This window comes from Eubalaena glacialis, chromosome 3, assembly GCF_028564815.1.
Source record: "Eubalaena glacialis isolate mEubGla1 chromosome 3, mEubGla1.1.hap2.+ XY, whole genome shotgun sequence".
Classification (NCBI taxonomy): Eukaryota; Metazoa; Chordata; class Mammalia; order Artiodactyla; family Balaenidae; genus Eubalaena; species Eubalaena glacialis.
This window is the reverse complement of record NC_083718.1, coordinates 137,157,376-137,445,733: the sequence shown is the minus strand read 5'-3', so window position 1 is coordinate 137,445,733 and position 288,358 is coordinate 137,157,376. Positions and strand designations below refer to the sequence as shown.

Sequence of the window (288,358 nt, the reverse complement as noted above, 5' to 3'; positions counted from 1 at the left end):
GAGAGGAGAACATAGCTATGTGACAACAGAGGCAGAAATTGGAGTGATGTGTCTACAACTCAAGAAATGCCAAGAACTGCAAGCAACACCGGAAGCTGAGAGAATAACATGGAACAGATTCTCCCCCAGAGCCTTCAAAGAGCATGGCCCTGATGGTACCTTGATTTCAAACTTCTAGCCTCCAGAACTATGAGAGAATAAATGCCTGCTTTTTTAAGCCTCCCAGCTTGTGGCAGTTTTTTATGACAGCTCTTGAAACAGTTAGCTTCCCCAGAACAGGGCCTGAAACACTGAGGGAGTGTTTTGAGGAGGAATAGAGAAAAGAAAGCCAGATAGGAAGGAGCTATGCAAAGCATGTGTTCTCAGCTGGAGTTTAGGTTCATCCTGGAGCCCTGGAGCAGGAGCTGCACCACATTGCTGGTTCTGCCTTGACCAAAGGGGGCTGGCCCTTTGTACTCTGTGCAAGTCAGTCATTACCTGTTGCTGATCCCTGAGTTGGGGAGGGGGGGGACAGAGAGAGAGGCACATAACCTCCTTAGTGAGGCACCTCCATTTGGCCAGAGCAGTTCTCTAAAAAGCTATTAACAGCCAATACTCACAACATCAACTATATATTATGTACCTGGACATTTTTTTATTGTTTTGGCTCCCAGAAAAATTTTAATAAATTCCAAAAATTAGAGAATTTACAGGACTTAATCTGTGATCATGAACTTCTAAACCTACAAATCAAAAATCAGGGACTAAGAAAACAAAATTGTATTATTTTGAAATTATGAGACTCTCCCAAATAATTCCTTAAGTCAAAGATGAAGAAAAAACTAAAACTGAAAAGAATTTAGAACATAATAAGAAGGTAAATGCTTCATAATCAAACCCATGGACATAGCTGAAGATATACTCAGACATATATTTTCAGACTTAAACACATTAGTGAGTAAAAAAGGAAGGAAATAGATAATATTAGTAATTAAGAAAGCATTTCAGGGGCTTCCCTGGTGGTTCAGTGGTTGAGAGCCTGCCTGCCAATGCAGGGGACACAGGTTCGAGCCGTGGTCTGGGAAGATCCCACATGCCGCGGAGCAACTGGGCCCGTGAGCCACAACTACTGAGCCTGCGCATCTGGAGCCTGTGCTCCGCAACAAGAGAGGCCGTGATAGTGAGAGGCCTGTGCACCGCGATGAAGAGTGGCCCCCTCTCGCCACAACTGGAGAAAGCCCTTGCACAGAAACAAAGACCCAACACAACCATAAATAAATAAATAAATAAAATAAATAAACCCAAAGTTTAAAAAAAAAAGAAAGCATTTCAAAACAAACAAAACAAATAAAAGGGAGATTTACATAGAAAAATAGGGAGATATCAACAGACAAAAAATGAAACAAATTAAATAAAAATTTAAAAGCTACTAAAAAAGTACAATTTTTTCTTTCAAAAGACTAACAGGATCAGGAAACTTGCACAAGCCTCTTAGATAGCGTCATCTACCAGAGGGCAGACAGCAGAAGCAAGAAGAACTACAATCCTGCAGCCTGTGGAACAAAAACCACATTCACAAAAAGATAGACAAGGTGAAAAGGCAGAGGGCTATGTACCAGATGAAGGAACAAGATAAAACCCCAGAAAAGCAACTAAATGAAGTGGAGATAGGCAACCTTCCAGAAAAAGAATTCAGAATAATGATAGTGAAGATGATCCAGGACCTTGGAAAAAGAAAGGAGGCAAAGATCAAGAAGATGCAAGAAATGTTTAACAAAGACCTAGAAGAATTAAAAAACAAACAAACAGAGATGAACAATACAATAACTGAAATGAAAACTACACTAGAAGGAATCAATAGCAGAATAACTGAAGCAGAAGAATGGATAAGTGACCTGGAAGACAGAATGGTGGAATTCACTGCTGCAGAACAGAATAAAGAAAAAAGAATGAAAAGAAATGAAGACAGCCTAAGAGACCTCTGGGGCAACATTAAATGCAACAACATTCGCATCATAGGGGTCCCAGAAGGAGAAGAAAGAGAAAGGACCCGAGAAAATATTTGAAGAGATTATAGTTGAAAACTTCCCTAACATGGGAAAGGAAATAGCCACCCAAGTCCAGGAAGCGCAGTGAGTCCCATACAGGATAAACCCAAGGAGAAACACGCCAAGACATATAGTAATCAAATTGGCAAAAATTAAAGACAAAGAAAAATTATTGAAAGCTGTAAGGGAAAAATGAGAAATAACATACAAGGGAACTCCCATAAGGTTAACAGCTGATTTCTCTGCAGAAACTCTACAAGCCGGAAGGGAGAGGCATGAAATACTTAAAGAGATGAAAGGGAAGAATCTACAACCAAGATTACTCTACACGGCAAGGATCTCATTCAGATTCGATGGAGAAATCAAAAGTTTGACAGAGAAGCAAACGCTAAGAGAATTCAGCACCACCAAACCAGCTCTACAACAAATGCTAAAGGAACTTCTCTAAGTGGGAAACACAAGAGAAGAAAACGACCTACAAAAACAAACACAAAACAATTAAGAAAATGGTCATAGGAACATACATATCGAAAATTACCTTAAACGTGAATGGATTAAATGCTCCAACAAAAAGACACAGGCGTGTTGAATGGATAAAAAAACAAGACCCATATATATGCTGTCTACAAGAGACCCACTTCACACCTAGGGACACATACAGACCGAAAGTGTGGGGATGGAAAAAGATATTCCATGCAAATGGAAATCAAAAGAAAGCTGGAGTGGCAATACTCATATCAGGTAAAAGAGACTTTAAAATAAAGAATGTTACAAGAGACAAGGAAGGACACTACATAATGATCAAGGGATCAATCCAAGAAGAACATATAACAATTATAAATATATATGCACCCAACATAGGAGCACCTTAATAAATAAGGCAACTGCTAACAGCTATAAAAGAGGATATCAACAGTAACACAATAATAGTGGGGGACTTTAACACCTCTCTTACACCAATGGACAGATCATCCAAAATGAAAATAAATAAGGAAACAGAAGATTTTATTTTAAATTTTATTTTATTTATTTTCTTATACAGCAGGTTCTTATTACTCATCAATTTTATACACATCAGTGTATACATGTCAATCCCAATCGCCCAATTCATCACACCACCACCACCACCCCACTGCCGCTTTCCCCCCTTGGTGTCCATACGTTTGTTCTCTACATCTGTGTCTCAATTTCTGCCCTGCAAACCGATTCATCTGTACCATTTTTCTAGGTTCCACATATATGCATTAATATACAATACTTGTTTTTCTCTTTCTGACTTACTTCCCTCTGTAGAACAGTCTCTAGATCCATCCACATCTCAACAAATGACCCAATTTCGTTCCTTTTTATGGCTGAGTAATATTCCATTGTATATATGTACCACATCTTCTTTATCCATTTGTCTGTCGATGGGCATTTAGGTTGTTTCCATGACCTGGCTATTGTAAATAGTGCTGCAATGAACAATGGGGTGCATGTGTCTTTTTGAATTACGGTTTTCTCTGGGTATATGCCCAGTAGTGGGATTGCTGGATCATATGGTAATTCTATTTTTAGTTTTTTAAGGAACCTCCATACTGTTCTCCATAGTGGCTGTATCAATTTACATTCCCACCAACAGTGCAAGAGGGTTCCCTTTTCTCCACACCCTCTCCAGCATTTGTTGTTTGCAGATTTTCTGATGATGCCCATTCTAACTGGTGTGAGGTGATACCTCACTGTAGGTTTGATTTGCATTTCTCTAATAATTAGTGATGTTGAACAGCTTTTCATGTGCTTCTTGCCCATCTGTATGTCTTCCTTGGAGAAATGTCTATTTAGGTCTTCTGCCTATTTGGGTTGGGTTGTTTGTTTCTTTAATATTGAGCTGCATGAGCTGTTTATATATTTTGGAGATTGATCCTTTGTTTGTTGATTGGTTTGCAAATATTTTCTCCCATTCTGAGGGTCTTCTTTTCGTCTTGTTTATGGTTTCCTTTGCTGTGCAAAAGCTTTGAAGTTTCATTAGGTCCCATTTGTTTATTTCTGTTTTTACTTCCATTACTCTAGGAGGTGGATCAAAAAAGATCTGGAAACAGAAGCTTTAAATGACACAATAGACCAGATAGATTTAATTGATATTTATAGGACATTCCATCCAAATACAGCAGATTACACTTTCTTCTCAAGTGCACATGGAACATTCTCCAGGATAGATCACATCTTGGGTCACAAATCAAGCCTCAGTAAATTTAAGAAAATTGAAATCACATCAAGCATCTATTCTGACCACAATGCTATGAGATTAGAAATCAATTACAGGGAAGAAAACGTAAAAAACACAAACACATGGAGGTTAAACAATACGTTACTAATTAACCAAGAGATCACTGAAGAAATCAAAGAGAAAATCAAAAAATACCTAGAGACAAATGACAATGAAAACATGACAATCCAAAACCTCTGGGCTGCAGCAAAAGAAGTTCTAAGAGGGAAGTTTATAGCTATACAAGCCTACCTCAAGAAACAAGAAAAATCTCAAATAAACAATCTAACGTTACACCTAAAGGAACTAGAGAAAGAAGAACAAACAAAACCCAAGGTTAGCAGAAGGAAAGAAATCATAAAGATCAGAGCTGAAATAAATGAAATAGAAACAAAGAAAACAATAGCAAAGATCAATAAAACTAAAGCTGGTTCTTTGAGAAGATAAACAAAATTGATAAACCCTTAGCCAGACTCATCAAGAAAAAGAGGGAGATGACTCAAATCAATAAAATTAGAAATGAAAAAGGAGAAGTTACAACAGACACCGCAGAAATACAAAGCACCCTAAGAGACTAGTACAAGCAACTTTATGCCAATAAAATGGACAGCCTGGAAGAAATGGACAAATTCTTAGAAAGGTATAACCTTCCCAGACTGAACCAGGAAGAAACAGAAAATATGAACAGACCAATCACAAGTAATGAAATTGAAACTGTGATTAAAAATCTTCCAACAAGCAAAAGTCCAGGACCAGATGGCTTCACAGGTGAATTCGATCAAACATTTAGAGAAGAGCTAACACCCATCTTTCTCAAACTCTTCCAAAAAATTGCAGAGGAAGGAACACTCCCAAACTCATTCTATGAGGCCACCATCACCCTGATACCAAAACCAGACAAAGATACTACAAAAAAAGAAAATTACAGACCAATATCACTGATGAATAGAGATGCAAAAATCCTCAACAAAATACTAGCAAACAGAATCCAACAACACATTAAGAGGATCATACACCATGATCAAGTGGGATTTATCCCAGGGATGCAAGGATTCTTCAATATGCACAAATCAATCAATATGATACATCATATTAACAAACTGAAGAATAAAAACCATATGATCATCTCAATAGATGCAGAAAAAGCTTTCAACAAAATTCAACACCTATTTATGATAAAAACTCTCCAGAAAGTGGGCACAGAGGGAACCTACCTCAACATCATAAAGGCAATATACAACAAACATCATTCTCAATGGTGAAAAAATGAAAACATTTCCTCTAAGATCAGGAACAAGACAAGGATGTCCATTCTCACCACTATTACTCAACATAGTTTTGGAAGTCCTAGCCATGGCAATCAGAGAAGAAAAAGAAATAAAAGGAATACAAATTGGAAAAGAAGAAGTAAAATTGTCACTGTTTGCAGATGACATGATATTATACATAGGGAATCCTAAAGATGCCACCAGAAAACTGCTAGAGCTAATCAATGAATTTGGTAAAGTTGCAGGATACAAAATTAATGCACAGAAATCTCTTGCATTCCTATATACTAATGATGAAAAATCTGAAAGAGAAATTAATGAAACACTCCCATTTGCCATTGCAACAAAAGGAATAAAATACCTAGGAATAAACCTACCTAAGGAGACAAAAGACCTGTATGCAGAAAACTATAAGACACTGATGAAAGAAATTAAAGATGATACCAACAGATGGAGAGGTATACCATGTTCTTGGATTGGAAAAATCAGTATTGTGAAAATGACTATACTACCCAAAGCAATCTACAGATTCAATGCAATCTCTCTCAAATTACCAATGGCATTTTTTACTGAACTAGAACAAAAAATCTTAAAATTTGTATGGAGACACAAAAGACTCCGAATCACCAAAGCAGTCTTGAGGGGAAAAAAAGGAGGTGGAGGGATCAGACTTCCTGACTTCAGACTACACTACAAAGCTACAGTAATCAAGACAATATGGTACTGGCACAAAAACAGAAACATAGATCAATGGAACAGGATAGAAAGCCCAGAGATAAACCCACGCACTTATGGTCAACTAATCTATGACAAGGGAGGCAAGGATATACAATGGAGAAAAGACAGTCTCTTCAATAAGTGGTGCTGGGAAAACTGGACAGCTACATGTAAAAGAATGAAATTAGAACACTCCCTAACACCATACACAAAAGTAAACTCAAAATCGATTAGAGACCTAAATGTAAGGCCAGACACTATAAAACTCTTAGAGGAAAACATAGGACGAACACTTTTTGACATAAATCACAGCAATATCTTTTTTGATCCTCCTCATAGAGTAATGGAAATAAAAACAAAAATAAACAAATGGGACCTAATGAAACCTAAAATTTTTGCACAGCAAAGGAAACTACAAACAGATGAGAAGACAACTCTCAGAATGGGAGAAAATATTTACAAACGAATCAACGGACAAAGGATTAATCTCTACATATATAAACAGCTCATGCAGTTCAATATTAAAGAAACAAACAACCCAATCCAAAAATAGGTAGAAGACCTAAATAGACATTTCTCCAAAGAAGACATACAGATGGCCAAAAAGCACATGAAAAGCTGTTCAACATCACTAATTATTAGAGAAATGCAAATCAAAACTACAGTGAGGTATCACCTCACACCAGTTAGAATGGGCATCATCAGAAAATCTGCAAACAACAAATGCTGGAGAGGGTGTGGAGAAAAGGGAACCCTCTTGCACTGTTGGTGGGAATGTAAATTGGTACAGCCACTATGGAGAACAGTATGGAGGTTCCTTAAAAAACTAAAAATAGAATTACCATATGATCCAGCAATCCCACTACTGGGCATATACCCAGAGAAAACCGTAATTCAAAAAGACACATGCACCCCATTGTTCATTGCAGCACTATTTACAATAGCCAGGTCATGGAAACAACCTAAATGCCCATCGACAGACAAATGGATAAAGAAGATGTGGTACATATATACAATGGAATATTACTCAGCCATAAAAAGGAACGAAATTGGGTCATTTGTTGAGATGTGGATGGATCTAGAGACTGTCATACAGAGTGAAGTAAGTCAGAAAGAGAAAAACAAGTATCGTATATTAACGCATATATGTGGAACCTAGAAAAATGGTACAGATGAATCGGTTTGCAGGGCAGAAATTGAGACACAGATGTAGAGAACAAACGTATGGACACCAAGGGGGGAAAGCGGCAGTGGGGTGGTGGTGGTGGTGTGATGAATTGGGCGATTGGGATTGACATGTATACACTGATGTGTATAAAATTGATGAGTAATAAGAACCTGCTGTATAAAAAAAAAAATAAAATAAAATTCAAAAATTCAAAAACAAAACAAAACATAACAAAAACAAAAGAGTAACATTAAAAACAGCCTTCTCCCCCAGCCATCAGCAAGCTTGATTAAGGGGGAAATAGAACATAATTATATAATATTAAAAAATATATAAGATTATTTTATTCATTCAACCAAAAATACTTATTGATTAGAAACTATGTATCAGGAAGAAGGAGAAAATAGTGGTAAGCAGTAATTCTTGCACTAGATATAGATTATATACACTGAAATATGAATAAATGCTGATAATACGATCAGAATTTATGTGTTAAACATAAGTTCTTGAAACCAAGGACACACTATAAAGGAAAGCCTAGTGGTTGCTGTCATGCAAATTTGAAAATCTAGAAGAAATTCTGAGTAATGAATAACTATCTAAATTAACCCTCAAAATGATAGAAATCTGAAAAGATCAGTAACTACAAAGGAGACTAGAAAAGTAAGGATTTACCATGTAAAAAGTACCTCCCAGCAAAAAGATAAGAAGATATTATGAAGAATTTATTTAGGTGAAATGGACAAATTCCTTGAAAAACACAATCACTAAGTTTGTTCAGGGAAAAAATGTAACAATCTTGAGATTTCTACACCTGTAAAATAAATTGAATCTGAAATTTTAAATCTTTCTACGAAGAAAATGCCAACCCTTAATGACTTCAGTAGTGAAATCTCCAACATTTAAAGAAGAAATAATACCAATCTTAAACATTCAGAGATTAGAAAAGGAAGGAAGGAAGGAAGGAAGGAAGGGATTTTCCCGGCTCATTTTATAGAGCTAACTTAACCCTGATATCAAAATCACTTAAGATATTACAGAAAAAGAAAATTATAGGAAAAATACAAGTTTATTAATGAAAATATATGCAAAAATACTAAGCAAAATTTTAGCAAATAAAATCCAGCGATATGTCAAAAACAATAACAAATTATTAATAACTGAATTTGTTCCAGGAATTCATGGCTATACAAATAAGCAAAAATTCACTTAAAAGTTATGCACTTGATTGTGTATGTATATTATATTTCAGCAAATCTTTTTAAAGTCACTAGGCAAAAGATACTAGTATAGCATTTTTCTTCCAAATTTCCAAAGAACAGATAATGTTTTCACTTTATGAAGCTATATTAATCTTCATTGACAAACATAGAGATCAGTTTTACTTATGAACACAGATTAAAAATTTTAAATAAAATATTAACAAATTTAGTCCTTCTGAGTGTTGAAAAACTATTACACTAAAAACTAATAAATCCATGATCAAATAGATTTATTCTGAGAAAACAGAAATTTCAACATAAGTAGAGCTAGCAATATAATTCTTCACCTTAACAAAAGAGAAAAAATATTATATATTGAAGTTAAATAGACATTTGATAAAATTTAGAAGCCATTTATAACAAAATAAGTTCATAAGCAATATGTAATAAAACTCTTTAGATGATCAACAATATTATTTATATTCGTACATATACATATGTGCATCTATAATATAAAGACTATTATTTATTCATTATTTTATTTACTTATATTTTGAATAGCAAATGTTATATTGAGTACTGGAGTGCAGAAACCATTTTTCTGTTAAAATTAGGAAGATGAAAGAGATATCTACCATCATCATCATCATTAAGAATTCTTGCTGCGGTCACTTTCCCAGTGAGGCCTTCCCTAGTTATTCTGTCTGAAATTCAATCCTCACCCCGACTCCAAGCCTTCCTGCTCCCTTTCCATAGTTTCTCCTTAGCATCCGTCATTATCTAATATTTATTTCTCTTGCTTATGTCTGCCTTCCATAAGAATATACACTTTGTCTGTTTTATTCACGGTTGTATCCTTAGCATCCACAACAACGCCTGCACATTACCCTCTCAATATATAATTTCTGCATAATGAGTCATGTAATAAGACAAGAATATGAAGCAATCAGTTTAAATATTGAAAGAGACAAAATTACCTTTTTATCAGTAGATGATAATATTGTACACCTAGAAAACCCAAGATAGACTTGTAAACTAGCCATTAAATTTAATAAAATAACTGGAGAAGGTGGCTGGAGATGAGTATACAAAAAATCAAGATTTATCTTTGTATTGCAGCATGCATTTAGAAATGAACATGGGGGAAATGTCTCATTCACAGGGGCAAATAAAAATGGTAAATAAAAAGGTAATATACAATGGAATATTACTCAGCCATAAAAAGAAATGAAATTGAGTTATTTGTAGTGAGGTGGACGGACCTAGAGGCTGTCATACAGAGTGAAGTCAGAAAGAGAAAAACAAATACCATATGCTAACACATATATATGGGATCTTAAAAAAAAAAAAATGGTTCTGAAGAACTTAGGGGCAGGACAGGAGTAAAGATGCAGACATAGAGAATGGACTTGAGGACATGGGGAGGGGAAAGGGTAAGCTGGGATGAAGTGAGAGAGTGGCATGGACATATATACACTACCAAATGTAAAATAGATAGCTAGTGGGAAGCAGCCGCATAGCACAGGGAGATCAGCTCGGTGCTTTGTGACCACCTAGAGGGGTGGGATAGCGAGGATGGGAGGGAGACGCAAGAGGGAGGATATATGTATATGTATAGCTGATTTACTTTGTTATAAAGCAGAAACTAACACACCATTGTAAAGCAATTATACTCCAATAAAGATGTTTAAGAAAAAAATGAAAAAAAAAAGGTAACATAAAATTAGAGGGTAGAATAAAAAGACACAGACCTATATAATTAAAATTATAAAAAGTTATTAAAAGAAATAAAATACTGTATTATTATAGTAATATATTTTAGATAAGAATTCTTAATATCATAGAATATAAATGTTTTCTACATGAGTATAAATGTAAAGCAATTCAAATTATAAATCCAATAAAATTTTTTTGGAAACTGGATTATAAAATCCACGTAGAAGGATGTATGTCTCATAGTATCCATGAAAAATTTTTAAACAATCTATAGTGATGGACAACTTTTCTTAAGAGATACTAAAATTTACCATAAAGTTACTGCAATCAAAATAGTATGGTGCTGAGGATAAATAGAGCAAAGAGCAGAATAAGGGGCCTACAGTAGCTCCAAACATGTGAAACAACATATGACTAAAATGGCATGAAATTTCCATGGGAAAAGGCTGCTCCATGATACAGGCAAAATGTTCTGTTCATTTGGAAGAAAATAAAAATTAAACACCTCATACTATACAAAAATAAATATAAGATGAATTAAATTTAAATGCAAAGGTTAAAAAATTAAATTATTAGAATACAATTTAGTAGACTTTTTCACAACCTTACTCACAATAAGGGAGGTCTGCCTAAGCAAAAAAGGAAATCCAGAAACTGTAAAGGTAAGACAGACATTGTATGCAATGACACTGTAGGCAAAAGACATCCTAAATGAAATCAAGGCATACCAAAGACTTGGGGGGAAATATTTTACTAAGATGGCAGTCAAAAAGTTAATATCCTTAATATTAAAAAGTTTTGAAAATTGATAAGAAAACTATTATAAATAAATAGAAATAGAAAAATGGGCAAAGAATATGAACAGACTAATTTACAGAAGAGGAAATAAAAATGTCCAATAAATACTAAAGGCAATCATAGTTGTGATAATGCAAATACAACAAAATTATATTCAATATTTCATCTATAAAAATTGCAAATTTTTGCAAGTGTAATAACATCATGGACTGGGGAGAATGTAGAGAAAGAGTCACTCATAAATTTCTAGTGAAAATATGAATTAATACAAACTTTTTAAATGGTAATCACTTGGTATGTGTTTAAAATTATAATACCTATACTGGGATGTTATTGAAATATTTCCAAGATGTATTAAACAAAACAATGAGTATGTGTAATTTCTTTTTGTGTAAAATGGGATGATAGATTCAGTACATATTGTACTAGAGTGGGTTAACAACTGTAAAAAGTAGAATCAAACATAAAAAAGTCAAAGGTTATTGCTTGCTAAATTGAGGGAGAGGGAGGGAGACTTGATGGACTAGTCTTAAAGTAGCACGGATCACTACTACTCACATTTAATTAGCTGGAACTCAGTCATATGACCACATGAAACTGCAAAAGAGACTGAGAAATGTAGTCTATCTGTGCCCAAGAGGAAGAGGAGAAGTTTTAGTGGACAGCTGAAAGTCTCTGTTATAGATATAGTTAGATATAGATATAGATAGACAATGATAGGTAGATAAGATAGGTAGATAGATAGATAGATAGATAGATAGATAGATAGATAGATAGATAGATAATGATATAGGGCAAGCTATCTATAGGTACTATAGTTACTATATCGGTAACTATACCACATATATTCAGTATAGACATAATTTTTGTTTCTGGCAGAAATTACAAGAAACTCTGAATAAGGGTTATATTACTTCAGAATCAAATGGAAGAGAGTGAGACTTTTGTGGTATTTTATACTTCCCTGGACTGTTTACATTTCCTAACTGTTAACATATATTATCTTTTTTTCCCCCAAAAAAGGGACTGCAGGATTTAAGTAAAAAGACTAGGTCCCATTTTTCTTCTTTGTTTCTCTATGTACTTAAATTGAATAGATACATTTATAATAACTAATAAGTATGTAACAAATAAAAAATAACTATTAAAAGTACACTGAAAAATATACACATATTTTCCCCCTAGCAACTTGACAAGCTATCCTATTGAAATGAAAGTGTCAGTACATAAGGATATATAAACAAGGCTGTTCATTGCATCTTTGTCATGACAAATACAGCAACCTAAACATCTCTTAATGGAACCTCAAAAATTTGTGGCAAAACCTTATATAAGACCAATTCTCACACTTTTTGGTTTCATAATCCTTTCACACTCTTAAAAAGTATTAAGAATGTCAAAGAGCTTTTGTTTATGTGGGGTCAATTTATCAATATTTATCATATTAGAATTTTACTGAGAAGTTTAAATATGTTTAACTCATTTGAAAATAAAAATAAACTCATCACACATTAACACCAATAACATTTTATTTAAAAATCTATATTTTCACAAAACAAAAAACATTTAGTGAGAAGAGTGGCACTGTTTTATATTTTTGCAAGTCTCTAATGACTGTATAAAATACAGCTTCTATCAGCTCCTACATTTTTTTTTTAATTTTATTTATTTATTTATTTATTTATGGCTGTGTTGGGTCTTCGTTTCTGTGCGAGGGCTTTCTCTAGCTGTGGCAAGCGGGGGCCACTCTTCATCGCGGTGCGCGGGCCTCTCACTATCGCGGCCCCTCCTGTCGCGGAGTACAGGCTCCAGACGCGCAGGCTCAGTAATTGTGGCTCACAGGCCCAGCTGCTCTGCGGCATGTGGGATTCTCCCAGACTAGGGCTCGAACCCGTGTCCCCTGCATTGGCAGGCAGATTCTCAACCACTGCGCCACCAGGGAAGCCCAGCTCCTACATTTTTAATCTGCTGCTGTGTGTTATGTTGGCTAATGTACATGAAGAAAATTCAGCCACACATAAATATTTAGTTGCAAAAGGGGAGATTATTTTAATAGCATTTTCAGATCATTTTTATCAATATATTGTCTTTTGATATTATACCAAAACTCAACAACTGACTGTTTGTTAAAGGTTACTTGCAATGTAAAATCTGAAATGATATCAATGAATTTTTTGTACAATTAGATTAAAATCTTTATTTTGCACTTTGAGCAGATTTCTTAACCATTCATGATTTTGTAGTATCATGCATTGATCATTTGGAAAATATTGGTTCATTGAGTTATAGCAGATCTCCCAAATGTAGACACATGTCATATAATATCAGAAAATCAAATATCACCACTGATGCTCAGGGTGGTGGGTAAAAGTTTTCCAAAATTGCTTGTAAGCTTGAACTTTATCATCAGCAACAAATACTGTCAGCCGTTTTCCTTGAAGCCTACTTTGTTCATTTTCAAATCTTATTTCATTTCATTGCCAATACCCAAATCTGAATAACCACAGTTTTTCGGTCTTTATTTTTTCTTAAAAATGGTGCTTCTTGGAAAAAGCAGCTACTTTTAAGTTCAAACTCAATCACAGAAGTGCTTTTCCTTGAGGAAACCATCATACTTCAGTCTGCAGCAAACATGCTTCATGCAGTCTTCCCATTTCACCCCCCAGAATATTGAAAGGGCATGTATTCAAGGGTTGAGATTTAATATCATTAATTTCTACTGCTTCTTCAAAAGACATTCTTCAGTGAAACTGATTTAAACAAACAGGGAGTGTCTCCTGGTAAAGAGTAATTGACAACCAGTGCAGTTTGATGTGACTGCCTTGATTCATGCTAAGTAGCCTAAGTTTGGATCCGTGACACCACCTCCTTAGCTGTGTGACTTAGTAGATGTTTACTTAATTCTAGGGAGACTCAGTTTTTTATCTGCAAAAAACAATGCTTTGACACAATTTACGTGAACAATATGTAGACGACTAATTTCAAATACAGGCTGGAGTATTAATAGGCAGCACCTCAGATGAACAAAGAGTCTAACTATGTTAAAACCTACTGGGGAGTTGGCTGACAGAGTAGAAATAAGAGCATAGTTTTGTGATATCTTACTTTATCTTTTCATCTGTGAAGACATCCAATTGTGACACAATGACTTGGCTATCTGCATTTTAGTTTCTCAACATCCAGGATGAGAATAGAATGTCCTTTTATCTCAGCAGTAGGAAGGCAAAACCAAGGCAGCCCAGACTATGAAAGGAGCTAAGATACCCAAACGTTTTCTGGATTTGAGCTGTTTATGGGCCCTCTTTGATACATATATGCACCCAACTATTCTCAAGTATAATGTTGAAGAGATGCATGATATTAGGAAACATTAATTGAGCACTCTAAGAACTTTTGAGAAAAGCACTTTGTTTAGATTCTTACACTTGACTGTGAATAGATGTTTAAATTTTCAGTAATAATATACAGCAACACAAATGTTAAGAGGGGATTGTTATTTCTAGATGATGAGGTAATAGTAGTTTTTTATTTTCTTTTTATTCTTATTTTTTAAGGCTTTTTTTTTACCATCAACATTTTTGGTTTACTGTTTTAAAGTTCTTTAAAATTGTTTTAAAAACAGAAAAATCACAGTAAGCTTGCTTTATGGAATTTTTATTGCAATTTTGCACAGCATTTAAAATTTCAAAGGATTAGTTAAAATTTGGAAAGAACAGTGCATTCACCTTGGCAATGGGAGAAACTAGACCTCGTTGTGGTTTTAGCCAACCATCCACAACATTTAGGAAAGAAGGATTGCCTACCCAAAAGCCATTAGTTTAATGACACAATGTGAGTATTGTTCTGGGAAGTAAAACACTGTGATTAAACATGTGCTAAAACTCTGCCACCCTTGGGGATTTGCTTGTCCTAACAAAGAGCGCTCACGTCAGACATGGAACAGCCTTCGGTGCAGCACAACTTTTGCAAGTCTTGTCTTGACATCACCGAATACTTCTTTGACCTCCAAAGCCCTTCCGTGGGCAGCTGTTCACCCTGAAGACTTTCCTCCCCCGAGGAATCCATCTTTGGAAGGTTTTGCACTGCGCTTTCCTCAGAAATCTCCTGTTCATTAGGCAGCTGGAAACGGTTTCCTCTCTCAGCTATATGGAAGGGAAAAAACAATACTTCCTTAGAGAGCTCTGACAAAGGCAGCAACCAAGTTCTACTCTGGGGGAAATGCATTGGATTTCTGGAAGGAAATTGCATCTTGCAGTTGATTTTTTTTTTAACGTTGGTCTGGGGTTTCAGAGAGATTAGATATTTTAGGGAGAACTCAGTCACGTCCACCCTCCTCATTTTACAGAGGAGGAAACGTGGGTGCAGAGAGGAGGAGTGACAGACAGTGTTACTTGGCCAGTTAGCAGCCAAGTCAGGGCTTGACTTCTGTTGCCCTGGCTACCTCTGCACAATGACCAGCGGCTTCCAAAAGTATTAGTTACATGCTATCAACGAAAACAATCAAACAAAAAATAATCCTGTGTATGCCTTGCAAAGCTGATCAGTAAGGAAGGAAGTGGAGATTTAAACCTCTATGTCTGAAAATTAAAAGTGGGCCCAACTGTTCTTATCAGTGTTGTTCCCAAAGTCCATGTATAAGCCTGTCTCACTTTAACTTCGTTCAAACTTACTTATCAGCACCTTAGCACACTGGCAAGCACCAGAAAAAATTTAGATGAATGAATGCTGATTGGTAAACCAGTAATGCATCAAATAAATAATGTATGGGAAAATATCTGAAAACCTGTGAAAGGTTAAATAAACAGTATTATGAAGTCAGTGGTGTTGAAAGAGATAGCCTTATACAGACATCCATTCCACTGTCCCACATATTTTAAAGATATTCAAAATGTATTTTTTCTATTGTATTTTGATTTGCCGGAGATTGATAAATTATGGTCAATCTGGTAAATTATGTTTACTCCTTTGAGATTAAAAACGCTTATTGCTTATTAACATCTAGTAACTATGAACCTCTCATTATTAAAGTAAGAGTGGTAAGTTCATAATTTTTCAAGACATTAGTCCACGAAAACACAAAAACTCTGGGTCATTTTCCAAAATCTTTTTGTTTACCAGTCATTTTAAACCAAATTGAAACCTGTAAAGTTTTCATATCATATGTGTGGTTGCAACATTTATTATGTAAACATGTTTTTCTTTTTTACTTTTATTATAAAACATAACAAACACAATTATTAAAATAGAATCTTAAATAAATTATACATCACACTTTAATATAGGATTAGCAGGAGAAAAATGCCAACTTCTAAGTTACTTGAATTGGAAAATGAAGAAATGTAGTGAAGTCAGCCCCCTCTCTGTTTCTGAAGCACATTAAGTTCACTCCCACCTTTAAAATTCTGATCAGACAGTTCCTACTGCTAGAATTCCCATCCCACTCCTCATAACTCCCAAACCCTACACATCCTTAGGACCTCTGTCAAATACCACCACCTCCATGGTGGTGTCATTTATTACAACACGCTACTACCATCTTTTCCCCACCTGAGACGCAGTATAGAATAAGCAGGAGACCTCGGCTCTGAAGCCAGAAAGACCTGGTTTGCTTGCTAACCACCCTGCTTACTAGCTGGGTGAACAAATTTGTCCTCAGTAAAATGGTAAATGGTGGTAATATTACTTACTTCAAAGGATCCTTATCGGAAGACTGAATGAAATGTTGCCCATGAAACTGCCTGGCATGTAATAAGTGCTCAATAAAAGTTAAATTCCTTCCTTCCATTCTTATTTAGCACCTGCCTGAATGCCAACTTATTATATTCTATAATTATCCGCGTGTGAAAATCTTGCTGGTCCAACATGACCCTTGAAATCACGTGCTTCTCTCTACCCACCCCCACCCCCCCAGCACCTGCCATAGATGCTGAGCTCATCGATGTAGTTATGCAATCAAATAATTTCAAGCTGGGGACTAAAGAAAACAAGGTCCTTATTTTTTGAAAGGTAGCAAGCTCGCCTCCTTCCCAAGCCAAATTGTTTATTTCGATAATTAATCCCCCAGATTGATATAGAAGTGGCTTAGCAGTAACTAGAGAAACAGTTATTAAAACAAGCCTTAAAAAGTAATAATAAATGAGGGAGTCATATGCGTTCATGTTACCTTGCTGACCTTGCGGGATCGACTCCAGGTGCTTTCTCCACCTGGAGCTGGCACAGATGTAAATGACAGTTCGTATGTACTGGAGCCCGCAGAGCTTCCTGGATTCTTCACTCTTCACTTCTGAGATGGCAAGCAGGAGAGAGAAGAGAAGCAAAGTAAAAATGAAACCCCTCATTTTGCTGGGGATTGAATGAGAGTCTGATATAGTGAATATTGTCAAATCAAGTTTTGAAGTTGCCCTCACACTCTTGGCCAATTTATACGAACTTTCCTGACATTTTATTGGTCAATACGTCATTTTAACAATATTTGCGAAGCATGTAGGTGACATCATGAAGTTTTGAAAATGAGCTTTTACGATTATTGCTCGTTATTCAGTCACTTCTGAACATCACTTACTACTAGCTGCATACGCGAGACAATTAACAGGACGCTGTCTTGGAAGACATTGTGGAAAACACATGGACTTTGAAAGTAGACAAGTATGAGATTCAGTGTCAGCCCTACCCCTTACTGAGTGCCACAGGACAAGTTTTAAACATTTTAAGCTTCGATAATCACATCTATAGAATGGGAAAACCTATCTCATAAGGGATTTGTAAGTAGTGAAAGCACCATCTATTCCAAAGCATTGAGAATGCACACTTAAGAATGCAGGTTCTCTTTGGGAGATTGGGATTGACATATATACACCTATATGCATAAAATAGATAACTAATAAGAACCTGCTGTATAAAAAATAAATAAATTAAATTAAATTTTAAAAAAAAGAATGCAGGTTCTCATGTTTTGGGCTTGAATCCTGGTTTCCCACTTATCAGCTCTAGAATCTTTATCAAGATATTTAACTTTCCCAAGCATCCTTCACTGTAAAATTGTGCAGATAGTAACTACTTCCTAGAGCTAATGAGATAATGTGCATCTTGCTTGGCAAAATAAACAGTCAATAATTATTGATTGCCTTCTTCCCTTACCATCCGGACAAAGTAGAAAGATAACTTTCCTTTAGAATTCAGGAGAATTTCTCTGACTAGAATCTTCCTTGTTATCCTTCACACTATGACTTAGGTATGCCTTTATCAACACACGTTTTTATAATAGAAAACTGAATTCATAATCTCAAATAGCTAAATAATGAAATTTCTCTTACAGTAAACCCTCTGAAAGCACTAGCTCTTGCAAAGCTTTTACCGAAACTGAAAATTCTAGAGTTTGAGATCTTAAAGAATTATTGTGTCGCTTTTTAGCAAATTGGACAAATAATTTTTTAGTTGATTTTGTTGAATCTTTGTGATATTTGGTTGAAAAAAATCACTTGAGCCTGTGGATCAAGATCATTTCACCCCTAATATTTGTGACATCACCGTTCTTCTGTAGGAAAGCTAGAAAACAGAACAAAATAATCTATGCTGTCATTGGACACATCTCTGACTCTGAAAAATAGACATATTATTTCAAAGAATTGATGCTTTCTTTATCTCTCTGGCTGCAGATAATGGATTAAGGGGTACAAGATTTGAGGCAGGGAAAACAGAGAAAGGCTTTTGCAATAATTTAGATGAGATATGATGGTGGCCTAAACTAAGGTCATGGTAGAGAAGATGGGACAAATGGGTATTCAAAAAATAGAAGGGCTTGGTACTGATTGGGCATCAGGGGCAAGGGAGAGAGCAGCCAAAAGTGGTATTTAGGTTTCTGCCTTACACAGCTGGGAGGTAGGGCGCCCATTTGCTAAGAAAGACACCGAAGGCGCAGGAATGGTTTTTGACATCAGACAGAGCTACCTTATCTTTTGATGGGTCAAAACTGCAGGTGAATCTGTGTCATTTATCAACTCCAGAGGGACATCTGCATGACCAATTCTAACACACTCACAACATCAGCAGTTATTCAGCCATTTATTCCCAACTTCTTCCCTTCTTTGGAGACTTATATTGCCCACCTTGATAATGCCAGCTTTAACATAGCACTGCAGTAAAGCTGTCATCAGTGGCTATGGGCTAGGTTAGGCTTCTGCAAAACCCAAGAGAGAAGCATTCAGCCAAGGAATGACCCTACCCTAGATGTTAGATACACTCTGTTATCTCTGAACTCTGCCATCACCCTTACTTGATCTCCCAAGGCTCAAAATAGTCCCTTCTTCAGCCAGCTCTTAGGCCTCATCAGGACTCTTGTTAATTTGGGATGCAGGCGAGAGATCTGAGCAAGATCTGAGCTCAGCCTGTGACCAAATGGAGGCAAGCTAATCACCCATGTCAGTTATCCAGATGAAAAAGCTATTGCCAATAATGAAAGCCCCAGCTGCAGAGCCTCAAATTTAGGGGCTTTGTTTTCCCCATTTGTGAATTGAGAGAGTTGGATTGAATTACTTGAGAACTCTTTTAAAAAAAGAAAGAAAGAAAGAAAAAACTCTTTTGAATTTGAAATTCTTAGTCTTGCTATAATTGGCTAATTCTGTTACTCCCCCCCTCAAAAACTTTCAGTGGCTCGGCATTACCTGGAGAATAAAATCCAAACAGCCTGGCATTTAAGGCTCTCCACTCAGGTGCCCAAATATCACTCTTTCCACACACTTCAAGGTCCAACCAGAAAGGGTAACCAAAATGGAAATTAATCTTTCTGTCTCTTGACCAACAACAGTTTGTTGCTTATACCTCTAACTGGAGCCCTAATCCTTTATGTTCAGAGGTTAACGCAACTTTTTCTCCTCATTTAGTCTGTAACTCAGGTTACTACCTGAATATCTTCTCTGAGGTTTAGTTTCCTCCTCTGTGAGGAGACAATAATCTGCATTTTATGTTGTCATGAAGATGGAATGAGTTAACACAAGTAAAACACAATATATGATGCTTATTATATACTCAATAAATTAACAATGTCATATGCAATAGATTGGAAAATGTAATTTTGGGTCGCTACTCACTACTATGAATGTCTTTTATGCATAACTTTCAATCTCAAAACTATCCATAAATTTGCACTGCTCTAGTCTTTTTCTTTCCTTCTTTTATTCTTTCCTTTCCTTCTTCTTTCCTCTCCTGTTTCCACTTATCTCCTCTTTAGAAATAAGTTCTAAAAAGACAGAATCTTAGAGTACTGTTTCTTAAAGTGTTGTCTTCAGGACATGAGTCTTGGCAGATGATCTTTGGAAAAAAAAAAAAAAAAGGATCCCATAGTAATAGTCTCTTTCTTGGAGATTAATAATGCATACTAATATAGTCAGGGCTCAGAGAAGACTTATAGTTAGGAAACTTCTTTAACTTTGTTTAAATTCAATGTTTCCCAAACTTATTTAGCCCTAGAAAACCTTTCACCATGAAATTGATTAATATCTGGGATCATTATGAATTACCTAGAGTATATATATTTCTAGTTCCAAGCAAATGGTAGGATTATATTCCTCTGATCTTTAAAGTTGTTTGTGGCCATGAGACATATTTTAGCAAATAAAATGTGAGTGGAAGTGACATATGTCACCTCTACCTGGCATTTAAGGATCGGTGCATGATTCCCCAGTTCTACCTCTCTCCTGCCTTGGTGACCAACAACATTCCTGACAATGGAATCTGATCTCTGAGTCAGAACAGCATGGAGCAGGACCACCTGCTAATCTGTAATGAACATGTAATATGAATGAGAAATAAATCCTTATCATTCAAAGCCACTGAGATTTGGCAATTATTGGTTGTAGCAACATCATGACTTATTCTGACTAGTATAATTAAAGTTATTTACATTTTACAGATGTAGAGACTGTTTATATGATCCAAAGCAAAGTAAGATGAATTATTTGACCTTAACAATTGGTGTTAATTACCACATGCTCAATATTATTGATTATATGAAAGTCCACAATTAACACAAACCAAAATTCCAGATTAACAACTAGACAATGGATTCAGTAAATCTTTCATCTATATACTGCTTATCAAGGAACTACAGCCACAGGAATGCCTAATAGATGGTGTTGGGGGCAGACTGGCATGAGTTATAAGTACCGTCTGTAGCATCAGATATGGGAAATCCTATCTCAGTTCTGCCATTTAACATCTATGTGAACTTAGGAAATACTTAATGTCTCTGAATCTCAGTTTCTTCATTTGTAAAATGTAGATAATACTGACTACAAAAAAATGATAATACTGACTTTATTAGGGTGGTTTTCAAGATTAAATTATGAAAGGGTGCTGATCAAAAGTCTCTAGCACAAAGGGAATTTTTAATAGATTGATCATTGACGGTAATCATAATAATTCTACCAAATATTACACTGTGCCATAGTGATTTTGGCGTTAGAATGCTAGAGTTTTAGTATTGCCACTCTAGTTTCTAGCTAAGAGAGCTTGAGAAAGTAATTTAATCTGTATTAGACTTTCAAATTTGTAAAATGGAAAAATATCACAGGATCAAATGAAGTAATGTTAATTATAGCACTGATAAATTATAAAGCATACCACATATAACTGTTTTATGGTAATGATGATTATGAGATCGCTGTATAAATTCGTTAGCAAACACTAATTTATTTTTATTATTTTTTTAACACAGAGTTAGTACTGCTCATCCTTGGCTAATACTCATACTAACTGCTTCTAGAGGGTGTTTTCATCAATGGCACCACCATTCACTCAGCTATTCTTGTGGGTCATTCACAACTCCTCATGCTCCCTCACTCTTCACTGACTGAATCCTCCTGTACACACACATCCATTAAATCACCAAGTCTCATCAGTTCTACCTTCTATTGATAAATTTCCCTGTGTTCTACCCACTGCTCTCTATCACCTCTGCCATGATCACAACTTTCATTTAGATTACTGCAATGGCCTCTCACTTGGCCCTATATCTTTCATCAATCCATTCTCCACACTGCTGCCAGAATGATCTTTCTAAAACATGTGATTATTACCCACTTTGAAGACTCTTCAATTGTTTCCTATTTTCCTCAAGAAAAAGCAAAATTCCCTTAACATGGCCTGTAAGACCTTTCATGATCTGGCCTCTATTTGTAAAGGTCTTAGATACCCTCAAACTTTAAATGGTCCACCTATACCAAACACCTCAGAGTTTTTTTGAAAATTTCATGTTCTCTCTCTCTCTCTCTCTCTAGGCCTTTGCACATACTGTTTTCTTCACCTAAAGCTCCTTTTCCTCCCCTCTTTAAAAACAGTTAATTTCTACTCTACAATTATCTGTAGAACCAATATTGAAATACCATTTATCTAGATAATCTTGCATAATTTTATGGATAAAATTTTCTTACCATTCATTTTAGTAATTTTTTAAATGCCCTATCATTAAGAATTAAATGAGCAGCTGAAAATGTTTTTATTAACAATCTCATAAACAGTAATATTTAAAGTTTCATTTTGTATGGACAGAGAAGCTATTTTCTTTTTATGTGTTAGTTGTTATTTGGGGCTTTTAGAAACTGTTAAAACAATAAATAATCAAACTATGTGTAATTTAGAAAATTCACTAAAACTATTATCAGTGAGTTGTGATGTAAGATCCCTAAAGTGTCCTGGGATCCTTTGTTCTTCTTGGTATAATGGCATCATATCTTTTTTTTTTTTTTTTTTTTTTAAACATCTTTATTGAAGTATAATTGCTTTACAATGGTGTGCTAGCTTCTGCTTTACAACAAAGTGAATCAGTTACACATATACATATGTTGCCATATCTCTTCCCTCTTGCATCTCCCTCCCTCCCACCCTCCCTATCCCACCCCTCTAGGTGGTCACAAAGCACCGAGCTGATCTCCCTGTGCTATGCGGCTGCTTCCCACTAGTTATCTATTTTACATTTGGTAGTGTATATATGTCCATGACACTCTCTCACCCTGTCACATCTCACCCCTCCCCCTCCCCATATCCTCAAGTCCATTCTCTAGTAGGTCTGTGTCTTTATTCCCATCTTGCCACTAGGTTCTTCATGACCTCTTTTTTTTTTTTTTTCCCTTAGATTCCATATATATGTGTTAGCATACTGTATTTGTTTTTCTCTTTCTGACTTACCTCACTCTGTATGACAGACTCTAACTCCATCCACCTCATTACAAACACCTCCATTTCATTTCTTTTTATGGCTGAGTAATATTCCATTGTATATATGTGCCACATCTTCTTTATCCATTCATCCGATGATGGACACCTGGGTTGCTTCCATGTCCTGGCTATTGTAAACAGAGCTGCAATGAATATTTTGGTACATGACTCTTTCTGAATTATGGTTTTCTCAGGGAATATGCCCAGTAGTGGGATTGCTGGGTCATATGGTAGTTCTATTTGTAGTTTTTTAAGGAACCTCCATACTGTTCTCCATAGTGGCTGTATCAATTTACATTCCCACCAACAGTGCAAGAGGGTTCCCTTTTCTCCACACCCTCTCCAGCATTTATTGTTTCTAGATTTTTTGATGATGGCCATTCTGACCGGTGTGAGATGATACCTCATTGTAGTTTTGATTTGCATTTCTCTAATGATTAATGATGTTGAGCATTCTTTCATGTGTCTGTTGGCAATCTGTATCTCTTCTTTGGAGAAATGTCTATTTAGGTCTTCTGCCCATTTTTGGATTGGGTTGTTTGTTTTTTTGTTATTGAGCTGCATGAGCTGCTTGTAAATCTTGGAGATTAATCCTTTGTCCGTTGCTTCATTTGCAAATATTTTCTCCCATTCTGAGGGTTGTCTTTTGGTCTTGTTTATGGTTTCCTTTGCTGTGCAAAAGCTTTTAAGTTTCATTAGGTCCCATTTGTTTATTTGTGTTTTTATTTCCATTTCTCTAGGACCTGGGTCAAAAAGAATCTTGCTGTGACTTATGTCATACAGTGTTCTGCCTATGTTTTCCTCTCAGAGTTTGATAGTGTCTGGCCTTACACTTAGGTCTTTAATCCATTTTGAGTTTATTTTTGTGTATGGTGTTAGGGAGTGTTCTAATTTCATACTTTTACATGTACCTGTCCAATTTTCCCAGCACCACTTATTGAAGAGGCTGTCTTTTCTCCACTGTATATGCTTGCCTCCTTTATCAAAGATAAGGTGACCATATGTGCGTGGGCTTATCTCTGGGCTTTCTATCCTGTTCCATTGATCTATATTTCTGTTTTTGTGCCAGTACCAAACTGTCTTGATTACTGTAGCTTTGTAATATAGTCTGAAGTCAGGGAGCCTGATTCCTCCAGCTCCATTTTTCGTTCTCAAGATTGCTTTGGCTATTCGGGGTCTTTTGTGTTTCCATACAAATTGTGAAATTTTTTGTTCTAGTTCTGTGAAAAATGCCAGTGGTAGTTTGATGGGGATTGCATTGAATCTGTAGATTGCTTTGGGTAGCAGAGTCATTTTCACAATGTTTATTCTTCCAATCCAAGAACATGGTATATCTCTCCATCTATTTGTATCATCTTTAATTTCTTTCATCAGTGACCTATAATTTTCTGCATACAGGTCTTTTGTCTCCTTAGGTAGGTTTATTCCTAGGTATTTTATTCTTTTTGTTGCAATGGTAAACGGGAGTGTTTTCTTAATTTCACTTTCAGATTTTTCATCATTAGTATACAGGAATGCAAGGATTCTTCAATATACACAAATCAATCAACGTGATACATCATATTAACAAATTGAAGGAGAAAAACCATATGATCATCTCAATAGATGCAGAGAAAGCTTTCGACAAAATTCAACACCCATTTATGATAAAAGTCCTGCAGAAAGTAGGCATAGAGGGAACTTTCCTCAACATAATAAAGGCCGTATATGACAAACCCACAGCCAACATTGTCCTCAATGGTGAAAAACTGAAACCATTTCCACTAAGATCAGGAACAAGACAAGGTTGCCCACTCTCACCACTATTATTCAACATAGTTTTGGAAGTGTTAGCCACAGCAATCAGAGACGAAAAAGAAATAAAAGGAATCCAAATCGGAAAAGAAGAAGTAAAGCTGTCACTGTTTGCAGATGACATGATACTATACATAGAGAATCCAAAAGATGCTACCAGAAAACTACTAGAGCTAATCAATGAATTTGGTAAAGTAGCAGGATACAAAATTAATGCACAGAAATCTCTTGCATTCCTGTATACTAATGATGAAAAATCTGAAAGTGAAATTAAGAAAACACTCCCGTTTACCATTGCAACAAAAAGAATAAAATACCTAGGAATAAACCTACCTAAGGAGACAAAAGACCTGTATGCAGAAAATTATAGGACACTGATGAAAGAAATTAAAGATGATACAAATAGATGGAGAGATATACCATGTTCTTGGATTGGAAGAATCAACATTGTGAAAATGACTCTGCTACCCAAAGCAATCTACAGATTCAATGCAATCCCTATCAAACTACCACTGGCATTTTTCACAGAACTAGAACAAAAAATTTCACAATCTGTATGGAAACACAAAAGACCCCGAATAGCCAAAGCAATCTTGAGAATGAAAAATGGAGCTGGAGGAATCAGGCTCCCTGACTTCAGACTATATTACAAAGCTACAGTAATCAAGACAGTTTGGTACTGGCACAAAAACAGAAATATAGATCAATGGAACAGGATAGAAAGCCCAGAGATAAGCCCACGCACATATGGTCACCTTATCTTTGATAAAGGAGGCAAGCATATACAGTGGAGAAAAGACAGCCTCTTCAATAAGTGGTGCTGGGAAAATTGGACAGGTACATGTAAAAGTATGAAATTAGAGCACTCCCTAACACCATACACAAAAATAAACTCAAAATGGATTAAAGACCTAAGTGTAAGGCCAGACACTATCAAACTCTTAGAGGAAAACATAGGCAGAACACTGTATGACATAAGTCACAGCAAGATCGTTTTTGACCCAGGTCCTAGAGAAATGGAAATAAAAACACAAATAAACAAATGGGACCTAATGAAACTTAAAAGCTTTTGCACAGCAAAGGAAACCATAAACATGGCATCATATCTTTTAAAAGCTGGCTTATTCAAAGAAAACACAGACACGGTGAGAGAACATTTTTTATGAGTTGTTCTGGATACTACATAAATGTTTCATCAGTTTTAAAAAAAGCAGTGCTCACTTTATAAGATTCATAACCATGTTTTTAGGTGTTTCAACTTAATGGGCATGTTCTGCTTTCTATTTAACCCAGGAATTAGTTTCATGTAAACTGTTAGCCTTTTAGTTTTATCACCAACTAGGTATGCCAACCTAAGCAAATGAAGGCTAATAGCCTAGTAAGTGTTCTGTGGTTCTGAAGGCCTGAACAAACAAGACACGAAGCCCAGATGTTGTATAAAGGAACAAATGAGGTCATAAGCACAGTCTGTATCTCCTGAAGGAGGAGTAGGGCCTTGGCAAGGACACAGCCAGCTGCTAAGGCCAAAGAGGTTCTCAGATCAAGAAGTGGGGATGTGGTCTGGGATAATCAAAATGAGAACTGCTATTTTTGAGCAACTACTTCATACCAGGCATCTTGCTAAGTGCTTTACGCTGGAGGAAAATTGTGCCCCAAATTGTCAGTGAGAATACAATCTCACAAAGCAGCAGTAATACTCACCTAAAGAAAGTGATCATAGATTTGTTCTTGGCTTTTGTCTTGAGGGGGAAAATGGATTTTATCCTGTTGTAGAACAAAAAAGAGCTATGACCTGTGTTTAGCAACTTTCAAGGCTCATTTTATGCTTTATATGTTTTCCACCATTAAAATGTTTTTACCCTCTGTGATGTTAAGACATTTTGTTAGGATGTTGAGGAAATCATATGTGAAATATTAGATCATGTTATAATATGGGACAAGCATGGAGCCAACATTACTTACACTAATTTGATAATTCATTTACTCAACAAATATTTGTGGTAATAACTACTCTGTGGAGGTGCTGTTCTAGGTGTTGAACATACAGTAGTGAGCAAAACACATAGTCCCTGCCCTCAAAGAGCTTACAGTCTAGGGCTGGAGGCAGACACTATGCAAATGACCACAGAAATATTTAGCACAGCAGGTATGAATGTCAACTCAGAAACTTAGGTATACAAGAAATAGATTTTCTATAATTCAATTTCTAACTCCAAGTCTTCATTCCAGTCAGCTGGCAGAAACAAACCATACACACAAAAAGTTAATGTCCGTATCTCTCAGAGTTGGTTTTCTTCCATTTCCCAGGATATAATTCTAGTATCTTACTCTGTGCCAAGGCCCTTCTATCACCAAGGCGCTGCTTCTTGCTGGATCATTAATCATCCTCAGTTGCCTGGCTTTTTCAGTTCCTGTGCTTCTTTGCACATCACTCATTCCATGGAGAATGGTTTTTTGAGGTTGACTATGGTCCCTCCTAGGTCTTACTACTTCCTGAACAATGCTTTTCAGAAGTAGGACATGGGTCCCCTCTGCTCTGTGGATCCACAGGCCTCTCTCTTTCCTTCATTTCCCCTTCCTCTCCAGCCCTGCAGAAACTTCACATTTCCCTTCATGTTCAAGATGCCTGGAGCAAATTTAGCCTGGCTTGGTGAGGTCCTGTAGGAGGGAGCTCAGAAGGGGCTCTTCTGAGAAGATGAGATATGAACTGAGAGCTGAAGGGTGAGTGAAGAGCTAACACACTGAAGGGGAGTGAGGAGAGAGGAGGAGAGTACTCCCAGCAGAAGGGGTCCATATGGCAATGTCTAATAGCAGGGGAAAAAAGCTGAGAAAAACTAAGTTACTAGCATTATTATTTAGGGGTAAAACCTTCATTAGAGAAGAATATGTACTCTTATGTTTTGGTGTATGAGACCTCAGCAAACTATATAGGCATGAACCATTGACAACACAATAGTGGATAATGTATAAGAACTGTTCAAAGCCTTGCGATTGAGCTCAAGTCCGACCAGTTACCAGCTCTGTGGTCTTTGGCAAAATATATCACCTCTTTAAGCCTTAATTATGTCATCTGGAAAATAGAGATTATGATAATAATACAACTGCTTGCCCTACCTGTCTCATAGGATCAATGTAAGGGTATAATGCGACAGTGGACTTGAAGATGTTTTGCAAACTGCAAAGAACTTTAACAGGTACACTGTTACTAGCGTGTTGATAACAATTATTCATAGTACAATTCAACATTTTTAGAGAGACTCCTATTGAGACAAAGCAGCAAATACTAAATGTTCTACTTCTCATTTATTATTGTATGTAACTACACAGAGGTGAACTAAATGAACACACTAAATGTGATGTACAACTATATACTAGAGAATACAATCTTCCTTCCCTACAGAAGTTGGAAGAGCAGCTAACAATTTACTCTCAGACAACAGTTTAACTTCTCTATGAGAGATGCCTGGCAGAGAATGACCAAATGCAAAAATGAATACCTAGAACAAAATAGGAGCCTAAAGTTAGCCCATTCACCACTCCCTCCTTAGGCCCTTAACCAGCCCATTGATGTTTTGTGTGTGTGAGTGTGTGTGTTTAAAGATAAAACGAGATGGCTAACAACTGAGCAGAATTCTCATTCAATTCTTAACATTTTATGGTAAACTCTATATGTTATCAGGAAATGAAAATTAAAACAATAATGAGGTACCACTACACACCTATTAGAATGGCTGAAATCTGGAACACTAATAATACCAAAGCTGGCGAGGATGTAGAGCAACAGGAATGCTCATACATTGCTGGTGGGAATGAAAAACGGTATAGCCACTTTGGAAGATGGCTCAGGGTTTTGTTTTGCTTTTTTACAAAACTAAACATACTCTTACCATACGATCCAGCAATTGCACTCCTTGGTATTTTCTCAAAGGAGTTGAAAACTTATTCCACATAAAAACCTGTACAAAGATGCTTATAGCAAATTTATTCATAATTGCGAAAATTTGGACTCAACCGAAATGTCCTTCAGTAGGTGAATGACAAACTGTGGTACATCCAGACAATGGAATATTATTCAGCACTAAAAAGGAATGAGCTATAAAGCCATTAGCAGACATAGAAGAACCTTAAATTCATATTACTAAATGAAAGAAGCCAATCTGAAAAGGCTATATATCGTATGATTCCATACAATAGAATAGGTTCAGTTCAGGATCAGTTGCCCAGGATCCAAGAAGAATAAAATAGTTTTATTTTTCATTGAGGCCTGATGAGCAATGAGAATAGAACATGTGAAAATTTTTTAAGATCAAAAATATATAATAAAAAGATACACATTTTTTTCAATTAAATTGTTTTATTTTGTTATACAAAGTATTATGGAAAGTCCAAATCTTTTTAAAAGACAAAGAGTTAATGACTTACACCAGCAGAAAATTTATAATCCTTATAACCTGACCTTAGCTTTCAGTCCACCTAAAAATTGCCTTGCTTTTGTTTAAAGGATGGCTCCAAAGAAATGGAGATTGATAATTCCCACTGCTGCTCTGATTCCATTCTCATTTTTAATATTATTTTTCAGACAGTTTAGTGAGTTTCAAGTGCCTTATCCTCTCCTCTCTACTTAGAATGCTTTATAGAACAGGCTATACTGTCCTATGGTCTCAGTTAACAAACTGCAAGATTTTTAAGACAAACAGCACGGAACAGACAGTTAGCGATCTATATTTGGAGGAGTTGCTGCCTCCCACTCCTCCAATTTCCACAAGCTTGCTCTAGAACCCTTCACAAAATAACATCCTGATGCAAACTACAGATCAGGGACTTCTATTTTATCTCTGGGCCCACTTACGTCTGGGCTTAAAACCCAGAGCAGATTCTGAAGGATGCAGAGGAGGATGCCCTGATGTGTCTCAGACTAATTCTCTCTGAATTGAGTGTATGATGCCTGCTGGTCAAACAATGCAATTCTGACATTTATTGTCATGTCTTTTGTTTGTCAAATAGTCTAACAATGCTCTATAGTTTCAGCTCTCAGATCTAAGAGTATAAAATTCTTATTTAAAATTGGGTATGAAAATCCAGTATTCTCATAATACTAACACCTGCAAAATTCATAAACCCTGGAAAACACAGCTCAGAAAGCAGAAGATTTAAAAGTGTATGGAACTTTGTCTTAATAAAGAGTCTGGTTTAAATAATTCTAATACTTTCCAAGCTTTGCTTCTAAAGGAATAACAATTTCTAACTTATTTGGATATTTTATACGTACATATATGTACTTGGACTATGACTAAGAAAAAGAATAGAAATAAATTTCAAAAAATTAAGAAAAACCCAGTAAAACTCTTACAATTAGCTTAAATCACAAACTAATCACATTTCTCTGAAGTAAAATTTCATTAAGTTTATATTAAATTTAGACCGAAGTTATACATCAAATATTGTGTTGTATAATCAAAATCCCAGCTTACTGCATACAAACCAGACTATTGGATATTAAACACTGTTCCTTTAAACAACAACAAAAAAGATACTACTGATGATGAATTATGCTTTGATTTGACTTGGGCCCAAGCAAAGTATCTATTATATCTCCCTGGAAAGAAAAAAAAAAGTCACACAATTACAATGCAATAAAACACAAATTAAGAGGTAAAGTAGTCTTTAAAATGCCATTTAAAATTTATAAGCTAATGATACACATATAAAGGGCATCCAATAAGATTGTAAAAGGAAACAAACCAAGGTAAGTTTAAATAATAACATTTACTTCCTAGTATGAACCTGCTCTTTCCTATGAGAGATTCTCTTAATGAAGTGTGATAAACAAGTTTATAAGGATTCAGTAAAGGGACAATTTTGGCAGCTCCTGTTTAGCTTTAATGCTTAAATCTCAGTTTTCTCATCTGTAAAATAACTTTTAGTCTTGATGCTATCTTAAGCTCTTTGTTGATCTGTAGTGTTTGATTTAGAGAGAGTAAAATGTCTGAATTTCTATGTGGATTTTGTATTTCATTTAATAATAATGATCTTTGTAGTAAAAGGGTAAATGAAACAAAAGATGGGAGGTGAGTTTTCAAGAAAGATGTAGTGAAAAGATGGGAATTGGAAGCCGAAGACTAGAGTTTTCTCTGTCACATATAGGTGATCTTGAGGAAATCACTGATATCTGGGAATCTTAGTTTCTTTGAATGCGTAATGAAAATATTAACATCCACTTCCAAAAACTGTTGTAAGAGGTGAATGAGCTAATGTAGGTGAAAGTGTTTTATAAACTCTAAACAGTTATAAACACTTTAGATAATACATAAGTCAGTTCCTGTCTTTTAACCTATACTATACTCTTTGGTACTTCCCCATCCTTTAAGCTCTGACACATCAAATCAGTTGCTAAGTTGCTTCTCAAACCTACCTAAATCTAGTTCAGTCTCTCACTTGGGCAAATGTAGTAGATCATTACTGTAGTTTGTTCACAGTTGTATTCTTAGTGCCCAAAACAGACCCTGTCATATAGTGCATACTCAGTAAATATTTATTGAATGAACGGTCTATTTTTTCTGTCTTCAGTGTCTCTCAACATTAATGTGTATACACACACACACACACACATGTGTGTGTTTATATTTTTGATGATTTCACTTATCTTTTTGTTTTCCCTTTAATTTGGGAAAAAATGTACACTCAAAAGTACAGAGGAAAAGATGGCAAACATTTGTATACTGAAACATAAGAGTAGATATAGTATTTAGGAGTGATTCTCTACAGGCTGCCTCCAGAAAAGGAGTTGGTTTGTGCCACTGAAATTAACTTCTGCCAAGTGCTTAAGCCATAATTCTGTTTGATGCAAGACTTAGGCCCCCATCAACCAAACCCCATCACACCAGGAGAGGAGTTGGTGCTTCAACAAACAATAAATGCTAATGTGGTGGTAAATCCTGTCAACAGCTAGCTACATCACAAAGTTATAACCGCAAGGCTTGGACCCCAACCACCTGTTCATGTCAGGCAACAGGCTGATGTTACCCCTAACCATGAGCCCTGAGTCAGTAGGATAGGGCTAGAGCCAATGTTCTGCCATGTCCTATCACAATAATACTCTGACCCTTGATCACATTGGGAGGATCCAGAGTTTCAGAAATTATGTCACTTAAAACCTCCTCCACAGCCCAAGGATCAAAGTCCTTCTCCTGCTGTGCAAGGCCACAGAAAGTGATGGGCAATGAGAATATGAGTGGGTGTTGTGGTCCTAAAATTGCTATTGATCCCTTCTCCATGGGTTTTCCTCAGTGAACCCTGCTCTGGTACACTTTATGCATGGGCTGTCTGGTGCTTTGCCTTTGTGAAACACATATTTACCCCAAATCAACAAACATCATCTTTGCCTTGAATATTTTCTAATAAAAGAAATAAAACTTTACTGATGAAATTCTCTTTGTACCCTTCCCCAATCCTATTCTTCCCTCATCTTTCACTTCCCAGGGGCAGCCTTTATCATAAATTTGATGTACATCTTTCCTATATAGTGAAATCATATGACTTCCAAAATTTTGATTAACTCTTGGTTAAAATTAATGAAGAAATTGTAGGTCATAATGTTACTTGGTAAGACATCTTGATGGGAAATAATGGTTTGACATTAATTACTTTGAGACTTTAAATTACTTTTATGATTATAATTCTTCTCTGAAAAGCTAAGGAGGAAGCGTATCAGTTAAGCTTGTGGTTAAAAACCTGATTAATAATTTTTTGTTTAATCTCTCAGAAATATAACCCTGAACCTTTAAAATATAATGGCCAAAAAGAATGAAAAACTTATTTTTATTAGGAAATTGTATTTATTTACTAATGTATGGAATATATTTGTTAAAAGAAAATTTTGCTCAGCAGCACTGAAATCATTAACACACACACACACACACACACACACGTTTGTCGAAAACATTCAGACTCTCTGAGCTTAGCCTTCTGCTTACAGAGCATACTGCTCAAAACAAAAGATGTCTCTAACTGATTCAAATCAAAACAAAAATGAACATTTTTCTTTCACATCCCAGTCTATATTCTTTTCTTTTACTAACTGTAAATATAACCAGTAAAGGACATAATTTTGATTTTTGTGTTTAAATAATATTACATAAATCATAACATATTGTATTTACCTTCCTGCAATTTGCTTTTGTCACTCAACACTGTGTTTTTTAAGGTTTATTCAAAATTTGTCATATTGACACATTGAGATATATATCATTTAAACTTCTGTATTGTAATCACTCATGTAATTATGCCATATTTTATTTATCCAATCTCCCACTGATGATCATTTAGATTGTTTCCAATTTATCAATGTAGAAACAAGGCTGTTATGAACATTCTTTTCTCATTTGCATGTCTTTCAGACCACTACCAACAAATTAAACAAAGCCCTGGGAGATATACAGAATCCAAACAGATGTCATTTAAACATCTAGAACAATTATAGTCCTACCAGATAGGAAAACTGTAGTAATTTAGAATTAATGACACAGTCAATAAATGAACTGAAATGAATCAAGTAATGCAGCAACACATTCAGGGTTGCAGACTTCCATAAGAAGATGGAATATGCTGGTAATATATAACTAGACTTGAGGAGACACGGGCTTTGAGACTATTCCATATGGAGGGCATTGACAAATCAACTGTAAAATAGGGTTCAGCCTGGCAGCCAAGGTAGTCTGGAAAATGCCCTTAAACATCTACCGTCAATATGCATCTCAGCAAGTTGAGAAAATAATCTCCAAAACTACTTGGAATGTTTCACTTGTTTCTTTATTGGGAAAACATATTTTTAGCCTGAGAAGAATAAAAGTTGTGTATAGAAATAATGTAGCAAATCAAACAGGTAATTTTAATATTTTTGTATTAAGGAATTTGTACATACTTGGAATTTTAAATATTCATTACATATAAAAGAATTTGTCATATTTGATTGTCTAACAAATAAATTTGTGATTCTAATTTTAATGTGTGATTAGGTAATTGATTTAGACTTGTAATCATAGATTTAAATATTATTAATTTGTAAAGAGCATTGAAACATTTAGGAAAATTTAAGATTCAGCATATTCAATATTTTAAATATATTAAATTAATAAAAATTCCTTAAGTATCTGAAATTTGTTTGCCCTAAGACAATTGAAGTACTTAAAAATCCAATATATTAAATCTATAAATGGAATTTAAAGAATTTAAAGAAATTTAATTGTTACAAAAACTCACTTAAAAGTAGGTATTAAAGTTTCCTAGACTTAGAATAATAAAATATATAATCTAAATGTAAGAGCTTAAGGTAAACTAAAGTTTTTTAGACATTTTGTAACATATTTGAATGTGAATGTTTGAAATGAACCTAGACTGAGTAATCTTCTCTATGTCTAAAAGAAACATTAAAAAAAACTCACATTGCTACCTTATACATGTCTCCTTGTACACATGTGCAAGAGAATCTCGACATATTCCCATGACCCTTGCATAAGAATTCCTAGTTCCCTACAACTCTGCTAATACTTGATATTGGCTAATATTTTAATTTTTGTAAATCTGATCAATATGAACTGGTATCTTGTATAATTTTAATTGCACAGTCCCTCATTATTAGTGAGAATGAATGTTGCTTCACAAGTTTATTTGATAATCTAGTTTCCTCTACTCTGAGTTAATATTTTATATGTTGCCTATTTAAAAAATTGAGTTGTTCTTATTGTTTTGTAGGAGTTCTTTATACATTCTGGACATTAAATGTCTTTTATATATCTCGGAAATTTCTTCTTCCAATCTGTTTCTTTTAATTTGGCATATGGAATCCTGAACAGAAAATGTTAATTTTGACATAATAATCATACAAAGAATAATTGAGATTTATTGAGAGCTTACTATGTGCCAGTAACAGTTCTAACCACTTTGCACATATTCACTCAATCTTTCTAACAACCTTTGATTCTGGTACCAATATTATACCCATTTTACAAATAAAGAAAAAAAAATTGAAAAAATTAGGGGATTTGGGGTGGTCATTTAAAAAAAAATCTATCCTTGACCTTAAATCATTAAGATATTATCCTACATTTTCTTCTAGGAGTTCGTTTACTTTTCACAGTCTTCAATCCATTTGGAGTTCACCATTGTACAAAATGTGAGATGGGGATCTAATGTTTCCCCCCTATGTCACTTCTAGAATTGTGAACCTTAAATGGCTTTCCATAATCTATAGAATAAAGTTCAAATTCCTCATCATGGCAGTCATACATTTTCTGGTCCCAGATGGCCCAACTGGCCCTTTTCTTGCTTTTATCTCAAGCAATCTCTTTACCAGTCAAAAAAATCTACTCACCATTTCCACATGAAAAGTGCCATGGACCTTTTCAATTCCATATCTTTGCTTAAACTTTTCACTCAGTCTGGAATAACAATTCTACTCTCTTATCTACAAGAGAAAAATCCTAATCCTCCAAAACACAGTTGAAATTTAATCTCCTGTGTGAAAGCCTTCCCTGTAGTATTCTTATTTTTTCCTTTTCTTCTTCCTGTTCTCCTTTCAAAAGTCAACTGTTTTCCTGCTCTGTGCTCCTATAGGAGTTTTTTTATTTTGTTCTTTATGACTCGATTATGTTTCTTAAGCATATGTTGCTTCTTTCTTAGAAACTATATTCCTTTTGTTTATAGGTTTGTTCATTCACACATCTATTCAACATTTGCTGAATGCCTATTATGTGCTAGTGCTATGCTAAATACTTGAACATACAAGTTTCAAGCAGCTCAAACTAGTAAGAAAGACATGTATTCAAAATATTATAATTTATATTGATAAATTGTTGTAGTACTTGATAGGTACTGCAGAAAAATATATGTGATGAAAAGAATCAACCTGCTAATGCTTATAGATTCCCTTCTACCAGTGCACCAACACATACTAAGAAAAATTTTGAAACAATTCAAGTCTCCCTCCCCATTGCCCCAAGTTCAGAGCTTGTGGACAAGTTCTTAGAGCTCTTTTGGGATAGAACTGAAAGAATTACAGAGACAAAAAGGGATGGATTTAGGCCTTGAAGCTATATTTAGGGTTTGAGAGATATGGACAGAAGAAGAAAAAGGAGCACTATGAAATATATGTTTGGATCCATTTTAATGTTTCTTTGAGAGGCTTAAATAAAGAATAGAATTCTCTTTTAATTTCTTTTGGTTGTTGAGCTATCTTAAACAAGGTTCACTGTGGGCACAAACATCCCCATCCTGTTAAAATATCTTGCATTCAATGAATCCGTGAGAAATTGAAAATATTAAAATGTTTTATATGGCAAAAATAAGCCATTAGGGTTGCACATCTCAGAGCAGACTAAAATTGTTATGTAAGGAGACCAATGTATTTTTAAAATTACTTTGTGTAGTGTAATGATTTGTAAAATGGATAAGTAAAAGACTAAAATTCATTCATGATCCTACCCCTAAAAAATAATGCTTCTAATATGTTGAATTTTTCTCTAGTTTTTCAATGCATATTTATTCAAAAATACCTATTGACTAACTACTACAAGCCAGACACTGTACTAGGCCACAGGGATATAGCCCAGAACAAAAGAGACAAAATTCACTGTTTACGTGGCGCTTATAATCTAGCTGTGGAAGACTAGCAATTAACAAAATAAATCAATAAAGAATATGGTATATACCAAGTAAGTGTTACTACGAAAAATAAGTTATGGAAGAGTATTGAATAGGGAGTGTGGGCAAGAGTGGAGGTTGCAATTTTAAATAAGGTGGCCAGTGAAGACTTCACTAAGAAAGTGACATTTGAGCAAAGACTTGCAGTGGGTAGAGGAACAAACTGTGTGGATTTTAGGGAGAAGGAATGACAAGTACAAAGTCCCAAGCAAGCTAGTATGTATGTAGGTAGGTATTCTGTTTGTTTGCTTATTTGTTTGTTTGTTTAACATTTATAGTCCATATGGTTGGGGTAGAACTGCACCTCCGACATGTGCCCCAAATCTAATCAGCACATCTGACTTTCCTGGTCATATTTCCCTCTGGTTGGATATTTAGATTGTTTCCTTTTTCTTTTTCTCTTTTTTCTTTCTTTTTTTTTTTCCTCATCCCATCACAAAATATGCTATAACTAATTTCTTTGATTGCCTTTATGAATATTTCTGTATGATAGAGTCCCAAAAGTGGACAATTCTGGTTCAGATTGCCAAATTGCTTCCAAAGAAGTTATACCAATTTCTATTTCAACCATCAGTATAGGAGAGGACCTATCTTATCAAATGTTTGCCAGGAATAAGCAGTCCAATTAAAAAAAACTTTGTTAATTTGATATATGAGAATGGTATCACATTTTAATTTAACAATTTTTTATTAGTGAGGTTAAATTTTAAAATATATTTACTAGCCATTTTTTGTGAATGAACTGTTCCTGACCATTACTCACGCTTCTGTTGGAGTCTTAATGTTTTTTCTTATTGATTTGTACATATTTTTAATATTTTTAACATGTTGATATATTCATGATAATAATTACCAGATTACTCCTTAAAATAGAAATTTAAACATAAACAGAAAAAATTGAAAATAATGGGCATCTATATGGTATATATACAATGGAATATTACTCAGCCATAAAAAAATAAAATGTTGCCATTTGCAGCAACATGGATGGACCTGGAGGGCATTATGCTTAGTGAAGTAAGTCAGAGAAAAATAAACACTATATGTTTTCACATATATGTGGAATCTAAAAAATAAAACAAATGAATAAATGTAACAAAACAGAAACAAGACTCATAGATACAGAGAACAAATTAGTGGTTACCAGTGGGGAGAGGGGAGGGGAAAGGAGCAGATAAGGGAAGGGGATTAAGAGGTACAAATTACCAGGTATAAAATAAATAAGATACAAGGATGTAATATACAACACAGGATATATACCCAATATTTTATAATAACTTTAAGTATACTCTACAAAAATATCAAATCACTATGTTGTACACCTGAAACTAATATAACATTGTAAATCAACTATACTTCAATTTAAATTTTTTTAAAAACAATAAATAAGTAAATATATAAATACATAAATAATTTTTTAAATAATGGGCATCTAGTAATACGGATTTGCTTGTCAAAGTTTTACAACAAAGTTTTGATATTTGAAAATCAGAGTAAGGGAAGAGGATAATGCTAAACCAACAGAAACAAATGTCAATTTCAGGAACACTGAATGATATCTAAAAGTATTTCTTGTAAAAGTCTTTGAATATTTGCAGTAAACAGTCCCAACCATATACTAGGGACAATTTTAAGTTCTTTCATATAATATTTATAATTATTCTGCCCAACAACATTATTTAATTTTACAGATAGAGAACGTGAGACTCAAAGAAAATAAGCCTAGTAGGGGCCACGCCTAGTAGGTAGCAACTCTTGGGACTTACATTCTTTCCATTGCACCACACTTAACATACGTTTAAGAAATGTAAATCTCTTCCATGACACAAAATTACAACTGAATAAAATCATAGAATGACATAAAATTTTGACTTTTGAGTCTTACCCGGTTAGAGTCCAAAGCAGTGGGCATATTTCTTAATTCATACACAGCAACTTGTCCATCACTGTCTCCCACCAGAAGGCAATCTGTTTGCTTAGTGAAGAGAACAGTTGTGAATTTGATTCCAGGGTTAGCAACATTCACAATCAGAGGGTCCAAACTGTAATGAAATATTTTATTTGTAAATTTAGTTGTTGTTAATATGTTCTTTTTAGATACAGACTAAGAAAAATCTGAGATATTTGTGATTTCATGTAACAAAAACCAAAAGCTTCTTTATGTGTTTCCAAAAGCAAAATAACTGCTTCTCACTCTTTATTCAATCAAAACTTTCATTTTTTCAATAAACTAATTTCAACTAAATAAATTAAAGCAGTTCACAATTAAGATGTGAACTCATAATTTAAACTCCCATGATGAGTAATTTTATGCATTAACTTGGCTAGGCTGTGGTACCCAGTGTTTGGTCAAACACCAGTCTACACGTTGCTGTGAAGGTATCTTTTTTTTTTTTTTTTAGATATGATTAACTTAAATCAGTAGAATTTGAATAAAGCAGATTACCCTCCGTAAAGTGAGTTGGCCTCATCCAATCTGTTGAAAGCCTTAAAAGAAAAGACTGAGGTCCCTGAAGTAGAATAAAATTCTGCCTCCAGACTGCCTTTGTACTCAAGACTGCAACATGGACTCCTCTGATGGAAATTCCAGGTTGCCAGCCTGTCATGCCGGCTTGGGACTTGCCAGGTCCCACAATCATGTGAGCCAATATTTTTAAATCTCTCTCACTCTCTTTATTGGTTTAGTTTCTCTGAAGATCCTAATACAACTCCTTAAATAATAAACGTCTCTTAACAGAAGGATGTTTTGATCCAAATGAACCCCTGGAACATAAATGAATCTGGGGCTTCCCTGGTGGCGCAGTGGTTTATAATCCGCCTGCCAATGCAGGGCACATGGGTTCGAGCCCTGGTCCGGAAAGATCCCACATCCCTATGGAGCAACTAAGCCTGTGTGCCACAACTACTGAGCCTGCGCTCTAGAGCCCATGAGCCACAACTACTGAGCCCGCATGCCTAGAGCCCGTGCTCCGCAAGAAGAGAAGCCACGGCAATAAGAAGCCCATACATCGCAACCAAGAGTAGCCCCCGCTCACCGCAACTAAAGAAAGCCCGCAGGCAGCAACGAAGACCCAATGCAGCCAAAAATAAAATAAATAAATTTATTTTTAAAAATTAAAAATTAAATTAAAAAATAAATGAATCTGAACAAGATTGAAAACCTTGCTCAAAGGTTCTCTGAACAAGAGCCCTTCCTACTCTTGGTTATCCAAAGCAATCCATTGACACCCTTATAAAATAACAGCAGCAGTCACTTGCATACTTCTGAAGAAATGTTGCCCTGGGAACTACAATTTTACTAGAAAAAATAAAATCAGAGGTAGGATCATTTAAGTAGCCACTTTCTACCTTAGTCATCTCATACTCAAAAATAAATTGCTTTGTGTTGTAATCCTTGATTTTTGGGTCAAACTGTTTTATAAAACAAGCCATGATGAAATTTTCCAGTTACTAAATTATTAATCTCTAGGAAAAAATTTGCAATTAATAATAAACCCATTGAATTTTATGTCATTTATTTTAAACAAGAATGTATTTCCATGCTTCATCTGCTAATAACTTGCCTAAAGATCTACAATATTTTCCAATATTGAAATATTGATTGAATAAGTATTACAGAACCATTAAACACTTTATTACAGCATTGTATAAACTTTCATATTAAAAAGGATAGATGGCCTAGATGGCACTCTCATAACTTTGGTGTAACACTTAGAATAAAAAATTTTAAATAAATGCATGCCCCTTCAAATATGTTTTAAAGCAAGGTAAGAGAATAAGTAAATATAAAAAATACTTATTTTGCTCCCTTTCTTTATCTTATTATAGAAAGTCTTTAGTTAATTGGACACAGTTAGAACAGTGCCTCTCTGCATTCTTCCATAAACCAGGCAATGACAAAGAATTCAAGCTAGTTATGATATCCTATATCAGCCTTTAAAAGTTTATGGAGATGGAGTAAGGTAACCTATTTTCATTCAAATATTTTTCATTCAAATATTTTTTAAATGACATATGGTATAAGTAATTAACATTAATATATTATTCTATTTTAGAATATGGTAATTTCAAGAATTATCTGGGTGTTTTAAATGTGCTCTGAAATGTTGGCATGTTATTTCAGTGTTTCCATTTAAAGTGCTCTTGTAATATTTTTGCACAAAAAGGACTAAGAAAGACAATTTTGGGTGAAGAAAAGGAAAAAATAATTTGGTTGTATTTTAATGTCTTCTGTGGAAACACTGGGGATGAATTTTGTTGGTATAGTTATTAATTCAGGATATTTGAAACAGTATTGAACAGCTGACAAGAATTAAGCAAACATGGATATTGAAAAGTTAAAACACCTTCTTTCCACGTGAATGTTTTGCAAACTTTTCCCCCATGTCATAATTTTACACTACATTCCTTGTTTTTCTTAAATAAAATAATACTTTGCAGGTTCAAAAATATATTTATTATCCTGGCATATCTCTTTATTCACAAAGGACTCTCACAGTGTAAACTATTACTTGTTTTAAAGTAACTACAGTTTTCTCTAACCAATGTCAATACTATCAGGTATCACTTAGATTGAACTGCTTCTATTAGAAATAACTCCAAGAAAAATATTAACACTTACATGCTGATGTGAAGGTCCCAAATCTCCACTCTGCTCTCGTTTGCAGCTGCAAATATATAGGATGATTTTGGAGACCAGGCAACATCATAAACAACATAAGTAGTTGGATAAAAACTCAAAAATGGCTTAAGATTCTCATGTTGCCATATAATAACGCCCCAATCTGCAGAACAGCTTAAGAATACATCATGACAAAATGGATTCCATGCTATTTTATACACTGGACCCTGGAATTAGAAAAATAAATTAAAATACATAGGTAAGTAGGATTTAACCTCTTATACTTTAAATTTGACCAACAAATTAAAAATGCTCAGATTTCTAAAAGCTTATACACCATGTAATTATTGTGTGGGTATTATTTTACCTGAGAGTAAGGCCATAAATTGAATCTCTTCCCTAAATTATGCCATTCAGAAACATAAAAATATAGTTGCTACAATACTCACTAAATATTAATACATTTTATACTACTTTTAAAAATATAAGGAATGTTAAGGAAAATAAACAGAAATAAGGGAGAAAATGAAGAAAACATAGTTGGAACAATCATAAAAAATGTAGAGAATAGGTATATGCCAGAGACAATTTCACTTTGGGATCAGCATGTCAACATAAGCAAAGTCTTTTAGAAACAAATAAAAATGTGGCTTCCACAACTGGCAAGAAGAAATCAAGGATACCTAGAAGCCAAATTAAATGCCCCCCATATTACTGGTGTTTTCTGTATAAGAAAGCACTTAATTCAAGCTGGTATTTTTAACTCTGAAGTTGTAAATTATTGCATAAAAAATGCTGTGCCTAATGATACTATTTTTTTCAGAAATATTGCAAGATAAAATTTTCCATACCTACTATAATTAAACTAACCTTGTGTCCTCTGTAGGTATCTAGATATTGCTCATTATATGAACAAGAACATTTGTGAATATGACCTTCTTCAGTGCCAGCCAAATAGATATTTGTGTCCTATAACACAAAAAAATCAAAATGCATTTGCTTGTGATATATTAGTAAATGTGCTAAATAGAAGATTAGATGATTCAAGATCTCTTAGAGACAATTCAAGAACCAAACTAGAAATACTATCTAGAAGACAGTTGATTGTTGTGTTTTTCTTTCTATCATGATTTTACAATAATTAAATTACCTGAAGGACTACTGTGCAAAGAAAATACAGATGTTTTTCTTTGCTGGAATAAAGGGTAGAACTTTGTATCCTGTCTAGAAATTACATGAACAAACACTGGCTTAAAATGAGGAAGAAACTTTCTAACATTTAGAGCTACCTGACAATGGAACTAACATTCCAGGGAAATAGTAAGTGTTCTTTCATTAGAACTAGTCAAAGAGAAGACAAATGACTTAACAATAACTATTTATGTACATAATGCTGAAGAAATTATTCTTGCTGGGAATGAGAGATTGAACTAGATGGAGTCTTAGACATCTTTTAACTCTAAATGTATGTACCAAATAGGGATTTTAAATGTATTTTCTACAATGAAGTCATAATCAAAAAGTCTGAAAGTCAGTGCTCTAAGTCCTGACTATGTAGAGTCAGCCTCACCTGGGAGCATTGTACAGTTGCAGAATTTCAGGCCCTGTCCCAGACCTACTGAATCAGAATCTGCATTTTAACAAGATTCCCAAGTAATTTGTAAGTACACTGAAATATGAGACCCACTGCTTAGCATACACCAGAACTTAAGAATGCAATTACTAGGTTATGGGGTATATGTAGTTTAAATTACACAATAAAGTATAATTTTTTTCCCAAAGTAGTATTACCGATTTACATTCAGCACTATATAAAATTTCCCTTTGACACACATTCTCTTCAATAATTGGTTACATCAGAAATCTTAAATTTTGCCATTCTATTAGGTGTAAAATTATACCTAATGGTTTTAAGTTCCATTTATATGAATATTAACAAGGTTGAGCACATTTTTATGTTTATTGGGCATTTGTATCTCCTCTTCTGTTCATATCTCTTGAGCATTTTATAATGCTAATACTCCTTCTTTTTCATATTCATTTGAATATGTTCTTTATATATTCTATTACATAGGCTTTGTCTATTATATATGTTGCCAATATCTTCTCCCAGTATATGGCTTATCTTTTCATGTACTTTCTTCAGTGTCTTTTAGTAAACAGAAATTCTCATTTTAATGTAGCTGGTATTATAATTTTTATATAGTTAGCATTTTTTGTGCTTTAAGAAATTGTTCCTACTTGGAAGTCATAGAGGTATTCTCCTACATTTTCTTCTAAAAGTTTTTGTGTATGATGTGATAGGAATCTAATTCCTTTTTTTTTTTTTAATGTGGGTAATGATTATTCCAATACTGTTTATAAGTAGGTCATCTTTCTCTAAAGATCTTCAAGGTCACTGTCTAAAGTTGGGTACCTCAGTATATAAACTCTGAGACACTGAGATTTCCATGCAAGAGGTTTACTGGGAAGTTCTCTCAGGAACAACCTTTGAGGGAAACAAGAACGGGTAGAGATTTAGGTTGAACTATGATGTACTTGCAACAAAGGGCTCAGCCCAGCCTAGCCCGCCACTGCCAGGGTCCCGTGATCCAGGGACAACTTCCCCGGGAGAACACACGGCGCGCCTCAGGCTGGTGCAACGTCACACCGGCCTCTGCCGCCGCAGGCTCGCCCCGCATCCGTACCCCTCCCTCCCCCTGGCCTGAGTGAGCCAGAGCCCCCTAATCAGCTGCTCCTTTAGCCCCGTCTTGAGTGGAAACAGATGCCCTCAGGCGACCTACATGCAAAGGCGGGTCCAAATCCAAAACTGAACCCCAGGAGCTGTGCGAACAAAGAAGAGAAAGGGAAATTTCTCCCAGCAGCCTCAGGAGCAGCGGATTAAATCTCCACAATCAGCTTGATGTACCCTGCATTTGTGGAATACCTGAATAGACAATGAATCATCCCAAATTGAGGAGGTGGATTTTGGGAGCAAAGATATAATATATTTTTTCCCCTTTTTCTCTTTTTGTGAGTGTGCATGTGTATGCTTCTGTGTGTGATTTTGTCTGTATAGCTTTTCTTTTACCATTTGTCCTAGAGTTCTGTCTGTCCTTTTTTTTTTTTCTTCTTTTTTTTTAGTATAATTGTTAGCGCTTGTTATCATTGGTGGATTTGTTTTTTGGTTTGGTTACTCTCTTCTTTCTTTCTTCCTTCCTTTTATTTTTTTTATTACTTAAAAAAAATATTTTATTAATTATTATTTTTTATTTTAATAACTTTATTTTATTTTCTTTTATTTTATCTTCTTCTTTCTTTCTTTCTTTTTTTTTCTCCCTTTTATTCTGAGCCGTGTGGAGGACAGGCTCTTGGTGCTCCAGCCAGGCATCAGGGCTGTGCCTCTGAGGTGGGAGAGCCAATTTCAGGACATTGGTCCACAAGAGACCTCCCAGCTCCATGTAATATCAAACGGCAAAAATCTCCCAGAGATCTCCATCTCAACGCCAAGACCCAGCTACACTCAATGACCAGCAAGCTACAGTGCTGGACACCCTATGCCAAACAACTAGCAAGACAGGAACACAACCCCACTCTTTAGCAGAGAGGCTGCCTAAAATCATAATAAGGCCACAGACACCCCAAAACACACCACCAGACGTGGACCTGCCCACCAGAAAGACAAGATCCAGCCTCATCCACCAGAACACAGGCACTAGTCCCCTCCACCAGGAAGCCTACACAACCCACTGAACCAACCTTAGTCACTGGGGGAAGACACCAAAAACAACGGGAACTACGAACCTGCAGCCTGCAAAAAGGAGACCCCAAACACAGTAAATTAAGCAAAATGAGAAGACAGAGAAACACACAGCAGATGATGGAGCAAGGTAAAAACCCACCAGACCTAACAAATCAAGAGGAAATAGGCAGTCTACCTGAAAAAGAATTCAGAATAATGATAGTAAAGATGATCCAAAATCTTGGAAATAGAATGGAGAAAATACAAGAAACGTTTAACAAGGATCTAGAAGAACTAAAGGGCAAACAAACAGTGATGGACAACACAATAAATGAAATTTAAAATTCTATAGAAGGGATCAATAGCAGAATAACTGAGGCAGAAGACCTATAAGTGACCTGGAAGATAAAATAGTGGAAATAACTACTGCAGAGCAAAATAAAGAAAAAAGAATAAAAAGAATTGAAAACAGTCTCAGAGACCTCTGGGACAACATTAAATGCATCAACATTCTAATTATAGGGCTCCCAGAAGAAGAAGAGAAAAAGAAAGGATCTGAGAAAATATTTGAAGAGATTATAGTTGAAAACTTCCCTAATATGGGAAAGGAAATAGTTAATCAAGTCCAGGAAGCACAGAGAGTCCCATACAGGATAAATCCAAGGAGAAACATGCCACGACACATATTAGTCAAACTATCAAAAATTAACTACAAAGAAAAAATATTAAAAGCAGCAAGGGAAAAACAACAAATAACATACAAGGGAATCCCCATAAGGTTAACAGCTGATCTTTCAGCAGAAACTCTGCAAGCCAGAAGGGAGTGGCAGGACATATTTAAAGTGATGAAGGGCAAAAACCTACAACCAAGATTACTCTACCCAGCAAGGATCTCATTCAGATTTGATGGAGAAATTAAAACCTTTACAGACAAGCAAAAGCTAAGAGAATCAGCACCACCAAACGAGCTTCACAACAAATGCTAAAGGAACTTCTCTAGGCAGGAAACACAAGAGAAGGAAAAGACCTACAATAACAAACCCAAAACAATTAAGAAAATGGTAATAGGAACATACACATTGATAACTACCTTAAATGTAAACAGATTAAATGCTCCAACCAAAAAATATAGGCTGGCTGAATGGATACAAAAACAAGACCCATATATATGCTGTCTGCAAGAGACCCACTTCAGACCTAGGGACACATACAGACTGAAAGTGAGGGGATGGAAAAAGATATTCCATGCAAATGGAATTCAAAAGAAAGCTGGAGTAGCAATTCTCATATCAGACAAAATAGACTTCAAAATAAAGACTATTACAAGAGACAAAGAAGGACACTACATAATGATCAAGGGATCATTCCAAGAAGAAGACAAAACAATTGTAAATATTTACGCACCAAACATAGGAGCACCTCAATACATAAGGCAAATACTAATAGCCATAAAACGGGAAATCGACAGTGACACAATCATAGTAGGGGACTTTAACACCCCATTTTCACCAATGGACAGATCATCCAAAATGAAAATAAATAAGGAAACACAAGCTTTAAATGATACATTAAACAAGATGGACTTAATTGATATTTATAGGACATTCCACCAAAAGAAAACAGAATACACTTTCTTCTCAAGTGCTCGTTCTCCAGGATAGATCATATCTTGGGACACAAATCAAGCCTTGGTAAATTTAAGAAAATTGAAATCGTATCAAGAATCTTTTCCGACCACGGCGCTATAAGACTGGATATCAATTACAGGAAAAAATCTGTAAAAAACACAAAAACATGGAGGCTAAACAATACACTACTAAATAACCAAGAGATCACTGAAAAAATTAAAGAGGAAATCAAAAAATACCTAGAAACAAATGACAATGAAAACATGACAACCCAAAACCTATGGGATGCAGCAAAAGCAGTTCTACGAGGGAAGTTTATAGCAGTACAATCTTATCTCAAGAAACAAGAAACACCTCAAATGAACAACCTAAACTTACACCTAAAGCAATTAGAGAAAGAAGAACAAAAAAACCCAAAGTTAGCAGAAGAAAAGAAATCATAAAGATCAGATCAGAAATAAATGAAAAAGAAATGAAGGAAACAACAGCACAGATCAATAACACTAAAAGCTGGTTCTTTGAGAAGATAAACAAGATTGATAAACCATTAGCCAGACTCATCAAGAAAAAAAGGGAGAAGACCCAAATAAATAGAATTAGAAATTAAAAAGGAGAAGTAACAAGTGACACTGCAGAAATACAAAGGATCATGAGAGATTGCTACAAGCAACTATATGCCAATAAAACGGACAACCTGGAAGAAATGGAGAAATTCTTAGAAAAGCACAACCTTCTGAGACTGAACCAGGAAGAAATAGAAAATATAAATAGACCAATCACAAGCACTGAAATTGAGACTTTGATTAAAAACCTTCCAACAAACAAAAGCCCAGGACCAGATGGTTTCACGGGCAAATTCTATCAAACATTTAGAGAAGAGCTAACACCTATCCTTCTCAAACTCTTCCAAAGTGTAGCAGAGGGAGGAACACACCCAAACTCATTGTACGAGGCCACCATCACCCTGATACCAAAACCAGACAAAGATGTCACAAAGAAAGAAAGCTACAGACCAATATCGCTGATGCAAAAATCCTCAATAAAATACTAGCAAACAGAATCCAAGAGCACATTAAAAGGATCATACACCATGATCAAGTGGGGTTTATCCCAGGAATGCAAGGATTCTTCAATATACACAAATCAATCAACGTGATACACCATATTAACAAACTGAAGGAGAAAAACCATATGATCATCTCAATAGATGCAGAGAAAGCTTTTGACAAAATTCAACACCCATTTATGATAAAAACCCTCCAGAAAGTAGGCATAGAGGGAACTTACCTCAACATAATAAAGGCCATATATGACAAACCCACAGCCAACATCATCCTCAATGGTGAAAAAATGAAACCATTTCCACTAAGATCAGGAACAAGACAAGGTTGCCCACTCTCACCACTATTATTCAACATAGTTTTGGAAGTTTTAGCCACAGCAATCAGAGAAGGAAAAGAAATAAAAGGAATACAAATTGGAAAAGAAGAAGTAAAGCAGTCACTGTTTGCAGATGACATGATACTATACATAGAGAATCCTAAAGATGCTACCAGAAAACTACTAGAGCTAATCAATGAATTTGGTAAAGTAGCAGGATACAAAATTAATGCACAGAAATCTCTTGCATTCCTATACACTAACGATGAAAAATCTGAAAGTGAAATGAAGAAAACACTTCCATTTACCATTGCAACACAAAGAATAAAATATCTAGGAATAAACCTACCTAAGGAGACAAAAGACCTGTATGCAGAAAATTATAACACACTAATGAAAGAAATTAAAGATGATACAAATAAATAGAGAGATATACCATGTTCTTGGATTGGAAGAATTAACATTGTGAAAATGACTATACTACCCAAAGCAATCTACAGATTCAATGCAATCCCTATCAAACTACCAATGGCATTTTTCACAGAACTAGAACAAAAAATTTCACAATTTGTATGGAAACACAAAAGACTCCGAACAGCCAAAGCAATCTTGAGAAAGAAAAACGGAGCTGGAGGAATCAGGCTCCCTGACTTCAGACTATACTACAAAGCTACAGTAATCAAGACAGTATGGTACTGGCACAAAAACAGAAATATAGATCAATGGAACAGGATAGAAACCCCAGAGATAAACCCACACACATATGCTCACCTTATTTTTGATAAAGGAGTCAAGCATATACAGTGGAGAAAAGACAGCCTCTTCAATACGTGGTGCTGGGAAAACTGGACAGCTACATGTAAAATAATGAAATTAGAACACTCCCTAACACCATACACAAAAATAAACTCAAAATGGATTAAAGACCTAAATGTAAGGCCAGACACTATCAGGAAAACATAGGCAGAACACTCTATGACATAAATCACAGCAAGATCTTTTTTGACCCACCTCCTAGAGAAATGGAAATAAAAACAAAAATAAACAAATGGGACCTAATGAAACTTAAAAGCTTTTGCACAGCAAAGGAAACCATAAACAAGACCAAAAGACAACCCTCAGAATGGGAGAAAATATTTGATAATGAAGCAACTGACAAAGGATTAACCTCCAAATTTACAAGCAGCTCATGCAGCTCAGTATCAAAAAAACAAACAACCCAATCCAAAAATGGGCAGAAGACCTAAATAGACATTTCTCCAAAGAAGATATACAGATTGCCAACAAACACATGAAAGAATGCTCAACATCATTCATCATTAGAGAAATACAAATCAAAACTACAATGAGATATCATCTCACACTGGTCAGAATGGCCATAATCAAAAAATCTACAAACAATAAATGCTGGAGAGGGTGTGGAGAAAAGGGAACCCTCTTGCACTGTTGGTGGGAATGTAAATTGATACAGCCACTATGGAGAACAGTATGGAGGTTCCTTAAAAAACTAAAAATAGAACTACCATATGACCCAGCAATCCCACTACTGGGCATATACCCTGAGAAAACCATAATTCAAAAAGAGTTTCATGTACCACAATGTTCATTGCAGCTCTATTTACAATAGCCAGGAGATGGAAGCAACCTAAGTGTCCATCAACAGATGAATGGATAAAGAAGATGTGGCACATATATACAATGGAATATTACTCAGCCATAAAAAAGAAATGAAATTGAGTTATTTGTAGTGAGGTGGATGGACCTAGAGTCTGTCTTATAGAGTGAAGTAAGTTAGAAAGAGAAAAACAAATACTGTATGCTAACACATATATATGGTATCTAAAAAAAAAAAAAAAAAAAAAAGGTCATGAAGAACCTAGGGGCAAGACGGGAATAAAGACGCAGACCTACTAGAGAATGGACTTGAGGATACAGGGAGGGGGAAGGGTAAGCTGGGACAAAGTGAGAGAGTGGCATAGACATATATACACTACCAAATGTAAAATAGATAGCTAGTGGGAAGCAGCCGCATCGCACAGGGAGATCAGCTCCGTGCTTTGTGACCACCTAGAGGGGTGGGATAGGGAGGGTGGGAGGGAGGGAGATGAAAGAGGGAAGAGATATGGGGATATCTGTATATGTATAACTGATTCACTTTGTTATAAAGCAGAAAGTAACACACCATTGTAAAGCAATTATACTCCAATAAAGACGTTAAAAAAATTTTTTTAAATAAATAAATAAATTTAAATGGTGTAAACATCACAATTAAAAGGCTGAGATTGTAAGATTGGATAAAAAAGCAAGACAACTATATGCTGCCTAAAAGAAACATACCAAATATAAAGACACAAATAGGTTAAATGTGAAAGGATGGGAAATGATAAAGCATGCTAATACTAGTTAAAAGAAAGCTGGAGTAGCTACATTAATATCAGACTAAATAGATTTCAGAATAAAGAATGTTACCAGTTATAAATAAGGCCATTTTATAATGATAAGGGAGTTGCTTAATCGAGAGAACATGACAATCCTAAACACTTATGCACTTAAAACAAAGCTTCAAGATACATAAAGCAAAAGCTGATAGAATTTCAAGGAAAAAAAGAAAAATTCACAATTATTGTCAGAGACTTCAATCTCTTTCTCTCAATGACTGATGGAAGAAATCGGCAGAAAATCAGCAAGGATATAGTAAACTTGAACAACACCATCAACCCACTTAAACTGATTGACATCCACAGAACATTCCACCCAACAGTAGCAGAATATACACTTTTCTCAAGTGCATAGGGAACATTTACAAGTAAAAATCACATTCTGGGCTTTAAAACAAATTTCAATAAATTCAAAAAGATTCAGTTTATAAAAAGTTGGTTCTTTGATCATGATAGGATTGAATTAGAAATCAACAGCAAGATCCTTGGAAAAGCCCCAAATATTTGGAAACTAAATAACATGCTTCTAAATAACCCATCAATCAAATAAGAAATCAAAGGAGCACTACTGATGTTTTGGGCCAGCTAGTTCTTTGTTCGGGTCAGGGGAGGACAGTGGTTGTCTTATGCCTTGTAGTGTATTTAGTGGCATCCCTGGCCTCTGCCTACTAGATGCCAATAGCACTCCTCCCCACATCCCACCTCCCACAGCTGCAGCAACCAAAAATATCTCAAGACATTGTGAAATGTCCCTGATGGGACAGGGAGCACTCCCCTCCCTGCCCACATTGAGAACCACTGCTCCAGAGTCAAGGTGAAAAGTAGATTACAGGAGTTTGAGAATGAAGGCAGTTAGAATATGACTGCAGTAGTAAAAATGAAATGTAATAAAGGCCTGAACCACATTAGCAGTAGTGGGCTTGGACTAGAAGGAGTGAGACAATCTTACTTAAATATCATTTGGGGAATAGGGTAGAATAGAGTCAGAGCTCAAGTTTTGGCTTGCATAAGTAGGTGGATGATGGTTCACTAAAGAGATAATCATATTACATATCACGGAAAATATATAGGATATGTTTTTTTGCAAGTCTGTCATAGTGGCTGAATTTCTGATTCCAAAGAACCTCTGGATAAAAAGAATTAGAAAAGTAGAACTTTACTAAGAGTGCTCTGATTTGACTTTGGTCTTGATAAGCATGATCTTAAGTGGTCTTCCTGATCCCCAGAATCATGAGTCACGACTCACATTGAGATATGGAGGACTATATAGTGGATTTGGTTTCTATAAGTATGATAGAGCAGCAGAGCACCAAAGAGGGGCAAGGAGGGGCATTTAAGTTAAACATGGAGCTGTAAAGATAGTTCCATAGTTGCTCAGAAATACAGACCTTTCCTCCAGAAAGCAGAAAAAGGACAGCCAACTGGAATGTGCCATTCTACCTTAGGCTGACACCTATGATACCTATGTGTGTTATTTTTTTATTTACAAGGTGCAATATTTATTAACATGCTGACATTTTGTCTTGATTTATATCTTAATACACTTCAATTATCAGAAGTTGTTATATGCAATAGCAAATAACAGATTGAAATAATTTACCTTGGGGTGAAAAGCAAAACACATTCCAGGAGCCTGTCGAGATATCAAAGCTTCACCTTTCTTTTCTTTTTCCCCTCCTTTTTTGCTGCTGCTAGCAGTAGTTCTCCTCAAACGCATCAAATCTTTATTTAAAGAAACAATACATATATTATTTACCACAGGAAATAGTAATGTAGATATAATATGTCCCTTCTGCAAATAATATGATTTCTGCCATCCTTTGCAGGTCATTAGGTTAAAATTAGCAAATACCAGAGCTAGATGCTTAGAAAAACAATGACCAAGCCCAGTTTTTTTTCTTATTTAGCCAAACCTAAATTTGTCACCTCTTATACATAGTTCACTAGGAATTTTTAATTCAGCACATAACAAGAGAAAGATAATTTGGTGTCTGTGTGTGTATTTATTTATTTTTACCATGACAGTCCAGTCCTTTCCGTATAACCCATTTGGAGATCCTTCCATCTGCTGATATAGAAACTAGTATTTCTCTTTTGTCATCACCTGCTGTCCCTCGATCTTGTTCTATCCACTGTAGTTGCCATACAGGTCCCAGATGTTTTTGAGGTGATTCGCTAAAACAGGGAAAAGCATGAAATATAAAATAGTTATAATAATTTTAAAATTCTTGGAGTATAAGCGACTTGGAGTATAAGTGATAAGGACAGCTCCCTAGAGCATCATGACCTACTTATGGAATGATGCTTTTATTGTTCAAAACTGGACTTTTATTTTAAATATTTTGAAAAACAGGAAAAATAATCACTTTGCTAATATTCACTGGTGTTTTTCTCATTTCTTACAAAAGGAAAAATTATTGCCTTTAGTTATATTAGCTATCATATCAGGGATACAAAAGCAAACATTTTCTTTCTTTTTAGAATCTACTTCTCTTACTCTATTCATTTGCTTTTTCCTAGTTGTGTAAATTTAATTTATTTTAGACACATTGAATATAATTATCTCCATCTTTATAAGGATATTTTTCATAGCTTAAATGAATAAGTCATTTAAGTCTTATTCAAGTAAATAGTTACCTCACCCTTCTTCCTATGTTTCAGGATTGCCCACTGGCTTGATTCTCTCTAGGGCTGAGATTTAAAAGTTTTATGATGAATTATAATCACATCTCAGATTACTGGCTGCTTTCCTATCAGATTAATGGGTTGCTATGTTCCTAGTACTGACTCCCTTGATTTTTTATGCAAACTCTCCAAATCAGTAGTTCTGAATTTTTTTAAGTCTATATATCTTTGATTATTTGGTAAAAGTTATGGACCCTCTTCCCAGAAACAAGCACAAAGGCTCACGCTTACAAAACTGTGCAAATAATTTCAAAATTAAGCTAAAGAACACCTGCTTTAATGCTTATTTCCAGTTCTTGCGAAGTTTATTCAAACACTAATATAAATATACCGCCTCATTTTTGCTCCACTGGTATCTGGTTTATTATAAAAACCTAAGATATCTTTCAATATATTTAACATTTTATTTTCTCAATATGTCTCATTCATTCATTCTTAATCAAACACTTACTGTAATCCTGCTATATGCCTGATATTATGTGACATACTGAGGATACAAAGATAAGGAAGACATAATCCTTGCCCTCAGAGCTTACAGCCTCCTCAGGGAGATATATATGTAAATAATTTATACAAAGCACAATAAAGGCTACAATAAACGTATGTATCGGATGGACAAAAGACAAGAATGGGCAGGTTTCCTGGAAGAGGTGACACGGAAGCAATAAAGGATACAAACTTTCATTTATAAGGTGAATAAGTTCTGGAAATCTAATGTACAGCATGGTGATTACAGTTAATAGTACTGTATTGCATACTTGAAATTTGCTAAGAGAGTAGATCTTAAGTGTCCTCACCATTCACACATAAAATGGTAATTATGTGAGGTTATGGTTGTGTTAATTAATTTGACTGTGGTAATAATTTCACAATGTATACATATATTAAATCACCACACTGTATGCCTTTAAAAGTTATGTCATACAATCTAAATATATACAATTTTTATTTGTCAATTATACCTCAATAAAGCTGGAGATATTTAAAATTTTTGAAAAGAATAAGCATAAACCATCAAGCCAAAGGAAGTTTGTTGGTGAGGAGGCAGAGAGGATGATAAGGAGATATTAGGGCAGAGCATTCCAGCTGGAGAGACATTATGAGGAATTATTAAATGCTTGAAAGATAATGGTATTACCCTCAATAACAATATAAACATTCACTCAAAACTAAATAACATTAGAGTAATTTTTTCCTTCTCCCTAAAAAAAGCACATGTTTTATGTTTATCTAATTCTTGGGATTCTCACCTACTATCCAGAACTGGAACGTTACTGTTGCTCTGTACGTTATAAATTGCAATAGTGCCATTGTGATAGCCAACTGCTAAAAGGTTAGGTGCTCCAATTGAAAAATCCACAGCAGTAACGCCACATGGACTCTGATAAGTACGTTCTGGCCACTGAATAAAAAAAAATTATATTACATTTTAACCTTGGTTTTGTAGACCACAGTAAGGTAGGGTATGATGGTGGCTAAAGACTAGGCTGGTGGCAGTGGGGATGTGAGGAGAGTTAGTCTGCATTCAGTTACTCATTTCTTCCTAACTTCCTGTATACATGAGAATAAAACTTCAATTGGCCATTTCCTTTATTTTGATGAATCCTCAGAGTTCAGTAGTTTTAAGAAATACAGCACGTGGTTTCTACAGTAATTATCATTTTGGGTAATCCTCCAGCAGGATTTGTACGATCATCACAAGTCACCATCTTAAAGATACAAATAATGGACACCAAATAAATTATCCTGTGTATATTCCTATCCTCCAGTATCTGTTTCAGATGCTCGTATTATCTAATCATTCTAAACAAGGATAGAGGAAGCTCCAAAACGCTCTAAGTTACTCTTTTCTACAACTCTGTCAAGAGTTTTATTGTTTTGTTTTGTTTTAATGTCTAATCCAACTCCTTTCTGGTTTCTAACAACCTACATGGAAAAGAAGATAACCTGCTGATGATGAATCCTATGTCAACCCTTCCACACGTTTAAAATTGGCAAGATGGGAATAAAGACACAGACCTACTAGAGAATGGACTCGAGGATATGGGGAGGGGGAGGGGTGAGATGTGACAGGGTGAGAGAGTGTCATGGACATATATACACTACCAAATGTAAAATAGATAGCTAGTGGGAAGCAGCCGCATAGCACAGGGAGATCAGCTTGGTGCTTTGTGACCACCTAGAGGGGTGGGATAGGGAGGGTGGGAGGGAGGGAGATGCAAGAGGGAAGAGATATGGGAACATATGTATATGTATAACTGATTCACTTTGTTATAAAGCAGAAACTAACACATCATTGTAAAGCAATTATACTTCAATAAAGATGTTTAAAAAAAAAATTGCTTCTTCCTTTCTTTTAGGCTATATACACCCAGCTACCTAACAGATGGGGAATTATTTATAAAAACTCTAATCATTTTTATATGCTCTTCTGATCCTTTTCTAAGTTTTCCACTTTACGTTTCAGCTGTGACTTAAAACTAAAGCTGTAAAGTAACAGGTTGACTAGGGCTGTTTAACAAAAAAAAATAACTGATTCTTGTTCATTCTCTTTGAAAAATTCATGGCAGTAAGAGAGTTATATTAATCTATTTTCTATCTATCGAGGATAGCAGAAATATATTTTATAAAGTGATAAGGAGTTATTTATATATTGAGAAACAACCCAGTAGTAAATGAAACTTAATTTTTAAAGAATTTTTATTTGCAAATATATTCTTCTTTATAACAGGCAGTGATAAACAATAATGGTTCAGCCCTAGATCATCATATCTAACAGCACATAGTAGATGTTCAATAAATATTTATTAAATGAATTTACCTTATCCTATAAAGTGTAAGAACAAATTTTAATTGTTTTATTGTTATAGATTTAAACCAAAGAAAGTAAAGTCTTGCTTGGTAAAACTTTCTTGAGTTTGTTTAATGATCACATAAAACTAACTACTTTATGAGAATTATGTGAACATTTAATTAAATAAAAATAGGTCTTATTCCTGTTTTAGTTACCATGGGATTCTTTATTGACCAGCAGCAAGCCAATCCTCTTTTTTGCTCCTTAAATCCAAAGTGCCCATAGCCAACAGCCAAAAGGTCCTAAAAAACAGAAAAATTAAAAATAAAGAAGACAGCATAAAAATATCAGCAAATGTATAAAGATGCATATTAATGAACTGTGTTAAAATAGTGATGACATTTCAATTGAGGTTAAAAAATAACAATATACCAACTATTTTCACTCTACATTTCCATCTTCCTAAGCAAAATAATAGTAAAAATAATCACATTTTTAGGCTGAAGAATAAACACTCAAAAAAAACCCAATTGCTAACAAGCTATTTTACATATTGAGATAATCTTCAAAAATTGTATTATTACACTATAGTGTCTTATGGGTTTTTAATAATGATCTAATAATTTCAAATGTAAAATAAAAGACATTTATTTTTAAAGGGAGGTGTCATGGACTGAATTGTGTCTCCTCCCCTAAAAGTGATATGCTGAAGTCCTAACCCCTAATAACATGTGATTATATTTGGAAATAGGGCACTTAGGAGGTAATTAAGGTTAAATGAAGTCGTAAGGGTGGGGTCCTAATCTGATAGGATTGGGTTCCTTACAAAAAGAGGAAGAGACACAAGAGCTCTTTCTCTCCACCATGCAAGGATACAGCCAAGCCAGGAAGAAAGCCTTCCCCAGGAGCCAAATTCATCTGGCACCTTTATCCTGGGCTTCCCAGCCTCCAGAACTGTAAGAAATAAATTTCTGTTGTATAAGCCATCCAGTCTATGGTATTTTCTTATGGCAGCTCGAGCTGATTAATACAGCAGGTCATTTCCAGAAGTGCTTATACAGATGACCCTTGAACAACACAGGTTTGAACTGTGCAGGTCCACTTATACGTGGATTCTTTTAAATAAACACATTGAACAATTTTTTAGAGATTTGAGATAATTTGAAAATTTCACAAACTGAATAACCTAGAAATATCCAAAAAATTAAGAAGATTTGTCATGAATGCATAAAATATATGTAGATAGTAGTCTATCCTTATATAGGCATAAGTGATATTCAACATAAAATTAATAATATGTGAGTTTTCTTACTGTTTTATAGCTTTGCTTTCAAAGAACTACATTACCATACAGTATGCCTCGCTCTCATAATTGGAGAAACTGTATATCAGCCTATCATCACAGGTAAGTAGGTTTTTTTTTAATGTAACGGTGTTTCCAATACTGTATTATGAATATGACTGTAATACTGTATGTCATAAAAACTTTATAATAATTCACTCATTAGTTTATAGGCTAGGCTATCCTGAAGCAATCATATCAATTACACGAGGCTACCATAAAGCAATCATATTGCTGCTTCTTCATTATCAATGCATAAATCATTATACCTGTAAATAAATATGAATTTATTTTTCACATGATATTTTCATTTTTGATGTCTGGTGTTAGTAATACATGTAACATCAACAGTGTTTTATATCATATAAGACAGTATTAATGCAGGTACTGACAGAGTATTCATCTGTTAAACAGATGACATAAGCTTAACAGTATTGATAAATACAGTACTATAAATGTATTTTCTCTGATGATTTCCTTAATAACATTTTCTTTTCTCTAGCTTACTTTATTGTAAGAATACAGTATATAACACATATCACACACAAGATATGTGTTAATTGACTATGTTATTGGCAAGGCTTCCAGTCAACAGTAGGCATTAGTAGTTAAGTTTTGGGGGAGTCTAAAGTTATACTTGGATTTTCATTTGCATGGGGGGTTGGCATCCCAACCCCCTTGTTGTTCAAGATCAACTCTATAAGTATGTACGGACAAAAGTTTAATGATTGACCAAACCCTGCCTCTTCTCTGTGATCAGAAATATTACAAACACAGTCCTGCCACCACCCTACCTTCAAGCCAACATCGTGTCTCCACAATTCCCTCTGCCTTAAAATACTCTTCACCACTACCCTTTTTATCTTGACATTGACAAACTCCTATTCATCTCTTCTAGACTCAGCACAGGCGTCACTTCCTCTAAGAAGCATTCACAAGCCTCTCTTATGTGTTCCCACAGCATTATTTATTTTCTTCATTGAAGCACATAGGAAAGTATTATATGGTCAGTGTCTATGTGTGACTAAATTACTACTGTATCTCCAGCCCTTTAACAGAGTTCCTGGCACAGAGTTAATGTTCAATAAATAGTTGTAGAATGAATTAATAAATATGGTAGATGGCATCTGTCATATATTTTTTAGCTTCATTCAAAATTAATCTTATTCTCAATAGCAATAATAATGTTTAAATGCTAGTATATCCAGTTTCTTAAAATGATTCATCTGTCCTTATTACATGGTTATTATTGATTTATTAAATTTCACTTATCTACAAGATGTTCCCAAATAGTTTTATAAAGACAAATCCATACTAAAAGTATTTTATTTTATTCAAAAATAATATACATAATTTAAGAATTGTGCAATTTAGGTTTCAATAAAAATGATTTTTTTAGGTTTTTTTTAGCATTAATTTTCTTATTGAGGTATAATTGACATACATTATATTAGTTTCATGTGTACAACATGATTCAATATTTGTATATATCGTGAAATGATCACCACAAAAATCTAGTTAATATGCATCACTATACATAGTTACAGAATTTTTTTCTTGTGATGAGAACTTTTAAGATCTACTGTCTTAGCAACTTTCAAATATGCAATGCAGTATTATTAACTATAGTTACCATGTTGCACATTACAGCATGACTTATTTATTTTATAACTGGAAGTTTGTACCTTTTGACTCCATTCACCCATTTAATAGCCATAACAACTATCATGTTTGCGCACAGTACCTTATAAGGTGTAGCAATAAAATAATAAGGCTAATTCTTAAAACATGGATAATACAAGACAGTTTAAACAAATTAGTTTTGACCGTTTTAAAAATACACCAGGGCTTCCCTGGTGGTGCAGTGGTTGAGAGTCTGCCTGCCAATGCAGGGGACACGGGTTCGAGCCCTGATCTGGGAGGATCCCACATGCCGCGGAGCAACTGGGCCCGTGAGCCACAGCTGCTGAGCCTGCGCGTCTGGAGCCGGTGCTCCGCAACAGGAGGGGCCGCGATAGTGAGAGGCCCGCGCACCACGATGAAGAGTGGCCCCCGCTCGCCGCAACTAGAGAAAGCCCTTGCACAGAAACGAAGACCCAACACATCCAAAAATAAATTAATTAATTAAAAAAAAAAAATTCCATTAAAAAAAATACACCAAATATTTATTCCAAAGATACTGCCATTACACAAAAGATTTTTGAAATTACTAGTGGAGAATCATGTCTTCAGAATGAGTTTATAAACCTCAGGAAAAAATAAGTCTCATTACTCTATAATCATCTCTTTTTGACAAGCAAACATACGATTCTCCCGCTTGATGATTCATCTAATTTTCCTCAGGATGATTCTTAGCAGTGCAGTAGTTAAAAGTAAGAACTCTGGAGCCAGATGTCTGGGTTTGAATTGTTTCACTTACTGGTTATATAACTTTGGGCAAGTTATTTATCCTTTCTGTGCTTCAGTTTCCTCATCAACATAATGAGGAAAATAGTAGAGTTGTGATAATACAAGTAAAACATTTACAATAGTGCCTGGTACATAGTAGGTGCTGTTTAAGTATTTGCTGCTATTAGTAGTAACAGTATTTTAAGGAATCTCAAAATTATTTTGCACATGTTCAGGGTCACTGGATTAAGTATATACTTCCAAATATGATTACTTTAAAGAGAATACAAATTTGGGCACATGAGTTTGGTACCATGTTAAACTAAATAAATATATATTATCTTCTCGTTCACTTAATATCTCATATGGATTCAGAGAATGCCATGTCCCAAGTACATCTCCTAAAATAAAAATGGTGACATTTTCATATTAAAGGAGAAAAACATCATTTTGTAACTGTTTGCATTTTCTCCTTTTAAAAACATGAACTTGTTTTTAGAGGAATTTTAAAACTAGGGGTTATGTCAATTTAAATCCCTTGCCTAATAGCTGAGAAAAAAAAGTTTTCATTAGTACTTGACAAGTGCCCTTAAATGCTAGAGACAGAATTACTAAAATGTTTGATAACTTACTGGATTTGTTTTATTCCAGGCAAGGCTGCTCACATTAAGGCCTTTGGTTAAGTCACAGGAAAAGGACCAAAGTCGTTCCAAATTGGCTGGTATTGTTGATTGTTCTGAACCTATTTCTATTTCTTCTTCCTCTTCCTTCTTAGCCTCTTCTTCTACCTCTTCAAGTTTTTCACCTACTAAAAAGTCTTCAGGTTCTTCAGGTTCTGGTTCTAAAATTACGTCAAATAAAAAGACGATCATTGTGCTCTATACCTACAGGAATCTACCGAAGTCTCCAAAGAGCATCTCTATCTACCACTGACACTTCAGCCATCATTGGATGTGCTGGGTCATATGGCCCAAGGGACTGGGCACCCTGAATAGCTGCCTGAACCTGTTGCAGAATCTTCTGTCGTTCTAGGCCCCACTCAAAGCTATTGGCTTTTCAGACCACTCAGTAAATGGACCAGAGGACTCATCCAAATGAGGAATATGTTGCCTTTAAAATGCAAAGAGGTCCACTAGGCATTGTGTCTCTTTTTTTTTGGTTGAAGGGGAACCAGATGCAACAATGTATCCTTCACCTTAGAAGGTATATCTTGACATATTCCATGCCACTGGACCCTGGAAATTTCACTGAGGTGAAAGGCCCCTGAAATTTTGTCAGATTTATTTCTCACCCTCTGACATGCAAATGTCTTACCAGTTAAGTCTACTTCCTGTTCACTAGGTCCAATCAGCACAATACCATCAATGTAATGGACCAGTGTGATGTCCTGCTGAAGGGAAAGCTCCCTGCAGACTAAATTATGACATGAAGCAGAACCGTGAAGGTGTACTGCTGACCTGACCAGGTGAAAGCAAATAGCTTCTGGTGGTTTTACCAACAGGTATTGAGGGGAAAAAAAACATTTGTCATATCAATAGCTATACACCAGGTACCATGAGATGTGTTAATTTGCTCAGGCAGTGAAACCCCATCTGAAACAACAGCTGCAATTGGAGTCACCACGTGGTTAAGTTTACAATAATCCACTGTTTTTCTCTAAGATCCATGTGTTTTCTATGTAAGCTAAACAGATGAGTTGAATGGTGAGAGTCAACATTCCTGCATATTTCAAGTCCTTGGTGGTAGCATTAATCTCTGAAATCCCTCCAGAAAGGTGGTATTGCTATGATGTGCTATTTTCATAGGTATAGGCAGCTCTAGTGGCTTCCACTTCGCTTTTTCCTCCCATATTAGCCCTCACTCCACAGGTCAAGAATCACATGTGGGGATTCTGCCAGTTTCTGAATATTTCTATTTCAAGTATACATTCTGGAACAGGGGAAATAACTACAGGATGATTCAGTGGACCCACTGTGAGATGAACCTGATCTAAAATTCTGTAGATCACCTGACTTTTACAAGTCCTTACTCTGACTAGTAGACCCCAGTGATGTTTTGGGTCTCCCAGAGCTAGTGTGAACTCAGCCACTGTTCAGTAATCCCTGAAATTTCTGATTATTTCCTTATCCGCAATGCACAGTCACCCTAGTAAAAGGCTATAGATCCCTATGGGGAAAGCTGGGATAAATATTAACAGTATACATTCTTGGCAGTGTAGCGTGATACATTCTCAAAGGGACCCAGTCTCCCCTTCATTCAAGAAGTTCTGGTTCTATAAACTGGCTCAAGAATAGGAATAGGTTAAGGGGCTGTGACTTTGTTTTTTAGTGTTTCAAGTTAGAAACACTTGACCTAGAACTCTACTGCTTACACAGATTAAGAATTTACAAGAAGACTGTCTGTTATGGGCTGAATCATTTCTCCCCAAAATCCATATATTGAAGCCCTAAGAATGTAGTACCTCAGAATGTAATAGTATTTTGAGACAAGGGCTTTAAAGAGGTGATTAAGGTAAAATTAGGCTATTAGTGTGGGTCCCAATCCAATATGATTGGTATCCTTATAAGAAGAGGAAATTTAGACACACCAAGAGAGACAAGGGATGCACACACACAGAGAAAAGACCGTGTAAAGAGGCAGCAAGAGGGTGGCCATCTGCAAGCCAAGGAGAGAGACCTCAGAGGAAACCAACGCTGCTAGCACCTGGATCTTGGACTTCCTGCCCCCAGAACTGTGAGGAAGTAAATTTCTGTTGTTTAAGCCACTCAGTTTGTGGTATTTTGTTATGGCAGTCCTAGCAAACTAATACACCACCTACCTATTTCTCTTCTAAGGACATCATAATCAACTAGCCAGTGCCCTGGGTCTCTGCAAGTCAGACTATTCTCATTACTGCTTTGTCCCCATTATGGTAACCATGCCTACATTTCCTCTGGCGATTAAATGCTACCCTTTAGCCCCCTCACCCTCAGGATCCAATTATCATTACTATATTTAAGGCCCCAGTTCAGAGGCAGCAGCTCTCACTATAACTTCTGACCTACAGAAGAGTGACCACAGAGCTCTTCAAGGATGTCGGGGCTGGCCCTCACAAGTTTATTTCTCACAATTGTGGTGAAAGGTATGTTATCTGGACCCTCCTGGAGTGACCAGGCAGGTCATCATGATAAGTCCGCTCTAACGTTAGAACGTCCCTACGCCTTTGGATACCTTTCTTTAGAGTATACCAAGACAGTTCTGACACTTCAGCTCCACTTAGTAAAGGCCACATTTTGGTCCATTATCAGCCAACCAAAAAACAAATTCTTAAAGCCATCTCTAATCCTTAAACTACAACACTGTACCCAGAATCTCCGCTCAGCGGAACCATATTAACTTTGACCAGATCTGACTTTATATTCCTTCCATCATTATCCTATACCCTTAATACCCATTTCCACCTATATTCCTCAGATCTCTGCCTGTATAAATTAGCAAACTCAGCAATTGATTCTCCAAGAAGTTATAACAAACCAAAATGTGTATGTACCTAACAACTTCAAAATACATGAAACAAATAAACAATCAAAACCAATAGCTCTGAAAGGAGACATAAATACACAACTATAATTGGAGATTTCAACACTCCTCTCTCAATAACTGGTAGAACAAGTAGGCAGAAAATCAGATGACCTGAACATCACTATCAACCAACTTGACCTAACCAACATTTATAGAACATTCTATTCAAAAACACCAGAATATATGTTCTTCTCAAGTGCCATAGCACATTCTTTAAGATGGACCATATTATGGACCATAAAACAACTTTAGACCACAATGGAATTAAATTAGAAATAAGAGAAAGATAGCTAGAAATTTCCAAAACATTTGTATATTAACACATTCATAACAACACATGGGTCAACGAAGTCTCAAGAGAAATTTTAAAATATATTTTAATGAACTGAAAATACAACATAACAAATCTTATGAGATTCAGCTAAAGCACTGCTTAGAAAGCATATATGAGAAAAGAAGAAAGTTAAATTTGTATCTCACATGTGATCCACCCATTCCACTCCTAGGTACTGACCCAAGAAAAATGAATGCAAATGCCCATACAAAGACTTGTATACCAATATTTTTACCAACTTTATTTGTAATGGCCCCAGACTAGAAACAAATATCAATCAACAGGTGAAAGGATAAACATAGTATAGGATATTCATACAATGGAATACTAGTAGGTAATAAAAAAGAGTGAACAATTGATACATGCAACAACATGAGTGAATCTGAAATAATAATTCTGATTTTAATAATTTTGCTGAGGAAAAGAAGCTAGATAAAAAAGAGTACATAATGTACATTTATATAAAATTCTAGAAAATGCAAACTACTAATCTGTATAAGGATGTAAAGCAAATCAGTGGCTTCTTAAGGATAGGGGAGGGGCAAAGAGGAACAAGAAGGAAGGATTACAAAAGACATGAAAAAAACATTTGAGATATACATATATATCATTATATATAATTGTATATATTCATTGATTGTGGTGATATATCAAAGCTTTTGAATTGTATGCCTTAAGCATTGGCAGTTTATTGTCACTTATACTTCAATAAAGCTGTTAAAAAATAACCGTGGTATATCACTCTTTAAATGAACCCCAGATAATATAAATACCACAGCATTTTTTAATTGTGAAAAAAATTACAATCATTGACATGCATAGGTTTTAGCTGTACAGTTTGATGAGTTTTGATAAATATACACACTGATGTAACCAACAATCCAATCAAGATGCAGAATATATCCATCAAGGGAAAAAGTTTTCTCATGCTACTTTCCAGTCAAACCTAATCTACCATAGGCAGGCACTGGTTTAATTTCTAAAACCTTGGAGTAGTTTTGTCGGTTATAGCATATCATGAAAATGGGCCCATTGGTATGCATTCTTTTGTGTCTGAATTCTTTCACTTAACAATGTTTTTGAATCCATCAAGGTTATTATGTATATAAGTAGTGCACTCATTTTTATTGCTGAGTAGTGCTCCAGCATTTGTTTAAGCATTGACCCACTGATGGATACCTGGGCTTTTTCCAGTTTGGGGTTATTATGAATAAAGCTGTAATGAGCATTCTTATATAAGTCTTTTTTGTGGATATATTTTTTTCTCTTGGGTAAATATCCAGGAAAAGGATTATTGGGTCATTGGATGGATCTGTGTTTAACATTTTAAGAAACTTCCTAGCAGACTTCTGGGTTGTACAATTTTATACTCCCACAGCAATATATGAAAAACCCAAGCTGCTCCATGTTTTTGCTAACACTTGGTTTTGTCAGTCTTTTTAATTTTAGCCATTCTGGCTAGTGTATTGATTTTAACTTGCATTTCCTTGATGACTATGTTTAGTACATTTTCAGGTGTCTATTTGTTGGGTGAAGTTCCTGTTCAAACCTTTTGTCTATTTTTTTTTAACATCTTTATTAGAGTATAATTGCTTTACAATCTTTTGTCTATTTTTCATTAGGCTGTTTATCTTCTTTTTATTGGGCTGTAAATGTCCATTACATATTCAAAACTTAAGTCTTTAGTCAGATGTATGTATTGCAAACATATTTTTCTAGCCTGTTGCCTTGTATTTTTTTCCTAACAGTGCTATTCAAAGAGCAGGCGTTTTAACTATTGCAAAGTCTTATTAATTTTTTTCCTTTATGCCTTGGGATTTTTGTGTTAAGTATCTTTTCTTATGCTAAGATCACAAATAATTTTTCTTTTATCATCTTCTAGAACTTTATAGTTTTAATTTTTACATTTAAATCTATGGCCCATTCTGAGTTAATTTATACATATGATATGAGGTGAGGGTTGATGTTCATTTTTCTGCCCATATGGATATCGAATTGTTTCAGCACCATTTTTAAAAGATCAGCCTTTCTCTATTGAATCACCTTGGCATGTTTGTTAAAAATCAATTGACCATATAGGTCTGTGTTTATTTCTGGACTCACTACTCTGTTTCAATCATCTATATGTCTATCCTTAGACAAATACCACACTGCCTTGATTACTGTAGCTTTATAGTCACTTGTAATCTGGTGGGGTAAGTCCTTCAACTTTATTCTTCTGTTTCAAAATTGACTTAGTTATTCTAGGTCCTTTGCTTTGCCATATAAAATATAGAATTATATTGTCAATTAATTATCTTTAAAGAAATTTAAAATGGTGAGAAATGTCTCTTACTTTTACTCACATTTTCGAATTCTAGCATTCTCCATTTCTTTGTTTAGATTCTGGTTTCTGTTATTATTTTCCATCAGCCTGAAGAACCTCCTTTAACATTTTTTACAGTGCTGGTCTGCTAGCAATGAATTCTCTCAGCTTTTGTTTGCCTGAGCATGTTTTTATTTCACCTTGATTTTTGAAGGATATTTTCTCTAGATATAGAATTTTTTAGCACAGTAAAAATGTCATTGCATTGTCTTCTGGCTTCTGTTAAGAAATAAGGGCATTATTAGCTTTCTTCCCTAAATGTAACGTGTTTTTTCTGGCAACTTTTAACCTTTTTTTTTGACATATTACTTATAATGTGCCTCAATGTGGTTTTCATTGTGTTTATCTTGCTTGGGTTTCATTGAGCTTCTTATAATTGTTGGTTTAAAGATTTTTTTCAAGTATGGAAAATTTCTAGCTACTCTTTCTTCAAATATTTTTCTGCTTTTCCTCCTCTTTAGTACTACAATTCCAATTACATGCATATTAAATCACATGATCTTGTGACACAGGTCACTGAGGCTCTTTTTTTTTTTTTGGCCTTGTTTATCTCCGTACTCCCGTTTGGAATGTTCCTCTTGCTTGTCTTTGAGTTCACTGGTCTTCTTCAGTTTTTAGTATTCTGTTAAACCCAAACAGTAAAATTTTCATTTCATGTATTATGTATTTCAGCTCTAGAAGTTCTATTTGGTCCTATATGTAGCTTTCATTACTTTTCTCATTGTATTCTTATTTTCTTTAAATCCTTAAGCATATTTTTATAGCTTTTTCTTTAATAAACTTTATTTTTAGAGTAGTTTTAGGTTCACAGCAAAATTGAACTCAAAGTGCAGAGTTCCCAAATACTCACACACAGATATATGCACAGCCTCTTCCAGATCAGCATCCTGCACCACTAGTACATTTGTTACAATCAGTGAACCCATACTGACAAATCATTATCCCCCAAAGTCCATGGTTTACATTAGGATTCACTCTTGGTGTTGTACATTCTATGGGTTTGGATGAGTGTACAATAACATGTACCCACCATTATGTATCATGCAGAATAGTTTCATCACTCTAAAAATCTTATGTGCTCTGCTTATTCATTTCTCCCAACCCTCTAATCCCTGGAAACCCCTGATTTTTTTTACTGTCTCCATACTTTTGCCCTTTCCAAAATGTCATACAGTTGTAATCAGAGTATGTAGCCTTTTCAGATTGGCTTCTTTCACTTAGTAACACACATTTAGGTTTTCTCCATGTCTGTTCATGGCTCGATAACTAATTTCTTTTTAGTGCTGAATAATATGCTATTGTCTGGATATACTGCAATTTATTCATCCATTCACCTACTGAAGAACATCTTGTTTGCCTTCAAGTTTTGGCAATTATGAATAAAACTGCTATAAACATCTGCATGCAGATTTCTGTGTGGATATAAGTATTCAACTCCTTTGGGTAAATACCAAGGAGTGCAGTTATGGACCGTATGGTTACAGCATGTTTAGTTTTGTAAGAAACTGCCAAACTATCTTCCAAAGTGGCTGAACCATTGTGCATTCCCACCAACACTGAATGAGAATTCTTGTTGCTCCACATCTTTGCTAGCATTTGGTAGTATCAATGTTTTGGATTTTAGCTATTCAATAGTTTTATGGTGGTATCTCATTGACGTTTTAATTGGAAGTTCCTTAATATATAATGTTGAGTATCTTCTTATATGCTTATTTGCCCTCTGTATATCTCTTTGGTGAGGTATCTGTTAGGTTTTTTGCCCATTTTTAAAAATTATGTTGTTTGTTTCCTTATTGTTGAGTTTTAAGAGATATTTGTGTATATTGGATGAGTCCTTTACCAGATATGTCTTTTGCAAATATTTTCCTCAGTCTGTGACTTGACTTCTCATTCTATTGACAATGTCTTTCATAGGGCATAAGTTTTTTTGTTTTTTTTTAAATTATTTTTTATTGAAGTATAGTTGCTGTACAATATTATATAAGTTAAATGTGTACAATATAGTGATTCATAATTTTTAAAGATTATACTCCATTTACAATAATTATAAAAATTGGCTATATTCCACGTGTTGTACAATATATTCTTGTAGCTTATTCTATACCTAATAGTTTGTACCTCTTAATCCCCTACACGGCCCCTCCTACCTTCCCTCTCCTCACTGGTAACCACTAGTTTGTTCTCTATATCTGTAAGTTTGCTTCTTCTTTTGTTATATTCACTAGTTTTTTGTATTTTTAGATTCCACATATAAGTGATAAACAGTACATGTCTTTCTCTGTCTGACTTATCTCACTTAGCATAATGCCCTCCAAATCCATCCATTTTGCTGCAAATGGCAAATTTTCATTTTTATTTTTGGCTGAGTAGTATTCCATTGTAAATATATACCATATTTTCTTTATCCATTTACCTGTTGATGGACACTTAGGCTGGTTCCATATCTTGGCAATTGTAAATAATGCTGCTATGAACATTGGGGTACATGTACCCTTTAGAATTAGTGTTTTGGGTTTTTTTGGCTATATATCCAGGAGTGAAATTTCTGGGTCAATATCAATATGGTATAAGTTTTTAATTGTAATGAAGTCTGGTTTATCAATTATTTCTTTCAATAGATCATGCCTTTGGTGTTAAATCTAAAAAGTCATCATCATACCCAACATCCTCTAGATTTTCTCCAGTGTTGTCTTCTATGAGTTTTATAGTTCTGCATATTACATTGAGGCTTGTGATCCATTTTGAGTTAATTTTTGTGAAAAGTGTAAGATCTGTATCTAGATTGTTTATTTTTCCCATAAATATTCAGTTGTTCCAGTACCATTTGTTGAAAAGACTATCTTTTTTTCCCATTGTATTACCTTTCCTCTTTGGTCAAAGATCAGTTGGCTATACTTATGTGTATCTATTCTGGGCTTTCTGTTCTGTGTCATTGATCTGTGTGTCTATTCTTTCACCAATACCACACTGTCTTAACTACTGTACCTTTATGGTAATTCTTGAAGTCAGGTAATTCCAGTCCTCCAACTTTGTTCTTCTCCTTCAATATTGTGTTGGCTATTCTGGATACAATAGCTTTTTTAAATTCCTTGTCTTGAGTTAGTGTCTCCCTACAACTAGGGCACCTACTGGCCACTGGTGGGGAACCCTGACACACAAGGAGACGGGAGGAACCCCCAAGTGAACCAGATCTTGGTTCACGAGCCGGGGGTTGGGCCAAAGCTCCTGCAGTGGGAGCTCCGAGTCTGAACCACTGGACTAACAAAGAACCTCAGACCCCAGGGAATATACATCAGAGTGAGGTCTCACAGAGGTCCTCATCTCAGCACCAAGACCCAGTTCTACCCAACATCCTACAAACTCCAGTGTTGGAAGACTCAGGCCAAACAACCAGTAAGATAGGAACACAATCCTACTCATAAAAAATTTTTTTAAAAATGAGATGGCAGAAAAATACGTCACAGATGAAGGAGCAAGGTAAAAACCTACAAGACCAAAAGAATGAAGAGGAAATAGGCACTCTACCTGAAAAAGAATTCAGAGTAATGATAGTAAAGATGATCCAGAATCACAGGAAAAAAATGGAGGCACAGATTGAGAAAATACAAGAAATGTTAAACAAAGATCTAGAAGAACTAAAGAGCAAACAAACAGAGATGAACAGCACAGTAACTGAAATGAAAAATACACTAGAGGGAATCAATAACAGAATAACTGAGGCAGAAGAATGGATAAGTGACCTGGAAGACAAAATGGTGGAAATAACTGTGGAGGAGCAGAATAAAGAAAAGAGAATGAAAAGAATTGAAGACAATCTCAGAGACCTCTGGGACAACACTAAACACACCAACATTCGAACTATACAGGTCCCAGAAGAAGAAGAGAAAAAGAAAGGGTCTGAGAAAATATTTGAAGAGATTATAGTTGAAAACTTCCCTAATATGGGAAAGGAAATAGTTAATCAAGTCCAGGAAGCACAGAGAGTCCCATACAGGATAAACCCTAGGAGAAACACACCAAGACACATAGTAATCAAACTAACAAAAATTAAACACAAAGAAAAAATATTAAAAGCAGCAAGGGAAAAACAAAAAAATAACATACAAAGGAATCCCAATAAGATTATCAGCTGATTTTTCAGCAGAAACGCTGAAGGCCAGAAGGGAGTGGCAGGATATACTTAAAGTGATGAAAGAGAAAAACCTTCAACCAAGATTACTCTATCCAGCAAGGATCTCATTCAGATAGACAGAGAAATTTAAAGCTTTTCAGACAATCAAAAGCTAAGAGAATTCAGCACCACCAAAACAGCTTTACAACAAATGCTAAAGAAACTTCTCTAGGCAGAGAGAACCTCAAATTAACAATCTAACCTTACACCTAAAGCAACGAAAGCAGCAAATCCTAAAGTTAGTAGAAGGAAAGAAATCATAAAGATCAGAGCAGAAATAAATGAAATAGAAATAAAGAAAACAATGGCAAAGATCAATAAAACTAAAAGCTCGTTCTTTGAGAAGATAAACAAAATTAATAAACCCTTAGCCAGACTACTCAAGAAAAAAAGGGAGAGGACACAAATCAATAAAATTAGAAATGAAAAAGCAGAAATCACAACTGACACTGCAGACATACAAAGGATTATAAGAGACTACTACAAACAGCTATATGCCAATAAAATGGACAACCATGAAGAAATGGACAAATTCTTGGAAAGCTACAATTTTCCAAGACTGAACCAGGAAGAATTAGAAAATATAAACAGATTGATCACACGTAATGAAATTGAAACCGTAATTAAAAATCTTCCACAAAAAAAAAGTCCAGGACCAGATGGCTTTACAGAAGAATTCTATCAAACATTAAGAGAAGAGCTAACACCAATCCTTCTCAAACTCTTCCCAAAAATTGCAGAGGGAGAAACACTCCCAAATTCATTCTGTGAAGCCACCATCACCCTGATACCAAAACCAGAAAAAGATATCACAAAATAAAGAAAATTATAGACCAATATCACTAATGAACATAGATGCAAAAATCCTCAACAAAATACTAGCAAACAGAATCCAACAGCACATTAAAAGGATCATACACCATGATCAAGTAGGATTTATCCCAGGGATGCAAGGATTCTTCAGTATACGCAAATCAATCAATGTGATACACCACATTAATAAATTAAGGAATAAAAACCATATGATCATCTCAATAGATGCAGAAAAAGCTTCTGACAAAATTCAACACCAACTTACGATAAAAACTCTCCAGAAAATGGGCATAGAGGGGACCTACCTCACCATAATAAAGGCCATATATGACAAACCACAGCAAGCGTCATACTCAATAGTGAAAAACTGAAAGCATTTCCACTAAGATAAGGAACAAGACAAGGATGCCCACTCTCACCACTCTTATTCAACATAGATTTGGAAGTCCTAGCCACAGCAATCAGAGAAGAAAAAGAAATAAAAGGAATATAAATTGGAAAAGAAAAAGTAAAACTTTCACTCTGTGCCGATGACATGACACCATACATAGATAATCCTAAAGATGCCACCAGAAAACTAATAGAACTAATCAATGAATTTGGTAAAGTAGCAGGATACAAAATTAATGCACAGAAATCTCTGGCATTCCTATACACCAAAAACAAAAAATTAGAAAGAGAAATTAAGGAAACACTCTCATTTACCACTGCAACAGAAAGAATAAAATACCTAGGAAAAAACCTACCTAAGGAGACAAAAGACCTGTATGCAGAAAACTATAAGACACTGAAGAAAGAAATTAAAGATGATACAAACAGATGGAGAGATATACCATGTTCTTAGATTGGAAGAATCAACATTGTGAAAATGACTATACTACCCAAAGCAATCTACAGGTTCAATGCAATCCTTTTCAAACTACCAATGGCATTCTTCACAGAATTAGAACAAAAAATTTTACAATTCATATGGAAACACAAAAGACCCCAAATAGCCAAAGCAATCTTGAGAAAGAAAAGTGGAGCTGGAGGGATCAGGCTCCCTGACTTCAAACTATACCAGAAAGCTACAATAATCAAGACAGTATGGTACTGGCACAAAAACAGAAACATATATCAATGGTACAGGATAGAATGCCCAGAGATAAACCAACGCACATATGGTCACCTAATTTACGACAAAGGAGGCAAGAACATACAATGGAGAAAAGACAGCCTCTTCAATAAGTGGTGCTGGGAAAACTGGACAGCTACATGTAAAGGAATGAAATTAGAACACTACTTAATACCATACAAAAAAATAAACTCCAAATGGATTAAAGACCTAAATGTAAGACCAGACACTATAAAACTCTTAGAGGAAAACATAGGAAAAACACTCTTTGACATAAATCACAGCAAGATCTTTTTTGACCTACCTTCTAGAGTAATCGAAATAAAAACAAATGGGACTTAATTAAACTTAAAAGCTTTTGCACAGCAAAGGAAACCATAAACTAGACAAAAAGACAACCCTCAGAATGGGAGAAAACATTTGCAAATGAAACAACAGACAAAGGATTACTCTCCAAAATATACAAACAGCTCATGGAGCTCAATATCAAAAAAACAAACAATCCAGGTAAAAAATGGGCAGCAGACCTAAATATACATTTCACCAAGGAAGACATACAGATGGCCAAGAGGCACATGAAAAGATGCTCAGGGCTTCCCTGGTGGTGCAGTGGTTGAGAATCTGCCTGCCAATGCAGGGGACATGGGTTCGAGCCCTGGTCTGGGAAGATCCCACATGCCACGGAGCAACTGGGCCCGCGAGCCACAATGACTGAGCCTGCGCGTCTGGAGCCTGTGCTCCGCAACAAGAGAGGCCGCTATAGTGAGAGGCCCGCGCACCGCGATGAAGAGTGGCCCCCGCTTGCCACAACTAGAGAAAGCCCTAGCACAGAAACGAAGACCCAACACAGCCATAAATAAAGAAAGAAAGAAAGAAAGAAAGAAAGAAAGAAAAAGAAATTTACAGTACTCAGTAAAACTTTAATCTTATAACTCTAATTATGGGATGAAAAATTTATATAAATGATAAAAATTTTAAAACATCAACCTAATATGAGATAAGAAACATAGTTTTTCAATATTCTTAGATGTAAGTAACCAAAAAGGTTTACATCCATTTGTCACACATGCAATTTTGTAACCTAATTTTTTGATGTAGGCATATAGACGATCACTTTTGACTTGAAGGATCAAGAAAGATTTCATAAAGGAGTTTGCCCTAATCCATACTTGAAAGCTGGGAATTGAAATTGAAAAGTTGAATTAGATAATCTCTCAAATCCTTCAAAATATTTTGTGAATCTATGAGATGGGATTTGTAGCAATAAGAGTATATAATAAAATTAGGGAGAGGTAATAAAAGCTAGAACCTGGAAAGTATAAATGGCAATGGAAAGGGGGGTTTCATTATGAGAGAATAATTCAATGAGGGAACAACGGAGAGGAAAGAGCCAAAGGTAAGGGTCTACACCTTTTTCTTTGGGGTTCCTGGTCTGGACTCTTGCTACTCACATGTTTAGTGCTGAAAACTATATAAAAATGTCTTCTGATCAGTGATAACTCAGTCTAGATATTGCATTTAGAAATAATAACATCATTTGATTTTTTAAATTATTTGAGCTTGACTAAAAGTGATTATTTTTAAATACCTTTTGTAAAGTATAAAATCTTTATTTCAAAACAACACCATGTTTTTTAAAAAAAGTTTTTTAGTGTTTTAGTATATAATGTATTAAATACCTTTTAAAACAGGAAGCTGACGATAAGCTGCAAGTTTTGGCTGAAATATATTTTCCATTATAACTCGTTCCATAAAAAATAAGTCCTGTTGGAACTTATCAGATTTCAATACTGCCTCTGAGTTGTCTTCTTCTTCATCATGGACTTTAGCCAGAATTACATTTTCAATATCCATTAGAGAACTACCTTCACTAACTGTAAAATACAAATATGATGCAATGATAAAATAATTCAAATAATATTAGCTGGTTTGTACATTCTAAAGATTTAAGAAATGACATTTTGACATCACTATTTGTTTTCCTCCAGTATTTAACAACTTCAATAGACATTTATTGAATGCCTTTTACAAACCAAGCACATACAAGATATACATAAATTATCTCACTTTGGAATTCTTAACCATTCAAAAATGTCTGTTTTCCAGAAAATAAGCAATGATAACTCATAAGGTAATTTGTATCTCTATATATTTTTATTCAAATTGAAATAAAATTATTATCAGTCTTCAGATAAAGGTTTGATTTGATTATTGCTTTATAGGAACAATAAATTAATTTTTATTGATTTTATTTTTATTGATGCTATAACAAATTACCAAAAACCTAGTGGATTAAAACCATACAAATGTATTATCTTAGAGTTCTGTAGGTTAGAGGTCTGACTCAGGTCTCACTGGGCTAAAACCAAAAAGTTAATAGGGTTATGTCCCTTTCTGAAGGCTCTAGAGGAGAATTCATTTCCTTGCCTTTTCCAACTTCTAGAGGCCACCAGCAACCCTTCTTCCATCTTCAAAAGACAGCAATATTGCATCTCTCTGATAGTCTTCTGTCATTACATTTCTCTCTGACCAGAACTGGAAAAAGTGCTCCAATTTTAAGTACCCGTGTGATTAGTTTGCGTCCACTCCAGTAACCCAGGATAACCTCCTTCTTTGAAGATCCTTAATGTAATCACATCTGGAAAGTCTCTTTTGTCATGTAAGGTAATTTATTCACAGGGTCCAGAGATTGGGATGTGTATATATTTGGGGAATGATTATTCTGCCTACCACATTACTTAGTAAAAAAACAGAATGAAGGGGAATCCTGCACCCATGAAGATGAAGTAGACACTTTTTCTTATTCCTCTTCTAAATACAACTAAAAACCCTGGACATCATATATAAAACAAACATAGGAAGCCTTTGAAAACCTTTGATAGAAGGAGGCAAAGCAACAAGAGAGCTCAGGATCCAAGGAATGACACAGTGTTGAGTTCCCTGCATTCCTTATTGCTGCATATACTCCAGACAAACCTCCTCTCTCTAGCCAAAAGACCAGGAAAAGAAAAACCTTGCAAGAAAAAAAAAAAAAAAACTTTTAGAATATAACCATTCCACTCCAGACAAAAACACAGAGAAAAAATTGTAGCCCCACCCATTCCACAAATTCCACTAGCCAAGTGGGGAGCCTAGATTTCCATCCTTGCCAGGCTCTAACAAGGCATCCCAATCTCCCAGCCTTCCAGTGGGTGTGGTGTCAGAAAAGGATCAGTAAGGAGCCAGGACTTTCAATCCTAACAAAAATAATAACTGTGCTGCCCTTTCTGCAATGTCAGCAGAGACCAGTTGGGGAACATGGAATTCCACACCTACCTGGCAGTAACAAGGTGTCCCTTCTTCTCCCCAATAGAATAGTCAGAGTTGGACTGGTAAAGTCAGAACTTACAGAACTGCCCCAAAGTAATAAAGCCAAGTCCCAATCCATGGTGTCAGGGAATGGTAATGAGGTGCTCCTATCCCTCCCAGTCATGTATCAATGGAAATCAGAGCTCCCCACCTGTCCCTGCAAAACAGTAATGAGGAGATGATCCCCTCCCTCACTGTAATTGAAGGCCAAGTGGAGAACATGGATTTCTACAAAACCCCACTTCTACTCCCGCCTAGTAGTAATGGAGCAGTAAATTCCCCTGTCAAAATAGTGTCAAACAAAGCCTGCTAAAAAGGAAGATTTAGAGAAGATCCAGTTCTCATGACATAATGCCCAAAATTTCTAAATTTCAACTGAAAGTCACTCATCATACAAAGACACAAGAAAATCTCAACCTAAATGAAACAAAAAAAACCCCAAATAAAATCAATAGATGCCAACACTGAGATGACAGAGATATGTGAATTATCTGACAGTTTAAGGCAATCATCAAAAAAAAGTTTCAAGCATTTATGAACACATTTGAAACAAATGGAATAATAGAAAGTATTATCAAAGAAATTAAAAATCTTAGTAAATCAATTCAAGAACGAAATGGAAATTTTAGAACTGAAAAATGAAATAATCAAAATTTTAAAATTCAATGGATGGGCTCAACAGCAAAATGGAGGGGCCAGAGGAAAGAATTAGTGAACTTGAAGAGAGAACAAAAGAAATTACCTAATCTGAAAAACAGAAAGAAAATAATCTGAAAAAAACAAAAAAGAACAGAGGCTCAAAGGCCTGTGGGACTATAACAAGATATCTAACATTCATGTCATTGGGGAGAGCAGAAAGAGGATGAGACTGAAAAATGTACTTGAAGAAATAATAGCTGAAATTTTCCAAAATTTAGCAAAGAATAACATACAGAATCAAGAAACTCAATGAATTCCAAAGAAGATAAACCTAAAGAAATCCACACCAAAACATCATACTCAAATTTCTCAAAACTGAAAACAAAGTAAACAAAAATATAGAAAGCATTAAGGAAGAAATGATGTCTTATATACAGAGAGAAATAATTTGAATAACAGCAGATTTATCATCAGAAACCATGGAGGCCAGAAGGAAGTGGCACACATTTTCTAAGTAATGAGAGAAAATAACTTTCAACTCAGAATTCTATATCCACTAAAAATATTTTATAGGAATAAAGGTGAAATTAAGATATTCTCAGATGAAGAAATACTAAGAGAATTTGTTGCCAGCAGATCTTCCTTAAGAATGGCTAAAGGAGAATGGCTAAACAAGAAGGAAATTATTTTAAAAAAGAATTTTGGAATATCAGAGAGAAAAACAGAATGGGGAGAGTAAAAATATAGGTAAATACAATTTCCTTCTTCTCTTCAGTTTTCTTAATTATGTTTGATGGTTGATATAAAAATTATAACTAGCTGATACAGTTCTAATGTTCAAATACTCCATTTAAATATTTAGAGGAAATATTTAGGGCAAATATATAAACAGGGGAGAGTGAAAAGATATAAAGGGGGGGAAGATTTCTACTCTTAAACTGGTAAAATGTCAACACAAGTGGACTGCAATATGTAGAGCATCCGCTAAAAAAGCTCCGCAAAGAGATAAACTCAGAAATACCACAGATATATTAGAATGGAATTGTGAAAACGAAAATGAGTTACCAACAGGAAGACTGAAAGTGGGGGAATGGAAAAAGGTATTCCATTCAAATGGAAATAAAAAGAAAGCTGGACTAACTATACTTATATCAGACAAAATAGACTTCAAAGATTATTACAAGATACAGAGAAAGGCATAATATAATGATAAAGGGATCATCCCAACAAAAAGGAAAACACTTGTAAATATATATACACTCAACATAAGAACATTTAACTACATAAATCTAATACAAATAGACATAAAGGGAAAGATTTTATAATAATTTAACAAGAATTATTATAATTGTAGAATAATATAACAATAATACATAACTGTATAATAATAGAAAGGGACGTTAACACCCCACTTACATCAATGGACAGATCATCCAGACAGATAATCAAAAGGAAACATTTGGCTTATACAACACATCAGACCAGATTGTTTAATAGGCATACAAAACATTCATCCACAAAACAGCAGGATACACATTCTTTTCAAGTGCACATTGAATATTCTCCAGGGTAGATCACACGTTAGTCCGCGTACAGGTTTCAGTAAATTTAAGAAGACTGAAATCATATAAAGCATCTTTTCTGGCCACAAAGGTATGAGACAAGAAGTCAACTACAAGAAAAACCTGGAAACACAAACATGTGGAGTCTAAACAACATGCTACAAAAAAACCAATGAGTTACTGAAGAAATCAAAGAGAAAATCAAAAATACCTTGAGATAAATGAAAGTGGAAATACAACATTACAAAATCTATGGGGTGCAACAAAAGCAGTTCTCAGAGGAAAGTTTACAGTGATACAAGTCTACCTCAGGAAACAAGAAAAATCTCAAACAATTTAAAATTACACCTAAAGGAACTAGAGAAAGAAGAACCAACAACCCCCCATAGTTACTAAAAGGAAGGAAATAATAAAGATCAGAGCAGAAATAAATGAAATAGACACTAAAAAACAATAGAAAAAAATCAATGAAACTAAGAGCTGGTTCTTTGAAAAAATAAACAAAATTGATAAACCTTTAGCCAGACTTTTCAAGAAGGAAAGAGGGCTCAAATAAATAAAATCAGAAATGAAAGAGGAAAAGTTACAACCAACACTACAGAAATATAAAGTATTATAAGAGATTATTATGAACAATTACATGCAAACAAATTGGACAGCCAATTTGTTGTTTAGAAGAAATGGATAAAGTCCTATAAATACACAACCTACAAAGACTGATCATAATAAAATAGAAAATCTGAACAAACAGATGACTAGTAAGGAGATTCACTAATTAAAAACCTCCCAACAAACAAAAGTCCAGGACCAGACAGCTTTACTGGTGAATTCTACCAAATATTTAAAGAAGGATTATTACCTATTCTTCTCAAATTATTCCAAAAGATTGAAGAGGGAACACGACCAAATTCATTCTATAAGGCCAGCATAGATACAAAAATCAAAGACAGTAAAAACAAAAAGAAACCAACAGGTCAATATCCCAGATAAACATAGATGCAAAAATCCTCAACAAAATATCAACAAACAAAATACAACAATACATTAAAAGGATCATACACCATAATCAAGTGGGATTTATCCCAGGCATGCAAAGATGGCTCAGTATCTGCAACTCAATCAACATGATACACTACATTAACAAAACAAAGGATAAAAATCATATGATCATTTCAATAAATGCAGAAAAAAGTTTTGATAAAAGTTAACATCAGTTCATGATAAAAACTGTCAACGAAGTGGTAATAGAGGAAACATACTTCAACATAATAAAAGCCATATATGACAAACCCACAGTTAATATCATACTCAACAGTGAAAAGCTGAAAGCATTGCCTTTAAGATCAGGAAAAAGACAAAGATGCCCACTCTTACCACTATTATTTAACATAGTATTAGAGAGACCTTCAAGTTGGCAGAGGAGTAAGACGTGGAGATTCCCTTCCTCCCCACAAATACATCAGAAATACATCTACATGTGGAACAACTCCTAAAGAACACCTACTGAATGCTGGCAGAAGACCTCAGACTTCCCAAAAGGCAAAAAACTCCCCATGTACCTGGGTAGGGCAAAAGAAAAAAGAAAAAACAGAGACAAAAGAATAGGAACAGTACCTGCACATCTGGGAGGGAGCTGTGAAGGAGGAAAAGTTTCCACACACTATGAAGCCCCTTCACTGTGGAGACAGGGGGTGGCCGGGGGGAAGCTTCGGAGCCACGGAGGAGAGCGCAGCAACAGGGGTGCGGAGGGCAAAGCGCAGAGATTCCTGCACAGAGGATCAGTGCCGACCAGCAGTCACCAGCTGGAGAAGCTTGTCTGCTCACCCGCCGGGGCGGGTGGGGACTGGGAGCTGAGGCTTGGGCTTCAGAGGTCAGATCCCAGGGAAAGGAATGGGGTTGGCTGCGTGGACACAGCCTGAAGGGGCTAGTGCACCACAGCTAGCCAGGAGGGAGTCCGGGAAAACGTCTAGAACTGCCTAAGAGGCAAGAGACCATTGTTTCAGGGTGTACGAGGAGAGGTGATTCAGAGCACCGCCTAAACGAGCTCCAGAGACAGGCACAAGCTGTGGCTATCAGCACGGACACCAGAGATGGGCATGAAATGCTAAGACTGCTTCTGCAGCCACCAAGAAGCCTGTGTGCAAGCACAGGTCACTATCCACACCTCCCCTGCCGGGAGCCTGTGCACCCCGCCACTGCCAGGGTCTCATGATCCAGGGACAACTTTCCCGGGAGAACACACGGCGCACCTCAGGCTGTTGCAACGTCATGCCAGCCCCTGCCACTGCAGGCTCACCCCGCATTCCATACCCCTCCCTCCCCTTGGCCTGAGTGAGCCAGAGCCCCCTAATCAGCTGCTTCTTTAACCCCATCCTGTCTGAGAGAAGAAAAGATGCCCTCAGGCGACCTACACGCAGAGGCGGGGACAATTCCAAAACTGAACCCCAGGAGCTGTGAAAACAAAGAAGAGAAAGGGAAATCTCTCCCAGCAGCTTCAGGGGCAGCGGATTAAATCTCCACAATCAACTTGATGTACCCTGCATCTCTGGAATACCTGAAGAGACAATGAATCATCCCAAAATTGAGGCAGTGGACTTTGGGAGCAACTGTAGACTTGGGGTTTGCTTTCTGCATCAATTTGTTTCTGATTTTATGTTTATCTTAGTTTAGTATTTAGAGTTTATTATCATTGGTAGATTTGTTTATTGATTTGGTTGCTCTCTTCTTTTTTTGCTTTTTTCATACATAGATATATAGATTTTTTTTTTTCCTTTTTCTCTTTTTGTGAGTGGGTATGTGTATGCTTCTTTGTGTGATTTTGTCTGTATAGCTTTCCTTTTACCATTTGTCCTACGGTTCTGTCTGTCCGTTTTTTGTTTGTTTGTTTGTTTTTTTAGTATAGTTTTTAGTGCTTGTTATCATTGGTAGATTTGTTTTTTGCTTTGGTTGCTCTCTCTTTCTTTCTTTTTTTCTTCTTTTTTGTATTACTTTCTAAATTTTTTTTATTTTTAATAATTTAAAATTTTTTTATTTTAATAACTTTTATTTTTTCTTTCTTTCTTTCCTTTTTTCTCCCTTTCCTTCTGAGGCGTGTGGCTGACAGGGTCTTGGTGCTCCATCCAGGTGTCAGGCCTGTATCTCTGAGGTGGGAGAGCCGAGTTCAGGACACTGGTCCACAGGAGAACTCTCAGCTCCACATAATATCAAATAGCGAAAGCTCTCCCAGACATCTCCAACTCAACGCTAAGACCCAGCTCCACTCAACAGCCAGCAAGCTACAGTGCTGCACACCCTATGCCAAACAACTAGCAAGACAAGAACACAACCCCACCCATTAGCAGAGAGGCTGCCTAAAATCATAATAAGGTCACAGACATCCCAAAATACACCAGCGGTCATGATCCTGCCCACCAGAAAGACAAGATCCAGCCTCATCCACCAGAACACAGGCACCAGTCCCCTCCACCAGGAAGCCTACACAACCCACTGAACCAACCTTACCCACTGGGGGCAGACACCAAAAACAACGGGAAATACGAACTTGCAGCCTGCAAAAAGGAGACCCTAAACACAGTAAGTTAAGTAAAATGAGAAGACAGAGAATCACACAGCAGATGAAGGAGCAAGATAAAAACCCACCAGACCAAACAAATGAAGAAGAAATAGGCAGTCTACCTGAAAACGAATTCAGAGTAATGATAGTAAAGATGATCCAAAATCTGGGAAATAGAATGGAGAAAATACAAGAAATGTTTAACAAGGGCCTAGAAGAACTACAGAGTAAACAATGATGAACAAAACAATAAATGAAATTAAAAATTCTCTAGAAGGCATCAATAGCAGAATAACTGAGGCAGAAGAACGGATAAGTGACCTGGAAGATAAAATAGTGGAAATAACTACTGCAGAGCAGAATAAAGGAAAAAGAAAGAAAAGAATTGAGAACAGTCTCAGAGACCTCTGGGACAACACTAAATGCACCAACATTAAAATTATAGGGGTCCCAGAATAAGAAGAGAAAAAGAAAGGATCTGAGAAAATATTTGAAGAGATTATAGTTGAAATCCCTAATATGGGAAAGGAAATAGTCAATCAAGTCCAGGAAGCACAGAGAGTCCCATACAGGATAAATCCAAGGAAAAACACGCCAAGACACAAATTAATCAAGCTTTCAAAAATTAAATACAAAGAAAAAATATTAAAGGCAGCAAGGGAAAAACAACAAATAACATACAAGGGAATCCCCATAACGTTAACAGCTGATCTTTCAGCAGAAACTCTGCAAGACAGAAGGGAATGGCAGGACATATATAAAGTGATGAAACAGAAAAAACCTACACTCAAGATTACTCTACTCAGCAAGGATCTCATTACCATTTGATGGAGAAATTAAAACCTTTACAGACAAGCAAATGCTAAGAGAATTCAGCACCACCAAACCAGCTCTACAACAGATGCTAAAGGAACTTCTCTAGGCAGGAAACACAAGAGGAGGAAAAGACTTACAATAACAAACCCAAAACAATTAAGAAAATGGTAATAGGAACATACAGATTGATAACTACCTTAAATGTAAACAGATTAAATGCTCCAACCAAAAAACATAGGCTGGCTGAATGGATACAAAAACAAGACTCATATATATGTTGTTTACAAGAGACCCACTTCAGACCTAGGGACACATACAGACTGAGAGTGAGGGGATGGAAAAAGATATTCCATGCAAATAGAAATCAAAAGAAAGCTGGAGTAGCAATTCTCATATCAGACAAAATAGACTTCAAAATAAAGACTATTACAAGAGACAAAGAAGGACACTACATAATGATCAAGTGATCATTCCAAGAAGAAGATAAAACAATTGTAAATATTTATGCACCAAACCTAGGAGCACCTCAATACATAAGGCAAATGCTAACAGCCATATTAGGGGAAATCAACGGTAACACAATCATAGTAGGGGACTTTAACACCCCACTTTCACCAATGGACAGATCATCCAAAATGAAAATAAATAAGGAAACACAAGCTTTAAATGATATGTTAAACAAGATGGACTTAATTGATATTTATAGGACATTCCATCCAAAGAAAACAGAATACACTTTCTTCTCAAGTGCTAATTCTACAGGATAGATCATATCTTGGGACACAAATCAAGCCTTGGTAAATTTAAGAAAACTGAAATCGTATCAAGCATCTTTTCTGACCACAGAGCTATGAGACGGGATATCAATTACAGGAAAAAAATCTGTAAAAAATACAAACACATGGAGGCTAAACAATACACTACTAAATAACCAAGAGATCACTGAAAAAATTAAAGAGGAAATCAAAAAATACCTAGAAACAAATGACAATGAAAACACGACAACCCAAAACCTATGGGATGCAGCAAAAGCAGTTCTACGAGGGAAGTTTATAGCAGTACAATCTTATCTCAAAAAACAAGAAACACCTCAAATAAACAACCTAAACTTACACCTAAAGCAATTAGAGAAAGAAGAACAAAAAAACCCAAAGTTAGCAGAAGAAAAGAAATCACAAAGAAAAGATCAGAAATAAATGAAAAAGAAATGAAGGAAACAGTAGCACAGATCAATGAAACTAAAAGCTGGTTCCTTGAGAAGATAAACAAGATTGATAAACCACTAGCCAGACTCATCAAGAAAAAAAGGGAGAAGACCCAAATAAATAGAATTAGAAATTAAGAAGGAGAAGTAACAACTGACACTGCAGAAATACAAAGGATCATGAGAGATTGCTACAAGCAACTATATGCCAATAAAATGGACAACCTGGAAGAAATGGACAAATTCTTAGAAAAGCATCACCTTTGCAGAATGAACCAGGAAGGAATAGAAAATATAAACAGATCAATCACAAACACTGAAATTGAGACTTTGATTAAGAACCTTCCAACAAACAAAAGCCCAGGACCAGATGGCTTCATGGGCGAATTCTATCAAACATTTAGAGAAGAGCTAAAACCTATCCTTCTCAAACTCTTCCAAAATATAGCAGAGGGAGGAACACACCCAAACTCATTGTACGAGGCCACCATCACCCTGATAGCAAAACCAGACAAAGATGTCACAAAGAAAGAAAACTACAGGCCAATATTGCTGATGCAAAAATCCTCAATAAAATACTAGCAAACAGAATCCAACAGCACATTAAAAGGATCATACACCATGATCAAGTGGGGTTTATCCCAGGAATGCAAGGATTCTTCAATATATGCAAATCAATCAACGTGATACACCATATTAACAAATTGAAGGAGAAAAATCATATGATCATCTCAATAGATGCAGAGAAAGCTTTCGACAAAATTCAACACCCACTTATGATAAAAACCCTTCAGAAAGTAGGCATAGATGGAACTTACCTCAACATAATAAAGGCCACATATGACAAACCCACAGCCAACATCGTCCTCAATGGCGAAAAACTGAAACCATTTCCACTAGGATCAGGAACAAGACAAGGTTGCCCACTCTCACCACTATTATTCAACACAATTTTGGAAGTTTTAGCCACAGCAATCAGAGAAGGAAAAGAAATAAAAGAATCCAAATTGGAAAACAAGAAGTAAAGTGGTCACTGTTTGCAGATGACATGATACTATACATAGAGAATCCTAAAGATGCTACCAGAAAACTACTAGAGCTAATCAATGAATTTGGTAAAGTAGCAGGATACAAAATTAATGCACAGAAATCTCCTGCATTCCTATACACTAATGATGAAAAATCTGAAAGAGAAATCAAGGAAATACTCCCATTTACCACTGCAACAAAAAGAATAAAATACCTAGGAATAAACCTACCTAAGGAGACAAAAGAGCTGTATGCAGAAAACTATACGACACTGAAGAAAGAAATTAAAGATGATACAAACAGATGGAGAGATATACCATGCTCCTGGATTGGAAGAATCAACATTGTGAAAATGACTATCTTACCTAAAGCAATCTACAGATTCAATGCAATCCCTATCAAACTACCAATGGAATTTTTCACAGAACTGGAACAAAAAATTTCACAATTTGTATGGAAACACAAAAGACCCCGAACAGCCAAAGCAATCTAGAGAAAGAAAAACGGAGCTGGAGGAATCAGGCTTCCGGACGTCAGACGATACTACAAAGATGCACTAATCAAGACAGTATGGTAATGGCACAAAAACAGAAATATAGATCAATGGAACAGGCTAGAAAGCCCAGAAATAAACCCACACACATATGGTCACCTTATTTTTGATAAAAGAGGTAAGAATATACAATGGAGAAAAGACAGCCTCTTCAATACGTGGTGCTGGGAAAACTGGACAGCTACATGTAAAATAATGAAATTAGAACACTCCCTAACACCATACACAAAAATAAACTCAAAATGGATTAAAGACCTAAATGTGAGGCCAGACACTATCAAACTCTTAGAGGAAAACATAGGCAGAACACTCTATGACATAAATCACAGCAAGATCCTTTTTGACCCACCTCCTAGAGAAATGGAAATAAAAACAAAAATAAACAAATGGGACCTAATGAAACTTAAAAGCTTTTGCACAGCAAAGGAAACCATAAACAAGACAAAAAGATAACCCTCAAAATGGGAGAAAATATTTGCAAATGAAGCAACTGACAAAGGATTAATCTCTAAAATTTACAAGCAGCACATGCAGCTCAATATCAAAAAAACAAACAACCCAATCCAAACATGGGTGGAAGACCTAAATAGACATTTCTCCAAAGAAGATATACAGATTGCCAACAAACACATGAAAGTATGCTCAATATCACTAATCATTAGAGAAATGAAAATCAAAATTACAATGAGGTATCACCTGACATCAGTCAGAATGGCCATCATCAAAAAATCTACAAACTGTAAATGCTGGAGAGGGTGTGGAGAAAAGGGAACCTTCTTGCACTGTTGGTGGGAATGTAAATTGGTACAGCCACTACAGAGAACAGTATGGAGCTTCTTAAAAAACTAAAAATAGAGCTACCATATGACCCAGCAATCCCACTACTGGGCATATACCCTGAGAAAACCATAATTCAAAAAGAGTCATGTACCACAATGTTCATTGCAGCTCTATTTACAATAGCCAGGACATGGAAGCAACCTAAATGTCCATCGACAGATGAATGTATAAAGATGATGTGGCCCATAAATACAATGGAATATTACTCAGCCATAAAAAGAAACGAAATTGAGTTATTTGTAGTGATGTGGATGGACCTAGAGTGTGTCATACAGAGTGAAGTAAGTCAGAAAGAGAAAAACAAATACCATATGCTAACACATATATATGGAATCTAAAAAAAAAAGAGGTTATGAAGAACCTAGGGGCAGTATAGGAATAAAGACGCAGACGTAGAGAATGGACTTGAGGACACAGGCAGTGGGAAGGGTAAGCTGGGATGAAGTGAGAGAGTGGCATGGACATATATACACTACCAAATGTAAAATAGATAGCTAGTGGGAAGCAGCTGCATCGCACAGGGAGATCAGCTCCGTGCTTTGTGACCACCTAGAGGTGTGGGATAGGGAGGATGGGAGGGAGATGCAAGAGGGAGGAGATATGGGGATATATGCATATGTATAGCTCATTCACTGTGTTATAAAGCAGAAACTAACACATCATTGTAAAGCAATTATACTCCAATAAAGATGTTAAGAAAACAACAACAACAAAAAAGTCAATAGTATTGAAAGTCGTAGCCACAGCAATTTGACAAGAAAAAGAAATAAAAGGCATTTAAATTGGAAAGAAAAAAGTAAAACTGTCACTGTTTACAGATGATCTGATACTATATACAGAAAATCCTGAAGACTCCACCTAAAATGTATTAGAACTAATAAGTGAATTCAGTAGAGTTCCAGTATAAAAATTAATGTAGTGACTTCCCTGGTGGCACAGGGGTTAAGAATCCACCTGCCAAGGGAAGGGACATGGGTTCGAGCCCTCATCCGGGAAGATCCCACATGCCGCAGAGCAACTAAATCCGTGTGCCACAACTACTGAGCCTGCATGCCACAACTGCTGAAGTCTGCGCGCCTGGAGCCCGTGCTCCTCAACAAGAGAAGCCATCGCAATGAGAAGCCCGCGTATCGCAATGAGAAGCCCGCGTACCACAACAAAGAGTAGCCCCTGCTCACCACAACTAGAGAAAGCCCCTGCATAGCAATGAAGACCCAACACAGCCAAAAATAAATAAATAAATAAATAAATAATAAAAAATTAATGTACAGAAATCTGTTGTATTTCTATTCACTAATAACCATCCATCAGAGGGAAATTAAGAAAACAATTCCATTTACAACTGTATCCAAAAGAATAAAATACCTAGGAATAACTTTAACAAAAGAGGTGAAAGAACTATATTCTGAAAACTGTAAGACATTGATTAAAGAAATTGAAGTCAAGGCAAATTAATGGATAGATATACCTTGCACATGGGTTGAAAGAATTAATACTGTTAAAATGTCTGTACAACCCAAGGCAATCTCCACATTCAGTGCAATCCCTATCAAAATTGCAATGACATGTTTCACAGAACTAGAACAAATAATTCTAAATTTTGTATGGAAACACAAAAGACCCCAGAGAGCCAAAGCAATCTTGAGACAGAAGAACAAAGCTGGAGGTATCATGCACCCTGATTTCAAGCTATATTCCAAAGCTAAAGAAATCAAAATAGCATGGTACTGGCATAAAACAGACACCATAGATCAATAGAACAGAATACAGAGTCTATACATATACCCACACTTATATGATCAATTAATCTATGACAAGGGAGGCAAGAATATACAATGAGGTAAAGTCAGTCTCTTCAATAAATGGTGTTAGAAAAACCAGAAAGCTATATGCAAAAGACTGAAACTGCTCTCCTTTCTTAAACCATATACAAAATAAACTCAAAACGGATTAAAGACCTGAATGTAAAACCTGAAACCATAAAACTCCTAGAAGAAAACGCAGACAGTAAACTCTTTGACATAAGTCTTAGTAATACATTTTTGGATCTGTCACCTCAGGCAAGGGCAGCAAAAGCAAAAATAAACAAATGAGACTACATCAATTTCAAAAGCTTTTGCACAGAAAAGCACACTATCAACAAAATGAAAAGGCAATCTACCGAACAAGCGAAGGCATTTACAAATCATGTATCTGATAAGGGGTTAATATCCAAAATATATAAAGAATACATACATCTCAATATCAAAAAACCAAATAATCAGATTAGAAAATGGGCAGAGGACCTAAGTAGATATTTTTCCAAAGAAGACATACAGATGGCCAACAGACACATGAAAAGATGCTCAACATCACTAATGATCAGGGAAATGCAAATCAAAACTACAATGAGATATCACTTCAAACCTATCAGAATGGCTAACATCAAAAAGACAGTAATGACTTCCCTGGTGGCACAGTGGTTAAGAATCCACCTGCCAATGCAGGGGACACGGGTTTGATCCCTTGTCCAGGAGGATCCCATGTTCCGCAGAGCAACTAAGCCCATGAGCCACCACCACTGAGCCCACGTGCTGCAACTGCTGAAGCCCACGCACCTAGAGCCCGTGCTCCACAACAAAACAGGCCACAACAAAGAAAAGCCCGTGCACCGCAATGAAGAGTAGCTCCCGATCGCTGGAAATAGAGAAAGCCCTCACGTAGCAACGAAGACCCAACACAGCCAAAAAAAAGGAAAAAAGAAAAAAGAAAAGACAATAAGTAACAAGTGTCAGCAAGGATGTAGAGAAAAAAGAACCCTCTTGCACTGTTGGTGGGAATGTAAATTGGTACAGCCACTATGCAAAACAGTATGAAGATTCCTCAAAAAACTAAAAATAGAATTACCATATGATCCAACAATTCCACTGCTTGGGATATATCTGAAGAAAATGAAAACATTAATTTGAAAAGATATATGCACTCCAATATTCATAGCAGCATTATTTGCAATAGCAAAGATATGGAAACAACCTAAGTGTTCATTGATAGATAAATGGATAAAGAAGATATGGTATATATATAATGGAATAATACCAAACCATAGAAAAGAATGAAATCTTGCCACTTGCAACAACATGGATGAATATAGAGGGCATTTTCCTAAGTGAAATAAGTCAGATAAGAAGACAAATATTGTATGATTTCACTTACACGTAGAATCAAAAAACCAAAATAAATAAACAACAAAAACCAGAAACAGACATAGATACAGAGAACAAACAGGTGGTTGCAGAGGAAATGAGTGTGGGTGGTTGGGTGAAACAGGTAAAAGGGATTAAGAGGTACAAACTTCCAGTTATAAAATAAGTCACAAGGAAGTAATATACAGCATAAGGAATATAGCTTATAATACTGTAATAACTTTGTATGATGACAGATGGTTACTGAACATATCCTGGTGATTATTTAATAATGTATTTAAATGTTGAATCAGTATGTTGTAAAACAGAACCTAATATAATATTGTATCCATTATATGTCAATAAATTTTAAAAAGAATAGCTAAAAATCCGAAAAAAGTAACAATATCAAATATTGCCAAGAATGAGAGCAACAGGAATACTCATTCATTGCTTGTGGCAATGCAAAATGGTACAACCACTTTTGAAGACAGTTTCATAGTTTCTTAAGAAGCTAAGCGTACTCTCACTATATGATCCAGCAATCATACTCCTAGGTATTTACCCAAATGAGTTGAAAACTTATAACCACACAAAAAGCCAACACATGAATGTTTATAGCTGCTTTATTTATAATCACCAAAAACTAGAAGCAACCAAAATATCTTTCAATAAAGTAATAGATAAACAAACAGTGGTACATCCATACAATGTAATATTATTCAGTGATAAAAATAAATGAGCTGTCATGATAAGACATAGAGAAATCTTAAATGCATATTGTTTAGTGAAAGGAGCCAGTCTGAAAAGGCTGTATATTATACAATTCCAACTATATGATATTTTGGAAAAGGCAAAAATACAGAGACAATAAAAAGATCAGTGGTGGCCAGGGGTATAGGGAAGGAGGAATGACAGAATAGGTGGAGCACAGGAGAAATTTAGGTCAGTGAAATTATTCCATGTAAAACTGTAATAGTGGAAATATGTCATCATGCATTTGTCAAAACTTATAGAACAGTACAGCACAAGGATTAAACTGTAATGTAAACTATGAATAATAATATATTAATATGGGTTCATGAATTGTAACGAATGTACTACATTAATGTAAGATGTTCGAAATAGGGGAAATTGTGTGTGGAGTTGGGACAGAGATGGAGTTATATGAATCTCTCAGTACTATCTGCTCAACTTTTCTATAAACCTTTGCTTAAAATGCCTACTCATTTTTTAAAATCTAAAACCCTACTGCAAAAGAAAAAAAAAGCCCTTAAGAGAAAATAATTTTTCTCTGTGAACTGAGCTATGGCCTTATACACTTTCAAAAATGAAAACTATGGGCCTCTTTTTCCCTTGAATATGATAATAGAGGTTAAAATATAACCCATACATTCAAAGTTTAAATGGAATAGAAATACTTTTTAAAGCAATATGGATCATATTTAACTTTTTTCTCTTTGTGTTTACATTACAAAATCTCAGAGTCAAAAGGGACCTTAGAGGTGACCTAGTCCTAGTTTTTATCTGAATTACTTTAATTCTCAATAAATCTGATCATTTGGCTCTGTTGCATACATTTTTCTATGTTTTATTTTCTCCCTTTTCCTAGTTCTGGGGTCTCCTATTCCACTAACTGGCCATAATAAGAAAATAAAATTTATTTTTACTTTGTATTGTAGTTATTGAATATAATTATATTATTCCTTTTTGCTTTTAAAAGCACACCCATACACACATGAAATAAAAGACCCACAATTTGAGACATTTTCCTTGTAGGACCTTCCACTAACACTTTTTTGTGGATCAATGGCTTCAATGGGGGTGGGATAATATATTTTGAAGTCCCATGTAATTTTTAGTCTAAGATTGATTTTTTCCTAGCAATTTTTGGAATCTTCTAAAAGCAAACCTACTGTATGGACATTAATACTTAAACAAAAAAAAATAATGTTTCCTTAGTGGTTACTAATGATTCATTCTTCCCCTTCACTTTCCTCTGGGAAAATGAACTGGTGTTCATTATAAATAACTTTCAGTAAAATATGGATATAGTCTACATACCGTAAATATCATTTTAAAAAAACCAAAAGGATATAGGTAACATATCTAAAGTTTAGACATTTTTAACATTAAAGTTGAGAAACAGTGATAGAACAAGTTATAAGGTGATAAGTTCCATGAATCTGTATCTCTGAAGGGTATGTAGTCATTATAAATAAGGTAATTGTTTTCTGAAAATTACCAATTCTTTTTAAACTTGGCTTTTCAAAATATTTAATGATTTACTATTTTTAAATATTACATTTGTCTTTGGGTCAAAATTAGTGAGAGCAGAAATATTTGAGTTCAATTTATGAAAATTTACCAAAACTTTACAAAACGTTGCCAGGGTATAGTTAGTCTGAAGTAAAGACCATCCCTTAAATGTAGTAATATCATTCTAGAAGAAAAAGACTCCGAAGTTCAGAATCTGGAGAGAAAAATTATATAATCACAAAATAATCAGAAGTGGAACTTAACAATCTTCTTATAACTGAACTTTGTAAAAGTTCTTTCATAGCACTATATCTGGAGAATTACAATTTTGTGTTGGTTTTAATTATAACATTTAATCTTAAAACTTAAGATACTAAAAGCTAAATTTGTAATGCAGGATTTCCAAGCCTTGGTAGTATTGACATTTTGGCCAGATAATTTTTTTTGTTGTGGGGCTGTTTGGTGAATTGACGAAATTTTAGCAGTATCCTTGGCATCTACCCAAAATGTCACCATAGTCATGACAACCAAAAATGTCTCCAGATATTGCCAAGTGTCCCCTAGGAAAGGTAAAATTGTCCCCAATTAAAAGCCATTGTTGTTAATGTATCTCCATTTTATGTTGTCACAGAGCTTGCATATTTTCTTTTTCTTACAAGTTATCTAACGTATAGAAAGAGAGAGAGAAAACTGTGGAAGCTACATGTATGAAAAAGAGTTTAAGAGCAAGTAAAGAAGCGACAGAGAAAGATACAATCTTTGAAACTCTTGACAGGTATCCAAGAAAAAATAAAATTTTCAGTTCAAAGTCCAAGACTATGTGAAAGAGTAACAATGCGATTTCTAAGCAAAAGTTGTATTTTTCATGTTCCACCAGAAAGAAAATATTGTAACTGCTACAAAAGAATTTATTAAAAATGTCACGTGAAAACATCATTCCAAAAAATCTGAAATAACAAGACACTAATAAAAGAAATTTTAAAAGATACAAATAAATGGAAAGGTAGTCCATGCTCATGGATTGGAAGAATTAACATTGTTAAAATGTTCATGTGACCCAAAGCAGTCTACAAATTCAATACAATCCCTATCAAAATTCCAATGGCAGGTTTCACAGAACTAGAACAAATAATTCAGAAATTTGTGTGGAACCACAAAAGACAGTGAATAGTCTAAGCAATCTTGAGAAAGAAGAACTAAGCTGGAGGTACACACTCCCTAATTTCAAACTATACTACAAAGCACTAGTAATCAGAACAGCATGGTATTGACATAAAAACAGACACATAGATCAATGGAACAGAATAGAGAGCACAGAAGTAAACACACACATATATTGTCAATAATTTATGACAAAGGAGCCAAGAATATACAATGGGGAAAGGATAGTCTCTTCAATAAATGGTGTGGGGAGAACTAGACAGCCACAAGCAAAAGAATGATACTAGATTACTATTTTACACTGAATGTAAAAATTAACTCAAAATGGATTAAAGACTTGAAACATAGACCTGAAACCATAAATCTGCTAGAAGAAAACATAGACAGTAAGCTTCTTGACATTGGTCTTGGCATTGATTTTTTAGATCTGACTCCAAAGCAAAAGCAACCAAAGCAAAAATAAACAAGTGGGACTACATCAAACTAAAAAGCTTCTGCACAGCAAAGGAAACCATCAACGAAATGAAAAGACAACCTACTGAATAGGAGAAAATATTTGCAAACCATATATCTGATAAGGGATTAATCCAAAATATATAAAGAACTCAAAGAACTCAATAGCAAAAAAAAAAAAAAAGTCTGATTAAAAATGGACAGATAAGCAAAACAGACAATTTTTCCAAATGGTACATGAGATGTTCAACATCACTAATTACCAGGGAAATGCAGGGTATTCTGTTACGTGAAATAAGTCAGAGAGAGAAAGACAAATACCATATGATTTCACTCATATGTGGAATGTAAAGAACAAAACAAAAACAAAACTCATAAATGCAGAGAACAGATTCATGGTTGTTAGAGGGGAAGGAGGTTGGGGGGTAGGTGAAATGGGTAAAGGGGGTGGGTTAATTATAGGGTGACAGATAGTAACTAGACATTGTGGTGATCACTTTGTAGTGTATACAAAGATTGAATTATTATGTTGTACACTTGAAACTAATATAATGTTATATACCAATTTTACCACAATTTTTAAAAAACTGAAATAAATGAAATCTTACTTTTTTCTAAATTACTCCCTGGCAGTCTTTGGTCCCAGTCTTTAGAAGGTATGCTTGCTTTACTACTTGCATCAACTGTAGATGGTTTTACTGGTAAAGATGAAAGCTCCATAGCATTATAAGAATCATACAAATCCCAAGCAGTGGACATTATGCCTAAATAAAGAAACAGAAAGGTAAAAATTATTTTGAACCGAATTCTAATATTTTAGTTTATATATAAAGAGTTATAGCAAAATCTAAGATAAGAAAATCTATTGTTCAGGGAAAAAATACTATTGTTTTCCAACAATGGCAGGAAGTAGATAACGATGAAAGAGAAGTAGATCAAGAGGACACCTTAAGAGATCCTTAGCCATTACACTTTTAGCATCTACAAATACCTTAATGTTTTAGTAATAGCTCCAAATAATCCTCACCATCTATTCTGATCCCCACACCTTCCTCCCTTTATCCCAAACTGGTGCCACATAATCTCATTAGTCTGTCGGTATAGGGCTGCCTTGATATGGCCCTGGACAACCATGTTATAATAAGGTTTTAAAGTGCTTTACTTAAGGTTAACATATAACATGTTATATTCTACAGTACTTTTTATTTGTAATCATATAATTCCATTTTTATCAAGTTAAATTTCCTATATACTTATGTGTAAAGTTTGTACTTGGGAAAGTGATAGACTCTGTTCTCAGGAAATTTATAGACTAGTACGGTTATTACCTTCTCTTTTTAAATTTTTGTTTGTTATCTATATTTAATCAAATTAGCAAATATAACAATGGCCTCCAAACAAAAACTGGTAATGTTATTTATCTTTAATATATAAAAATGAAAAGTGCCCAACCCCTTTTACTGCTGATATAACAATGAAATTCTCATATATAAATTATTTTATCAGTGACCATGTAACGATATATTCCTACATGCTAACCTTATTAAACTTTCAGTTAAAGTACAGTGATTTAATAAAAAGTTATTTTCCCTGAAAATCAAAACAGGATCTAGATCTAATAAATGCAACTACTTCATTGTTAGAACTTTTATTTTCATGATGTGGAATGAAGGAGCTCTGGTATTTAACAATGTTTTCAATTAGTAAGAATGTTAATTCACATCTCATAATAACATTTCTATCTTAATGAACTTATCTTGATAGTATCTAACAAAGGCATGCACAGAGTAAATAAATACCTAGTATATTTTGCTGAATTGAAAAGGGTACAATTTCCATGGTCACAAAGTAAAAGACCTTAGAAAGAAATTATTTATTTGAATTTTGAATTACCTAACCTTCTTTTTCTTCCTTTAACTAAAAGTTTAGTAAGTTGAGCATATAGAAATATATTGTTACATGGTCACTAATAAGATAATTGTTACATAAATAAATATACAAGTTATAAATGAGCAATGTAAAATGTTAGGGCGATTTAGAGTTGTTTCTTCTTTAAAGATAACAAATAACATTCCTTGGTAATTTTAGTTTAGGTAACATCATTACATTTGTTCACTGGAATAAATTTAATTAACCTAAGAAAGAGAAAACCTAAGAAACAGATATTATGTACATGCCATAATATCATGTACAAGATAGAATAATGAGTGTGACTTCCCAATTTTATACTGTCATACACTATTAAAGAAATCTTATTTTAACTACTATCAGAAAAAAAAGTATTCCCTACTATACCTATGTTTTGGGCATTTCTGAGTGTACGATTGTGTAAATAGTTGTTACAAGTTTTAAAACATTGTTTCTATTATTTTAATTCAGACTATAAAAGAGTAACAATTGGCCACATAACATTTATAGAAAAATAATTTTATTTTAGCTGAGTAAAAAGACATGCTTACTGTAAAAGAAAAGGTAAGACTTACACTTCCATCACCTAAAAACAATAACTGCTAACATTTTCATGCATGTCCTTCCAGACTGACATATGTATATATGTGTTTGTATACGAACAAATATATATGCATTTTTTTAATAAAAATGAGCTCATATCACACATACTTTTTTAAAAGAATTTTTATTGTAGTATAATATACATAGAAAACAAACTGTCTTTATGAAATCTACCGAGTTTTAGGATTTAACTGTATTTTCAAAAGTTAGCCAGGAACACTAATTCATTTATTGAATTATCCATTTATTTGAAATGACACTTCTATAATAAATTATTGCATGTATACTGTTAGGTGGGAAAAGTTTTCCTCAGTTTTTGTGAATCTTTACAGAGGCAACTTCAGCTAAATTGACATTTCTGGCTTCTCGATGTCCCTCGTTCACTAATTGCCAGGGAAAGAGAAATGGCTAATCCTATAGGAGAGTTTAGGAGAAGGAATTGCAGCTCAGCCACTTCTGGATTCTTTTGTTAAGCCTGCTCACTTGCAAAAAGTATGCATTCTGGTCTGTTCTCACTCATGCAGAGGAGGTCTGTGCTTTTCTAGCTGTGCCAGTTACTCTTGGTAAGATCTATTCTGGAGGGGAAAAACAGCAAGTCCACTTAGCTGTGGATTTAAGGCTACATTTTTCAATTAACTTCATCAGTAATAAAGGTACTACTTTTATTTCCATCTCTGTGACTCCTGAATCTCTTTCAATTTCAACCAAAATCAGGCAAGGAAGACATGCTTTTTTATTGATCCATAAATACATAATGTATAATGATGTATTAAAAGTGCTGAAAGAAAAAAACTTCCAACCAAGAATACTCTACCTGCCAAAGTTATCATTCAAAATTGAAGAAGACATAGAGTTTCCCAGATAAGCAAAAGCTAAAAGAATTTATCACCACTAAACTGGCCTTATAAGAAAAGCTCAAGGACCCTTTCTGCCTGTGCATGCTGCTGAGTAAGCATCGTTGAAGTCTCCCCACCTCCACTGCCGTCATGTCTAAGTCAGAGTCTCCCAGCTCCCAGCTGTGAAAGCTCTTCATCAGAGGTTTGAGCTCTGAAACAACCAATGAGAGTCTGAGGAGCCATTCTGAGCAATGGGGGATGCTCACAGACTGTGTGCGTTCACCACACAGTTCACCACTCCAGAGGCTTCAGGTTTGTCATATATGCCACTGTGGAAGAGGTGGTTACCGCCATGAATGTAAGGCCACAAAAGGTGCATGGAAGAGTTGTGAATCACAGAAGGCCATCTCAAGAGAAGATTCTCAAAGACCTGGTGCACATTTAACTGTGAAAAAGATTTTTGTTGGTGGCATTAAAGAAGACACTGAAGAACATCACCTCAGAGATTGTTTTGAACAGTATGGGAAAACTGAAGTGATTGAAATCATGACTGACTGAGGCAGTGGCAAGAAGAGAGGCTTTGCTTTCATAACCTTTGATGACCATGACTCCATAGACAAGATTGTCATTCAGAAATACCACTCTGTGCATGGCCACAACTGTGAAGTAAGGAAAGCCCTATCTAAGCAAAAGATGGCTAGTGCTTCATTCAGCCAAAGAGGTGGAAGTGGTTCTGGAAACTTTGGTGGTGGTCGCGGAGGTGGTTTTGGTGGGAATGACAACTTCGGTCGTGGAGGAAACTTCAGTGGTCGAGGTGGCTTTGGTGGCAGCTGCGGTGGTGGGGCATATGGTGGCAGTGGGGATGGCTATAATGGATTTGGTAATGATGGAAGCAGTTTTGGAGGTAGCAGAAGCTACAATGATTTTGGCAATTATAACAATCAATCTTCAAATTTTGGACCCATGAAAGGAGGAAACTTTGGAGGCAGAAGTTCTGGGCCCTGTGGTGGTAGGGGCCAATACTTTGCCAAACCATGAAACCAAGGTGGCTATGGTGGTTCCAGCAGCAGCAGTAGCTATGGCAGTGGCAGAAGGTTTTAATTGCTGCCAGGAAACAAAGCTTAGCAGGAGAGGAGAGCCAGAGAAGTGACAGGGAAGCTACAGGTTCCAACAGATTTGTGAACTCAGCCAAGCACAGTGGTGGCAGGGCCTAGGTGTTACAAAGAAGACATGTTTTAGACACTACTCATGTGTATGGGCAAAAAAAAGCTCGAGGACTGTACTTATGACTAATTGTATAACAGGTTATTTTAGTTTCTGTTCTGTGGAAAGTATAAAGCATTCCAACAAAGGGTTTTAATATAGATTTTTTGTTTTTTGCACCCATGTTGTTGATTGCTAAATGTAATAGTCTGATCATGACACTGAATAAATGTGTCTTTTTAAAATGTGCTATGTAAAGTTAGTCTACTCTGAAGCCATTTTGGTAAACTATCCCAACAGTGTGAAGTTAGAATTCCTTCAGGGTAATGCGAGGTTCCATGTGAAATTTATCTACAACCTGCTTGGATGGAGAAGCCATTGTCTTCAGAAACCTTGGTGTAGTTGAACTGACAGTTACTGTGTTGTGACCTGGAGTTCACCGTTAAAAGGGTCACCCAAGCAAAGTCATGGAGTTTTTTGGTTATTAATGTGATTCTTGGCACATCCTATGCGATATATCTAAATTGAATTATGGTACCAGATAAAGTTATAGATGGGAATGAAGCTTGTGTATCATCCTTTATCATGTGTAACCAATAAATGATTTAATACCCTCTTGAAAAACAATGCTAAAGGGACTTCTTTAAGCTGAAAAGAAAGGATGCTAATTAGTAACAAGGAAACATGAAAGAACAAGTCTCACTGAAAAGGTAAATATATAGTAAGGTAGTGGATTAATCACTTTTAAGCTAGTATGAAGATTAAAAGAAAAAATAGTAAAAATAGCTATGATGACAATAATTAGTCAATGAATACATAAAATAAAAAGATATAACATGTGACATCAAAAACATAAGATGGGAAAAGAGAATAAAAATGTTGAACTTTAGAATGGGATCAAGCGTAAATTTTTATCCCCAAATCAGTCAGTGTGATATAGCACATTAACAAAATGAGCATAAAACTATATGATCATAGAGGATAAAAAGCATTTGACAAAAGTCAACATCCGTTTATGATAAAAACTGTCAACAAAGTGGGTATAGAGGGAACAGACCTCAACATATTAAAGGACATATATGACAAGCCCACATCTAACATCATACTCAACAATAAAAAGCTGAAAGCATTTCCTCTAAGATCAGGAACAAGACAAGGATGCCCACAATTTCCACTTTTATTCAACATAATATTGGAAGTCCTAGATGGAGAAAATAGGCAAGAAAAAGAAATAGGCATCCAAATTGGAAAGAAAAAAGTAAAACTGTCACTCTTTGCAGATGACATATTATATACAGAAAAGCCTAAGGACTCCATCAAAAAATTGTTAGAACAAATAAAGTAATTCAGTAAATTACAGAATATAAAATCAATACACAAAAATCTGCTGCATTTCTATACACCAATAACAAGCTATCACAAAGAGAAATAAAGGAAAAAAATCCTATTCACAAATGCATCCCCCACCCCCAAAAAACACCACCTAGGAATAAATTTAACCAAGAAGGTGAAAGACCTCTATATTGAAAACCACAAGACATTAATGAAAGTAATGGAAGAAGACACAAATAAATGGGAAGACACAAATAAATGGAAGACACAAATATCCATAAATGGATATTTCATGCTCATGAATTAGATGAATCAGTATTGTTAAATGTCCATACTTCCCAAGGCACTCCACAGATTCCATGCAATCTCCATCGAAATTCCAATGACATTTTTCAAAGAAATAGAACAAATTGTCCCAAAATTCGTATGGAACCACAAGAAAAACCAAACAGCCAGAGCAATCTTGTGTAACAAGGAACAAAGTTGGAGGCACCACACTCTCTGATTTGAGACTATATTACAGGACTTCCCTGGTGGCTCAGTGGTTAAGAATCCACCTGCCAATGTAGGGGACATGGGTTTGATCTCTGGTCCAGGAAGACCCCACATGCCACGGAGCAACTAAGCCCGTGTGCCACAACTACTGAGCCTGCATTCTATAGCCCATAAGCCACAACTACTGAGCCCACATGCCACAACTACTGAAGCCCATGCACCTAGAGCCTGTGCTCCACAAGAGAAGCCACCACAACGAGAAGCCTGTGCACTGCAACGAACAGTAGCCCCCGCTCACTGCAACTAGAGAAAGCCCACGCACAGCAACGAAGACCCAACACAGCCAAAAAGAAAAAGAAAAGGAAACTATATTACAAAGGTATAGTGATTAAAACAGTATGCTACTGACATAAAAACAGACACATAGATCAATGGAACAAAATTGAGAGCTCAGAAATAAACCCACATATATATTGTCAATTAATTTGTAACAAAAGAGCCAAGAATATACAATGGGGAGAGAAATGTCTCTTCAGTAAATGGTGTTGGAAAAACTGGACAACCACAGGCAAAAGAATGAAACTAGATCACTATTTTACACCATACATAAAAATTAACTCAAAATGGATTAAAGACTTGAATGTAAGACCTGAAATCATAAAACTCTTAGAAGAAAACATAGGAAGTATGCTCTTTGACACTGGTCTTAGTAATACTTTTTTGGATATGTCTCCTCAGGCAAGGGAAACAAAAGCAAAAATAAACAAATGGGACTAGTATATCAAACTAAAATGTTTTGCACAGCAAAGGAAACTATCAACAAAATGAAAAGGCCTCTTACTGAATGGGAAAAGATATTTTCAAGCAATATGTCTTATAAAGGGTTAATATCTAAAATATACACAGAACTCATATAATTCAACATTAAAAACAAACAACCTAATTTTAAAAATGGGCAGAGGACCTGAATAGACTTTTTTCAAAGATGACATGCAGATAGCCAACAGGTACATGAAAGGTGCTCAACATCACTAACCAACTGGGAAATGCAAATCAAAACCCAATGAGATATCATCTCATGCCTGTTAAAACGGTTATTATCAAAAATACAAAAAATAAGTGTTGGCAAGGATGTGGAGAAAAGGGAACACTTGTGCACCATGGGTGAGAATGTAAATTGGTGTAAGCACTATGAAAAGCAGTATGGAGGTTCCTCAAAAAATTAAAAATAGAACTACCATATCATCCAGCAATTCCACTTCTAGGCATTTATACGAAGAAAAGGAAAACACTAACTTGAAAAGATATATGCACCCCCATGTTCATAGCAAAATTAGTACAATAGCCAAAATATGGAAGCAATCTAGGTGATCCTTGAGGGATGAATGGATAAGGAAGATGTGGTATATATACATAATGTAATAATATATAGCCATGAAAAAATGAAATCTTGCCATCTGTAACAACATGGATGGATCTTAAGATTATTATACTACATGAAATATGCCAGACAGAAAAAGATAAATACCTTATGATCTCACTTATATGTGGAATCTAAAAAAGAGAGAGAGAGAGAGAGCACGGACACAGAGAACAGACTGGTAATTGCCAGAGGCAAGGGAGTGAGGGGTGGGTGAAATGGGTGAAGGGGGTTAAAAGTACAAACTTCCCTCTATAAAATAAATAAGGCATGGGGGTGTAATGTACAGAGTGGTGACTACAGTTAATAATACCGTATTGTGTATTTGGAAGTTGCTAAGAGAGTAGATCTTAAAAGTACTCATCACAAGAAAAAAACTTTTCTATGTACAGTGACGAATGTTAACTAGACTTATGATCATGATCATGATCCATTTCACAATATATACAAACATCTAATTGACATGTTGCACACCTGAAACTAATGTTGTATGTCAATTATATCTCAATGAAAAATAATAAAATAAAAAAGAATTAGAGCAGGGCTTCCTTGGTGGCGCAGTGGTTAAGAATCCGCCTGCCAGTGCAGGGGACATGGGTTCGTTCCCTTGTCCAGGAAGATCCCACATGCCGCGGAGCAACTAAGCCCATGAACCAAAACTACTGAGCCTGCGCTCTTAGCCCACAAGCCACAACTACTGAAGCCTGCAGACCTAGAGCTCGTGCTCTGCAACAAGAGAAGCCACCGCAATGAGAAGCCTGCGCAACACGACGAAGAGTAGCCCCTGCTCGCCTCAACTAGAGAAAGCCGGCACGCAGCAACAAACACCCAGCTCAACCAAAAATAAATAAATAAATTAATTAATTAAAAAAAAGAATTAGAGCAGAAATCAGTAAAATTGAAAACAGGAAATCAATAGAGAAAGTCAATGAAACTAAAAGCTGGTTCTTAGAAAAGATTAATAAAATCAATAAGCCTCTAGCCAGGATAACTAAGAAAAAAATTACTAATATCATAAGTGAAAGAGACAATATCACTACATATTCCATGGACATTAAAAAGATAACAAAGGGGACTTCCCTGGTGGCGCAATGGTTAAGAATCTGCCTGCCAATGCAGGGGACACGGGTTCAAGCCCTGGTCCAGGAAGATCCCATATGCTGCAGAGCAACTAAGCCCGTGCACCACAACTACTGAGCCTGTGCTCTAGAGCCCACAAGCCACAGCTACTGAGCCCATGTGCCACAACTATGGAAGCCCACATGCCTAGAGCCCGTGCTCCACAACAAGAGAAGCCACTGCAATGAGAAGCCTGCACACGGCAAGGAAGAGCAGCCCCCGTTCGCCACAACTAGAGAAAGCCTGCACGCAGCAACAAAGACCCAACGTAGCCATAAATAAATTTATTTATTTAAAAAAAAAGATAACAAAGGAATACTATGAACAACTCTATGCCACTAGATTTGATAACCTTGATGAAATTGTCCGATTCCTTGAAAGACACAATCTGCCAAAACTCACACAAGAAGAAATAGACAATCTGTACAGCCCTATATCAATTAAGGAAATTGAATCAATAATTAATAATCTTCCAAAACTGAAAGCACCAGGCCCAGATAGATCCACTGATTTCTACCAATAATTTAAGGAGAAAATTACACCAATTCCCTGCAATATCTTTCAGAGGATAGAAACAGAGGGAATACTTCTTAACTCACACTTTGAGGCCAGCATTACTCTAATACCAAAAACAGACAAAAACACCATAAGAAAGGAAAATGGCAGAACAATAACTCTCATGAACACAGATGCAAAAATCCTCTACGAAATATTAGCAATCAAATCCAGCAGTATAAAAAGAGAATTGTACACCACAATTAAGTGGAGTTTATCCCAGGTATACAAAGCTAGTTCAACATTGGAAAATTGATTGATGTAATCCATCACAATAACAGGCCAAAGAAGAAAAATGACTTGATCATATCAACAGATTCAGAAAAAGCCCTTGACAAAATCCAACACTTGTTCATGATAAAAAGTCTCAGTAATTTAGGAATAGAGGAGGAACTTAACTTGACAAAGAACATCTATAAAAACCTACAGCTAACATACTTAATGGGTTTCTTCTAGAAACTAGAAGATCTTCCACTAAGATCAGGACCAAGGCAAGGATGTCCCCTTTCATCACTCCTTTTCAACATCCTACTGGAAGTCCAAGCTAATGCAGTAAGATAAGAAAAAGGAAATAAAAGAAATACAGATGGGAAAGGAAGAAATAAAGCTGTTTTTGTTCTCGGATGACATAATCATCTATATAGAAAATCTGAAAGAATTAACAAAAACTACTGAACTAGTAAGTGATTACAGCAAGGTTGCAGGGTACAAGGTTAATACTATACAAAAGTCAATCTCTATCCTGTATACCAACAATGAACAAAGGAATTTGCAATTTAAAACAATATGATTTACATTAGCACCCCAAAAATGGAATAGTAATAAATCTAACAAAATATGTACAAAATCTATTATGAGGAAAACTACTAAACTCTGATGAACAAAATCAAAGAATGAAATAAATGGAGAAATATTCCATGTTTATTAATAGGAAGACTTAGCATTGTCATGATGTCTGTTCTTCCCAAATTGATCTATAGATTCAATGCAATCCTAATCAAAATCCCAACAAGTTATTTTGTGCATATCAGCATACTGATTCTAAAGTTTATGTGAAGGGGCAAAAGACGCAGAAGAGCCAGCACAATATTGAAGACAAAGAACAAAGTTGGAGGACTGACACTACTCAACTTGAAGACTTACTACAATGCTACAGTAATCAAGACAATGTGAATAGAACACAATAGAATGCTCAGAAATAAACCCACATTAATATAATCAATTGATCTCTGTCAAAGGAATGAAAAAAACAAATGGAGCAAAGATAGTCTTTTCAACAAATGGTGCTGGAACAACTGGACATCCAAATGCAAAAAAAAAAATTAATCTATACACAGATCTTACATCCTTCAGAAAAATTAACTAAAAACTCATTATAGACTTAAAAGTAAAAGCAAAACTAGAAAACTCCTAGAATAAAACATAGGAGAAAATTTAGATGACCTTGGGTATGGCAATGACTTTTTAGAAACAGCAAAAGCACAATCCATTAAGTAATAATAGATATGCTGGACTTCATTAAAATTAAAAATGTCTGCTCTGTAAAAAGAAATGTCAAGAGAATAACAAGACAAGCCACATATTGGAAGAAAACATTTGCTAAAGATACATCTGAAAAAGGACTATTGTCCAAAATATACAAATATCTTTTGATCCTTAACAATAAGAAAACAACCAAATTTTAAAATGGGCCAAAGAGCTTAACAGACACCTCATCAAAGAAGACATACAGATGGCAAGTAAGTATACAAAAATATGCTCCACATCATATGTCATCATGGAAGTACAAATTAAAACAAAAATGAGGGGAATTCCCTGGTGGTCCATGGTTGGGACTTGATGCTTTCACTGCTGGGGCCTGGGTTCCATCCCTAGTTGGGGAACTAGGATCCCTGAAGCCAGACAATGCAGCCAAAAAAACAAAAAAACAAACAAACAAACAAAAATGAGTTGCAAAAAAAAAAAAGAAAAACACAAAATGCTGGTGAGGACATGGAACCACAGAAACTCTTCATCATTGCTTCTGGGAATGCAAAATGGTACAGCCACTTTGGAAGACTGTATGGCTATTTCTTACAAAAATAAAAATACTGTTGCCATACAATCCAGCAATAGTGCTCCTTGATATTTACCGAAAGGAGTTAAAAACTTATGTCTACACAAAAACCTGCACACAGATATTTATAGCAGCTTTATTGATAATTGCCAAAACTTGAAACAATCAAGATGCCCTTCAGTAGGTAAATGGATAAATTAACTGTGGTACATCCAGATAATGAATGGTTAAGAGTCTTGCTACCTATGTTCTACAAGCCTTCCATGACAGAGGAGAGGATTTCAGAGGAGTCTCCTTGTGTAGCATTCAGTATGCCTGTTTTTTGTTTGTTTGTTTTGTTTGTTTGTTAAGTACCCATGTCTTGATCTGTGCCTGGTGTTCCCCAGCTAAAGAGCCTCTATTTTGTCCTCTCCAAAGAAATTTCTGACATCTTCCGGGGTAGAATAGGGGAAGTTGCTCAGAGAATGTACTTGATTCCTTTTTGTGATTGAATTATATTTCATTGCATGTATTTACACATTTTGTTTATCCATTCATCCATTGATGGACATTTCAGTTGTTTCTACTTTTTGACTATGGTAAAAATTGCTGCCATGAAGATGTGTGTACATATATTTGAGTACCTATTTTCCATTCTGTGGGGTATTATATATACCTAGGAGTGGAATTGCTGAGTCATATGGCAATTCTGTGTAATTGTTTGAGAAACTACCAAACTGCTTTCCACAGCAGCTGTACCATATTACATTCCCAACAGCACTGTATGGGAACTCCAATTTCTCAACTTCTTTGTCAACACTTGTTTTTTTAATTATAGCCATTTAATGTGTGAGAAGTAGTAACTCATTGTGGGTTTTTTTTTAAATTTTTTAATTCAATTTTTTAAATGTAATTCCTCCAATTTTATTATATTTATTAGTTATCTATTTTGTACATATTAGTGTATATATGTCAATCCCAATCTTCCAATTCATCCCACCCACCCCCACCCCCCAGTTTCCCCCCTTGGTGTCCCTACATTTGTTCTCTACATCTGTGTCTCTATTTATGCCTTGCAAACCGGTTCATCTGTACTGTTTTTCTAGATTCCACATATACGCATTAGCATATGATATTTGTTTTTCTCCTTCTGACTCACTTCACTCCGTATGACAGTCTCTAGGTCCATCCACATTTCTACAAATGACCCAATTTCATTCCTTTTTATGGCTGAGTAATATTCCATTGTATATATGTACCACATCTTCTTTATCCATTCATATGTTGATGGACATTTAGGTTGTTTCCATGTCCTGGCTATTGTAAATTGTGCTGCAATGAACACTGGGGTACATGTGTCCTTTTGAATTATGGTTTTCTCAGGGTATATGCCTAGTAGTGGGATTGCTGGGTCATATGGTAATTCTATTTTTAGTTTTTTAAGGAACCTCCATACTGTTCTCCATAGTGGCTGTATCAATTTACATTCCCACCAACAGTGCAAGAGGGTTCCTTTTCTCCACACCCTCTTCAGCATTTATTGTAGATTTTCTGATGATGCCCATTCTAACTGGTGTGAGGTGATACCTCATTGTAGTTTTGATTTGCATTTTTCTAATAATTAGTGATGTTGAGCAGCTTTTCATGTGCCTCTTGGCCATCTGTATGTCTTCTTTGGAGAAATGTCTATTTAGGTCTTCTGCCTATTTTTTGATTGGGTTGTTTGTTTTTTTGATATTGAGCTGCATGAGCTGTTTGTATATTTTGGAGATTAATCCTTTGTTTGTTGCTTCATTTGCAAATATTTTCTCCCATTCTGAGGGGTGTCTTTTCATCTTGTTCATGGTTTCCTTTGCTGTGCAAAAGCTTTTAAGTTCTATTAGGTCCCATTTGTTTATTTTTGGTTTTATTTCCATTACTCTAGGAAGTGGGTCAAAAAAGATCTTGCTGTGATTTATGCCAGAGTGTTCTTCCTATGTTTCCTCTAAGAGTTTTATATTGTCAGGTCTTACATTTAGGTCCTTAATCTCATTGTGGTTTTGATTTGCATTTCTCTAATGACTAATGGTGTTTAACACCTTTTCCTGTGCTTTTTGGCCAATTTGTTTTCTTTCTTTTGAAAAATGTCTGTTCAAGTCCTATGCCCATTTTTTAATTGCGTTGTTTGTGTTTTTGTTCTTGGATTATAAAAGTTCCTTCTATAGTCTGGATACTAGACCTTAACAGAGATAATATTTGCAAATATTTTCTTCCATTATGTAAGTTGTCCTTTCACTTTTTTGATAGTTATTTGACGCACAGAAGTTTTTAATTTTGATGAAGCTCCATAAATCTATTTTTTTCTTTTGTTCACCATGCTTCTAGTGTCATATCTAAGAATCTATTATCAAGGCAAAGGGCAAAAATATCTACCCCAATTTTTTTCTAAGAGTTTTATAATTTTGGCTCTTACACTTAAATCATTGATCCACTTTGAGTTAATTTTTGTATATGATATGAGGTCTGAATCCAAGTTTATTCTTTTGCATATGGCTATCCAGTTGTCCCAGCACCAGTTGCTTAAAATACTATTTTACCTCTATTTAATGGTCTTGGCACCTTTATCAAAAATCATTTAACCATATATGTGAGGGTTTATTTCTGGGATCTCTATTCTATTCTTTTGGTCTATATATCTATCTTTATGCTAGTACCACCCATTTTGATCACTATAATTTTATAGCAAGTTTTCAAATCAGGAAGTATGAGCTCTCTAACTTTGTTCTTTTTCAAAATTGTTTTGGCTACTTGGGGATCCTTTGATATTCCATATAAATTTTAGGATGACTTTTTTTCTATTGTTGCAAAAAAGTCTTTGGGATTATTCTGGGTGGTATTCACATCTTAATAGCATTAAATCTTTCAACCCATAAACACAGAATGTATTTCTCATTTACTTAGGTCTCCTTTAATTTTTCTCAGCAATGTTTTATAGGTATCAGTGTACAAGTCCTTCATCTCCTTGGTTAAATTTATTCCTAGGTATTTTATTATTTAGGATGCTATTATAAACACAATTACTTTCTTAATTTCCTTTTTGGGTTGTTCATAGGTAATATATAGAAATACAGCTGAATTTTGTGTGCTGATCTTATATTCTGCAACTTTTCTTTTTATTGTATCTATATGAGATGATGGATGTTAGTTTAACCTATTGTGGTAATCTTTTCACAATATAGGTTAATCAAACCATCATGCTGTACTTATACATTGATGTATGTCAATTATTTCTCAATAAAACTGGAAAAAATAGTGAGTCTCTTGTTACACAACATATAGATGGATCATGGTTTTTATTCTTCCAGTTTTTTTGATGTTTATTATCTTTGTTTAATCCACCCTACCAACCTTTGCTCTTTAATTGGAGTGTTTAATCCATTTATTTAAAGTAATTACTGTTTAGGAAGGGCTTCTGCCATTTTTAATTTGTCTTCTTTACATCTTAAATTTTCTTGTTTTTCAAATCCTCCATGACCGTCTTCTTTAATGTTTAATTGATCTTTTTTATAGTGTATCATTTTTATTCCTCTCTAAATTTTTTTCTGTAATTTTTAAGTTACTTCTTGGTGACTGCCTTGGGAACTAAAATTAATTTCTTTAAATTTTTACATTCTATTTTGAAATAATACTACCTTACTTCAATTATATACAAAAACTGCTCCTATACAGCTAAATCCCACCCACTTTAAGTTGATGTTGTCACAAATTACATCTTTATACTTCGTATGCCCATTAGCATAGGTTTAGAATTATTGTTTAATGCATTTATTTTAAATCATATTGCAAAAAAATAGGAGTTACAAACCAAAATTACAATATTGGCTTTTGTATTGATTTATGTAGTTACCTTTACCAGTGTTCTTTATTTCTTCATATGTCTTTGAGTTACTGTCTAGTATCCTTTCATTTCTGCCTGAAGGGACTCCTATTAGCATTTCTTGTAAGTTCTACTAGTGCTGAATTCTCTTAGCTTTTAGTTATCTAGGAACATCTTAATTTCTCCTTCATGAGGATATATTCAGTTTTAATTATTTAATTAGATTTCTCCTTCATGAGGATTATTTGAAGAATATAGAATTTCTGGTTGACAGTTTTTTCTTTTGGTGCTTTAAGTATGTCGTCCCACTGGCTTCCAGCCTCCATGGTTTCTGCTGAAAATTGAGTGTAATCTGATTGATGATCCTTTGTAAATGATGAGTTACTTTTCTCTTGCTGCTTTCAAGATTTTCTCTTTGTGTTTGATTATAATATGTCTCAGTGTGGATCTCTTTATTTTTATCTTTCTTGGAGTTCGTTGAGCTTCTCGGAGGTGCAGATTTATGTCTTTTATCAAATTTGGGAATATTTAGGCCACTACTTCTTCAACTATTCTTTGTGCCCCTTTATCTCTTTCTTCTCCTTTCTTTCTGAAATTTCCATTATATATATGTTGGTGACTTGATGGAGTCCCACAGGTCCTGTAGGCTCTGTTCATTTTTCTTCATTATTTTTTCTTTCTGCTTCTCAGACTGGATTATTTCAACTGACCTGTCATTAAAAACTGGTGATTCTTTCTTTTGCCTGCTCAGATATGCTACTGAAAACTCTAGGGAGTTTTTCCATTTCAGTTATTGTACTTTTAACTCCAGAATTTATGTTTTTTTCTTTTTATAATTTCTATCTTTATTGATATTTTTTATTTGTTCACACACTGTTCTCCTGGTTTATTTTATCTCTTTGTCCATAGCTTCCTTTAGCTTGTTTTTTTTCCTTTTTTTTTTTTAATACAATTGATCTAAAACCTTTGCCTAGTAAGTTTAATGTCTATACTTCCTCAGGGAGAGTTTCTGTTCATTTCTTCTTTGAAAGAGCTATACCTTCTTGTTCCTCTGTATCCTTTGCAATTTTTTTTTTTTGACAATTGAACATTTTGAATATAATTATGTGGTAATTCTGGAAATCACTCTCTTCCTCAGGATTTGATATCATAGTTTGCTGTGAGTGGTAGTTGTTTGTTTGCTAAGTAATTTTGCTAAACTATTTTTGTAAAGTCTGTATTCTTTGTCATGTATCATCTCATAAGTGTTTGTTTTCTAGCTTTTGGTCAGTTAGCGTCCTGACAGAGATTTCCTGGAACACCTGGGTTTCTTCCCACTCAGAAGAAAAAAAGGAAGGAAAGAACAGAAAAAAAGGAAAAAAAAGGGAAAAAACCCCTCGCAGTCTTTGCAGATGGGCTCCATGTTGGGGAATTCCTTCAGTGCTTAGACAGCCTGCTTAAAACTATACCACAGCTTTCACTTCCTGCTTGTACTGAGCCTAGAGATCAGCCAGAGGTGAAAGTTTAGGATCTTTTCAGGTCTTTTCTGAGCATGCATCCTGCACTAGGCATGTGCATGACTTTCTGAATTCCTCTGTATATGCAAGCCTTTTTCAATACCTTAATTTCCCAAAGAAAGTCTCTCCCAGCTTTTTCTTCTAGGCTTTCAGTGTATCTCTTGTTTGACTCAATTGCATTATTTTGCCTCAGGTAGCAGTGAGTTGTTCATCTGCCTTACAGTTTTTTGAAGAATGCATTAGGCTTATCACCTGAGAGAGTTCTGGGTTAGGCAAAAAAACACAAATGCCTTATGTCAATCCTCCAGGTAGCCCCTAGACAGGTTAAAACATACAAACCAAATTCTTTGAGAATAAGGTCTGTTCTGTTCCCTCTGGAACCAAGGGTCACGGTCTCACACTGGGAAGGCAGGCTTCTATCTTTAAGACCACCACTCTACTGGGGAGGGGAATGGGACAAGAGCAAGTAAAGATGCCACAAAGCTTTCCTACTAATTACAAGTTTCTCTTTTCTTGATTTAGCACTTGCTTAGAAGTTTGTCTATTTTAATCTTTTTAAAGAATTAGCTTATGGTTTTGCTGAGTAACAAAGGCCATTAAGATTATAACCTTTCTTCTAATTACACTTTTGGCCACAGCATTCAGAAGTTTGGCAATGCAGTGTTCTCAGAGTTGTTAACTTATAAACATTGAAAGATAGTAAGTATAGTAGTTAAGAGAACAGGTTCAAGAACCAGACTGTCTGGGAGTATCATTGTCCACCATAGTAACTGAGTGACCTTGGGCAAGTTAGCTAACATCTCTTTGCCTGTTTCTTCTTCTATAAAATGAGGAATAGGGAGTTCCCTGGTGGTCCAGTGGTTAGGACTTGGTACTTTCACTGCCATGGCCCAGGTTCAATCCCTGGTTGGGGAACTAAGATCCCACAAGCCATGGGGGTGCGGCCCCCCCCAAAAAAAATGAGGAATAGTAAGAGCTCCTACCTCATAGGGCTGCTGTGAGAATTAAATCAGTTAATATACAGGCATACCTCATTTACTGCACTTTGCAGATATTGCATTTTTTCCAAATTGAAGGTTTGTGGCAACCCTGCATTGAACAAGTCTGTTGGTGCCATTTTTCCAACAGCATTTGCTCACCTCATGTCTCTATGTCACATTTTGATAATTCTTGCAGTATTTAAACTTTTTCATTATTATTATATTTGTTATGGTGAGGTGTGATCAGTGATCTTTGATGTTAGTATTGTAACTGTTTGGGGGTAACACGAACCATGTCAATATAAGACAGTGAACTTATTCTATAAATGTAGTTTATGTTCCAACTGCTCCACTGACTGACTCATCCTCCATCTCTCTCCTTCTCCTCAAGCTTCCCCAACTCCTCAGAAATGACAATATTGAAATTAGGCCAATTAATAACCTTATAATGGTCTCTAAGTGTTCGAGAGAAAGAAAGAATAACATATTTCACTCTAAATCAAAAACTAGAAATGATTAAGCTCCGTGAGGAAGGCATGTTGAAAGCTGAGAGGCCCAAACCTAAGCCTCTTGCATCAAACAGCCAAATTGTGAATGAAAAGGAAAAGTTCTTGAAGGAAATTAAAAGTGCTACTCTAGTGAACACATGAGTGATAAGAAAGCAAAACAGCCTTATTGCTGATAGAAGGAAGTTTTAGTGGTCTGGGTAGAAGATGAAAACCAGCCACAACATTCCCTTAAGCCAAAGCCTAATCCAGAACAAGGCCCTAACTCCCTTCAATTCTATGAAGGCTGAGAGAGGTGAGGAAGCTGCAGAAGAAATGTCTGAAGGTAGCAGAGGTTGGTTCATGTTTAAGGAAAGAAGCCATCTCCATAACATAATAGTGCAAGGTGAAGCAGCATGAGCTGATGTAGAAGCTATAGCAAGTTAACCAGAAGACCTACTTAAGATAATTAACAAAGGTGGCTATGCTAAACAACAGATTTTCAATATAGATGAAACAGCCTTGTATTGGAAGAAGACACCATCCAGGACTGTTACAGCTAGAGAGGAGAAGTCAATGCCTGGCTTCAAAGATTCAAAGGACAGGCTGACTCTCTTGTCAGTTAGGAGCTAATGCAGCTGGTGACTTTGAGTTGAAGCCAATGCTCATTTACCATTCTGAAAATCCTAGAGCCCTTAATAATTATGATAAATCTACTGTTGAGATCTACTACTCAGAAAAAAATATTCTTTTCAAAACATGACTGCTCATTGACAATGCACCTGGTCACCCAAGAGCTCTGATGGAGTACCATGAGATTCATGTTGTTTTCATGCCTGCTAACACAACATCCATTCTGCAGCCCACGGATCAAGGAGTCATTTTAACTTTTAAGTCTTATTATTTAAGAAATACACTTTGTAAGGCTATAGCTGTCATAGATAGTGATTCCTGTGATGGATCTGGGCAAAATAAATTGAAAACCTTCTAGAAAGGACTCATCATTCTAGATGCCATTAAGAACATCTGTGATTCATAGGAAGAGGTCAAACTATAAACATTAACAGGAGATAGGAAGAAGTTGATTCCAACCCTCATGGATGACTTTAAGGGGTTCAAGACTTTAGTAGAAGTAACTACAGATGTGGTAGAAATAGCAAGAGAACTAGGATTAGAAGTAGAGCCTGAATGAATTGCTGCAATCTGCTTCTTATGGATGAGCAAAGAAAGTGGTTTCTTGAGATGGAATTTACTCTTGGTGAAGATGCTGTGAAGATTGTTGAAATGACACCCAAGGATTTAGAATATTACATAAACTTAGTTGACAAGGCAGTGGCAGGGTTTGAGAGGACTGAGTCTAATTTTGGAAGAAGTTCTACTATGGGTAAAATGCTATCAAACAGCATTACATGCTACAGAGAAATCACTCATGAAAGGAAGAGTCAATCAGTGTAGCAAACTTCATCGTTGTCTTATTTTTAAAAAATTCTACAGCCACCCCAATCTTCAGCAACCACCACTCTGATCAGTCAGCAGCCATCAACATCAAGGCAAGATGCTCTACAACAAAAAGATTATGACTCACTGAAGCCTCTATGATGGTTAGCATTTTTTAGCAATAAAGTATTTTATATTAAAGCATATACATTGGTTTTTTAGATATAATGCTATTGTACACTTAATAGACTATAGTATATTATATGCTCTGGGACATTTAAAAAATTCATGTGACTAGCTTTATTGTGATATTCACTTAACTGGAGTGGTCTGGAACCAAACCTGCAATATCTCCCAGGTATGCCTGTACGTGAAAAGCCTAAAATAGTGCTTGGCATGTTTTAAATTTTATTAGTTATGGTCGATATGCTTTGTTACATTAAACAATCAGTTTCTATAAATGTTTCATAAATAGTTGAAGAATACAAAGTTCTATGATATAGTCTGTATAACAATCAAGATAATTATGTTATTCAAATCTTCTAAATCTGTATTTATTACTTGTAACTTAATTGTCAAATTCTGAAAGCTGTAGATCACAGCACCCAGCTATTGTTGTGATTTGGCCAAATCATTTATATTTTTGCCTTATATACTGTAGTATTGATTTGTTAATCGACAGACTCAAAGAATATATATTAAAATATGGTAATTTAGCAAGCAGAATAAAACATAAATTACCTTTGTCTTCCTTCATGATTTTGTCACATTGAACGTGTTTATTCTTTGGTGCTCCATTAATAGTCTGCATCATCCTTTCTACATATAAGTCATTGCCTAATCTATTTCGACAAAGAGTCTCATAGTTCTTGTTTCTCCGGCTATAAAAAGTAATATATACCCAACTTATTAATAAAAATTAATTTTTACCACACATATCTTTTTCTATTGATATTATGCTTTTTCTTAAAATTACCTTCTTTAATGTGGATTGCACCAAAAAATGAAGTGAAAGTTCAAGACACTTCTTAGGGAAATACTGCATTAAACTACCTCCAAAGGACTCTTTTACACTATATCCCCCAACATCCCTACAACTTTTGGTACCCACAAATAATATCCTAGCATTATCTCCACATAGGTTTTATGAATTTTGATATAGACATAAAGCTATAAATTTCCCTCAAAGTACTACTTTTGTGTCATCCCACAGTATGTATTATTTTCATAATTGTTTTGTTCTGAGTATTTCTTTGATTTCCATTATGATTTCTTCTTTGGTTCATAAGGAATTTACCAAATGTGCTTTTTAACTTCCAAAAGTGTATGTGAATATGCATCTATGTTTTAGTTGAGATTTATGTAATTAATTTTTAACTTCATTCCACTGTGGCCAGAGAATTTAGTTTGTCTGACACTACTTCTTTGAAATTTTTGAAACCTTGCTTCATGGCCTTGTACATGGATGATTTTTGTGAATGTTCCATGTGTGCTTGAAAAGAGTGTGTATCCTCTAATTGTTAAATTCAGAGTTCTATATATGACCATTAAATTATGTTTTTGGTTCAAATTTTCTATAACTATACTAATTTTATCTGATTGACTTATCAATAATTAAGACAGGTATATTCATACCTCCTACTTTAATAAGATACTTATCAAGTTTCCAATTTTTGCTTTATATATTAAGAGGTTATTTTATTAGGAGTTTCAAGTTTAGAATTATTATACCTTCCTATCATTATGAAGCCACACTCTTTATCCCTAATAATGCTATTGGTTTGTTTCTCTGTAGATGATGTGTTCTTTATTTTTTTTCTTCTGTTTTTAAAATCTTATTTTAATATTTGGTATTTTGGAGTATGAGTACAATGCGTCCCCTTTGTGTGTGTGTGGATTTCCTTTTATTTATTCCTATTTCTGTGGAATGGTGTTTTTCAATAGTTTGGGGAATTCCTTACTCTCCTTGAATAGTAACTCTCTTCCATTCTTTCTATTCTGCCCTTTTGGAACTGATTAGGTGTATGTTAGACCTTTAGTCTATTATCAATATCTATTTAATATCAAAGATTAAATCAATATTTAATATCAAAGATTAAATCAATATTTACTTTTTAATTTTAACAATTATATGAACATACTTTATTATAAAATTCTTTTTAAATTTTTTTCATTATAAGTAATCATTTTGATAGTTTCTTAGTGTTAATGATGTTTTAACTCTATCTTTTATTTAAATATTTCACATATATTTTATACTTTATATTTGATAATATCATTACCCATAGTCCTCAGGATCTAGATCTAGGATTTGTTATTTTTAAAATTCTCATTCATAATGACTTGTTTCTTTATTGGTTTGGTGTATTTTTACTAAACTCAAACTGAATGAATCTTAAGAGTCTAAATGGGATACGCTTTCCTCCAGAGAAAATTTGTATTTGCTTATGATAGTAGCTAGGAGACCCTACTGACCTGGGACTACTTGAGATAACTGAGATCCTTGTAAGGGTCTTGGTTTAATATAAGAATCTCTCCTTCAGCTGTCTCAATTTGTGGGGGATCCAAGACTTACTGGTGGACTCTAGATCCATGTGCTAATATTAACATTTGCTTCTAGCATCTCTCCCTCTCTGATTGCAGATCACTTATCTATCCCATTGTTATTCTTTTCCTTTCCTTTTTCTGGTCCTGGGAGCTTTCCCTTATGTCTCATGAGCTTTAAAAGTATGCTATTTGAGTTATAAAGCAGAAACTAATACACCATTGTAAAGCAATTATACTCCAGTAAAGATGTTAAAACAAAAAAAAGTATACTATTTGAGATCTAATTGTACTATATTTTATAGTCTAAACAATTTTACAAGATTTTATATTTGGATAAAAATAATACCATAAAAATTATTTTAGTGATGAGTTTTTTAGTACTATGAATCATATTCAAATTATACTTGAAGAAAACTAATCTGAATAACTATACTAATAATCTATTTATGTAGCTATATTAATTTCAGACACAGCAGACTTCAGAGCAAGGAAAATTATCAGAGATAAAGAGGGGCACTACATAATCATAAAGGGGTCAAGTATCCAAAAAGACATAACAATCCTTAATGTGTATGTGCCTAACAGGAGAGTTTCAAAATACATGAGGCAAAAACTAATGATCCATTTATATTCATTAATAAAGAGAAATGGAAAATCTACTCTCAATAGTAAATTCAGTCATTTCCCCATAACATATTTTCCCTTTTAAGTTTTAAATATAAAAAATGGCAGTCATTTCTTTTTAACTTGAAAATAATTCACATATGCATACAAGAAAAAATCATTAAAACCTATACTGAGACTTAGAAGCTTCCTTTATTTCTTTTATTATTTAACTGAGTAGCTCACCTACTTTTTTAAAGAATATGGTAAAGCTATGGGTTCCTCTTCTAGGAAAAACATACAGCATAAACACTTTACATGTAATTTCATGAGGCACATATGTAACTTTATATACGATTTCACCAGGCACATATACCACCAGTGTTTATCCAGAAATCCCCAAAGACAGAAACAAGGATAAGAGCCTCTGATTTAGCATTTAAATTACAAAAGCAATGTAAACAATTGAACAATACATACCTTACTTTCTCAGCTTCTTCAGATTCTACAGAAACCATGACTGTTGGTAGGTTTAAAAAGTTCATCGTTTCTGTCTCTGTGAGTATTATCTCTATAGTCTTCTCCAGGTCTTCTTTTGTTACAATTTTTCCAGGTGTTGCCCTAATAACTCGTAAATCTAAAATACATGACTTAATAAAAATCATTTACTAATTGTTATTTTTAATTTTCATTTTGTCAAAATACCATGACGAGTCATACATTGCAGGTGGCATTACATGGTCAAGGAATAGGCCATGTTGTGAGATGTAGTCTATTTAATCCCTCTGAAGCCAAACTGGATCTTATGGCTCATAAACCATCTCTGTTGCTGATACATCAAGCCTACTCCAATCTCAAATGTGTAGTCATGACTACAAGGGCATCCCATTACATCTATCCTATAATATTAACAGGGAGATTGGGGTGAACAACTATTGATACAACTCAAGAGACATATGGGCAAGAGTATTTCCCGGATAATATGCAACCCTTCTCTGAGCCCTGAAGCTAATTTCTAGTCTATATCTACAACAGCCTTTTATTCTGTTTGTCCTTCTTATTGGTTGACTTTTGATTTAGATTACAGCCCACCTCTAATCATCTTCACCAAGAGCTAAAAAGACTCTCCAGTGAAAGTTGTGGTTAAATATAGGAGAAAAAGAGGCTCAATATCCATGCAAAAAATACATTGAAAAGGGTTAGCCTCAAGTCTGTAGTCTTGTCAGAAGTCCAAGATTCTTGAAAAATTTCACTGAGGATGGAGTGTCAGGGCTAGAGAGTTTGGACTTGGTTGTATGGGTAATAAAGAGCCATGACACGGTATATAGGTCAGAGTTCAATGTTTTCTGTTAAAAACAGCATGTGAAGCAGGGATCCATGAGGTTTTGACGTGGGTAAAGCTTGAAAAGCTTTAGGAAAACAAGACTTAAGGGTATACACTTTCCAGAGATTAAGGCTCAGTCTCCTTAAGAAGGCCCAAAGCCTGAGAAAAACACTCTCCTTATAACCTAAAAAAAATACAAGCTACTAATTTCACAAACCAATCATCCACATTTGGAATGGCTAAATAAATAATAGTATACTCATCTATGAATATTAACTAGTAATTAAATATGACATTAAAAACATATGAAAATGTTTGTAATAAAATGTAAAGTGACAGAATAATCCAGGACAAAACCCACGCTATGGTTATAACAATTAAAATACTTATGCATATGGAGAAGCTGAGGAAACAAAATTTTTAATTGCTAATCCTTTATAGTATTGGATGATTCTTCTTTTTAAAAATGTTCTTTAATTTTTATTATTTATGCAATAAATTTAAAATATGAGGGAGAGGTGATTTATATAAGTAAATCTAGCTAAGGTAGATATAAGGTAAGTGAAAAAGAAATGAATTACCCATATGGACACAACTGGAGATATATCTAGTTCAAACTGTTCGTTTTATCAGTGAAGAAAATGAGAAACAGAGAGGCTAAGTGAGAAGTTTAAGGTCACACAGGAATACTGGCAGTTTTGAGACTAGAAATTTTGGTTCTTGATTCTCTAAACTTTCTTTCTTTAAGACCACCAGATCTTCATCTATGATTTAGTTACATATACCTCAAAGTAGCATTATGGCACACATATGTTAATTATAAAAATGAATGATCTTACAGTAGATAGAACCTAATAGGGGACTTCCCTGGTGGCGCAGTAGTTAAGAATCTGCCTGCCAGGATAGGAATAAAGACACAGACGTAGAGAATGGACTTGAGGACACGGGGAGGGGGAAGGGTAAGCTGGGACGAAGTAAGACAGTAGCACTGACATACATACACTACCAAATGTAAAATAGATAGCTAGTGGGAAGCAGTTGCATGGAACAGGGAGATCAGCTCGGTCCTTTGCGACCACCTAGAGGGGTAGGATAAGGAGGGTGGGAGGGAGACGCAAGAAGGAGGTGATATGGGGATATACGTATTCATATAGCTGATTCACTTTGTTATACTGCAGAAACTAACACAATACTGTAAAGCAATTATACTCCAATAAAGATGTTTAAAAAAAAAAGAATCCGCCTGCCAATGCAGGGGACATGGGTTCGAGCCCTGGTCCAGGAAGATCCCACATGCCGCGGAGCAACTAAGCCCGTGCACCACAACTACTGAGCCTGCGCTCTACAGCCTGCGAGCCACAACTACTGAGCTCGCGTGCCACAACTACCACGACTAGGTGCCATGCGCGTGCTCCGCAACAAGAGAAGTCACAGCAATGAGAAGCCCGTGCACTGCAACAAAGAATAGCCCTGCTCGCCACAACTAGAGAAAGCCCACGTGCAGCAACGAAGACGCAACGCAGCCAGAAATAAAAATAAAAAATAAAAGGTATACCAGATTATGTTAATGTGCATTCAAGACTGAGAAATACTAATCTACCAGGTGGTAGAAGTAGAATTGTTTGGGTGTGACTCACTTTAGAGACTTGACTTTGTAGTTAGAATTCACCAGCAGGCCAAGACGATATAAACATCTATATTATTCTTCAAGGTTTCTGGAGGTGAAGTTTTGTTACGTTTGTTTGTTTGTTTGTTTTTGATGTAGACAAATAGAGGTAGACCTCAAGGCAAATCATTACTTAAAGATTTTCTTCTTTATCTTAAGAGGAGTGCAAATCCATTGGAGGGCTTTAAGCAGGGAGAATGCGATTAGATTGTGTTCTTAAAAAGATCATTCTAATAGGGATACAGTAGGATAATTAGTTGGCTTAGAAATCCCACTAGGGGATTAAAGACAGAAAGGGAATTTTAAGGGAGTTTGGGGAGACTGTTGTAAACTATTGACCACTCAAGAAAAGAATCTAGTAACCTAGCAACAATCTACACTACCTTGACGAAAGACCAGGTGCATCCAAGCACCAGGCACACTCAAGCCACAAACTCTCATTGTTAAAACACAATAGATATGCGGTCTGAATCTTGTTACATGAAGTCAGGGAGTTAGTAGTCCTTGAAGAGTAGCATTTCTGCAAGACAGAAATATAGGTGAAAAAGGAAATAAAGTAGGTGAAAGGGGATATTATACCAAAACCTGAGATGAATTACCATATATTAGTATATGTCACCACCCTTCTGCTAATATACATATTTAAATAGCGTCATGACCGTCCCCATTAGACCATACAGGGTCAAAGGAGGAACTAGTGATTTAAGCCTTGACGTCTACCCAAAACTGAGGAAGAAGGTGGTCTTTTCTTCCCTCCCCACTTTTTCTTTGATTATAAAAATGTAGCCCTCTTTGTTCTCAGGGCTGTGCTCCCTTGCCTGCCCGCTTGTAGCTCTCACAAGTATCCTATGCTAATAAACTGACTCTTTGCCTATCACTTTGCCTCATGCTGAATTCTTTCTGCAAGGAGAAAAAAGAACCTGAGCTTGAGTAAGTCCTGACACCAGGTGAGCAGCTTCAATTAAAAGACAGTGGATTTGAGTCCCCTCCTAAGTCAGGGACTGTAGGTTCAAGTCCCAGTCTGAGGTGTGGCTGGGCTTGAGTCCCATTCCATGGGTTCAAGTCCCATCCTGTGGATTCAAGTCCCAATCTGAATTTTGGCTGGGTTTGAGTCCCATCCAAGAAGGAGAGCAGGTTCAATTCTGCATACAGTTTGGAAAAACAAATTGGAGGGTGGCAAGAATATATGTAGGGACTGCTGAGGGAGCTTATGACAATAATTCAATTCTTTGTCCCCTCCTGAGAGGACGGGCGTCTTCCTACAACAGACATTGCTAATTGCTTAAGTCTTCATTGCTAAGCCTTTCTCCCTTCCCTGGCCTCTTTCCATTAATACAGGCTGAGAAATAAAATATCTGGCTTTTCCAGCCTCTCTTGAAGCTAGTGGTGTCAATGTGACACAGTTCTGGCCAATGAGATAAAAACAGAAATATACAGGAAAAAGGAAGCCTTCTGGGAAAACGTTTACTTTCCTGATAAATGAGGGAGATGTGACTGGTGCTACTGCCTTTCTCCTTCTTTCTGCTTTTAATGTGGATATAATACCCAGAGCTGGGGCACGTATCATGAGACCATGACGCAAGAAAGAAGAAAAGGCTTACGAAAAGAGAAGAGCAGAGCTTCCAATCCAGATTCTGACACAATTAAGCCACAAAAGCAAAGCCAAAAGCTATCTACCTTTAACTTCTTTTAATGTGGGAAAAATGGTAGTTGGGTATTCTGTTACTTGTCAGAAGCATTCTGTTATATATGCTAACACCAAAAAGAAGAGTCCATCAAGCACTTTTCCAACCTTATTAATATTTTCACTAATCCTCATTATCATCTTAGAGGAAAAGACATCTTGACCCTCAAAGAAGTACCCACTTCTTCCAGCACTTATGGTCAACCATTATTTCCTCATTCTTTTAACTTTACTTGCATAATCCTTTGCATTACCTCATGTTTTATCCTCTGCCTGGAATGGGCCTCTCCTTTTGTTCTCCTGACAAATTACTAATTATCTTTAGAAACCCAATTCAAAAGTCAATTATGTTCTCTATGAACGTTCTCTCATTTTTTGTTTTGCACTTCACAGTAGTTAATCTTTTCTTTGTAAGTACTCCCATCACATTCTGCATATGTCTCAATATGGCATTGATCACAGTGTATCACAATTATTTGTCTCCTGAGTTAGAAGCTGAGCTCTTTTAAAACAGGGTCTGTGGGACTTCCCTGGTGGTGCAGTGGTTAAGAATCCACCTGCCAATGCAGGGGACACAGGTTCAAGCCCTGGTCTGGGAAAATTCCACATGCCAGGGAGCAACTAAGCCCACGTGCCACGACTACTGAGCCCATGGTCTAGAGCCCGCGCACCTAGAGCCCGTGCTCCACAACAAGAGAAGCCACAGAAATGAGAAGCCCACGCACCGCAATGAAGAGTAGCCCCCGCTCGCCACAACTAGAGAAAACCCGCGCACAGCAACGAAGACTCAATGCAGCCAAAAATAAATAAATAAATATTTTTTAAAAATTAAAAACAAAAAAAACAGGGTCTGTGATTACTGAGGCTGGTGGTGCAAGAAAGTCATTTGAGAATTTTAAAAAATATATAAACATTACCCTGGTAATTCTCATATAGCTACTGCACAGGCCAGCATTTGGGAATGATTACCATAGTTCTTCTATCTCAAGCACCCAAAAAATAATGAGCATATTTGCTAAAGAAGTAATGAACTGTTACTGAAATAAAAGATTGGATTTTCATTACCTGTAAAACTAGCCAACCTTTCCCGTTTAAAGGATGGTTCTTCTAGGTCTTCTACCATTGATTCAGTAGTGGATGTACTTGACTTAGAAACTGTACTGCTTCCTAAAACTGACCTTTAATAATGAATAACAACATTATTTATTTAGATATCCTTATGGGCAATTAAATGTATAAATGAAAACATTATCAGATTGAGAAATCAAATATACTGTAATCATATGAGCAAAGTTGGTAAAAATAAACTAGTTCTTTAAATATTGAGTTGATTTTTAATGTTAAGTAAAAAGTCATTTTAAATATACTTTAGAAATAAGACATGTCAAACCTATGCCTAAAGACCTTCAATGGATTCTCAACAGTATGTTTAGGATAAAAATCCAAAACACAGCCTACCTACCGAGACTCTCTGTCTTATCTTCATTATCAATATTCTCTCCCCCCACTTTTTTTTTTTAAGTTTCTCAAACTTATGGAGCTCTCTTACCTCAGGGCCTCAGCCTGGAATATTCTACCCTTCATTTTTCACCAGGTTTCTGCTCATTTTTCAAATCCCATATTAAATGCAATTTATTCAATTTGATAAATGTCCTCTCAAGACTTAATTTAAAATAAAATTTATATACTTCGTGGGAAATCAATACACTGAAGAATCCAAAAATAATTTCCTTTAAACATAGAAACTTAACATTACTCCATGATATTACATACTTTTTTCCTTTCTACTTATAGTTCCAACTGCCCTCCGAAAGGTTGGGTTCAGTTTACTGGAATATCCTTTGTTTTGCGGAGAACTCCCATGGCTTCTGTATGCTAATTTGGAGGCAGACTCTAGAGCAGCATATTTTCTCCTAAAATTTCATGCTTAGTTAACATCTGGAACTTTTAATTTATCAGATTGAAAGTTACACACTAAAGTATTTCCCCATAATCTTTAGATTGTTTTAGGAGTACTGTTTTATTATGGCAAAGACTGAATTTCTCTATTGGAAGCACTAAAAATTTTCAATTATATAAGTATCTACATATGTAAATGCAAAACATGTCATTTACCAAAAAAATCGTTATAAAACAAGAGAGAAATCAAACCCTAGGAGAACAAGGATTTGTATGGAAGAATAGGGAGGGAAAAAAAGGAAAGCTCCTAAACTGCAGCATAAAAGAAACTGAAGAAAACTGAAGAAATACGTCTGTGATGCTAGGTCGCATCTTTTGGTTCCTCAGGAAATCTTGAGTAAAATCTGTATATTTTTTCACAAATGTTTTGGTGTAAGTGTAGGGGAACACTTGACATGCAAGCTCTACATCTAGTTAAAACATGAGAAGAACACAGAGGTGGCACACTAGGATGAGAGAGCGGAGCTGGGAGACTGGGGACAACTGACATCTAAGTTACATATGTGCAACTTAAATGAAAATACATAAGATATAAAAAAAGAATCATAGAATAGTATACTCTACCTTGTAAACTGCCCTAACATACTAGGATTTATTGTATTCTGATAAAGGCTATAGGAAGCTATAAAGTCTGATGTATGTGATCCTTCTTGTGATGTCAATAGTTTATTTGGCTTTGCTGTACCAGTATGTGGATCTGGATGGTAAAGAGGTCTGGGAGTAACATCAACTCCATGTATATCAGTCACCTGTAGAAAATAGTTATTTAAAATAAAATAAGTAAAAATGACAGGGTTTCTGAATAATCGGTCCTAAAAAACAGAGATAAAAATAGTAGAAAAAAGATAAATATAATGTTTGTAGGATAGGACAAACATTAAAAATTTAATGATAAAAGATTTTATGCTTAAAAAGTTTCTTAACTGAGGCATACACTTTTTTAAAAGTCATATTCATGTTTTACCTATATATAAGAAATATATATTAATTTTGAGAAAATTCAAAAATATAGAAAGATAATTCATTCAGATTGTTAATATTTTGGTATATTTAATTTTTTATGTATAAGCTTTAAAAACCACAACTTTTCATTTAACATTTTATTAATAAACATTAGCCAAGTTATTACACATTTTTGGCTTATTTGTTTTTGGCTAATTTTTAGTATTTTTAATTATGAAATTTAACACATACAGAAATATAATTAAAACATAACCATATAGTTAAATAATGCAAAGCAAATGTTCTTATAATCACAACTAAAGTAAAAAATTAGAACATTGATAGAGCCTCCAGGAGACTTTGCCCCTCCTAGATCACAAGCAGCTCCCCTGGCTTTTGCTTCTTCTGGTTTACTGCCTCTCCCTCCTCCCCAGTGAATATCATTAACTTGATTTTGGTAATTATTTTCTTTCTTCTTTTTAAAGTTTTATTAAGTATGCATTCCTAAACAATAACACTTACTTTTTATAACTTATATTGAAGTAAAATATACATAGAGATGTGCACATATAAATGCACACCTTAATAAATTTTCATAAATGGAAGACACCCAGGTACCTAGCATTCAGATTTAGAAACAGAAAATTACCAGCATCTCAGAAGTTCCTTCCATAAGAGTCACTATCTCCCACCAAAGGTAATGATTATACTGACTCCATGGATTAGTTTTGCCTGTTTTTGAACTTCACTTTGATGGAATCATGAAGCACATACCCTTGGTATCTGGTTTCTTTTTTTCAATGTTACATTTGTGAGAGCCCTTCATATTGTCAAGTATAGCTGTAGATGGTTCATTTTCATTGTTGTACAATAATATTCCATTGTGTGAATATATCACAATTTTATATATCTACTTTATTGTTCATGGACATTTCTGTAGTTTCCAAATTTTTGGCTATTACAAATGATGCCACTGGGTTTCCCTGGTGGTGCAGTGGTTAAGAATCCACCTGCCAATGCAGGGGACATGGGTTCGAGCCCTGGTCCAGGAAGATCCCACATGCCACAGAGCAACTAAGCCCATGCGCCACAACTACTGAGCCTGAGCTCTACAGCCCGCGAGCCACAACTACTAAGCCCATGTGCCATAACTACCCTCGCGCCTAGAGCCTGTGCTCCACAACAAGAGAAGCCACCGCAGTGAGAAGCCCGCACACCGCAACGAAGAGTAGCCCCTGCTCACTGCAACTAGAGAAAGCCCGCGAGCAGCAACGAAGACCCAATGCAGCCAAAAATAAATAAATAAATATATTTTAAAAAACCAAAAACAAATGATGCCACTAAGAAGATGGTTGTACATGTGTTTTGCTGACTATACTGTATGAATTTACGTTGGGTGTATACCTGTGTGAAATTCCTGGTTATTGGATTATTTATATGTTCACATATATAGTAGATACTGCTGAAAGGTTTTCCCAAGTGGTTCCCACCAACAAAGTATGAGAGTTCTGGTTGCTCCAGATTTTGCTTAGCACTTAGTATTGATATTTACCAAGTTTATCAATGTAATTTAGTTTTGCCTGTTTTTAAAATGTATATAAATAGCCATATATTATAACAGAATTATCTGACATCTTTTGTTCAACAGTATGCTTTTATATATCTCTCCATGTTGTTGCATGTGTAACAGTTCATTCATTTATTGGTGACTGTAGTCTGTGGGATTAGTATATCATATTTTATTTATCCCTTTTACTTTTAACAGACATTGAATTGATTCCAGTTTTTGGCCATCATGAAAACTGTTTCAATAAACATTTATGTGAAAGCATACTGTTAAACATGAAAATGTATTTCTGTAGGGGATATATAGATGTGGAATTGATGAGTCAACTTGATTAGATAACACCAAACTGTTTTCCAAGTTGATTGTAAAACTTTTCAAGATTACCAGCATTGTGACAGTTGCTGTTACTCTACATTCTCATCAACAACTAGCACTGCCAGATATAGAAATTTAAACCAGTATGGGTATAAGTATACAGGTATCTCATTTTGACTTTAATTTTCATGAAATTGAACTTCTTTTCATGTGCTTATTCCCATCTTGACTTCCTTTTTTTTGAAGGAAAATATCCCATACAAGTCCTTTGCACACTTTTCTGTTGAGTTCCGTCTTTTTTTAAATTGATGATAGAGTTCATTAAATGTTCTGACTATGAACCCTTTCTGGTTTATGTGTTGAAAATGTCTTCTTTCACTCTATGGCTGCATTTTCCTTGTAGTATCTTTTAATGAATAGAAGTTCTTCATCTTAGCGTAGTCAAATTTATCATGTTTTCCTTTATGGTTTACGCCTTAGATGTCTCATCCAAGAAACCATTCCCAATCCTGAAATTATGAAGATATTTTTGCTTTTCATGTTTAGATCTATAATATACCCAGAATTGAATTTCGTGTATAGTATGAGGAAGGAAGCCAATATATTTTTATTCCGTGTGAATACCCAATTGTCTCAACAAGAATTTTTGAAAATCCTGTTATTTCCCCATTACTGTCTAGTGCACATTTATTATAAAACAAGTGTTTATATGTGCCTGAGTCACTTGTAGGCTCTCTGTCTATACCTTTGTTAATGTTACACTTTATATAAAACTTGGTATCTAGGAGAGCAAGTCCTTCCACAAAGTTCTTATTCAAGAGTATCTCGGTTATGCCTAAGCTTTAGCAGCTTTATATAAATTTTAGACTTACCTTGACAAGTTCCTGAAAAAAATACAATGAAAAAAAAACCTGAGATTTTGACTGAAATTGCAAAGAATCTATAAATCAAAATTTGGGTATAATTGATACACTTACAATACTGACTCTTTCTATGCATAAACATGTTCTATCTCTCCATTTGTTTGGGTCTTGTTTAATGTCTCCCAGTAAAATTTTATAGTTTTTACAGTATAGGTATGTGCATCTTTGTTATATTTATCCACAAGTACTTAATGTGCTACTATAAATGGTATCATTTAAAAAATATGTAATTTTTGAAATGTGTGTTGCTGGTATATAAAAATATAATTGTTTTTGGTTGTTTTTTTTGATATCCAATAACCTTGCTAAACTCTTATTAATTTGATAATTATTAATAGGTGATTTAAAATTTTATATGTAGGTAATTGTGTCATCTACAAATATTCAATGTTTTGTTTCTTTCTTTCCAATTCTTACATTTTTCATTTCTTTTTCTTGCCATACTGAAATGGCTAAGACTTCCAAGAATGTTGGATAGAAGTGGATCCTTCTTAGGAATGCTTTACCATTAAATACAATCAGTGCTGTAGGATTTTATAAATCAGATTAAGGAAGTTCCTTGTGATTGCCAGTTTCATAAGAACATTTTAAATCATGAATAAAATTTTAATCTTATCATATAAATACTTTCTGTATTGAGATGATCATATGCTTTTTTCCTTTAAGCTATATATGAATGTGGTGAATTACACTAATGGATTTTTAAATGTTAAACCAATCTTAATTTATTGGTATAAATGCAGCTCCTCATGATGTATTATCTCTTTTATTATTGTTATTGAATTTTGTTAACATTTTACTGAGGATGTCTCCATCTATGTTTGGAGAGATTGACTTGTGATGTTTCTTTCTCATACTGTTGTAGTCAGATTTTGATATCAAGATATTTCTAGCCTCATAACATGAGTTCTGGAGTATACCCATTTCTCTTGTTCTGTTTTTGTTCTTATGTGTTTGGCATATATCACTAGTGAAACCATCTGGGCCTGGAATTATCTTTGAAGAAAGATTTTTAAATTACTCATATTAATTTCTTTAATACCTTCCAATTTTCATTTTTGCTTGTCTCTTGGTAAAATGTAAGTTTTTAAGGAATCTTTCCATTTTATATTCATTTGCAAATTTTGCAAAATTTAAAATTGGCATAAAGTTACACACAACCTGCATAATTATCTTTTTAAATAGCTTTTAAAGTGTACAAGTCAGTGGATTTGAGTGTATTCACAAATATGAGCAACCATCACCACAGTTAATTTTAGAAATTTTTTATCACCTCAAGAAGAAACTCTATATCCTTTAACTCTGACTCCCTAACCCTTGTCTTCCTCCCAGTCCTAGGCAACCACTTAGGTATTTCGTGTCTCTAAAGATTTCCCTGTTCTGGACTTTCATGTGAGTGGCATAACATAGTGTGTAGTATTTTGATTGGCTTGTTTCATTTAGCATAATGGTTTCAAGATTCATCCATGTTGTTGCATGCATCAGTACTTCATTCCTATTTGTGGTTGAATAATATTCTACTGTATGAATATACCACATTTTGTTTAGCCATCTGTCCACTGATGGACATTTGGGTTGTTCCCACTTTTTGGCTATTATGAATAATACTGATATAAACATTCATGTACAAGTTTCTGGCTTGGAAATATATCTTAAGTTCTCTTGGGTGTATATATCTAGAGGTAGAATTGCTGGGTCATAAGATAGCAGTATGTTTAAACACCTGAATTACTACCAGACTGTTTTCCAAAGTGGCAGGACCATTTTACATTCCTATCAGTAGTATTCTGATTTCTTGATATCCTTGCCAACACTTGTCATCTGACTTTTTGATTCTAGCCATCCTACTGAGTATGAAGTAAAGATCACACTGTGGTTTTGATTTGCATTCCTCTAATGACTAGTGATGTCAAGTTATCTTTCCATGTGCTTTTTGACCATTTGTATACTTTCTTTGGAGAAATGAGTATTCAATTCCCTTGCCCAATTTTTAATTGGATTTTTTGTCCTTTTATTATTGAGTTGTAATTCTTTATATATTCCCGATACAAATCCCTTAACAGATATATCGTTTGCAAATATTTTCTCCCATTCTGTGAGTAGACTTTTTACTTTATTGATTATGTTCTTTGAAGCACATTTTTAATTTTGGTAAAGTTCAATTCATCTGGCTTTTTTTCTTTTGTTCATATTTTTTGTGTCATATCTGAGAATCCTTTGCCAAACCAAGGTCATGAAGGTTTACCACCATGTTTTCTTCTAAGAGTTTTTAGTTTTAACTGTCACATATGTCTTTGATTCATGTTGAATTAATTTTTATATGGTATGAGGCAAGGGTCCAACTTTATTCTTTTGCATGTGGCTATCCAGTCATCCCAGCACCATTTATTGAAGACTATCCTTTCCCTCTTAAATGGTCATGGTATGCTTATCAGAAATAAGTTGACCATAGATGTAATGGGTCTATTTCTGGACTCTCAATTCTATTCCATTGATCTGTATATCTATCCTTGTGCCAATCAGTACCACACTATCGTGATTTCTGTTGCTTTGTAGTAAATGTTGAAATTGGGAGTGTGAGTCTGCCTACTTTAGTCTGCTTTTTCAGGACTATTTTGGCTATTCTGGGTTCCTAGCAATTCCATATGAATTTTAGAATCAATTGTCAATTTGCACAAGGAAGTCTGCTGGGATTCTGATAAGGATTGTGTTGAATCTATAGAAGAGATTGGGAAGTATCACCATCTTAATAATGGTAAGTCTTCCAATTCATAAATTTTGGATGCTTTCCCATTTATTTAGATCATCTTTAATTTCATTCAGTAATGTTTTACAGTTTTCAGAGCTTATGATATCATTTCTATTATTAAATTTATTCCTAAGTATTTTATTGTTTTTGATGTTGTGAAAGAAATTGTTTTCTTAATTTTCAAATTGTTTATTGTAAGTGTAAAAAATAAAATTTATTTGTATATTGATCATGTATTCTGCAACCTAACAGAATCCATTCATTAGTTTTAATAGTTTCTTTTTTTGTTTGGTTTTTTTTGTTTTGTGTCTTTTTGGCCATGCCACGGCTTGCAGGATCTTAGTTCTCCCACCAGTGATTGAACCCAGGCCATTGCAGTGAGAGCGCTGAGTCCTAACCACTAGACCGCCAGGGAACTCCATAGTCTTAATAGTTTTTTAGTAGATTTCTTAGGAGTTTCTATATGTAACATTATGTCATCTGCAAATAGAGATTTATCTTTTCCTTTCCAATTTGGTTGCCTGTTTTTCCCCCCTAATTGCCCTACCTAGAACCTCCAGTACAATGTTGAATAGAGTGGCAAGAAAATTTTGTCTTGTTCCTGATGTCAAAAGGAAAGCATCCAGTTGCATGATTGAGTTGATATTAGTGGATTTTTCATAAGTGTTCTTTATCAAGTTGAGGAAGTCCCTCTACTCCTAGTTTATTAAGTGTTTTTATCATGAAAGTATGTTGAATTTTAAAAAGTGCTTTTTCTGGATCTAGATGATCATTGCTTTTTATTCTACTGATATGAGATGTATTACATTGATTTTTAGATGTTAAAGTACTTTGCACCCCTGGGATAAATCCCACTTGGTAACTGTTATGGGCTGAATTGTCTCTCCCCACCAAAAAATTCACATGTTGAACCCCTAACCCCTAGTACCGCTAAATGTGACTGTATTTAGTGATAGGGACATTAAAGAGATAATTAAGTTAAAATGAGGCCATTAAGGTTGGTCCTAATCCAATATAACTAGTGTCCCCAAGGAAGAGTAGATTAGGACACTGTTTATGCCATACAGTCTGTGATATTATGTTATGGCAGCCTTAGCAAACTAATGCACTCCAGGCATATAATTCTTTTTATATGTTAGATTTGGTTTGCTAGAATTTTGTTCAGGATATTTGCACCCACATTCATAAGAGATATTGGTCTGAAATTAATATTGAAACTAATGTGTGTCTCCTGTAGACAGCCTATCATTGGATCATGTTTTTTAAGCCAGTCTGACAGTCTATGCCCCTTGTTTGGATTGTTTAATCTATCTACATTTAATGTTTTCTTGATATAGTTGGATTTATATCTCCCATCTTACTTTATGTGTTCCATATGTCTCATGTCTTTTTTGTCCTCTATTCATCCTTTATTACTTTTTTCTGCATTGAGTGAATATTTTCTAAGGTAGCATTTTAATTTTTTAATGATTTTTTCATTATATTTTTGAGGTTTTTCTAGATGGTTGTTCTAGGGTTTAACATACACATCTTGTCAAAATTAGCTTTGGATTTATATTAGCTTAATTCCAGTAATATATTGAAATATTACTCCTATATAGCTCTATTCACTATTTCCCCCTTTTGTGGTATTATTTTTATGTAAATTGCATGTATTACTGTTACAAAATATAAGAAAACAGAGCCATAATTATTACTTTTCATTTTGTCATCATTAGCTTACATTACATGTTTGTTCCCATTCACCTCCTTTGTGCTATTACTGCCAAATACATAACACATATATTACATTTCTATGTGTCATAGACCCAATAATACATTATATACATGTTATTTTATATAATCGTTTTTCAAATCAGTTAAGAGGGAAAAAAGGAGGAAATGCACTAATAGTTGCATTAATTACATGATATAATAGTTGTTGTAATTACATAATTGTGTTTACTGATGTTCTTTGTATGGATATGAATTACCATCTGAGGTTACTTGTTTTCAAGCTGAAGAACTTCCCTTAGTATTTCCCGTAAGGTGGGTCTGCAAGCAATAAATTCTTTCAGTTTTTGTTTATCTTGGAGACTCTTTATTTCATCTTCATTTTGGAATAATAGCTTTACTGGCTACAACATTCTTGGTTGAGCTTTTCCTTTAACAACTTCAAATTTGTTCTCCTCTGCCTTCTGGCCCCATTGTTTCTGATGAAAAGTTATCTGTTAATCTTATTAAGGTTCCTTTGCACATGATACACACTGTTTTTCTCCTGCTGCTTTTAAGATTTTCTTATCTTTGACTTTCAGCATTTTTACTATAATATGTCTTCATTGATTCATTCTTGGAATTCACTGAGCTTCCTGGATGTGTAGGATATTGTTTTTCATTAAATTTGGGGTGTTTTCATCCATTATCTTTTTGAATATTTTTTCCTTTCCTTTTGTGTCTCTCTTCTCCTTCTGTTACTCCCATTATGCATATGTTGGTGTGTTTGATGGTGTTTGATGGCTCTATTCGTTTTTCTTCATTCTTTTTTTTCCCACTCTGTGTTTGGCTTGAATAATCTCTATTGATCTGTCTTCTAGTTTGCTAATTCTTGCTTCTGTCAGTTAAAATCCATTGTTGAGCTCCTCTAGTGAATTTTAAAGTTTCAATTATTGTACTTTTCAGCTTCAGAATTTCCATCGGTTCTTTTTTATAATTTCTCTTTATTGATACTTGGTGTAACATTATACCTTCTTTTACTTCTTTAAAGCATAGTTTCTGTAATTCCACGAAGCTATTTATAATGGCTTCTTTTAAATCTCTTTCTGTTAAATTTGACATTTGCTTCCTCCCACAGACAGCTTCTGTTGCCTTTTTTCTTGAGTATGGGTCATACTTTCCTATTTCTTTACATGTTCCATAATTTTTTGTCAGAAATCAGAGACTTTAGATAATATATTGTAGCAACTCTGGGTACTGGAACTTCCCTCCTCCCTAGAGCTTGTTATTGCTATTTGCTTGTTTATATTTTGTTTAGTGATAACCTGGATTATTTTAGTGAGGTCTGTTTTCCCATTGCAGGTTGAACAGTGTCCCCAAAAAGAAGATATGTTGAAATCCTAACCTCCAGTACCTCAGATTATGGAAATAGGGTCTTTGCAGATTTAACCGAGTTAAGATGAGATCATTAGGGTGAGCCATAATCCAATATGACTGATGTCTTTATAAAAGGGGGAAATTTGCACAGAGACAAACAGAGGGAAGATACTGTGAAGATAATGGGGAGAACAAAATGTACAGACAGAGGATTAGAGTGATGGATCTACAAGCCAAGGAGTGTTTGGGGCCATCAGAATCTAGGAGAGAAACAGATACTTCCCTAGCATATTCAGAAGCTGCACACCCCTGCTAACACCTTGATTCCAGACTTTTAGCCTCCAGGAGTGTGAGACAATAAATTTCTATTGTTTGAAGTCATACAGCTGTTGGTACTTTGTTAAGGCACTCCTGGGAAACGAATATGCCCCCTCCCAACACCTACCCTGCAGTCCTGTTAACACACTAATGTTGCTCCTCAGGGAGGTGCAGCTTTGGGTATGCCCACAACCATCCTGCGATGCCAGAGCTACTGGTAGGGCTCTCTTCCACTCTTACTCTGACCACACTCAGCTGTTAACTTCACTAGTTGCCAGCTGATTGCTCTATTGTTTTCAACAATGCTCTGGGGCATAAATTCTCTACAGACTAATCCAATGAAATTGTGGCTCCTTCCAGGGAAGTTTCTGATGCCAATGTTCAATATTTATTCTCACTACAGGAAGGCTTCTCTTGCTGAGGAATTGCCTTATACCCTGTTTCCCTATAAACTAGCTAGCCTACAGTCTAGGGTGTATCCTCGTTAGATCAATTAATTTCCTCCCAATTGCCTTTTACCACTATGTCCACTGTTTCTGAGGGTGTTCATAGGTTTAAACTTCTCCACGCTCTGTTGCAAATAAAGCTGGTTCCTTATGGAAGATATAAAGAACTATCTGTTGTACAGCTTGCTTCTCTCCCCAGATAATATCTCTGCACCAGATCTCTGGGGTTGACAGTGGAGACAATGGTAAGCTTCTCCATGAGTGACAACCTCACTCTAGGTGTTGAGTGCTCCATGGAGGGAATAGGGCAGTAGCCTGAGGTCTTCTCAGCTTGCCTCTCCTGACATGGAACATGATCTCATGGACCAGGGGAAGGCCCCAGGATTCTCAGTGTGCCACACCCAGGTAGAGCTCATCAGTGGGGGTTATTATGGTAAAATGCATACATTTTTCATCTTAACCACATTTAAGTGTTCACGGCATTAAGTACTTTCACATTGCTGTGCAGTCACCACCACCATTCATCTCCAGAACTCTTTTTAAGTATCTCACAAAACTGCAACTCTGTACCCATTAAACAATAATTCCTCTTTACTCTTTCCCTGGTGACCACCATTTTACTTTCTGTCTCTATGAATTTGACTACTCTAGGTATCTCAGATAAGTAGAGTCATACAGTCTTTGTCCTTTTGTGACTGGTTTATTTCACTTAGTATAATATCTTCAAGGTTCATCTATGTTGTAGTATGTGTTGAAATTTCCTTCTTTTTAAAGGTATATACACACATACACTTTGTTTATTCATTCATCTGTTGACAGAAACTTGGGTTGCTTCCACCTTTTAGCTACTATGAACAATGCTGTGATGAAAATCATTGTACAACTATTTGTTCAAATCTCTGCTTTCAATTCTTTTAGGTATAGGCCAAGAAATGGAATTGCTGGATGATATGGTAATTCTATTTTTAAATTTTTGAGGGACAATAATACTGTTTCCATAGCAGCTGCACCATTTTACAATCCTACCAACAGTGCACAAAGGTTCTGATTTCTCTATATCCTCACGAATACTTGTTATTTTCTGTTATTGTTGGGGTTTTTTTCATAGTGGCCATCCTAATTGGTGTGAGCTGGTATCTTACTGTGGTTCTGATCTACATTTCCCTAATGATTATTGGTGTGATGTTGAGCATTTTTTCATGTGCTGTCAGCCATTTGTATATCTTCTTTGGAAAAATATTTATTCAAGTCCTTTGTCCATTTTTTAAATTAGGCTGTTTGTTGTTGAGTTGCAGTTCTTTATATACACTGGATATTAACTTGTTATCAGATATATGATTTTCTAATAATTTTCCTCATCCCATGGGCTGCCTTTCACTCTGTTGTTGTGTCCCTTGATGCACAGAAGCTTCTAATGCTTGATGTAGTCCAATATATCTATTTTCTCTTTTGTTGTATATGCTTTTGATATCATATCTAAGAAATCATTGCCAAATCCAATGTCAAAAAGTTTTTCCCTTATATTTTCTTCTAAAAGTTTTATAGTTTTAGATCTTACCTTTAGGTTTTTGATACATTTTGAGTTATTTTTGTAAATGGTGTAAGGTAAGAGTCCTACTTCATTCTTTTGCATGTAGATATCCAGTTCTCTTAACACCTTTGTTGAAAAGACACCATTGCATGGTCTTGATATCCTTATTGTGAGGGTTTATTTCTGGGCTTTATATTATTTCATTGACCTATATGTCTGTCTTTTCTTTCTTTCTTTCTTTCTTTCTTTTCTAGCTGCGGTGGGTCTTCATTGCTGTGCGCGGGCTTTCTCTAGTTGTGGTGAGCGGGGGCTACTCTTCGTTGTGGTGCATGGGCTTCTCATCACAGTGGCTTCTCTTGTTGTGGAGCATAGGCTCTAGGCACACAAGCTTCAGTAGTGTGGCTCACGGGCTCTAGAGTGCAGGCTCAGTAGTTGTGGTGCACGAGCTTAGTTGCTCCGCGGCATGTGGGATCTTCCCAGACCAGGGATCAAACCTGTGTCCCCTGCATTGGCAGGCGGATTCTTAACCACTGCGCCACCAGGGAAGTCCCTATATGTCTGTCTTTATGCCAGTACTACACTGTGTTGATTACTGAAGCTATGTAGTAAGTTTTTAAATCAGGATGTGTGAGACCTCCAACTTTGTTCTTTTTCAAGATTGTTTTGGCTATTTGGGCTCCCTTGATAGTCCATATGAATTTTAGAATGGGTTTTTTAAATTTCTGCAAAAAATGTCACTGGGATTTTGATAGGGATTGCATTGAATCTGTAGATTGCTTTGGATAGTATTGACATCTTAACAATATTAAGTCTATGAACAAAGGATGTTTTCCTATTTATTATTGTCTTCTTTCAGCAACCTTTATAGTTATCAGTGTACATATCTTTCAACTCCTTAGTTTTTATTTCTAAGTATTTCATTCTTTTTGATGCTATTGCAAACAAAAATAGTTTCTTGATTTTCTTCTTAAATTATTCATTGCTAGTGTATAGAAACAATTGATTTTTGTGTGTCAATTTTCTATCCTGCAAATTTGCTGTATTTGTTTATTAGTTCTAACAATTTTTTTAATGTGGAATCTTTAGGGTTTTGTACATATAAGATTATGTCATCTGTGAACTGAGATAATTTTACTTCTTCCTTTCTACTTTGGATGACTTGTATTTCTTTTTCTTGCCTAAGTGCTCTGGCTAGGACACCCACTACTGTGCTGAATAGAAGTGATGAAAGTGAGCATCCATGTCTTGTTCCTGATCTTAGGAGAAAAGCATTCAGCCTTTCATCACTGAGTATGATGTTAACTGTAGGTTTTATAGAACGCTCCTGAGGAAATCCTTTCTCTTGCAAGTTAGTTGAAAGATTTTATTTTTAATTTTTATAATCATTAATGGATATTGAATTTTTCAAATGCTTTTTCTTTATCTGTTGGGATAATCACATGGATTTTTTTTCAGTCTACTAATAAGGGGGAAAGTACTGACTTTTGAATATTGGAACAACCTTGCATATATTACCCCCACTTGGTCATGATGCATTATACCTTTTACATAGTGCTGTTAATACTATGTAATATATATGTAATATATATGTATAACATATACATAATGCATATAATGTGTACGTAATATGTATATAATTATTATGGACTGAATGTTTGTGTATCCCCCAGATTCATATGCTGGAACACTAATCCCAGTGTGAGATGGTATTGGGAGGTGGAACTTTTGAGAAGTAATTAGGTCATGAAGGTAGAGCCCTCATGAATGAGATTACTGTCTTTGTAAAAAGAGGCTAGGGAGCTAGCTAAATTTCATTCCCCCTTGTGAGGATACAATAAAAGTTGGTAGTCTGCAACCTGGAAGAGGGTCCTCACCAGTACCTGACCATTTGTCACCCTACTCTTGGCCTTCCAGACTCCAGAACTATAAGAAATAAATTTGTTTATAAGCCACCCAGTGTATGGTACTTTATTACAGCAGCCTGAGCTGACTAAATAGTTCTTAAGGTCATGAGTAGACTTTCTTCATTCCACTCTAATGTTCTTACTACCAATAATGAATTATAGGAGCCAACTGCCAATATTATGCTGTAAGATATGTTATATGGCAAAGATTCTAACAAAATCAATATATCAATACAGGCATACCTCATTTTACTGTGCTTCACTTTATTGCACTTCACAGATATTGTGTTTTTTACAAATTGAAGGCTTGTGACAACTCTGCATCCAGCAAGTCTATTGACACCATTTTTCCAACAGCATTTGCTCACTTTGAGTCTCTGTGTCACATTTTTGTAATTCTCGCAATATTTCAAACTTTTTCATTATTATTATATTTGTTATGGTAATCTGTGACCAGTGATCTTTGATGTTACTATGACTTGCTGAAGGCTCAGAGGATGGTTAGCACTTTTTGGCAATAACGTTTTTTTAATTAAGTCACGTACATTGGAATTTTTAAACATAATGCTATTGTACACTTAAGAGACTACAGTATAATGTAATAATTTTTATATGCACTGGGAAGCCAAAAAAACTCAAGTGACCCACTTTATTGTGATAATTGTGTTATTCGAGTGGTCTAGAACTGAACCTGCAATATCTCTGAGATATGCCTGTATTAGAAGTTATTGTTTCAAAGCAGCATACTTTCTACCTTTAACATTTCAATCAAGTTCTTCCCAGTGTCATTTTCAAACAAACTCAGAATTCTAAAGAATATTACCCGCATGACTGTCTTTGTGGAGGAAATATTCATTTTTTCTACTGTTTTTGGGTCAGGTAGAATCACCATGGTTTTTGACACAGCCATTCTGCTTTGGTTTGCACTAATATATCCTCCTTTCATTTGCGCTCCTTTTGCTGGGCCAGTAGAGCTAACAGACCTCTTCGGCTGTGCGCCAGTATTTCTATATCAGGAAAAGAAAACATAGCACTGAGGATCCAGGATTGAAGAAAAATTAGCCAACGATAAAAAAGCAGACTTTCATTTAGAAACATGGAAACAATCTAAACATATAAACAAGAAAAAAATAGTAGCCACTTGAGAGCTCATTATGTGTAAGCATAGTTCTAGAATGTTCACAAGCACTGTGTCACTTTTTCCTCACAATAATTCTAAGAGGTTGCTATAACATTATTTTATATAAAGTCACAGAGGCTTAGAGGGAAACATTCCTACTAGAGTTGAAATTTGAACCCAGGCAGTCAGATCAAAAGTCTACACTTATTTCTCTGGGTCTCAGTTTCCTTATCTGTAAGCTGGGGATAAAGATAGTACCTAATTCATCGGTTATTATGAGGATTAAATGTATTAATTTCTATACTATGGTTAGGAAATGCCTGACACATAGTAAGCACAAATGAGTGTAGAGTGCAGTTATGTAGGCAGATTGAAGAATGAGTAATAAAACCTGGGAAAGAATATCATGTTCCTGCCTGAAAGATTACATAATAATTTTTAATAAGAGAAATTATAATCAAAATATTTGTATCCAGGAGAAAAAATACGATTTCACTTTTGGATCAATTCTCTAAATTTCTTAAGACAAAAACCTAATCATTCTTTCATTCTAGTACTCTGATTGTACTGCAAACTTCTATAAAACAAGAATGATCACCCCTTACATTATAAAAAGGCATTGTGTTTCCAAAGAAAACATTTTAAACAATACTTTTACTTTCCTACTCATAAAAGATCAGACAAGAATAAAATACTTTAAAATGACAACAATCTACTTTTCATATTTTATTTTTCTTCATGGCATTTAGTACTACTTGACACTTTGTTTGTTGTCTACTCCTCTACTAGAATGTAAGCATCTTTAGGGCAAGAACTTTGTCTTGTTCATTGCTGTATCGCTAGCACACAGGACAGTACCCAGTATATTGTGGGCACTATTAGTATTTTTTAAATAAATGACTAAATGAATTCCATTCATACTATTTCAAATTTACATTCTTTTAAAGTATCATACCCTATCCTCCCTCTTTCAGTCTCTAAATGACTTTAACTCCAACATTTCCAAGAAAACTAAATTAATCAACGAGGTAAGAATTCCTTAAATTTCTCTACCTTCATTATATTCTTCTTTCATATCCCACAAACTCATCTAATCCATCCTTATTTCTTTCCTCCTCTTTCAGTTCAAAAGTTGCTCTTCTTATCTAAGGCTAACCTTTCAACCTGTGCTCTGAAACCTGTCTGTTACTACTTTTCTCAGGGACTCTTTTCCTTTTTAAAAAAAATTTTTTTGGCCATGCCGTGTAGCTTGTGGGCTCTTAGTTCCCCAACCAAGGATCGAACCCAGGCCCTCAGCAGTGAAAGCACCAAGCCCTAACCACTGGACTGCCAGGGAATTCCCATCTCAGAGACTCTTCCATCAATAATTCTTGGTCTCCTATATCTTGTTTCCAATCTTTTTCCCTTCAGCATATAATTGTACTCCAGTCATCTCTTCAACTTAAAAATCCTTCCTTTAACTATCTATTACTAGTCTTCCACTATCTATTACTGTATCTCTCCTTCACTTTTTAAAATATTAGTCAATAATCCTATCTACGTCCTTACTCCTCTTATGCTCCATAATTCACTACAATCTAACTCCACCCTCTCCTCTCCTACTGCAGAGACTACTTTCATTAAAATCACCTAGTCTTGTCCTTCAAATTGTCAGATCCAAAGGACTCTTTCCAGTACTTATCTTTGTAGCATCTGACGACAGTTGACCATTCCCCCTTCTTCTTAAACTTGAGTTCTCAAATTGGTTTCTGTAACATAACTGTCTCCTATTCTTCACCCTCCTTGGGACCTCTAATTACCTGACCCTTCCATTTTCTACCAATTAATCAGTACCTTTTAGGTTTCTCTTCTTTCACTATTTAGTCCAGTATCCACAATTCATCAACTGAATCACTCTTTTACCATTACCTTCAACTCTTATTTTCTTTCTCCCTTGAGCTTTGCCCTACTATGCCTACAAAATACAGTCCGTCCATTCTATTCTTCCTCTTTACTATATCAGCTACGTATTCCCATGGTCATACATTTGACCTTGTCCTTGTCAAGGACAAATACCCCTCAAATACTTCATATCCCCTTGCTTTATTTTTCTCCTCAGTACTTCTTACTAACATATCTGTTACTTATGTATCTTATGAATTAGATGTTCCCCACCCAACCCTCCAACGCTGAGAATCTAAGTTCCACGAGACTAGGGACTTTGTGTTATTTTGTTCCCTGCTGTATCCCTAATGCCTACCATAGTACCCAATACACAGTAGCTGCTTAATAAAAAATTGTTGAATGAATTCCCAAATCATTATATCCAATTCAAAACATTCTCTCAACCTTCATACTCAAATGTTTACCAGCCTTCTGGGTAGCTCCAGCTAAATGTCTACTAGACATCTCAAACTAAATAGATGCATAATGAAATCATATCACATTTACTCATAAACCAGCTCTATCTCTTTTATTCCCTATAGGGATCAAATAGAAATGAATTAGCAAATGATGTTGCATTTACTAATTAGGTAGTTACTGTGATCTTATGAGAATCATCAATAAACTCTCCCAAATCTTCAGACTATAAGTTTCATGGGAAGGAACCATGTTTATCATGTCTACCATGATAGCCCCAACTCTTAGTACTCTGCCTGATAGAGTGGGAAATTAGATCCAGAGAGTACAGACTACTTTTTTAAAAAAATTGAACTAAGTACCTGTAGCCAATTATGTTAGAAATTTATGGTGCACATCTAGCTATGTTAAAAAACAGATGCTTTCAATAGAGCCAAATTAGTGGGCAATAAATAGGATGACTTTCAGGAGATATTCACTTTGAAAGTTTTGCCTGAAAAACAGTCATGATACAAGAGGTTATGTAGCTGTACATTCCTGAGTTTTCTGAAGCAGGGACCTAATCTGTTTTGTTCACTCCTATGTCTTCAGTACCTAGGGCAGTAGCTGGAAAATATAAGGCATTCAGTTGGTACCTGTAGAATGAACACCATGAACACCTGATGATCACTTCTATGAAAAAAGAGACTAATGACATTAAAAGCATGCTACACATACATAAATCTCACTATGAAAAAAATAACCACAAGAGGAAAGAAGGAGTGGCTTAAGAAAAAGTGTCTGTATTAGCCACTTCTTAGTTTAATGAGATGAAGGTAAAAATTTCGATCTAAACCCAATCACTTTCATTTATCCAACTGTTACTTATAAAACACTTACTGTACATAAGGCTACATGCTGGCAGAGATACCATATGAATCAGATATGGGCCCTAAGGAGCTGACAGTCTAATAAGAGATAAAACATATATATGATTACACTGCAAGTACAAAATTGTATTTGCCTCAAGACTTACATGTAAGATGAAATGAAAGTTGTGGTAAAGATTACCTTGGGTAAGAGGAGTGAGCAGAGAAATCATGAAGAGGGTATTTGAGTTAGGCTTGAATGTAGGTCAAATTCAAAAGAAGTACATGGGGCGCGAATGTATATGTGTGCTTGTGTCTGATGCACATGCAGGTGAGGAGGGATGAGGACAGGACAGGAAATGCACCCTGAGCAAAGATCATTGTGAACGATGACAGTAGGAAAGCATGTGGTATATACAGGGTATCTAAAATGATTCAATTAGATACATGAAGGAAAACAAAGTTAAGCTTTGAAAAAATAAAATGGCCAGGCTAAGTCTCTGAAATTTACTACACAAGCATGAGAGTGCCTTTGAAGGATTTTGAGCATAAGAGTTAACTGCTCAAAACTATGCTTCAGAAAAATTTAGCTATATTCAGAACACACTAGAAGCAAGAAGACCATTAGTTAAGATGCTATGGAAATAGGCCAGATGAGAAGTAATCAAGGCTTAACCTGGGGTGGCAAATGTAGAAATAAAACAAATGCTAAATACAGCATGTATTAAGCATATCTTTTTATTTTCTGTATTTTGATGTTTTGACATCTAGGAACTTGCTAACCCTGGAGGGACTGCCCCTCCCAGGGCTAATCAATTCTTATACATAGTAAGGGACTTGCCTACAAGCAAACCTTTTATACACAAACCAACCAAACCAGAGTCCGTACCCTCAACCATCTCCTTCATCAGGCTCTCAAAGAGATCTCACTCTCTGGGTCACTATCCACTTGCCCTAATCACTGTAGGGACAGGAACCAGACAACGAGGGATAGTCCCTATGCCCAGAGCCTTTTGAAATTATTCAAACAAGCTATTCCTACACCTGCTTATTCCACTTTGTCCACTTCTCCCCGTGGGAACCACAATAAAGCTTCTTGCCCATGTTTTCCCCTTGCTAGTTTTACCTCCTGCCCAGCCCTGGTGCTTCCTCATGTGGCCCCCCTATGTGTTACGGCATGCCATGTCTCCTGATTCTAGGGATCTATGAGTATTTAAAAACAAAAACAAAAAACTTCTTCCTTCATGATAGTTATTTCTGTGTATATGTTTCTTACCATACCTGATTAAAACATACCCCAAGTACCCTTAAAACACAGATACAGAACTAACAGGACTTAGTAATTGATAATAACAATGCCACTTAAAATCTAAACTTCAAAGTACTTCCACTATATTTGTAATTTAATTCTTTTATTTATTTATTTCATTTTTTAAAAATGGAAGTATAATTGACCTACAGTTCCAGGTGCACAATATTGTGATTCAATATTTCCATACATTACAAAATGATCACCACCCTAATTCAATTCTTATAATAACTTATGAGATATTTAATTGCCATGTTTTACAAGTGAGAAACTTAAAACTCAAAGAGGTCAATTTAAATGCCCAAACTCATCCAATAACTCACAGACTATGTGTTCTTGAGCAAGTTTCTTAATCTGTTTCTTTCCTCATATGTAAATTAAGGTTAATAATAGTATCTGCCTCATAGAGTTAAGGTGATGATTAAATTAGTCATTATTTCCAAAGCACAATAAGAAGTTAAATTGTAGACACGTTCAAATTTAGATATTATGAGTGATATCTTGGTGGAACTGTTTGGTAGCAGTTGAAAATCAAGAGGAAAGTGAATTTCAGGGAACGAAAGTGAGAACTGGAGATACAGATTTGAGAATCTTTCATGGAGATGATAATAAATGAACTGAGTCCCAAAATAAAAACCTAAAGATACAAAGAGAAGGTAATAGGGCCAAGGAGAGAAACTGGAGGTAGAAAGAAAGTAAAACCAGAAAAAAGGCATCTTCGCCAGTAGTAAGTGAACCAGTTCAGGGTTAGTTCAGGGTTAAGGAGGGGAAGATTGATATTGTCAAATGCTGCAGAGAGGTAAAAAGAAAGCCCATTGAATTTGGTGACTTTTGAAACCTTTAGGTTACTCATTATTGACCTTTGAGTAGTTTTCGTATAGAAATGGAGACAACAGACTGCAAGGGTTAAAGAGTAAACACAGATACTTCTGGTTTCTGGTCTGACATGTAAAGGCCATGAAAGACATCAATCCTGTACTCACAAGGAAAAGGCTGAGCAAACTGAAAATCAATGGGTCTTCTTAGGTCCATCAGAGAATTGAGGTTACAGGCAAACCCTCATACTGAAAGATTGAGATGCAGGAATAACAGAATCACAACTTACTGGGAGCAGAAACTGCCACTAGAGCCAACAAGTGGTAGGAAAACCTAAAGGGTAATTGCCTAATTGCTGGAAACTGAGTGTAGACTAATTCAAAAGAGAAAAAATTGCTGGGGGCCCAGCCTTAGGGAGGCCCCCCACACACACACACTTGTATCGAGTTTTACCTTTACGCACTCCACCAGGCTCTCAGGATGAAAATCAGAGAAAAACTCCCTGATAGTTCCAGCAGGGGGACAGGAAGTAACCATTTTGAAATATACCTGGAATGTTCAGTTATCCTTAACAAAGGCCTGCCCTCAAGGAAAACCATTTTACCAGAGCCTAACCAATGTGGGGGGAGGGAAATAACCTACTCGAAGTCCATCTAACCTTCTTGTTCCACCTAAAGAGAAAAATTCTGAGAAATACTTATGAAGGTCACAGCCCAGGGACAAAGGCCCACTAAAAGATTAAGACCTAATCATAGGATTATGGCACACTCCCCTCCCCCTTCCCCCCCTCCCTCGCATATCTTACCACCACATCAACAGGGCTCCTGTATAACAGGGAATTACAATGGGAAGAACTATAAGGCTCAGAGACTCTAAGAAGGAGTCTCTAGGGAAATCTAAAAAACCAGAGGAGACAAAAAGCAGGACACTAGAGGAAACTGAAGTCTTGGAAACCTATAGCTACAGCAAACAGCCTAATTCCTAGGCAGATAAACATAAATCCTCACACTAAGGGCTTACTTACCTCAGTTCATATTATCTGATGCAACATGTTCAGCTTTCAACAAAATACATGGCATACCAAAGGGCAAAAAACAGTCTGAAGAAACAAAGCAAGGATTAGAGCCAGAATAAGATATGGCAGAGATTTTGGAATTATCAAGACTGGGAATTTAAAATAATTATGATTAATATGCTAAGGATCCTAATGGAAAAAGTAACATGCAAGAACAGATGAAAACTCCCCCCCACCCCCCAAATCAAAAGGAAATGAATGAACACGTAAGGAAGAACAGAGAAACTGGGCAAAGAAGTGAGATAAAAGCAGTGAAGAAAACACTAGTGGTTTTTACCACAATGGAAGATTGTCCAACACAGCCAACCCCCCAAATTATGATTTTTTGACTTTACAGGGGTGTGAATGTGATGTGCATTCGGTAGAAACTGTGCTTTGAATTTTTATCTTTTCCTGGACTAACGATATGCTATAAAATGATACTCTCGTGATGCTGGCAGTGAGCCATAGCTCCCAGTCAGCCGTGCAATCGTGAGGGTGAACAACCAATACATTTACAACCATTCTGTACCCAAACAATCATTGCTTTTAACTTTCAGTACAGTATTCAATAAATTACATGAGTTATTCAACACTTTATTATAAAACAGACTTCATGTTAGATGATTTTGTCGAACTGTAGGCTAATGTAAGTGTTCTGAGCATGTTTAAGGTAGGCTATGCTAAGTATGATGTTTGGTAAGCTAGGTGTAATAAGTGCATTTTCTCCTTAATGATATTTTCAACCTATGATGGGTTTATTGGGACATAACCTCATTGTAAGTTGAGGAAGATCCGTATTGCTAAGCCAATAGGAAAGACCCAATATAGGAAAAATTGGAGTGAGAAAGTGAAAAATTGATAAATACATGTTTCATGATATCCTTTCCAAGATCAGGATTAAGTCTTAAACTGAGAAAGATGAGAAATATTAGGTCAAACCAATGGTTGTAAACTTCAGTGTGTATGAAATTTTGTTTTAATTAGATAATATGGCTACCTCAAAAAGTTAAGGTTATATTAATTTCTATCTCCCACTCCACTCTTTCCTTAATAGGTAATCTCCCATGAATGTGTCATTATTCAAGAAATCCCCAAGGGAATTTTTCTAACACTCTCTCCGGTACTCTGAGAGTTTTATGATTTTTTAAAAATTCACATGAAACCAACTTAATTTTAGTTTGAGATTTCCATACCTACAAGTAAAAACAAAAACCAGACGAGATGAGCAATAACCAATGTTACTCAAATACATATTCACTCATTTGTTTGCTGCCAGCAAATATTGTCTTCTTCATTCTAAGCAGTAGCAGTGAACAAAACAAGAATCTCTGCCATTATGGAGTACATCACAGCTTGGGTGAAGACAGATTAACAAACAAGTATATAATATATCAAACACAAATAAATTTTATGGAGAAGAATAAAGCAAGTTGAGGAACAGGAAGTACTGGGAAGAGTCGTATTATTTTACGTAGGGTAGTTAGAGAAGGACTCTTTGATAAGGTGACACGTGAAGAAAATGAGTGTCATGAGATTACTAGCGGGTACAGTATTCCAAAGAACAGCAAATGCCCAGGCCTTGAAGTGGGAAAATATGCTTGATATTGTTGTGGAACAATATGGAGTGTAATTAGCCAAGGGGAAGAATCCAAAGTGAGATCCTGTGGGGCTGTGTGAGGATGTGAGCTTTTACTCTGAGTGAAATGGGAGAAATTGGAGGCTTTTGAGAAGAGCCACAGTGATTACTATGTTGAGGGTGAGGGCAAGATCATTTAGGTGTTTACTGCAATGTAACAGTGACTTACATTGGAGTGGTAGTCTGGACTTATTTTGCAGGTAGAAAAGGTAGAATCTGCTGATGGAGTGGGGTATTGAGAAGTCAAGGGTAACCCAAAGTTTTTTTACTGAGTAACTGGAAGAGTGGAAATTGCCATTTACTGAAATGGGAGACTGCAGAGTTGATTAGAGGGCGAAATAAGTTCAGTTTTAGATACAAATTTTGAGATGCCTATTAACTTTTAAGTACAGCTGCTTGATTTTAAGTCTGTTTTCTTGGGAGAGGTGTTGGCTGGAGAGTTAAACTTGTAAACCATCAGTAAATAGGTGACTTTTAAAGGCAAAAAACAATAGTGAAGAGGTTTACTGATCCCATCAACACTCCAATATTTAGATACGGGAGAGATAAAGAGATGCCAGCAAAGTATTTTGAAAAGGAGTAGGCATAAACCAAGGGGAGAATTAGGGAGGAGTGGTGTCCCAGAAACCAAATGAAGTGATTCAACACTCAAGAAGTGGTAAACTAGATCAAAGCTGCTGATGGGTGAGTTAAGAAACAAACTGAGAAATGGCCACTGTATTTAGCTGGACAGTTATTGCTTACCTTCACAAAAGCTATTTTTTGTGGAGTGATAGGATTGGACAAAAACCTGAGTACCATATGCAGGGAAGAGCAGAAGGTTCTCTCCCAAGACCTTTTCAACAAGTTCTGCTAAAGAAAGATTAGCTGATCTGGAAGAGACTGGATAGAAGAGATGCTGAAGGTTTGAAAAGAGAGAACAAAAGTGGTCTGGAAGTGTGGGAGAGTGAATGAATTAGGAAACTTCAGTGTAATTGCTGGACTAAGGGACCATTTGAAGTTGTAAGCGAGACATCTGTAGAGCTGTATGCTTTTCTCCAGCCCCTAGTCCAACTGCTGCAGAACAACAGAGAAAGTTGTAAGCTGGAATGAGTTTTAAGGCAGGATGGTATGAGGAGAAGGCAGAAAAAAACCTCAACTACAGAGCATAGTAATGTTCGGTCTGGTGGCTCACAGAAGCTGAGAGGATTGAACATCTGGGCACAGCTTGGAGGCAACAAACTGGAGACTGCAGACCGGAAAAAAAAAAAAAAAAAAAAACAGAAAAAAACAGGAGTGCTAGGAGGAAGGGTGGTTCTCAACAAACTAAGTCTCTTCTCGGAGACCAAGCACAGCAGTAGAGGTTTGGAAAAGGCTGTCCTAGGCCAACGAAGGAGACATTGCCGCCTCGGAGGTTCGAGGGTTGCCGACTGAACACAGATGCAGTAAGAGCTAAGATCTAAAAGGGCTCCCTCCGGGACCCAGGGGAATGGACTAAGGCTTTAGCGCCGGAACTTACACCCCGACGTTCGGCTGCTTGCGGCTGTTTACCGGAGAGATGGGCATGGTGGCGACTGGGTGGGGAGTAGTCGACCACCCCCTTCCCTGGCTTCTTCTGGAGCCCCTGTACCCCAACCCCCGGCGTCAGCGGCTCCGGCTAAAGCACGCGAATGTTTGCCGGGCGTCATGGAGACGGTGGAGCCTTGGCTCAACAAGCGGCCGCGCGGTTGGCTGGCGGCTGGAGGCCGAGGAGGAGGGCGGAGGCGGAGGGGAGGGCAGAGGGTTGGTGGAGCAAGAGGAAGCCCCGGACGACGACTAGAAGAAGGAGGCGGGCGGCCCGGGCCCTAGGCCCCTCCCAGGCTCTGAGTCTCCCGGGCTGCAGGCGGATGGATGGGGCTTCTTCAGGCGGTGGCGGCAGCAGCGGAGGTGGCGGCGGCAGCAGCGGCAGCGGCTGTAAGTGCAGCCTCCATAAACCATCTCTCCTCTCCTAGCCCTGTTTGGGTGGAGGGGCTCCCGAGGTGTCCTCGGTCCCCTTTCTCTCCTTCCCCTCCCCCACTGCAGAGTACCGCCCGGAAGACCCTTAACTTCCGGGGAGGGGCTGAGAGAGCGCGCCGGGCGCGCTTCCCCTCCCGGAGTGGCGCCGGCCACCCAAGGCGCATGCGCAGCTCCCCATCGCCATCCACCCACTTCCCAGACTGGACTTTTGCTTTGGCGGTGGAGGCGGCGGCGGCGGCGGCGGCGCCAGTCTTCCCCGGCGTCCGCGGCGCGCTGGGAGGCCGCTGCGGAGTGAGTTCGCTTCGCCTTGTCCGCTTCCGCCTTTCTCCAGTCGGCCCCGGAACGCGGTCGGGGTGGGGTAAAGCTGACCGCCCCGCTGTGGCTCCGCCTCTTTCCCGCAGTATCTCCGGGTTCTGTCTCATCCCGGCAAGGCTCCTGCTCCCACTGCAGCCCCCTGTGGTGAGCAGGGTCCTGGGCAAACCGGCCCTTTTCGGAGGGAGTGAGGGAGGGAAGAGAGGCTCGAAGAGGGTATTGTTGTGAGGGAATGAGGTCTTCCCAGCCCTTGGGAGGATCCCTGGGGGCAGATGCCTCCCCAGCCTTTGGCCTTGTTCTTTCAGCTTTTGCTGGAAGGATCTCTGGCCTGGAGACCATCTCTAGTCCTCGTTTGCTGTGTGACCTTGGGCGAGTCACTACCTCTCTCTGGGCCCCAGTTATACCTAAAGGTTCTTCCAACGCTAAAACTCTTAATTTTGCAGAAAAGCTTATGCAGTTCCAAGATTGGCCTGTCTACTGAGGCCGCTTAGACGAGATGACCCGGACTTGAGTGAACCTTTCTTCAATCATGGGTGGAATGAGGCGACCTATTTATTGGATCGCTTTTATTCCTTTATCATCAGTTACAAATTGCATGACTCAAGACTCATTAATGTTTTTCTAAAACTGTCATGGGATTCCTGTCCTAATTCCTGGCCGTCTTTTTAAAAATTAGAGACAGGGCGAATGGTGAGCTTATAGTATCATCGTCTCTAGTCTCGTTACTACTGAGGCTCTCTTTCCTTTGATCCAGATGGTGTGGTGGCTCGATTCTCCCAGTGCCTGGCTGAGTTTCGGACGTGGTTAAGAACCAACTGGTTGAGGTTCAATGCAGACAAGACGGATGTGATGCTGGTAGGCAGGGGCACACTTGGAGATTAAGGGAGGGAAAGTCCAAACTCCCTCAAGTAATATAAATGTTATATTACTCTTCCAGTGTTTGAGAACTGCTGATGGGCCAATAATTTCCAGAGTTTGGGTGAGATAAAAATAACATGTCAACAATATAAAAACTATCAAAATATCAGTTTGTGATAATCTGATAAAATGGAGCCACTGGATAAAACTCTTTATGTAAAAATTATGAAAAGAAGACCCAGAACTGTTCTTTGAAGAACCAAAAGGCTATATAGGTGTTTTGGGGTGGCGTTAATAATAAAAATCAAACTAACAAAAAGATGATGCTGATTGTCATAGATGTGGGGCTTCCAAATGTAATGCATTACTGCTTTGTAACCTACATTTTGCCTGCTAGAGTAAAGGTAAAACTCAATTTATCTAAAATGTACATTTTAAAAATAGGTGAAGTTTTTTGACATTTAGCTATCTTCAACCATATTAGTATAGTTATCCATAAATTTTCACCTGCACATCATGTGTAGGCTGTCACTTTTAAATAAAAATTTAAGGAAATAGTTAACACAATAATCTCAAAAGGGACTCATGGACTCTGAAAATTGTTAGATACAGAATTTGGTTTTAGGGTTTTGAATGTGCTGTTTTAATCTATTTCATTCAAACAGCCCCAGAGTCTGAATTGTTTTCTTGGTGCATTTTGAGAGGTACCTTTCTGAAGTGCATAACATGTTTATATTGTATACATTATATTTGAATCAGGTATTGGTCCTGAATAAAAGGTTATATTTCTTAGGTATGTGTAAATTGCCAGGTTTACTTATTGGTTAGTTTGGGGTACTGACTGAAGAAAAATTGAGACCTTAAAATGCTTTTGTTAATAGCAAAATAACTTCGAGGGGTTCGTGTGTGTGTGTGTGTGTGTGTGTGTGTGTGTGTGTATGTATGTTTGTGTATTGCAGCCTCTAAAATTGTTTAAAACTTTTTAATGTAGTATGCAGTAAATTGCTTAAAAATAATTTCCCAATATAACAGCAGTTTTGAGTAGCTTATGTGGTAAAAGTTAATGTTAGTTTGCCTGAAAATAAGGAAGCCTTTAGGTGGGGAATGGGAGCTAAAGAGGCATTTATTCAGGCTTTGTATAGTGATTTTTTTGTTTTGGGACATTAGCCACAAACCTCACATATAATTGGAATTAACCACACCTTTTAGCTTAACTTTAAACGTTTTACTACACAATTCTAACAGCTACCATTTTGGATATCACAAAATAAAGACTATAAACCGTAATAATTTTAAACAGCTCATAGGCAACGGTGAATTTTCTCATGCTTTCAACTCTGTAATGTCCTGTTCTCAGCTCCTCTGGTATCAATAGGCTTTGAAGATTTATTTTTTGTTAACCCAAGGATAAATATTGAGTGTTTGTATTTGAATACAAAGAAGACATCTGTTGAATTAATCCAAAGTGCTGAAGAACTCAGGGTAATGGGTGGAAATAACAAGGAGGTAGATTCTGGTTTGTTAAGAAGAAGAATGTTCCAAACATTAGAGGTTTTTTTGAAAAGAGCAGCCTTTTCATGAGACAGTGAGTCATTGGAGGTGTTTAAGCTTAGGCAGAAAAGCCTGGTAGTGGGGAAACAGAATGAGGGATTCCTACCTAGACAGTGTAGAAATTGACTAAGGACCTCTAAGATCCCATCCAACATTAAGATTCTATGGCTAATGAATAGTTAATTTTTACATATTTGATACTGAAGAGGTAAGCAAGCGTTTTGAGAATTTGCTATCCTTAAGATGGCTCCTTAAAATTTTTAAAGTATAGCACTAGAATAAAATGGGGAGTAAAACTATACTGAATTCAATAATAATGTTACCAATGACTTACAATATTGGAGCTGTTTCTTTTTACCTTTAGAATATCTGAACCTAAAAAAAAAATCATGTAACCCACATTTACAAAAAAAGGAAGGAGAAAAATGTAGAGGGAATCTTTCCCCTAAACGATAATGCCACATAAAAATAGTAAAATTGATAACAATATTAATAAACCTAAAAGTCATTTATCAGTAAGATGGATATCTATTCAAATACGTCCCAGACCTCGATATTCCTGACAATTTCAGAATTTATTCAGTAGCTTAAGGGACCGTGATCCCCAGCTCTTTATCACAATTGGGATTCTTGTTGATGAATTAACGGAAGAATCAAAGATTAAACAGGCTTAAGCAAGTTATTCCTGTGCCTTGCATTTTGACAATACTTTTTAATTTTCCTTTTGATAACCAGCTAAATTTCATATATTAGCTTTAGTATTTAAATGGATAATTCTCCTTCAACCGGTGGTTTTATAAAGCCTGAGTTTCTACCTGTAGGCCCCTTATTTTTCTTATCTTTACCCACCTCAGGTCTAGGCACATACATTGTTCTTTGCCTTCACAGCTGTTTCCATCAAGCATCTCAAAGTGAAAAGTGTTTGAATATGAACTGGCTTATACAAAAGTCATTTCTATTTCGAGTCCAAAGGACTAAGGTAATTCAACAGGGTAACTCTTAGAAACTGTATACCTATGCTAAAATATTTATTCCCTCAAGGAATCCTGAAAAACACTTTTATATAAGTATTCTAAAAAAATAAAATGAAAATACTGTACAGTACAGTTAATGGTAAAAATTGTTTGTAGATTTGGGAACCTTAAAGTTTTCCTTTCTCTTCTTTCCCTTGCTTTTCTTTCAGTAGAAAATGTGCATCAGATGTTTATGTTTAATTGGTTTACAGACTGTCTGTGGACTCTTTTCCTGTCATATTACCAGGTAATGTCCTTACTTAGCAGCTACTTCATATACCTATAAATGCACAAAATATTCATGCACAAATTATTATTGGACATAAGAATTTCAAGTTAATGTTGAATCTTTGGAAATAAGCTACTTAATAGAGTCTAGAATTTTAAAGGAATACAAATAACTTAAAACAGCCTTCCCCATATTCCTTGTAAGTTAAGTATCAGTTTAAAGAAAAATTGTATACGTGCACATTTATGAAATATATTGTAGTGCTGGCATCACATTATTTGGAGGGAATGAATGAGTTTCATATATAACTTGTTGATTTTGGTAGTCATTTTTGAAATTGCAGTAAGAAGAACCCTTGAACATTTGGGGGAAAACAGGTCTTTATGAAATAAGACTGTCTAACGTCTGGTTTGGTAAAATGTGTTAGTGCACGTTTTAATATCACGTTTGCATTACCCAGTATCTGCCTTAGTAATGGAGGTGAAACATGTTTGTTATTTTGCAATCATTGGCTCTGGCAGTCATCAGAATTGTCACCAAAGCCACTTGGCAGTTCTAGGCCAATACATTAAAATAAACTTTTAAATTGCAGGCATTTCAGGCGTTGCACATAAGCAAGTTCTCCATCTATGCAGTCGAGTCGGAGATTATTTATATCTATTAAAGAGCAGCTTTTCAATATTTCACATTAAAAATTTGTCTCTAGTTGTGCAGAATTCAGTCGTTGCACAATTATGTTGCTACTGGCATTGCAGAAGGTGTGTGAGGAAAAGCAAATGATATATGAGGGTGGCAGTCTACCTAGCACAATCCCTTTTCTTAATCTCTGCTGTGACCTCTAAGATTTTGGTACATGGGATTTTACAATTCCTGTAGGGAAAGAACCGAGAGAAATATCTGTCAAGGGATAACCGCTTTCAAAGCGCACTAGTTGCAGCTGTTGCATCACAGCAACATCCGTTTTCTAACAAATGCACTTCAAAAAAGACCTACATGTGAAATGTATCGTATCTTTTCCCCTGCGATATGAATGCAGGACGCGGCTAGTTTGGCTAGTTTCCTCGACCTCTTTGGTCCCTACAGCCCTCTCCCGGGCTGGAGTCGCGCATCCGCTAGGGCAGGCGCCCGGCACTAAGATGCCCGCCTCCCCCCACACCCACCTTGGCTCCGCCTCCTCCGCGCTCCTCCGGGGGAGGGCTGCCTCGGGGCCGCGCGCGCGCGCGCGCGCGCTCCAGCCTTTTCCCTCCAGTCCAGCTCAGCCCGGGCGCCGCGAGGGGGCGGAGTGGGGTGTGGTGGGCGCGCTCGGGCGGCTCCTGCGCGTTCCCGCCGAGGCAGCGGCCGCGGGAGCGGCAGAGACGGTGGCGGAGACGGCTGGAGTCCCGTTGCCGAGTCTTACATCCGGGTTCTGGCCGTGACCCAGCTGCGGCCGCCGCGGAGATGTGACCCGTCAGTACGGCAAATATGGCGGAGGTAAGGGAGTGAGCGCCCCCTCCCCGTCCCGGAGCCGGGCGCCCCCAGGTCCGGGCCGGGGAAGAGTGGAGTGGGCCTGGCTAGGGGAGGCCCAGCCCTGCTGGCGCCACTGCCCACCTGTTGTCCGGAACAGGCCGCGCTCTGGGCGGGAGCTTTCCGTGGAACTTAGTTGGGATGGGTCCGGGGGTAGGAGGAAGCGGAGGCGTAGTTGGACTTCGGGGGCACTTTGAAGGGTCGAGGGCTGCGTAGCCGTGCGTACGGAGAGGGGCGAGGGGGAGGGGGCGCCCGCGGGGCTGGGGCGCAACTTCGCCGGCCGGTGCTAGGGGCCAGGAGAGGAGCTGCTGCTTCCTCTTCTTGCGAAGTTTCTTCCTTCCCCAATCGAGATGCTGTTGCGCCCTTCCGCGTCACCCCCGTCGGTTTGCTACTGACATTCTGCCTGTGTTGGGGAAAACGGCCTTTGATTAACTCTGTAATTTTCTTGATGGTGACCAGATGAGCGTGGAGAAATAAACCTGGTCTTTCGCAATCCTTCCCTCTAGGTTGGGGGAGTCTCCCCATTTCTTCAAACATTCCCCCTTCCCCCCCACCGGAGAACCTCTTTTTCTCTCTTTACGTTTCACAAGAGTTGCTTTCTCCCTTTCTTACCCCCCATCACTTTCCAGGCATTTACTCCCCTTGCAAATCTAGGCTGTCTATTCTTGTCTTCTTTCTCTTCCAGTTTTTTTCCCCCTTAGGGAAGCTTTTTTTTTCCCCCCGTTTGCTCTTTTTCTAGTAAACGAGTTGCCAAAGCCCCCTTTCTTCGGTGGCGATTGTTTTACATTTTGGGGCCTCAGATCGGTGGGCAGACAACCTCTGTTAATTTGAATTTAGTATACACTACTGGAGATTTAAATTTTTCTCTCTGATTTAAACCTTTAAACATTTGATTTTTTTTTAACACGTTTTTTACCCTTATCCTCTGAAGAATTTCGCTATCCTTCACTCGCTGGAGTTCAAGAGGTGATATATTTGGACTTTTTTGTCTTCTTTGAGTAGAGCCACTCTAAATGTTGATAAAGCCATTTTTTTCATGTGACAATTACCATTTTTATAGTCTCAGAGGCACCTAAAAACAGATTCAGGAAGTAGGTAATTTTATTTATCATCCAACCCCAGTTTTTGTCTTCATTATTTGCTAAATGAAGTCAATGGTGAGTACACTTTTATCAATACCATAATTTCTCCTTTTTAAACCTTGGAATACAGAAACATAGGTTATGGAAAAGAATATTAATTTGGAGGCATTTTCATGTACCTGTTGAGTGGAGGGACCTAAAGCTTAAACAATTTTCTGGAGTGGTTCTTAGGGTGCTCCTTCCCCTTTATGGAAACTGACTTTATATTTATGTCTTGGAGTATTTGCTATTAAAAGAGGAAGAGATTTTATTGTAGCAGGATCGATTGCTGCCAATATTATTTTTAAAAATTCAATATTCTGATTTAAAACTAAATTTAGATCTTAGGATTTATTTCAATTTCTTTTGCTCTTTGTGGTTAAAGAATTGTATTTCAAGAAATTATGAGTTGGAGAAAACATAGTTCTTTGTACTTCACTTAAATGTGACTGGATTCATTTCACTGGGCTGAAAGGTTTTTAACCTTGATGAGGTTCTTAAGTGTTTCTTTCCTTCATATGTAAGAGGGGAAGGGGTTCTGTGCAGCTGGCTTTACATATATTTTGTCAAATAGTCTTCTTTGGATCCCATGCCCATTAGATAAGCAGCAGTGTGTTGTAATAGGTGATGTGGTTTCTTGCCTCGTGGTGCTGCTCACAATGGTTTGAGCTTTAAGTTCTGTAGTCATATTTTAAAGCAAGATATTACTGAAGGAAAATATCTTAGTGTATGAAAATACGGTGAAATTTAAATTTAAAAAAACCTTACCTCAGACATTTTAACTGCCTACCACACTGAAAACTTAATATGTAAATAAAAGCATTTTAACATTTTATTTGTTTTAGAAATTAAAGATGGTTGCATTCATGTAAGAGAAGAAAAGCAATATTTTGAGCCACTAATCACTTCCTAATAGTTTTCAAGTGTATGTTTTAGTTTCCTTAAAAATTACATCATTTGGAGAATGGAACTCTCATATTCTGTAGGAGCACATGGATAGTTCAGTTTCAGGGAGAAAAAAACCTGAATTTTGTTTTCAGTGCACTTTTTTAGTGACCTGGTATCTTAAAAATGCATCTTTTATAGTCTTCCATTACTTGTAGATGGTTTTATTTATAGTGAATTTGGAGGAAGAGTGGAGGAACCTTCATCCCCTACAGAAAATCTAGAACAAAAAAAATTTTTTAGAATGATTTTAGAGACTGGTCATTTTAAAAATTAGATAAGGAGAAATGCTTGGTTTATATTATAGAGTGCTTTTACTTTTATGTGAACTCTCAGGAGATTCATTCTTTTTTTTTTTTTTTTTTGAGATTCATTCTTTATGCTGCCAATACAAAGCATGTGGTAAAATAATTCAAATGCCGTGCTCTTGCACTTTTGGTTAAATAGACCTGAGGATTGACACTAACTGATAAAATAACAGTAAGTGCAAAGTGACAGTATGCGTTTATTTGATAAATCTGAGGGGAAAACAGGTTATTGAAGAAATAAGTCTCCAGAGAAAAATGTAGGTATTATGCTTCTGTGCTTTTTTGTTGTTGTTTCCTACATAGAATGACCCTGACCTTGTTTTTCCAGAAAAATATTTAATTCTTAAATACAATTTGCTTTAGATGTGAATACAAAACACTAATTTTTCATACTTGATCTGATCATCTTAGTCCATAATAGGAAGTATGTGTTTAATGCTTATTAAAATTGTAGTAACATTAAAAACATACTTAATGTATACAGAAGTAATAGCATATGCTCCCTTTCTTAATACTTTTTGGTAATATTTCTCATTGTTTATTATCCCTTAAAATTATTAATCAACCTTCCAAAAGGAGGCTCTCCTAGTCACACTTAAAGGAAGGAAATTACAGGGCAGTGGCAGTTTTACAAAGGCAATGAGAGAGAAAGAATAAGAGGAAGAAATAGGCGATCCTTTGGGTTTTATAAGGAATGTGGTGTACAGACCTTTGGGAATGAACAATTTGTCTTTTATTTCAGAGTTTGTAAACACATAAGGGACTTCCTTTTCAAGGGAAAGAAAGCCACAGCATAGTGCAAGACCTGTCTTTTCACCTAGGCCATATTGTTGTCTCATAAAGAGAAGAAAATTTAATGAATTTGCTATTCTGTATTAGTTTTAAGTATTTTAGTATTTCCAAAAAAAATACATAATCTTATTTATTCACTATCAAATCTATCCATTTCTCTTAAAAACAGACTCCCTGTGTAGCATTTTTCAAGGGTATTTGGATTTTGTTTCTTAAGGAAATAGGATCATCTTACTGCTATTCTTGATAGTGTTAATTTCTACTCTAAACAAAACTTGTTTTACTGCAATGAATTTAGGCCTTAAAACTGCTAATGAAAAAAAACCTTTTTTTGGTGTTTATACTTACAGAGCTATTAAGGAATTATCCAAAGTGCTTAACACCAATGCATGAAAGTCTTAAGCTTAATTCAAAAGGAGTAATAGTCAAAGTGCTTGATAAGGTAGGAAAGATTAGTTGGGAAATATAGAAGTGAATTTCTTTTAGAGAATTCTTGAGACTAATCATTTTCCCAAATAATTCAGAAATACAACACTGCCATTGAAACTTCAGTGTTTCTTCATGAAAGGTAGTCAGCTATATAGAAATTTATTGCATAAAGTTCAGATGGAGTCCCTGTATATTTCAGAAGATTTGCAAATTCATTGCAGTGATTAAGTTCACATACCAGTTGTTGCTGGGACCCATTCTGTTCGACCTATGCCATGGCTTAGAATGACTTTTATAATTAGGTTTATGTAGATATGAAATTCATAAAGTAGCAACCCCCAAAAGCTTTTTGCAAATTGAGATCATCTTTTTTTCCCAGTAGCCCTAGATTTAAAAAAAAAATTTAGAAGAATCTTAAACATATCCCATCCATGGAGCTAAGTATTCCTCAGTAGTGTTTATGTCTTTTGAGCAATTCATAATAAAAGTAAAGAACTTAGATCTCAAAGGAAGTTGAACTAAACTTGAAGAAATCTAAATCTTTTCATCTAAGGGATGATGAAACTGAGCAGAGAGCTTATGCAGTTTGTCCTAGATCGTGCTGTTTGTGGCACAATTAAGACTGGAATCTAGTAGGCCTCTGAATTCCTAGTGCTTAGTAATAGCAGTTCATCCTCTGAATTATTACTACTATGGTAAATTTGCTAGTTTTAACTCCAAGGCTTTGTTAACCAACAGCAAAGTTAAGTGATTTAATTGTGTATGGAGGAAGAGAGATGGTGGGCCCTGGCACAGTCTCCCTGCCTTCTCCACCCTGGAGTAGGCCCTAAACTCCTTTCTATCTTCATCCCGGTGAGAATCTGTGATTCAGTGTCTGCATTACTAAGTAGGTGGTAATAATACTTAAATGGTGGTGGAACTGGTTTGAGGGGAACAATTAGGACAGTTATACTTACTGAAAAATATGCTCTTGATTGCCTGGGATAAAAGAGTCTAATGACTACTTTATGTTTTTACTACCTTATTTATTTATTTATGTTTTAGTAAGGGTGATATTCTAGTTAGTTGATCTTTTATCTCTCAATTTGCAGTTTTCTGGTATATGCAATATTTCTTACCATGGTCTAGAAAAATACAGAAGAAAAACATTTGAACAAATCTGAGGCATTGAATGTTTGTTACAATTATTAGCAGCTTGATCAGCTGAATCATATATATGGGTGACGGTATAAAAGTTGCTATAAAAGTTAACAGAGTTCATTCTTTAATTTGATTTAGCCTATTCATATTCTGTCTCTCTAGTGTTTTCCATCTCAGATAAAACAATTACGTATGTACCTAAAAGAAAACTAGGTTATTTTTCAAAATTATATAAACTTGTTAAAAGAGAAAAAAAAGGCAAATACTAGGTTTTCTTGAAAATCTAAAAGTAAAGGAAGAAAGTGAATATAGCTCATAATTCCATGAGATAATCTCTACTGACTTTCTTTTAAAAAAAAAAAGAGTAATGCTTGCAAGTGGTTAAAAAATTCCAACAGTACAGAAAGGTATAAAATGAAAAAAGCCTTCTTTCTGCAACCCATGCTCTAGAGGTAACTGTTGTTAACAGATTCTTGTGTATCCTTTTGGGGGAAAACTTTTTATGTATATTCCAGCCCAATTTACTCTTTGCTCTATACTTTGCTTTTTACTCCTAACATAGCTGTCTATTTATCCAGATACATGTACTTATATATACATATATATATATTTTAGCATTTTTTTCTCAATCAACAGAAACAGAACTGTCTCATTCTTTTTAATGGATTAATAATGTTCCATTGCTTGGAAAAACTATATTTCATTTCTAACTAGTTAAAGGATGGACTTAAATTTTTTCCCAACGCTTTGCTATAGACAACTTTGTGGTGATAAACGATATACATGTATCTTGGTGTGCTGTTTTAGGCATATCAGTAGGGTAAGTTCATGTTGGCAAGATGATCTCCAGAATGCTTAAACTAACTCATACTTCTGCCAGTAATGTATGAGTGCATTTTAAGTACATTTTAATCCCCAATGTAAAAATTTTCTTTACTGCTTACATTTTATAATTTGAGCTTTTGCTAAAAATAGGTATTGCTATAAATGAGTACCTGTTTAGCTTTAGTTTTATTTTTCCCCTCCTTCTTCCTTTCTAATTTACTGTAGTCATTAACGGTAGATGTTGCAGGTTTTTCTAGAGGGTATTGTTAGAGATACCAGTTCCTAATGTGACATAAAAAAGAGTCTGACATGACAGATGACAACTTGCAGTCACATTTTTAAACATGCTTTGGATAGATGAAAACCATTTTAAAAAGAAAGAGAAAGTAAGGAGGAAGGAGGAGAGAGGTAAAGATAATTTTTTTTTTTTTTTAACATAGTTGTTTCCTTGGGAAGTATAGAAGGAATCAGATCCTAGGCTTTACCTTCACCACCCACCGTGGAACCTTGATCAAGTCAGTTTATCTCCCTGGGTTTGCTAATCTATAAAATGAGGTAGGTGGGGCAGGTTTTATTGCCAGGTTTATGATCAGGTAACTTTATGCATTTGAAAATATGTAGTGCTCTATGACCATAAGCTGGTTCTGCTGTTCTTTTAAATACCTAAATAAAAAATGCCCTCATTTCATACTAAAGTTTCCTGTATTATGATACTCAACTCATATTTCATTTGGAAGGTAATCATTTAGTTTGTTGGTTGGACAGAAGTAATGTTTACAGTATACACTATTTTCAAATGCCTGTTTTCAAGAAGCCCGTCTTTGATTTAATTGGATATAATTAACTTTCAGGAAACCGGTCTCACTCCTGTCTTCATCAAACCGATACAGTAGAATTTTATTTTGAACATAGAATACTAAAATATGTATCTATAGGCAAACCATTCCTACTTCCCCTCCCCCAGTTCTAATCTAGATATACCATCCATCAAATCATGGTTTTAAAACATTCTAGTATGTCTTACATAATATGATTAGTGCTGTCTTTGAGCACTGGGTGTTCTACCTTATGCCAGCTATACTTACAAATGCTATCAGTCCTCTAAACATTTGGTATTTTAATAAATGGAAGATATTTCGGGCCTGTTTCAGAACATTAAAGTGGTAACTATTTACCAATAAAACAACAATCAGTGTGGTGTTTATTGGCATTTAGCGCAGTCTGAGGTGTCTTACAAACGCAAATACAAATACAGACGCCAGTCGCAATTCAGTATCTCTGTTATTGCCAATATCTAATAACATCAGTGAAAATGTACCTTTTATTCTTCAGTAGAATAACTTATTTTTAATCAGCCTTTTTTATCAGAAGATTGTTAAACGGAATAATTATTGAAGTGTTCAAAAAGAGCCAAATACTCAAAGAGCTATTTCTTTTTAGCTAATTTGAAAGAAGTCCTGGGTTTTTTTTGTTTATGCCATGCAAACCAATTTCAGAAGTTTACTAAAAAGGAAAAACAGCATTGTAAGGCTACTCTGTGGATAGTGAACCTGGGACCAGATGAAGATAGTCATTAACTTTGCTGTAGCCTTGAACAGAGGTTGTGCTTAAACTTGGGAAATAAAGTATGAAGTAGAAGTGGATTAATATTTTAAAATACTGATTTGCTGTGTAATAATTTGTGTGGTGGTTAAATTTATTTTGAGCTAGAAGTATATAGCTGTTCAAAAGATGTTAAGCAAGCTAAAAACCCTTTTTATGGTTACATTCTTTGTTACCCTGCTCTACAGCTTCCCATTGGAGGAACCAAATTTAACAGTAGCACTGTTTTCACTCTGTTGTGGCAGAGTAACTTTTAAGTAAAGATGGTGGTGGGATGCTTGAAAATATATAATACTGAATACTGTTGGTCTTTTGTTAGAATGAGACAATGCTATAGGCAAGAACCATTCTTTTGTAAGAATTAAAAGGAAAAAATAGGACCCTTGAAAAAGTATGCCTCAAAACAATCTAAGTCACCATGTGGACTCTAGAATGGCATACTTACTGCAATAGCATAATGTGGACAGTTTTCAAAATGGACTTTTAACACCTTATAAGAATTTGTCTTAGATGCCTAGCTTTTGAAAAATCGGGCACTTTGCTCATTTCAGTTTTGTTCTTGCCTCTCTGCCCCATTTCTTAGTAGAAAGAAGGAAAACACTAGGATATCTCTATCTTTTATTAGTGCTTTTGGACTTCCAGCATCTCTGACTTCTAATGAGCATGAAATAGATAGCTTGAAATGAATAGGCAAGGTTTCAGTTATAAAGTTTATGTCATTTGAGGAATCTTTTGAATTTCTGTTATTGAATTTGTCTTATAGGAGTTGATGTTTGCAGATGACTTGTTTATAATTGTGAATTAACTGAATTAAGATAAAACACAGCCACAGACTGTCAAGTGGTGATAACACTAAAATAAGTTGCTAACAATTTTATGTTTAAATTTTCCAGATGCTTGTGGTTAAATTTATGAGAGGTAGAATGGTACAGTAGAAGGAACATTATAATTGGGAATCTTTGTGATCTTCCATTAGATAACTTAACCTTCCCAGATTTGAGCTTGAAAGGTTGTTAATTCTGTGGTAATTTAAAAGTATGTTTTGTGTTAGTAAAGTTAACCTAATGTACTGTCTGGTGCTGAAGTAACACTTAAATTTTTCCTTCTGCTTTCTTACAACGAAATTTTTATTTTAAACGATGTTTTAAATTGTTTCTGCCTCCCTTCTCACACTCATTTTAAGCCAGAGACCAGCTTGATAACAAACCTTGGGTTTTCCCTGTATTGATAAGGAAATAATATTTTAGAGATTCCAGGATCTAGAATCATATCTCTTGAACCACATATATTATGAGATAAATGTTTGCCTTTAAAATCTGAATCTAATTCCACGTTATTGTCTTTGTTTCTAGATTTAGGAACTTTTTAGATTTTTCTCTATGTTTAAGTTAACATAATGTCAGAGAAGGGATTATATGGGAAGTTTTAGTTTGTCTTAGACAATTCAGACATTAAAACCTAACTATAGTTTTTGGTGTTTATATCAGTCATTGAATAATTCCTGTAATGTTTATAAAGATTTACTACACAAAGATGCTAATTTTTGTTCTTTTCTCCCCCACTCAGCCATCTGTTGAGTCTTCAAGTCCAGGTAAGTATTTTCTATATTTTTTATAATCTCTGTTCGACTAACATTTGCCCTATTAGTTACATAAAGTTTAGAGGAGTTAGACTATCATCTGACTTGCTTTTCTTCTGAATGCTTCTTTTCTCTGGGGAAAAAGAAATGGATGAAATATTTGACTGCCCATGAAGGTACAGGTGAGGCTGCTGTGAGTTCAACCTTGTGACTATTTGTGGGTTCCTTCTCTCTCTCTCTCTCTCTCTCTCTTTCTTTTTAATGAATTGCCACATGTATTTTGTGTAGTTTTTATTTGCTGTTTGATTTGAAGTATATTTGAAGTGTATTTTTAAAAAGGAAACATTAACTGCTTAGAAATATTTGCTTGTATGGGAAACTCAAAGTATTTGAGAAAAATATTGTTAGCGCATTTAATGAGAGAGGGAAAGGTAAAATAAAAGATTCAACAAATGTGTTGCTGTAAATTAAGAAAGTTATTTTTAGATTTTATTATTTGTAGTATCAGGCTTCTGTCCAAGGAAATGTTTATTGTTTTAAGTAATACTAATTGTAGGCAATTAGGAAAAAATTAGGAATAAAAACTTAATGTAAAAAAATTTTTGGTCCACTGGTGAAAGGCTGTGTCCTTTGTAACATCTGTACTTTGGAATTGATGCTAATAATAGTAGTCATGTGACCCAGGCTAAATGGTCTGTCTATAGACTCCACTAATGTAAACCAGTTACATCTAGTAGCCATTAGAGGTGGGGATTTAGGGAAGGGAAGGTAATAAAATGATTAAATGAGTGCACGTGATGTATTATAAACTGAATTTATCTTTTGAGTCTTTGCAAAGATGTAAGGTACTTTTTAGCGATTTTGCAGTAGGATGGCATCCTATGACGAAGCAGTGATATTAGCCTTAACTCTGAAGCAAAATACTTACACAAAGCACCAGACTCCCTAACCCTAATAATTTACTTTTGGGATTCTTTTCCCTAGGAGATTGCCTGATCTTGGGCCTTAGTAATTAACAGAAAGGAATAGGATGGTTAGTTGGTCTCAAAGAACAAGGTAAAAAGAAGTCAACTAAAACAAGGGAGAAGAAAAATATAGCAACATCTGTAGGAATACATAATTATTGACTAAGTGTCCTAGAAGATTGCTGTGTGAACCGAAAAGTTTTGGGACATTTCCATTGAAAACTCAGAAAGAAGGAATAATGATTGGGACAAAGAAACAACAAATAAATTAGTGATTCTCAAACTGCTCTTACAGAACCCTTGTGTCTAGTCCCTCACCTAGTACTAAGATCCCCTACTAAAATTATGCCACATTCTTCTTAATTTCCAGAAGAAATTAAGGTAATATACTTTTCTAAATGTTTTTATTTTATAAATCATTCTAAAACTCTGATAACTCATTTGTATTATAACAAGTTAGACAGTACCTGATTTAGCAATTATATATTTAGTTATTTTATATTTAATATCAATATTTTGTTATGTTCCTCAAAGAGCACACTGACTTCTCAGTGCTTTGCCATCTGACCTAGCTTGCAGTTTACTCATATTTGTGAACATAGGCTCTTTTCAGGTATTCTTTGAGGCAGAATATCTACTGCTTCTGAAACTTGGGCTTACAGGAGCCTTGGAGCACAATAAAAGCAAAGGCATTGGAATTGGCAGAACCAGGATTAAAATTCCGTTCTTGGCACCTACTGGCTCTGTGAGTTTAAACATGCTACTTAAACTCTCTGAGCCTCAAGTTTTTGTTTTTTGTTCATAGGATTGTTTGAAGATTAAATGAGATAATGTATGTGAAGTGCTTAAGCATAGTACTTGGCACATAAGAAAATATTGTGAGGTAACAAGAACCCTGGAGTCTTGGCGCCCCTTATTCCTTATTGTCTGATTTTTCAAGAAATCAGCCTCTGTATCTCTTTGTTTTACTTATTGGTTTTCTTAGTGGAGTGAAATAGAAGGGTAGGTACATCTATTAATATAACCTTTAACACTTTAAATTGATAAAAATAAATGGCTAATTGTTTTTGGTTTTTTTAATGTTAAGTAACTCATTTGTTTATTAGGTAACAATGCTTTTGTAAACTTAAGTCCAGGTTTGGCAATAGCCAAATATGGGGATAGTTTATAGACTATATATGCCCAGCATTTGCTATCTCCTATTACAAGTTTTGACCCTATTGAGTACAGCAGTATTCCCCAGCCACGAGGCTAAAAATAGATTAGCTTATACAACAGTTCCCTACTGGATTATTTTTAATGCCTTTCATAAGAGTTTTGTATGTAATTTTAATAAACTTTGCTTTTTATACTCTTTGAGTTATTTCAACTAAGTAAGTTAAGGACAACTACCTTTATATTAGAATATATTTTCGTGGATATGTGATAAAATAATATTTGAGTTCAGCTGTATTTTCATTAGACTATATATTCAGATGATTGTGTATTTCACATGACTATATATTCATACTCATTGGTTCTATTAAATATCAATCAATTGATTACAAATTGATTTTTCTCACACAAAAGATCATTCTTACTTGATATGACCATTTATTATTTACAACTCACGTTTTGTTGGAAGATTACAATACTCTTCAAACATTCCCCCCACCTCCCCCCTGTTTTGCGGTTGTCACTGTAAATATATAGAAGTGAAACGGTAAAAAATAATGCTTAAAGAAGATATTTTGTGGGGGGTGATAAGTAAGGGCAAGAATTTTAGAAAACAACAAATAATACTTCCTGTGCATAGCTTTTTGTGCATAGCTTTTCCCTCGTACTTTTACTTGACATATCCAGCTTCAGATACCATATACATTAAATTAATATTAATAAGATACACATAATTTGGTTTACCAAACTGTTTAAAATATTCTTTACCAGGAGGTTCAGCAACATCAGATGACCATGAATTTGATCCATCAGCTGACATGCTGGTTCATGATTTTGATGATGAACGCACATTAGAAGAGGAAGAAATGATGGAAGGAGAAACAAACTTCAGTTCTGAAATAGAGGATCTTGCAAGGGTAAATAACAATAAGAGCTAGAGAATGAAGTGGTTATAACTTTTTTGTGGAGAGAGGAAACAGTAAATTTTAGTTCTCTACTTTATTTTGGGGAAAGTGGTATTATATATAATTAATACTGAAAATTTCTATGTGGTCATAGGTGGGATAATTTAAAGTTGGAAATTTTTTAAAAAGAACTTTATTATGTGAATTAGAATTCAGTAGTTACTTTGGTAAAACATCACAGATATTGGGTCAAAAATATCAAAAAAAGGGTACTAAATTTCCTCTTACATACCTTCTGCCTTCCCCCAATTACTGCACCTTTTATTTACTCCCCTTCAGAAGCAAAATTTCTTACGAGTTGTCATCATCTTCCTCATTTCCTGCTTACTCCATAAAGTGCCCTAGATTGTCTCTGCCCCTTTCCTATCAAGATAACCAATGATTTTATTGTTATATCCTTTGGTCACTTTTTTCTCTACTTAACTCTCAGAGGTATTCAACACAATTTACCATACCCTTCTTTTTTTTGAATTTTAGAGCACCCACTGTCGTTTTCCCGATCTCCTTGTTCCTCTTCAGTGTCTTTTGGAGACTCGTCTTCCTTTCCTCAAGGATTAGATTCGGAATTTCCCAGTTCTCAGTTCTGGGTTGTGTTTTCTTCTGTCTGTAGATCAGTGCTCCTCAGAATACAGTATGAGGGTCAGCTGCATCAGAATCACTCATGGACTCACTAAGAAATGTGCATTTGTATGCCTCTCCCCCAGGCACACTGAATCAGAATGCGGAGGGGGAGCTCAAATCTACATCTTCACTAAGTGTGCACACCAAGTTTAGACACTGCTAAGTTAGGTGGTTGATCTCATTTAATCCCATGGTGTCTGTGTATGCTCAGTATTTCTTAGTTATTTTTCTAGCATTAACCTATACCCTGTCTCCAGTTTTGTTTATCTAACCACCTGCTTGACATTTCTGTTTGGATATCTCAGTAGACATCTTTACATTTTAAATGTCTAAACAGAACTATTGATTGATGTTCTCCTTCCTCTGCCTGTTTCTTCCCTGTTTTCTCCATCTCAGTAGAAAATGGTACTACTATTTACCTTGTTGCCTGAGTCAGAAACCAGGGAGTCATCTTCCTTCATTCTCAATATCCATTCCTAAATAAACCTATCATTTCTATCCAGAAATATCTCTTTTATCTGGCTCTTGTTCCATCTCTGCTGCTACCCTCAAGCCCAGGTCACCATCATTTTTAGCTTAGACTATTACAGTAGCTTCCTAACTGGTTTTTCATGTCCTCTTTTACCACTCTTCTCTCCAATATATTACCACAGCAACCATTATGATCTTTTCAAAATATAAATCAGTTTATGTCAGCCTTCTATTTAAAAAACTCTTCAGTGGCTTCCTGTTACACCGGAAGAAAATCCCAACTCCTTGCCCTGGCCAGCAGGGCCACCTACATGATATGGTCCTTTATCCATTTATTACACTAGTTGTATAGCTACACTAGTTGCTTTTGTTCTTAGATGTGCTGGTTTTTTCACACTTCAAGGCTTTTCACCTCATTCCCACTCTCTGGTATGTGCTTTCTGAGTCTGGCTCCTTATCCTCTCAAGTCTGGGCTTAATATTCCCTCCTCAGAATGGCCTTTCCTGGCCCCTAATCAGCTTTTTTTAACCACTGTACCCCATTCAGTGCTTTCTTTATACCTAACACAATTTGTAATTATATGTTTGTTTAATTTTTTTGTCTGTATCCTCCTTTAGTTCCATGAGAGGAGGGATAGTCTGTTTTATTCACCAATGTATTTCATGGCACCTAGCAAGAGTGGTCACTCAGAGTTTTTGAATGAATGAATAAATCAGTTTGGTATGCTATCATTGAAAGGTATTATGTATACAATCTGCTGTACTCCACGACAAAAAGAACATAAGAAATAAGACATGCCAGCCTTGAAGCATTTGGAGTACATAATGTCATCGAAAAATGAATTCTTATACTTTTACAGTAGTAAAGATTAATCTATGTTTCAGAATTTTAGTTTAGAACTTTTTAAAGTGTACAGTTAAAGAGCTGGAAAAGTAGTCTTATTAAGTCAAATCTTGTCAGGTGATCCCATTTTGAATCATTTAGTGATTAAAACTGGCTTAATCCATAATACCTAAGCAATTCAATATTTTATTAAGCCAGACAACAGACTTGATCTTAGTGGTAATGGTGTAGAGCTGTTATAAAAGCTTTTCAAGGATGAGTTAAAAAGAACACAAGGAATCTGGAGTCAGAACTATTCTTTAGAAGAGGCTGGAAAGCCATTCAAAAAACTGGGATAATTTGCTTGGATGATTCAGAACCTAGGTGAACATCAGAGGAAACGATTGATTTAACAATCAATCCCAGTGGCTTCATATATTCATGAAGCGGAAATGCAATTATTTTTAATTATTTGCCTGTATTTCACAGAAACTTATCACTTTAGATATATTTTCTTTTTTCTGAATAACCCATCCATGGGATAAAAGGTAAAGGAAGAAAATCGTATATTTTCCATTTTTTCACATTCTGTGTTACTCAAGTAATTGAGTAAGTAATTACTCAAGAAGAGATAATCAAGTACAGGTCAAAATAGGTTATGAAGTGGAATGATTATTGTTTTATTTCAGAAAATGGGCTACTATATTTAATTAGTACAAAATTACTAATGGGCTTCACTAAAATTTTGGTCATGTTATGGTCTTTTCCTATTTTCTCCTTTATTCTAGCTCCTTCCCCAGTCCCTTACAACCCCCCAAAATTTGCTTTCAAATCACCCTTTTTTAGGAAAAAGTAATTAAAATATACAAAGGGAGAGAAAGACAAGGGAACCAATCTTTTACATTCTTTTCAACCAGACAGTCTTGAACCTTCTCAGAGAGTACTTATAACTTTTCCCAGAGTAATTAAGGCTTAGGTGTAAGTAGCACATAATCACCAGTGCCTTCATCTGTAGCCTAGAGCTAAGCTACAGGGCCAATGTATTGGATTTCCTATAGTTGTAAACTCTTCAGGTCCAAACCAAACTGGTTTTTGTTCTTATTAAAAAGGTGAGCAAGATTTTGTCATTGATTACTAATTTGCTTCTATAGAAGTGAAACATCATAGTTGTGTCAGGAATTGGTAAGGTAGTTTATGCCTGGCACTTTGGTTGCATGAAATGGACCTTTGATGTAATAGGGGCAAAATTTTGACAGTTGATTCATTCAGGAGTTATCAGTAACTGCAATAACCTGTAGTTTTAAGTTCATTCAATGTGAATTCTAAAATTTCAGTGTAAACTAGCTTTTATGTGTATTGTTTGTATGCATGAATCTTATCAATGTAAAATATTTTAGGTAAGTTTAGCATTTGAATGTTTTAAGAGAATTAGATGTACAGGTTAGAATTTATTAGTGATCTTAGAAGTGTCAGAATCATTCCCATAGTAAACTTTGGTTTTCTGGGAATGGCAATATGCAGGTTTAACTCTCTTTTTCAAATGCACTCTGAAAACCCATGGTCTCACTTTGAACAGTAGCAGTCTATTTGGGGGAAGAGGGATCAGGATCAGCTATATCTTTATGTATTTATATTTTTGAAAAATCACATTATAACAGTGTTAATAATTAACACTTTAAAGTGCTAGACACATTTCACCCAGTGACTCTCCAGAGCTAGAGAATAAAGATTAAAATGTGAGAGATTGAGGTTTTTTTTAAGTGTACACACCACATGAATTTATACATATAAAAAAAAGAAACTCCAGCATGGGGATTATAAAGAAGAGTTCACTGCCTTCATCTCTTCATAGTTTATTTTGTAGTTAAGCCCCAGCCCCAAGAGGTTGGTTACCTTAGGAACCAGCACTCTTGTCCAATCTGGATGTGGTCTCTTAAGCCTTCCTGGCTGAAAATCAGTCTCTTTCCTTCTTTCCCCCAACTTAATAAGTATTTACTGGTAAGTCACAATATGTATAATAAGAGTACTACGTCCATCCACCAAATGGCCCTTCAACGGCCAACACCTGGTACCACGTGCAGTCATTGCTAAATGACTAATCCCCTGGTGTGAGGGAGAGGGAGCCACCTCCTGTGCAGCTAGGAGACGGATACCACTCCAACCTTATAATACTGCTGTTGGTGCTTGCTAACGTTACCGTATTGTTTTGAAGTTTAAGGACAGATTTAATTTCAGATATAATGTTTGTCTTTGAAAAAGTCTATATTCTTTCCACCTCCAGCTAGTCTCCGGTGAGCTTATATAGACATGATTGTCCCTCTTTTTGTTACAGTGCTTAGACAACTTATTTTTTTAAAGCACAATATGTAGGTATAGTCCACATGGCTGATTTTTATTCATTTTGTACTATGTCCATTTTCCTTCTTATTATAGTCTATCAACTTCTTTCCTTACTTTCCCTTACTTCTTATAGTCTATCAACCCAGCACATCTTATTTCACTCTCCATCAGGATGACGTACACTTAACCTAGGATCAGGTTTTGAGGAAGGGAGTGTATATGCATATGTATGTAAGGGCACTGTAAAGCAGTGAGTCAGACTGTACTACTTACTCAGTGTGTAACTTTGGACTAGTTACTTAACATTATTAAGCTTCAGTGTTATTACAAGGATGATATATGTAAAACATTGAGCACAGTGTCTGGTACATGATAATCACTCAATAAATCTTAATAGTTATTCATAAAATTCTCAAAGAAATCTGTAACACCCTAACGAACGGTGGAGAACCACTGTACTTGACTCATAATTTTCTTTCACTCTGCTCCTTCCATTTCTCAACCCTTGTATGAATGGGAACAAAACACTCTGACACTTTATTGTGATGTTTCAATTTGGGGAAATCACCTTAGTACCTGGTAGAACATAGACTTTGACAATATAAGCTAATGAGAAAGTCTTTGGAACAGGTGACTGATGGGCCCTAGTATAATGTACTGTCAGCCACATTTTATTCATCTTTTAGTCTTTTTTCAGAAGGAAATAGCAAAGAACATTTGCTTTACGGGATAGCATTACTCTTTTTTTTTTTGAGTTTTTTTTTAAATTTATTTATTTAATTTATTTATTTTTGGCTGCATTGGGTCTTCATTGCTGTGCGCGGGCTTTCTTTAGTTGCTGCGAGTGGGGGTTACTCTTCGTTGTGGTGCGCAGCCCTCTCATCACGGTGGCTTCTCTTGTTGTAGAGCACGGGCTCTAGGCGCACGGACTTCAGTAGTTGTAGCACGCGGGCTCAGCGCGGGCCCTAGAGCGCAGGCTCAGTAATTGTGGCACACGGGCTTAGTTGCTCTGCGGCATGTGGGATCTTCCCAGACCAGGGCTCGAACCCGTGTTGCCTGCATTGGCAGGCGGATTCTTAACCACTGCGCCGCCAGGGAAGCCCATCATTACTTTTTATATCAAATATTTGGGGACAAATAACAGGAATCCATCTTGAACTAGCTTAGGCAAAATGAAGATTTAGTTGTAAGGCTCGTGTTAATTTCATTAAGGGCAGGGAGATATCTAGACTTCACGGACTCAAGTGCCACCAGAACATATTTTCTGTTTCTGCTTTTTTACATGGTGGTGTCCTTTTTCAGACCAATTTTCTTCATATGTTGTCAGTTTTCAGGCTCCTAGATTTATTGCTTGAGATATAGCCTATATTCTTTAGCTGCTATTGGTAAAATTCTGTAAACAAATTATGGTCCAGCTTGGGTCATGTGCCCATTCCAAATGCATGGCCAGGGAATACAGTGATTCTAATTGGGTTAGATACTATGAGGTCCAGGAGGTAAGCTTTCAATCAAAATACATGCTTGGAATGGAGGAAAGAACACTTCTGGAAAAAGATGCGTGTAGAAGTAGAAAGAAAGGATTGGGTAGCAGACAACAAGATACGATACTTGAATTTAAAACTGGGGATGCCTCAGCAAAGTTAATTTGAGGTTTTATTGTAGTTGTAGCCCAGTGTTTGCTGTAAGGGCATCACTTTATACCTTAGATCAGGTAAGATATTTTTCATACCATGTGGGTCATGATTGTTGCTTACTGACTTGTTGCTTACTAACTTGATATAGGGCAACAGAAATTAAAAGTCAATTCCAAAGAAAAGCATTATACCATTATATAGTCTTTGTTTTCAATATTAAGAATTTTCTTGATGGAATAGGCAAGGATATTTTGTTTACACATGATAAAACCCACCTAAAACCAACTTTGACTGAAAATAAACTTTTTAGAAGTTTGTTAGAACTTTTTTAGAACTTTATCGTTTTTATTATTTTTTCGGTGTCATACAAATATGTATCTGGGTCCAAGTAATGTCTGGAACCAGAGATTCAGTGTCACAAGGACCTCTTGGTCATTCTTAACCCATGGTTAAATCCGTTGATTCCTTCTGCAGGGTCTCGAGTTTTTTCTGTACCACAACCACTAATTTGGTTTAGGTTCTGATTATACTCATATGAATAACAGTGGATTCCAACTTAGCAAACTAAATTTCTCCCTGCCTAAGTCCATCTTGAATATTTTGTCGTGTGCATAATTTTCCCTAAGCTGTTCCATAGGGTCAATCACTGTTCAGCAGCTACTCTCAAATGAATCAAAAGTAGAGTATAACAGATCCCTTTAGAAACTAAGTAAAACTAGAGAAAGTAGGTAAAAATACCATCCCTAACTTTTTTTGGTTACTACAGATACCCTCTATTCTAATCAGGATAACCTGCTTATTCATTGTTTGTTTCTATGCTTGCGCAGTTGTCATTTCCTCTGACCTCTCTCTCTGCCAGTTCTGTTACTGTTTTCAGATTCAAGCACTTCTCTTCCAAATGCACTATGATCAGCCGCTTCTGACTCTACTCTGTTCTCTGCTTAGTCAATCAATATTGGAGGTGTTGCTAAATTTTTCTTTGAGAAATGAATTTTTATAAAGCAAGTCACACTTTTCAGATGTGTATCCAAGAGGGAAAAATCTTGACCTCACCATGGAAGTCAGATATTCCACTTACCTGAGAATGGTTAAAAAAAAAAAAAATCTTTTCATGCAGTTGATGTATCACTTACCCTTTTGACACATAACTTAGCTATCTATCAGCTGTTAGTGATAAGCTTTATTAAAGATAATGATCGCACTTTATTACCTCCCACTGGAAAGGCTGATTTGCAGTTATCTTATCCTAGAACTGTGAGATAAGTGGTTCTCGAGGTGGTCTCATACCAGCAGCATCAATATCACCTGGTACTTTAAAAATGCAGATACTCAGGCCCCACTTCAGCCTTACTAGATCGAAACTTTGGGGTGGGGTTCAGCAGTCTGTTTAAATAAGTTCTCAAGGTGATTCTCTTGCCCTTGAATAAGACAGACCAAAGGTAGAGAACTTGAAGACATTTATTTGATTGGTAATCATACCTCTTTTTTGTGATCTCTCAAAGTATCAGTTAACTCAGTTGTAAAAATTAGAGGTAGTGGTAGCATATTAAGGTAGTCTTAAAGATGAAATAAATATTATGAAACAAGCTGTTTATGAATTCTCAAGGTCCATGTAAATGTTAGTTGCAAACCTACGCTAAAGTGTTTTTCCTGGTTTGGCCCTTATTCATAATAGTGACTTCAGTGGCTTGGTCATAGAAGTGACTTCAGTTGTTAAACCTGCTTCTGATTTGTGGTGCAGAAGTTTATGGAAGGTATGAGCTGGGATTAGGAGGTCTAGGTATTATAGTAAAGTCTCTGTCAGTGCATAATGTTTCTCTCTGCTTGGTTTTCTTATTTACATATATAAAGGTAGCACTGTCATCTGGTACTTTTAAAGATCAAATAAGATAGTGTAATATTCTCACTCTGCTTTTGTTAAGAAAAGAGAATAAGATAGTGGAATCAGAGCACTTATCACAAATGCCTGGCATATAGAAGACACTTTATGGCAGCTATATGTTATGATTGTTTATATAACCCACCTTTTCTATATCTTTTTCTCATTTTATTTCTTTCTTGATTTTGAAGTTCTGTTTTCTTAAATCCTGACTCCTAATTCCCAAATTTCTGTCTCCTGTACCAGATGCTTGGTACTGGACCAGATATCTGCAGGGACTAGATCCTTGAACACTTCAAGCACTGTCTGTGTTATTGCACTTTGAGAATCACAATACGAGATGTCAATTAAGTATGCCAGCTTGTCATTGATTTCTGTTTCAGAAACAGATTCACAGACTGATTTATAACTAGAATATCCATTTACAGTATGAAATAGAAGTGTTAAACAGTATTTTCTTCCTATTTCTATAAGAAAATTTTTTCAAATTATAATCATTAGTTGCTTTTTACACACGAATTCTGAGTGATGGGAGTTAACTGTATGATCTAAGTATTTAGTGTCACCAGGTTATATCGTCCAGTCTGATGTATTAATGCCCACTGTAACAGTGTATTTAACACACAGGCTAGACTTATTTCTATCCATGAATGAGGCTACAAGACTGCTGGAGAAATACAAAAGTCTTGTTTCATGATTATCCTTTTTCTAGGTTCTAAACTGACTGACTCAGTTAAATTTTTCTTCAGAGTGTGTATGTGTGCGTGTGTGTAAAATCTCCTTTTTATAATCAATTCTGTTGTGTTTCCCTGATACTTTATAATGCTTGATTATTGATTAGAGTGAGTACCTTCTGCAGAAAGCTGATTTCATTTCAGTACATACGGATATTTCTTCATTTCACCTTCAGGAGGGTATTTTTTTGTGATGGTTGGGGAAGGTCCAGGTCCCTGGCTGAGGCAGCCTGGTATATGATAAGAGTACGGGCTTTTGTAATTAGACTTGAAATCTGGCTTCACTACTTGTAACTTGTGTGGTTTTTGGAGAAATTGCTTAATCTGCCGGCCTCAATTTCCTCATCTATGAAATGGAGATAATACAACAGTTTTGTAAGATGGATAGTAAGGATTCCATGAAAGGATTTTATACGTAATTATGCATAAACCTAGAAAAGAATATATAGCTAATGTAATCCAGTATCATTCATGTATGTCATTGCTGTTTTAATTTATTTGGGCTGGGCTATGAATTTCATCCCCCTTTCTGGGTTTGTTAACTTAGTTTACAGTCTATTTTCTGATTATTCTATTTCCCCACTCCCAAATTACGTATGGTACGCTTACGAAGTGTGAGCATCCATACGTAGTGTTAACTGAACATTGGTGTACATTCACTGAATTGATGCAGAAAAGAATAGTAAAAGCCTAGGATTTTCTTAGGTTTCAGAATTATATTCAGTTTTACCTTTTATGATTTGAGAATTCTTCATAACAGTTCTAAGTATACTCAACAGATTTGTGAATTATAGGAATATGAAATATCACCTATTCAGAAATTAACTTTTTATTTTGTTCTATTTAGGAAGGCGACATGCCAATTCATGAACTTCTCAGCCTTTATGGTTATGATAGTACTATTCGACTACCTGAAGAAGATGAGGAGGAGGAGGAAGAAGAAGAAGGTGAAGATGATGAAGATGCTGATAATGATGATAACAGTGGCTGTAGTGGGGAAAATAAAGTAAGGTTATGCACATATATTTTTATTCCTCTTGAAGTTAAAGTTTATTAATACATTCATTTTGACTGCTTTTTTTTGTCATCTGTTTTTACTCTGACTTTAAAAGTAATACATTTAAATGTTAAAAGTTAATATATAGATATACGTAATACAAATTGGAAGTCCCTGTAATCTACTCCAGAGAAGTAATAGTTTTCTCTGTGTCATTCCAGATTTCTTATCAATGCCTAGTCTAAATAAATTTGTAAGAACTTTTTAAAAAATGCTATTTTTTTTTAAGTAATAAAGGCTAATTGGTAGTTCTGTATTCACTTTTATTTTGTTTTGAAATAATTTTAGCTTTACAGAAGAGGCTCAAAGATAGTACAGAATTTCTGTATATTCTTCACTCAACTACCCCTAATGTTAGCATCTGTGTAACCATGGTCTATTTATTAAAACTAAGAAATCAACAGTGGTACCATACTATTAATTAAACTACAGACAATTCAGATTTCACAAGATTTTCCACTGATGTTCTTTTTCCTGTTCCAGGATCCAGCCCAAGACACCATTTAGTATATTTATTTTAGCCTTCCAGTTGTATTTAGAATACTATGACCTTTCATCTGCAGCAATCTTCTTTTTATCTTAGAGATTTAATTTATTATTCCACAGGAAGAGAATATAAAAGATTCCTCAGGTCAAGAGGATGAAACTCAGTCTTCCAATGATGATCCATCACAATCTGTTGCTTCTCAAGATGCCCAGGAAATAATCCGTCCACGTCGATGTAAATATTTTGATACAAGTAAGTGTTATTAGTTACTGTTTTTTGGATATGATTTTTACTGCTTAATATATGACCTAAAATTTTAGTGGTTTTTTTTCACTGCTCTGTTTGAATTCATTGATTTTGAAATCTTGCTCATCAGTAATGGGATTTTGTTCTAGATTATTAGTTTAGCAGTACTGGGGCCCTCTTGTCCATGAATATACTACAGTAATTACTGTGTCACTGTGATGCCCGATTCTGAGTGTGTTCCTTTTTTTCCCTCTTGACTGTTCTTTAAATTTAGTTTGTTTCATGGTCATCTTTTTTATTTCTCCTAGTCTTTTCCTCAGTTTTCCATTTTCTGCTTTCTTTGCCTCTCAGCCTTGATATATTCATAAGCATTGCTTTCTCTAATCAGTGGCTCCCAAGTCCAAAAAGTGGTTGACTCTTGAGGTAGGAATATGTTATACAAAGAACTCTCCTAATTTTTCTACAGTTATGATCTAGTCAGAGATGACCAGTAGTCAAGACATTTAATATATGTATCTTGAATATTTGCATGTTTCATCTGCTCCATGTTTCATTCTAAGCAGGAATCCTTACTCTGGAAGTAAGATAAGAAAAAGTTAACCATTAGTGTTATTAGTTTAAATATGTGGTCTAAATTTCTATACTTTAAAAAGGAAAATAGTTGAAGAACAATAACCTCTCATGAAATGTGGTAAAGTAATAACTGATTAAACATGGCTGCTTCTTTGTATGAGTGACTTCTGTTACACAGTTTGTTTAGAAGTGAATGTAGGGCCGCTAATAATAATTTTATTGTGAACTTTGATCACAGATATGGTCCAACTGAAAAGTATATCAATGCACAGAGAGATTAGTTACTGAGATAATTGTTTGGGGGAAATGTGGTATTTTTCCCTTAGTTAAACCAGGAGCAGATCCATTGCCAAAGTTTGCTTAAAAGTGGGATACTAAGTGACTGCCTCTTGAAATAATATTTCATAATTAAAATCTGGTATTTTAGTTATGATGTATGCATTGAAGCTACACATATACTGCCTATCTTAGCTTTTCCATAGGAAGAATTAATTTCTGTATGCAGTGTTACCCTTTTGAATTTTGTGTGCCATTTTAGAGTTGAGAAGATGCTGACAGTCTCTTGGTTTTCAGATTTCCCACCCCTTTATGTAAATACATTCTTAGTCCAAAATGTAAACAAATAGCAGCTTGCCTGCTCTGAATAAAACAGAAGTTGGGAAGACATACATACCCTCTCTTCATGCGCTCCCCCCAAAGTGGTGCTACAGAGTTGTCAGTGCTTTAAGGAGCACTGTTCAGAAACCACTGTTTTGCCCCAATTCTTATTTTATAAGGGAAGAGACTGAGATCATATAATTTATTCTGTCACCAAGCTGTTGGAAGGAGAATTAGGCTTAGAAACAGATTATCTTGACTCTGAATCAGATTTTTTCTTAAAATTTTTTGTAGGAAATCATTTTATGAAAATACAGTTGTCTAAGAAGATTGTCCTAGAAGGTTTATGAGTTTTGTTTTTTTTTGTTTTAACTGACAGGGTATCATTTGATTAAAAATATCTTGACCTACCTCTGCAAATACCTTTTGGCATATTTAAATATTTGATGGTAGATATAAGAATGGATAGGATAAGCAATCATTTTATAGTACTATTGTCTTACTTATTCTAGATAGTGAAATAGAAGAAGAATCTGAAGAAGATGAAGATTATATACCATCAGAAGACTGGAAAAAGGTAGTTAGAGCCATATTTTCCCAAAACTTAGATAAATAAATATTTAAAAAGCCAAGTGTAATTATTCTTTTACTAAGTATAAATATTGATAAAATTGAAGTAAGTCTTTCTGTGACATATGAATGTTCAGACTTTCCCTTAATACATCCAGGTGAGAAAAATATTTACCTTTTTATAAATAAAATAATGGTATAGAAAAAATTGGACTTTGTAGAGCAAGCCAGTACTCAAAGCAAGATTAGAAATCCAAATTTCTGAACTATTACAAATTACACTTTTGTTAGCTACACTATAAAAAGTATCACATGTGATTTTTCTTTTTCTTTATACTTGAGAAAGCAGTTGTGGAGGCTTTGGTATTTGTTAAGTAAATTTTGTTTAATAAGTTAGATTACAAGTTTTTCCATCCCATATTAATGTCGATATTTACAACTCAGAGTATATTGTGTGAAGAGACAGATTTGGGCTTTGGTATAACTATCCATAATTAATTTCTAAAATGAGTCTAAAGATAATATATTGACGTAGTCTTTAAATATAAAATTGTATAACATTGTGTAGTTAATCACATGGTTAAATTGAAGAATTTTAAGCTGTTGCAAAGTAGTTGACTTATTAGGAAGATTTATCAAAATGTTATATAGAATTGATCAGGGCAAATCATTTATATAGAAGAGATGATGTCATTCTTGTTGAGACAGGTGACCTGATATTTCTCTTAAAATCTCCATTGAGGTTTTTTAGTGTTCTTTTTCATAGGTCTGATTTTTAATTTAGGGCATAAGCAGTCATTTATTTGGAAGCAGAATAGCCCAAAATATCAAATTGAGTGGACTTTCTGCACTTTTTGAGTCATGATTGTTTACTTAGTTAGTTAATACTTTGGAGGCTTCCCTGTGTTTGTTTGTTTAGTTTGTTTAAAGTTGTCTGGTTTGGGATGCCTGGGGCAAACTTAAAAAGAGCTAACCTCCTTGTGGATTAAAATAAGGGAAAATCTCTATATTTAGAGTTTCAGTTGGGAAGAATGAAGTATTCGAATGAACTTGGACTGTGCTACCCAAGGATTCTGGGCTTCAGCCAGAATTGATCTATTTATGGGTTTCCAAAGAGACATTTAGAAAGAGAGAGACATTAGTGTGGGTTGGAGTGGTAAGGAAAGATTATCCCAATGCCGGATGTGTTAATTAACTTGAGTGAGTAATGAATGAATGATGGGACTGAAGACAGAAAAAAGGATCACAGAAGTTACTATTTGTGTGACCTATTTGAGCAAGTGTTCTTCAATCCAGTTTTTTCTGATTCCTACATCATGCAGAAATTAAGATGAAAAAAAGCTAGAAACCTTGGGAGTCATCTTAAACTGTTATTTTCTACCACACATTCAAGTTTATCTATCTTTTCTCCAATATAAATTGATTTTGTATCTGGAGTTTCCCAAGAGAGTATTTGATTAAGCCTTGAATTTTTTTTTTTTTTAATGAAGCAATAAAAAAACTCAGGAGGGAGAACATGGGGGAGATGAAGCCTTTACTGCTAGGGAGTATTAGTCCCTTCCTCAGGAAAAATATGTAATAAAGTAGGCCACAGTAAATCCAGATAGTCTTATTTTAGTGGGATTTGTAAAAAAGTGTCAGGATTCAGAGATTCATCTTCTAAGGCTTGTAAGATGAAATTGAATTTTTATAGAAACTAGGGTAGAGGAAACAGCTTTGAAATCAAACCTGAGTCCAAATTATAGCTCAGAATTTACTAGTAGTGTGTTCCTGAGGAAATTAATTTTGTTGAGTTTCATCTCCTCAAATACAATATGGGAATGACAAATTCAGCCTTGTCGAAGTTGGTGAGGATTTAATGAAAATTTTGCATAAGATACCTGGTACATAATGCTCCTAAACGCTGTTTTCCTTCCCTTCCCTGCAGAACAAATTAGGTGAAAAGAAGTTATCTGAACTCAATAGGAAAAAGGAAGTGTCTTATCTTTATACCAGTCGAGAAGTTATCAACCCTGGCTTCATGTTAGAATCACTTAAAGAACTTTTAAATACTGATTACCATGGCTTTCATCCAGAGATTCTAGTTTAATTGGTCTGGAATGGATCCAGACATCTATATTTTAGAAGCGCCCTAGCCAGGGTTGATAACTTGACTATTTATTCTCTGATAGGCATAGGTGAGTAAAGTTAAAAGAGCCACAAGAAGTGACAATAGAGTAATCTTTTTTATAGTGAAAGACATAAAGAAAATTCCTATATATGAGTAGAGAAAATGTGAATGTGGTATTTTTAGAAAACTAACTGGTTTTCCTGTACAGGTGCAGCAATAAATTCATTACACAGAACATGTCTTTGAAGTTATACTAGATAAAATGAAATTCTAACAGAAGTGGGAAACAGTAACAGGAGAGAGAAACTTTTCAAATCCCAAGAGTTATTTAAACTTACTAGACCATGATTTTGTACCTTTCCTGCATAAGTCTTCATTCTGAAAATGTAGTAACTGTATTATTAACATTTAGCCACAGACAAAAGAGGGCCCATGTAATTAATCTTGGTCCCTATGTCTTGTAAAATCTCATCAGTGGTGATTTCTAATTGTCTTTCTGAACAGCCAGTTTCCCCTAATCTGTGTTTTGACTATATAGATTGATTACCAGGTTTCCTAAAATAAGATTTAATTACATTTGGGGGAAGTTACAATTTCATCTTGTATTGTTTTAATGAAAGTTAGGCACTAATTACCTGTCCAGTGGGTTTGGAGTTTCATTCGTTTGGCCTCTACTGAGCTTTATACAAACCCTTTCGTTATTTCCTTTACCTGAAAGCTCTGGTTCTCAGACTTCGGTGTGTGTCAGAATCACCTGGACAGCTTGTTAAAACACTTATAATTGCCAAATCCCATCCTCATAGTTCTTGGTTCAATAGGTCTGGTGTAAGACCTGAGTATTTGCATTTGGTGATGCTGATGCTGCTGATTCAGAGACCATAGCTTAGAGTGGGATGCTCTGAAAATACTTTAACTTGACTTTCTGCTTTTCAGAGTTATCTTATAATTGAATTATAAGAATTCATTTTTATTTCTTTTCCTCCATATTTTGAAGTAAAGCTTGTATCCATTTCACCCCATTATTATTACTAATATTTTCATCCAGTCATATCCAAGGTCTTATCTATTATTAATTCATGCATCCTCACAGTACTCCCCTGAGATAGTTAATTGGTTGTAACTGTGTTTTATGACAGAAACCAGGAACAGTTAACCCAAGAAGGTAAATCTAGAAAATGGATATAAAATCTGTTACTAGATCTTATTAATGTTTTATGTTATTTTTAAAATAGGAGATTATGGTGGGCTCCATGTTTCAAGCAGAGATTCCAGTTGGCATTTGTAGATACAAAGAAAATGAAAAAGGTGAGTTATTAGTAAATTTACTAATTTATAGCTGAATTCATGCTTTTGAATTGATGAACTGTTTTTATAATGGGATAAGAACATGACAGTTTGTTTGTTACCCCACTGATTTATGAAAGAAGACCTCTGCACCAGTATCTGTAAGAAATACGTTTTCTGTTTCTCCACTTCTGTCCATAGAAGTCTAGCCAAAAAAGAAAGAAAGAAAGAAAAGTGAATGCTTCTTTGGTATTAGATTATTAGATGACTTAAAACATTCCAACTTTTAATTTTTTTCATATTTTAAGTACTCTGAAAAATATGCCCTTTTATAACCTTTATGATTTATATTTTAAAAGGTTATTTTGTTTCAGTGGAAGCTGTTGGACAGGTTTTAAAAAAACCAAGTAAACAGCTGATATAAAAAGTTTATTTGCTTCTGAAACTTTTAATATTACTAAAATTGAGTATTTTGATGTTTGTGTATTTAAAATACTTTGGAAAAACAGCTTGTATACTTAAATTTTACATGGTTTTTTCCATTATTTTGTCTAAAAGTGCTAAGGTAAGCCACAAATAATAAATACTTAACAAAATCAGAATACTTGAAGATTTTTTTTTAAGTCTATTTCAGATTATCCACTTTGGGAGAGTTCCAGAAAGAGAGAGAGAGAGAGTGTGTGTGTGTGCGCGTGCACGTTTAATGAGTTTTCATGTGCGGTGTGACATCACTCAATGCTAGAACTCTTTCATCATTTCTTTATTTCAGTTTTCTTTTCCGCACTTCACCTTACATATGCAGAGCCTTTGGGAGTTGTAGAAGTCGTCTTGTTTGTTTTCTTTTTTAGCATTCCCTCCAAAAACTTAATTTATATTCTAAGTATGCACCTGCTTTCAGGGCAAAGCAGCAGATCAGAAGCAGTTAAGGGAGCACCACAGGCTAGTAAATTCTAGTGACAGTAGAAATGTTTTAACACAACAGTAATAGCTTTCAAGTTAATTTCTGCAACATACAGGAATGTTAAAGGTATCAATATGGAGTGACCTTGTTGTATATTGAAATTCTGTGCAGTGTTTGTGAATACATTGTAATTGTGTGCAAAAATGAATGATCCATTGGCTTTTGTATTTTTTTATATGTGGCAAGTTAATATTATGGCTACAGATGGTTTTAATTATCTCTTAATATGTTTATCTTTTATTTTAACATGTTTGCATTGTCAGATATCACAGTGAATAAGTGATCACAATCTCCAACTTTGATTTACTGTTTTCCATTTTAACATTTTAGAAAGCAATTTTATGTGTGTATATATATATTTTTTTTTTCTTTCTTTTTTTTCCAGAAAAGCTGTGGTTTATGAAGCTTTCTCACTTTGAGAAATTTAAGCGTGTTATATCGTATGAGGATCAGATGCATTTACCAGGGTTACTGCCTTAGAGGAGTCACTATGGTTCAGGCCCTTTCCTCATCTTTGTAGTTCTAGGAATTCAAACTTTGGTCATGATATCGAGAATTCGTCTCCACTTAGGTTAACCTGTGCACACAAACCAAATTCTTGTAAAACTATTAGGTAAACCACACTGTTAGAAATAAAACTGTCAAAGGGATAGTGCTGATTAGTGCCTTTTTTCCTTACAGCAAAAGTTTCGCAGGGTATTTTTCATCAGTTTGGTGATCACATTCAAAAGGGAGAGCATTTGGTTTGGGTGATTTTGATAACAGTGCCACAAAACTTAAGATATCTTGATATCTGAACTGTAAGGAATTATTCGGCAGTTGGATTAGAATTTTTCATTGCTATAAGGAAACCCTATTACTGAGTATCCTAAAGAGACATTAACTTTTTCTCTTAAATGTATGTAAATGATCATTTATACTCAATGAGTGTATTATAATCATTTGTTTATTCATCTTTGTATCCTTAATACCTTGGGAGATCCTTTTCACATAAGACTCCGTAAACATTTGGTAGCTGAGTTATTAGGTGGGTGCAGATAGTGTAAACAGAAGGTATGTGGAGTCAGTAAACTTGAATCAGTATCTAGGCATTTGGCCATGGACGTGTTACTTAACTACTACTTTTTTCTCGTCTATAAAATAGCAATCACCTATTTATTTATAAAGCTCGTTGTGAGGATTTACATGTGATGTTTTTATGTGTAGTGCTTAGCGGCATAGTGTTTGGCATATAGAAAATGGTCAGTAAGTGGCATTAATATCCAAAAGATGATTACTCTTACCCTTATGTTTAGGTTTTATTATTCAGATTTTCAGAAGGTATCAATTTATGCTCTTTTGCTTGCAGGTGACAAAAACTGAGTTCAGTTAGCTTTAGCAAAAAAGAATTTACCTGATTGCTTTACTGGGAAGTTCTGGCTAGTCTGGCTTCAAATAAAACTGGATTCGGGATTTTTATGATATCAGGTGTCTCTCCTCCCCCTCTTTCCTTTATTGTCAGACAAGCTAGGATGGCTACTGGGAGCTCATGACTTATACTTTTCACTATTCTAGCCAGGAACCAGGAAAAATGAGAACTTCCGCATCCCCCTTTGCTCCAGCAAAAGTCCTAGAGAGAGCCTCTATTGACTCAGCTTGAGTCTTACCCAACCAGAAGTAATTACTGTGAGCCAAGAGATGAGTGAGTACTCAGGCTTGCCCTGGCTCGTTTATCTCTTGGGGCTCCAGGGAGCAGTGTCAGCCCTGCTCAGACTGTATGAAAAGGGTTTAATTCCCAAAAAAGTGCTGGGCATATGAAAAACATGATTTTTAAAGCTACGTGGGTGTTTTGTTTCTCCCATGTACTAAAAACTGAGTAAACGCTGCAGCTTCGTCATAATACTAAATAATTAGAATACTTGGTAAACATCTTACAATGCACAGGACCCCTTTCCCCAAACTAAGAAGTATCTGGCCACAGGTGTCAGTAGTGCTGAGATTGAGAACCCTTTACTAGATTAGCTGAGAATTAGATGGGGTACTTAGGAAAAAAAGTCAAGAGAAAGGAATAAGGTATTCTCAAATTTTCATGCTTGCATGACGTAAATTTTAGAGTAAGTAAATGTTGGCTAGGAATTACGAAGCAGTGAATAGCAAAGGACCAGGTGAATTGTTGTTTCTAATGAACATTAGATGAATTATTGATTCTTAAGTTGCTTACTGAAAAATGAATACATGTATTACCCTTAGTTGATAACAATAATACTGTTGAAACAGGCAGTTCAGTTAATCTACACATAGGAAAAGCTCAGCGAGACAACTTAAAATTCATGTCATTAATCACAGTGCGACCTTTTAAGAATGTGGAAATCACTATTATAAACCGCATTATTACACCTTGCTGATTATGTTTCAGCATTTTCATTCTCATAATATATTGATTAGGTAGAATTTTTACTTGGGCATTAAAAATGGAATGACACCTTTTTTTTTAAACAGAAACTGGAGGTTTATAAATATCTTCATTTATTTATTCACGTTTATTCTTATCACTAGGAATTTCCCAGATTGCAGAAGTTTTTGATTTTGTGGTGGTAGTTTCTCAGTTTTCTACATTTGTCATCTCCATTCCCACCCCCAACACACATATAATGAACTTTGTTAAATTATTTTGAACTCGTTTTTGCTTATCTGACACACTTACTTTGATTACTTAAAATACCATAAAAAGCACTTCCCCAGTTAACAACCTGTGTTAATATACTAGGCAAGCTCTTGCCTTCTGAGACGCTTTCATTTATTTATAATCATTTGTAAACTGTATCTTTCAGTAGTATAAGGTGGATATATTTATGGTTGCTTTTTAAAAGTTCTAATATTTAGGCTTGGTAATTCATTAGAATGAAATAGTTTCAGAAGATGCTGTTACAGTTCAGTGATTGTGATCTTTCAAAATCCAGCATGTTCGTGAAACTTGAAAGACTGTTTTTTCCTTCTGTTGCTGTCGTATTTATAGAGGTTCATGTCATATTTATAGAGATTATTTTTCCTCTGTATTTTCGTGTGTTTTATCATAATGGTGGAGTTCTTCCTGAATTTCTGATCTCTTGGCGTTTAGTCATTCTATAGTAGATATTTAATAAATATCAACTGTGTTGCCTTTTTTATTTAGATCATAGTCAAAGTCATATTTAGAGTATAAACTTAACTGGAAAGTAATTTGGTCTGTTTCTGGAACCAGTTAAGGCAGTGTGGTTTATTCTCTGAGAATGCTAATTGTTCTCACCTCATTGTCATTTTTAGTATATGCATTAAATGAAGTATCATATTCTCAGGGTTAGCCTATCTGGCTGCTAGTCACAATTCTAGGGACCTGGCTTGTCATTTGGCGCCATCTGGTGATGTTTGTGTACTCAGTTTAAATAAGCATATCTCTGTGTCCTGTGACTTGGGACTTCCAGATTGATTCCAGAAGTATCTCTCAGGTAGTTTGTGCTTGTTTCATAGGCTCAACATGGGGTATCTAACTGGGAGAACACTGGGGACTCAGGGACCCACCCTCCATTGTCTTCTTCCTGAATCAGGGTTTTCTTGTAAGGCATTGTCCATCTCCCACTCCCACTCCAAGAATATAAGAACTCTAGTATGCTCCTTTTGGCAAATAAAGGCTGAGCGCAGACCAGAAATCAATAGCAGTATATCCAAATTCACTTTATCATGGGAGTTTTATTGTATTTACAGTTTGGAGTTTTACTAGGATTGTACCAACAGGTTAGAAAAGGAATAAGGTTTATTACTAAGGAAAAATTTAAAGTGTATGTGTGTAGTGGCAGGGGAGTGGGTGGGGACAAGGTAATTTATATGAAAACACTTAACATAGTACCTGGTATGTAGGAGATGTACCTTTGTTAGCTGTTAATTCCTTTTCATAACACAAGGAAGTTTGACACTGTCAGCTGTACTTTGTCTCTTAAATTCAGAGTCTTTGTCCAGCTGGCTCCTTTCTATTGGCATTTAAGTGATTATGTCTCATGCCTTTAAAAACCAACAAACAAGCAAAATCAAAAACTTTCTTCAGCTATGCTTCCTCTCTAGCTACTGTACTGCTCTATCTCCTCCCTCACCATGGAACTTTTCAGAAGAGTTTTCTACTTTATTTCTTCACCTTCCATTTCCTCTTCATTCCTCTCCAGTATGGCTTTGGCTTCCATCTCTGCACAGAAGCAGTTCTTGAAACATTCCCCTCCTTGTTAGTAAATCCAGTGCACCTTTTCAATTTTCATCCTGCTTGTTTAACAGCACTTAACCAATCTATTCCTCTCTGAAACATTGTCTTCCCCTTGCTGCTATGGTGCCACACTTTTGATATTTCTTCTGTCTTGTGACTATTCCTTCTTAATTTTGTCTGTGTTTTCATCTTCCTGTCATTTAGGATTCCACAAGGCTCTCATATTAGTTTCTCCTCCGTTCTTTCACTTTTAAAATTTTGATGAAATTGGGGCTTCAATCTTATTATAATGGAAATTCTGATGAAACCTAAATGCTTTTTTAAAAAAAGTAATGACTTGTTTTATGAAAATGATTTATGCTTATGACAATATATTTTCAAGCATCATGGAAAAGTACAAAGATGTAAGAAAAAATTGTCCCAAATCCTACCACCAAGAAATAAGCAGTGTTACTCAGTTCTCAACATTTTGGCTCTAAGTATGGGTTATTTGTTCAGTGATATGTTTTAACACAAACTCTATCAATTTTTGGCATTATTTTTAACATTATATTTTACTAATTTAGTATATGAAAATGATGATCAGCTCCTGTGGGACCCTGAGTACTTACCGGAAGACAAAGTGATTGTATTTCTTAAGGATGCATCTAGAAGAACAGGTGATGAGAAAGGTGTAGAAGCAATTCCTGAAGGATCTCACATAAAAGACAATGAACAGGTACATGAATAAGAAATAACTTACAATATTCCCAAAATATATTAACCACATACATTTATAAGTTTAAGTGCTGTCACATTTAGTGCTATTCTATCCACCAAAATTCCTTTACAGATGGTCCCTGACTTAACGAAGGTTCAGCTTAAAATTTTTTGACTCTATAATTGTATGAAAGCAGTATTCGTTCAATAGAAAGCATACTTCGAATTCTGATCTTTGCCCAGGCTAGTGTTGAATATCTCTTGTGATGCTGGGCAGTGGAAGAGAGCCACACCTCCCGGTCAGCCACGTGATCATGAGGGTAAACAGCTGATACAACCATTCTGTACCCATACAACCATTCTCTTTTTCACTTTCAGTACAGTATTCAGTAAATTACATGAGATATTCAACACTTTGTTATAAAATAGGCTTTGTGTTAGATGATTTTGCCCAGCTGTAAGCTGATGTAAGTGTTCTGAGCACATTTAAGGTAGGCTAGGCTAAGTGATGGTGTTCAGTAGGTTAGGTGTATTAATTGCATTTTCAGCTTATAGTATTTTCAACTTAGGATGTGTTTTTTGGGACCCATTGTAAGTAGAGGAAGATCTGTAATGTCATCAACAGGGAGTCTGAGGTTTATAATCAGCATAAGATATGTAGTATTGAGACACTCATTGGTATGACTTCAGCTCAAATTAAAATTTTGATATGTTATTTTGCCTGTATATATTTTTTATTAGACTTTCTGAACTTCCTTTGCATATCCCATAGAATCTGTGGATATCATCAAGTTGGGAATACCTGTCTGGCATAATGTTATTCTGTATATAATAGAACAGTGCCTACCATGAACCTAATAGCAGCATTATATACTTTTTTGCCTTTTTCACCAGTGTTTTTCTTTTCTGATTTGTTTTAAATTGTCTTTGAAGAGGAACCCCAAAAAACGAAAAAGAAGGGACCTGTGATTATTATAAAATGATTTCTTTTTATTTATAAATTCCTAGAGTACCATGGCCACCAGTAGAGTATTTGCTTATCCATTATTTTCTACATATTCAGAGGCAGTTAATTATCAGGAATGAATTATGTTTGTTTTTCTTTAGTGTTCTTAGTTTCTAGTTGCATTTACTAGAATTATTTGTCCTCCAGAAAGGATGAAAACACTGGATTCTGGAAAAGAATTTACTCTCTTAAGAAACTGTACCCTTGAATTGTTCGTAGTCCAGGTTACATACTGAAGCCTTTTATTTTTCTAGGCATTATATGAATTAGTTAAATGCAATTTTGATACAGAAGAAGCATTAAGAAGATTAAGATTTAATGTAAAAGCAGCTAGAGGTAAGCATAAATATTAATTTTTTATTTGTTTTCATGATATAGCAGAAATTTAAAATTTAAGCTTTTCAATTTACCTAGGTACATCCTACATTTAATAATACTAATCTCTGAATTCAGTAAATATTTGCTGGATAACAACTTATTATAACTTGTTAAATAACTTGTATATGACACAAGTGCTACACAAGGCATTATGGGGAATGGGGTTAATATTGTCCCTTCCTTTATGGGAAAATAAGGCCATTTAAATAAAAATATATAATGCCTTTCAATTTTAAGGCATTTTTATAAACATTTTCCTATTTGATCTTGGTAATGATCCTGTGAGCTAAGTAAGGTGAAAGACGTTAGCTTCACTTTAAAACTGATGAGAACTGAGGTCTCTTAGCTGAGGCAAGCATAATTCATAAATAATGAAGCCAAAACTAAAATCCAGGTTTTTCACTTTTTTACTCCAAACTGGCTCCCACCCCACTTCACTAAGAGTACTGTTTATATATCATTATGTAACAAATGAAAGATCATTCATTCAGCAGAATTGGAGGGCCTACTAAATTGTGGGGACATAACTATAAACAAGGTCCCTGACATCACGGTGCTTAGAGCCTAGGTAGGGAAGCTGAAAAATAGTTACGAGTTCTTCCAAGGAGAATTAGAGGGTGCAATCCAAACTTATTGCAGTGGGACTTAACCTAGTTTGGGTAAAGAGTGAGGCTGTTAAAGAAAGCTTCTAGAACAAATTGATATTTTTACTGGGCTGTAAATAGCTAGGTGAAAGGGGGTTGAGGTAAGAGGCAGGAAATAACTCTAGACAAAGGGAAGAGCATGCACAAAGTCTCTAAAGTAAGAAAGAACATAACGAATTTAAGGAATTGAAAGGTAGCTGGTTTAGTTGGATCATAAAGAATAAAGGGGAAATGGCATAAGCTGAGGTTGGAGAGTCAGGGACTAAATCATCCATTATTAAATAAGGAGTTTTTGTCACTATCTTTTTCAGCCATCAATAATAGAACTCAGGAGTAAAATACTTCCCTCATTGTTACCAGAAAGTTACATTTTTATTTACAACTTTGTTTGTTATATGCAGCATTTGGGAGAATATTGCTTAACAGTTTCCCCTCCTTCCCCCGCCCCCCAATTTTGTCAGAGGAATTATCTGTTTGGACAGAGGAAGAGTGTAGAAATTTTGAACAAGGGTTGAAGGCCTATGGAAAGGACTTTCATTTGATTCAGGCTAATAAAGTAAGTGATGATATATGTTGTCTCTTTTATTAAAAGAAATTTAGTTAACCTAGATTATATTAAATCTTCTATTATGTTTTCTAATGTAAAAGGTTTAATAATGAATATTTTAATACACTGGTATTTAGAAAATTATAATAAGCATGCCTAGACTTCCTGGCATGTATTTGCCAAGTGACTGTTCTCAGTGTATGATATTGGAAGCCTTTAAGAATTAGACGTTTATAAATATGTTCATCAGCTTCTGGATGGGATGTGTGTATACACTGTAATTACTTAAAGCTATTTTCCACAAACTTGTTACAGATTTTTTTTAGGAGGGTCTTACTTGGAAACTTTAAAGCATTTTTACTATGACATTATTTATAATTAAAATGTTTTTTACATTTGCTTAAGTCCTAAGTGGTCCAAAATCAGATACTTAATATTTAATTTGGTTTTAATTAAGATTTAATTTTCCAGAAGAATATCTCAATAAGTCAGCTTTATTATACATTATATAATTTTATAATTTGACAATTTAGCATAATTTATCATGCCATATGGATAATATCAATCATACAGTGTCAATGTATACCCAAAAAACCTTCATAAGTACTTGCAAATTTATTTTTAGGTTTAATTCTCTTAAACTGAAATCAGGTAAGATTTTTAATAGTAACTACACAATTATATAGAATAGAAAAATGTGTTCCTAGGGGAAATTAGGACAGGCAAAAGTAAAATCTCAGAATGTAAATATAGGAAATTAAGTAATTTCTAGGTTTATAAATATCACATTTTTAGCAAATATAAATGACAAGGAGCTTGGCTTTACATGTTTCCTTAAAGATGGTGTGTAAGATATGTGATGGCTTATCTAGGATGATGCTGAACGTATCTGGGCTTACGTGGGCTTGCTTCTGAGGCTCTAAATAGTCTGTCATCACATTCTCCTTTTTTATACCTCTGGATGTGATCCGATGGTATTCACTTGATTTGTTTCAACACATATTTAACAGTATCTATTTTATGTTCCATAAATAAAATAGTTGCTTACAAATCCTGTGAGTTCATTTTTCTCAATTTTCTTGTTCTTTAGTTTATTCTTGATTATTTTGTTGAATTTTGGTATTTGACATCAGACATAATAAATAAGAGAGAAATTTTGAGTCTTAGCATTGATGTGAAAGGTGTCTCTAAATCATCTTAATGTTGTATCCAACATTAAGGTGTTGTATCCAAATCATCTGATAATTTCCAATATAGTGAATACTCTATGAAAGGAGTGCATTATGCTAATGACTGTTTCATGTAATGGCCATGCATGATTCTGATTTTAAAAAAACAAATTGTCTAATGGTTGAAAGGGACAACGTTTTGGGAAAGAGTTTTCTAGCATTCCTGCTTGAATTCAAACACTATTGACCAAACCGTGCTGGATTATCTGTGGAGAGACCCTTGGGATGATAAGCTGATGTAACTGGCAGGAGCAGTCCTTTTTTAAGGAATAAGAACTTATTAGGTGACTTAAAACTGTTAGCCAAAAAAAGTCTTAACATAATATTGAAAATAAGACCTTGATTTCTTTATAAATATTTGGGATGGTGATATTTCAGTGTTACAGAAGTCATCTGACCTATACCTAGTACACTAGTTGTTCCAGTGAACAAAGGGAGGACAATAATTCTTAAGAAGGAGAAGACATTGAAGTCCAGTGAAAACATTAAGGCTTTGTTTTTACACTTGGAATTGAAGTTTGGATCTTAATCGTAGGTTGTATTATGCACACTTACTTAATTGAGGATTTTTCATAATAATGTTAACTTTGCATGCCACAAAATGTGTTTGTAATTTTTGCTTTCAGTAACATACAGTTGACTTGACAATTGTCTACTAGAAATAAGATTCTAAAAAGGAGGCAAAGAACAGCTTGAGAAGATGACTGGGTTTTTAGTTTTTGTTTTTAAAGCCCTGATAGCTTTGTCTTAAAGCAACATGGGCCAGAGTCATAAAGTGCAGTCAGAGGGGCAGAAAGAAAAATATATGTCGCATAACAAAATAAGGATGTCATAAAATTGACCTTAGGTGCAGTCAGTCCCACCGGATACCTTCTTCAGAATCAGAAATTTATGAGTTAAAGCATATTGTCTTGCATCCCAAACACTCATTCAGATACCTTTTTTCCTTTTTAACTCCCAGTATTTTATATGCATCAACCCTACCAGCTCTCTAAGCAAAGTAGCAAAAAAGGGAATTTTTGTCAACATCAGTTGCCAATCTCACATATGTTTAGTATTAGTAAAGGGAGCCATTCAGTTGCCCAAATAATTATAGCACAGTAAGCCACTGGAGTAATTTAGTAAACAGAGTATTAGCATTACTATAATAGCTTTTAACTCACTGGGGAATACTTCCAGCCTTTCTAGAAAGTAAGTAACTGAGTCTGGATCAGTGTTGGGATTAGTAAGAGAATCCTTTAAATGGGAATTTAAAGGCAGTCTCCCTAGGCGTTCTGTGAGTAAAAGTATTTGCAAATTGTTTATAACATTAATTTTAATTCAAATGCCACTTCCAGACATTTTCAATAAAGGGGTATTTATTTTTATAGTAAATGAACATATGATAGTCTCTTTAAAAGCATAATGCTATTGACATATATACACTACCAAATGTAAAATAGATAGCTCGTGGGAAGCAGCTGCATAGCACAGGGAGATCAGCTTGGTGCTTTGTGACCACCTAGAGGGGTGGGATAGGGAGGGTGGGAGGGAGACACAAGAGGGAGGGGATATGGGGATATATGGATACATATAGCCAATTCACTTAGTTATACAGGAGAAACTAACACAGCATTGTAAAGCAACTATATTCCAATAAAGATGTTAAAAAGGTTAAAAAAAAAAAGCATAATGCTAAATATCTGAAGACCTGTTGCCAGTGTATTATTTTTCTTAATGGGAGTTTAGAAAGAGTAATTTTTAACACGGCTGCTACAGTGTTGTATTTTATAAGTGGTATTATGTATTACTTAAAGACCAGCTAAGTTTGTTTTCAAAATTCAGGTATTTTTCATGAGATAACTCCTTTAAGGAGGAGATACTTGTTAAAAACAAGTATTTGTTTCTTATAGGTTCGAACAAGGTCAGTTGGTGAATGTGTAGCATTCTATTATATGTGGAAAAAATCTGAACGTTACGATTTCTTTGCTCAGCAAACGCGATTTGGAAAAAAGAAATATAATCTTCATCCTGGTGTCACGTGAGTTTATTTTTTCTTTTGAGTCATATTTTTGCTAAGCTTTTCTAAATTTTTCTTGAGAAAATTGTAATTTTTAGAATCTTCTTTCTCTTAATAGGATAAAAGTTTACATTAGTTTCAATTTATCCATTTATTGACATCTTCATAGGGCATTTAGACTTTTCAGTGTCTTATAAATACATTGTAAACTACAGTTCATCTTATTTGAGACAGCAAATTTATCAAAGCGAATGTTAAAAGTGTATGTTTTCAGTAGTATTCCCAAGAGGAAATGGATCAGAACAGCTGTGAAGGCATGTTTTTGTTAAATTCTGTTCCATTCAGTAATAAGCACATACAGTTTTGATCTAATAACACTGAGAGAGAGCAGTAAGACTAGGAGAGACTATCTTTTCTAAAACTTATAGGGCCAGGGCTTCCCTGGTGGCGCAGTGGTTGAGAATCTGCCTGCCAGTGCAGGGGACACGGGTTCGAGCCCTGGTCTGGGAAGATCCCACATGCCGCGGAGCAACTGGGCCCGTGAGCCACAATTACTGAGCCTGCGCGTCTGGAGCCTGCGCTCCGCAACAAGAGAGGCCACGATAATGAGAGGCCTGCGCACCACGATGAAAAGTGGCCCCCGCTTGCCACAACTAGAGAAAGCCCTCGCACAGAAACGAAGACCCAACACAGCCATAAATAAATAAATTTTAAAAAAAACAAAAAAACAAAAAAAACTTATAGGGCCATATGCCTAATAGAGGCCCTTTAAAGAGGAAGGGAAATTAATATTTTTCCTTTCCCAATCTATTTTTGATTCTGGGAACCAAAATCCGATTTGGATATAGATGATATCAAAGGGAAAAGACATAGGGATATAATAAATCAGGTAAAATTGCATTTTCTTTTTTATTACAAAGTTTTTTATAGAGAGAGGTGCACATGTGCATGATGACTTCCCTTTCCCTAAATATTCTGAAACCTTTTCCTCTAACAAATAATATTTAATAAGTAATGCACCTTTAGCTAACTCCCAGTGATAGAGGGAGTATAGTTTATTATATCCTCTTTTTAAGCAAAATGCCTTGTATGTCTAATCCATTCCCCATGCACCAAATTCTCTTAGCTTCATTCAGTCTAGCTGTGGAATGAAACACTGTTCCTACTCCCACTAGCAATTTGTTACTTAAATATATAGTACATAGAGTATTGAACCCTTCATTTCACTTGAGTTGCTCTAAAATGCTGATGAATTGTTGTGGTGGAATTGACTTTACCATATACCAATTAACTTTGCCAATACCTTGAGTATTCCCTAATGTTTATGGAATAAAAATAATGCAAAGTTGTGACTTCATTTGGTCACCATGCACCACTAAAGTTCTTAAGCCTGGCCAAATAACTGCCTTTGGAAGATGTGCTTATATGCATATTTGCTTGTGCTTTTCAAACTCCTAGGCTGCACTATTTCTTGGTCATGTTCATTTACAGGTGTCTCTGCTGGTCACTTCCTTGGAGGATCAAACACTCTAAAATCCAAAGCAAAATTATCTAAAAGGGAATAAATGGGTATGATTGCCCCTGGAAGTCATGAGACATTGGACTCTGTGCCTCATTCCCCCTTGTTCAAATCTCATAATGAGTAGAATTTTATATATAACAGTATTCCAAATTTTAAATAATTGCTTCCTGTTATCAATTTATAGTTAAATTTGTATTTATTGGTAGTGTTGAGGCACAGTGATGTAGAACTAGATACAGCTATCTAGTCTTCAGAGTATATCTTAAAATAGTCAGTTTTCAAGCTATTCTATAGGGAAAAGCAATAGTAACATCTTTCATTTTTTTCACCCATTTCAGAAATAATGTTCACACACGAACTACAGGCAATCTGTTGTCATCAGCAGTAAGAACATAAGAATTGCCATGCTGGGTCAGACCCATGGTTCATCCAGTTTTCTCTTTCAGAAAGCATCACCAAGGGAAGTGTTGTGGGCTGGCTTAGTTGGTCCTCTGTGATGTCAAGCTCAACAGGTTAGGTAGGGATGTGCTGCCAAACATTTTAGTTTTTCTAATCTCTCCGTAGCTTCTGAAAACTTTTTGAAGATACTTATATTTGTAACCTTGATTCTCCTTAAGGTTTAAGTATTCTGTAGGTGGAGTAGTCTCAGTTAAAAGTAATCCCATATCTTCTCTTTTCTCAGGCTTTAAGAGTTAACAGCATGTTCCCTGGTGTTATGGTAGGAAGTGAAGAAATGCTTTTCCCCCTAGACAAGAATACTGTGTTTTTGTAGGCTTCAGTTATATCCCCTCCCGGGTCTTTTATAAAGTTTTTTGTTTTTTTTTTTAACTGAAAACTAATTTTTTTACTCCTACTCGTCGCTTTTAGCTGTGTTAAATCTCCTATAAGAAGCCATGACCAGACTGTATATTCCAGATGGGGAGAAATTGTGGTTTTCTGTAGGCATGAAGATATTTTTCTAGTTTGCTTCCAGGACCTTCTCTTTCTATTAATAGTTGCACTTTAAGTGACCACACAAAACATTAAGTTAATGCCTTTAGACAAAAATTGGACTGAATTTTAAAATTTTCCTCCTTAGTCAGAATCCATAGTTAAGAGCAGATTATCCTGAAAGTTATTTGCTCATTTTTCTGTTACATTGTTACCTTCCATTTGTTCACCAGAATGAAGCACATTGCCACTTTTCTGCCTATAAATGGCCTTTGAAAGATCCTACTGTGGATTCTGTTTATTCACTACCTACCTGGAAGAATTGGTAGCCATATACAAATTGGAGATTTTGCTGTAACAGCCTTGCAAATAGTTTTTTTGAAGTAAAAATTAACTCAGCATAACTCGAACTATTTGAATGCTACTCCAGCCTCCTGTACGGTCTACCTGACTCTTCCTTTCTTAAGCATTCTGGATGCCATTAACCTTTAAGAAATAATAGTAATAAGTCTTTCACGATATCATTGTTATATTCAGAAATTTAAAATAATTTTGATATCTAGTCAGTTCTAGCTTCCTTTGCGTGGCTTTTAACATCCTCCATTACCCATTCCCACTATGCCAAATTTATTTCCAACAGTTCTTCCTCATGCATCATCTGTTTCTGTTAGCTTTAGCTTCTGAAGTCCCTTTGGCGTTGCATTCATCATGCTCATTCTGTTTCTGTGTGATTTGTTACATAATTGTTCTGTAATGGTGAATGACATAAAGCCAAAGAGATCTTAAAAGACCATGAAATTTCATTCCCTCCATTTATAGATGAGGAAAATAAGGCCTAGAACGTTAAATTGATTAGTTCGTGGTCATATATGTTTCTTTGATATGTGTTAGTTTGTACTCTTAACCTGTTGGAAGCTTCTTGAGGTCAGATTCTACATCCCTATATTATAAACTACACGTTTATAATGTATGTCCCTGTATATAAACTACAACGTGATCCTGTAGTTTGAGATTAAAACTATAGTTACTCGTCTGTTCTAGACTGTTAGCACAGACTTTCAGTGAAGTCCCAAGCCCTTCCATGCTTTCCTTCTTGTCCACATCCTTGCTTACCCTGCTCACGAAATTCTAAAAGATAAGATTTGCTTTACTATTTCTGTTATTCTGAGGGAATTTAAAAATAAATAAGGTATTTTGGTTTTTATTACACTTCTCCTCTGCACTGTGCACAACTTAGGCACTGGTGGTGCAGTGATCAAGCAGACTAAACTCCCTGCTTTCAGGGAACTATTCCAGCACAGGTGATGGCAGACTTTTTCTGTAAAGAGCTACAGAGTAAATGTTTTAGGCTTTTGCAGGCGTTAAGTTCTCTTGCAACTACTTAGCTCTGCTATTGTTGTGAAGAGCAGCCATAGACATTATGTAAGTGAATGGATGTGGCTGTGTTCCAGTAAAATATTGTCCACAAAAATAGGTGGCCAGCCCACAGGCCATAGTTTGCTGACCTTTATTCTAGTGACTTAATAGCACTTCATAGTTCATAAAACACTTCGCTACACATATCTTATACAACAGCCCTGTGTGGTAGATAGGTCATGTATGGTTACATGCATTTTATAGGCAAAGACACTAGACCTGAGAGAGAGAAGTATTTCATTCAGATCTTCTAACCTCAACCCAATGTCACTTACCACAAATGTCTTCCCATGCCATACAGTTCAGGAATGACTTAGGGAAGGAAGTAAGCTCACCTCTAACGATATATGGGCAGATAGAGCTGGCAGATAAGCCCAGGAACTTAGTGAGTTTATTATAGCTCAGCTCTAGCAGAAAGGTAATATAGAAGGTAACAGGAAGGTAATTCATTATTAGGTCCTAATTTGTCTTTCAGGTATTGCCATAGCCATCAAATAGTCTTTACAAGCTTTACAATTCCAATCTGTGTCTGTTCAGAAATACTTCTGTACTCCTTCTGATTGACATCATCCCTGTCTCTTCATTTACAGATTTTCTGATTTTAGTTGGGCCCCTCTGATCACTTGCCTACAGTTTTTAAAGTTTTAAAACTTCCTATAGGTCTCTAAAATTTGCTAGTGTAGGGCACTTACATATTTTTTCTACAAACATGTAACCTAAAGGAGCTTTCCATTTAAATGTTCAGATACTGGTGTCATAGATGAGGCACTGGAATAAATGTAAGTGAAAATTAGGATATATTTGCTAATAAAGCCTTCTAAATTTAACCTCAGTCCATTTTAATTTTCAGCTGTTTTTAATATAAGAAAATAATTGTCTTATTATTTTACTCAATTTTAAGGGATTACATGGATCGTCTTCTAGATGAAAGTGAAAGTGCTGCTTCTAGTCGCGCACCATCCCCTCCCCCAACTGCCTCAAACAGTAGTAACAGCCAGTCTGAGAAAGAAGATGGCACTATAAGCAATAGTAATCAAAATGGTAAGCAACCAAAGAAACACTTAGATTTCTTCATAGTGATGGGCACTTTTCTTTCAGTAGCTTGGAAAATTCAGTTTTGGTGTCTCTTAAACTTCCAAAGCAGAACTAAAGTCATAATTGTAAATACCAGATGAAACATAGTATCAGCATACATATATACTAACACACAGAATGTGTACAAGTCAGTTGGAAAGAATTCCCATTGATACCACTAAAAAGTACGTTTAATAAAGTATACTATCAACAGTGACCATTTCTTTTAAGAAATTAAGAAAATAGCATCTGTTTTCTTATCAGGTTGGAATGTCTAGATATAAGTATTCTTGTTAAGTCTTAGACCGAAACTCCAGCCATTTCACATCAGAAATACACAGATATTTATGAAATACTTTCAGAGCTTATAACACTTTATTAGGAAACTGCTTTAAGCATATAAATGAAAAGAAGCAGATAACAAGGGCACTTTTTAAAATATTTTCCTTCTTGATAACATAATAACCTTGAAGGACGAGTAAAGATAAAGCGGGTGTCAGCCTGTGCATTAATATTGTACAGAAACATTCATTTTTATGTCCATGAAAAAGAGAAGCAAAAAGCATACTAATGTGTTTGAGATTCAGATAGTGTTCTTGTTTAAAATATACAGTGGACCAAGGATCACTGAGTTGATCAGTATGACCTAGTCAGAGAATTATCTTGATTTCTACTTTAATTAAAATAGTCTTAAGTAAGACCATTCCTAAGCAGAAAGTAATAAATCCTCCAGTCCTTTTTAGGAGGAAACTGGTGAATTAGAGACAAGCTCTGCCCACCTGCCTTCTGATGTAGCTTTAGGGGAGGGCCAGTGGAGAGCTAAAACAGCTTTAGGGGAGGGCCAGTGGAGAGCTAACCTCCCCCTGACAGAAACTAGAAGAGGAATACTGTGAAGAATTTGAACTTTGTTCTGATCTTTGCTCTCACACTGGCATTTAATATACTGTGGTGAATATACTTTGTTCATTTAATGACCCCTCTCTATTCCCTCACTACTTCCCCTCTAAGAACAAGCCAAACAAACAAAAATTAGGGCCCAGCCATTTCCTGATTCAAGAAGGCTCATTGACATGATTTCTAATGCCAATCACATCCATCCTGAAGTTGAATAAGAAGCTGAGCCTGACCTTGGGGCTAGGGGTGGAAACTCAGGGAGGCAGACGGTTGGTGGTACAGTCAGCCTTCTGTATCTATGGGCTCCGCATCTGCAGATTCAACCAACTGCATAGCAAAAATATTTGAAGAAAGAAAAAATTCCAGAAAATTCCAAAAAGCAAAACTTGAATTTGCTCTGTGCTGACAGCTATTTACATAGCATTTACACTTTATTAGGTATTATAAGTAATCTAGAGATGATTGAAAGTGCATGGGTCATACGCATTTTTCATGCTGTTTTATTTATATAAGGGACTTGAGCATCTATGGGTTTTGGTATCCGAGGGGGTCCTGGAACCAATCCCCTACAGATGCCAGGGACTACTGTATTTCTGTCTTTTCTTATTTGCTGATAACACCAAATAAATTGTTTCCCTTTCTTTTCCTTCTTTGTTTTTTAACCATTTGATGATAACATGCAGTTAGCCAGGGAAGAGTGTTCATAAGTTACTTACAGATTACTCAGCCCAGAAGCCATTCACATCAGGTACAATTAAGATTTCCAGGTTTTTCAAGGAAAGGAAGGAACTTTGCAACCCAACTGTCTTTTTTTGTAAGGGGCTTTAATTCATGTCTTGAAAGCTACTAGTGCTTTTTGACCTAATGAGAGTGTCACTAAGCTTCTTGTGCTTAGTATGACAAAATCACTCCTCCACTGTCATATGGCGCATAATCCCATAAGCATACATGACTTGAGTGCACCTTTGAGCTGGGGAAATAGTATATTTTATTTGACCAAAATGTGTATTTGAGGCTCTCGTTCTTTATAGTGAATATTTTTCAGAAAATTAAATTTAAATTATCTCCAATGGCACATTCCATATTTTACATTAAGTATTTGCAAAATTTCTCCATTTTGCAGTCAACTCTAACATGACCTTTTGTCACTTCATTAGAGTAATTATACTCTTTCTTTTCTCAATCTATTATAAAGGAATTTGTGTTTACTTTTAGCATTTTCAAGTGTATGCTTGGACAGTGCAAGCATTAATTTAACATTATGACAGATTATTTAAATCTGTTTAGATAAATATAGCATATGATCTTTACCCTTAAAGCATAATACCTGTAGATTTACATTAATGAAAACGTCATATCATCTTGCTTTTTATATATGGCAGTAGAAAACTCAAACTTCTAAAGAAAGAATGTAATTTTTTCATGGTTTTAGAAAGTTTTGGCCTTTTTGCTAAATCTGAATAATTTATGCATATCTTTGCTTTAACTCAGCTTATTTAGACTGCTGGATCCATTGCTTATTTGTTGCCACGTATATTATTTGTTGCCAGCATGCTATTAATATATGCCAAATTCTGTTCTTAATTCTTCACATTTATTAACTTATTTAATCTTCACAGCAATCCTATAAATTTGTTGTTATCCTCATTGTATATGTGATGAAACTGAGGTACAAGAGAGTGTAAATAACATGCCTAAGGTCACACAGCTACTAAAGTAAATAAAGCCAGAATTCAAACCATATGTATACAGATTTGATACCTCACTTGCTCAACAAAAAGTTATTTTACAGCTGTGTTATAATAGTTTACAAATTTAGCTTTTTAATATTAGCAGTTTCATTCATGTTTCTTCCAACTTAGGGGTGTCATCTAACGGACCAGGTGAAACATTAAACAAAGAAGACGTGAAAGTTGAAGGGTTACACGTTAATGGACCAACAGGTGGAAGTAAGAAACCACTTCACACAGATATGGATACTAATGGTTATGAAACAGATAACCTTACCACTGACCCAAAAATTGCCCATACGACTGCAAGAAATGAAAGTGATTTTGATGAAAAAAGTGAGAGACCTGCCAAAAGGCGAAGGGTGAACAGCAATGGAAAAGAAAGTCCGGGTTCTTCTGAATTTTTCCAAGATGCAGTCTCACATGGAAAATTTGAAGAACTTGAAAACACAGACGACTAAATTTTAGACTTATTTTACTTTCTTTGGAGTAAATTCTGGTGTGACTAAAGTTTTCAGGGTTGATGGGTTACCTTAAAAAGTTGACTTCCTTGAAGCAGTTGGTTAAAATTTTAAAATTTGAATTGTCCTAACTTTAGTAAATAAGATTTCATAATTCTGCCTTTTGCAGACTTTTTACTTTAAAATTGTGAAGGCCCTTTTTTAAGGATATATAACAAATAGTTTAGTAAATTTGGAAGATATATCTGTACCTTCTCATTTGATGTATTAATCCTAAAATTTCACTACAAGGTACTTTTTGCTTAGTTTGATGGCAAAGAAGAAAAAAACAAGTTCAAATTTCTGATTAACACCAATTTTTCTGAGTTTCTTGAAATGTCTTTTATAACAGACATTTTTCTTCTCCATACAAATTGAGTTATCATTATTAAGGAAACCCTTATGAATCCTGAAAGTTATGCTAGCATGATTTTTTTATATATAGAAGTTTAAAAATAAACCAAGTCAGGTTTGTATATGTAAAATTGTTGACATCAATGATGTCTTTCCATATTCTTATCTGGGCTTAAGAAATACATTCTGTATTTTTCCAGATTCTTTGTAGCCTTTGGAAGATTTTTACAGTACATATGTCTTGACTGAGCTGTCCTTTCTTAATACAAAAGCTTGTATAATTTTCTTAACTTGTACAGTTGGTAAACTTTTATGAGAGGAATTGATATTCTGAGTCTGTCAGCTTTCATTTTATTTTGCTAAGGTTTTTCTAATGAATTTTTAAGTGTTTGTGTAGTAACTAAGTCATGTTTCTTATATCCAGGTGGTAAAAGCATTCATAAAGGATTGTGAACATTTGTTTTTTTTCAAGTTTCTACTTAAGGACAAATAGTTTGAGAACTCTGAAATTAAGCATGATACTTAGATCACATAGTTTGTTTTGCATTTGCTATAATTTTCAAAATTATTTTTGAAGCAAGACAAAAGTTTAATGTTGGCTTAAGTGCTTAAATGTATCATGCTGACCAGAATCCTGTTCAGTTATTTTTATATGCATTACAAAATTTCCCATTTTTGCATTAAATAAACAGGGGAAAAGGTCAAGTGATACTTAGATATTGGCACACACAAGGAGTTGGCAGGCAACAATATTGATTTTATGAGGAAAAGGTGATAAAGTTAGACGTTTTTAGACTTCCAGTTAACAATCCAGCTTTTCAGATTTGATAGTGTATTTCCAAAGTGAAAATAAGATATTCAGTAACCATTGCTCTGTGTGATTACAAATAGGATCATCCATTTGCATAGCCTTGCAATAGTGCCATTTTATTTTTAGTGCAAAATTCTTGTTTTAAAAATGTAGTTTTATACAGCTGATAGACCAACCTATATCCAAACTTTTATAAAAGATTATTAACTATTCTTGTTTTATCACACAGGCATACCCCAAATGCTTCTACTGATTCATTTTCAGCCATCAAAGAGCCAATGCCTTTTTAAAATAAATCTTCTGTGGTCTTGTTTTTAATGGCTCAACTGTCTAATGCAATTGAGTAGAGGTTTGCACTGAGAAATTATGGTTTAGGCCTTATCCCCCGAGAAGTATTACTATTAACCTTTGTTCAGACTGCTTCCCTCCACCAATGTGAACAACTTTTTCTCCCCAAACAAACAGTGTTAAAAGCCACTTTACAACACTTGACTTCATATGATGTAGATTCACTGTTGTTACATACATATCCAAGTAAATCAATGTTTTGGATGGAAGTGTTGAGAAGCGAGAACTTCTTGTTGTTTTTGTTTTACCTAGAACATTAATTTATCCAGAATGGCAGCTTTAGCAGATGGTCACAATCCATTTTCTAAATCAGATTTTATTATACGAATCCAAAGTATCCTAGCTCTTTGTCAAAGGTGGTCGATAGAAATAGTGATGATGAACTTTTTTTAAATTGTTGTTGCAATATTAGAGTTGCCATTTTCACCTTTTTTTTGAAAGATGCATTTTGTTTGCAGGTTTGTGAAGTTCTTGCAGACTAACATTACAGGAACATTTTAAATAAATTCTCAGGCATGTTTGCAAATACGGCACATGTTGTATACATGTTAGGAAATTTTACTTTTCTTGATCTTTTTAAAGTACGCTTAATGAAAGACATTCCACTATTATAATACATAATGCTCAGCTTTTCATAGAGAAATATTTAATTGTATTTTATGTTTATACAGGTATTTCACACAGTACTTTGTTCTTCATAATGCAGCCACTATAACTTGATAATTCATTGCACTACTTTAAAAATTTTTAGTAATACCATGCATTTAATTCGCTTAAGAATTAGTACATTTCATAACTCTTGAACTCTTGACAAATTGCATTGGGAAAAGAAGGCTTCGTTAATACTTAGTCTCCCTCAGCCCATACCTACCCCCAGCAAAGCACTATCTATCTGTCTTCATTTGGAATGGTTTTCTGTTTTATGATGTGCTTTCAAAAGAGTTCAAAATTTGCAACTCAGTTCAACAGTGTTGAGCTTTCAAATGTATTTGAAGTAATATTTAAATAGGCATTTAAAATTATGAATTAGATGTTTTAAAATTTATGCATAGTAATTTTGCACTATTAGGAAATTCCCTTCCCCTATTCCCTGTCTGCCATTCTGAATATGCTTATTAAAATATTTTTTTAAACATATTTGCCTACATAATGCTTTTGTGAATGATTTTTATTAGATTGAGTAGGTTTTAATTATAGATGTTTGTTAAGTTTGTATGATGCACATTGTTTACAATGCAAATATATACAACTTCTGTCCCTTCTGCTCATAGACGAAATGCGTGAAGTAGTGTTTCGGTGGCTCCTGATCCCTTTTACCTCATGGGTAAATGGGTGGATGATGTATTTTTGTCTTTTTTTTTTCCTCCAGAGAGATCCTTTGGTCTGTGGACCTCTATTCACCTGTTTCTCTTCCTCTGAACTATTTAATTAAAAACATTTTGTTTCCTTCTTTTGCAGTGCAGTGTATATATCACATATGATTTTGCAGAAAAACTTTTGTCACAGTATTTGATTTACTCTCAATGGAAAATTAAGAGTGGGCACTTCTTTGAAAATTGGGGCTGATGAATTTTCATAGGCAAGATGTGTGCTGATGACCCTAGGGGGTGTGTAACCGGCTCTATATCACTACTAAATACCAAATCAGAAATAAAGGTTTTCCTAACTATACTCCATATTCATGAAAAGTGCCAATGTGGAAAACCATATAAATCTCTCTCCCTAAAAATGACCTTCCTGTATCACATACGTCTACTGATTATAAACTTTTTATCATAAAATCGACTCTGCTCTCTAATAATCAAGTTTATCCTTTGCAGAATCTTAAGGGTCATACCCCCCCCCCAGTTATGGACTGATTTTATGTATTTAAATATCTGCATTAATCTCTGTCTTCTAATACCAATTTTCTATAACCTTTTATTTCTTATTATTTACCCTTAGTTTTGTGCTGGCATCTTTGACATCTGTATGTGTGTGTTTTTCCTTTTCCGAACATGATTGTTTTTTATCTTAACTTGTTTTTATACTAGCTTCTGTGACTTATTTAGGATACATAATATACAGTTGACCCTTGAACTAAACAGGTTTGAACTTAATGGGTCCATTTATATGCAGATTTCTTTCAGTAGTAAATACTACAGCACTACATGATCCATGGTTGGTTGAATCCCTGGACGTGGGACACTGGATGAGAGAGGAATTGTATACAGAGGGCAGACTGAAAATTATACACAGATTTTCAACTGCATGGAGGGTCGGCGCCCCAGCCCGTGCGTTGTCCAGAGGTCAACTGTACTTAAAATGTCATTTTGCTTGTTCTAAGAAGTAAACTCGAATGTACTTTTAAAGTCTACTTATTCTGTGAAGAACATGGAGGAATTGCCATATAAAATGGACTTGAATTCTAATTCTCCTTTGTCCAAATAGATGGTAAAATTTTCTTTACATTTAAAGTCAGTGGTGACAAGTTTTCATCATGTTTCCATATACAGTATTCAACAGATATTTGGGCCTGTATTTATGCAAGCTACTATGCTTGGCTTATGGCTTCAGAGGTGTGGCATGTCCTCTTCAAGAAGGCATTAGGTAAGTGCAACAGTAGAAGTGCATGCTGAGTACAAGGAGGACACAAGGAGAGGAAGAGTAGGCACCATCTCAGGGAAATGAAGAATTAATGACTCCATGCCCTATAATTCTAGCTAAATAAGATTTTCCTCAAACTTAATGTATCTGTTAGAAATTAAGCAACATAAAAGAAATGTACGAGTCCCGTAAGAAAGCATTTATTTTTACCATTTCCTGCAGGGCTGATTACAACAGCTGTGGATTATGCAGGACTCGCCCCTTTTGTCATTCACTGTCCAGGGAGCACCACTGTAAGGTGGGGAGGCTCCTGATTCCCTAAAGAAAGAGGAGAGGTGAGGCCTCATCTAAATTTGGCCTGATTATACAATTTCACCTTTTGCTATTATCATTAACATGAATGGTTGAATGTAGAGTTGGTTAAATGTGTCTTTCCGCACACCAACAAGAACGTGTTTGCCGAGTGAGTTCAGGTAGGTTCTAAAATAAATGGTTTTGCTCTTTCTCTCCAAAAGACGATGGACTTTGAATTAATGTGAGGAATATACACTTAAGCTTTTTAAGCAGAAAAAGATCTGGACCCTGAGTTAGGGTGGTTTCTTTCAGAACTGAAAGAAAGGAAGCAGAGAATGGCATCAGAGCCATTTTAAATTCCTGACCAGGGCTTCCCTGGTGGCGCAGTGGTTGAGAATCTGCCTGCCAATGCAGGGGACACGGGTTCGAGCCCTGGTCTGGGAAGATCCCACATGCCACGGAGCAGCTGGGCCCGTGAGCCACAATTACTGAGCCTGCGCATCTGGAGCCTGTGCTCCGCAACAAGAGAGGCCACGATAATGAGAGGCCTGCGCACCACGATGAAGAGTGGCCCCCGCTTGCCACAACTAGAGAAAGCCCTCCACAGAAACGAAGACCCAACACGGCCATAAATAAATAAATAATTAAAAATTAAAAAATAGGTGATATTTTTTTTAAAAATTTAAAAATTAAAAAAATAAATTCCTGACCAGAAAATCTGGGTTGAGGGAAAGAACTCACCCTTAGTCTACCCTTGTCACCAGTTGTGCTTTAGCTGAGTGAACATGAGAAATCAGCTCTGACTAGGAGCTACTGTGGTGCCAGTCATTCTGAGTCTGAATACTCCATTAATCCCCTCTGAACACATATTTGTAGATGGTGGAAATTTATTTGGATGGTTGGTGGTTCTGAGCTTTCAAACAGCCTGAATTCCCGGCTCCATGAACTGCTTTGCCATGTGGCCTTGTTACTGCATTGCTGTCTGCATCTGCCTCCAGTGTTTAGCAGACAGGCAGTTGCATTTCAAAAACATACTATAAACACAATTGGGCTGTGTCTACAAATCTCCTAAGTGGCTAATGCTAATATTCGGCCAAAAAGGATGAAACACCTCATTTAGCTCTCTCATCTGCCACAATCTGTGTCATACCTTTAAGTGAAAAGAGCAGGATGATCCCAATTTTGTTAAAGGGATATATTTCATGCATATGTATGGTTAGGAAAAACAATGAAGGCCATATGCCAAAAATGTTAGTTATTTCTAAGTGGTGGATTTACACTGGTCTGGCTCTTACTAAAGACTTAAGTCTTCTATGTAGCACTAGTCACAGGGGCCATTTTGGTTTTGTAGGATTATCACCCCCTTGTGATCCTAAGCCTCATGAGAGGAAGGGTCATGTCTGTTTTCTGACTACACTCTCAGAAGATTGACCCACTCGATTTCCTTATCTCTGATTATACCTCCATTTCAACCAAGGGATGGTCTAAAATATGCACAGTTGACCCTTAACACAGATTTGAACTGTGTTGGGTCCTCTTATATGTGGGTATCTTTTTCCAATAAATATAGTACCTGTATTTTCATTTTACAGATCTTGAAGTGTGGGGGAAGGTTAGCGTTTGATTGGAGATCACAATATGTGGAATCAAAAGAATTAGGGTTTGAGTCCTGATTCTATCCAAACTCTCAGCTTCCTGCCCTTGGGTGAGTCATTTACTAATTCCTTTGTTTTGGAGGCAGAAATAGTAGTACTTGGATTTTCGACTGCACAGGATTGGGGTAGGCACCCCAACACTCCCACTATTCAAGGGTCAACTGTACTTTATTCAGAATCCTCCTATTCAAACACAGCCTTTTCTACACCATGCCACCTCTTTCCATCCCACTCATCCAAATTCAGCCATATTTCAAGATTTCTCCTCTTGATTTGGCCACTACTTTGTCATACATCTTGTGCTAAATAAACAGCTGAACTGCCCATCTGTAAAATAAGCATGATAACCCACAGTGCCAGTATCACAGGGATTATAGAATCACACATGGGAAATTTTTTTTATCCCCAGAAAGTACTAGATAAAGACCTAGTAGTAGCACAGGTCTATAATCCCCTACCCAAAATCCCCATAACCAGAATTTTTCAGATTTTAGGGAGGTAATACATCTGTTCTATAAAAGATCCATGGCAGGGGATAGAACCTATGGTAAAAACACTTATGTCCACAATAAAATGTATTCGTATTCATACAAATTTCAGGTCAAATACTGCTGCCAAATGAGTTTGCCAACAAACTCAAGAAAAAACTTGGTTTTCAGAGCAATGTGAATTTCAGAATTACAAGCTTGTAGTAGCCTTCAAATTTGGTAGCAGTCACTTGGCAGTTGATTCCAATTTACTTTGTTATGTAACTGGCAAAGAGGAAGGTAAACAGGAAGCCAAAAGTAAAATAGCAGGGTATGCTTTGCTAGGTACGGCAGCTACAACAGAACCCTGTACACTGGTCCTTCCGCAGAGCCAACAAGAAGCCTGTACATGAAGCAGCAAGTGGGTGAGAGGAACCTGCCAGAGCCCAGATGTAACCCTTCTGGAACCTCCCACTCAGTCCTCTGATTTTATAGAAGGGAAAACCTAAGGCCCAAAATGGAGAAATGACTTGTCCAAAGTTCAACAGCCTTAGACTGAGCTGCTTAGACAAGATCAAATCCCTCTGTCTCTTTCTTTCATGACACTTAATAGTTATATAAGTAGGTATTCGTGGCTAGGGCCATGGGCTCAACCCTTGGCCAATCAGTCCCTATGGCCAGGGAAGTGAATACTATTAGCCATCCTTTAGCCAACTCATAAGGTGGGAGCTCCTTTTGGATTCATTTGGCTAGGACAGTTGGGGAAGAGCCAGTCCCTCAAAAGGAGCATGTGCCGGTCACAGACGAAGGGTCATTAGGCAGCTAAAACAAGCCTATTGCAAATAATACATGTACCATTATTGAGTGATTGCCGTTACATGCACTGTGCTAAACACTCACAAACCAATCTCACAACGATATTTCCCCCAACTTACAAATGGGGAAACTAAGCTACCTTGAGAAGTTGAAAGACTTAACCTTTCCAATCATTTGGATTTTGTTCACTTTCTATTTTTCCAAGTTGGATCTTTGTGTTCAGGGAAGATGTGTGTTCTGGGGTAAAAAGCAGATGTTGCTTGCAAACAACATTTTCTCCTAGCCTGTTTCCCACAAGTCAGTTTTGGAAAGGAGAAAGTCCCCAAATTGAAAAGATGGTCAGTAGGCTCTGGGAAAAGCTGGAATGCAAATCTCGTTGAGTAAGACATCAAAGGAATGGCTGCATGGGGTGTAGGACAGGCTGCACTCGAGGCACTGGAACTTCCAGGAGGAGAAAATATCACTGTGCGGAAGTCTGGAATCTGTGCTGCCACCTGCCTTCAAAGGACACCTTAGAGTCAGTCATTAAGATGAGTTCAGCAGTGACCATGAGGGGCTGAAGACAAGAATGTCCCCCTTCTATATTCTAGGCACCAGGTGACTCTCCCTTCAATCTTGTCTAACCTGAGAGAAGGACTGAGATTGAATATCCTGCCAAGTGGCAAGATGGGGACTCATATAATTTGATTTAAAAGAATAATTTGACATTTCCTCCACACGCAAACATTACGCTGTACTGCAGCTCCAAGAACTCAGAGCAAAAGGTAGGCCTTACAGGAAGGCAAATTTATATTCTGTAAAGCAAAGAATTTCTCACAATTACCACTGTCCAACAATGGGACCTTCCTGTGCCTGTTTCCTCACCTCTAAAATAAACTAAATAATAGGACTTATATTAAACGACAGTTTAGAGGATTCGAATGTACCTATATGTAAGGTGCCAAGAAGAAATGCCTCCCTAGCATGTAGCAAATGCTCAGTAAACTTATTTTTACTGTGGGTAGCGGATGTACTCTGTTCCATGGCTACACTTCAAATTTACCTTTGTGGAAAACACTTGGAAACCTAAGATAAATACCTTAAAAATGTTCATGTTTGGTCTCCTGAAGACATTAGATTTAGGCCAAAAAAAAAAAAAATTCACCACAGTTTTACTTATAAACAAAAAATAGAAACAGATTTCATCATCACCTATTAATTCTACCTCCTAAAATAACTCAAATCTTGTTTCTCTGCCGTGCTTTCACAACCACATGTTAGGACCCCATCATTTCTCACCAGGACTGTGCATCCTCTAGCTGATGTACTTACCTGTACAGTCCCACCCTTCTTTGACCACCACCTGACAGTAATCTGCACAGCAACCTCAGCGATCTTGTTATAGTGCAAATCTGATCTATAGCAGTTCCTTGATTTAGGCAGTGGGCCAAACCTGGCTGGCAGATTTGTTTTTTGTTTTTTGTTTTTAATTTTTATTTATTTATTTATTTATGGCTGTGTTGGGTCTTCGTTTCTGTGCGAGGGCTTTCTCCAGTTGTGGCAAGCGGGGGCCACTCTTCATCGCGGTGCGCGGGCCTCTCACTATCGCGGCCCCTCTTGTTTTGGAGCACGGGCTCCAGACGCGCAGGCTCAGTAATTGTGGCTCACAGGCCTAGTTGCTCCGCGGCATGTAGGATCTTCCCAGACCAGGGCTCGAACCCGTGTCCCCTGCATTGGCAGGCAGATTCTCAACCACTGCGCCACCAGGGAAGCCCTGGCAGATTTGTTTTAATTCGAATGCTTTTAAGCAGGTAGGCACCACAAGCCCTACCACTCACTGTCGTATGTATTGATTGCATTCTTTCAGATTCACACTTCTTTCCTGCCTGGGCCCTGTAAGATTTGAATTTGTCAGTCTACAGTATACAATCCAAATACTGCAGCTGGCATAATCTTTCTAAAATGAAGAAGAGGCTATGTTTCTGCCTTGCTGTGCTCAAAAAATGTAGCTACTAATTGGCTACTCTTTGTCTAGATGTATTCAATTCAGGAAATACTGTGTCCCTACAACGTTACCCAGCACTATTCTACGTGCCGGGGACACAACAGCAAACAAAACAGACCAACATCTCTGCCTTCATTAAGCTTAAATTTGATAAGAGGAGACAAGTGCTGTGGAGATAAAGCATGGAAGCGGACAGGGAGTACGGTGGGGTACCATTTCAGATCAGCTGGCCAAGGAAGGCCCACAGAGATGGGGGCATGTGCTATAAAGACATGGGGGGAGGGGTGGAGTGCATTCCAGACAGAAACAGATACAGTGGCGCTGGAATGCTGGAGGCCTGTCCCTCCAATAGCTTCTCAGTTGAATCCTAGTTGTCCCTCAAGAATCAGCTCAAATGCCGTTTCTCCCAAGAAATTTTTCCTACCATTCCCAGGTAGAATGGCATTCTTCCTCCCATAGATTCTTACATATAGCTCAGATAATTTCATGATTCTGTCATCATGTGTAGATATTGGCCTCAAAAATATCCACTGAAAAAAATAAGTTACCTGAAGGATAAGCAGACATGATGACGCACTCTGGTGAAACTCTACTACTGCATTCTCCTAAAGCAGGGATGTTATCCGGAATTCTTTGGAAAAAAGGTTTTGGAATCGAAGTCCAGATTTCAGTTTATCAGCCCTTGTTTAAGCCACCATTTGTACAACAATATTGTCCCATGAAAACGCATGATAGAGGCCTAACTCTGTAAAAGCATATAGCAGGCATAAATAAATAAATCATAGTGCTTTTCTCCTTCTTGGAAAGCAAATTGCTTTCCATCATAGACTCCCCCAGTGTAGCTGTGGCCACAAGAGGGCACCATCAGCACAACTGAAAAGCATGGCTGCTTTGCCTTCTCAAGCTCAACCAGCCACCAGCTCCTGCCAGCTTTAAGTCCACTGTGTGTGAACTTTGAATGAAGAATGCCAACTGACAGGCATATGGTGGTGATGAGCTTGGTACCACCAAGTATATTACAAGGAGACGAGGAGAAACAAGAATCTAGTGTGGTGGGGAAGAGCAAGGACTGATCAGGATTGGAATGTGGGTTCCACAACCACAGTGCACAGCTGTACCTCCCTCAGCTTCACCTGTAAAACAAGGTCGTGCCAGGCCTCTGCTAGAGGCTGCGCGCTGGCCTCAGTGAGCTCAGTCTTGCTCGATGGATGGATGAACAAACAGATGTGATGAGAGCTGCAGGGAAGAAGTCCTGGGGGCACGTGGTCACTGCTCACCTGCTGTGGATACACAAAGTCCCCAGCTCTGCGCTCTGCCCCTCTCGACAGTGCCTCTTCCGTGCTGCTCCCTGATAACCGATGGCCCTGTGCGCGGAAGCCAAGCGAGACGATAAACCAGCAAGGGGCTGCGTGAAAGAGCATATATCTCACAAATTAGAAAGAAAAAAACTCTAAGATGATATTCAAAAGTTGATTAAAACACATGCCTTAAGGACAGTCTCTTCAACAACTGGTGCCAGAAAAGCTGGATATTCACATGGGAAAAAAAAAAAAAAGAGCTGGACCCTTACCTTGAACCATACACAAAAACTAACTAAAAACAGATCCAAGACTTAAAATTATAAAACTCTTAGAAGAAAACGTAGACAAAAGCCTTCATGACAATGGATTTGGCAATTATCTCTCGGATATGACACCAAAAGCATAGTCAACAAAAGTAAAAATAGACAAATTGCACTACATCAAAATTTAAAACTACATCAAAGGACACCAGTCAACAAGAATCAAAAGGCAACCTCCAGAATGGGAGAAAATATTTGCAGATAATTTATTTGATAAGGGGTTAAAATTCAGGATATTTATGAAGAAATGCCTAAAATTCAAGAACAAAAAAATCCAATTAAAAAAAAATAGACTTGAATAGACATTTCTCCAAAGAAAGTATATTAAGTGGCCAACAAATATATGAAAAAATGCTCATTAATCATTAGGAAAATACAAGTCACAATAACGTATCACCTCACACCCAGTAGGATGGCTACCATCAATAAAACAGAAAATAACAAGTGTTGAAATCGGAACCCTTGTGCACTACTGGTGGGAATGTAAAATAGCACAGCCACGATGGAAAACAATATGGCAACTCCTCAAAAAATTAAAAATAGAATTATTATATGACCTAGCAACTCCAAAAAAGAATCGAAAGCATATTCGCACACCCACTCCTATAGATTTTGTGTCCCATCCCCCTCCCCCAATTTATATGTTGAAACCCCAACCCCCAATAAGATGGTATTTGGAGATGGGGCCTTTGGGAGGTAATTAGGTCATGAAGGTGGAGACACTCAGGATTAGAGCCCTTATAAGAAAAATCAAGACAGCTTGCTTCCTCTCTGCTCTCCACCACGTGAGGATATGATAAGATGGACATTTGCAAACCAGGAGGTGGGCTCTTACCAGATGCCAGACCTGCTGGCATTTTGATCTTGGACATCCCAGCCTCAGAACTGTGAGAAAAAAAAATTTTTGTTGTTTACCCAGTCTATGGCAATTTGTTAGAGCAACCCAAAGTGACAGCTTGGCTTGTTTGGCAGTATTATTCAGAATAGCCACAACGTGGAAGAAACCAAAGTGTCCGTCAGTGGATGAACGGATAAACAAAAGCTGGTATATACATACAAGGGAAAATTATTCAGCCTCAAAAAAGAAATTCTGACACATGCTACAACACGGATGAACCTCAAGGACATTAAGTGAAATAAGACAATCACAAAATGACAAATACTGTATGATTTCACTCATACGAGTTATCTAGAGTAGTCAAATTCAGAGAGACAGAAAGTAGAATGGTAGCTGCCAGGGACTAGGGGGAAGGGGGAAATAGGGAGCTCTTTAATGGTTATGGATTTCAGTTTTACAAGATGAAAAAGTTCTGGAGACTGATTGCACAACAATGTGAATATACATAATACGACTGAATTGTACACTTCAAAAGTATTAGGATAGTAAATTTTATGTGCGTTTTACCACTTTTTTTTTTTTTTAAATGCCTTAATATACTTCTACCTCTGTTGAGTGTGCCAGTACCAAAAAATGCTTCCTAATGAGCATGTTTTATTTTGGGGTTATTTCCTAATAAAGCTACTCAGAGTCTAAACACGATTAAGCAGATGAAATATTTTAAAAGCAGAGAGGTTATCAGCATTTTTTTCCTTTCAGCTTACCACAAGTACACCAAAGACACTGGATATTTAGTCATATGTGCTATTCATGCAAAGCACTGAATGATTATAAAGGAAAAACTGCCCCTGGGTCTTCTTCTCAATGCTCTACTCACAATATTTCTGGTCACCAAATGTGTTTTTTTCCCTACCAAGCCAGTCTGCTACACAGGTCGTGTGCACTGTAATTCAGTTCCTACACTATGTACCCGGAGTTAGCATCAGATCCTGCAGGCTAAGGGCTCAGTCTCACAAGACTGTTCCCCAACCCATTTCCAACACAAATCACAAATCCAGATTGTTACCTGTGCTTCTGAACAAACAACTATATATCACACCCTCTCCTCACATTGGATTAATTTGTTAGAGTGGCTCACAGAACTCAGGAAAACAGTTTACTTACTAAACTACCAGTTTATTACAAAAGGATACAAATCAGGAACAACAGATGGAAGAGATGCAGAGGGCAAGGTACATGGAGAGGGGTGCCGAGATTCCACGCCCTCTCCAGAAGCATCATCATCCCAGCACTTATGTATGTTCGATAATCTGGAAGCTGTCCAGATCTCAAAGTTCATGGATTTTTATGTAGGCTTCATTATGTTGACATGATTGACTAAATCATTGGCCATTAGTGATTGATTTAACCTCCTGCCCCTCTCCCCTCCACTTGGAGGGGGCGGGTGTGTGGAGGTTGAAAGTTCCAATATAAATCATTCAGTTGGTTCCCCGGGCAACCAGCTCCCCGCCTTAGGGAGTTTCCAAAAGTCACCTCATTAACATAAACTCAGGAATGGTTGAAAGATGCTAACGAAAGACACCCATTTCACTGTTATGGCTCTGGAGCTATTTCAGGAACTGGAAACGATACTAAATACTATAACAAAAGATGTTCCTATAGCTCTTATAGAAAATTACAAGGGTTTTAGGAGCTGTGTGCCAGGAACAGGGACAAAGACCAAATGTATATTTCTTATTATAAATCACAGTATCACAATGGCAAACAGTATTTTCTCTATTACTTGGTCTCAGGTAACTAACTTGGATGCCATCCTCTTAAATTCAGGCATACTTATGGCTCTTGACTGTCTTTGTAGGCACTTAGAAAGAAATTTTAATACATGTGTTGAAGAAAAAGTATTTATTTGACACCTTTACAAAAATACTTAGGCACATAATTTTCATATTATGTCACCTGATTTACATATCTCAATCCTCGGTACCTTTTAAAAACACTAAAATGGTCATTTGGTAAATAGAATCTGTATTGAAAAAATACTGTGATAGGCCAACATTTGTAGACAAACTCAGTTGATCATCAGCATGAGAAAGAAACATTTATGAACAAAATAATCTCTAAAAACATTTTTGTGAGACAAAAAAAATCTAACCAGTAGATTTTTTTTAAAAGTATTTTCAAAAAAGCAAGCTTAAAAAAAAAACCCACCATAGAATACCTCCTCATACCATGATGAAGTGGCATCCTAACAGGAAGAGCTAGAAGGTAGGTTTAGAAAACAGCAATGGTGCCAGAGGTTCACAAATACCAACTGACAAAAGCCTGGACACAGAGGCAGCATGAAGTTGATGCATTTAATTCGGAGAAGGGAAGAAGGAATGTCTGACCTATACAGGAGCTACCTTAAGGTGACAAACTGGGGAAGTTTTAACGGAATCACCATTCTGAAGTGTAATTATCTTCCTCTAAGGTAGAAAATAATTCTTTTTTTTAATTTACCAAAATACGAAAGCAATTTCTTTTTATTTTTTTTTAAACAGATGGATTCACCTGCATCACACAGTATCCACAATTATATCCAGTAGGTATTTAATAAAAGACGGCCGTGAGCAGAAACCATTCGTTAACCGTGAGCAGAAACTGTTCTTTAAAACTAAGCATTCTAGAGGCAACAAAGTATAGGCTCACATTTTAAAAGAAATACACTGCCCAGCCTCTAGCATTTAAGGAGCACAAATTAAGAATCTTAATCTTTGCCTATAGTCTTACCATGAAATAATGACAATAACAACATGTGCTGAGTGCCTAATATGCAGGAGGCATTGTGCTGAGTAGTTTGCATCTGTTATCTCATTTATTCTGAATATTTTTTCCCCCCCTCAGGGAGGGAAAAATCAATTACAGCCGTGTTCATAAGGAGGAACCAGTAGTACATAGCTATAGCTATGAGGAAGCAAGAATACATGCAGGAGAGGGAGGAGGGACCCAGGCTACTCACAGAATTCTAATGGCCTGGCACTCATCTCAGAGCTGGGGGACTAGTAGGAGTTATAACTCCTCTTAGATTAAAAAAGTGCTTCATTCAGCTCTGTGGGTGGGACACCCCTAATCAGCGGTGCTGACAATTGTGCAGGCAGCTTTTACTCATAAATCACTGACTCCTTTCATCTGTTTCTTTCTCTCAATCGGGGTCTGGCTAAAGAATAATACATTCCTTGAGAACAAGAACCCTGCCCTCTTCATCTCAGCTGCCCCAGAGCTTAGCATAATGCCTGGAATAAAACAGTCAATCTTTGCTCACTGAATGATGCCCTAATAATGAAAGCAAAGGCAGGCCCTCCCAAAATCCTGGGTTCCATCCCAAACCAGTCAAAAGTGAAATTCTACTACTCTTTCCACGAAGATCCTACATCAGCGTTACTGATGTGAACTTACCATGCATTTCTGATACACTAGGACTACAAACAACAAACTTGCAAACATACTTTTCTTTCTTAACCTACATGCAAGTTGGATCCTACAAATGACTGACTCATACAGCCAACTGCCATATGAGGGTATTAAAAATCACCTGACATGTTAGCAATGTGTAGCCTGGCCAACCAGGGTTATTCAAATCAATCTGGCACTGCCTTAAAAACAGACTGGCCGAAGACAACATCACTGTCATTGACTCAAGAAGAGGAACCACTAGTCACTAATGTGTCTTCAAAATTCTCACCACAGCTCATCTGTCTCAAAGGGCAAATTAAGCATTTAACTCTATACTGTCTCTCTTTCTTCCAAGAGGTAGTTAACAGGTCAAAGAACTTTTGCCTTATAAGATGCTGGAATACCAGGTAAATCTCTTTGTGTGTGCCATAACCAAGCCTGCACGTAATTGAAAACAAACTTCAAAAATGGTTGGCCAGTCTATTCAATCTCCAACTTCCCCAGGCTTCTTTCTCTTATCTTGAAATGTTGGTGGCAGTTGAAGGGGGCATCCAGCAATCAACATGGATAGAGCAGAAGCTGTAAACTACTCTACTGCTTCTAATCATCCAGAAAGTTCAGCACAGGCCAGGAGCCCTGAGGTCATGTGCATCTAGTGAAGTTATAACTATCCATGATTTCCTCAAATAAACCTGGAGAGATGACAGATCTTCAAGGGAACCTGATCCCCACAAAGCAGTTCAACCCCAGTGGGGTTTTAGTCCGACACCTCTGAATGCACACAAACTATTTCTAACATCCAAGTTCCCTCCTCCATGTGGCTGATAGAAGGAGGAACAGAAGTGCTAAAATTAGCTCCCACGACTTCCCACTGTCCCCAGGCACAACCAGGCCGTGGCAGCAACAGTCACAGCCAGAAGCGCATGTCAACCGAGGCCAGCCTGGAAGTGAGACAGAAGCTCAGGCATGTAGACTGACCCATCATTCTCCCTGATTCGCAAAGCCTATTCCTCTCTGACTCCAAATTCAATCAACAGATTGCCTCCCTGGAAGAGCTCAAGCTAGCTTAGCTGGCAGCCCCATTTCCTCACCCGCTCAGAGGAGAAGGGAGGTTATCATCGGCAGCATGGCTCAGTGGAAAACACAGGAATTCTGACTTACTAGCAAGTCACCTAACTTTCTCTGAGTCTTGTTTTCTTATCAATAAAACAGGGACAATAAGATATCTTGCACAAGATAATATCCTGTTCTCCCACTTGAATTTTCTCAGCTCACATAATACTGGAAAAAAGTGAGCCTTAGGACCCCTTACCTGGACCTTGTAACTTGGGAGTTGGTCATGAGGCTAATTCTAGGGACCCAGCACCACTGGCCAGGCTTCGATAAAGACAAAATAAGGGAAAGATATGAATGTGAAATGACCTCAATATAATACTTTTTCAAAAATAAAAAGAAATCAAAACCTTCCAGGTCCCCTGTTGAGGCACCGAAATACTAACTGTTTAGGTCAACAAAGGCCAGTAGATTGCAAACCTAATGAAATGGAAGCCGGAGTGTGCACCAACACAAAGGTACCCAGCCTCTTACACAACGATTGCACAGCTGGCCTGAGCAAACACTCATCTCCAAAGTCAATGGATGTCTCTAAGCCAAGTCACACTACTGTGTTTGAGTTAACACCTGACCCACCCAAAGAGGCAATTCAGGCATGCCCATCCACAGCTGCTCTCCAGGATGCAGCACTGGTCTTGAGAGAAGCGGGCATGCTCATCAAGTGACCAAGGGACGTGGGATGTAGGTGGGAGTGTCCAAAGGAAATAGGTAATGCTCGTGCCACTGAAGTGGAAAGCAAGGTGATGGCTCTAACACTGACACTGCCAGAGACAGTCCAAGCCTCGACAATGTAGAAACATCTAACCAGCCTTTCTCCTCAAACCATAGACTCAAAAATATAAGATGTAGTCATATTGATTCAAGGACGAGTAAAAAGAGTAGCAACCAAACCCAGAGGTGGGAAGCATGGGGAAACAGATGATGCTCACCTTCCCTGCATGCCATTCTCACTCAGGGAAGAAAGGCTGAGTTGCATGGTTTACAATTACAGCTTTTCACATACATGTGACACACACTGTAGCATGTGGTTTCACATCGCCGTGGGACTGGTAGACAGGTGCTTCCAACCCTACTTACAGATCTGCAGTTTCTGAGAGCTGAAAAAATTTCCATGACTTGTTCATAGTCACAACATCTTCTAAATAAATCAACAGAGCTAAGTTCTCTGTCTAACCCCTGGTCACTATAGCAGGAGTGAGATCAAGGCAACTACCTCCAAAACATCCCTTTACCCCCAGCACTTAGCACAATGCCTGGCACATACTACATACTCAATACATTTTAGTTGAATGAATGAATCAGAGACAGACAAATAAATGAGTAAAAGGCCTACTTCCTCTGTCCCTTCATTATCCTCATCCTACACAACAAAGAGGGAATAGGATATTTTTAAGGAAAGCACCCTGTTCATCCCATGAGTTCTCAGGGAAGCCAACGTGGAAACCAATACACTTCAAAGCCGCACACATTTCTTTAGCGCCAAAGATGTCATCTTTGGCAAAAGCAGTGATGATATCCTTATGAGGAAAATGCAATTGTTAAGAAAGAAAATTCAAAGAAGAGAAATTTAAGATCCTTGGCTGCATTTCCAGCAGAAGGAAGGCTAAAGTGCCTCCAGACGCGGCAACGATGTGAATGATGAGGCTCCAGGTGGAGCACTTCATAGACGCAGCTCTCAGGGACACCTGGATATCAAACTATGGAATAAAATATTTTCAAACATTGATGTTTCACTGTTGGCATAGAAGAAAAATAAATTAAAAAGCCCAGTACATTTTCCAGTCTGATATAAATTAATTCAAATGGCATATTTAAAAGAGTCAATTATAAGTTTCTCTCATAAAATTTTAAAAGGCAGCAATCAATCCTCAGATTGTACAAGTGCAAAGGAATGGTATTTTCTCCATAATCGAGACACCTCAGAATCTGTATAAGAATTGCCAGTGTTCTGAGTTGATCACAAACTTGGGCCTATGTAGTTGATGCAATCCTCTGGTCATACTGCTCCTTTCCCCTTAATGTCCAGCTTGTTACTGGCCTCTGACTGTTTGCTCAGCTGCTCTTCAGAGAAAGTGATGTAGGAATACACCAGGCTCCCAGCAATGCTGCAAAATAGAAAACCACCATCAGAGAAGAAGGAAGGAATGGCAAATGTAAGGAAGACTGGTGTGAGCATTGGAGCTACCTTTACAAATCAACAGCACATAAAACTAAAACATACAGCATTTTCATCTACCAAACTAGAGACATTTCCCTCATCATGATGTTATCCACTGCTGTTGATGCTTTGGGAAAATGAATGTTTGCACATACTTGCCAGCAGGAGTGCCAATTTTATACAGCCTTCCTGCATGACAATTTGTTGAAATAAAAACCTTAGAATTCTGCTTATCCTTTGACCTAGCAATCCATTTCATGGATGAATTGTATACATCTTCATAGACTTATTGACAAAGTATTTACCACAAAATCTATAATTGCAGAAAATTAGCTAAAGGATAAATGTCCCACAATAGGGAATTATATAAATTCATACAATAGAATACTATGCATCCATTTAAATGATATAAAATAAAAACTGGCAATGACAGTATTTTGTAATCTTACAAAATATTAAGTATTGTCCAACCCCATTTTATTTAAATGAACATGAATACGTATATTAATATGCATCATAATAGAAAAATGTCTGAAAGAAACACAACAAGAATATTAACAATGGTTACATCTGGGGGCTTCCCTGGTGGCGCAGTGGTTGAGAATCAGCCTGCCAATGCAGGGGACACCGGTTCGAGCCCTGGTCCAGGAAGATCCCACACACCGCGGAGCAACTAAGCCTGTGCTCTAGAGCCCACGAGCCACAAATACTGAGCCCAAGTGCCACAACTACTGAAGCCCGTGTGCCTAGAGCCTGTGCTCCACAACAAGAAGCCACCGCAATGAGAAGCCCGTGCACCGCAACAAAGAGTAGCCCATGCTCTCCACAACTAGAGGAAGCCCACGCACAGCAACAAAGACCCAAAGCACCCCAAAATAAACAAATAAAATAAATAAATTTATTTTAAAAAAATGGTTACATCTGGACGGTAAACAAAGTACCAAAATAAACAAACAAATACATAAATAAATAAATTCATTTTTAAAAAATGGTTACATCTGGATGGTAAGGTTATAGGTGATTTCTATATGTATTTTCTGCATTTTCAAAAATAATCATTCAAGACAAAGAAATATTATTTTTAATAAAAAACATCCCAATAAGTAAGTAAACATGCAGACCCTGGGGAGATTCACAGAGTTGGTTTCTCTCCGACTAGAATCAAGTTCACAGTGGAGAACCTATCATCTGGGCCCTCAGACTCTGAGCTGGCTGCTGCTACCCCTCACACTTGTCTACCACACCTAACGGCAAGAGGGTTCATTCTTTTGCGACAGTGATTATTCTTGTCTACTCTCACCTGGACTACATAGCCTCCTGCCCCAATCACTAAACTGAAAGCAAGCTGGAGGAGCTCAAAGAGGCGACATGCTAAACTGCCCTGACCAGCTCTGCCGCCAAGCCTGCCACCTGTGACTCCCTAGGGTCTCCAGCTGGCAGACTAGCCTACACTCTTTTGGATGTCTCCATCCTGGATTTGGCCCCCACCTTCTACCTGACCACCTGATTCATAAACTTGCTGCTTATTTGAAATTAGTTCTATTCTCCTCTGGACTTTGGCATCCCAGTCCCAGGAGAGTAAAAGCTGCATAGCTCCTGAAAATAAGGAAGCAAGATCAGGCATTCAGGGTACTAAATAGTCAAATTGTGACCATTTATTAAAGTCTACTACATGCCAGGCATTTTACATACATCTCCTGCCACTATAATATCCCTTCAAGGTGCTCATTTTAGGGATGAAGAAACTGAGTCCCAGAAGTCATAAGTTACCTTGCTCAGGGTCACAAAGCATCTTAATGATGGACCAGAATAAAACCCAAGTCTGTCTGATTTTCTGCACTGAATCGGCTTCCTCCCTATAGCCCCTGCTCCACTTGACAGTGCAGGTACCTGTCTTTATTTTGTTCCCATCAGCCTATGAATTTCCCAAGGCTTTACTCTTAGCTCTACAGAGTGCCTTACACAGGCCTAGCACTTTGTAGCAGCACAATTAAATAACTGCTGCATTGAATATCTGCTATGGCCCCATTCAAAGAAAGGAGCCTCATGAACCCATCCCTGGGCCAGTGTTCACAGAGCTTCATCTTTTCCTTCATCTGGTTGCTTTCTTCCGTTTCTTTTTTTTTTCTTCTTCTTTTTTCTTTTCAGAATTTGATCCGACTCTTCTGGAAACTTTTCTTATTTATCTAATGCATCAAGTAGATGATTTCCTTGGTAGCTGGGCTAGGACCCAAGGAGACAGCTTACCATAGCCTTCCCGATCAAAGCTAAAACTTCTTTGAGGTTCACATGTACATCTACATGATAGTCAATTTCCCTTTGCTTCCAACCCCACAAAAAAGTAGAAGGAATGCTCTTTCTTACTTTCATCCTATCCTCCTCTAGATCCCCTCTCCCATGACAACCTAAAACATAACAATGCTCTCTTTTATTTCTCCTGTCAAGACAATCTATTATGTTCATGTTAAGCCGATTTCACCTAAATAGAAATAATGGAGCAATGTAGGATAGAAGAAGACAAAGAACGCCCTGGAATTTACTCTGGACTTCCTCCTTATGGTGATCCTGGGGCCGTATATCCCTAGCATAGTTAGTGTGGCAAAAAACATGGACTCTGGAGTTAGGTGTTGGTTCAAATCTTGAATGTAGCTCCTAGCTCTGTGCCCCTGGGCAAATTTGTTAATTTCTCTTGAGATTCTAGTTCTGTACTAAAAAGATAAGAATAATACTATCTACCTAGACTTGTTTGAAGAATAAATGAGATAACACGTATAAAGAACCAGGCCCTAATCCTGGCACACAGAGTAAGCAATCAGGAAATATTTATTCCCTTCTCCCCACTTCCATGTAAGCTCCAATACTCACAGGCTAGAGGCGAGATGCATTGTTAACAAAAGGTAGAGTGGTATAATAAGGTATAATAAGAAGATTCCTGATGCAAGAAAAGGGCATCTTGTTACCACAGAGTTGTTTAAATAACCAGAGCAAAACCAAAACACAGAAACCATTATTCTTAACTCTGGAGATTAAAGAGTACAGACTGTTCAGGTTATCACAAGTTCCAACACGAGGCAATAATAAAAGGCTTTCATCTCATCTTTATTCCTGACTTGATCATTATCAAACGTTTACATTTTCAGAAATGGCCTTTCCTCAATCACCTGAAAAGAAGTAAATATTCATCAACAAAGACACCATGTGCCAAAAAGCAGTGATGAGTTAATGCTGTGGAAAGAATATAAATTGCTTCCTAGAAGCTTCGGGAATGTGGGGAAGCTGGAAGGAGGCAATGAGGAGGACTGAGAAAAGAAAGGGAAAAACCCCAATTTGGGGGGGAAAGGCCTATATCTAAATTTTTGTACATCACTATCAAATGATTTTGAATCAAAATCTTCTGCTACTTCAAAAAACTTCTCATTAATCTACTGGCTCTATAAATATTCACATTAAAGTTGACCTCTGATACTTTGGAATTGGTATTTATATATTCGACAATCCTAAATACTGATTTTTTAAAATCTTAAGCAATTCTCCATCTGCCTAATATTCAGATCATAGTACTACCAATTATTAATTCACTGAGACCTGCTGTGGCAGAGACAGCCAGGAAAGAAACAGAAGAAAGAGACAAAGCAACAGTGTCCTGCAGACAGGGGTCTAGTTAGAATACCACAAGGCTGGCTGGCAAGTGCTGGATAGTGCCACTTCACCTGCTCTGATCCACTCCTGATCTTCCAAAGATCAGGCAAGTACAACCTACCTCTCCGAGACCTACGTAGCCATGGACATATTTACCAGCCTCGTACAATTAGAAATCCATCCTACAAACATATACTAAAAATGCCCTCCATGTAGCAGCTCCATGGCCACGGACAAGAGTGTGAAGGAACAGGCTGTCTCCATCTCCCCCTGCAGCTGACCTGTCTGTTCACAGGTGTAGCCAGGTAGCTCTGCCTCTTAGATTAGACCCTGCCTTCCATATTCCATGTGTAAAATATGTCAACCAATATCAAAACCTATGAACCAAGACAGTTTGACTTTTACTGCGATTTCCTAATACACACAATTTCTGCCAAATAATTGAGGCAGGGCCTCTGAGTACATTCTTCCTACAGTGACCAGGGACACCCCATCTTCACTCCCCACACAGCAGCTGCTGGGGACCCTTTTCTCATCTTTCTCACCAGGCACACAAAGCAGAGCTATGTTGCCTCTTCATCTATCTTCCAGAGCTCCTATCTGAACAAAGGGAAACAGAGAGGTGACACAGGGTTGACTAGAAAGCATTTAACTGTGGACTCTGTGACATTTGCAAAATTCTATAATGTGGGGCAAGTTACTCTCAGAACCTTAGTTTCCTCATCTGTGAAATGGTGATTAGAATACCACCCTTACAGGATTGATGTGAGAATTAAATTATATAATTTATTTATATAACAATGTTATATATAATTATATGTTAAATTATATAACTAAATTATAGACTTAATAGGACAACAGATCATTTTCAAAAGGTTAATCAGCATACAGTAGACATCCAATAGGGGTAAAAGTCAAAATGCTAAGGCATACCAGGGACTAATACTGCCAAAAAGCAAAAAGAAGAAAGGGGTTTTGGCAGTTATCGCTTCTCCCCCATCTCTGTGGCTGCACACCAATTTATTCACCCAGAAAATCAAGGAGTCCTAAGTATAGTAAAACCTTCCTGGTTTTGGTCATCCCAATTAGGCCTTAATTGTATTATGAGTAAGCAAGACTTGACCTAACCTCTACCATCTGTAGTGAATCAGTAACTCTCAGAGTATTTTCCTAGCTGGGTATTCATCCTTCCCATTATGAGACATTCAAGGCACTTTGCACTCGGGCACCAACCTACTTCTGTAGCACAGTCAGTCCTCGGTACCTGCGGATGTAGAACCCACAGATACAGAGGGCTGACCATGGGACTTGAGCATCTGCAGATTTTGGCATCCACGGCAGGTCCTGGAACCAATCCCCTGGAAATACTGAGGGAGACCTGTTTCACCCTTGTGAAATACGTCTTGCTCTAGCTGTACTGGAGTTCCTACCAGCACCTCCCCGGCCTCCACCCAACATCTGCATTTCCAGCCCCACACTTCTGCTCACGCAGTACTGCATGGCTGGAATACCCACCCTTCTCTTTCCCACCTCTCCAAATCCTACCCACTGGTCAAGTCCTGGCCTAAGTAGCCTTTCCACTATGAAATCTCCCAAGCAACTCTGTGTGATTTTAGTTCCTGAGACTACCACAACCTTTATTACTGGTGCCAGTCTGGATAGATACTTTGTGTCCTTTGAGTGATGATAGCTGTTGAAAGCTCTTTTGAGGGAATGTATTAAAAGGGCCTCGGCATTGCTATTATTAATGCCATATAAATGCCTAATGTTATTATAAATGCTATGTGATTCCTATATAAATGAAAGCCATTACTATTAATATAAACATTTCACACTTCCCCTCCTCCTTTGGTCTAATCTCATCACAGTAGCCAGGGTGGTCCTATTAAAACTAAATCAGATCATGTCATTCCTCTATTCAAAATCCTCCAACTCTCTTCCTATCTCTTAAAAGTTGTCCCTAATCTGCCCCCAGCCCATTACCTCTACGGCCCCATCTCATTTCAGGCACTCCACTCCCACCTGCCACACTGGCCTCCTTGCAGGTTCTTGAACACACCACGCACACTCCCACTTCAGGACCTTTCCACTTGCTCTGCCCTCAAGAAATCAGTACGACATCTTTGATACTAATCTCCAACTCGGGGCTGAGTCCAAAGTACTCAAGCATTTCCATCATTTTCTCCCCTACTTCTATTCCTTTTTCTTTTCTGCCTCTTAAAACACCTTAAAATGTGGGTAGAGGACTCCCATCAGAACTCTTAAAAAGATAATATATTTTATGTGTTTCCTGCACCTGGAAGAAGTTCCTTCAAATGTCATTAGTCTCCTGCAAAATAACTTTAGACCTAATGACCACATGACACAGTTTCACAGGACTTCCTCAGGGTGAATCAGAGAAGTTTAGTGGCAGAACTAGGATAGACAACTCTAGCTTAAAAACTGAGCACACGAAAACTGAGGTCATGAAAAGTGAACTATATATAAATAGCTAGCAGCAGTACCCATAACAAAGCACACATTTTTTGGCTATATTCCATTTCGGTGCTCTTCTGTAAGGAATTATACTATAACCGAGGGCTAGCTAACCTCCCTACATCCTATTTAAAAGTCCAAGTTATTCTAGTGAGATGCCAGTTATTTAACTCTAAAAAGCCAGGTAACTGTTATAGCAGCAGCAACCAACTGATACTACAAAACATGTCCTCTCTCTCTCCAAATGAGAGAGCTACTAAGTAAAGGAAAAGCTCACGTCCTTACTTCAGGAGAAGCCTAGAACCAGAAGAGAGTCTGCTAGGATGGAATTATTCAGGAGGAGAAGTCTGGAACTAGGAAGCAACACAACCTTTTAAGGAAACAGGCAAAGGAGTCCAAAATGAGCAAATTGTAGGTTCAGGCGCTGGGCAGGGATAGCTAGACCAAAGTCCTCCGAACCTAACTCTGGAGCTAGACTCTGAGCTGCACCATGGGCCACCCCAAAGACTGCATAGACTCTAGTTTGGTGTCAGAAGCTACAGTAAAATGTGTTGTGTTACACAAAAGGAGGCTGACTTAAGAGTTATATAACCAGTATGATGACATATCCTGAAGGGATATGAAAATAAATTCATTCATCTATTCACTATTTACTAGATGGCAGTTAAGAAAATGTGGAAGGCAATCAAGGATTGAATATTTACCAGATGGGTAGTATGTGGCAAGTTTCTCAGCCTCTCTGTGAAATGGAATATTCACAGCATCTGTCTCAGAGGGCTGTTTTAAAGATTAAGTATGGACTACTTAGGGCAATGCCTAAGCATAAAAAATATTGTCTGGTATTCTGTTATTATTATTACTGGTTGGATGCCTATTATGGATCAGGAACTGATAAATACTGACACAACTATAAATAAGACAAGTGATTTCTACCCTCAAATAGCTGAGAATCTAAGGTAACAATGGCTACATATGGTTTACTTAGGTTACATCACAATTAATCAGTCATTTACTGAATGATAATTCATTACCGGGTGAGAACTTGGACTCTGGAGTCCAACCCATCTGGGTTAAAATCCTTCTATGACTTACTAGCTATGTGACCTTGGCAGAGCTATGAGTGAATGCACCGTGTCTCTCTGGAGCACGATGCCTGGCACACAGAAACAGGCTCAATGCATGTCTTTAGAATGCATTCAACTCAAACTTTCTAAGCCTCAGCCTCCTCATTTATAAAACAGTGATAATAAAAGAACTTCAAAAGAGTGTTATGAAGAATTAGGCAATTCAACAAAGAAAGGACAGTATTTTCAACAAAAGGTACTGGAACAACTGGATATCTATATTAAAAAAAACACATACACAGGAAAAAGAATCTTCATCCAGACCTCACACCACACACAAAAATTATTACAAAACAGGCTATATACCTAACTATAAAACCTAAAACTGTAAAACTTCTAGAAGAAAATATAAGAGAAAATCTTTGTGACCTTGGGTTAGGCAAAGATTTCTTAGACACAACACTGAAAGCACAACCCATAAAAGAAAAAAAAACTGGTAAATTAAACTTCATCAAAAATTTTAAATTTTGCTCTTCAAAAGAGATTAAGAAAATGAAAAGCAAGCCATGACTGAGAAAAACTACTTGCAAATCACACATCTGATAAAGGACATGTATCCACAATATACTGATATAAGGAACTCTCAAAACTCATTAAGAAAACAACTCAAGTTTTTGAAATGAGCAAAATATTTGAATAGCCATTTTACCAAAGAATACATACAGATGGCAAATAAGCACATGAAAAGATGCTCAACATCATTAATCATTAGGGAAATTAAAACCACAATGAGATACCACTACAGATCTATTAGACTGTCTAGAATTTGAAAAACAAAGACAAACTGACGATACCAAGGGCCAGAATGCGGAACAATTAGAACTCTCACACATGGCTGGGGGTTACGCAAAATGGTACAGACACTTTCGAAAATAGTTTGGCAACTTCTAACAAAGTTAAATATACACTTACCATACGGCCCAGAAATTCCACTCCTAAGTATTTACCCAAGTGAAATGAAAACTTATGTTCATACACAAACTTTTAAACAAATGTTTTAGCAGCTAACACAAAACACCTAAAAACTGATAACTATGCAAATAACTTTCAGTTGATAAATGGATAAACAAACTGTGATGCATCCATAATGGACTACTACTCAGCAGTAAAATGGTACAAACTACTGATACATGCACACCACAGAATCTCAAATGCAACATGGAATCTCACATGCAGTATGTTAAGCGAAAGAAGTCAGACCAAGAGTTACATAACATTATGTATCATTATATGACATTCTGGACACCATATGGATAGAAAACAGATCTTTGTAAGGGGAGAGGGGTTCAATGCAAAGGGACATAGGGAGATTTTAGGGGGTAATACAATTATTTTATACCTTGAATATGGTGGTTACATAACTGTAATAGCTGGTTACATAACTGTATGCATTTGTCAAAACTTGCAAAACTGCACAGGAAAAGGGGGGCATTTTACTGTATTTAAATCATATGTTAATTTTTTTTTTTTTTAATGGAAGGGAAAAAAAAAAAGAATCACAGATAAAGATAAGCTCCAGAGATTCTACAAATTCTAGCCCGGGCAGTTATGGGGATGATGATGTCATTACCTGGAGAGGATACGTTACTCGGGCCAAAGCCACAGGCCAGAGCCCAACCTCTGATGAAAGTACAGAAGCGTGTTCTGTCACCACCCTTCACTATTCATTCCCCACTTGCTCTGCTGCTTTTCTGGGCGTGGGTGAACATGCACTAATTGGCCACTGGAAAAAGGCACTTAAGGGAGTTAGAGACAGCCAGGCTCTCCACAGAGCCCTACTGAAAAAAGAAAAAAAAAAAAAGCCTTCATAAATCACAGTATCAAATTTGAATGGAGCCTGAGAAGCTACCAATGCAAACCTCCTGCTTCCTGGAATTGAATCATATCAGAGGGGGCTATTTAAACTTTTCTTAAAACAGCAAAGAAACCAGGCGGGGTGAAGGGGAGCTAGATGCATCTGAGTTTAATCAGAGAATCCTTTAAGAGTACAGTTTAATTAGTGATTTCCTTCAAAGTGCAATCAGCCAAGGATGGACTGACACCATGTCCAATCAAAGTGAACTCTAATAAGTAGCCAATTTAAGTTTGGTTTTCACATTTAAAAAAGAAGTAATGTTCACAACCTATGAGTCTGCTTATTAACTAGTGGAAGATAAGTCAAAAAAACAATAAAACCATAATTTTCATTTTAAAGAGAAAAAGTGAAAGAAAAAAAAGGCAACATATACTTTCCTTTACAAATGCTGTAAAGCATGTTGTAATGGAAAGAGTATTTGAAACAGAAGGTCACCTGGATTTTAATCCCAACTCTGCAAATAATTTGAACGCTGACTGGTGACTAAGTATACTACTTATTGTCCTTAATCTTATAATGAAACAGAGATTAAAGAGATACGGCATGTAAAATTTATTACAATAAAATGTGAAAGCAATTAGGAATTATTAAAAATACTACAGAGGGGAAGAGTACCAATGACATCATTATCAACTAACCTTGCTAGCAAAACAGTACTGTTTAACCAGAACTATAATGCACTACTTATCACAAAAAGAAATTCCACTGGAAGAATTTTTCAAGATGTTACATATGTTAGGCTGACATACGTTGTAACATTCCAGCATACTCAGGCACTTAGAAGTTTTTTTAAGTAGCCTGAAACGTGAAAAAAAAAAAAACCCTAACATTTCTTATAAGATACTATAAGAGATTTGAACTGCAGATATCTGAAAATGCAAACAGCAGTTTTTATTTCATTTTGACTATCAAGTTCTCATTTGAAGGGGACAAAAAGAAAATCAAGGCATCTCTGAATCGGGTCTATAACATGTCATAATGATTCTTTAACCTAGATTTTTAGAAATGAAGGAAACTCAGGCCACATCCAAAGTCAAAACTGGTTCACCATGTTGATCCTTATATCCTGGCCCTTCTTCACAGCTATTAATGAAAGAAACTGACATTTACTAAGCATAGATGTGAAGCAATGAATCAGGTACTTTACATTCACTGGATTATTTCATTCCAACAACTCTAAAGAGATAGGTATTTCTATCCCAAACACATAAGAAAACTGAAGCTCAGAAAAGATAAACAACTCATTCAAAATCACACAGGGAGCAAGCATCAGAAGTGTGACTCTGACCAGGATCTGAGACTCAGCTACTCATCTTCCTTCTATAACGTGCAATCCTCAGGTATGCTTACATACCCATCCTCTCACCAACTCCTACCCCACAAATAAAAAATGATTTTTCCTCTAAAAGACAAACAACAATAGTGGCAAATAAATGTCAGGGAAGGGGAAACAATGAATTACTAACCTATTAATAATATTAGTATGGAATATTAAATTCTCATATTGATTCATAAGAAAGGTAGAATAGGTATTATCATTTGTTTACATTTGAAGAAATAAAAGCTCAAGAGAAGTTATATACTTTCTTGCAAATTAAAAAAAAAGATACTACCATATTCTAGAAAAGAGTTTTATAGTTTCCAAAGTGTTTTTTTACCAATCCATACAGCAATATACAGCAATCCAATCAAGCAAATATTTATTAAGCAATGACCAGGATTCATTCTAGGAGCTTGGGAAACGTGAGGGAAGAATACAGGCAGAGATCCATACCCTCGTGGAACTTACATTATAGCAGCGGAGATAGAAAATAGGTAATACATATAAATATAAATAGAAAAGTAGAATAAGAGGGTTTGGGAGTATCAGAAGAGGAGGAGCAGGCTACAATTTTAAATAAGGTGGTCGAGGTAGACCTCCTTGAATAGGTAACATCTGAGCAAAAATTTATAGGCATAAAGGAATTAGCCACGCAAAGTATCTATCTGGCAGTATAATGTTCCAGGTAGAGGAAATATCCTGTCCAAGCACCTAAAGAGAGAGCATGCCCTGTATTCTAAAGGAACAGCAAGGAGGTCTGTGTAGATGAAGTGAGGTGAGGGAGAAGAGAAGCAAGAGTTGAACTTGGAGGACAAGATGGGGATAGATCTTGTAGGGCCTTGTCAGGACTTTGGGACCTGGACAGACATGGGGGAAGGGGAGTAAAAAGAAGAGTGACATGTTCTGATTCACCTTTTACAAGGAATATACTGTCAACTCTTGAGAACTGACTAGGGGTGGGATGGGGGGATGAGTTAAACCAGGGATACAAGTACAGAAGACTAGGCAGTAATCTAGGCAAAAGATGTTGGTAGCTTAGATGATGATGGAAGTTATGCAGATGGTGGAAAGTGATATTCTGAAGGCAGAACCAACAGAATTTGCTAACAAACTGGATACTGGGTATAAGACCGAGGAGTCAAGGATGACTCCAAGGCTTTTGAACTGGGAGGCTAGAAGGATGGAGGCTCCATCAGCTGAGATGCAGAGGCTATGGAGGTGGAAGACACTTTGGAGAAAATAAAGGAGTTCAGTTTTTGACATGTCAGCCAGAGATGTCAAGTGGGCTACTACATATAAAAGTCTGAGTTCAGGACAGAGGTCTTTAAAATTTGAGAATTTTAAAGCATATAAATAGTGTTTAAAAGCATGAAATTCAAAATTCTCAAACTGAAAAAGATCTTTCATGCAAGTCACCCTCATCATTATTGAAGATAAATAAAGTCTAAAGAAATGCAGTGATATATCCAAGGTTAGACACATATAAAGCAACTCTAACAGAGCTGGTATTCTTTAGCCTTGAATTTTCTTGAGAACACTGCATTGACATCTAGCACAATAAATAAAGGATTATTCTTTGAAGGCTAAATAAAAGGGGTTCAACTTCCAGAAAAGACTCCCCAAAAACTGTGGATAAAATATGGAACCACTGTCTCTCCCTTTTCTTAAAAAGCATTATTGAAAGACATGAAATGTATAGTTTAAAGACAGCCTCTTCAATAAGTGGTGCTGGGAAACTGGATAGCTACATATAAAAGAATGAAATTAGAACACTTCCTAACACCATACACAAAAATAAACTCAAAACGGATTAAAGACCTAAATGTAAGACTAGACACTATAAAACTCTTAGAGGAAAACACAGGAAAAACACTCTTTGACATAAACCACAGCAAGACCTTTTTTGACCCACCTCCTAGAGTAATGAAAATAAAAACAAAAATAAACAAATGGAACCTAATGAAACTTGAAAGCTTTCGCACAGCAAAGGAAACCATAAACAAGACGAAAAGACAACCCTCAGAATGGAAGAAAACATTTGCAAATGAAACAACAGACAAAGGATTAATCTCCAAAATATACAAACAGCTCATGGAGCTCAATATCAAAAAAACAAACAACCCAATCAAAAAATGGGTGGAAGACCTAAATAGACATTTCACCAAAGAAGACATACAGATGGCCAAGAGGCACATGAAAAGATGTTCAACATCACGAATTATTAAAGAAATGCAAATCAAAACTACAATGAGGTATCACCTCACACCAGTTAGAATGGGTGTCATCAGAAAATCTACAAACAACAAATGCTGGAGAGGGTGTGGAGAAAAGGGACCCTCCTGCATTGTTGGTGGGAATGTAAATTGATATAGCCACTATGGAGAACACTATGGAGGTTCCTTAAAAAACTAAAAATAGAACTACCATGTAACCCAGCAATCCCACTACTAGGCATATACCCTGAGAAAACCATAATTCAAAAGGACACATGTACCCCAATGTTCACTGCAGCACTATTTACAATAGCCAGGACATGGAAACAACCTAAATGTCCAATAACAGATGAATGGATAAAGAAGATGTGGTACATACATACAATGGAATATTACTCAGCCATAAAAAGGAACGAAACTGGGTCATTTGTAGAGATGTGGATGGTCCTAGAGTCTGTCATACAGAGTGAAGTAAGCCAGAAAGAGAAAAACAAATATCGTATATTAACGCATATATGCGGAATCTAGAAAAATGGTACAGATGAACCTATTTTCAGGGCAGGAATAGAGACGAAGAGAAGGGAAATGTGGACACAACCGCGGGGAAAGGAAGGGTGGGATAAACTGGGAGATTAGGATTGACATATAAATACTACCGTGGGTAAAACAGATAGCTAGTGGGAACCTGCTATAAAGCACAGGAAGCTCAGCTCGGTGCTCTGTGACGACCTAGATGGGGTGGGGTGGGAGGGAGGGGATATATGTATACATATAGCTGATTCATTTCACTGTACAGCAGAAACTAACACAACATGGTAAAGCAATTATGCTCCAATAAAAAATTGTTTTTAATAAAATATATATATATAGTACATTGTAGGCACTCCATAAATGTTCGTCTAATAATAAATGAACAAATTTGCTGTGAAACAGTCTAAGCTTACTGTGACTATTTGCCAATCCAAATCCACTGATCAAAGTGGTTACAGTTAAATATTTTTACTTACCTGATATTTAAGCCAATGAAGTTTGTCCATGTGAAAATGTAATCTCCACCAAAGACCATTCCAATATAAGTTATTAATATATTCTAAAAAGAAAAATGGCAATATACTGTTTCATAGGTTTAACTGAACTTTTTCAGTATTCATATAAACTCATCCATACAAAGACCCAAACATATATCCTTAAAATACAAAAACAAATAAACAGAAAATAACAAAAACCTAATGACCCTAAAACGAGTGTAGTATGAGCATGAACATTAACTAATTAAAAAACAATGACATCAGTCTTTTCCCAGTCTCTCTCGGGAAGCTAAATGCTTTCACCGATACTGAAGAATACTAAAAAGATTATCAAACTTTCCCTGCCCTGTGGCACACGCTGACATTATCAATCTAGAAAGAAAAGCACTGCTATTACTAGGGGCAGAAAACACCAAGCCATGTTTAGCAATCTCAGAGACGAGTGCTTTTCTCCTCCTGTAGAGGTAGCAGTTGACTTGCCAGGGGAGAGTGAAGAAGGAAAATCTGCTTACATGCAAGCATTTTCCCCTCTTTCTTGAAAAGGAAAAAAGGGATGGTGGGGAATTTACCAACTAAAAGACTGTTTCTAGAGCAATCTTCCTTGGCACCTTAAAAAACCACAGGGGAAGTCATCTCAAAGTAACATACCTAAAATCACCTCTCCCAACTCCCTTTAACTCCCAGGTGTAAACATCTTCTGCTTATCTCACTCCCTTTTTGGCTTGTGAGATCTTAGTTCCTAGACCAGGGATAGAACCGGGCCCAGGGCAGTGAAAGCGTCTGGCTCCCTTTTAATTATCCTCAGACCATAAAGGTGAAATAAAGTTTTCCAAAGTTTCATCTCTTATTCAGTTCTTCCCTAACCTCTCTTCTTCCACATTAAGTCACTGCCTCCCTCTGTGCTATTACAACTGCCAGAAACGGTAAATGTCACAAATATTTTTAGTACCTGGGCTCTCTCTGATTAGACCTGTGAAGCAGAAAGTATAGTGCCATAGTGTTTTTAAGAAGCCAAAAACAAACTTCAAAATTATTTTTTTAATGGAGTACGCTTTGAGAGAGCATTCAAAATTATGTCAGCCTCTTCTAGGTCTAAGGATGGAGACAGAAAGTTACTTTAGAGCAGATTTTCTTATTATTTGAGAGGAAAAAAATAAAATTAAATACCATGTAACAGTAAACAAGGCTGGTAGGCAACTTGGGAAAATGTGTAACAGGACCTCTTGGAGTACAGAGATCCAGGGAAAAGAGAGATTAATTTGCATAAACTGCCCAAGGAACTTCAGAAAGGGAAAGGACTCAACCCTTGTTGCTCAAAATCAGTCAGAAGTTAGAAAAACTTTTTTTTTAAATATTTATTTATTTATTTATTTGGCTGCGCCAGGTCTTAGTTTTAGCATGTGGGATCTTTAGTTGCAGCATATGGGATCTAGTTCCCTGACCAGGGATCGAACCCGGGCCCCCTGCATCGGGAGTGCGGAGTCTTAGCCACTGGACCATCAGGGAAGCCCCAGAAGTTAGAAAAACTCCAAGTATATATTAGGGTATCCTAACCAAGGTTTTCTATCAGAAAAGACACTCATGCTCCCAAAGTAGAACTTACCAGGAAGCACAGAAGAGTCTGCGCTGGTAGCTCAAAACTAAGACTGCAATCTCAGCCTTTAGTATACCTGAGACTCAGCTGGAAACCCTGATGATTTCCATGCCCTGCTTTTGAGATTCTGATTCAATACATCTGAGGTGAGCCCAGGACTTTCCATGTTTAACTAGCTCTCCTAAGTAATTTTCCCACCACACTCAGGAGAAACAAGGAATGCTGACCCAAGGGTTTATGGGGTTAGGATCCTCAAGCACAGAAGGAAGCTTGAAGCCTGCTGGGAACAGTAACTGAGCTACAAGGGTTGTAACTGGGAGGCTAATGAAAGAAGCTCCACTGTGGCCTGAGACACTCCAAACCAGCAAGGACATCAGGGTACTCCCGTCTGTCTGAAGGTATAAGACATCCTTTAATAGCAATACCACATGGCCGTGAGAAGCAACAGCAATTCTAAACCACAGCTGACCCTTGAACAAAGCAGGGGTTAGGGGTGCAGTGGAAAATCCGACTGTAACTTATGGATGGCCCCCCTTACCTGTGATTCAGCATCTGTGGATTCAACAACCACAGATGGTGTAGTACTGTAATATTTACTACTGAAAAATATCCGAGTATTAAGTGGACCAGAGCACTTCAAACCTGCATTGTTTAAGGGTCAACTATAATCAGATAATCCATTTTTTCCCCTCCCTCTAGAGTTTGGAAGTAAAACTGCTCCCTTTGGACTAAGTTCATACAGTTCTGTGGGGAGGAGGAAATATCAAAAGAAAAGTACTGGACTTTATGTTAATGAGAGCATGACTGTATCTGTACCCCATGCTAATAATGATAAAGAACGTACACTAAGAAATTCTAAGCAAATAGGTTTAGTTATCTGCTAAATAACTTTCCCTCACCATCCTTCTTGGTTAAAAACATGGCACCAACTGTTCTGTCTCTCATGTTCCTACTGTTTTTATTCTGAAAAGGCAAGTCATCTACTTTGCTCTTGAAGCACTCACTTTACAAAAACCGAAACAGGGCTGAGAGCTAATTTGGGGGCTGAAACTGTCTCAGCCAGGCCAGGCCTTTGAATGCCTATCTCTAGCTTTCACGGAAAGTCACACAACTGACTTGCTATAGTTTAATTTAGAATTCTATTCACACCAAGCACTCCAAATCCATGATTTGAAGACACAGACCTTCTGAAGTTTTAACCCAAATCTAGTTTCTAAAATGAGGTCAGGCAGACACAACTCCATTGGGGGTGCAAAGGGAAACATAGCAGAACAGTACAAACTTTGCCTCTGAAACCCCTTCCCTCGCTATTGACAAATGGGGCACCAGAAAGTAAGTTCCAAGGGCAAGTGCACTCTTTCCTCCAAATGATCCAGGACCTACCTCTATCTTGCTTTTTTTTAGAAAGCAAGCCTACCTCACTAATTCTTTTGGAATTCAGGGATGCTGTGGCCTCTTGGATCTTAAAGCACCAGAATCACAAAGTCAGATGAAAGAGGCCTCAGGCTTCAAGTCACTAACTGCAGCTCAATATTCAAGTCAGCTTGGCTCTCCTGGCTGAAGACAAATGAGCCTCCCTCAAATAAAATGGATCAGGAGGAAATGACATCACTGGAAATGTCAGACACAGCTTTTAAAAGTGGGCCACTTAAGGTTTGGCTCACACTTAGGAAAACTCTCTTGATTAGCTTTTGGCACGCATCCTTTTCCTACAGAACAGCCAGAACTCAGCGAGGCAGAGAACAATTCTCATTGGGAGTTAAAGGGACAAACCTATCAGTACCAAGCTAGTCAGAAACAGGGCTGATTCTCCTTCCTCTGCTCTGAGATGACACATTCTCCTTTTCCCATACTCCTCAGACCTAAGTTGCCTGAAAGTAGAGATGATGCTTTCCCTGAGTTCTTAAGGATTGTTCTAGAAACCACCCCACAAGTCGTCAAACTACCAAGGCAACACATGAGGAAATAAGAATGATGGGGTTTACGGCCACAGCCAGACTTATTTTAGAGGAACACTTTTCAAATAAAGAAGGCACCCAAAAGAGAACAGTATTTTTTCAACTCACCTTAATACAGCCAACTATTGTAGTTGTAAGAGCAGAATTATACTGAGTGCAGAGTACTGTGGCATACATCAAGATAAATCTGGAAAAAAGAAGGAAAAGGTATCTTATAAGTAAGATTCAACTGCTGATTTTATAATAACCTCTAGCCAAGAGAAACAGTGTTGGCCATGCCAGTACATTCTACTAGTCACTGATTGACTGTGAGCTTTCCCTACTTCACTGCTGCTTATACTGCAGTTTCAGATTTTTTTAGATTTCATTAAAGAGAAACACATGTACATTTAACAATCAGGTGCTTTTCCCAGCTACCGCACCAAAACCTTGAAACCACCATTCACAATCATGAATACTCTTTTTAGATCATAGTCCTAATTCACCTAACCCAGATAGAAAGCTCAGGACTCACAGACCCTGGCTCAGGTGTGCACGTCACATGAGGCCAATATGATTCCAGACCAGGGTGAAGGCAAGAGAGATTCTTAAGGATGGAAGAAAAGCAAATGAGAACTACTTTAAGAGGGGATATAGTTTACTTAACAACGAAGTGGCAGCAGTCAGCAGTCCCAGATTTTACAATGAGGCTTTGAAGCCTGACTCAGTACCAAGGTATCATGTCAACTTTATTTTGAAGCATCCAATCACTATGTACCTAGCCTGTGCCAGATCCGGTCACAAATACCGAGTGAAATGACTGGTTGAGGGAAAAAAAGCATTAGGGATATTCGGAGGTGAAGAGAAGAGGCAGATACAGCACATGTGCAGATACCCTCTTGCCTTCTACAACCTGGCAGGGAGAAGTCAGCCCTAAATTCAAAGGCTGCCACTGCTACCTACTAATTCTGCAAACTTAGACAATTTACTTGAATTCTGAGCCTGCTTTCTCATAGGTAAGGGGACAACAATATCTGTCAAATGGTCAATGTAGAAATAAAATTAAATAATGCATGTTGAAATATAATGGTGCTTATCACATACTAGCTTATTGGGTAAATATTAGTTTTTTTCCTTCATCCTTCTAAGCATGACTTTGAGATCAGTTTGGTAGCCCTGAGGGCACATTCCCAAGGGTGGTGAAACCACCTGAATCTGGAGGTTTATCCTAAGCTGATACACTCAAGAGACAGAACAGGATACTAAGGAATGAGGCAAAAAGACGCTAGAACAAATCTGTCTAGGAAAACTATCTGTTAACAAGGCAGCAAGGCTTACCCCATCACACAAGAGAGGGTGAACTGCAGAAGAAAGAGGGTGTCGGCCCAGCCTTCAAAATCCATTGCCTGTAATACACAAGAAAGCCCCGGACTTTAGAGCAGGCTCTCAACATCAGCTGTTCCACTCATCAACCAAACTCCTGTGCGCTTGCTCCCGCCACACTCTGCCACATACATACATTTCCCTGCATCGCTCCAAGCGTAGAGAGTGACGTTCAAGAACGTCATATACATGGAGCTGAATCAACAAGCAGTTTTGTAAGGTTTTCTCCTTTCCAAAATATGTAAGGTGAGGGAGATTTTGTACTTCTCCCTGTTGGTACAAGGAAACTGATATTTGCTTGAAGGCACAAGCCATGTCCTACTAATCTCAGCAGTTCTCCCAGATGGCTGGTATTAAATAAAGGCTTTCTCAAACCTTAAAACGTATTTCTTCCCTGTAACGTGCGAAAGCTCAAGTACAGTCTTAGTTACACAAATTCAGCTGAGGTCTGTCCAGGAAGAATTCCTATTTTAAAACAGTTGATTTTGTAAAAGCAAGATTTCTGTTGTTCTGTTTGTTTCAAAGCCAAAAGCAAAGGAATGAATAGAAACGACAGGTGCGTTGATCATCTCATTTCTCATCCAATAGGGAGGGTTTGTCTCTCAAGTACATAATTTCTCTTGCAATATGAGTTTGTCAGGCAAATATGAGAAACGCTCCAGTTTTTCTCTCTCTGCCAACCTGTCCAGCTTCAACTCTTGCCACTTCAACATAAATCTCACAGCTCCAAGGCTCCAGCAATACCAGGCTCCTTGTGGTTTATAAAACATAACCGGCAGTTTCAAACTCACATGTCTTTGCCTGGAATACCCTTCCCCTCTACATTCATCTGACTCCTGCTCACCCATCAAACTAGAAGTCAAGCAGCTCCTTCGTGGGGCTTTCCCGGATCAAGAACTCCTTCCTTTGTGCCTCAGCAGTACTTCTCTAGTGCTCTTATCTCTCTGAACTGCAAATCTTTCTACACCACGTCTACAGACTGTGAGCTCCCTGGTGGGAGGAACCACAAAAAATTAACTGAATCACATTCCGAACACAGCATTTGACAGACAGTAGACGTTCAATCTGCTTATGGTTCTTTGTTGAGGCATAACATATAAAAAATAAAATTCACCAATTTTAAGTGTGTAATTCAATGAGTCTTGAAAAATATATAGTCATGAAACCACCATTACAGTCATGATAAAGAAATTTCAGCCTAAAACCATAAAACCTAGAAGAAAACACAGGGAAAAGCTCCTTACCACTGGTCTTGACAATAATTTTTTGGCTATGACACCAAAAGCACAAACAACAAAAGATAAAAGGGACTACATCAAACTAAAAGGCTTCTGCACAGCAAAAGAAACCATCAACAAAATGAGAAGGCAACCTACGGAATGGGAAAAAATATTTGTAAACCATATATCTGATAAGAGGTGAATAGCCAAAGTATATAAGGAACTCATATAACTCAACAGCAAAAAAAAAAAAAAAAAAACCCAAACAACCCAATTAAAAAATGGGCAAAGGAACTGAGTAGACATTTCCCCCAAAAGGAGGCACAAATGGACAACAGGTACATGAAAAGGTGCTCAACATCACTAATCAACAGAAAGACGCAAATCAAAACCACAGTGAGATAGCACCCCACACCTGTTACAATAGCTGTCATCAAAAAGACAAGAGATAACAAGTGCTGGAGAGGGTGTGGAGGAAAGCGAACACTTGTGCACTGCGAGTGGGAATGTAAATTTGTACAGCCAAGATGGAAAACACACAGACACACACACAATGGAGCATTATTTAGCCATGAGAAAGGAAATCCTGCTTTTTGCAACAACATAAATGGACCTTGAGGGCATTATGCAAAGTGAGATAAATCAGACAGAGAAAGACAGACACGGTCTGATCTCACTTACACGTAAAATCTAAAAAAGCCAAATTCACAGAAACAGAGGGTGAATGGTGGTTGCCAGGGGCTGGGGCGTGGGGGAAATGGTGAGAGGTTGGTTTTACAACTTGTAAGATGCATAAGTTCTAGGGATCTAACGTATAAGCATGGTATTATAGTTAACAACACTATATTATATACTTGAAAATTACTAAGAGAGTAGATCTTAAGTGTTCTCACCACACACAAAAAAAGGCAGTTATGTGAGGTGATGGCAGGGTTAACTAATGCTACTGTGGTAATCATTTCCTAATACATAACTGTATCAAATCAACCACTGTACAACTTAAACTTACACAATATTAAATGTCCATTGTATCTCAGTAAAGCTGGAAAGAAATATTTACCACCCTAGAAAGTTCCCTCCTGCCCCTTTACAGTCAGTCAATCCCCTCTCCCATTTACAGCCCCTGGGAACCTCTGATCTACTTTCTTACTAGAGTTTTACCATTCAGTAATTTCATATAAATGAGATTGTACAGTATGTACTCTTTTATGTCTGGCTTCTTTCACTTGACATAATGCGGATGGCTTGGTTCTTTCAGTAAATGCATCTTTAATTTTATAATGAACTGTCCAACTGTTTTCCAAAGTAGCTATAACGTTTTGTATTCCCACCAGCACTGTTATGAGAGTTCCCGCTGCTCTATATTCATATATACACTTGGAACTGTTTGAGACCATCCAAGTGATTAAATAAATGGTAGCTCATTATAATTTTAATTTTTTTTAGGTCATGAATCAATTTATTGATCACAAATAGCATTGAAAAGTAAAATAGAACAAAATAGAAAACAGGGTGTATTCGTGTAACAAGAAATATTTTTTCATGAAATTTTGCCTCATTTATGTGTGCATGGGAGTGTATACTGAATCACAATATAATTATTATTTCTAACTGTATGTAGAGGTCAAATATTTTGAGAAATATTGGTCTAGGGGATCAAACGTTATTTTTAGGGTTAAATGTTTAAAATATTTATACACTGACATGAAAACTGTAGTTTATACCTGGCCGAAGCATGACAAGACTCACACAGATAAACCGGAGTAAAAAGTATTACAGACCTAATACTTTTTTTTTTTTTTTTTTTTTGGCTGCATCAGGTCTTAGTTGCGGCACATGGGATCTTCGTTGAGGCATGTGGGCTTCTCTCTAGTTGCGGCGTGCAGGTTTTTCTCTCTCTAGTTGTGGTGCGTGGGCTCCAGGGCAAGTGGGCTCTGAAGTTGTGGCGCTCGGGCTCCAGAGCGCGTGGGCTCTGTAGTTTGCGGTGCGCACAGGCTTAGTTGCCCTGCGGCATGTGGGATCTTAGTTCCCCGACCAGCGATGGAACCCAAGTCCCCTGCGTTGGAAGGCAGATTCTTTACCACGGGACCACCAGGGAAGTCCCCAGACCTAATACTCTTGAAGAAACAGAATACATTCTATTTCACACACAGACACCAACATCTTTTGTCTTGAAACTTGTAGCACTTTCCTCTCTTATAAGTTCCGTTTCTTCTTCTTTTTTAAAACCTTCACAAACTGATTACTGGCTTTGAAGTCAGACCTGACCTGCATCCAGATCCCAAATCCACCATTCCCTATGTGTATCATTGTAATTTTAATTTGCATTTCCCTAATCACTAATGAGGTTAAGCATCTTTTAATGTGCTATTTTGCCATCAGTACTGTTTCTTTAGTGAAGTGTCTGTGCAAATCTTTTCCAAATTTTATTCAAGTTATTTGTCTTCTTACTACTGAGTTTTAAATTAACAGTTTTAAAAAATATATTCTAGATACAAGTCCTTAATCATATATATTGGGTTGGCCAAAAAGTTCCTTCGGTTCTTAAGTAAAAATAAAAGACACATTTTTCATTTTCACCGAGAACTTTACTGAACAACGTATTCACCCTTTTGTTCCATTACCTTCTGCCATTTTTCAGGCAACTTCATAATTCCATCTTCCCAAACATTTCATCTTTTTGAGCAAAGAACTGTTCCAGGTGCCTTTTACAGTTTTCCAGGGAATTGAAATTTTTTCCATTGAGAGAATTTTCTAAAGACTGAAATAAATGGAAATCTGAAGGTGCAATGTCTGGTGACTACGGCGGATGAACCAGAACTTCCCAACCAAGCCTTAACAGTTTTTGCCTGGTCATCAAAGAAACATGCGGCCTTGCGTGATCCTGATGGAAGATTATGCGTTTTCTGTTGACTAATTCCGGACACTTTCGTCGAGTGCTGCTTTCAGTTGGTCTAATTGAGAGCAGTACTTGTTGGAATTAACTGACTGGTTTTCTGGAAGGAGCTCATAATAGAGGACTCCCTTCCAATCCCACCATATACACATCACCACCTTCTTTGGATGAAGACTGGCCTTTGGTGTGGTTGGTGGTGATTCATTTCGCTTGCCCCACGATCCCTTCCGTTCCACATTATTGTACAGTATCCACTTTTCATCGCCCGTCACAATTTGTTTTAAAAACGGAACGTTTTTGTTACGTTTAAGTAGAGAATCGCATGTGGAAATACGGTCCAGAAGGTTTTTTTCCACTTTAACTTATGTGGAACCCAAACATTAAAGTGATTAACATAACCAAGCTGATGCAAATGATTTTCAACGCTTGATTTGGGTATTTCGAGTATGTTGGCTATCTCCCGCGTGGTATAACGTTGACTGTTCTCAATTAATGCCTCGATTGATCACTATCAACTTCAACTGGTCAACCTGATCGTGGAGCATCTTCCAGCAAGAAATCTCCAGCACGAAACTTCGCAAACCACGTTTGACACATTCGATCAGTCACAGCACCTTCTCCAAACACTGTACAAATCTTTTTGTGCGTTGCAGGTGCGTTTTTACCATTCTTGAAATAATAAAGCATAATGTGCCAAAAATGTTGCTTCTTTCCTATCTTCAATATTAAAATGACTAGACAAAAATTCACCAATTTTGATAAGTTTTTTTTTTAATGCACGCTGATATGACAGCTGTCATACAATCTAACAAAACAATCTAACAAAATTGTTTTGAATGAAGTTAAAGACAACTAAGCACTACTAGAGCCATCTTACGGAAAAAACCAAATGAACTTTTCGGCCAACCCAATATATATGAATGCAATATATGCAATATATGATTATACAAGTATTTTCAGTCTGTGGCTTGCATTTTCTTAACGGTGTCTTTTGAAAAACAACTTTAATTTTGATGGAGTCTAAGATCAACTTTGTGTTTTACAATTCTTGCTTTTTATGACTTTTCTATGAAACCCAGTCTAACCCCAAATCACAAAGATATTTCTCTGTGTTTTCTTCTAGTTTTATAGTTTTAGCTCTACTTTTAGGTCTATGATCCTTTTTGTATTAGTTTGCTAGGGCTGCTGTAACAAAGTACCACAAACTGAGTGACTTAAAAAACAGAAATGCATTGTCTTACAGTTCTAAATGCTAGAAGTCCAAGATCAAGGTGTCAGCAGGGTTGGTTCCTTCTGAGGGCTGTGAGAGAAAATCTGTTCCACGCCTCTACCCTAGCTTCTGGTGATATGCTGGCAATCTTTGGTGTTCCTTAGCTTGCTGAGGCATCATTCTGGTGTCTGCCTTCATGTTCTCATGGCATTCTCTCTATGTTACTGTCTGTGTCCAAATTTACCCTTTTTATAACTGCACCATTGATACTGGATTTAGGGTCCATCCTACTCCATTATGATTTCATCTTAATGAATTACATCTGCAATGACCCTGTTTCAAAATAAGGTCACATCCTGATACTGGGGGTAGGACTTCAACATGACTTTGAGGGGAGGAACAACACAATGCAATTCAAAATACTTTTCAAATTAATTTTTGTGTATTTCCTGAGGTAAAGGTCAAGGTTCATTTTTCTGCATATAGATGTCAAATTGTTCCAGCACCATTTGTTGAAGAGACTATCCTTTCCTCATTGATTTACTTAGTTACCTTCAACAAAAACAATTGACCAAATGGTCTGTCTTTACTTCTTGATTCTCTGCTCTGTTCCATTGGTCTATGTCTACTTTTAATCCAATACCACACTGTCTTGATTACAGTAGTTTTATAAAAGTCTTGAAATCAAGTAGATAAATCCTCCAACATTTTTCTTTTCTTTTTTAAAAATTTTTGTTTTTTTTTAATTGAAGTATAGTTGACTTACAATATTGTGTTAATTTCAGGTTACAGCAAAGTGATTCAGTTATATATATATATTTTTTCAGATTATTTTCCATTATAGGCTATTACAAGATACTGCAAGAGTTCCCTGTACTATACAGTAAATCCTTGTTGCTTCTTTATGTTAATAGTAATTTGTATCTGTTAATCCCATACCCCTAATTTATCTCTCCCCCCGACTCCCTTTCCCCTTTGGTAACCATACGTTTGTTTTCTGTACCTGTTGAGTCTGTTTTGTATATAGATTCATTTGCATTATTTTTTAGATTCCACATATAAGTGATATCATATAATATTTGTCTTTCTCTGTCTGACTTACTTCAGTTAGTATGATATTTGCTAGGTCCTCCAACATTGTTCTTTTTCAAATTTGACTATGATAAGTCCTTTGCAATTCTATATAAATTTCAAAATCAGCTTAGCAATTCTACAAAAAATCCTGCTACGGGATTGGAACGGTGTTGAATCTACAGATCAATTAGAAGAGAATTGACAGATTAATAATATCAAGTTTTCCAATTCATAAACATTCATAAATATAAAAATCATTTATTTCAGTCTTTTAAAATTTCTCTTAGTACTGTTTTATAAAGTTTTCAGTGTACAGACATTGACATATTTTGTTAAATTTTTCCGAGTATTTCATACTTTTGAAGCTTTTATAAATGGTATTATTTACTTAGTTGCCAAGTGTTCATTGCTGATATATGGCAGTACAGTCGATTTTTATATGCTGACCTTGTATCTTACAACTTTGCTAAACTAATTAGTTCTAATCACTCTTTTCTAGATTCTTTAGGATTTTCTGCATATATGATCATGGTTTTTATAGAGATAGTGTTAATTCTTCCTTTCTAATCTCTTATTCTTACCTTCCTGCACTGATGGGGTCCTCGAGTATAATGTTGAATAGAATATTATATGAGAGCAGACATGCCTGCCTTGTTCTCAATCTTAGTGAAAAGGTATTCAGTCATTCACCATTAAGTAAAATAGCAGTATATTATTTTGGTAGATGTCCTTTATTAGGTTGAGAAAGTTCCCTTCTATTCCTACTTTGCTGAGAATTTTAAACTCATAAATGAGTGTCAACTTTTGTCAAATACATTTACTCAAACTATCGACATGTTCTTCTACTTTACTCTTGCCAATATGATGAACTGCACTGATTAACTGATTTTCCAATTTTAAACTAACCTTAATTCCTAAGATAAACACAACTTGGTCATGATTTAGTGTCCTTTTTATATACTGCTGTATTTTTGGACTATAGTTTTCTTCTCTCCTTGTAATTTTTGTCAGCTAGTGGTAGAGGGTATACTGGCCTCATAAATCAATTGGGAAGTGTTCTTTTCTATACTCTGGAAAATTTTATGTAGAATTAGCATTGTTTCTTCCTTAAACATCTGGTAAAATTCTCCAGTGAAGTGATCAGGGCCTGGAGTTTCCTTTCTCAGAAGGTTTTAAACTACAAATTCAATTTCTTTAATAAAGATAGGGCTAAAAACTAGGGCTTTTACTTATTTTAATTAAATAGAGCAATTTATTTAATAGAATAAGGCTATTCATGTTATCTATTTCTTCTTGAGTGAGCTTTGGCAGTTCTGTCTTTTTCAAGAATTTGTCCACTTAGATAGCCTCAACCACCAGAGGGCAGACAGCAGAAGCAAGAAAAACTACAGTCCTGCAGCCTGTGGAACAAAAACCACATTCACAGAAAGATAGACAAGATGAAAAGGCAGAGGGCTATATACCAGATGAAGGAACAAGAAAAAACCCCAGAAAAACAACTAAATGAAGTGGAGATAGGCAACCTTCCAGAAAAAGAATTCAGAATAATGATAGTGAACATGATCCAGGACCTCGGAATAAGAATGGAGGCAAAGATCAAGAAGATGCAAGAAATGTTTAACAAAGACCTAGAAGAATTAAAGAACAAACAAACAGAGATGAACAATACAGTAACTGAAATGAAAACTACACTAGAAGGAATCAATAGCAGAATAACTGAGGCAGAAGAATGGGTAAGTGACCTGGAAGACAGAATGGTGGAATTCACTGCTGCGGAACAGAATAAAGAAAAAAGAATGAAAAGAAATGAAGACAGACTAAGAGACCTCTGGGACAACATTAAACGCAACAACATTCGCATTATAGGGGTCCCAGAAGGAGAAGAGAGAGAGAAAGGACCAGAGAAAATATTTGAAGAGATCATAGTCGAAAACTTCCCTAACATGGGAAAGGAAATAGCCACCCAAGTCCAGGAAGCGCAGAGAGTCCCATACAGGATAAACCCAAGGAGAAACACACCGAGACACACAGTAATCAAACTGGCAAAAATTAAAGAAGAAGAAAAATTATTGAAAGCAGCAAGGGAAAAACGGCAAATAACATACAAGGGAACTCCCATAAGGTTAACAGCTGATTTCTCAGCAGAAACTCTACAAGCCAGAAGGGAGTGGCATGATATACTTAAAGTGATGAAAGGGAAGAACCTACAACCAAGATTACTCTACCCGGCAAGGATCTCATTTAGATTTGATGGAGAAATCAAAAGCTTTACAGACAAGCAACAGCTAAGAGAATTCAGCACCACCAAACCAGCTCTACAACAAATTCTAAAGGAACTTCTCTAAGTGGGAAACACAAGAGAAGAAAAGGACCTACAGAAACAAACCCAAAACAATTAAGAAAATGGTCATAGGAACATACATATCGATAATTACCTTAAACGTAAATGGATTAAATGTTCCAACCAAAAGACACAGGCTTGCTGAATGGATACAAAAACAAGACCCATATACATGCTGTCTGCAAGAGACCCACTTCAGACCTAGGGACACATACAGACTGAAAGTGAGGGGATGGAAAAAGATATTCCATGCAAATGGAAATCAAAAGAAAGCTGGAGTAGCTATACTCATATCAGATAAAATAGACTTTAAAATAAAGAATGTTACAAGAGACAAGGAAGGACACTACGTAATGATCAAGGGATCAATCCAAGAAGAAGATATAACAATTATAAATATATATGCACCAAACACAGGAGCACCTCAATACATAAGGCAACTGCTAACAGCTCTAAAAGAGGAAGTCGACAGTAACACAATAATAGTGGGGGACTTTAACACCTCACTTACACCAATGGACAGATCATCCAAAATGAAAATAAATAAGGAAACAGAAGCTTTAAATGACACAATAGACCAGATAGATTTAATTGATATTTATAGGACATTCCATCCAAAAACAGCAGATTACACTTTCTTCTCAAGTGCACACGGAACATTCTCCAGGATAGATCACATCTTGGGTCACAAATCAAGCCTCAGTAAATTTAAGAAAATTGAAACCATAAGAAGCATCTTTTCCGACCACAACGCTATGAGATTAGAAATGAATTACAAGGAAAAAAACGTGAAAAGCACAAACACATGGAGGCTAAACAATACGTTACTAAATAACCAAGAGATCACTGAAGAAATCAAAGAGGAAATCAAAAAATACCTAGAGACAAATGACAATGAAAACACAATGATCCAAAACCTATGAGATGCAGCAAAAGCAGTTCTAAGAGGGAAGTTTATAGCTATAGAAGCCTACCTCAAGAAACAAGAAAAATGTCAAGTAAACAATCTAACCTTACACCTAAAGGAACTAGAGAAAGAAGAACAAACAAAACCCAAAGTTAGCAGAAGGAAAGAAGTCATAAAGATCAGAGCAGAAATAAATGAAATAGAAACAAAGAAAACAATAGCAAAGATCAATAAAACTAAAAGCTGGTTCTTTGAGAAGATAAACAAAATTGATAAGCCATTAGCCAGACTCATCAAGAAAAAGAGGGAGAGGACTCAAATCAATAAAATTAGAAATGAAAAAGGAGAAGTTACAACAGACACCGCAGAAATACAAACCATCCTAAGAGACTACTACCAGCAACTCTATGCCAATAAAATGGACAACCTGGAAGAAATGGACAAATTCTTAGAAAGTATAACCTTCCAAGACTGAACCAGGAAGAAACAGAAAATATGAACAGACCAATCACAAGTAATGAAATTGAAACTGTGATTAAAAGTCTTGCAACAGGGCTTCCTTGGTGGCGCAGTGGTTGAGAGTCTGCCTGCCAATGCAGGGGACACGGGTTCACGCCCTGGTCTGGGAAGATCCCACATGCCGCGGAGCAACTAGGCCCGTGAGCCACAATTACTGAGCCTGTGCGTCTGGAGCCTGTGCTCCGCAACAGGAGAGGCCACGATAGTGAGAGGCCCGCACACCGCGATGAAGAGTGGCCCCCGCTTGCCACAGCTAGAGGAAGCCCTCGCACAGAAACGAAGACCCAACACAGCCAAAAATAAATAAAAAAAAAAAAAAAAAAAGAACTAAAAATTTATATTAAAAAAAAAAAAAAAAAAGTCTTGCAACAAACAAAAGTCCAGGACCAGATGGCTTCACAGCTGAATTCTATCAAACATTTAGAGAAGAGCTAACACCCATCCTTCTCAAACTCTTCCAAAAAATTGCAGAGGAAGGAACACTCCCAAACTCATTCTATGAGACCACCATCACCCTGATATCAAAACCAGACAAAGATATAAAAAAAAAAGAAAATTACAGACCAATATCACTGATGAATATAGATGCAAAAATTCTCAACAAAATACTAGCAAACAGAATCCAACAACACATTAAAAGGATCATACACCACGATCAAGTGGGATTTATCCCAGGGATGCAAGGATTCTTCAATATACGCAAATCAATCAATGTGATACACCATATTAACAAATGGAAGAATAAAAACCACATGATCATCTCAATAGATGTAGAAAAAGCTTTTGACAAAATTCAACACCCATTTATGATAAAAACTCTCCAGAAAGTGGGCATAGAGGGAACCTACCTCAACATAATAAAGGCCATCTACGACAAACCCACAGCAAACATCATTCTCAACGGTGAAAAACTGAAAGCATTTCCTCTAAGATCAGGAACGAGACAAGGATGTCCACTCTCACCACTATTATTCAACATAGTTTTGGAAGTCCTAGCCACGGCAATCAGAGAAGAAAAAGAAATAAAAGGAATACAAATTGGAAAAGAAGTAAAACTGTCACTGTTTGCAGATGACATGATAATATACATAGAGAATCCTAAAAATGCCACCAGAAAACTACTAGAGCTAATCAATGAATTTGGTAAAGTTGCAGGATACAAAATTAATTTACAGAAATCTCTTGCATTCCTATACACTAATGATGAAAAATCTGAAAGAGAAATCAAGGAAGCACTCCCATTTACCATTGCAACAAAAAGAATAAAATACCTAGGAATAAACCTACCTAGGGAGACAAAAGACCTGTATGCAGAAAACTATAAGACACTGATGAAAGAAATTAAAGATGATACCAATAGATGGAGAGATATACCATGTTCTTGGATTGGAAGAATCAATATTGTGAAAATGACTATACTACCCAAAGCAATCTACAGATTCAATGCAATCCCTATCAAATTACCAATGGCATTTTTTACGGAACTAGAACAAATCATCTTAAAATTTGTATGGAGACACAAAAGACCCTGAATAGCCACTGCAGTCTTGAGGGAAAAAAACGGAGCTGGAGGAATCGGACTCCCTGACTTCAGACTATATTACAAAGCTACAGTAATCAAGACAATATGGTACTGGCACAAGAACAGAAACATAGATCAATGGAACAAGATAGAAAGCCCAGAGATAAACCCACGCACCTATGGTCAACTAATCTATGACAAAGGAGGCAAAGATATACAATGGAGAAAAGACAGTCTCTTCAATAAGTGGTGCTGGGAAAACTGGACAGCTACATGTAAAAGAATGAAATTAGCATACTCCCTAACACCATACACAAAAATAAACTCAAAATGGATTCGAGACCTAAATGTAAGACCAGACACTATAAAACTCTTAGAGGAAAACATAGGAAGAACACTCTTTGACATAAATCACAGCAAGATCTTTTTTGATCCACCTCCTAGAGTAATGGAAATAAAAACAAAAATAAACAAATGGGACCTAATGAAACTTAAAAGCTTTTGCAAAGCAAAGGAAACCATAAACAAGATGAAAAGACAACCCTCAGAATGGGAGAAAATATTTGCAAACGAATCAACGGACAAAGGATTAATCTCCAAAATATATAAACAGCTCATTCAGCTCAATATTAAAGAAACAAACAACCCAATCCAAAAATGGGCAGAAGACCTAAATAGACATTTCTCCGAAGAAGACATACAGATGGCCAAGAAGCACATGAAAAGATGCTCAACATCACTAATTATTAGAGAAATGCAAATCAAAACTACAATGAGCTATCACCTCACACCAGTTAGAATGGGCATCATCAGAAAATCTACAAACAACAAATGCTGGAGAGAGGGTGGAGAAAAGGGAACCCTCTTGCACTGTTGGTGGGAATGTAAATTGATACAGCCACTATGGAGAACAATATGGGGGTTTCTTAAAAAACTAAAAATAGAATTACCATATGATCCAGCAATCCCACTACTGGGCATATACCCAGAGAAAACCGTAATTCAAAAAGACACATGCACCCCAATGTTCATTGCAGCACTATTTACCATAGCCAGGTCATGGAAGCAACCTAAATGCCCATCAACAGACGAATGGATAAAGAAGTTGTTGTACATATATACAATGGAATATTACTCGGCCATAAAAAGGAACGAAATTGAGTCATTTGTTGAGACGTGGATGGATCTAGAGACTGTCATACAGAGTGAAGTAAGTCAGAAAGAGAAAAACAAATATCGTATATTAATGCATGTATGTGGAACCTAGAAAAATGGTACAGATGAACCGGTTTGCAGGGCAGAAGTTGAGACACAGATGTAGAGAACCAACGTATGGACACCAAGGGGGGAAAACCGCGGTGGGATGGGGATGGTGGTGTGCTGAATTGGGCGATTGGGATTGACACGTATATACTGATGTGTATAAAATTGATGACTGATTAAAAAAAAAAAAAAAAAGAATTTCAATTATTGTTTTTCCTTTCCCTAAGTTAAATTTAGTTCTGTTTCAAATATAACTGACCAAATTTATAGTCATTTCTGCCTTTGTCACACTTTCAACTCCATCTTTTTTGGTTGGTTTGTTTGTTTAAAGAGATTAAAAATATTTATTTTATATTCTGCATATAATAATTATAAAATTACATGCATAATTACATACATAATAAAATGTACAGTCTGTGCAAAAAAAAAAAAGAATTTGTCCATTTCATCTCAGTTTTTGAGTTTATGGTATATTGTTCATAAAATTCCCTTATTATCCTTTTAATATATGCAGGCTAGGTAATGATGCCCCTTTCCTGATGTCGGTAATTTGTATTTGTATTTGTATTCTGACTTTCTGTCCTGATCAATTGGCCATGGTTTAGCAATTGTACTGATCTTTTCAAAGAACCAGCTTTTAGTTTCATTGATTTCTCTACTGTTTTTCTGTTTCCTATTTCATTGATTTCTGCTTCTTTCTATTTACTTTGGGTTTAATTTGCTCTTATTTTTTGTAGTTTCTTAAGGGAGAGGCTTAGATCACTGAATTTAAATCTTTCTTCTTTTATAATACATATTAATTTCTAGTTTAATTCTGTGCTGATCAGCGAACATACTCTGTATGGTTTTGATTCTTTTAAACTATGACCACTTGTTTTATGCCCCAGAATATAGTTTATCTTGGTGAATTGTTCCATGTGCACTTGAAACAAATGTGTATCCTCTTGCTATTGAGCGGAGTGCTCTACAAACGTCAGTAGGTTGGCTTGGTTGATGGTGCCGTTCAAGTCTTCTCTATCCTTAATGACTCTGAGTTTGTTTTATCAATTACTGAAAGGAGAATGTTAAAATCTCCACTATAATTGTAGGTTGGTCTATTTAGAACAGAAAGGTCTGTTCTATCAGTTTTTGCTTCATATATTTTGAAGCTCTTTCATCAAGTACATACACACTCAGTATTGTTATACCCACTAATATTAACCCTTTTAGCATTATGGAATGTCCCTCTTTATGGTATAGTTTCCTTTATGCTTATTCTATTTAAGGTTTATTGAGTTCCTTGTAGGTGTAGGTTTAGACTTTTCATCAAATTTGGAAAAAATTCAGCCATTATTTCTTCAAATATTTTTTTTGTCCCCCACCCCACCCCTTTTTCAGGACGATACTTACACAAGTGTTAGACCCTTAATATTATCCTACATGTCACTAATAATCTGTTTGTTTGTTTTCTAGTTTTTTTTTCTGAACTTCATCTTGAATAGTTTCTATTACTATTTGTTTAATTCACTGAACTTTTCTTCTATAGTACCTAATCTGTTTGATACCTTCTGCTTTATTTTTCAATTCTGATTATATTTTTCATCCCTAAAAGTTTCACTTGGGTATTTTTTTATATCTTTCTTTTCTCTTCTCATCCTTTCTCAACAGTCCTTCACTGCTTTCAATGTACAATTCGACATCTACTAAGTTCCGATCGTGTGCCAGGCCCCATGGTAGGCCTCAGAGCACTAAGCTGAAGATGGTTTAGTCAGGTTTGCTGATAGTGAAGGGACAAACGGCAGCAATAAAAACATACCACCGTATATTTATGGATCACATTATAGCTTACAAAGTGCTTCCGTACATGGCCTGTCATTTGATTCCTACAACAGAAAGGCCAAGCCTTATTATCCCCAGAAGACAACGAGTGACTTACTTCAGGTAACACAGCTAATCCATGGTAGACTTAACATATTTCAAAGCCCAATGTTCTCTACACGGAGCATTAAATTTTATTCAGAAAAATGCCCCAAATATTTAGTGCACAGTCCCCTTTGGGAACATAATAACTATATAGAATATTAAAATAAATCTCAAGGACATAATTCCATTTATAAATAATTCAAAAATAGAAAATTCTCACGGGATTTTTTTCTTTCCCTAAATACTCAGCCTGTCTCTGGAGAAAGCCAGTCTACGGGACAGGCAGCCTGTTGCATTCCCCTGCTTTGCCACAGGAATGGATCTTTGGCAAGCAGCAGACATGTGAATGTATAGCTGCAGGATAAATATGACCCAAACAGTCCTACAGTACAAAGGAGTCCACTCTCCTTTTATTATGCCATAAAGATGGCATAATAAAAACAATAAAAGCTACTGCTTATTAAGCTATTATGCTCTAGGCTCAGAAATATTAAGTAACTTTACCAAAATTATTCAGCTAGTAAATACCTGTTCAGCTCCATAACCTTCATCCTGCTATCTGGACTACTGGGGAAAACCAAAGACAAGGCAATATATTCTGAATTTTCTCCTAGATGGTTCCACATGGTTACTGAGTCAAAAAGCGAAAGTTCTAACTCTATCTCTGCCATTAATCTTCTGTGAGGCCATCATAAAGTCATTTAACCTTTCTAAACCTCTACCTATATTACAAATATAGAAAACTACTCCATCTATCTCTTGTGAGAATCAATTGAGAGAATAAAATACAGACTCTTTAAATGTATACATAATTTACATTCAGAGAGATTATTCACTTAAACTGCTATCACTGTTATCTCTCAGTGATAGATTTACAAGCGAATTTTTCTTCTCCCTAAGATAGGAAATAAAGAAGGCACAGTGAGAATGTACTTTGTTATTCAATTTTTAAACAAAACAAAACTTCTGCCTCTAGAGAAAACTGATAAAGAGCCATTGTGAAGAAAATGACCTGCTTGGTCATTCTGTGTGGCACAGAACTAGATGGGCTCTCTGACACAAGGCCGGCAATTTTCAGTGCTGGCTGAGCGCTGGCTGTGATTACAGACTGAACATACAAACGTGCTTTCTAAGGCTTTCCTTCTGTTTTGAATGAAGTCTCTGGTTCTACAGGTGCTGATAGTGTAACGTAATACACACCACAGGCATGAAAAGAATGTGGCATAAGTAATGGGCAAACAGGTCATATGGACCTACCATTTCCTAAAACTAGGCATTTGGTTTAAATAAGACCTTTAGTTAAATAAAAATATTTAGAAAAAACTTTAATGAAAAAAATGTGTTCTTTAGTTGCTTAGGTTAAGGAAATAAAGAGAGGGAGACTCTGAGTAAGATTAGGCAGTAATCAATAACATAATGAATAAAATCTAGTGAAGGTACACCTGAAACTAATGTAATATTGTAAGTCAATTACACTTCAGTTTAAAAAAAAAAGAAAAAAAAAAAAGAAAAGAAAATCTAGTGTAGGAATACAATCAGATTTTGTCTAATCAACTAGCTCTAATCGATGGATCTGCCTATCTGGACCAGTATCTTGGTGAAAAGTCTGAGGCTATGTGCAGGCTTAGCAAGAAAGTGCTGGGACAACTTGGCAATGTCTACAATGCAATATTAGCACCAAATCACCACCCTAATCTAGTGAAAGGCAGGGAATAATTTCAACATGTACCTGAGTCTTAGATGCAACCGTTCTCACTCCCAGGAAAATTTGTTAAGCAAAGAGTTGCCAATTTACTTGAGATTTGAAATAAAATCCAAAGCATCATTGAGACATTTTCTTATGTGTCTGGATACCTCCCTGCTTACTATAAAGACTAAAAATAAACAAACCACTTAGTCTTTGGACTTCATGGTTAAAAGAAAAAAAAAGGTTAATGAATTCTATTTTGAAAATTCATTCCCCAAAAAACTCTTGAGAAAAAAAGTGAATCCTTAGCCTAGAAAGTAAACTGCCAGGAAACTTGCTATGGCAGAAGACAATGTCAGTGGTGTAAATGATCTGCATGGTTCCCCCCGACCTTGGAAAAGTTAGACAAGTTCATGCAACCAGCGGTCCTAGTTAGCACCCCATCTTCTGCACTACTGTAACCATCTGCCTGCCTCCTGTTCCTAGTTCAGAAAAGGAATAGGAACCCACATATCTTCAATACCCCTTCTTGCTAGGTTCTGCTGCCTATGTTAAAACCTACATACCATGTCAAAACTACACACTCCAGTACTAGTGTCAATGGGGTCACTTACTCTTATTTGAAAAAAGCATATCCTCAAAGGTAAGAATGGCTAAAAACATTACTTTGTCAGTCAAACAATATACAGGCAAAGAGAAAGATCTAGTCATTCATAAATAAAAAATAACTGATCCAACCCACTTATATTACATTTGAGAATACCAAGGCCCAGAAAGCCGGAAGGTCCTGTCTCTATGTGGAAAGAACACTTCAGGGTTTGAGAATCAGTCTGTAATGATCCACAAAGGGACCCAGAAAAGATTAATAACGCTAGACAGGCTAAAGCAACAGCCTAAAAATTCTTCATTATTTAGTAGTAATGCTTAGTAAGACACCTCCCGGTAGATGATCTGTGCAGGAACTTTTCCTGCAAAACTCATCTGAGCCATGTAATTTAACCAGTGATATAATGAAGACATTATACAGTGTACCAGTGCTTACAGTGCTGGCCTTGTGAGAGCTACAGCAAGGGGTCTGTTCTCCCATCCCTACGTGAGAACACCTAGCAGGGCGTGCTGTCAGAAAGCCAGACTCCAATTCCTGAGACTCTGAATCACTGGCTTTGTGCTACAGACATTCCCTTTTGGAGGCAGCGACTAACAAGTTTAAACACAGTCTGTCCTTTGGAAAGTCATTAGTCAACTGATGCTTGTTCTGCCTTTATCTACGTTAACTAGATATCTTTGGTTAATAGTAAGCTGGCTTTTGCGTGATACAGTTTTTTTTTTTTTTTGGCTGTGTTGGGTCTTCGTTGCTGCGCGCGGGCTTTCTCTAGTTGCGGCTACTTTTCGTTGACGTGCGCAGGCTTCTCATTGCGGTGGCTTCTCTTGTTGCAGAGCACGGGCTCTAGGCACGTGGGCTTCAGTAGTTGCAGCATGCAGGCTCAGTAGTTGTGGCACGGGGACCCTAGAGTGCGTGGGCTCAGTAGTTGCAGCTTGTGGGCTCTAGGGCGTGCAGGCTTCAGTAGTTGTGGCTTGTGGGCTCAGTAGTTGTGGCACACGGGCTTAGTTGCTCCACAGCATGTGGGATCTTCCCGGACCAGGGATCAAACCCGTGTCCCCTGCATTAGCAGGCAGATTCTTAAGCACTGCACCACCAGGGAAGTCCCATAGTTTTTTTTAAAAGGAGAATGTTTTAAAGTTAGAAGACATGTGTCTAAAAAAACTAAATGCTGGATATACTGGTTCCTTTGTTTCTGGTAAACCTGGGACGTTGAGAACTTAAACTTTTTGAAAAATTACACGCACACATTTGGCTTCTCAGAATGCTTTGCCAAGGACCTTATTAGTGCTCACTGGGATGAGTTGTTCAATTGCATCTTGCCTTTCAATTTTTATGGTAATTTAGTTTTTTCTTCCTTGGCCTTCATTCTTGCTTAAAGGCTGTGCCAGCTCATCAACTGCTCAATGTAACTCCTGCTTCCCTGGGGAGCTGACCTTTCAGAGCCCTCTTATTGGATTCCTGCCCTAACAGAGGGAAGTTTTCCCTCCTCTCCCTAGTAAGGTTAACAGTGGGATTTTGAGAAAAATAATTTGGATCTGATTTTGCTTCAGTTTGAATCCTGGGTCAAGAGTCTGCAACTCTGAACAATGAGAACAAATTTATTTGTCCCACCTCCCCCAGTTATTTTAAAATTTATAATTCATCACAGGATAGTCATTATTTATAAAGAAAAACTTTATCTTTTATTTTCCTTTTATAAAATGTAATTTAAAATACATTTATATGGTTCTACAATCAAAAAAATATAAGATGACAAATAATGAAAAGTCTCCCTCCCACTTCTAGTCTACGCTTACCCTGTTCTCTCTCTCTCTCTCACACACACAAATTGGTGGTTACGTTATTAGTTTCATGCATATTCTTCCACAGTTTCTTTACTTAAGTAGTAAGTAAATTAAATGAATGTATATATATATTCTTATTTTTCCCTTTTTATTTTACTCAGAAGGTAGTAAACCATACGCACTGTTTTACACTGTGCTTCTTCATTCAACAATTTATCTTGGAGATCTTTTCATTCAATACACAGAGAGCTTACAATCAAAAAAGCTCTGGGTCAGGAAGGCCAAGAGTCCAGCAGATGAGAGCAGTTTATCAGCGTAGGTTATCAGGAGGCAGGGAGCAGCTGGGCTCATGCCAGCTGTCAGAACAGCAGCCCAGTCTCCACACTGGTGTGCCTCCTCCTCCTCAGAAACACTGTCTCAGCCCCGAAACACGCCCTTCCTAGAGAACCAACCAACTCAGTGGACCCAGCCTACTCGGTTACCACATGACAAAGTGGGCCTGGACAGCAGAAGGGACTCATTCAAAGTCAGACAGTGGTCACAAACAGAACTGGAGTTTGCTGGTCTTTTGCATTCTGGCCCCAAGTCCTCTCCACTGTACCACTTATGTCACAAACTTTTAGGGACGTGTCACTTTCTGCAGAGTAACTTGCAAATTCCTGTGTCTGGCACTAGTCCCAACTTGGAAGGAAGCGGGGTGTGGTGTGGCAGGAAGAAGGAGACACTAGTCGTAGAGTCAGAAAATCTGGGCTCTAGCCCTGGGCCCAGTTTCCTCATCTGTGAAATAAGGGTCTGGAAACACATGCTCTCCAAGGAATCCTCTAAGGGCTCCAAAGTCGTTGACTTCTACCTTCTAACCACGTGGAAGAGTCTGGTCCTTGCGGCTGGGCCTGTGCCCATGCTATTAATTCCACCTGGAACGTACCTTTTGTTTCTCTGCCTCCACATCTTCCAAGGCCCACTCTGACTTCTCCTGATATTTGCCACTCCAGAAAATGCTCCTTGTGAACAAGCCCCTGCCTCAGTCCTTAGAACCTGCTCTTCCCTCGGCCTAGACTACTCCTTCCAAAGAGCCACACAAACTGGTCTCTCAGTCCATTCAGTTCAGTGTCTGCTCAAACGAAGCTTATAAAGATGCTTTCCCTAACCATCTTATCCAAAATAGCACTTCCCCAATCACTCTTCTCCTCGTTTTATCTCTCTTCATAGCTCTTATTACACAATTTATGCTTAGTCTATCTTACCCCATTGGAATGCAAGCTCCTTTGAAGCAAAGACATGTCTTTTTTTTTTTTAACTTAGAACAGCACCTGACACGTAATAAGCACTCAATAAATATTCACTGAATGAAATAGTTATTTGTAAACAATTAAGTAACAACAAAGCCAAGCTTCAGGGACTCCACTTCTAATACTAATCTGAGGTATTTCTCCCATTCAGTAGCTTGTTCTGTATGCACGGAAGTCCTGAACGGGGGAAAAAAACAAGTCAGGGACGCAGCAAGTGGCTTTGGGAGATAGATGTGGTCAGGCAAACAGCAAGAGATCTCCCTGGAGTCAGAGAGACTGGTTTTAGGGAATTCCCTGGCAGTCCAGTGGTTAGGACTCTGTGCTTTCACTGTCGAGGGCACAGGTTCGATCCCTGGTCAGGGAACTAAGATCCCACAAGCCACAGGATGCGGCCAAAAAAAAAGAAAGACTGGTTCTAGTGCTGAACTCAGCCACCGTGTAACCTCAAGCATGTCCTTAACCTCTATATATCAGATAACAACCTACCACACAGGTACACAATGAGGATTAGGGAAAATGATTAATGTGGAAGCATCTTATCAGGCATTGTACAAGGCATCATACCCTATAGGTGAAGTATTACTTGAAGGTCAGAAGTAGACTGAAATTGTTAACATGGGAACAGCTTTATTTAAAGATAAACTGTTGGGACTTCCCTGGTGGCACAAAGTGGTTAAGACTCTGTGCTACCGATGCAGGGGACCCGGGTTCAATCCCTGGTCCGGGAACTAGATCTCACATGCATGCTGTAACTAAGAGTTTACATGCCACAACTAAGGAGCCCGCCTGCTGCAACTAAGACCCAACACAACCAAATAAATAAATAAATAAAAATTAAAAAAAAAAAAAGATAAACTGTCACACCAAAAATGTCCATTCTTTAAAAAAATACATGCACACATATGAATGTTTGCCCACTTATATGTACACATATTTTGAAGGGAAAACCCAAGCCTAAAAGACACACTATGAACCTGACTTACTAGAAAACACTTACCTGAAATCCTGCCACATATTCCACTCTGTAATGTGAACCCTTTTTGCCAGAACTTCAGACAAACAACCCACTGACTACTATGAAACTGAACCTTCCAGTGGAAGAAATCAACCGCAACCTCTCGTAGGATACTATGAGCCTCTAGGATGCGTCAGGGCATCTATGGCTTCCACCCACTGCTTCTGTGCTGGTTAATAGAAGCAAACCATTCAACCACTTCTGTAAGTTGTATCTCTAACAACAACCCCCAGAACAGGTTAGCATTACTTGTTGCAGTTGGTGGATAAGAAAACCAAGCCCTATCTCCTCTAAAAATCCAAGCTTGATATTTAACCCACACCAGTTTCTTCCTAACCTGAATACTTATAGTACTGACTGACGGGCATGCACTTTGCTGCTGGATCTTACACCATCTCTGTAGCATGCCAAATGTCTTTCTTGTGTGGCAAGGACTATGTTGTATTTCTCATATATTCCCCAAAGAACTTAGCACAGGGCTTTCTTACCACAAGGAAGATGCTCAGTAATACTGAATTGACTGAATCTGAAATGAACTTAAAATGAAATTGTAGTAAGCACACAAGGAATTTAGGAAGAAAGGAATTTAGGAACAGAATCAAACTCAGAATTCTTGGAGTTCCTAAGTTCCAAATTTAATTCATAACCTACCAAACAATACTGATTATTCATATCATTTGTATTTTCATTCTGTAAGCAAAGCTCCATGAGATAGGCATTCCCTCTCCAACAAGGAGATGGAATTGACCCACTTCCATTTTCCAACCCACAATGACCCCAACACCTCTCCCACAGAACCGGTAACAATTACGACTCTGATGTTGACAGGTCTGCTCCCCAAGACAACTAAATGGTCCTCAAAGGCAAGAATACCACCTAATTCATCCTTCTTTCTTATCACCTGAGCCTAGTACTGTGAGACACACAATAACACTTAATAACTATTCGAGAATGTTAGAGGGAGAGTATGTCAAGGAGAGAATGTTAAGAAAAAGAGCATGAGATTGTAAGCCTGCCAGCCAGTAGGTCCATCTGTACCCCAATAAATATTTTATAAGAATCATATTAATTAATAATAAGAATAAGGATGAACAAACATTTATGTAAAACCCAAAACACTGATGGGGTTGATCACAAAGCAATGAGTTTAGCCTCCATAATTAGTTTATCATCCCAACTTGAAAGCATTTAGATAAATTCAGTCATTCTTAAAAAACACTGTTCTTTCAAAATAAACCTTTCTTGACCTTTGCTTGGCATTTTCATTGGAAAAAACAAAAAGATTACTCAAATTCCACTCCTCTGCTTAAAAAAAGAAGAAAAGAAGAATAAAAGAGTAAAATCTAAATCTCATCCCAATATAGCTGGCAAAGTCATTTTTTCCACTATGGGTAAACACCTGTAATTATATCGAAGCATTTAAAATTGAAAGTGTGTTAGTGAACTTCAAAATACGCATGAATTTTGCTACAACCTGGCAGATAACTTCTAGTTAAATGATCATCACTCTGGAATGAAGAAATATCTCCTTCAGTCAATGTTTTCAAGTAGCTACAAGCTACTATCAAAGTCTCAAATTAATGAAAATTCCATTTTTGCCGAGTCTGTAGAATACCTAATCACATTAATTCTTCCAACTTTCTCATGTACAGATTGGCCTCAAGATTTGGAATCATCTGTGCTGCCATGGGGTACCTGGTTATTTTACATTACATTCTTACCCCAAAGCTAAAGAGTGAAGGGTGCTTCTGCCAGAGTCAGCTAGAGGAGGCAGAACACTGAAAAGACCATGGCCTCTGCAGTCAGGCTTGGGTTTAAATCCTGACTCTACTACCTGCTGACAGTCTGATGTTGGGCAAGTTATTCAGTCCCTCTGAACCTCTATTTCCACCTTGGTAAATTAGGGTTAATCCAAACTTCCTACAGCTGTCATGGGGACTATATTACATTGTATATATAAAGTGACTAGCACATAATAGGGACTCAATAAATGTTAGTTTCTCTTCCCACTTTTTTCACAGCCACAAAAAACTCATTCAACACCTTTATTTTTAGAGCAACAGCTCTACAGTAGTTTCCTGCTTTGGAGTCATTTTTAGGCCTGCTGATAGCCAGGTCACAGTTCATTAAAACATTTACATATGTTCTTTGCCAGTTTTAAAAGAAAGAGTTCTTGATGAAAAAAACAAAACAGTTTTACAAGCAGTCAGTCTTCTCCTACCTCTGATTCAAGAACAATTTTTAACAGTCTAACTACTTCTAAAAACCTCTTCCTTATTTTGGTCCCCACTGATTTGTGGAACTTGTCGCTGTCATTATAATAAATAATCAATACATTTATTCTGAAGAAACTACTAGCCAGGGGAATCATTAGGAGGAATCTTGGTACCGAAATCCTTGGAAGAATTCTAGATTTCCATTAAGTTTGCAAAATTCTGTGAATTCTAACAAAATGTTACCAATTTTTATCCTATGAATATGTGTTTCAGAGAAAAATTCTTGTCTGGATTTAGTTTGCTACTTTATTCTGGATTTATTTAGCTAAACATTTGCAGAAAATGAGTAAACTATTATATTCATTGCTATTTATATGGTTAAGTCACCACACGGCTAAATATCTCCTGAGGGGAAAAAAACAGCTTGGGATTTAAGCCAGGATGACAATTGTACACCAAAACTGAGAGCTTCTAGAGACACCAAGCGTTTTGTTAGGTTTGAAGAATTCTACTACTTCTGGATTTTTTTTGTTTCTCAAGGATAGTTTGCTACTATTCCTATTTTGTAGTTTAGTAGAAATGTAAAAATTCCCTTCCTCTATCCTTCTGGCACGTAAGAGAAGGACACTAGTTGGCATGCACTATTTTTATGTCGACAGCCAGAGCTATTTTAAGCTATTTTAGTACTATCCAAAAAGGTTAGCATGACATTAGCAAGCTAAAAAGTAAATTCTCAGTCTTTGGTCACTTACTAAGAACATTACTTTTTAACAACCCAACTGTCTATCTCTTGGTCATACAAATAAAAATAAAATTCAAAAACATAAGCCATGAAGCCATAATTAGAAAGTCCTACCTTTTGCGCATCTCCCGTAAAATATGCAATGGCTAAGGTGGGCAGAATCATGAACAGTGCATTGTAATAGAGCAGACCATATTTTCCCAGCTCCTAGGAGAGTAAAAAATTAGGTGTTTCATTTGGTTCCGGTAGACAGAGAGAGACAACCCTGTACAGAGTGCCACCCCCCATTACAAACACACACCCCTCCCCCACAACATACACAGCAAATTAGTCAAGTCAGAAGTCTTGCAAACATTAAGAAATAACCTAAGCTTTCAAAAAAAAATGCAAACTTACAAGATTTCAAGTTTATTTGAAATAAATTCCTTGAGTGCTTAAGATCAGAGAAATAAAAATGACATCAACTGGCTGCCTCAAAACAGCAAGGAGAAAAGAGGTTATTTTGAACACAAACATACATCTCTATAGAAACACGTCCTTGGAGCCCTTCCCTTTCCAGACCAGAATAAAAGTCACCAAGTTAGTCTTGGGCTTTTCAGAACTATAACAGAGTGCAATTTAACAGACACAAAGACTCACATCTAGACCAACACAGACAGACATGACTTCCCAGTAAAGTATTTCTCAAAATGTATACGGGAAGTACAATGAAGATTAAGAAGAAAAAAAAAAAAAAGAAAAAGAAAAAGAAAAAGGAAAAGGAAAAGAAAAAGAAAAAGGAAAAAAAAGAAAAGAAAAGAAAGAAAGAAAAAAAAAAGAAAGAAAATTAAGATTACCCTACAGGGACTTCCCTGGTGGTCCAGTGGTTAAGAATCCACCTTCCAATGCAGGGGACGCGGGTTCGATCCCCGGTCGGAGAACTGGGATCCCACATGCCGTGGGGCAGCTAAGCCCTCACACCGCAACTACTGAGCCTGTGCGCCATAACTAGAGAGCTCACGTGCTGCAACTACAGAGCCCACATGCTCTGGAGCCTGCGCACCACAACTAGAGAGCCGATGCGTTGTGACTACTGAGACTGTGTGCTCTGGAGACCACACACCACAACTAGAGAGAAGCCCGCGCACCACAACAAAGAGCCCGAGCGCCACAGCAAAAGATCCGGCGTATCACAACTAAGACCCGACACAGCCAAAAATAAATAAATAAAATAAACATTAAAAAAAAAAAGATTACCCTACAATTCCCAAAATATGGTATGAATAGTTGTGCCCTCAGCTACTGGGGAGCAACAAAAGACCACACACATCTTCAAACACAGGGAGTCTATGAGAACTGTGGGTCCACCTTTGATTCACAGAATTCTGGGACATTCAGCAGGAAGCAGTCACCTAAAAAAGCAGGCCTGAGTTTGGAGGGTAAAGAGGGGGATAAAGGAATAGCGAGGATAGGGGCATAATATCTGCCTAACTTCTGTGACTGAAAGATCACCAAGTGATATGAAAAGTCAAACTACCTTCTCAAAAGCAGCTTTTTTTAAAAATTTTTATTTTATATTGGAGTAGAGTTGATTAACAATGTTGTGTTAGTTTCAGGTGTACAGCAAGGTGATTCAGTTATACATGTACATGTATCTATTCTTTTTTATGTATCTATTTAGGTTATTACAGAATACTGAGCAGAGTTCCCTGTGCTATATCAAAAGCAGCTTTGAAAAACTGGAAACAAATAGCCAACAATAGAAAACTAGTTGATTAGACTATGATACAACCATACAATGAAATATTATGCAGCCACTAAAAATGTTTAATACTGATTGATGAGGAAAGTGTTCATGAAACAGTGCTAAATGAAAAATACAGGTTAGAAAACATTATATATCATCACTCTTTTAAGTTTTTCTCATAGTTAAGTGTGTACATGCACACATACACACAAACACACATTCTTACAAAAGGGTACCTACCAAAACAGTGCTTCTCACTCAACGGTGGAATTAAGAAAGATTTATATTTTCTTCCTCTTGCTTATCTATGTTTTCTACTAATTCTATTATAAATACATGTTATTTGTGTGATTTCTTTTGAGTTAAAAATGTTTTAAATTCAGTAGCTGCATTCAGATCTGAAATGCAGCACTAAGTCTTTAAGTCATGTGATTCATGCTCAAAGGACGATGATTATAAGCAGTTCTGAAATGATAGGTAATAAAACTCCTGATTAAAAGCATCTCATTGTGGCCCTACTGCCTGCTGGATAAACCAAATAACTGATTGCTTATGGCCACCACAGCATCAATGAAAAGGTGTGCCTGATTTCTAAGGCAGCAAGAAAAAAGCCACAGTAGGACAAAACAACCTTTAACATCAGGTGCTCCAACAGCAAGAGACATGAGTGTTATCCAGGAAGTAGAGGATGCCTACACACACACACACCATCCAGACAGCTGACAAACTGTTGTTTTTCTTTTCACTTGTTAACTGTTTTAAATATCTTTCCCCCTGTTTTCTTAAACAGAGTACATTGACTACAATTTAATTTAGGGCATCATCATTAACATGCATTATTGTATTGTGTTTTTATATGGTGTTGTCCATCTTAGAGTAGTTTCATCTGACTTTCATAGTTTTCCTGTTTCTCTTGTTATTAGCTGAGCTTTTATATTGCTGATAAGCCTCTGCGTCCAGATAGGATTGTTGCTCCTAATCCATGAACTGTGAAAAGCAGATCAATATGCTTAAAAGTTCTAATACAAGTAAGCCATAAGTCATTTCTGAGTGAGGAACTAACAGGCTCCCCTGGGAATAAAATACTCAGAAACCCTCTTTTCTTTTTTTCTAGGTTCTAGGATGTACTCTAGATTGTGCTATCCAATATAGTAACCACTGGCCAAATGCAGCTATTTCAATTTAATTATAATTACATTAAACTACCAGTTCAGTTCCTCAGTTGTGCCGTCACTTATCAAGTGTTCAACAGCTACGTGTGGCTAGTGGCTACCATTAATGGTCAGCAGAGATAACAGATTTCCATCATCATAGAACTGTACTCGACAGTACTGTTTTAGACAGCTGAGGCTACTGGAGAAATGAAATGTTATTATTACTACATATTTCCAAAGCAGCAAAAAACCAGAGTAAAACTAAATCTCTAACTGTTCCCTTTTCTCTAGCTATTGCACAAAGATTAAGTTTTTTAATAGTAGCTTCCATTAAAATGCAATCATCATACAGAGTCAAGGCAAATAAACGGAGAAGAAGACATAAAGGGTATATTCAAAGAAAATTTGCTGGAACTAGATCTATACTGCCCCTAGTTCTTCCAGGTTATTCAAAATAAACATTCTAGATTATTCAAAATAATGAAAACTACTGGGATGGCCATATATTCTACGGTTCTTTCTGAAGAAGGCAAAGCCACCCGCCAAGATGATACAAACTCTATACTAATACTACTATCAAGCAGGTAGGGCATTTGTATTTATGATCTGAACCCCAAAAAAGGACCTGAAGTAGTTTCAGAAATACTGTACATATAATAGAGCCAACTAAAAACTAAGCGGATATGGTCATCTGACTGATGAGAACACAGGGGTAGGAAAATAAGATAAAGCTATGGTCAAGTTATAAGACTTAAATATGAGATGAAAATACACCAGCTGCTTAGGAAAAACTATGATGGTATCTATGATAACAATCTCATGTGAGTCTTCATATAGGATCCATTATAATAGAAAGGACAACTCCTTCAATAACAACCCTATGATATATAAAGCTGAGTTCCATGTAGCTTCTCCTTACAATAATGCAATCTTATACCACAATGTAGTACAAGTAATATGGCTTGAGTGCTCAGCTTTCTGATGGTCTGGCTTGACCTCAAAATAAAATTTGGTGTGTTTATATTCAACGTATATATTAGACAAATAAAAATATCTTTAAAGCCTTCACGTGCATGCTACAGTTGAAGGAAAAGAGCGGGGTATATTAAGTTCAGGTGTATGAGATCTAGGCCAGGAAACTTGGTATTGCCCCTGAAAGAGAGAGATTCTAATACTGCCTACGTTTCCCATTACAGTTGGCCCTCCATATCCATGGGCTCTGCATCTGAGGATTCAACCAACAGTGGATGGAAAATATTCGGAAAAAAAAAATTAAAATTCCAGAAAGTTCCAAAAAGCAAATCTTGAATTTGCCACGCAGGCAACTGTTTACACAGCATTTACACTGTACTTACAACTATTTACATAGCATTTATATTGTATTAGGTATTATAAGTAATCTAGAAATGACTTAAAGTATATGGGAGGATGTGCATAGGTTACATGTAAATACTGCTCCATTTATATAAGGGACTTGAGCATCCGAGGATTTTGTTAATCTCGGGGGTTCCTAGAACCAATCCCCCACGGATATTGAGGGACTACTATATTTGTAGGACAAATATGCAAAGTCCATTCTTGTTCTGCAGCCACTTCCAACTCACTTCTGAAATCTGCTCAAGAGCTTCCAGATACTTCTTTCTTGTCCAGGTCCCTCACCAAGTCCTCTAGAACACAGCCATGAACGTTTATGACACTTTTCTCTAATGAACACCCCTTACTTACATCACTATCCCTCTCAAAGTCAATATTCACCCAGTCCCTTCCAGAAAAGCCAACAGTAAAATCTAATTGCTAATTAGAAAATAAAGTTTATTACGTGAGCACCAAGGTACAGGCATTTCCCATCTTTCATAAGTATTTTTCCTTATTCCCCACTTTATCCCCTGATGAGTTGACATGACCAATCCCAACATCAGTAAACATCTCTTAAAGAAGCGTGAGACTGCTACCTACTTTTGAATCTAATTTTTGTTTTACGTAGGCACCATTTGCTGCTGTCAGGACATCATTTATCAGAATAAAAACATATCCTTCCAGATCGAATGCCAAGTCAGAGCTGCAAAACATAAGTAACACTTTAATAACAACTAACATTTAAAGAACATGCATTAAATTTTAAATAAGTCTGAACTACAATATTTCTAAGAACATATGCTTATCTAGGTAAGTGAATATTAGGCATTTTATCAGCTACTAGTGTTTCTTGGTTCCTGGTTAGAGTTTGCAATTTCATAATCAGTAAGGGGGTCTTCAGAAATGAGAAGCACTAACACTTAAACACAAAATCATTAGCAATAATCAACCACATCAGTTAATAGCACACTGCTCTGAATTCAAAGTCAGACAACAAGAAAGAACCAACCAAATTCACCATTACAATATATCTGAAGCAAGCAGAAGGCATCAGAGCTCAATTTCACAGATAAGGAAAACAAAAGGAGAATGAAGTTGTTAACACATCATTTTTCAAAGGTTCACACAAAAGGTAGGGCTGTCTTGCACAGGTGGTTGGGCCACTGGGTGGAATTTCTGAAGTGTGGATGGTGGTTAGTTCTGAGATCAGGCTACATCAGTGTCTAAGCACATAGTGGGAACTCAAATACTTAAAATAATTGCCTAATGAGCCTACTAGATGTAACTAGTGGGATTAGGGAAACTGAAGTTTCCTGGTGTTTAGCAGAGCACCAGGCACAAGACCTTAGTAAACTGAACAGAATAAATGAAAATCTAAGTAAACCTTCAGCATACTTTAGCACCCTAGCTAAAACAGGGGCCCCGCATTCTGTGATTCTGCAAAGGTGCTATCTATTTGTAGCTAAACTACTACATGGGACAGACTTCGGAGGAGCTCTATGCCACTGCAATTTCGGGCAGAACTACCTAATGACCCACCCCTCTTCCAAGCAGCCTGACAACCCTCTAACTCCAGACTCTCTTCCTCCAAATTTTTTTCCCAAGTAAAAGGTTCTACCAGATAGCAATCTGCCTCAGAAACTTTTTGCAGGCCAGAGTTAGCCCTGAGAAACTCCTGTCGTTTTGCTCTATTTTAGATAGCACCAGCTTCAATGAAATGCTTCAAAGATTAGTAGGGCACCTTTAAAAAGAAAGGTAGGAGGCTCGTATAGAATTTTTCTCCAAGGAGGAAGGTTACCTAGAGGGAAAAGCAGTCAGCTATATAACGAAATTCTAGTAACTAACTACTCTATTTTTTTTTTTTTTTTGAATGAAATTTCACTTTGAGAGTTAGGGTGGAGTAGAATTGACTTATAGTACTTTCCCCCCACCTACACTACAGGGATATGATGAAGGTAAATGAGCCAATTCAAGAAGCACACTGGAACTCCCAGATGGAAAATACAAAGTCAGGCAGAATTTGCGGCATTAGCAAACCCACACATGCATGGTCTGGGCTGAGTAAAATGTTGTAGAAGGCTTCCACTCATCATTTCAATTTTCTGAGTCTTTGGGTATACATTTTCCCCATTCACTTTAAAATTAAAACTTAAGAACAATGGAAAAAAGCTTTAATAGAATACCTAAGTTACGGCATTTGTGATACCTTAGGTGAAACCAAATAAAGCAATTCTATTATTTATTTCCCATAAGGCAAATAATTTATTATCATTTGCCTTCTCTGAGACACTATTTTCTTTAGCAGCATGCAAAGGAAAAGAACGTCATGTGGTTTATAAAAGCACGCAGGCTCTGGAGTCAGGCACAGATTCAAATTCCAGCTCTGCCATTTACCAGCTGTGTGACCTTGAGCAAGCTACTGAACTTAGATTTTAGTTTTCTCAACATAAATAGGAAAATTATACCCATACCTTTCAGAGTGGTTGTGAAAAATACATAAATAATATGTGTAAAAATACCAAACATATTGTATGGCACATGGTATATGCTCAATAAATAGAAGATAGCATAATAAACTCTAATTTAACCTTTCGAATGAATGAATGAATGAACTTTTAGAATGAATTTAACTTTTAAGAATCCCAAGAATCTGATTTTGCTAGCCTTAATCTTCATACAGCCAAAAAGATTTAACTTTTAAAAGTCTTTTACTTTTCAAAAACATGATTCTTATTTAGCCTATAAAAAAATCTCTTTATTGGTAATTGATCATTTATTATCAATAATTATTGATAAATTCTAATGTACTCTCATAGATTTTATATAGGCCCACATCTTACCTGGCAGCTACAAAGGCTCCAATAATCATTGCAAATACAGTCATCTTAATACCCCAAGAAAAAGTCTTCCTACAAAATAAAATAATTAAAAAATACATACATGTGGCTTTAGTTATTTACAAAGACTCGTTTTGCAACATAGGCAAAAAAAATATATGTTTTCTTTAAAAAAGTTGCAAACAAATGATTCCAAGGAACTGGATATTTAAAAGAACCCCTCTGATGAAGCAAAAACTTACTTTCTTATATAAGTAAGTATACTTATTTTTTCTTACTTTTATCATTTGTTATTATTATTATTGAGTTTGAATTTTTGCTAATCAGATTTCTTTAAGTTGAAAATGGTCACACACATTTGTAGTAAAAGTAGCCAAGACATGAACACTATTTAAAGCCTATACTGATCTTCTGACCCAGCTTCACCCAGTGGCATCAGTAGGTATAGGAATTCTTGAAAGTATATCTCATGTTCAGACAGGCTTCCATAAGGAAGCCATAAACTATCAACTCCTACAGCAAAGGGAGAAAGTTGCTTAAACTTCTCAAAAGATAAAGTAGAAACAACACAAATAATTGTAATATCTTACATATGCTGGGCACCTTTTCAGGGTGATTAAAGTTGGTTAAAGTCTAGACATATTAGAAATTTAACTCACTTGAGTAAAACTCCTTCAGCAAACATTGTAAACAGGATGGAGAACCTTCTCAGAACTGTAAACATTGGCAAGCTGCAGGAAAAAAACAAAGATATTTAGGTAAAATAAAATTTGATTCTCCAAAATTAGTATTTTAGAATAATGCTAATCTCTTCCTTCCATTATGGAAATTCCATGCTGATTAATCTGTGACTAAATTAAATCCTTATTTCTCTCTAGAAAGTATTTGAAAGCCTGAAAGGGTTGCTTTTATAAAACTACCAGAAGTGAAAAACACCAAACTAATTATAAAATGGTAGAAAACATACATCTATTAACAAAGACTGATAACGGACACTTTTAATTTTACCCTGCTTATTATGTTAAACACCCTGAACAGTAATCATGTTAGTCTTTAAGAGAAAAGACCTCTTCTTTCTTTTCTAGACTGACCTCCCTTCCTACCCCTAACCTTCAAATAACATCGGTGATAATCTTACCCCATAAAACATTCCTTGATTGCCCTTTTGTGGAAGTAATCCTGTCTTTCTCTAAATTCCTAGAGCATTCTGCTCGCACTTATCAAACATACAGCCTCTTGCAACATAATTATTTCTGAATCTATCTCATCTCACCCCAAAGTGCCTTATACTTAACTGGCAATCAAAGATAGGGTGTGAATAGATGGATAGATGGATGACAATGGATGAAAAAGAGCAAACTCTATATACAAGCAGCACTTTGCAGCAGGTCTGCATTTCTTTCCAAGTGGGTAATGAGATGTAAAAGGATGCCCCACCCATGATAAATCTGACTTCCATGGACCCTTCCCCAGAAATACCATCGTGGTCATTCTGTCAAGTTTCTTGGGTCTGAGGAAATGAAAAAAGCTTGGTCTCTACCCTCAGAGATCTCTCCATTCTGTTTTACAATCACCCATTATGCCAGAGGTTTAGCTCACGTGACAGTGGTGAAGCCATGGGTTTCTGTTAAATGGTTTCCCTAAGTGTATACTTTTAACATCACATATACCTGATACATACACTCTTTAAGTGGAAAAGACAAGAATTGGGAAGTTAGAGGATAATAAGTGTTGTCATGGAGTAGAGACCTACTGCTTCTTTCTAAAAGTGAAAATGCTGCCTCTACAATCATATGGCCATGTGTAAAATGTTAATCATATTTGTATCAGGGTTCCATCTGATGCTATTTTAACTACCTCATGTTAAAAGAAAAACTACAGGGCTTCCCTGGTGGCACAGTGGTTGAGAGTCTGCCTGCTAATGCGGGGGACACGGGTTCGAGCCCTGGTCTGGGAAGATCTCACATGCCGCGGAGCAACTAGGCCTGTGAGCCACAACTACTGAGCCTGAGCGTCTGGAGCCTGTGCTCCGCAACAAGGGAGGCCGCGACAGTGAAGAGGCCCGCACACCGCGATGAAGAGTGGCCCCCGCTCGCCGCAACTAGAGAAAGCCCTCGCACAGAAACGAAGACCCAACACAGCCAAAAATAAATATAAAAATAATAAATAAATAAAAGATTACTATTAAAAAAAAAAAGAAAAACTACAAAAGTTCTCATATCCACCATCTAATTTTACTTGTGGAATTTGCCTAAAATTTACTATTTATGAATTGTACTAACGAATTGAAATCTCAGAAGCCTAACATATATCCTTCACTATTATAGGTCTGGAAAGATAATGAAAATCTCCCATCACAGTATTTTATAACATTTTAAGACTTCTATCATCAAAGTGAAGGGGAAAAAAAAACCCCAAACAAACAAAAAACTCCTTTCTCTTCAAACTTAAGAGATTTTCTGGTCCTTTCATTTTTCCAGAATCAGTAACAATGTGTTAAACATTTGACATTTTCAAGTACAATTTTAAGAACACATTATATTAACCTCACTAGTAAAATAAAGTTATCCATACTTCAGTTTCTTTGTGCTGAACAGTCCCGTGATTTGGTTCCCAAAATATAGTAGAGGTAGTGGAAACGTCTAGAAAATTTAAAAAGGGATAACAAAACTCAATAATAAAGACAGCTAAAACAAGGTCCTTTTCAAACAGAAACAGTTTTGTTTATATGATCAAATTCTTTCTACTTAAAACACAAGATTAGTTCTCACACACAATTTTGGCCCCCATGAAGCACCCAAACAACATTACTCCTGGATAAATAGCTCTCTGCAGAAAGAATGGAGGGGAAAAAAGAAACACAAATATGAATATGATCAAACCATATGGGACAACAACATCTTTCTTTACAATATGATAATGTAGAGCCCATTGTTCTGATGTCAGCAGAAAAAGGAAAGGCATTTCATCTTCAGGTGGAGTCAAGCAGAGGCAGATCGAAGAATAAGAAAATAAACCCAAAGAATAATGAATGCAGGATACACTGGCTAGATTAGATGGATGTAGAAAATGCAAAATGATTGTAATCCCAGCAAGTGTTCAATAATTAAAACAGAACACAAGATCTAGGGGCATTTTTTCTTAACTTTAAAGAGACTGTGGGACTTTTTAAAAACACGTATTAATACATTTATTCTTTGCCTTCATTATACCCACTCTGGATTGGGCAATTTCAAGGCTGCAATTTTTAAATATTTAAGGCACTGATGAAAAATATATATAGTGACTTCTTTTCAGAACATAAAGTATTACTTTTTTTGTTTTCTTTTTTACCTTTCGAGGTACATTTCTGTCAAAGTCAGGAAACTTGACTACTCTGAGTGCCTTTCCAACCCAGAGTACTGCCACTGTGGTCACCATCTGTAAACAGAGAACACAGATTCACTGTTCTACATATAAAGACACATTCAGACGTTCTAACGACACAAACCACGTAATGCTGAAGATTCCAACTAACCTGGCCAAGTCCAACACATAGTGAGGAGGGAAATCTACAAAAATGGTAGAGAAAACAAAAAAAACACAGGGTCAGAAAAATCCGAGCTCGGTGAATTCAATTTGCACATCAGCAACCTTACAATGCATTTTGATACAAAACACACCAACGTCTACCCCTCATCCAAATGACAATCTGAGAAAAACCCCTGCCGGTTGTCAGGCAACACCGCTGATTTTGTAGCCTCGGGCTGCCACTTGTCTCATCTTGTCCGATTCTACAATTTCAGTCGGCTGCCTGTAACGGATTTTTCTTGGAAGTGAAGACATACATCTCTTGAACAGTTTCACACATATAAAAAATAAAATGCTTCTGCCTCGGGGTCCCAGTGGCAGCATCACAATCATCTTAAATGGGCTTGAGGATGCGTAGGTCCCCAGAGGCTGTCAGCGAAGTCGGAAAACCCTGAAGCCCCGGACCCTAGCCCAGGCTGCGGGGAAGGCCGGGCATCCCTCTCCCGGCTCCCAGCCTGGCATGCACAGGAGTCAAAAAAGTCACGAAGCAACTCCGCTCCGTCTCTCCGAAGGGCAGGGTTTCCAGGGCGCTGCACGGCGGGCAGGGCAGGCGCTTTCCGAACGCGGCCCCGAACGCTCGCCCGGCAGTCCCGAGCTCGGCGCCGGGAACGGGACCCCCACTCTGGGCCGGCGCGCAAGCCGGCTCCGCCGCTCCGGCCGCGTATCAGCCGCCCGCCCGCCCTTCCTCCCCGGCTCCCGCCCAACTTTGTTCAGCTCCAACTTTGCAGGCAAAGTCCAGGGAGCCGGCGCCCAGCCGCCGCCGCCGCCCGCTCCTCTCCGCGGCCTGGGTCGCCGCCGCCTCGGCCCTACCTGTAGTTGGTGAGCACGCTCTTGTTGACCACCACGATGAGGAAGGAGCTCACGCCGTAAAAGCCAGCGGCCAGCAGTTTCAGGAACACGGTCAGCGTTTCGGCCGACGCCATCCCCAGCTCCTCCTCATGTCTGTGTGTGGAGGATTTCGCGGGGGCTTCTCCTTTAACCCGGGCCTGCTGACGTCTATGAACTTCCGCCATGGCTGCGGCGGTGGCGGCGGCGGCGGCGGCGGCGGCCTGCGAGGGGAGCGGCGGGCGGCGGGGCCGAGCAGCGCGGGGGTCTGAGGCGGCAGCTCGCGGGGACTCGTGGGTCCGGGGCCGGTGTAGTGAGCCGGCTGCGGCCGCCGCCTCAGCTCCCCGCGCGGCCGCCGCCCACGCCCGCCCAGGGGCAGGGACGCTGTGGTTCACACGCCCGGGGACTTTGGTCGGGCATTGTGCAACGCGAAGTCAGAGGGGAGGGGCCGCGCCTGGCTCAGCCTGGGCAGGGCTCGGAGAGGGCCCGGAGAAGGGGCAGTGGCGACCCTTAGTCCCGGAAAGAGGCAGAAGAACCTTAGGGGGAACCACTCGAGGACACCAGGACGCCTAGCAGCACAACACACTAGCGGAAGGAAACGACCGGATAGCGCCTGCGCGCAAGCCCGCTCCGGGTGTCTCGGGGGCCGCGTACCTGGGATGCAGAGGCTGGCGGCTGGGGGGCTGAGAGCCGTATTTTCCAGATAACTGCCGCAACCAAAATACAGACCCGCCTCCAATCGGTAACAGGTGGCTGGCTGAGTAGTTAACAATGTGCGTGGGTCTAGCCTCACTCGAACGCTATTTTGGTCTCTCTTGCAGAGGGCCGAAGCCCTTAAAAAGTATCAGATGTGGATCAAGAGTAAACATTTAACTGTTCAATATTTCAGTCTGCGTTGCCTCAGATTTCTTACGGTTTCTGAATCCAGAAAACACCATACAATACTGTCTTTGAGATTGTACTGCCATATCCAAAAAGTAGCAAGATAATAAAGTGGCTTGGGGGTAGGTGAAAGAGTAAGGTGTTAGGAGCTGAGTTCCAATTCTGGGTTTCCTAGAAATGCCCCCTCATTAGCTGTGTGCCCTTGGGTCAGTTAGTTGAACTCTCTGAGCCTACATCTCCTCATCTCTGGATATAAAGCTGGTTTTCAGTAAACAGTAGACATTGTTATATAAGAGAAACAAATCATTATTACCAGCTTAAACAAAGAAATGACATATCTAATTTTAATGTCAAGACAGAAAAATAACTTTGAATTATTTATCTAAATATTTTGTCCATATCTTTAAAACATTTTTCCATATTTTAAAATTATGGTAAAATATACATAACACAAAATTTACCATCTTTACCTGGTTTTTATTATGGTGAAATATGCATAATATAAAATTTATTATTTCAACACTTTTTAAGTGTACAATTCAGTGGTGTTAAGTACATTCATATTGTTGTGCAACTCTTAACCACTACCCTTCTCTAGAGCTTTCATGTCATCTCAAACTGACATTATGAAACCACTAAACAATAATTCCCCATTCCTCCTTCCCTCCATCCTCTAGTAACCGCTATTCTACTTTCTGTCTCTATAAATTTGACTATTCTAGGTATCTCAAATAAGTAGAATCATACAGTATTTGTCCTTTTGTGTCTGACTTATTTCATTTAGCATAATATTTTCAAGGTTCATCCACATGTAGCATGTGTCAGAATTTCCTTCCTTTTCAAGGCTAGATAATATTCCATTGTATGTATATCTTTTGATTTATATATTTTATTTATCCTGGGGACACTTGTGTTCTTTGACTGCTCCTTAGGAAAAACTGGCACACAGGATGAAATTCTTAACACAGTCCACAAGGCCTTAGGTGACATGGCTCCTGCTGTCCTTACATTTTCCTCCCTAGGCTTCAGCTAAATCAAACTACACCCAGTTCCCTGAAGAATAATGTGGGTTCCTGTGTCCTTACTTCTGTGTCTTTACTCCCATATTCCCTACATCTGGGGTGCTTTTTCTCTCCCTCCCCTCCACTGTCTCCTGAAGAACTGTTACTTTTCTTTCAGTATTTAGGCAAAATATTATCTCCTCTCTGGGCACCTTCCTTCACACCGCCTCTCCTTGCCCTCCACAGAAATGACATCTCTCCTTTGTGCTTCTCCCACTGCATCTTTGTGCATCCCCTTTATAGAGGCTCTGGAATTATATGTTTACATGTCAGTCTGTTCCACTTGACAGTGAGCTCCTTGAGGGCTGGGTGAGGCAGGGACACCTAGCACACTTTAGAGGTTTTTGCTAAATGAATCAGCGAATGGTATAACTTTTCAACAATGAAAGAAGTGGCCAAATTTCTTCCTTAACTGCTGGCAGCAGAAGAAAAATAACTAGAAAGTTATATTTTGAGAAACATCCCTTGTGAAAAAAATTATTATTAAAATAATAATGTCCCTCATTACAAAAGCAAACAAGCAAAAGAGACTTGTATCGCGTAACTATCTTGCTCTCTTCCTCTCTCACCCCAACACATTTTTCAGAGAAAGCAACTGCTAACCATCTCGAGGCTCTAGAGCCACTTTCTGTGCCTATACAAATACATATACACACACATATGCATATACATACATACACATATATTTACAGACATGTATTGTTATACATTTTTTAACATAAATGGAGAGAACCAGGTAAAAACACTGATGCTCAAACCAGATACTGCCTCTGACACTAGTTTTGTGATCTCCGGTAAGTTGCTTGATGTTACGGTGGTTCAGTTCCCTCATCTGTAAAATGGAGATAACAATAGCACCCACCTCATAGGGTGGTGATGAGAATTAAGTAAGTGAATAAAGTTAAATGCTTAGAATATAGTACACACTTTACAAGTGTTCCTAATAATAGTAATTACTATTATTATCATTATGATTATGCAACCTTTCTCTTTTCAGTTTTTATTCCTTGAAGGCCTTTCTGTGGCAGTAAAGAAACTCTACCTCATTCTTTTTAATGGCTGCAGAGAATTCTATCAGCTAGATGCATCATGATTGATGTGGTCCATCCTATAGACATTTTTAAGTTGTTGCCATTTTTTCAGTTTATAAACAATGCAGCTTTGATTATCCTTGTGCATTCAACTTTGTACAGGTATCAGTTTCTAGAAGTGGAATTGCTTAATTAAAGACTACTTTTAAAAAAAATTAATAGAATGAACAAATTGATCTCCAAAGAGGTTGTACCAATTTTATATTACCACTAACACTGTATGAAAAGGAAATTTCCTTTTATAAAGTCAGATGGTGATAATGGAAACCAGTGAAAGAGGCCAGATAATAGTTCAAGTGCTACTCTATGGAGTATGAAATGCCAGGTACAAATTTCTGCAACAAATCAATTACAATTACACAAAACGAAATGAAAATAAATCTCCTAAAAAGTACTGATCCAAGCAATTACTGTTGTTTTTCTCAGCATGATTATGTAATTTATTAGCAAGTATACACTAAGACCTACTATAGACAGGCCAAGAACTGTGTTGGGTTTTCTCAACTCCAGTAATGATTTGTGGAGCCTCAGTAGAATGCTGTGAAGTGTAGTGGAGTCACGCATTCTCATTAGATAATGAGAGATAAGATAGGTACTAAGGGGCTTCCCTGTGGTGCAATGGTTAAGAATCCACCTGCCAGTGCAGGGGACACGGGTTTGAGCCCTGGTCCGGGAAGATCCCACGTGCCGCGGAGCAACTAAGCCTGTGAGCCACAACTACTGAGCCCGCGTGCCACAACTACTCAAGCCCGCGTGCCTACAGCCCGTGCTCCACAACAAGAGAAGCCACCACAATGAGAAGCCCGTGCACCACAATGAAGAGCAGCCCCCTCTCGCCGCAACTAGAGAAAGCCTGCACGCAGCAATGAAAACCCAACACAGCCAAAAATAAATAAAATTAAATCTTTTAAAAAAATAAAAATAAAAAAAAAAGCAACTATACCCCAATAAAAAAAAAGATATATACCAATACTGTAGTAGGGTATTATTATAGGGAATTAGACTTTTAGGTATCTTAGGTACTCAAACCTCTTTCCTAACCTTAGTAATATTAACCACAGAATTATATACGGGAAATTTATACATTAGCTTATAAAATTTAATAAAGTTTAAAAAATATCTTAAAAAGCTGTACAAGATTGGAAAGACTGGATTTAAATGTTCTCATTGATATACAAGCCTACTCTAGTTGGAAATGTCAACATTGTAGGTTGATATATTTTATATCTTGCTAGGTGTAATTACTAGCAGAAAAATCTTCTTTGTATTTAAATCATGTCTTTTGCTTTAGCCATCATGTTTCTCCATGAAGGAAATTGATCAGTACTCTTCCCTACACTTCTCAATTTGCCCTGGCTCACTTGCTCTTCTTATACTGGAATTTATTTGGCCTTTTTGGTGTTCACCAATTTCTTGTTTCACTAGATCAGTCAGCCTAGATCATACCCAATAGCCTACTGTGTTGTACCACTGATTATGCTATAGCCAGGGAGCAAAGGTCATAGGTGTTTCCTATTTGAACAATCCTTTTAAAATTCTGAGAATCGAAGTACAAAGAAGGAGCGTGCAGCTTCTCTGCAGTGCCTCATACTTCTCTGTGTTGGGCTGGAAGGAATGACCTCAATGACCACTGATGGGTGGCCTGGCAATGTGCTGAGATTGAAATTCATTATCTCATTGCATCCTTACCACTCTAGGAAGTAGGTATGGTGAAACAACTTATAAACAGGAAAACAAAGGCCTAGTGGAAGTATTAGGCATACCCTGAGTCTCACAGCTCTAAGTAACTGTACTAGATTTGGCCCTAGTCCATTCAACATTTAGTTTGTGCTCCTCCACTGGACACCCCTGCCTTATTTGAGGTAGGTGGACATACTTGCTTCTAAAGTTCTCACAATGCCATTACCTCCTTCAGTTGCCAAGTTTAGTGTTTAGCAATGCTATGAAGAAGAATAATCAGGATATAGGAACATCAGTCTATTAAAATCATTGTCACTCATGACCCATTCACAACAATACCATACCAGACATCAATTTAGGCATTGAAAATACAGAGACATTTCAAACTCAATTTATTTACAACTGAACCTCATACAAATCTATCCAAAGTCAGCTGCTTTGAATCTTCTGTCTCTGTGAACTGACTGGCCTCACTATCCACCTATTCACATGTCTCTGCCTAATCTACAACCACCTCCAATCACTCTTCAACTCAGACCAAACTAGTTTTATCACCTCCACTACACTGAAGCTGGTCACCCCTAAGTCACCAATGACCTCCATGGAAGTAAACCCAGCTGACTCTCAGTCCTTCTCTTGCTTGACCACTTCACAGCATTTGCACTGCTGACCCTCTCCCTTCCCTTAGCTACACTCTCTTCCCTTGACTCCTGGGACACCACACTCGCTGCAACTCCTCCTGGTTCTCTGGATGCCCCTTCTCCTTCGTCTTTGCTGGTTCCTCCTCTTCTACCATATCTTTAAAATAAAAGTTTCATATGCCTCAAGGCTCAGTCGTGGGTCTTCTTATTTGATTCTACATATTCTCACTAAATAATCTCATCCCATTCCATGGTTTCAGTTATGATTTAACATTCCATCAACACTTCCTAAATCTACTCATGTGTATTCTCTTGAACTCCAGGTTTGTATATCCAACTGTGTCCTGAACATCTTCACCTGGATGACTCTCTCTCAGGCTCTTCAACATGTCTAAAACTAAATTCATCCTTATCCCCTGGACACCAGCAAACTGCTTCTCCTCCACTGTTCCCCATTGTATCAAGTAATGAATTCTGACCAGCTGAGATCCTGGCTGTCTTACTTAGCTATCCAAGATACTTATTACTTCCTTGGGACTTCCCTGGCGGTCCAGCGGTTAAGACTCTGAGCTTCCAGTGCAGGGGGCATGGGTTCGATCCCTGGTTGTGGAACTAATATCCCACATGCTGCACAGCTTGGCCAAAAAAAATAAAAGTAAAAAATTTACTACTTTCTGTTTATCAGATCCAATTAGCATATTTCAATCCCTATGTTGAACCAGTTGATTTTGTATGAGAATGTTCAGATGATCAAGATCTCTGTGGACTATATTATGGCAGAGAGTAGGAGATTTGTTGTAACCCTGAGGCAAGACTGTGATGTTGTACTCCTGACCCTGCCATTTAAGAAGTAAACTGCTTCTAGTCAGTCCTAATAAACTGATGAAGAGAAAAAAGCATTTGCCATATCAATAGCAGCATACTAGGTGTCAGGAGCTGTAGTGTTGATCTGCCTCAGTAAAGATGCTACATGTGAAACATTATCTAAAATTGGAGTCACCTCCTGATTAAGTTTATAATCATTCTCAGATATTTGTCAAGATCTGCCTTCTGTATTGGACAAACAGGTGAGCTAAATGGAAATGTGATAGGTATCACCACTCATGCATCTTTCCAAGTCTTTGATGATGGCAATAATCTCTGCAATTTCCCTAACGATATGCTATTCCCTTTTGTTACTGTTCTGGTAGGATGGGAAAGTTCCAGAGGCTTTCGCTTTCTACAGTTATGGTCTTTATTCCACGGGTCAAAGAGCCATTGTGAGGATTTTGCTAGTTGCCAAGTATATCTGTTATGTCTAAACATGTATCTCTTCTAATTATACATTCAGGAATTGGATAAATAACCACACAGTGGCTCTACAGACCCACTGGACTAACTGTGTTTCAGATTTGGGCTAAGACTCCAGTTGTCACCTGACTCAGCCCCCAGTTTCACTGGTAGTTTACAGTGATATGGGTGCCCAGGAATTAGTATCAAGTAGCCAGTGTTCCATAATCCCCAAAAGATCTGTGTATGTCCTTTCCCCCAGTACACAGTCACTCTAGTAAATCACTGCAGGTCCCTTTGAGGAAGACTCAGAGGAAGATATGGTGTATACTTGTACCATGATACAGGAGCCTTCCTCAAGGACACTTGACACCCCCTTCAGTGCAAAGGGTTCTGGTTCTATAAACTGGCTTATGTCTGGAAACTGAGTGAGAGACTGTGAGTCTCCATTTTAGAAACTCAAGTTAGATTTTTTTGCTGTCAGTCTGGCTTTTCCTGTTATGTAGATTAAGCACCATTTTAGTAGGTTGCCTTGCTATTACATTCTTAGGGATGTTGTAACCAATTAGCCACTGCCAAAGATTCCTGGGGATTAAAACATTCTGGTTACCACTATGTTACTGCTTTCCTTTTATGGTAAATATGCCCATCTCGCCTTTGGTGGTTAAGAACTGCTACTTGCCTCTGATACTCCAGGAATTCTATCATCTCTATTATAAAAGTGAGCCCACCTCAATAGTGAAATTTCCCACCCTTATGCTTGGCTTATGGAGAACAGCCATGACAGAACTTCTCAAGGATGTACATGCTCTACACAAAAAGATGTTTCTCAACGTGTTGATGATGGGCGTGTCCTCTCAGGATGTAGTTGAGAGATGGGTATGTAGATTATTCATGATAAAAGCCCTCCAATATTCCTATCTCCCTAAACCTTGGAATTCCTTCATCTACATTATGATGGAGGAGGTTCTGGTCTCTCGGTCTCATTAAACAGAGGCCACTTTTGAGCCCAGGTCTTAGTTAACTAATTATAAATTGTCAGAATATTTCCACCTACATGAGCTAAAACATTAAATCCAGAACCTCTGGTTAAAAGCACTCATGTCAATACATATGGCCCAATCCAGTGTTATGGTCCATCTTCCTTAAAACTCATCCCTATACATATTCTCCAGGTTTATATTGATATAAATTAGGAAAATCTTGCAGTTTTTTTGGTATATAAACTGCTTCCTCCTGGGTCAGACTTTGTACTTGTTCCCCTGGAGCATACTGATATCTGACCCTACTAATGGGGATAGTAGATAGTTTTCAAGCAAGGAAAGGCTAATATCAGGCACAGGAGGACAAGCTGCTTCTACTGTTAGAAGAGGTTCAGAGTGACCTGAGAATTCAAAATTCTCAACTTGATCTAAATCCAGCCAGATGTATCCCCACTTCAAGATTTAGGGTCCCTCTGCTTCCCTATCATTTTCCTAACTTCTTCATGAGAGACATGGCAAAGCTGTAAATTCAACTGATGTAAATTCTGTAAACTGGACAAGTATAGATTTATTCACTTTTAGGAACACCAGTCCTGTGGCTGCAAGAAATGAGAGATCCTTTTAGAGCTGCCATAGAATTTCTCTAGCTCTCTGATGAAACTTAAGCAGAGACTATAAGGACCTGAGTTTGATACCTTCTTTCTGTAAGTGTTTTAGTCCACTCAGAAGAATCTATCCCACACCACAGTCTTCATGGTCATAATTACTGCTGTAACAGTCAAGTGCAGCAGGCACAGGCTCCAAGGCACTTGGGTCAGCAGGCACTTCTTCACAATCAACTACAGGTGATTATTTAATCAATCATGCTACTTCTGCATGACATGGGTAACTAGCATTCATTTCCCATTAGCAAGGAGCTCAGCACTACATTCAAACCCAAGGACAAAACCAAACCAATCCCCAAATCCCATCTTTTAGGGTCTGTTTCCTGGAACCACTCCTAGTAACAATTTCTGTATCAATCAGAGTCCAGTTAGGAGACAGAAATAACACTAGTTATTTGATTAGAGAGAATCTAATATAAAGAAATATTAACTAGGGACTTCCCTGGTGGCGCAGTGGTTAAGAATCCTCCTGCCAATGCACGGGACACGGGTTCGAGCCCTGGTCCGGGAAGATCCCACATGCCACGGAGCAACTAAGCCCACTACTGAGCCTGCGCTCTAGAGCCCATGCTCTGCAACGAGAAGCCACTGCACTGAGAAGCCCTCGCACTGCATTGAAGAGTAGCCCCCCACTCGCTGCAACTAGAGAAAGCCCGCGCGCAGCAACGAAGACCCAACGTGGCCAAAAATAAATAATATAAATAAAAATAAATTTATCAAATGCAAGGTTTAAAAAAAAACCCTCCAAGGTATCATGGAGGTAGCCACTGCAGGAAGGGAAGGGGGAATAACGGGAGGAGACTGTAATTATTAAAACCTATAGGAGGAACCCTAGTAGCTAAAACACAGACCTCTGAGGAAGAGATGCTGCTCAGCTGATACCGGAATCTTTAGTTTAGAAAAGGCTCCCCGTAAGCCTGGGATCCAGACCTTTGAGGAGGAAGCACCAACTGGCTGATGCTGTGGGCTCTGGGAGGCACTAATAGATTGGCTCTGCAAATACAGGGAAAATCGCAAATGGCTTTCACCTGCTGCTATGCGAAGGACCTGCTGTTCCTGGGCTGAAGACTTGTTGCTGCAGCATTGCTAACAGAAGGCAGACTGGAAAGGACATTTTCTTCTTGCTCCTCCAGCTTTGCAATCTCCCTCTAGCACCACCTATGGCGGGGCCTGACACAGAGCCAGCTGGCAAAGCAGATGCGTGGTTTGCAAAATACAAGCACCAGCTTCACAAAGCAGAATAGAGAAGGGTGGTCCAAACCTAGTGCAAGGTTTGGAGCTGAGAGACAATAAATTAACAACTGGCGCCCCCATTTTAGTAAAAGGAACCACCATTCACCAAGTTGCTCACCTTAGAAGCCTAGTAGTTACTCTCAGGGCCTCTCTCCTCATCTGCCATATATAGTCCCCTAAATACCTCTCAAGTCTGAACCCACTGCCGTCATCTTCATCCCTCACCAAGACTACTGCAACGACATCGTAACTAGTCTTCAGCCAGATGACTGTGGGTCTACAATTCATTTTCTACATAGCGACTACACAGCAGCCACAGCGATTTTGTAAAACGCAGATCTAATTATCAGGATAAAATCTATCTCCTGCCTTACTTCACAGCTTTCTCCTTTTGGCTCTCCCCGCTCTAAATTCATGGTTGACTTTCTTTAATTCCTCAAATACACCCTCTCATTTCTGGATCTTTGCCCCTGCTCATCACTTAATTTATAGATTAAACCCCCATTCCCACAAACCCCACCTCCCTCCTCTGGCTAACTTCTTCAGGTCTCAAATAAAAGAGAGACTCTTCAGTGAGGTCTTCCCTACCCACAGACTCAGGTAACACCCATTCCTACATGCTCTTTAAGAGACATGATAAACTGAGTTACTTATTGAAATAGTCTTTTCCTACTCTCTGCCTATTGCTTTCCCCCTACCATTCATGTTCAGACCACAATGTACAGGCTGCCGGTTACTACAGATGGTTGCCATTGCAATGTACGCAGATCATAGGCTGCAAATCCTTAGATTCTGTGCTTAAAATTCAAAGGTGTAAAATATTTTAGAAAGAATCTTTTTTCCCCTGCTCATGCCTTCCAAACCAGATAAACACCTTCCAAAACTGCTCTCACAGTCTTCCCCAACTGAGTTGTTGGAAACTATTATTCCAGTTGCTTAAGTCCAAAACTTTGGAGTCATCTTTGACTCCTCTTTTTCTCTCACAGCCCATATCTAACTTTCAGCCAATCCCATCAACTATATCTTTAAAGTGTAGTCTTCCCTTGGTACCCAAGAGGGATTGGTTCTAGGACCCCCACGGAAACCAAAATCCAAAGATGCACAAATCCCTTATGTAAAATGGCACAGTATTTGCTTGTAAGCTATTAATCCTCCCACACACTTTAAATTATGTCTAGGTTACTTATAATACTGAATAAAAGGTAAATGCTATGTAAATAGTTGCCAGTGTGGGCAAATTCAGGTTTTGCTTTTTGGAATTTTCTGGATTTTTTTTTTTTTGGAATATTTTCTATCCACAGTTGGTTGAATCCACAGATGTGGAGCCCACAGGTATGGAGGGCCAACTGTCCATCCGTATTCCAACATTTATTACTTCTTCTACTGGCCCCCTAGTCCAAGTCACCATCTGCTCTTGCTAAAATATTGTAATTGTCTCTTCAATGGTTTCCCTGCTTTTATCTTGTACTCACCATTCCTCATTAATCCTTTCTCCCCAAAGCACCCTAAAATTTTAGTCAAATATCACACCACTGTTCAAAACTGTTCAATCACTTCCCATCTTATTCTGAATAAAATTCAAAACATTATAATGGTTTACAAGGCCCTACGTGGTCTGGCCTTTTGTTACCTTTGTGATTTCACCCTCTACCCCTTCCACTCCACCTCCCTCAACTCAGCCACAATGGCCTCCTTGTTGTTCCTAGGAGTCCCTTGAAGTCCACTCTGCCTCAGGACCTTTGAATTTATTGTACTTTGCCTAGAATACAGTTCCTGCAGATATTTCCATGGTTCATTCTGTCGCTTAATTCAGGTCTTAACTCAAATTTCATCTTATCAAAGTGGTCTCTCTCAACCCTGAAGAAACAAATGAAAGAAGAACTAAAGAAATGAAGAGCTATACTGTGTTCATAGGTTGGAAAATACAATATCGTTAAGGTGTTAATTCTCTCAAAACTTATCTATAGATTTAATGCAATTCCTGTCAAAATTCCAGCAAGCTTTTTTATAGATGTTGACAAGATGATTCTAAAATGTAAATGGAAAGGCAAATGAATGAGAATGGCCAAAACAATTAGGAAAGGTGGAAGACCCACACTACCCATTTTTAAGCCTTGCTATAAAGCCACGGTAATCAAGACAGTGTGATACTAACATAAGGATATTCATATAGATCAATGGAGTAGAATAGAGAGCCCCAAAATAGAAACACAAATACAGTCAATTGATTTTTGCCTAAGATACACAATTTCAATAGGGAAAGAATAGTCTTTTTGATAGTGCTGGAACAATTGGATGTCCATAAACAAAAACAAACAAACAAACAAAAATGAACTTCAACACATACCGTATACCTTATATAAAAATTAACTCAAAATAGATCACAGATCTAAATATAAAACCTAAAAGTATAAAACTTCTAGAAGAAAACATTGGAGAAAATCTGTAATCATGGATTTGGCAGCAAGTTTTTTTTTTTTAATTGTAGGAAAAAACACATAATATGAAATCTACTCTCTTAGCAAGTTTTTAAGTATGCAGTATCGTATAGTTAACTGTATCTATGCACATTGTTGTGCAACAGGTCTCTAGAACTTTTTCATCTTGCATGACTGAAACTCTGTATCTATTGAAGAGCAACTCCTCCTTGTCCCTTCTCCCCAGCCCCCAGAAACCACTATTCTAATTTCTGCTTCTATGAGTTTGTCTACTTTAGATATCTTACATAAGTGGAATCATGCAGTTTAATTGTCCTTCTGTGACTGGTTTATCTCACTTGGTTTAATGTCCAAGTTTCATCCATGTTATTACATATTACAGGATTTCCTTCTTTTAAAAGGCTGAATGATATTTCATTATATTGATATACCATTTTCTTTATCCATTCATCCATTGAAGGACATTTAGGATGTTTACACGTCTTGGCTATTGTGAATAATGGTGCAGTGAACATGGTAGTGCAAAGATTTCTTCGGAATCCCGTTTCCAAGTCTTTGGGGTAAATAGCAGAAGTGGGATTGCTGGTTCATATGATAGTTCTATTTTTAATTTTTTTGAGGAATGTCCATGCTGTTTTCCATAGTGACTGCACCATTTTACATTCCCACCAACAGTGCACAAGTTTTCCAATTTCTCCATAGCCTCACTGATACTTATTTTCTGTTTTTGTTTTGTTTTTTATAATCACCATCCTAACAGGTATGAGGCAATATCTTACTGTGGTTTGATATGCCTTTCCCTGATGTTGAGCATCTTTTCATATACCTGTTGGCCATTTGAATGTCTTCTTTGGAGAAATGTCTATTCAAGTCCTTTGCCCATTTTAAAATCAGGTTATTTGTTTTTTTGCTAGTGATTAGTGGGAGTTCCTCATATATATTGGATAGTAATCTCTTATCACATAATATGCTTTGCAAGTATTTTCTCGCATTCCATAGGATGCTTTTCACTCTGCTGATCATTTCCTTTGTGGTGCAGAAGCTTTTTAGTTTGATGTAGTCCCACTTGTCTATTTTTGCTTTTGTTGCCTGTTCTTTTGGTGTCATAACTAAGAAATCGTTGCTAAGACAAATGTTATGAACTTTTTCTTCTATGTTTTCTTCTAAGAATCACATCATTTCTGGACTTATATTTAAGTCTTTAATCTATTTTGAGTTGATTTTTTTCTATATGGTGTAATATAAGACTCCAATTTTGCTCTTTCACATATGAATATCCAGTTTTCCCAGCACCATCTGTTGAAGAGACTATCCTTTCCCCATTGTATAGTCTTGGCACCCTTGTTGAAGATCATTTGATCATACACACATGGATTTATTTAGGGGCTCTCTATTCTGTTCCACTGGTCTATATGTCTGTCTTTATGCTAGTATCATACTGTTTTGATTACTGTAGCTTTGTAATATGTTTTGAAGTCAGGAAGTGTGAGGCCTCCAGCTTTGTTCTTCTTTTTCAAGAGTTCTTTGGTAATTTGGAGGCTTTTGTGGTTCCATATGAATTTTAGAATTTTTTTCTCTTTCTGCAAAAAACTCCATAGGATTTTGATAGGGATTGCATTGAACTGTAGATTTCTTTGGGTAGTATGTTCATTTTAACAATATTAGGTCTTCCAATTCATGAACATGGATATCTTTCCATTAATTTGTGTCTTCTTTAATTTCTTTTAGCAATGGTTTGTACTGTTTAGTGTACATGTCTTTCACCTCCTTGGTTAAGTTTATTGCTAAATATTTTATTCCTCTTGTTGCTATTGTCATGTAGTTAACATGTACTCCCTGATATGATGTGATTAGCAAGACACTTCACTTCTGTGGTATCCTTCCCTGAAACTCACAACCCTAGTTTAATCATAAGAAAACATCAGACAAACCTAAGTTCAGGGCCTCTACAATATACTTGACCAGTGTTCTTTAAAACTCTCAAGATCATAAAAAACAAGGAAAGACTGAAAACTGTCACAGATTAGAGGATACTTAAAAGACAAGGTGAAGAAATGCAATGTGGTATCCTGAATTGGATCCTGAAACAGAAAAATAACATTGTGTAAAGACTGGTGAAATTCAAATAAAGTCTTAGTTTAGTAGTTTTTTTGTTTTTAAGAGTCTTCTTTGACCAACCTACCTAAAATGTCATACTTCCTATGGCTTACAGTTCTCTAACCTTACCTTATCTTTTCTTTTAGCTTCGCCACTTATTGATTATGTTATATTAGCTTATTATCTGTCTCCTCCCAATAAAATATTAGCTCCATGAGCAGGGGTGGATGCAAGTTTTATGAAACCTGAAGCTTTGTGAGTCCTTCCTAAGAAAAAAATGCAAAGTTAGAAATGTAAAATAAGGTACAAAAATGGATATCTACTTAATATAAGAAACCAGAACAAATTTTTAAAATCTGACAATTCACAGAAACTATATCTTTATTAATTGCTTGTCACATTTCTATAATTTTTCTATATTTTTGTTGCATTTTTATTTGACTGCTTCTGTATGTAATAAATTTTATAATTTTTTTAACACGTTTATTGGAGTATAATTGCTTTACAATGGTGTGTTAGTTTCTGCTTTATAACAAAGTGAATCAGCTATACATATACATATATCCCCATATCTCTTCCCTCTTGCATCTCCCTCCCTCCCACCCTCCCTATCCCACCCCTCTAGGTGGTCACAAAGCACCGAGCTGATCTCCCTGTGCTATGTTTTTAATAGAGATAACACGAAAATAATTCAGTCTTTCTTCTGGCATGGTTTGACCAGTTTGTTATCATTATTGGTAGATGGGATTTATAAATATGCATCTTGACACCCAAACTCACTGTAGTACTATTGCAAATACACACCCTACAAACACAGAAATTTTAATAAGTTCTATTTTGCACAATTCCCATCAAAACAGAAAAAAAAATGCATTTATAACAGTGTATACTACATTACCGAGTATTTGCCAATAAGAGAGGATTTCTGTTTTGGCTAAGTATTGATAAAACTCAAATCCTCTGCTAATAATTATGTTTGATGACTGGAAGAAGGTTTCATAGATAGCTTCAGATACTGTATGTTACAGATCTTGTTTCTTCATATAGCCACAAAGTTTTGAAATTGGCCACTATTGGACACATTTTATTTCATGATATGTCCTCTGGACCTGTAAATTTGTGTCACATGGTATGTAAGTAGCGCAGTAGATGGTGGGAATATTCTTGGAAGCCATTCCTACATTAAAACAACTTAACTTCATACAGAAGTGGCTGCATACCATCTATATACAACCTATTAAACCCAGACCAGATATATTCCTAATTCAGTTTCTCCTTAGAAGGATTCCGAAAATAACTTCTGCCACTCAGTGTCATCTGCTATGAGGGGAAATTTGATAGTAAAAAAAAAAATGGAGTGGAAAGAGACAGCATTCTTAACCAATTTCAGCTAAAACATCTTCTGCAAATTTTATAAAATGTATAAAATATATAATCCAAGCCTTAGAAAAAGGGGCTTGAAGCTTGTTTCATCAACTTCAAGGTCCATGTCCATAAGAGTGGAGACTTTTTTTTGTTCACAGCTGTATTCTTGATACCTAGAAGAGTGTCTTACATAAAGTAGGCATATGATACATATATGTTACAAGAGAGAAAGGAAGGAAAAAAGACAGAGGAGAAGTGGAGTAGCTCTTTGCATAATTTGGATTACAGAAGCATAATATGGCTTCTCCACATTCGGCAAAAAATAACTATCCTTAGAGTTATTTCCAAGGAAGGACAATGCATTGGGCCAAATGAGGTAGTCTAGGATCCTAAACCACTCCACATATTAAGATAATATGTCAATACAAGGAGGTGATGGGCCTGTTTGGACTCAGAAGTAGGCAGACCTATGAGATGGCCCAGGAGAAGGAGGTCCTGGATGATAACTTGAGTAGAGTCAAGAGAAGAAACTAAAGTTAAGATGGAGGGTTTACATACATATAAAGACCCAAGGAGGCATCTCTAAGAAATGTTGGGGTACTGCAGCCTTCTC

General features: G+C 36.6%; 4 protein-coding genes, 1 non-coding gene and 1 pseudogene across 12 annotated transcripts; 3 read left to right on the top strand and 3 right to left on the bottom strand.

Annotated features, from left to right (window-relative positions):
* Positions 1-15,050: 15,050 nt before the first annotated feature.
* On the bottom strand, positions 15,051-17,479 carry INSL5 (insulin like 5). Its single transcript, XM_061186470.1, has 2 exons — positions 17,305-17,479; positions 15,051-15,283 (listed from the first exon to the last, which is right to left on the bottom strand). Exons 1-2 carry the CDS (start codon positions 17,477-17,479, stop codon positions 15,051-15,053), a joined length of 408 nt encoding a protein of 135 aa, XP_061042453.1.
* A 38,809-nt stretch (positions 17,480-56,288) lies between these two features.
* On the bottom strand, positions 56,289-146,875 carry DNAI4 (dynein axonemal intermediate chain 4). Its single transcript, XM_061186469.1, is given in 11 exon segments — positions 56,289-56,411; positions 60,472-60,680; positions 73,877-74,071; positions 93,384-93,539; positions 113,277-113,416; positions 116,166-116,322; positions 121,425-121,537; positions 122,883-123,067; positions 136,915-137,089; positions 146,707-146,818; positions 146,821-146,875. Coding segments are annotated over 11 exon segments (1,620 nt in total).
* On the top strand, positions 95,227-97,223 carry LOC133089041 (heterogeneous nuclear ribonucleoprotein A1-like 3; annotated as a pseudogene).
* Positions 110,477-110,548, top strand: TRNAE-UUC (transfer RNA glutamic acid (anticodon UUC)). The gene has a single exon. It is a non-coding gene; the product is annotated as a tRNA-Glu (tRNA).
* A 113-nt stretch (positions 146,876-146,988) lies between the features above and the next one.
* MIER1 (MIER1 transcriptional regulator) lies at positions 146,989-202,556 on the top strand. Of its 8 annotated transcripts, XM_061184055.1 has the most exons (16): positions 146,989-147,140; positions 148,249-148,349; positions 151,090-151,163; positions 161,377-161,401; positions 161,535-161,571; positions 164,281-164,426; positions 173,823-173,981; positions 174,639-174,771; positions 176,448-176,512; positions 179,848-179,920; positions 185,634-185,785; positions 187,027-187,108; positions 188,256-188,350; positions 191,463-191,590; positions 196,339-196,478; positions 199,268-202,556. In XM_061184055.1, the coding sequence occupies exons 1-16, from the start codon at positions 147,074-147,076 to the stop codon at positions 199,594-199,596; spliced, it is 1,806 nt and encodes a 601-aa protein (XP_061040038.1). In that variant the 5' UTR covers positions 146,989-147,073; the 3' UTR covers positions 199,597-202,556. The 8 variants fall into 8 exon arrangements, with proteins under 8 accessions (XP_061040038.1, XP_061040030.1, XP_061040034.1 ...); XM_061184049.1 differs by lacking the exons at positions 146,989-147,140; positions 161,535-161,571 and adding an exon at positions 147,398-147,641 and having other exon boundaries at positions 151,087-151,163; XM_061184047.1 differs by lacking the exons at positions 151,090-151,163; positions 161,535-161,571.
* A 10,837-nt stretch (positions 202,557-213,393) lies between these two features.
* Positions 213,394-272,528, bottom strand: SLC35D1 (solute carrier family 35 member D1). The gene is made up of 12 exons (XM_061186468.1): positions 272,326-272,528; positions 271,463-271,496; positions 271,279-271,365; positions 270,520-270,587; positions 268,605-268,676; positions 267,949-268,017; positions 265,709-265,811; positions 260,987-261,079; positions 236,637-236,704; positions 235,428-235,506; positions 231,747-231,829; positions 213,394-218,059 (listed from the first exon to the last, which is right to left on the bottom strand). The coding sequence occupies exons 1-12, from the start codon at positions 272,526-272,528 to the stop codon at positions 217,951-217,953; spliced, it is 1,068 nt and encodes a 355-aa protein (XP_061042451.1). The 3' UTR covers positions 213,394-217,950.
* Between the last annotated feature and the right edge of the window lie 15,830 nt (positions 272,529-288,358).

Excerpts from the sequence above, each read along its gene's own strand:
- INSL5 (XM_061186470.1), bottom strand. The coding sequence starts at position 17,479 with ATGAGGGGTTTCATTTTTACTTTGCTTCTCTTCTCTCTCCTGCTTGCC. Across the intron at positions 15,284-17,304 it reads GATCCCGCAAGGTCAGCAAG|CTGAGAGAGGAAACCGTTTC; the intron begins GTAACATGAACG and ends CCTTCCATATAG.
- MIER1 (XM_061184055.1), top strand. The coding sequence starts at position 147,074 with ATGGATGGGGCTTCTTCAGGCGGTGGCGGCAGCAGCGGAGGTGGCGGC. Across the intron at positions 161,572-164,280 it reads GACTGCCCATGAAGGTACAG|GAGGTTCAGCAACATCAGAT; the intron begins GTGAGGCTGCTG and ends ATTCTTTACCAG. Across the intron at positions 164,427-173,822 it reads AAATAGAGGATCTTGCAAGG|GAAGGCGACATGCCAATTCA; the intron begins GTAAATAACAAT and ends TGTTCTATTTAG.
- SLC35D1 (XM_061186468.1), bottom strand. The coding sequence starts at position 272,528 with ATGGCGGAAGTTCATAGACGTCAGCAGGCCCGGGTTAAAGGAGAAGCC. Across the intron at positions 268,677-270,519 it reads TTCAGCACAAAGAAACTGAA|CTTGCCAATGTTTACAGTTC; the intron begins GTATGGATAACT and ends TTTTTCCTGCAG. Across the intron at positions 231,830-235,427 it reads CAATAGTTGGCTGTATTAAG|AATATATTAATAACTTATAT; the intron begins GTGAGTTGAAAA and ends TTTTCTTTTTAG.